Source organism: Leptosomus discolor, chromosome 1, assembly GCF_034619465.1.
Source record: "Leptosomus discolor isolate bLepDis1 chromosome 1, bLepDis1.hap2, whole genome shotgun sequence".
NCBI classification, from domain to species: Eukaryota; Metazoa; Chordata; class Aves; order Leptosomiformes; family Leptosomidae; genus Leptosomus; species Leptosomus discolor.
The window spans coordinates 210,716,305-211,002,875 of NC_141391.1; the positions used below are offsets into that span (position 1 = coordinate 210,716,305).

Below are 286,571 nucleotides of genomic sequence, written 5' to 3' on the forward strand. Positions count from 1 at the left end.
ATTAAGTGAGCTAGCAGATGTTCACCAGAACAAGCAGTGTCAGCAGATGTTTTTGCATTTTCACCAAAGTTAGCAAATCTTGTGGCTCAACGGTCTGTCTTCAACAGGGTGGGTGCAAGTGCTCCCCCGGCCATCAGCACTTTTGATTTTAGTGGCACACAGTAAGTCGCTTCCCAACTGGGATCCATCTGCTCCTCCCACCTGCTCAGTCCTTTTCTCTCCCTTCTCTTCTGCCTCTGTGAAGCCTCGTTCCTTCTCCTTTTCTACTGTCCATACACCCATCTTACAGAAACCGGTTCCTCCTTCCTGTTCTCCTGGATATCCCCTCCAGCCACTCAATCCTTTATGGATACTGTGAACTGCACAGCTCCCTTCCTGCTATACTCAATAGCAGGAAGAATGCATCATCCCGATGCTGCTGGCAGCTCAGACCCATGTAGACCTTGATGGCAGCTTGCCCTCTTCTCACTTCTCCAGGACTCTGTTGCTTTTTCTTCTTCCTGTTTAGCTACATCAACACAAACATTGCTAGTCACAGGTTAGGTTCAGTGGTATGGCTACTGCTACGGCCCCAGTCTGTGGGGAGAGCTGGGCACCTCTAAATGGCAACCCAGGAGGTAACTGCTTGCCCATGCAGCCTAGGCTGACTGTGATCATAATTTAGGTGTCTCAGTAGAGGTTTCAGCAAAAAAAGGAAAATGCTCTCCTTCCCAGTTCCACAGACTGTGTATCGAGGCTCCTGAATATGCTGATATTCTCTAATATTTTCCAGGACTCTGACAGAGTGTAAATGACACAGCAGGCATTCAAAACATATCACCAAAGGCTTTGAAGGTGAGTCAGTCCATTACAGCCTCACTCAGGTGCAAGTGAGGAAATGTATGAGATTGTCACCAAAGACAAGGTCTCAAAATGAGCGACCGCTTTCTGTAAGATTCCTCCTAGGACATGCCCCAAGGTAATAATTTTTCTTACAGGTGATTCACTCTGCAGTGGAGAAGCCACACAAGCTCGCACCATGTTCTGTTACTCTTTCTCTGGCATCTCTTTCAAGGCAGCTCTTCAGAGCCTGAGCAATCCTCCATAGCCAGCACCTACCAAACCGTGAGTACATAAATGAACAAGCGTTACAAAAATACTAGATTATTTATACATAAAAATATTTTTTCTATAAATAGGTAAAGAATACATTTGCTATACTCATATGTAATTATATACATATATATACAGCTAGAAATCTATATAAATATGAATAATCTCATAAACAAACAGGAATCAGACTGTTGGCAGGATAGCGCAGCAAGAAGAGGTGTCTTTTCCTCTGGGTTTGTTCCCTCCAGCTTGTGCCGACTACTACTTCCACTCAGAAAATCCCTGCTCTATAGAGTAACATCTCCACATCTGCAACAGCAAGATATAGTTCCTCCAGAAAGGATGGTAAAACCCATGTACAAAGGCTTAGTCAGGGGATAATCCGCAAGAGATAGTTCAGCTCTTCTCTGTAGACTTGCCTTTTGCTTGGAGCAAAATTCTTACAACAGACACGAAGATGTATTTTTGGAATGTGAATCCTGAACCACTGCTCAGCACCCCAACACCTGTCAGTGTGATTTGGAACGGATGGAGTTACAGCAGAGGACTTTTGGTGGGTCAAATCAGCGGTTCAGCTCTACCAGCCCGAAGTGACAGAAGGAGCATCTCATGCTAAGTGGGCACAACAGATAAATAAACAAGGCCAAATGAGGAGAACCTCTGGAACTGCGGATCGCAACAAGTTGGGGAAAAAGGCACGATTTGTGACAGCATCTTTCCATGAAAACACGGACAAGAATAGTAAACCAGTCCAGGGTCTGAACTGGAACCAGTGCACCAGACTGCATTAAGCAAGGCACATCTTACCAAGGCAGAGCAGAAGGACCGTTCCCCTGTGAGCACCAAAGCTCCTTCTGATGTCAGTGCAGAGATACACAATCAAAGACCACCCTGGTGAGATCCAGTCCACTGAAATTAGTAGTTCCTTCTACATTTAATCATTTAATGCATAACACAAACTTCCAGAAGTCAAAATTATTGAGATCCCCATCCTTTCTCCAGCACAGGGAGTGGGAAGCCATCTTGCCTCTGAAGCAGGAGGCACAATGGGGCAGGGTTTGAGCTGCCGGGGTCTGCAGGTGCCCTGCATGGGAGGAGGCTATGGCCTGCCCTGGGCCACTTGCCGTTGCACCAGCCAGCTCCGAAACTACTGTAAGCGAGCCATTGCGTGCCAAAACACCAGCTGGTCAGGAGAGCGTGTGGAGCCCCTGCTCAGGCAGATTTAAGAAAGAGAGGCAGCTGAAAACGTAGGAGATACAGGTAAAGAGACAGGTGAAGGGAGAGATAGCTGAGTTGTGTGGCTGGAGATGTGCTCTTGGAAGGAGATGCTCCATGCCTAAGGGGTGCACTCCCGACAGACTGTGGGCAACCCACACCGGTGCAGGGACACCCTTGAGGGACTGCAGGCCATCAGCAACCCAGGCTAGATACAGGACAGAAGCAAAGAGCAGCAGAAAGAAACTGTTACACACCCAGTAAGAGCCTGCTGCATTGTCACCTTGCCAAATGCACTGGGATGGCCCAAGCCATCCAGTAAACCCACCAAGCACCTAAGCAAAATTGATCCTGCAGAAGGGGGAGAAAATGTGTTTACTTAAGTGTTGGTTTGATTGTTTATGTTCTTTTTTGATACCCAAATTGGTGATCTGATGTTCACGCTAATCGGTAACAAATTAAATAAAGTAAAAACTCCTCGAAATTCGAGACTATTTTTTTTTTTTTCCTGCAACAACTAGGTCCTCTGAAGCTCCAGAAGATAGTCCTGTAGCTGTCTACTGCAGGAGGAGGCTTACCTATTGGGATGTTGGTGCTCTCTACACCAAAGGAAAGGTGCAGTTTCATCCCAAAATGTTTGAAAGTTCATTTCAGAACAAAAATACTTCATGTATCCCTGGGAAACTGAAGTTAGAAGCCTAAAGGACTTCCCAGATTGGGGTGCCCTAAGACGTTAGGTTGATCTGAAGCACAAGCAGTCTGGACTGCCCCCCGGGACCTGCAGGACTTCAATGTTTAAAGCAATTTACTCAGGTTTTATGTACACTGATCCCAGTCAGTTAACATGAAAGAAATAAAAGGAGTTGGGCAAAATATCTGCTGCACCTCTGCTGATTGCTCTGACTCGACATCAGGAAGACCCCTGTGTCAATTCATCCATGCTGCCTGCCCACCCCTGCAACTGCTCCGCCAGCCTTTACTGCCTCCGGGCCCTTAGCTGCATGTCACCTGGGATGCCGGTCTCCCTAAGCCAAAACAGAAGGCAGTGAGTGATGCATCCATACCCCAGCCCAGGGATTTGATAATAGAACCAAGACCTATGATTTTCTCTTCCAGCTACATCAAAATCTGCTCCAGGGCTTCCTGTATGGATTACTGCTCCTCTCCGTCACCTACTTCGTATTCACACCACACACACTCACACGGGTCAGTTCAAGAGCAAGCTGCTAAAGCCAGGCACCCTGCTTGCCATCTTGTACATCACCCACACTGCCCACCTCCCAGTATTTAACACATGTAACTCAAGGCCGTCTCTAACTTTTTGCTTTTTCTTCTCTTGAATCTGGCAGATTAAATTTTTTTTTCTTACTAAGTTAAAGGATCTATACCAAGCTTTCAGACATCTATACTTCTTGCCACTGTCCACATAATCAGATTTAGGATTATTAAGAGTTTATGCTTTGCCTTCAAGATTTACTGAGCACCATGGTGAGTCATCAGCACGTTGATGATCCTCTATCTCATGTCTTCTCCTTATCAAGCAGTGCCACAGTCTCATTCTTCCCCTAAGGTCTGATGAGGAGTGAGAGTACTGCACCTACAGAGCAATGCTAATTTAGCTTTAACTTCATCACAGTAAATGGAGAAAAGTTCCATCTCTGAGACGCAGCTGGTGGGTCCAGAGCACATTGCAGTAGAGACACCTGGTGGCTACCAGGAACGTAGGTCCTCTGGAAGAAAACTGTGTGGATGGGTAAAACACTAACTGCTACTTAAGGAAAGGGATTGTCAGGTCCACAGCAAACTCTGTGTTTGACTCTTTCATCAGCTTAAGAAGGTATATACGTGTGTAATTGTTCCCTTAACACGAGACAACTCAGGATACACGAACCTCATATGCTCCACAGAACAAGAATCTGTTACAGAGTAAGATTTTATCCTGTTCACGGAGCACCAGAGAACTCCAGCCATCGCTTTTTCTACATATATCTTGAACTTGATACAAAGTAAATATTCCCAAGTGTGATTATATCACATATCCATCAGGAAAGTGGTATTATTCCCATTGCACAAATGGGGAATGGGGCACAAACCGAGATCTTAATCCCTGTGACGAAGACACAGGACGGGGGTGTACAATTCTCGGTGCCCCAGTCCACAAAGTGCTGCTGCATGATCTGACAGCAGTGGCGTAACATCTTCGTATCTCACGACGACACAACCCAGATCACCACCGCTACATCAAAGCAAGTAACAATTTTGCAGTTAAAATATAGTTTTCCACGATGTACATCCAGATAAATAAGACCAAAACAGAGTCAGAAGAAAGACTTTATATCCAGCACAAAAAAAGCTCGTAACTGAGGGGATAACATATGGAGAAAATAAGCATGGTATGGAAGGATTCCTCTTCATGTTTGCTGCTTACTACATGAGGTCTCTCTAGAAATTTTCATGAGATGAAGACATACATGAAATGTCAAAATTACTGCTTCCGGTACGGTCTGAACTCAGCCTCCTGATTATGCATTTTGGTACAGCTCAACTAAGTGAGATGCTGTTATTTTTAAAGCAAGCCCACAGCCACCTCGAAAACAAAACAAAACAAACCCAAAGCACAGATGTACTTCAAAAAAAAAGGTAAATGTAAGGTTCCCACTTCATTTGCTGCAAAAGTTGGGGGAAAAAAAATGAGGGAGCTGCAAGAGATCATAGGCTGGTGAGTCCAACAGCTGTATGCAACCCTGGAAAAGCAAATCTTACCTCTGCTTGGGCCACGGAGTGCCTAAGGGCACAGGGCACTTAAACTTTTCCCTGGAAGTCAACTAACTACTGGATGTGGAATTTGAGATCCCTGAGGTCTGATGTTCAGAAAGACCAAGTACACAGATACCAGAGTTAATTTAAGTGTTCTTCGAATAAAAGAGATGCTATAAATCCTGCTTTTGGCTCTTATCCCAGCTGCCTGCTCCTTCTCCCTAGCTATGCATTTTGACTTCATTCTTTCACCACTGTAATTTTACGTGCAATGTCTCCTCCCTACCTTGCCCTGTCTCCCCATTACAATTTTGAGTCTTAGCCCCTCTGTCTCCATGTCCCAGCTACCAGGCTTTGTTTTACAGGTACAAATCCCCACCTTTTCTTCATTACTATGTTTTAATCCAGAATAAGAGACAGCAAAATCCACTTTGCTGCACCCACTTCCACAGAAACTCCCTGGGAAGAGACACGCAGGGAGGATCCTGTTCGCACCAGTACCTCAAAGCTGTAGCGTTCTCAGGGCAAACAGGGCGACCCGAAACCCTATGGGTAAGATGCAGCTGCCTAACCCTAGTCATCTAGCCCCATCTGAGATATCCTAGACTAGACGGGGCATCTGTCCTGCCTTGCCTCCCTCCAGTTGCTGCTTCACAAGTTCCCCCAGTCATACTGACCAGTGCATCCTTGACACTTTGGGGATTTTAAGGTATTAAACGGCACCAGACGTTTAGGACAACTGAATCCTGCCTGACGAACTGATTCTGCAAGGTTACGGGATCCCCACGGCCTGTGAGGAAGGTTTGCACAAAAGCTGTTCACGTGGGACCAGGGCACATTTTGAAGCTCCCACACTTTGGGTGAGGACAGGGCTGGAGGTCCATCACCTAAGGGAAACAGCCAAAAAAGGGGCTTTGTGGTCAAAGCGTCAGGAGGTTTTTTACACACAAAATTGCAGGCAGGGGATGCCACTCGCCCTGATCTACCTGGCTGGCCTGCGAGGGGGCTCAGCGGATGACTTTTTTTTTTTGCCAAGGGTCAGGGCGCCTACAGTCCACGAGGCAGTGAGCACAAGCCGCGCACCGCCGGGCGCTTCTTTATTCTCGGTTTTAAGGCTCCTGTTTGACCATTACTCGGTTTTAAGGCTCCTGTTTGACCGTACGCCATTACTCGTTCGGCAGGAGGGAAATGAAGAGCGAGCCATGAAGGAAGCGCGGATGGAGAGAGCGGCTTTTCCTCAGGGCCGGTCACGGGCGGCCCTTCCCGCCTCCCCCGCAGCGAGGAAGGGAACAGCGCCGTGCGCCCGGTGCGCCCTGTGGCACCGCCGCCGCCGCGGCGGACCCCGCGCCGTGCGCTTTGTGGCGCCGCGGCGAGGCGGAAGCGGCGGGCGGGCGGGCGGCGGGCCCTTCCGGCGGGCTCGCGGGCTGCCTGCGCCTTGCCCCGCCGCTGCCTCCGCCTCCCCCCCTCGCCGCTCGCTGCCGCTCGGCGCCTCCATCCTGGTACTTGGGAGTCTCCATCCTGGTTTCTCAAGTGCCCGGACCCAAAACAGGAAGTAAGTGCGCGGGGGCCTGCGGGCCGACGGGGCCCCGAGCGGCCCGGCCGCGGCGGCGGCGGAGCGCGGCGATCGGGAGGGGGAGGCGGCCATGTCCGGCCCCACGCCTCAGCCGCCGTCGGACTGGGCTGGGCCGGGCCGGGTTGGGCTGGCAGCGGAGCTGGCAACAGTCTCGGCCAGCGCCGCCCGCCCGCCGAGAGGACGGGAAAATGGCGGTCGGCGGCCCAGGACCAAATGGCGGCGCTAGCGGCCGGGGGGCAGCGGGGAGCTGAGGCGGGCCCTGAGGCGCGGAGCCGCCGCCCCGGGGGCAGTGCCGGGGGCTGGGGCAGGGCTGGCAGGGCCGCTGCTTCCCGCCGGCTTGCTCACCTGGGCCGCGGTCCGTTGTTCCGCGCCTTCCCGGGGCGCTGCCGGGAGCGCTGCGCAGAGAGAAATCTGGCGGGGGGCGCGGCAGAGCAGGGCAAAACTTGGAAATGACCAAACCTCGGCTCCCCTGCGAGGGCAGGGGCAGGGGAAGGGGAAGGGGAAGGGGCGTGCGGGTTGGGTTGGTTTGTTTGTTTGCGATTTCTCTTTTAAAGTCCCTTCCCTTTACCTTGATACCTGTAATAAACGGCCATCTGCACGAACGCCTTTAAACCTCTTGATTTCCCTTCGCTGGGTCTGCGGTTGGGGTATCCTAAGCTTGTGGCTTTTAACTGTTTTGTTTCATAATCTTTTTCCAGCGAGAGTTGTGATTTGAGGTTGCTTGGGGCTTTATTTTTAAGTGGAGTCTGAAATGTGTAACTCTGCCAAGATCAGAGGTTTCATCTAAAAGCGGTACTAGGCTTTTCTGCACTAAAGTTACGTTCTCTGTTTTTGCCAAAATAAAGGATTCCAGTCGGACAAGCCCTTTTTTTCCCTCCCCCTCGCCCCCCCGTTATTCTTGGTTGTGCTCTTAAGCACAGTGAAGCGTGTTACAGTTCTACTAGGTACCTCTTTAGCTGACAGATAGTACTTCTATCTATTTATTAAACGAAGAGTTACCATTGTTCAGCCCCACCTGGCCATTGTGACTTAAGTGTTGAAGTAATCTAGAAAATGCTTTGTGTTTGCCAGCGCTGCTCCGGCCACAGATCGAAGTTGGCTTCTTGACAGCATAGTTAAAACCCCTTTGCAAAACCGGGAGATGCAGACTTTGCAATGAGATGGACACATCTCATTCAAATGATGATTTCCATCAGTTCACATGAATATAATAATGGCAAGAACTTCATGCTTGTTTTCCAGACACTTACTGAAACTTTCTACATGGTGTTTTATGATTTACTGAAAAGATTGGACATTAAAACTCCTTAAATAGAATGCCTAAAAATACTGATTTATGGCTTAACCACTCAAATTCATTAAAGGTGGATGTATAGGAGACAGAGTTCCATGTGTCTCTACTGGATTGTACATTCTCCAGTAGTCCCTTGTTTATGAGCATTAATTCTCACTGCTTGTCTGTCCATCAAGAAGCAACAGAGCTGTGGCTTTGTTTATCAGTTTTATGCTTTGTACAATTAGGATGACAACCAACTTTTTATGTTTTATTGCATGCTATATTTCTGCCTGTTGTTTATAAAGATGAAGAAGCTACTGGAGTGTTTAGACTGAAACTGGATTTACATGAAAGAAAAAGAAGATATTAGTACATACCAGTCTTACCCAGATTTTTATCCATAGTCATAACTTGTGCCTGAGAGCCATTTTCTGTTAGTGAAAAAGAAAACTTAAAACTTTCTGGTTTTTGTTTTTCTTTTGAAAAAGCTAGGACTTCGCTTCTCCACCCACTCTGTGTGTGTGTGTGACATTTAATGCATGCTCAGTGCTTTTTATTAAAATATCAATGGATAGGCTAGAACTCGGGGAGTTCTGCCAAATTTGGATCGATGCAAATGAGAACAGTTTGTCCCATTGTGGTGTCTCCCATATATTCCATTTGTGTGATGGCCCAGTTCTCTAAACACCACTGATGTGTGGAATGTGACTGTTCCTAGAGGACTCTGTCTCATGCTGATACAGTTTAATAAATCTTTGTGTGTCTTGAACTCAGGTCTTTGGGTCCTTCTGTTTGATATCTGTGCAGTTTGGCCCCTCTTATGTCCGTTGTTGCAGCTGTTAAAGACAATTTCCATGTGGTGGATTTTTAGGTTTGAGCAGAACCCTTTTGGTCTGGAGAAAAGTTTTTTTTGTTGAATAATAGCATAAGAGAATTGGCATTAGTTGAATAGTGAAAACTCCTGATTATGTATTGTAAGTATTGACTGCATAAGAGCCACGGTATGGAATACACTAAACATTCGGGCTGCCGTAAATCTGAAATATGTGGGGTCCTGTAATGACTTTCTTTTGTGTTATTCTTGAACAAACGCCTTGAAATCCCAGTGCATCCCATGTGAGTGTTCCAGATAAATGCTTCAGTAGCCGGAAGCCTGCCTTGGTAAACTTCAGCTTTTGCTTCCTAGAGGATTTAGTGAAATACACTTTTACTTTTTTCACAGTGCAGAGAACACAGCCTTTAGTACAATGTCATGTAGAAATTTTAAAAGATTGTCAGTAGTCCACAGAAGACTAGACATAACATTCAGTTAATAACTTGTTGTAATAACAGAATTATGTCTGCAAGGGTAAAAATACTATTTCTTAGAAGTGCTTAGTTTTTACAGCCCACAGTATAGTTGAGCCCATCTGCCTGATGAAGATGATCTAGAATTACAGAAATTTGGTATTAAAATGTTCATTTTTTTCTGTAACTTGGTATAGAATCAGCTTTGTGTTTGTTTTTTTTCTGCCTAAATCTGCCGCATGTTTTCCAAATAAATAAGAAATGATGTATTACGTGGCTTTAGTAGAAAATTTATATTGGAATTCTATATTAAGTGATTGTTGTAGGCAAACTATTTTCCGATCTGCTTGGCTGCATGTTGAAACCCATTTAAAATTGTAATGCAACTCTTAAAAATGTTTGATTTGGTAAATGCACCCCAAAATCTAGCAAGCCAAAGACTGCTTATTAAATGTACACTGATTTTTAAGCTGCTATCTTAGAATATGCGTTTCAAAATACGCATCCATGCTGTTGGTGTCTGCTCATCCAACAGTGTTCCCTTCCTCCGCAAGCTAACACCCTCCTTCAGAACATAAAATATTAGTGGTAGATTGGTATCTCTATAAAGAATCAAAGATTAAAGAAAAGTCTTGGGTCATGTATTTAAAATTAAAGCAAGCTTTTTGTTTTAAACAGAAAGCAGTGCATTTTCAAAAGCACACTTAGTGAAGTTACAAAAAGAGGATAATACTTTGGAGGTGACGAGACTACTTATGTCATAATTCTCAGTAATTAAGAAACATTGGCTGTCATTAACGTTGTATTTAACTTTTTCAAGAGCAGACGTGTAGTGGATGCGCAGGTGTCTGTATTAAACAGAATTCGTATGGCACATCCTAAAAGACCTCTGCGGTGGTACGGCATTGTTTAGCGTGGCTTCAGCTGTCATCCCGTGATAAATCAAGGACACCGGGCGAGTACAGTGTCCCTGCAGCCGGTATCAAAGAAGCCTGCGTCAGAGGGCGTTGTCTCCTGCAGCAGCACTGTGCTTTCTCCGCTGAGCTCGCCGTAAACTCCAAGTGGTCCCATAATATGTCATATTTGATGTAACTTCAGCGTACCTGGTAGTTCCGTCATTATTTCAGTGTAAAGCGGTGATTTTTATAGGATGTGGAGATTGTTTCCTACTCACACAGAAGCAGCGCTGCAGTTACTCAAGATTTTTTTTTTTTCCCCCATCTTTTAGTCACTTAATTCATGTCTTCATGGGATAACGCTCCTGTCCTGGTGTAAATGTATCTTGAAAGAACAAGTTTGTTTGTCTCCTTCAGTTGTCTTGTATTTGTGTAGTCTAATGAATAAAAAATAAGGTCCGAAATACGCATTTGACTTTGACTTGACTCCTCGTGTTCTTTGCAGTCAGTTTCAGTTGAGGTCCAAGGCCATACCCATTTTTTTCCAGTCAAATCAAGCATTTGGCTCTTCCTGAGCTTTTTTCAAGGTTTGGTTATGATTACCTTTACTCAGAAATCTTGAGATATGCTAAATCTCAAGTAATTGACACAGAACAGTACTGTTTTTTCTTGAGAGCCTGCACTCACTGTTGGGATAAACCATTCCTGGGAGACTGGCAAAAAGTTACAAAGCCGTGCTCAGTCCAGGAATGGCATTGAGGAGTGCTGCTTAGGAAATGGCAGTTCCCCGAGTGACGCGCTGGGCAGGTTTCGGTGCTTTGTGAGGAGTGCCTGGGAGCTCAAGCAGGCAAGTGTAGACATCTCACTTGATCAGAAGACTCAGTGCTGCTGTTAGATGTGGTGCTTCAGCTGTCGTCTGTTTAGAGGCCTGTCACAGCTCTGTATGGAAGTGACAGGGCAGCAGCTACTGATCATGGTGTATCTTCCTCCCCGCCTGTGATGGAGATGCTGGGTATGGATGCATGGACCCCTTCCATGCGCTGTCCTTTTCTACCATGGCAAACCAGCGAGGGGGAGAATGCAAATGGACAAACCTAATTACTCTGTGGTTTTGATTGGGGACCCTAATCCTATAAATGCATTTTTTGATTCTCAGAAAATCCTGAGTGACTGATGAAGAATGGCCCAGCTCTGCTATCTCTGTATTGAGTTTTCAGTATTCTTTCAATGAGAAGAGAGAGGGGTCTTCTGGTGTGGGTAGTGCTGTAGTTTCCACTGCTGCTAGATCAGCTTTAGGTGAAGTACGTGATTGACATGTGTTTTATAAAAACAAATTCATGTATTTCAAAACTTTATAGTGGTGAGAAGAATAGGTGCTTTCATCTGATAGTAGAAAAATAAACGTTAGCACCATCTGTTCAGGTATAATTAAAGAAGACTCCTCTGTGGCATTTCAGGTAGCTTTGGGAATTTTTGCTACAGCATTCCCGGTATTAAAAGTTATTGAGAAAGTACATATGAACATGAAAAAGATAATTGTATCTATTTCTTATGGCTCTCCAGAATTGCCTAATTTGTTCACTCCCCAAAAATTAAATGAATAACTCAAAACTGAGTTGAAGAAGTTGCAGTCTGCTAATTTAGTTATAAAGCTTTGGTTTTCTTTCTTTGTGTTTTAGAGTTAAGGATGCCTCTCTTGGCTGTTCAAAATCAGTACTGTAGCTGTGCGGCAAACATTGTTTCTAGCAAAGAATAGGGCAGAGGCTGTAAAACTCAGAAGCAGATGAAGCCCAAGGAAGTTGCTGCCTCCTACACTGACTTGCATGTGGCAGGGAGCTGTTGCTTATGGTAGATAGGCAAGTAAATTTGAGAACCTTCTGATTTAAAATGTCAGTGGTATCTGAAATTTTTGACGTGTTCAGAAGGGTAATATCACTTCATTCTAGGAATCACTTGGTACATGTGCTTAAAGATGTGCCAAACCTTCATCAAGCTTGAGAGGTGATAAGTAATTTTACTGAAAGACTGGCAGTAGTTATATCCTTCCAAGACCACACTCCTTTCAGGAATCTTCAATACCAAAGAACATGTTTTTTGATTAAAAAATTAAATCATTTCCTGCTGAAGCAATGTTATCGACATAATACAGGGGATTTAAAGTCTGGGTTGTAAATTCCACTTAGGTATGGGTACATGGGTATCCCTGCCTGGTACATGGAAGCTTTGTAATGTAATTGTGATTTTGTTTTTTTTTTTTAAAGCTATAGTCAGTGATTTTTTAAACAATGTAAGTTAAAATTGTTGATAAACATATTTTGGCTTTAAAGTAGAAGTATTTTTTTCTGTTGTTGACATACAAGAAAACATGAAAAGGACTGAGTGCTTCGAGGAGAAATAGGTGATATTTTCTTTTTGCAAAGCTCTGCCAAAGACGGTCGCCAAACCCAGGTGCTCAAAAACAATGAGATCATTGCAGAGCTCTTGGATATTTTAGATCCATTTAGCTTGTGCAGCAGAAAAGGTTACATTTCTTTGTATTTGATGGATTAAAACTTTTTTGGTGGAGTTTTGTTCTATTTCAGGATTAGTGGTAGTTTTACATTGAAATTCTGACCAGCTTTGGGTTTCTCCGTACTGCTTTCATAGTGGAAATGAGATCATCAGAAGCACTTTGTTTTGCACTAGTTCACTGACTTCACTGTATACTGCTTATACTGGATAACTTGTTTTCTGAGTAATTTTTTATACTGGTGATTGCTCGCACCCTATTTTTCCATTGCTCATATTGTCTCAATGCTAAAGAAAAAACACTAGCTTCACATTTAGTTACATGCATGGAAAGAGAATAAAAATTAGCAACTTAGCAATTTATAAATAGTGCACCTATGAGCAGTATGACACGGTAAAAATACTTCTCAGTCCTTACTTGCTATAAGGTATATAATAGTAAAAATATAAAATGAGCAGTGAAACAAATACTGGTGAGACAACAAAATACCAGATGTGGAAAAGTAATCACCTAGGTAAAAAAAAAAAGTGGATTGCAAATGATCAAAAGTAAAGGCAGGTGAATGTCTTAAACGGTGGAATTTTTCATGTGAAAGAACAGATGGACATTTGTCATTTTCTGTGGGATTTATGCTGGTGGTTTGAAATAAAGGCAGGAGCAGTGTGGTGAAAGTGGCAGTCTGACTGAAGAAAAGTAACGTGTGTGTTGCTCTTTCAGGTTTGAGTATGAGCACAGTTGAAGAAGAGTCTGACACAGTGACAGTAGAAACCGTGAACTCTGTGACTTTGACTCAGGACACTGAAGGGAACCTTATACTTCATTGCCCTCAAAATGGTATAGAATTGTCTTGCATAGTATTTTTTCCTTTTTAATGCAACCATCATACTTCCCTTCCCCTGAATTCTATGAGCTACTTGGATTCAGCTCACTGTGCTGCAATTTGTTGTGTTTCAGTTTAAAGAAGCATTAAGTGTCAAACTGGGTGTAAATCACAAAATTTTTCATGTATGTGCTCAACAAGGATATAGCTGTTCTGATGTATTTCAGTGGAAATGGGTTCTTAGAACCAGCATGTACCCAACTTTCTGTAGACTTAATGGGTTTGGTTTTGTGTGATGGACTGTTGATGGATTTTACAAAGAAAATCTCAAGGAAATATATGTTGAAGAAAGCATGTGAACTGTTACTGCCCATAACTTAGACCGAGTTCCTGGGCAGTAGTAAAGCACTGAACCAAACTATCACATTTGCTTCTACCTTTTGGTTTGGTCCACTTTGTTAACGGAACTTGGTCCAAAGCTCTGCTTTGTTAACAGAAGGTAACCTGTATATGTTTTTGTTGTTAGAAACTGATGAAGTAGACTCCGAAGACAGCACTGAACCTCCACACAAGAGGCTTTGCTTATCCGAGGATGATCAAAGCCTTGATGATTCTACTCCGTGCATTTCCGTTGTTGCAGTTCCAAGTGAGTTGTTTTAAGTTCATGGACTCTTGTGTCTGTTGGTAAAGGTTAAAAGTGGGGTCTTTGGATCATATTAGAATATTTCTCATGTTTGATTTTCAAATTTTATTAATATACTTAGGTATCATCTTTACGTCTCGGAGCCTTGGATGGTTTTGCAGCTATTGTTATCTATGCAGTACTGGCAAAATAAACCTGCCTTACAGAGAGAGGACTGCAGGCACAGGTTCATGGAATAAGTTGAAGGATAAGTGAATATGACAGCAGACTAGATGCTCTCCTCCTGCAGAGAGCAATTAGGTTTTTTGAATGATCAAACAATATAGTTGGTATTTCCGTGTTTTGTAATACTGAGACGTGTGGTCTTTTTAAGGTAGAGATTGTTGTACAAAAGGTAGGCTGAGTACTGAATTGATGTTAAGGAAGTTGATGGAATATTAGATAGTTCAATATAATTTCCCAAAGGGAGGCAAAACAGATCTAGCAAGTTAAAATACCAATTCACAATACCTAGAGTGGCTGTTTATTTAGCAGAACTTCGTAGAAACTCCTTAGTAGTAAAGGCATTATGTTGAAGTTGAAGAAAAACTGGGGAAAAAGAACATAGCCAAAAGATTTGAACATTGTTCTTTAGTAATTGGAAACTCTGAAGACAAGAGCGGGAGAGGAAGCATTAATACAGTACCAAATGTTTGCACCAAATAACACCTTTTATTTGTATGTTTCACATCAGGTCTTAGCTATAGTCAAGCGTAAAACTGAAGGTTTCAAAACTCATATACATTGGAACAGGCTGCCCAGGGAAGTGGTGGAGTCACCATCCCTGGAGGTGTTCAGAAAACAGGTAGATGTGGCACTTCAGGGGGCATGGTGGTGTTGGGTTGATGGTTGGGCTTGATGATCTTAGAGGTCTTTTCCAACCTTAATGGTTCTATTATTTTATGAACAGCTGAGAATAATGTTGTTGATTTTACTCTGTCAACAAATAAATACTGAATAAGGCATCTTTAAAATCTTCAGTGCAGAGGTAGCAATTTATAAAACCTGCAGCGTGCATAAAAATGTGATGGGAGTAAGGCATACTATTAACTTAGCCATTCTGAAGTTTCAGAGAATGATCAGAGCTTTGAGGTGACCATGACTGCTACTACTGAGGTAGCTGAAGATGAGATTAACGAAGGAACCGTTACTCAGATTCAGGTACAGTAAAGCTTCAACATGGATCTGTTTGATGTACATTTTAATTTAAATTAAAATGAAAAGGTAAACAAATAGCAGAAAGGGCTTATTAAATTAATAGGATTATTTTTAGTATGAAATGAATGTATTTGAGCACGGATCTTGTTTGTAAAATGTTGTTCTATAAAAGTGCAATTGAATCATTTTATATATGAAAGGTTATTTGTTGTGTAACTTAGTGCCCAAAGAGCAATACAGTAAACAGTAATAACTGTCACCATCCACTGATAATTACTTGCTCTGTGGTTGTCTGCATAGAAAACAAATCTGTTTGTTTGTCATTCTTTGATTATAAATTAAGCTTTATAACAGGTCTAAATACACTTTGTCTTGTCACCAGTCCTAACAGTTACATACAGTTCTCATTGTGGGTGTACCGTATTTAAAAGTTCTAGACTGGAGATGCTGGACATAATCCTCTTTCACCAAAGCCAGTGAGACTTCCTATTCACTGTATGTTAAACAGGGTGAAGAATGGTATCTGATTCTCACAACATCTGTATGTCAAGGTGGTAAATCTTACTCAGGTGTTTTAAGAAAGGTGAATGTACTTTTAATGCCGTATCTAAAAAGTGGCACATTCTGAGCAGTCAGCAAGGTAACTAACTGTGCTGGTTTCATTTTCTTTTAAGTTATGCCTCCATGTTAAATGCAAGGTGATAGAAAGAACTGAAAGTCTTACTGGATGATTTCATAATTGGTCTTTTCAAGATTCTTCAGAATGAACAGCTGGATGAAATCTCCCCAATGGGCAATGAAGAAGTGTCAGCTGTCAGTCAAGCCTGGTTCACAACCAAAGAGGATAAGGATTCTCTAACAAATAAAGGTAAGATATTTCAAATACAGTTCTCCCACCCTGTAAAAAGATAAGCTGTTCCAAATCACAGAATCACAGAATGGTGGGAGTTGGAAGGGACCTCTGGAGATCATCTGGTCCAACTCCCCCGCCAAAGCAGGTTCGACTCAGAACATTTTGCAGATTGTATAAAGTGATCTCTGGTCTGGCTTTTTTAGTGAAGATATTTGGGAAGACTGATTCTAAAAATGCTGTGAGATCTAACGCACTAAGTCTTCACCATCCCTGTTACACTTTGTTTGCAAGAAGAAGGTTGGAACTCCAGATACCCTTGGAAAGGAGGAGGGGCCGTGCTTGCCGTGGTGATAGTGATTCTAGTGGCTGTGGTAGAGAACTGCTGCAGCTCGTGTGTGGTGGCACAGATGGGGCAGACAGCAGTGTTTGCTCCATTTGCACTTCTGCCTGGTTAAGAGATGGGCAGCTGCAGTCAGAGGGAGCTATACCAGGAAAAAAACCATCTGTGCTGAGGTTAATATATCTTCCCCTGAGTAGGGCATATTAGTCTGGCCACTGTGTTGTGATTAATATTGAAGAGTTTCTGGAATGGAGTTGCTTCAGAAGTAGAGGGATCGTGCGGACCAGGATCTACTGAAATAATCACCACTGCTCCTAAAACTGCCACCCCATTGGCATTCCTCCCTTTCAAAATGTATCTGCACAATCATGTAGTAGCTGCTGAACTTTAGAGCCTTTTTTTTTTCCCATGAGGAAGTCCCTTTCCAAGGCTAGAGAAACAACTTGTTGTCAAATGAAGACATGTTGTCTCTCCAGTTTCCTTAGTCTCTCTACTGTTTTCCTCACCCTGACTTTATCTCCTTCTAGGGAAAAAAAAAAATTAAATCTTTTAGTCAGTCCAAAGCAACTGCCTTTTTTATTAGAAAACTTTAGGAAAAAACGTAATGGTTTTCTCTCACAGAAGCAAGTGATCTCTTACCCAGTGAGTTCTGCTCCAGAGAGCTGAGTGTACTGCTGAGTCAGTGAAAAAATGTGGGTGAGGCACGCAGAACCTGGGTGTTGGATGTGGAAGATTCAGAGAAAGGGAGCTGAGCAACTCTGTCAACAACCATTTCGCTCACTGATCCTAAGTGTGCACTGACAGTTGCTTCTAATAATTCTCCAGTGACAATAAATAATTCTCCCTGTTTCTGTCCTTCTTATTTATTAGATTTATAGGGCTTCGAAGCTATTCAGTGTTCAGTCCAAGGACTGGGGCAGAGATGGGACAGCAGAGATCCCTTTGCATCACAGCACTGAGGCAGCTGGGTAGTTGTGAGAAATCATGTTGCTACAGTTCCTGTCCTCTAGGGTGAGAAGTAGCACAGAGATTATGATCTTCTCAGTAGCCAGTGATAAAGGACCTTGGGTGGGAGTAGCACATGCTCAGCTGTGACGAGAGGAGAACATACTGGTGATTTGGCAGAGAAGTGACTGTTTTCATGTGACTTGGCCTCATGTTTGATGTGTTTCTTGTTAAACATATTAGAAACTTCCTGCATTTGTAGCTGTCTCACGGGCATATCGAGTGACCATATATCACAAGTGGCATTTACAGTTGTGAATGAATGAGGGCACTAAATCTGGTGATTCTAATTAACAGATTAATAATTTGAGTAAGACATTTCCAGTAAAATATTCTGAGAAAAAGTATTTGAGAATCCATACTAGCTGACCTTTTCTTGGGGCCTCCATGTTTTGTCACGGACATCAGCTGTGGAGGAATCCCGGTATGTATCTCCTTTTACAGTAATTAGGAGTTTGACGTGTGTTGCCTGAGCTTATCATTTTTATAGCGGTCTCCCCCTGATAATGCTTTCTTTGAAGACCTGTGGGCAGGTTATAGTAGTATTGGCACCGAATATGCAAGCAAGTGAAGTACTAAATATACTTCCTTTCCTAAAATAGTTGGATATTAAAGGTTATTCCATGTAAAGAGCAGCAGTGTCCCTTTCAGTCAGTTCAGATGCCTGGATAGAGGTGTGGATCACAGCTACAGCAGCAGATTATTGTTCTGTCTCTAGCTTTGGAAGAAGAGATGGAAGCCATCGGGCACAAGGGAAGAGTTTTCTCTCGTCAGTTCCAATGGAATTAGTAATAATGCCTGTACTTTTCATTATAATTGGATTTGAGTTAACAGTCTTTTTGGTGTGTTCTACCTCTCAGCTCTGGTAATTAGCAGGCTGAGAAGGAAGTACCCTGTTTTTTCTGAGCAGAGATGGGCAGGTAGCCAGCACACAGCAGTATGTAAACTGGGTCACCAGCATAATCTTAGTTGTAAGTGATAGTTAATGTTAAGTATGGTATGAGCATGAGGGGAAGAAAGGGGTATCTAGACATAAATTTAGGGTAGGAATGTTTTAATGTCGTATTGATGGGTTTGAAATTTTCTGAGTACAGTTGATCGGTTTTGCTTTTAAAGCTTCGCTGGCATTGTAGTTACCAGCAGCATAGACAGAGACGAAACATAATATTTGTTTCTATTGGTTTCCCACTTTATTTGGGAAATAAAACACTTGCCATGAGTCTTTATCTTGACTGTGACCACTGGGCATTATTCCCAATGCAAAAAAAAGAAGAGAGGGATAGGGACCAGCTTGTCAAAATAGACTAGGTAAAGCATTTATCTCTATGAAAAGCACTCACAGCAGGTAGCACTACTGACATGTTGGGAGGTGATAAGGCATTAAAAGAAAACCTCATGTTGTTACCAATACCTCCAGTAGTATTACGAGTCTTTAAAATGAGTAACGTTTTAAATTCCAGCTTCTGGAATCACTTGAGGGCACGGAAATTTCAGCTGTCAGTTTAAAGACAGAAATTTTCTAGTTGTGGTTGAACAAGAAGCCTGAAAATGTGACTTTGACAGCATGTGGAAGAATTCATGTTCTGTTTTTAAAAGATGGGTGTTTTTGAAGAGGGGTCTGATGACTCACATTATTTAACTATTAGTTGATGGTTAGTAGGGATTGTTTGTCAGTTCTGAAATAACATCTGTTTAAAATTAGTTCTAGTTAGTTTAAGTAGCTAAAATGACTCATTTCTTTGTTAATCGCAGTAATGAGGGTTGTGTTCTCTGATAGTTCTGTTCTTGTTGTTTTGCTGACTTTCACTTCAGTAATTAGTTTGTCATTTCTACTTTCAGGCCATAAGTGGAAGCAAGGGATGTGGTCAAAGGAAGAAATTGACATTTTGATGAGTAACATTGAGCGTTATTTAAAGGTATGTGTTACAGTACGTTATCTGCTAGTTGGCGTTGTGATGGCAGCTCCTGCTAGAAACCAACTTTCTTTAGTGCTTCCCAGAATATTCTTTAAGTGATTCTGATCAGTTCATCGTAGAAGTGGTCATTACCCTTTTGAAATACGTAAGAAAAATTGTATCCATACACAGGATTTGAGACGACTGAATATAACATTGCTTTTAATTTGTGTACTGAATAGAATACATTTTAAAATTTCGTGTCAGGATGCTCCCGTGGCTTAATCTCTTTCTCTGAATATACATCACTCATGAAACCTTTGATGAAGATGCACTAGGAGTAGAGATAATTTTCCTTACAAAGCATTGAATACTACTTCCAGACTTCTTTGATGCCATAGCTATATTTGTTTACTACGCTAACAGGATGCCTGTATCTGCTTTCTTCCCCTTAATATATTGGTGTCAGAGTTCAGTGTAAAAATAGGCATGCAGTTAACAAGCTGCCAGTGATAATTGACCTTAAGTCATATTTGTGGTAGGCTTACAGCTGAGAATATTTGAGCTGAGCCTTTACAGCTGAGAATATATACCCCAGATATTACAGGTTCACCATCCTTCATTTGTGGATCAAAAAAATCTCTGAATTTAGACTTCATTGGTATAAAAATCCTCAGTATTAGTTGTAGAAAGGGTGCCTGCCCACACACATTTTAGAATTTCTGCCACAAAGTCATTCATAGGTAAGATTATTTTTTAAATCTAGAGAAGCTTTTTTAAGATAGCTAAATAACTTTTTTGAGTTACTGATAACTCATTTGATTCATTATTTTCCCATTTATCTGTTTTTTTGTGCTGATTCGAATAATTGAAATAGTGATTTTTAGTTTAAGCTGAAGTTAAACTAAAGGTTTCCTTTTATATTTAACTCCGGTGGTTTTGTATTGAATTTACTTTGACTTTCCATCAGAACAAGAAGAGTAGTTTAATTAAAAAAAAATTAGTTTCAGATAAGGAATATCTAAAATTCTGTAATAAATTGATATAGCACTGTTTGACAACCCTCCCTTGGATGACCTCAGGCTAATTCCTCAACAGTATATTCTCCACTGTGTTCTAAATGACGCTTCAGTTTTTGATCTTAAAATATACATTGGACAGAATTTTTTTAAATGTGGATGAAAGTTAGAGCTTCTGTGTCTACCTGAACTACAGTGTAAAAAAAAAAAACCCAAATGCTGAAACCTGTTGTTCAAGGGTTTGTATTTGAGGTAGCCAATTAATAGATATTCAGTTTAACTTTTGGACTGTAGCATTTGAGATACATAGAAGGTTGCATAATAGTCTGCTAGGCTTCAGTTCTTCAGTGTTCTGCTTGAGTTCTGGGAGACTTTATCGAAGGTGTTTTGTTTGTGATTTGTTGTGGGGGTTTTTTAATGCTTTTCTTAAATGCTTGTTTTTTAAATGCTGTCTTCTAGGCCCGTGGAATAAAAGATGCCACTGAAATTATATTTGAAATGTCAAAGGATGAAAGAAAAGATTTCTATAGGACTATCGCTTGGGGTCTGAATAGGCCCCTCTTTGCTGTCTATAGAAGAGTTCTTCGCATGTATGATGACAGAAACCATGTTGGAAAGTATGCAAACCTCTAATGCTGCATGGTTTTATTGGTATGAGTAGGGTCACGCACTTCATGTTCGACATGTAATACGTGAGACAAGATTCTAGCCAAACAGACCTAGCTCTTCCTAATCATATGTCACCTCTGCTGAATTATGACAGTAATTGTGTTAAATTATGGCAATAATTGTGTTAAATTGATGGTATCCACAGCTTAAAAAAAAAAAAAAGAAAACAAAGGTGCAGAGAGGATTCTGACACACACGTGGATCTGCTGCCACGTCAACCAGCAGGTCAAGGGAGGAGATTCTCCCCCTCTACTCTGCTCTGGTCAGACCCCACCTGCAGTGCTGCGTCCAGCTCTGCGGCCTCAGGCACAAGAAAGACATGGACCTGCTTGAACGGGTCCAGAGGAGGGCCGTGAAGATGATCAGGGGCTGGAGCACCTCTCGTATGAGGACAGGCTGAGAAAGTTGGGGTTGCTCAGCCCGGAGAAGAGAAGGCTTTGGGGAGACCTTATAGCGGCCTTCCAGTGCTTAAAGGGGGCCTACAGGGAAGGTGGGGAGGGACTCGATCAGGGAGTGTGGTGATAGGATGAGGGGTAAACTGAAAGAGGGGAGAGTTAGATTAGGTATTAGGAAGAAGTTCTTTGCTGTGAGGGGGGTGAGACACTGGCACAGGTTGCCCAGAGAAGCTGTGGCTGCCCCCTCCCTGGCAGTGTTCATATCAGGCTGGATGGGGCTGGGAGCAACCTGGTCTGGTGGAAGGTGTCCCTGCCCATGGCAGGGGGGGTTGGAACTGGGTGATCTTTAAGGTCCCTTCCAACCCAAACCATTCTGTGATTTTATGTAGTTTCTTTCTAAGGCTATGACCTTGAGCTAATTGATCTTCATCCCTGTGCCCTGGTTTGCCCATCTGTGAAGCAGAGGGGTTGGTGCCATCCAGACGTGCTGAAAAAGATGTTAGACTTTAGTTTTTAAATGTAGTTGAAAGATAAAAGTACTATTTCAATGTTGATTTCTTTTTTAATGGAAAGTCAGCCTTATGGTGCTTTTGAGCTGAGACAGGAAGGAAAAAATAGCTGTTTGAGACACTAATACACAAAATTCTAATTGTGTTCGTAGTAGTAAGATCATCAAGAATGAGGAATTTTCCTGGCAAATGAGAGGAATATTAGACCAGACAACCTTAGAAATGCACTAATGTGGAAAATGGCATGTGTTCTTCGTGTTCTTTCAAAGCATTCAGTCAGATTGTTTCTTAAGCTGATTTCCTTAATCTCTTGTTGTAACTAAATATGATAGGAAAACAAAAATATTTATACTGTGTGCTTCCTGTTTAAAATAATTTCTTTTTATTTACCTGTTGCTTAGGTATACTCCTGAGGAAATTGAAAAGCTCAAAGAGTAAGTCTTTTTATTAACAAGGTAGTGCTACCTTGTTTATATTTAGTAGCTTGAGTAGTTTTTACAGGTTTTGTTATGAAATCACTGAAAAGTTACAAGTAAATTTGGCTGCTCCAAACTGCTCTATCAGAACATAGTAGTCAATTAATCTGAAGAGAAATGAAACTGTGTTTGTATTTTTTTTTTTTATATTTTCTAATGTGTGTTCAGGACATAAGCAATATGGAACAAAGTTCTAAAGCAAGCCTTCTGTTGAAACTAGATTTTTACAAGCACAGTCAACATTTGCAGTTACGTTTGTGAAAAACAGAAATTCCCTTTCTTTAGGAAAGCTGCACAAAGGTTATTTCTAAAGAAGGTGGCAGCTCAAGGGTGTGATCTCTCTGAAGTATTAGAGAGATACTACATTGTCAGTAAGGCTCTTTGCTTTTGAGTATGAACCTGATAGATAAAGGAGGAGGAGCTGCACGCTTCCTATCCTCTTGCAGTTTTCCAGGGTAGAGCAATTTAAAGAAACCAGGTTGGACTGAATGAAGAAAGGAGTGTATTTCGTTGCATTGATGGATATGTTTGGATCAATTTAGCTGGTTTGTGTCATTCACAAAATGCCTTTGGTTCCAGATGTGTCAAACATAGTCATGGCTCAACATGTTAACCTATTGTCATGTGCGGGAGGAAAATAATGCTTAAAATTATGAACATGATTGTGCAGGGGTTTAAATTGTAGGATGCCTGGGTTTTCATTAGGCATTATTTAAATTTCTCAAGTGATCTCTATACCACCTGAAAATCCTTGAGAAACTTGTGTAGAATGGATGTTGGCTCTTTGTCTAGACATACATATTGTATTTAACACAGTAATTAATCCTCACAATCTTCCTGCAAGACTGTTAGATATTAAGCATTTTGTAAGTGAATATCCTGTGGCTTAGCTGTCCCAAAAGGCTTGTAGAAACCCATAGAAAAATTAGCAGTGATGATAGAAAACGTTAATACTGTAGTGTCAAAGTGACTCCCCATTCTGTCTTTAAGCCTGTAAACTGCACGTTTATCCTGTTTTTATTAGCGTGTATTTGATATTTTGGTAATCTCGTAACAGTAAGTGCTAATGAGCGTCTTTCTGTTTAGGCTGAGAGTAAAGCATGGTAACGATTGGGCCACAATAGGAGCTGCACTGGGGAGAAGTGCTTCATCTGTAAAAGATCGATGCAGACTGATGAAGGATACCTGCAACACAGGTGAGGTAAATGCTGGTGTCAGTAACGGATATTCTAGTTAAAACTGTCACCTTTGCCTTCGTCAATGGTGTTTTCAGAGACGTGTAACTGAACTGAGGAACTTACAATGGGATACCTGGGGACATTTTTAGAACATATTTGGTATAGGTTTCTCCAGTTTCACTTCTTAAAGATAGAACACTCAGTTTATTTTTGCATTCCATTATCCATCATATGTTTATGCCACTGAAGCATATTTTGTAGAGGTGGATTAAAAAGTACTTTCCCTTGTGTTTAATGTTTATAAGCATACACTGTATATTTCGTGTCGATTAAGAGACAGGCGCACTTTAGAAGTAAAGTATTGTTTATTTTGAAGTGTATATATATAAAATGGGAGGAAAATGTAGTCAGACCTCGTGTAATTACTGTGTACTAAATTGCTGCATGGTTAATTTACTTCATCTGATACAATTCAGATATTGGACAGTTTGCTTTAGTCAGTATTTTGCTAAGTTCTGTGGTATTTTGCTAAGTTCTGTGTGGCTTCATTCATCTGCAAAAGGAAGAGAAGAGAAAGAAACTTGGCAGCAAAAGAAGGGAATTATGCAATTTTTCATCAAGAATGGATGTAATATAAATTGTTAGTAAGTAAGAACAGTTGTATCTTCTTCACGAGTCAATATGTGCATCTGGAATAAGGTGTGAGGCACTGGAGATGAATGTCTTGACATGTGACGGATGAGAACAGGGCACTGGCTGTTAGTTAAGTTGGAGGGCTTTTCTCTCTTTCAGGAAAGTGGACAGAGAAAGAAGAAAAAAGACTAGCAGAAGTGGTGCATGAGCTAACTAGCACAGAACCAGGTGACATTGTCACACAAGGTGTATCGTGGGCTGCCGTGGCAGAACGGGTCGGGACGCGCTCTGAAAAGCAATGCCGCTCTAAATGGCTCAACTATCTCAACTGGAAACAAAGTGGGGGCACTGAGTGGACCAAGGAAGATGAAATAAATCTGATCTTGAGGTTCGTTATTTTAGTTACTTTTAAAGGTTCATAATATGGTGCTAGCAGGATTCCTTTGGGGTCCGCTTTGCTGGTTTCTTGGACACTAAAAACTCTAGAACCCTCCAGAAATCACTGCCGTGTTTACAGTTCCCAGAGATGTATTATTGAACGTATTTTTTTGTTCTTTGTTGTTTTAGTGAATGTTAGTGTTCGTGAAAGGTGTCAGATTGAAAACCCTGGAGACTGAAGTCTTCTTTATTCCACAGAAAAGGTACAGCACAGGCAGCGACTGTGCAAGCTTCCCACACGTTGCCCCACCAACGCGCTTTAGCCCTTAACTGGAGGGTAGTTCAGTCTCCCTGCCCGTTCAGTCCTTGGCCTCTCGGCTGAGATGACCAACAAGGGTCAAGTGTGGTGGTGGTTTCCGTGATGTGGACGTCTTGTCTACAAAGGACTAAACCAAGACTGCAAATTAATTTCATGTAGGCCACCAATCACTGATTGGGTATCAGCGTCTTTGACTCCATTTGAACTGCCAACCTGCTAATAACTTTGGAAATCTATTGCTCTCTCCAGTCCTGCTCCCATTTTGAATGCCTTTAACTCGGGCTTTTTAGCCAGTGGGTTTTTATGGATTGATAGTTTTGGGTGGGAATAAAAAGCCAAGATATCCAGGGTATCTAAGCATTATTTACAAAGCAATGTTCACTAATTTATGGAAGCTGTTTGACATGAACTCGAAATGAGGAACCTGATTCCACATTTCAGAATGTGTTCATTATAATTCTTACTATTTCTGTGCAAATGATGTCTGTTTGGTCTGTCCAGATATCCATAACTCATCCTGCAGGGTTGGTTTTGGTGGCTTTTTTCTTCTTTCCTTTTCTTTTTTTTTTTTTTTCTTTAGCTGGCAGGAGCGTTCAGTGCTCTTGCTTGGTTTGTGAAGAGAACTTTTCTTAACTTCCACAGAAATCTTTTCCCCTCTCACTGTTTACCTCTCTTTTATATGCTCCATGTACAGATGACCTGGAGGCAGTTCAGAGATATTTATAGTATTCAAACAGATTCTGGTAGAATCCAGCATGTACATAACATCTGCCAAAATTATGTGAAGACTGTCCCTTACCTGGAGAGGCTGGTGGGACTGATATATGAGGAACTATTTAACACTGTAGTTAACTTCATCTACTTTGGCTAAGAAGCATCTGAGAGGAGGCAAAAATCTATGTTAAGGACGGATGAGTGTTATTTAGGAGAAAACAGATGTAAATATCATGACATGAAATTAATTAAGTAAAAGTTCAGAGTGAGTCTTAGGACGTTATTTCCTGCCTTGGAGTTGTGTTTGGGGAATGGTTTTCCAAAAAAGTACTGTCGTTTGGAATGCTTCACAGTAATCTGATCAAAGTTCTAATGTGTATGTAAATAAGGAGAATAATCCTGCATGGCCAGGAGATGGACTGGATCATCTAACAGGTCTAGTCCATCTTCTGTTGTTTATGATTCTGCTTGACCTCTGGCAGCGTGGCGCCTTGGAAGCCTGTGTCGATTCATGAGCTCTGGTGGACTATTCACTAGCATGCCATTTTGCCGCTGTTACGTGTGACAAGACCGGAGATGTGCAACACCCCTTCCAGTCTGGAAGGTAGTTTCTAACAGGTAAATATTTTCTGTATCCTGCCAGGATAGCGGAACTTGAAGTTTCTGATGAAAATGACATCAATTGGGATTTACTAGCTGAAGGATGGAGTAGTGTCCGCTCACCACAGTGGCTTCGAAGTAAATGGTGGACCATTAAAAGACAGATTGCAAACCACAAAGATGTTTCATTCCCTGGTAATGTACTACTTGCACGCTTCTCTTCTGAAAGCTCCTTTCACAGACGTCAAAGGAATAAGGCTGCATTGTGTTGTCTGCTTCAGCATGGCTGGCCAAAGAGCGCATTGCCCCTTTGCTGGAAGTTACTGGCCCCTTGGATCTGCTGGCTGAATTGCTCCTGCAAGTTGTGAAGTGTTTCAGTCGAAACAAGCCAAGCTGATGTATACAGCTGAACAGTAGATTTTGCCAGCTCCCCTCACTTTGGCTAAAGGGAGAGCACGTGTATAAGCAGCTCAGCTGGCAGATCTCGGATGATGACTATCTTTGGTATGGAGAGGGCAGTGACCTCTTCAGGTGGAAGAGGATATGTATCTGCAGCCTCACTATCACCTCAGGTTAGATATGTAATCTGGGTGAGGTGCTGAACCTTAGCTGTAGGCAGAAGGCAGATCTACTACTAGCTGCACAATGAAGAGGAGGGGAGAAATCAGTAATAGAGAGCTCCCCAAATACGTCTCTCGTAGCATTTTCTCATTCTTGGTTGGAGAAACTAGTGCCTGAGTCAAAGGGCCTTTCAGTTTCTGTGACCTTCAGTCCTCCTTTTCTCTGACTTGGGAGAGGAAAAAAAAAAAATCAGGGAGATTAGTCATGTCGTAATGAAGGGTGTAATTTAATGGACACTTCTGCTGTGGTCGTCAGTGTGATTATATATATTAGTCATGCCTGAAGGCTGCAATTGAGAGGATGGCCCTGGTTATGCTTACCATATGTTAATAGGAAGTTGTTGCATCAGGTAATTTATAATATAAATATAGGACTGAATCAACAGGTTCCACTCTCTTTCCCCAGACAAAATGTCACGCTCTCAAGAGTGGGAGTTGTTTAAGCAGTTTGCTGAATTGAATGCTAGAAAAGCAGAGGCCTCAACTTTTGTAACCTTATGTATGTGAACCGCTCCCTCGAGGAGACCAAGGTGATCATAGGGAAGGAAGGTGGGCAGTTTTATTGGAGCAGTGGGCCACTTCATCACAAAGAGTTGTAGCAGAGCAACTGTGAGATTAATTCTCTCTTGCTGCGTATTTCCAGTGACACATCTGCCAACTCTTGAACAAGCTGCCTTCCATGTTTTGTAAGGTTTATTTCTGAGAGCAGCATTAGAAACCTAGTGATACTGGCACTTGATTGTAGCTTGGGGATATAGCATGCATGTTTTTAGAGAGGTCCAACATTTTATGAGCTTTTCTTTCTTTTTTTTTTTTTTCCCCAAGCATCCTGAAATGTCTAGGTTCTTTGAGAAAATCAAGTTCACTCCAGTAGTTGACTATAAATGTGGTTTATGGATATGCTAAATTTCTAGTTGATATATCTCTGTAAATTGTTTAGGTTCCAAATTCAGAAGGGTTTTGGTTACTTTTTTCATCTTGGATGAATCTTACATCCAGCATTTCGAATGTTCTGCTTCAGCATGCTTTAGCATGAGTATTCTTTCTCTCAGTGCTGATAAAGGGTCTTAAACAACTCCATGAGAACCAAAAAAACAATCCAGGGCACCAGCTTTTGGAGAACAAATCTGGAAGTGGATTACCAAACACTAATTCCAGTTCGGGGGTTCAGCACGTGCAGATTCGAGTGGCTCGCCTGGAGGAGAACGCCGGCAACGCACCAAGCCCTATGGCAGCTTTGCAGATTCCAGTCCAGATTACCCATGTCTGTAAGTAGCTGAAACGAATGATTCTCTGTCCTCTAACGAAACCTAAAGCTTTCGTGTGTTGAGATGATGAAGGAGGAGTGGGCACATCTCAAAGAATTGTATTCATTCTGCTTTGGTCTTGCCATAACTTCAGATTAAGGATTTCTGGATTCCGTTTGCCTGTTTCTGACTTCGTTAGGCAGGTGTAGGCATGACTGTGGCAGTGGTACCAAGAAGCTGCAATTGGAGTGCCTGGACGTAGGGGTTGTAGGTGTCTGTCTGTGTGCGTGCGCACCAGAGTTTGCCATATAACCTGTTCTTTGAAGAGGCTTCAGTACACAAGCCTCTTAATGAAGATGCAGTATATATGTTTATTCCTTAAATTTATTCTGGTAGCTCTTGTCCTGAACGATGAATGACCTGTATAAGGTCTCCTTTTGTAAAATACATGCACTGCTGTCCCTAAGTTCTGATGAAGGACACTAAAGGGAAGGTATATAATGTTTCTTCTAGTCCTGCTCTTTATTATGTAGTTATTTCTAGGCATAAACACTGGAAGCTGCTGAGTCACGACGTTCAGCTGATGATCTGTGGGTTTTTTTAAGTTGGTACTTCCCATTCTCTTAAGGATGAACTTTGCTCGTTATTGAACATTTGTTACAAGGTCTACTTTGATTGTAGTGCTTATTGCCTGGTTTTTAACTAATGTTACTGAGTAACTCCAGTCACCCCAGTCCAGTCACCCCATACACAGCCTGTCATCTCCATTGTATACTAGTTTGCACTGTTTGCCATTTGTGAATTTCACTAGGAAAATTCAGTGCTTCAGGCTTGCTGATTACAAAACCAGTTCATCAGGCTAAGAACTGATTCTTCAGACTGTGACTAGATAGCACTTCGTAAACAATTTTCTGTTTATAATTTCATTAGATTAGCCTATCTTAATCTACCTGTTAAGTGCCATCTTCATTTTCTCTGGTTTATTTTTTAATTAGAATGACACGCAACACCAAGCCAAGAACTTTTTGTCTGTCGTAATACCTCAGTGGTCTCAGACTTTCAGCCAAGCTTGGTCAAAGCTGATGGGTTTTGATGAGCAGGCAAGATGTGCTGATATTCTGTAACCTTTAGTCCTTTCTGACTTGAATCCTGTAATGGTTATTTTGTGATGTCACTTGCCTCTGTCTGCCTAACAAGCCTTTTTCCCCATTTAGTCTGCTTTCCTGAAGAATTTCTGTTTGTGTAATCAAAATGAATTTTGTATTGTGTCTTTTCCAATCCCGTGAGAGCTGAACCTATTAGCCACGGTCAGCTGCATTTGATAGAAGGCTCGAGGTGTCAAAGGGATAATTCCTGTAAGCTTTATGAACATACCTGCGTAGGTAACAGACAGGCCACACTTCACAGCTGTCTGCTACTAGGGGCCAGGAAATACGCAGCAGGAAACCTTGAACATGCCACTACGACAATAAAAGCTTCAAAATCAGAGCTTGTATCTTCTTAAGAGACCAAAATTATTCTACTGAGTCTGAGATGGCCAAGTTTCCAGTGCTTGGAGCACTGCTGTTGTCGTGTAGGTCTTTTGCCCTTGCGGTATTTATGGAATTACTGGATAATCCCAGGCAAAGTATTAACTTGCCTCCAGCCTCCTAGAACTTGTGAGATTTTTAAGAGTAACTAAAAATCATAATTATGATTCTGAATAAGTTTTTTTGGTATCTTACAAAGCTTTGAGTACGAGCTGTTGGACCTGGTGATCTTGAAATGTTTGATATGTAGTTTTCAGTGTTTCTCTTCGTTACTTTTAGAATTAATGGAGATTATTCCATAAATAATAACACGCTTGTAGTAAGATTACTTAGAGCTTTTATACGCTGCAATCATAACAGACAGGGTAGGCCAATGTCTTGGGGAGCATCTGATGTTTCATCAGTGGTGGACATAGTGTGGAGGGCAGAAAAGGTTAAAAATACAAAAAAAAAAAAAAAAAAAAAAAAGAGGTCTGTGGGAAGCACAGTAGTATTAAACCTGACACCAGTTTAAAACAAGTAATACATGATCCAAAGGATATCATTATACCAGAATCTCTTACAAATCTCATTACAAAAAGTGATGAGATCACGTCAGATAACTTTATTTGTCTGCTTTTATCCCTGTGCACTAAAACCATACTTCCTTTCTTTCTTTAGCTCTTTTGAATTGTAGAATGCCCTCTTTAAATAGTATTGTGTCTTGGGTACCAATTAGAGAACCTTGTTATTAGGATTGCAGCCAGTTTTCTTTTTCTTATTACTGGAATTAACAGTACCCTGCTATGTAGTAATTATAGCATGTTATGTGCTCTGCAGGGCTGAAACATTTTGGTTTACATACTTTTCTTTTCCTCCTTTTTCTTCCTTTTGCAGCCTCAACCGATTCCCCTGCTGCTACTGTTGACTCTGAGACAATAACACTGAACAGCGGAACACTACAGACCTTTGAGATTCTTCCAGTAAGTAACAGAACTGGTATTTATTACCGTCTTTTTTTTTTTCTTTTAAGCACAGCTACTTCTTCGACTATGGAACTGTGCATTTCCCATAAAAACAGTTCTGAAGTGGAAAGAGGAAGTTAAGAGATCTAAAACTTAAAAGTTCAATGCAAAATGTACTTCTAAAAGTGCAGTTCATTAGGGCTGTGGAGTAAAATGTGAATTACAGCTAAATGCTTTAAATCTGCCTTAACGCCTCAGTGCTATGAAGTTTTCCGTTGTGCTTGTTCTGTTGTTGTTGTTGAAATCTGACATCACGGAGCCAGAGGAAGCTCCCAGCAAGTAAAGATTCTCTCAGTTCCATTGTACTGTAATTTATAGCAGAGTTTCTCTTTCATCCCGATATTAAGAGTAAGTTGAATTTGTTCCTTTCTTGCCTGCTGTTGTACAGCGTAATACAGTCCTGCTTGAGTCTTAGCCTTAAAATATAGAGGAGTTGCTTTCTGCTTCATGAGTGCAGTACAGCAATCAGTGCAGTGGGGATTGGATTTGTTTGTTTGTTTGTTTCCCAGGGAGTTACAGTTAGACTAGTTCGTGTAGCTAAGTATGCTCTGAGTGCTCGGTGTGGCCCAGGAAGGCCAGTGTGTCTGGGTTTTAAACTCCTGTTGTCTTTTGTAGTCTTTCCATCTCCAGCCAACTGGAACACCAGGTACGTACTTACTACAGACAAGCTCAAGCCAAGGCCTTCCTTTAACACTGACGACTAGTCCTACCATGACCCTAACGGCTGCTGCTGCTGCTCCAGCCTCCCCAGAACAGATCATAGTTCATGCCTTATCGGTATGTATTTGGGGCAGTGGAAAGACCAGAGTTTGGGCAGTGGAGGGAGGGGAGCATAATAATGCATGCCCCTATATGTGCATGTTAAATTTGCAAAGCAGGACTTCAGTCATAACACTGTTACTTTGCTTAAAATACTGAAGAATGAGAATTTCTTTTTTTGTATTGTTTTTAAAAAGCAACTTCAAGTTGCTTCAAAACGTAGCTGTGCGAGCAAGTTAAGTTCTTACCGTGGCTGAACACGGTGTCTCCATCTAGTGGCGTGCCCCCCAGCCAAACAAATACTACGGTTTCCTGATATTTCCAGTTACTCTCACAAATGAATATTGGTGTTCACAAAGCTTGTAGAGTAGTGACAGTATTACTTTTCATTAGAGGGAGGGAAACTGGAGATGGAATAACAAAAGTGATGCAAAATTCAGGGAAAGAACTGGTCTTTGAATCTACAGTGATCCTCACCTGAACAGTTGCCTCTTTCATACTACCTGTTGACTTTGTGATTTAAAAAACAGTTGACACCAAATTCAGTCTAGGAAAGGTCAACAGATGATCTGGTCTGACATATTCTGAATTGCAGTTAGTGAGTTCTTTGAATCCTTCTGCTTTTATTTGCTGAATGATTTGAAGATGCTTGGAGGAAAGTCTCTGATGTTTTTTTGGGTTTTGTTTGTGTCTCTTTTTGCAAATACTGCTTACAGCCAGAGCATTTGTTAAATACAAGTGACAATGTCACAGTGCAGTGCCACACGCCAAGTGTCATAATCCGCACCGTTGCTGCTGAAGACATCTCCTCCTCTGTCACTCAGGCCGAACTTACTGTTGATGCAGATATTCAGTCAGCTGACCTGACAGATCCTCCCGACACCCTAGAAACAAATACTTTCCCAGATGATATCCATCAGTCCAAGATAAGTGACGAAGAACAGTCAGCCTACAACGAAGATGATGCCTCCAAATTCAGCAGCAGGAATAGTAGTGAACTGATGGATGGAGTTATGGTAAGAACAGAGGAGGAGATCTCAGATGCCAGCCTGAAACAGGAAGAGGATTCTCACTCTGATTTACCCAGCACTTACGTTACTGAGGTAAGGGAGTGTGTGATACTCCATATTTTCCCCGTTTTTGCATGGAGAATCATTTCATTGCATCTTTGACCTTCATGTTAAGCTATTTGTATTAAGTATGTTGGTGATTTCGTGTATATTGTAGTTCTCTGAGTATTTTGTTGAGATTCTCTGTCCTCGAGCTTCATTAATATGTTACAGGTGTGAAAGCGATAGCATTTAATTTGCTACTAAGGCTTATATTTGACTGCGTCTGGAGCATTAAATGCCTCGCTAGCTGTGGATTCACTACTCGGGGTAGTCTTGCGTGATGACTGTGGAAAGGAGGAATATTAGCGGCACTAAACAGTTGCCTTCATCTGATTACTATTTGATGCTGTTGCTTTAAACTAGGCTGTTAATTGTCCAACACACGTACTTTACAGGTAGATGGACTGGTGAGCAAGGGACGTGAGGTAGAGAGTTTTTGCTTCATGCGTCTAATAACGTATTTCGAGGTGCACCACAGTTTCCCTTTTTGAGGACTTCTATTAAACATAGTACTCCAGTTAAGTATCTGTTAAATTGAAATTCGAAGCATTTAAGCTGTTTCTTTTCCTGGCCTCAGTTTTATTCAGCTCCAACACGTGAGATGCAGGAAAGAGTTTATCCAAATTATTTCACGCGTTTGGATTGTTTATACTAAATTCCTCCATCTTTCAGTTGCTGGAACTATAATGAAGGGTGAGTCAAGAAAAATAGAGATGCTAGAAAGATGATAACGCTCTTTAGTGGGTAGAAAATACCTCTTTCCTTAGAAGCTTGATTAGGTTAGACTGTGGGAGGAGATGAGTTAGATTCAAATACCCCATCCTGTTCCCCAAAACACTGTGCTTTACAGTTGCTGTAATTCTACTTTATCAGTCTTGAAAATCCATTGTTGATATGCTCTGACTTCATTATGCTTTGTCTTTGAAAAAGTTTATGATAGACACTGCATATCCATTATGCTCTTACAAAGAGGAGGATATTTGCATCTCTCAACAGTCTGCTACTACAGAATCCTGAAAACACCTGAAGCTGGGGATTATTCTTCCATTTTCCTCTTTCTTGTGTCTTGGTTGTGATAAGATTCTAACCAGCTGAAGCAGCCCATCAGCTTTCTACTCTCAGTTTAAAATTTTAGCTTCTCAAGGTAGACTTAGTAAACTTTTGCTTTAAACCTAGTTCCTAATTAAACTTTGTGGAAATCACTTATGGCTAGCAGGATATAAAGAGGTACTAAACTTTTTTTCTATACAGAAAAACGAACTGAATTTGTGATTCTAATTTGCCTGACGCTTCTAGGCAGATCCAAGTTTGACATGTGTGTTTAAATTCTGGGAAATAGTGAACTGTCTGAGTGTTTCTAAGTGAACAGTTACTCTAGAAAGACGTGCCTAAACGTTGCTTTCTTGAAGTCAGTGTTATTTTTATGTACTTGCCAGTATTGTATTGTCACTGTGGGTGTGGGTAGTGGGAAGCAGGCAGTCATGCTGCAGGGTTTTATTATTTCTGGCTGGGAAAGGTGTCTGTTTGCCACGATGGCTTCTTTAGTTTTTCACGCCTCCTCTTCCCCGATCCAAGCCGTACGACGTACGGCTTGTCGTGGGCAGGTTCAGCTGTGCGCTCCGCAGGGAGCTGCTCTGGCGGGTCAGGCACACTGTGCCTCGCACGAATTGCATCCACATTTGGACCAAGTCTGTTTCACTGAGCTGCAGCACAGGTAGTCGGCTCCTCTTCAGCAGCACCAGGGAAGGAGTTTCCAGGGAGTTGCCTTTTTGCAAAAACATTGTGAAGCTAGGTAGGGAAACAAGTTTTCCTAAAACACCAGGTGGAGGAACTTCAGGATTTTCCTGAAGAGAGGGGGCTGTAACCTCTCCCAAACATTTCCTGCTCCCTGTGAAAACAGTGATAAATCAGGTACCTTCCATTCTGCCAGCCACATTTGCTAACATTCTGCATCAGTGACTCCTGAAGCTTGAACAATCCTTACACATGTTACACATGAAAACTGGAATCCAAATATCTCTGCCTGTTCTGGCAGAACCGTCTAGGATGTCTTTTCACTGCGTTTGCAGAACCAGGAGTCCACCGGAGTGTGCTGTGACACTAAGCGAGCCAGATGTGTTGCTGCCATTCCAGTACTGCAAGAGCCAGGGAGGAGGCGGCAGCAGCAGATATTAAAGGACTGGAAGAGAGCAAGGGTGTCGACAGCTTGTACCTGGAAGGAATCCGCGTGTTGCCAAGGTTTTGATATAATAAGGTTCAGCTGAAAACGTTTGGAGCCAGCCTACAAGCGGCAAGTGACAGAGCAAGCAAGGCACAGCAATTAAAATGGGTCTTTCGAGCTCTGTGTTCAGTACTTAAAACTGTACACAGAAGTAGAAGTTGTGAAACTAACTATTAAGTTCAGGGAAAGCTGTTGTGTTTGTGGAGCTGGCAACTACTATAAAGGTATTGTTTCAATATCTCAGAACATCTGGACAGCAAGTAGTGGAAAAGCTTAATTATTCCTCTTCACAGACAAAACAAGGGAACATTTCATCACCACCTTGCAGTCTCCTTTCCCCTTCTCCCACCCTCATACTGCTCATAGTGTAGAATTCTTCTCATCTTGTTTTTAGATGCCTGCACTAGGATGAAACATGCCCTATAAATGCTGAAGTAAACTCAGATGCTGACATTTCAGTTTAATGAGATAAATTCATCCAGGGAGTCGTTGCTTACTGTAGGTAGGGCTGAGCAAAGCAGGTTTTTCTGTTTATGCTACCAAGAGTGCACTCTCATGTCCTGTTCTGTGTTGTGCAGGACCTGGGCTCCCCAACGATAGAAGAACAAGTTGATCAGCCTGCAATAGATGATGAGACTGTGCTTATTGTTCCTTCTTCCCATGGTTTTATCCAGGCAACGGATGATATGGACAGCGAATCAGTCCTGCCCCTGACAACACTAACAGGTACAACAGTCCCTTTGTATGATTGATACTGGAGCTAGGATTCATAAAAGCAGTGTGGCACTTTTCAATTCCTGTAAACAACACTTTACAGCTCCTTGCTTTCCCTTAAATAGTTCTCCACGTCATTGCTATGAAACTTGAAGTGAGTTGGTTACCCCACTTGTCTCAGTGGAACAAAGTCCCCCTTGACCTTGTGCGAAAAGCATTGGAACAGCAGCTGCTTCATCACTTGCTGAGCTGTTCCCATCACCCCTGAGCCTTGAATGAGTACACATAGGCTAATAAGTAACTCTTTCTTTAGGGCGCATTTCTTCATGCCTGGTGCTTGAATGAAATTTGTGTATTTGAGAGAAGACCAGAGGCATCAGAAATGCACTTGATGCCTCTCATGGCGAGGGGCTGGGCTATTTCAGGTTTGCACAGCACTCACCTGGAAGGGCTTGCTAGCTTGTGCTGTGCCTCCCAATGCCAAGAGTCATCTCAGACGTGGGAGCAGCACACATATATTCTCCCAATGCTGCCCCGAACAAATGCTCCTTTCCAGAGGAAGGGATCTCCTTGCAGAGCCATCTGGGGTCAGCCCTGGGCCTGATACAGTAGTACCTGATGAATCCAATTGTGAGTCACACTGGTTGCATCCATATTAGTCCTAGCTTACCTTGAAACTAGAAATTGACAACTAAATAGTTTCAAGTGACAATGCTTTAAAATGGTTAAAATTCCACTCTGCATTTTCTGACTCATAAGTGTGTTACACTGGCACAGTAAATAATAGTTCTAACGTACTATGTCTCTTGACAGATCCTATCCTACAGCATCACGGAGATGGGTCACACATTATTGGCTCATCGTTGGGCAGTCCTGACTCTGAAGATTCAAAAGATGTTGAGGATTTAGTGAGCTGTCACTGAGAAGCAGTAATCGTGTCCATTTTCTATTGACCATGTTTGCATTGTGAAATTAGTTACAACGCTGTGCCACATTTCCAAAGCAAGCAGTCAGTCCGTATCTTTACACAGAAACTTCCAGTTCGAAATGACTACAGTGCACTTTCTCTGCTCAGGCTATTTACCTCATTTGTGCAGGGTTACAGAGCAGCCAGCTGAAGCCTGATGTGCTGCGCCTCAGCCAGGGTGTTTCAGTGGTTTAAAGAACCTCCGTTGCAGTGCTCACTGCTAGGATCCACGTGGTCAGTTCTGATCTGACTTGTTACTGGTGTGCTGAACTGCCTGTCTGGAAAACTGGACAGAAGACGAGGATCGTGGACTGTAGCCTCTTGGTGCCACAGCAGGAATTAGTTTGCACATGTTTCATGAAGAATGGGTGGGGATTTCTGCACTTACTGACTCTTGTAATACATGGAGTAAGAGACTGTTACATTTCAGGAGGAAATGTATTCCATCAAAGACTTCAGGGAGCACGGGCAGCACCATGAAGAAGTGGTCTGTATTCCCATCTCATCGGGCTTGCTAGTACATCTGCGGCATAGGAAGAACACTCGGAGGCTTACGGCACTTGCCTGGTGTGCTTGTTCCTGAGGAGTCCGTTGCTGGCAGCGGGCAGAGCTCAGAAAGATCACTTGTGGAAAACCCTTTTTTTTTTTTTCCTTTTCCTCCATCACTACAGCAAGCTGAATAAAAAGGGAAGGGCTATAAGAAAGGGAAGCTACTGGGACCCACCAGCCTCCCCCGACAAGCTTGTACCTTCTTTGAAGAGTGGTGTGAGTAGGCTGGAACATTTGTCTTTCTCGCTGTTTACATGACGCTACCAGCCACCTCTCCAGAGGTGATTGATGCGGCACGTTAGTAGATGGGGGGGTGGTGTGGAGGTGACAAAGTCTTGGAGAAATAGCTCTGTGAGAATTTGGGCATAGGGCCCCAAGGCAAAGGAAGCCACTTCCTACATTCAAGGGTTTGAAACGGACACTAGGCTGAGCAGCAGCCTGTTAGCTAGGGATCGAGAGAAAAAGCTATAGAAACTAAAGACTGATGTATAAATTATTTTATTTATTTCTGTAATTAGCTCTTCATTACCAAGAGTTGGTCTTTTTCAGTCTGTGGTTTTGTTAATGTGAAAAATAAGTTGTAGTTTCAAATGGTTGCCTAGGGAACAGAAATAATTGTATATTCAGTTTAAACGAAATAAAGAGTATTTGTCTTACATAACTGTAAGATGCCCTTTATTTATACTGCTACAGATCCTTGCAATGCTGCAGTTTATTTGTACAGTAATAAAAAAATGCATTTTCCAAAATGAAAAAGCTTGTGCCAATTCTGAAACATCAGTACAACTGGAATGTTCGTTAAGTACAACAGTAGCTCTTCAAAAAAAAGCAGAATGTCACGTCTTATGGCAATATTTCTCCCCAACAAGAGGGACATTACATATACATTTACATGAAAATCATGTACTGATTTATCCTTGCACAACCCACTTCTTTCCTCTCAGGCTGATTGTCCTCACTGAAATGTCTCGGGTAGAGCTGAGCTGAAAGCAGTCTGATGTAGCATCATCGCTAGGTATCCCCCGTGCCCATCATTTACCCACTTCATGGAAGTACAGGTTGGCACATATACATAACATGACAATAGAAAATAATATATAGTAAATCAGGTTCCTAAATTTAGGTTCCAGGTCTCCTTGGCGATACCAGTAGATCTAGAAGAGAGAAGGAGTTTGTATTACTTTAAAACACCAGGTACTTCTGAGGAAACTTTCTGTGGTAACTGAACTGGCAACTTCTAGACCTTTGGGGTTTTTTTTCCCCTCTGAAACAAGCCAGCTTCATCTGCCTAGAAAGACTGGGTGTGGAGTCCAGCTGATTTTCTTAACAATTAAAAAATAGCTCCTGTTTTCTTAGCATGCTTGGGGAATACACAAACAAGAATTTGGCAAGGTGTTTCTCCGCAAAACAAGGCTGCTTGTTTGCGAAACCAGGGGGCCAGGTTAGCTATGAAGACAGGGGTTGTCTTGTCAGCTTTGTTGAAGAGGGTGGGTGGGTGGGTTGGTTGGGGGTTTTTTAACGCTCCGAACTGGCTACACCCTGTCAGGCTTTGCACTACACAGTCTTATCTTGGGCAGAGTCATGGCTACCAGCTGTAGAACCAGCAACTGGTCCTGACCAGGTAATGCAGAGCATCTTCCCAGCTTACCCTGCAGTGAGGGGCAGGGGCTGCTCCAGGTCACGGCTGGAGGAAGGAGAACGCTCCAAGTACGAAAAGCTACAGCAGAAGGAGGAGCCACTGATGTTCCTGCCCATGGCAGGGGGTTGGACTAGGTGAGCTTCGAAGGTCCTTTCCAACCCAAACCATTCCGTGAACTCTGACCTGCCACTTCCCTCTGACAACGCTTGGGACTAACTCTTGGGATGCCCCAAATGTTTTGTAGGGGAACCTCTGCACCCACCCCGATGAAATGCCACCTGCTGTAGCACTCCTCCCCTGTGCCTGAAACCTCACTGACGTTGCAAGCGCCTGGCTGGCCCCACCACTTGAGTTGAAGTGTTTCGCTCCACCCCTGGTCTTCTGCAGCACAATCCGTCTGCGTTCCCAGCTCACTGCTCTGGTGTCCCTCTTCCTACCTGACGTCTCCACTGGCAGCTACAGGTGGCATTGTCACACCTGGTCTGCAGAAGCTGGCTTAGTTCACACGCTTACACTTCTCCTGCAGTAAATGGGAAACTGGTTGTCACTCTTTCACTGCCAACTTGTTTTATGGAGGCAGGAAAGCTTTTCTAGGAAAGTGTAAAAAAGAAGGCGGCACCACGTAAAGCAGATTTTATTCAGATTTCATCCTCAGTCATAGACTCGAAAGCTCGCACAGCAAACGTGGTGGTACTTACAAGTATGCCGGCAGAAATGCAACACAAGGAGATGCAGAAAGCAAAAAAAACATTCACAGGTTTTGGAGGTAGTTGTGGGAAGACAAAAGCGCTGATTAGAGTGACCTGTATGGAGGAAAACAAAGATGAAGACTTTGCTCTCGCCTGCCGTCAGAGCTGCGAAGAGAAGAGGCTCGCCCCGACGGCTGGCGTACCGCGGCGCTCGCATCCAGCTCCGCGTGCCCCCCCCTGCTCTTTAACTCCCACTCCGTGAAGAGCTGGAGGGAAACGTAAATTCTGGAGGAAAATCGCTTTGACACAACTGCAGACTTAGAGGGGTGGAAAAAAAAAAAACCTGACAAAAGCTTTGCTACTCTGGCTTGCTGCTGGAAACCATCCTCCAAGTACCCATACAGCCAGCAGGCACGGGGGCGCGCGCTGCCCGTGTAGGAGCATCCCTTCAGCCAAGCTTTCTACCAGCTGGCACCTCAGCTCTCGATGCTGCTGCCATGGACTGCAGAACTGATGCTCTCCAGTTGCGATGGCGTGGGGTTTGTCTTTAAAGCTTGGGGAAAGCATAGCTCGAGACAAAGTGACAAACTTTGGAAAAACTCCTATAAGCCATAAATAGAAGGAAATCAATCACAAACAGAAGGAAGTACAGGGAAGCAGACACATTCTCCCGGGTCATAAGCACTTTGTCGTCTCACCCAGCCTCAGTTCAGCTGAGACAGGCAACCTGCCCAAGGACCTGGGGGCTTTTTATTGCACAGCCAAATCTTAAGACATGGCTTGATGAAAGGTTGTCTCTTCCTCCTGTTGTCAAAGAGTTTCAAAAGACAGTTGCACCCCAAAGTGGCTACCTGGGCCCCAAACTACAGCCTGTCCAGGCAGCGAAGTTTTGCTGCCCGTTTTGAGGAGGAACTCTGGTTTTCAGCCCATCACCCAAGGGAGGCACAGAACACAGGCCGGCACGGGCAATACTTACTACAAGCAGCAAGGACGTTAAGCCGCCAACAACTAGATTGATGACTCTGTCCTGAAGAAAAGAGAGGACAGTTACATGCATGCCTTGCCAAAAAAAAAAAAAAAAAAAAATTAAAAAAATTAAAAAACCCACATAGTAACCAACAACACCGAGAGCACCACATCAGCCAGGGCCCATGTTACCCCCAGCACGCCCAGCAGCAACAATCGAGGCTCCCTGGTCAGCTCTGCCATGCAGGAAGGTTTCCCTTCCTTCGACTCCATGGATCTCAGGGAGGTTGCACCGGCCAAGTCCTTGTACAGCAGGCTTGCTCGCTTGCAGTTGGCTTCTTTGCCACACCTGAATCGATACAGTTGTGCAAATCCTTTCAAAAATTTTTGGAAAAGTGGGAGTGCACAGACAGAGGTTGTCAGAAAAAGCTTATTTTAGCCTCAGTGCCTGAGAATAAATAGCTTGATAGCGTCTTAGGTGGGAATTTGTGGGCTGCCAGCAAGGAGGTGAAGCATTCCCCACACCCCAAATGTTCCCCCCCTAACGCCAGCAGACCTGAACACGCCTCAGGGCGGCCCTGCTCAGACGGACAGATACCCCTCCCCACCTCTTTCTGCTGCTCCGCATCAGTGTCAAACACTTGGCTGGGAGGAGACAACCCCTTGGCACCTGGGAAGGGGTATCCCTCGGTGTCAGCATCGCAATCCCGGCCCAGATGGCATGGGGGCAGGGACCGGCAGTGGCACGGCGCTGTGTGACCACGGGCCCAGAGGGGCACCCAGGGCAGGACCCCGCAGCAACGCATTCGCTGGAGTAAGAAATTGATGCAAAAGGAGAATATTCCCATCTCTGCGGGGATACCTGCCTCCTCCCTTTCCTTATGGTGCTGCTCTTGAGTATAAACATCCATGTCAAAGTCAGATGGGGTTGCCCGCAGTCAAGTGTAACACCCCAGCCAGCTGGCTCCCCAAATAAACTGCTAGAACAGCTACAGCAGAAAAAATATGCACAGAGAAAATAACCAGAACTTCAATTAATTATACTGAGTCTCATTAAATAGGCACAGTTAAAGGAAAGTGAGAAAAGAGCTTGAGCAGTGAAAGCATCTTGCCCAAGGCATTCCAGCCAGCGGGCAGGGCAACCCAGGTTTCCCTCCACCTGGTCTTGCACCCTTCTTCCCGCGTAGCGTTACATTTTGGAAGATGATTTGTAGAGGGAAAAGCCCCAGGTCACGAAGCAACGCGTGGCAGCAGCAGGGCAGGAGGAGAAAGCAGAGAGCAAAGCATGCTCTTGCAGGACGCCACCAGCCCTGACCTGAGGCTCAGTGCAGCTCGGGTGCCCGAGCTTGGGGTTCAGTAACAAGCAGATGTTCACCCCCAAAGGAAAGGACCGCAGCAAGCAGACTCTATAAAACCTCCCCTACCAGTCCCCAGCTCCTCTACATAAAACCAGACCGCTTACGCCTCTACAGCTCAGGGGCCCCAAGCTGTGGGGGCACGGCGGTGGCTGCGGCAGCAGGAAGCGGCCCACCCCCCCCAGGAGATCACCATCCCCAACGCCTCCTGCGCAAGGTGCTCGCCGGCCAGGCACAAACCTGTTCTCACCAGCGTTTCTGTACGTGATGTCGGCGATACAACAGCAGCCTCTGGGAGCCATCTACGAGGCACCCACCACCAACCCCAAAAAATGAGCTACGAGAAATGACTCCAGGCAAGTAACAGAAGCAGCGGGGTGAAACGCAAGCGTGCTACCTCCACGAGAGCGTATCACGACAGCCTAGCTGTGCTCCTCCACCTAGGCTAAAATAAATTCAGTAAAGAACTCAATGCTAACTGTAATCTAGATGGTATGCGGAGGGGTCCGTACCCCCAAAAGCAACTCCGATATTGGGAGAGAACAGTGGTTTTGCTCTGCCCTTGCCCTGCAGACCTGGCTGAGCCCACCAAGGCAATTGGATGAAGGGAGACCGGAGTTTGCACTCAGGCTCAGCTCCCCAGGGACGAAAGGGGTGGCAGGAGGCGAGCAGCTGGATCCCTTCTCCCTTCGTGCGGTGGGGAGAAGTGTTCCAAACAGCAGAGGAAAGGGAGGGAAAGCTGAGGAGACGGCTGCAGAGCCATCCCCATAGAGCTAACGCAGGGAGCGCAGTCACAGCCTGCTCTCTGCTGGCAGCCAGGCAGGGAGGGACACACGGCCACAGACCTGTGGACAGGGTGCACCATCCAGAAATTCAGCCATGATTAGGTTTCTCCTAATCAACTAACGACTTGGAAGGTGGCGATTTTAAGATGGGGAAAATTTGCCCATTTTGCCAGGACAAAGACTGGTCTGCCGGGAGAAAACGAGGAGGTCGGACTTGGCGGTGACCACGGAGCATTTCTCTCTGCCTGTTTTACGGGGTGCAGGAGAGAGCGTCCCCCTGGCACAGGGACCTCTCATCTCACACCACCGAGTGATGGACATCGCAGCGACTGCCGGATCGGGTGCGGATGCTGGCAGTGGAGCAGCTTTGCCGCGTGGCAGCCAGCCCCTGCGGGTCAGGGCATCCCCTTCCCTGCGGCTAAACCTGCCATCTCTAAAATTTTCCAAATGCGCCGCCAGCAGAAGGTGGTATTTCAGGATCCGGGGATTAGAGCCACTGATCCTGAAATCCCGGGCTTGACAAGGCAGCGAGAGGCTGTATTCCCCGGTGCCCGCTGACACTTCAGCCCCAGGCAGCTTAGCACAGCAAAAAGGTTAAAAATACACAAGCAGAGGCCAAGACGGCTAAAGGGATTGGGGATGACGGAGCCTTTCACCTCCGCACCGTGTCCGAGCGCGCAGCCCAGCCCGGGCAGACACTTGTGGATACCGGGCACACAGAAACGGGCTGGGACAAGCCATGTGTCCTACAAGCCACGTCACCCAGCTGGCACAGCCAGCTCTTCCAACCAGCATAGCTGATTCAGGGAGGATTGTTCTCTGGCATCACCATGTATTATGATAACTGCTAGAATAAAAAGTCGAATACAAAAAAAAGCGAGGTGCACACCAACACAGTGAGCACGCAGGCTGCTGGATGGAGGTCACCTGCACCGGCACAGGGTGCTCACACATGGACGCTTAACTTGTGATACAGCCCGGCAGCGTGCGATGCGCTGATGGGGACCCCCGCTCAGCCAGCCAGCAGCCAAGACGTAGCCAGTTGTTCACCAGGCGGGGGATGAATTCTGTGTTTTAGCGTTGCACAAGCTGCATTTTGAAACAGGAGGGTTTCTGCCCTCTCCTCGTACTTCAGGGAAGGTGTTGCAGGGGCTGTAGGCACCGAGCTGGCCCCAGGGAGCTGCTGCAGTGCGGGGCTCTCCCTCCAGCTGCCTCTGGGAAAGGGAGACGAGGTCAGGAAGCATCAAGCCCTCGCAAAGCAGGAGGACACAATCCAGGATCCTTCAGGATCTATGTCAGGGTTACTGTGAGCAAGAGGGAAACTGAGGCAGGACTGAGGGCGTACCCGCACCACTGCACCCACAGCATGGTCTCTGACAGAGCGACAGCTTTGCTCTTCACCCTGTTCCAGCTCGGCACCTTGCATCCTTCAAGGCAGCGGCTTGCAGGCTGAGCCCACAGGGAACAAGCTCCCATCAGAGGCTTGGCCGGGACGGGGGAACAGGCTGGTCCCCTGGAGGGTGTGTACCTGGTGGCTTCTCTGCAGGCATGACGGAAAAGCCATTTTTATGCCTTACATCAGCCAGTCCAGATGGTCAGCAGCAACCACAGCGAGACGCCAGCCCACGGCAGCCATAGGGGATACCTTAATCTAGCGCCAGGTTGATCTGCGTGGAACAGCAGACAGTATATGCTATACACCAGAAGAGCTGCGCTCACCACCACGCTGGCCACCCTCCCGCTTCCAGACATGGGGAAACACTGTTTTGCCCTCCATGGCTCCTCCTTCCCATCTTGAGCTGCTCAGTCTCTTCCTGCTGCCTTCTGCTTCCAACCCACAGCAATTAACACCCACCTGCTTATATTTAAATGCTCCCGTCACGGAGGAACCCAAGCAGCTTCTACTTTCGACTTCTTTCTCAAGAAGTCCCGCATCTGTGATGCTCGGTCTCCTCTTTGCCACCTTACCGCTCGTGCCTCTCTGCTTAGCATTGTCTCATACCCGCTCGCTGCCAGTGCTGCATCCCTAGAAACCACAGCTGAATCCACAGCGCTTGGCATTCATCAACGTCATCTTCCTACACACCCCTCTTCCCACCAAACACCTCTTTGGTACCAGCTTGTCACCAGCCTCTGCTCAGCAGCCGGCACGGGAGGGCGAGCTTGGCAGGAGCAGCTGGACCATGGCAGGGGAAGGAGCCTGATGCTGCTGCCCAGCTCTCCCATCCCCACAGGGTGGCTTTTGCCCCAAAGCCACCATCTTGGAGACCAGGAGAGCATCAGAAGGCAAGAAAAGGGCATCCCCAGCTCTACATCCATCTCCAACTGCCAGCAAGGGTGCAAGACCCCTGATTCGGGCGCCGGGCTTCCTGGGGCACTGCCCCTCCCCGTGGCCTCGTGCCCAGCCTGAGCTGAGGGTCCTGGTTCGCCAGCACCAGCCATCGCTTGCAGAGACCCAAAAGCAGAGCCAGGGCATGGACACACGTGCTTCTCCCGGCAGACCTGCTCCCATTTTTAGGCGAAGTTTAGCTTCGCCATTTCTGAGACGGAACATTTCCAGCTCTGGACCTGACCAGCATCCGTCTCTAAGCAACCCCAGTGAATCACGGAGGAAACCACCCCAGGCCAGCACAGCGACCCCTTCTCTGTCAGACACCAGTACGGCCACAGAGACCACCGGCCGCCGCTGCTCCCATACGACAGGTTCCAAAAACAGCCCCAGGAGATAGGAGGGGGTGATGTGCAGGACACTGGATCCCCATTCGAGCCCAGGAACTGGAATTAGCATCCTATGTTTATTATTGACCACTCTCCTTTGCGAGCAGAGCCACAGCCAGAAAGAGACGGGGGGTCAGGGATCGAAGGCTTGACCTGAGCTGGGATATTTGGGGGTTGCCTGCCGGGACTGCTGCCTGGCTCCAACAGCACATCCCGGTCCCCAGAAATCCCCATCCCTGGAAACTTCCCCAAATCCCTGACCAAGGACCGGCCAACACAACCCCAGCGCAGGGCACCGCTCTGGCGGAAGTTCCAGCGCCTCCAGCGCCCCCCATCAGGGCCAGCACCCAGTGGCAGGGGAGACCCGTTCCCCCTCAATTCATCCTCTTGGCGATCCAGCCTGTCCTCCTTCTATCCCACATCATTCTGGTGTCGTTCCCCCCCCCCCCAGCTTTGGCTGGTACCACTTTATTTACATTTTTATTAAACGTTACCATTTTAGCAGCATTCCCAAGCATTTGGGGGGAGGGATGATGCATTTTATACACTTTTGAGAACAACTTCGTGCAATTTCAGCCTACACCCCTCCAAACCCTCACGGGTGGTGATGGGCAACCTCTCGTAACCAGGGGACAAACCCCAAGCCACGAACCGCCGTCGCCCCGTTGCAAACGGGTACGCACCGCTGGGCATCGCGATTCCCGAGGGATCTCGACGTCGGGCAGTGCCCCGGGGAGCCCCTTCCCCAGCGCAGCCCCCCGAAGCGGGCACTGGCCCGCAGCAGCGCCGAAAGCTGCCCAGCTGAGCGGCTTTGGGGGGCTGACACCTGAAGAGTCAGCACCGCCGCACGCCCGCCGAGGGGGGAAATTAATTACCAGGGGGGCACCAAAAGCAGCCCCCTGCCCCCATCCCCAGCAAAGACACCGCACCCTACCCCCTCAAAATCGGGTGAGATGCAGCTCAGGGTGCTACAGCCCTCGGACCCCGCTTCGGGGGGGCTGAAAGGCCAGGCGCACCCCGATGAGGCTCCCTGGCTGGGGTGACGCCCCCCTGGCTGCATCCAAGCCCCTTCACAGCCCCTCTTGGAGGTTCCCCCCCCCCTCCCCGATCCCGGGGCTGTCCGCACACTGAGTCCCTGCTCGGGGCTTGGGGGGGGGATTATTTGGAAGTTTATTTTAATAAACTTAATTTTGGGGATTTTTTTTTAATTGGGGAGGGGGTCTTGCTTTGGGGAATTGTTCTGGGGATGGGTTGGTTTTTTTTTAAATTTGGGGGTGATTTTGTTTGTTTGGGGCGGTTTTGATGGGTTATTTTTGGTTTGGGGCACTGATGAGGAAAGGGTTTGTTTATGTTTTGATTTTTTTTTTTTTTTTAATCATTCTGCCAATGTGAAGGGTTTCTTTCTTTTGGAACCCGGGGGGGCTCCTTTTATATTTTCCCCCCGGGGCGCAGCTTTGTTGTCGCTTTCCCGGGTTTTGATGCTGGGCTAGGGAGGGGGGGGGGGGTGAGGACATTCTTTCTTATTTTATGGGTTTTTTTTTTTTTTTTTAGGGCAGGTTCCTCGCTGTTTTGGGGGCTGGCGTGTCCGGCTGCCCGCGGTCGCTGAGCCCGGAGGGGGCTGCGGAGGGAGGTTCTCCATTATCGGGGCGCACTGACGTTCGGGGGGGGGGGGGGGCGGGGAGGCGCTGGCTGCTGCATTTTCTTTGCTGGGCTTTATGTTGCTGAGGGGACTGGCTGGGGGGGGGGGGGGGGGGGGGGGGGGGCTGGTGCTTTGGGGTGCCCCTTCGTGTCCCGGGCAGCGTCCTCCCCTTCCCCCGGCGCAGCGGGGCCGCCCGCCCGCCCGCCCTGCGCCGCCCTTACCCTGGCCGAGGTCTCCCCGAAGAGCGGCCGGTTGTCGGGCCCGCCGGTGCCGTAGCTGCGGGCGGCGAAGCCCTCCATGGCGCGGGGGCGCTGGGGCGGCCGGCGGGGGGCGCGCCCTCATCCTGCGCCCCCGCTCCGCGTCCCGCCGCGCCGCTCCGCGCCCCGCCGCGCCGCGCCGCGCGCCGCCACGCCCCCCCGCGCCAGGCCCCGCCCCCCGCGGGGGAGCCTTTGGGGGGGGGGGGGGCTGCGGCGGGGCCGGCTCGCGGCGTTTCACCTGCCGGGGCGGGGCGGGGCGGGGCGGGGCGGGGCGGGGCCCGCGGGCGCACGTGCGGACGGGTACGCGGAGCCTGGCGCGGGGGCGGGGCCGCCAGCCCCGGGCCTGGGGCGGGGAGGGGCTGAGGGGGCCGGTCTGCGGCGCGGGGGCTTCTCCGTCCGTCCGTCCGTCCGTCCGTCCGTCCGTCCGTCAGCAGCGGCGGCGCGTGGGCTCCGCAGGGCCCGTGACTGACGAGGGGACTGGCGTCTGCAGACGTCAAGTTCTCGTCTCTTTCCTCCCTTTTCCTTCTTTTGTCTTATTTTCCTTTTTTCTTTTCCTTTTTTTCCTTTTCCCTTTTTCTTTTCCCTTTTTCTTTTCCCTTTTTCTTTCTTTTTGTTCTTTTCCTTTTTGTTCTTTTTCCTTTTTCCCTTTTTTCCCTTTTCCCTTTTTTTCCCTTTTCCCTTTTTTCCTTTTTTTTTCCCCTTTTTTCCTTTTTTTTTCCCTTTTTTCCCTTTTTTCCCATTTTTTCCCATTTTTCGCTTTTTTTCCCCTTTTTTTCCCTTTTTCCCCTTTTTTCCCCTTTTTTCCCCCTTTCCCCCCCCTTTTTTCCCTTTTCCCTTTTTTCCTTTTTTTTTCCCTTTTTTCCCTTTTTTCCCATTTTTTCCCATTTTTCCCCTTTTTTCCCCTTTTTTTCCCTTTTTCCCCTTTTTTCCCCTTTTTTCCCCCTTTCCCCCCCTTTTTTTTCCCCCTTTTTCCCCCTTTTCCCCCCTTTTCCCCCCTTTTTCCTTCTATTTTTCCCTTTTCCTTTCTTCTGGTGCTAGCACAGCTGAAAAAGTAAGCTTACACAGTCTTCCCAGTCACCTACATAAACTAGATAAAGGGAGTGATTATCCCCAGGGCTGGGGTTGGTGGCAGTGAAATATTTTTGCTCTACACATTAGCCAAAGTTTTTGCTCAGAGTCGCCAAGTGACATCCCGTGCGCCACCTCTGCTTCGCAGGAAGCTCGCTGCTACTTTTTCAGAGCTGAGGACAGATTTGCATGCAAGAATGCCAGGGAGGGTAATTTTATTTTTTATTTATTGTAATTGTTATTTATTTTAAATTTTATATAGTTTATTTTTAATTACTTTATTTTTATTTATTTTATTTTTTAAATTAATTGTGTTTTGTCTAACTACATCACTTGGTCTCACAAAATATCTTTCCTCTGAATATCCCCAGACCATCATGGCTACAACATTTCTCGAAGTGCATTTTAGGATGAAAATAAACCCATTAAGATGCACTAAATGTCTCACCTCCCAGGACAGATTTTACTTGCTCATTCAAACTGGCTCTGTTGTTTCCTCCCAACCCTGTTCTCCCCTGCCACACACCTCTCCACATCTTCCCAGGAGGTTTCTTGCCCTGGAAGACAAATTCCACTAAATATCAGGGAAATTAAGTGGAAATAACATGGACATTTCCTTCTTGCTGGATAGAAAATATTTAGAGGCCAGATCTGCAGGTAGAGAGACCAGAAAGAAGAAAAACAACAGCAAGTATTAACTGTGCAGGTGTTTGGTTGGGGGTCAATTCCTTCTCACCCCCAGTCATCCAAGATCACCTTTGGTCACTGCTCAGGGCTTGTAGGCGCTCCCCAACTCTTGAACAACAGTCCAGTGAAACCAGTCACTTTTCTTGCGAAACATTTCAGTTGTTTTAGGTGGAAAGCGATGCTGTTTCAAGTGAAAAGTGATGCTGGGGCTGCTCGACCTTGGGGCACAGGCTGTGTATACAGGGCTCCAGAAGCACTTGACCTCCACTCAGCCTCCTGTGGTCAACATGCTTGAAGACCAAAGTATCGCAGCTTCAAAGATGAAAGGTATTAAATTCAAGCCAGGCCGGAAAATTATCAAGCTTTTAACAAGCTTAACTTTGTCCTGAGCTGAAGTACTGGGTGGAAAGTCGTAAAGACCTCCTGTAACTCTCAGAATTTGTTCCCACACTCGCAGTTCGGTGAAAAAGTGTCTCCAGGACTCAGTGGAGAGACTCTTCATGTCATCTTGAGCCACTTGGAAAAAAATTCCCACAGGGTGAAGGATGTGGCTTCCTGACACACAAGTGCTCTTGACCTACAGAAACCTTACGGTTGGTTTTACGCTCATTTTCCAGCACTTCCATATTACACTCCCGAGCAGTCTCTGCCCAGATTAAATACTGAGGGTTGCGTAGGGTCTGGTTGGGGCCTGGGAAGCACTGGGTTGCTGGAGGACTGCGGGAATCCCCTATGTTGTATACTGTGTTTATGCTTGGAGTGACAGCTCAATGGGACAAATGGACATAACCTTCTTCCAACATCTATTGCCTAATTACCGATAATTAAGAACAAACGTAAAACACGGGCAAAACCTGATGAAAAACACAAACTGTTGCTTTAACATGAATAGCATCAATGAATAGTTAATAGATGAGGTGAAGATGTCAACCAGTGGCACTCAGGAATACAGTCTGCAGTAGACGGGTTTCATAAGACACATAAAACCACTTACCTGTTGTTTCACCAGGGGTTTCACTTGTGTAACTCATGTCAAGACTCCTTTCATGTTTCTGGCCAAGGCAGGTAGGTTGTCATTGTCTGAAACTCTTTAGCACATAATTGACAAAAACTCCCTTTCTATTGCTTTATTCCTTACTCATCAGCACCTCTAACACTTGAAGCTCAAAGATTTTGGTATGAAAGGTGTCTCTTAGGCTGGTCAGGAGTAAGAAGATCAGACTTCATCCCTAGATATCTAGAACAATGTTTTCTGTTATTGAATGTCACTAGATAACAGCCGTTATTTTGACCTCCAGGATGCAGCAGCCCATGGTCTTCAGAGATGGGTCACAGCCCCAGTGAGCTAGGCCCCTGTTAGCACCGAAATCACAGCTGGGCTTGGTGGTGGTGTGGGACAGCCGTGGCTCCTGCAGGCTGTCCCATGGCCCTGGGACAAGCCAAACACACCTTGAAGGGGACAAAGTGCTCAGGTGGCCATGCTGAGATCAGAACAGGGGAGTTACTCAGCCTGTGCTTTGCTGTAGTGTCTCATTTTTTTAAAGGCTACCTGTCTTCTCCACTTAGCCAATCTGAACCTCCCTGGACCACTTGCTTGTGCAGCAGAATGCTCATCTGGTGACACATTCAGTTACCAGGCAGCAACTCTAATTTGATGAGTGAGAATCTGATTGAGCCACTAACGTAACAGACCCAACAGATAGCAGCTGACTTGTCCAAGTGTCCATTTTCATGATGCAAATGGTTTGACAAATTATGTCCCTTCCAGTGGGTGACACCACTTGTTCAGCACATGGTGTGTCTCATGGAGCTGGGTCCCCTTTCTCAATAGGAGACACACTTGGATCATTAGGTAAGAAATGTCCCACGGGAGCTGGTCTGCTTCGTCTGAGAGGTGATGCTCCCCAGCAGCAAGGATCTCAGCAAGGTTGCTGCTTGCGCGCATGGTCTCGTCCACAAGTTTCATGCTCTCTGTCAGCGTGCGATGCAGCTGAATTCCTTCAGAGGCTGGGAATGAATAACTCTTTGTAGCAGTAGTGCTCAGGGAAGGGGAAAAAACAAGCTAAGATTGAAAAGTTTCTCTGAGAGATCATTTATTGGAGGCTATAGAGGAATAACAGCAGCGAGAGGGATATAGATGTATTAAGACTCATGGGTCGCTTAGGGACAAACAGGAATTTCTGCCCTAAGCTGGGATTTCCTCCGCCAGAAATGGAAAAGGAGAAAGCCGTTGGTCATATGATATCCATGAACCAATGTGGTGTAGCAGCGGTGGAGGCTGATGTGATGCCAGGCGAGGAATTTCTACAGGAAGAAGGAGTGATTTCTGCCATGGTACCAGGTACCAGTGAGATCCCATCTGGAGTCTGTTTGTCATTGCAGCCACTCAAGCTCAGGAGAGGCTCAGGCATTGGGAGGAGCTCAATGGTGGGATGTTTGGCACAAGGGCCTGTCTTCGAAGGGAAGACAGGAAAGCTTGGCTTGGTTAGCCCTGCGAACGGGAGGCCAAGAAGGAATACTGTGGGGTTTACGTACAGCACGGGGAGAAGTAAATGCTAGAGAGTGAGGTAAAATGTGTAAGCTAAGGGGTTGTGTTGGCACAAGAGCAAACGGATGTGCCTGTAGTATCACGTTCAGACTGGGGGATTTCAGTCAATCAAAGGAGAACTGCTCTCGGACAACCTTTCAGGCAGAGTTGTGGGGAGCAGAAAATCACGTTGCTTTGAAGATGGAGTTTCACTGACTGAAAATAGTACAAAGTAGGGAAAGGGGATTGGCTTGGAAACTAGACATCCTTTTCAACCTGAAGTCCTCTTTATACAAGCACAAACTCAGGAAAAAAAATAATTTGGCAGAAGATCCCACTCCATCCATGGAATAGGATGCATTTGTTGTGGTCCCTCTCCTGCAGCCAGAGCTCCAGGAGCACACCCTGCTGCCATCAAGAGGTCATGATACACATGACTCAGGATGCAGGATCCACTGAGCTCCTATTTCAGACCTCATAAAACTTCTGAAATCTCCCTTGGAAAATGAGACCACGCCTCTAGTCCTAGCACGTGTGGTTAAAGACCTCTCTACCTTAACACTTACGTTAGCACTCAAAATACATGTCTCATCCTCAGTGAAAATGCTACCCAGCTTCTTTGTGGATATTCTGCATCTCACTTGGTCGGGCAGTGATGCAACATGGGTGTGCAGCGTGTCCACACTCTATCTGCTGATGCTCATCACGGGACAGATTGCACAACAGAGCTGTTGGTTTTCTGCCACGTTTCGAAGCTTAGAGGATCCTCTGTTCCCTCTTTACTACCCAGTGGAATTGAACAAATGATAAAATTATTTACCCCATTTGCTTGGGGATTTGTTCTCTTTCTCATTCAGACTGGGTTTTTTTTTGCAAAAACTGAATCAAGCTGTACTGTCTGAGAACAAAGACAAGCCAATAATTGTGGCCATGACTGCCACAATTTTGATGCCCCATAGCACCGACTCACTTCTTCCTACAATTTAAAGGAAGCATATCAATCTTCAGTGAAAAGTATGTACGCTTTTCAGGTTTGAAATAAAAAACAACCTGCTTTTTAATGGAGGAAATAATATAAAAGGATATCTCAGATGGTTTAACATTGCAAAGGTTTGTTCTGCTCGGGTTGGACACGATTTGCCTTCCCTTGTTCTTGTTTAGTGTGCTTTACATTTATCACAGCTGACTGCATGTTAGAGCAGTTCCAAGATTTACATGCTGAGCTTTGGCTCTCCTTTCTCAAAAATAGTCCTGGCATTGCTTCCAAGAAAGAGATTTGGCCCATAAATTGCAGAGAGCTTTGAGGTCTCTTCAGAACATCAGCACCGTAGACTCATAAAAAAATAGATGCCCTCTCCTGTCTAATATTTTATTTATTCTAAAGGCCATCATGTGGTTTTTTTCCTGTACTCCGGGTGAAGATTTAATTCAGCACAAAGATGAAAATTTTAATATATCCCAAGGCTAATTATATATCATTGCCGTTGATGCTGCTGCGTCTGTAACTCATCAGCTGGCTGTTCGAGTCCCAAGGTGGAGGTCGGTAACTCATCTGTGCAGGCAAGGCTGTCTTTAGCTCTCCACCGACCCGGCTCTCTGATGCTCTGCGTGTCCTTTCAAGTGATCTAATGTGCTGGGTTTTCTAATGCATCAATTTACCCCATAACTCTTTGTTAGCACTGGCTTTCTGCCGCGATTTATCTTAGTCGCAGCTCCAGCAACAGCAGACTGCTGTCCTGTCTCCTTCTCCGTAGCGATCTCAGCTTCCCAGCACAGCCGTTAGTGCTTACAGCCTGGTAATTGTTTTCTGCATCATTAAATCAGCCTTCAGCTGCCAGCGAGATGGCCCTTTAGCTATTCTATTTGGCACGGTTTAATTTGAAACGATACAATTTTCTTTGGATCTTTCTAACAAAGCTTCCACAACCCAAAATTCCTGGAGGACCGAGGAGTTGTTTTCGCCTGTGTTTTTTAGTCCAAAGGGAACCTGATTAATAAGCTTGCTTTGTTACAATGGACTTTAAACTCATCTCTGTCAGCCCTCAACCCAAGGAAATGCTCTGGAAGAGGAAAAAATGTACATTTACGACACTGAGATCCTTCTCTGTCATCCCATAAGAGTTGTGTTTGTCTCCCTCTATGGAAAGAGTCACCTAACCCTGGCAGAGCATCGGTGGGAAAAACAGCTTGAGGACTTCCAGCATTGCTCTGCCACCCCAGAGCAAGGGGCATGATTTTTTTCCAATTAATCCTGCAATGCTGAGATTGTACATTTCTTGCCTTTGCATGGGCCGGGGACATGTGCTCTGCTGTCAGGGCACGGGGTTTCTGAAGGTTGTGTGTGAAAAGAGAAGAGAAACCAAAAGCTTTATGTTTTGCAGTTCCCACAGTTGTTTTTACTTAGTAGCTGCCTGGAAGGACCAAGAGATTTTTAAACTGGTAACAAGTGGTGTTACAGAGATACTCAAACTGAACAAAAATTTTTTTCAAAATTCAGCAAAAATATTTCTAGCATACTCTAGCTGTGATCTAGTGATCTGGTCCAAAGTCTTCGCTTGCTTCTCTCAGCTAATAGCAACTTTTTTTGAGTCTCTACCTTAGAGCTTTCAGAGATTTTCCCTTAAACAAGGATTCATGCATTATTTCAGGGTTAATGGAGAACTGCCGTGGCAGTGCGACCCAAAGGGCAGATGCCACGTGGGGGAATGCAGCACTGCTGGAGTGACCATCACCGGCACCGCGGGGCTGGGGCTGACCTGAGCAGCCCGTATCCACTGGCTCCCTGGACATTATGGTCATTGCTAGAGACATGGAGAGGAACATTAGCCCAAAAGGAGGGGCAAAAAAATCATGGCCTTTTATCTTTTGCATCAAGGAGAGGTTTGGGGGAGGCAGTCAGCAGAGGGAGGCATGAGCTCACAGTTTCAGTGTCAGTCTCGGCCCATGGCATCCCCTGGAGCTGGGAAACACAGGCAGCAGGCTTTAGACAGTACTGCAAAACTATTTCATTTTACTTTTTTCCACATTTATGTTTAGCTCTTGGAGATCGGATGAGAGATTGAACAAACGAAGAAGCTGAAACATTTAGAGTCAGGGATGTGTTGTCCAAATTATACATTGTAATCTTCCCTCTCCTTTGGGTTTTCCAACAATTTCTGTTTTATAAGGACTGTGGATTCTCCATCTTTTACATTATCTTATTTAAAGAAGCTTTCCCATCTGCTCCTTCATGCCCCAAAACCTCAGCTGAAAGAGTCACAACTTTTGACATAAGATTTAGAGGAAAAAAATATCTTCAAGGTTTTTTTTTGGAGAAAAAATATCTTCAAAAAGAGAAATCTCTCATTAAAATACATGTATTTAATTTTTTATATATATATATATATATATATAAAATGAAAGTTTCCCTTCTCAGCCTCTGATATGTGCATAAACAATTTCGCGACATCCAGCTCTTCTTTCAGGTTGGTGGCAGACTTTTAAGTGGGGCAGCACCTGTGAGCCTGCTTCACAACATCCCTTTGAAGAGCAGGGGAAAGATGCTTGAACTGAGACCCGTCATTTCCGTGTTTGTGCACCAGCTGAACTGGGGACATTGGTGAAGGTAACAGCAAAACCAGCCCTCACACCTACTGTGTTTTCCTTTGGCAGCATCACTTGTCAGCCCAAGGAGGGCGGCAGTAACATCACAGGGAAATCTGGATTGTTGCTGTATTTCAAGAGGAAAAAAATGCTACTTTTAATAAATCACAAAAGGACATAGAACAACAGTACCACCTCCTGATTTTGCAGGTTTTCTATCTTGTTGTTTAAGCTTTCCACGGCAGGATGAACAGAAAATAAATATTTCCCCTTCTTGTCCTTCCTCATTATGTGCATATGGTCCCCTTGGCACCACCACATCCTTGAAATACAGGGGTTTGTGATGCTCTCTGCGAAGAGGTGAGATGAAAGACCTTCCTTGCCCACAGCAAGCATGCCTCGCCGTGCCAGGAGAGGTCATCCCACCAGCAGCGAGGGTCTGTGTGACTCCTGCATCCTCCCAAGTCACCTCAAGGCTACCTGGCAGCCAAGCGCATCCAGGAGAAGGAGGTTTCCTTCCCAAAACTCAGTGTCCCCGAGGGCACACGCTCCATTAAATGGTGGTTAGCCACGGGGTGACTAAAACACCTGCCTGAAATCCAGACTGCTGCCTCTTGTGCTGAAATGTTTCCAGCTGGCATTCCAGCTGCCAGCAACCGTGGGCTTCTTCCTCTCCTCACGGGCTGTGCAAATCAAAACCTGCGGCAGCTACAGCCTCTGAATTGAAAAGCAAGTCATTCAAACCCTATTTGCACAGGGGAGCTGTTATCTAACCAAAAGTTCATGGGTTATGGAGCCTGAGGGCAGACGGCTCGACCCCACGTGAGAGGTGTGAACCTCTCGTCTCGGAGCCTTGCGCAGCACCAGCCGCTGCTTGTATTTAGGTAACTCTGGGCTGAGACTGATGATAGCAGTTAGAAAATGTGGTAGTCCTCAGGCCGTAAAATAAGATGTTCCAGAAACAAAACCTCTGGAGCACCTATTTCTTCATCTTTGCTGTAGCTCGTCGCTGATACTTCAAATAGCCAAGATGCATCTGATCAGCTGGGCACAGAGGAAAATACTTTCTAAATCCCTTTTCTGTATTGACAGAATCCCAGCGTAAACACTTCATTAATTTATCCCTGATTAGAGTCCCTTTAACAGTCTAGTATCATTCCCTTTTAAGTCCTGGATCATGTTGACCCTCCATCAGCCCTCTGGCACCTCTCCAGTTTTCCAACATTTGTTAAGATCTAAAGTTAGTGAATTAGAGAGTCGTGAGCTACTGGTCTTAAGACTGGGAGTGTACATGACCCCAGACTTCTCAACTGGAAGTGTTTCTATGTAGCAGGTGATGCTTCACTTCCTCCTCCGTTACAGATGGTAAATTACTTCATCTGGTGTAGATGGAACGTGCTACTTCGCTCCGATATGGTAAAGCAGGAGTTATGAACATTAGATTTGGGTTTTTCTCCCAGCTGATAGATACAAATAGTAAAACTGTAAATAACAGAGAAGCTACTCCTAAACCAACATTCCCAATGACTCCCAATTAAAATGACATTTTAATGTCTTCCTACTGCCTGTATGTAGAGAGAGTGCAAAGTTAATGACAAAGTCCAAGTCACGTACACCATGTAGCTGCATGCCTGGAAGCACAAAATTCAGCACCAGGCGAAGTGGCAGGCACTGGGTAGGGGGCAACCATCACTAGATCGAGATCTGGTGTTCTGTGGTTGCCCGGAGGAGTGTGAGACTGGGCGGAGGCCTCTTGGTCCCAGCCCCGCATTCTCTTTGCCCTAAAAAAAAGGAGCCACTACCTCCCCCCATGCATGTGTAAATTAACACATGCATATTTGTGACATTAACATAAGCCAAGCTCTTTGTCCTAAACAAAAAGGAGCCGCTACCTCCCCCCATGAACAGACTTTGTGGCATTAACAGAAGCGATTAAGATTGTCTATAGTCATCCCCACCTGCATGTATACCCTGGTGATGTAATGTAAAAATTGTGTATAAATATCACCCCAATTTTGGCCCCAAAATCGGGACAGGATCAACTTGGAACCATACTGACAACTGGATGGATGGACAAATTCTCTCCTTCTCCATCCCCCCCACTCAGCACGCCGTGTGGGTAGTATTATTTACCTCAGCGAATGCTGAGAGATAGACTTTTCCTCCCGGGGTGTATTTCACATTTTCTCCTCAGGTGCATTTCTGTGCTTCCCTGAGTGTATCCTTGGTTCTTGTTTGTCGTGACTTTACTGTCTCTTGTTCCACTGTATCCCTGTTTGACAGGCTTGTCTATTTGCCAAGCGGCCAGGCCTACAGCCAGCAAGTTGTTGTTGGTGGTGGTGGTGTGTACGTGTGTGTACAGTGTGGTGGTGGTGTTGTTGTATTAGTGATAAACCTTGTGTTATACCTGCAGCTTTTAATTTATCCCCGGCAATCCAAAAGAACCTGCAAATGTCACTGTAAATAAACGATTACTATTTGTCTCCTGATTTGCATCTGGCGCATATTTGGTGCCGGCCCCACAAGACTAGATTGATTTCCCTGTTTTCGCAGCACTGTAGCATACTTAAGCTTTTATATTTCTCCTGTTTCTTTTGCCTTGCATTCTTAATAATCTGCTTGCAATACACATACTACCAATAAATATCTCTTCCAAATACCTCTTCTGAACTCATCCTTCAGATGCATAAATCTTTCTTCTCTGTTGAAACATTGCTCTGGCCTGACAAAATATTAATCCAATGACATTTTAAATAAACCTCTGTCTTTGTAGTAGCAAATATAGTGCTCTTTCTCATTTGTTGAGACCAACGTTGTAAGTGACAGGCTATCAAAGAAATATTTCATGTTTATAATGAGCAGACGCCCATTAAAACAGTGATCTTTCAGCCCTTTGTACATAGACCTCCCACTTTTTGAAGAGCTGATGGAGAGAAGCAGGGTCCCTCCGGGCTGTGGCTCAAGCTCCTTCTGAATAAGATGAACATGGATCCCTTGGGGAGGTTAGGAGTCGGCAGGCCCTCCCCACCACAGCTACAGAACAGGGCTACAGAGCAACAGCTCCGCTGTCTGTAACTGCAGGAGACCAGAGCCATGGGAAGAGGCAGATCTGCAGGGCCACTGTGCTCTTTCCTCCAGAAACACTGCCCAACACGTCCCTTGTATGGAGCGTGCCTGGCTCCAGCCCATCTCTCCCTGCACGGCATCCTAGCACCCATCTCCCAGCACCCACAGCCCACCTGCTGGCTCTTCCCCACTCACATCCCAGCGCTGGCTGTTCCTCAAAAACATTGAGGCGCAAGGATGCTCCTCCCCAGGGCAGCACAGCGCAGCTGACATCCTCTAGGCACCCTGGGTAAAAATGAAGACTCTGCTACGCATCCAGCCCGCCTGCTTTTTGCTCCATCCCCCTTGCAAACCCAAGCAGCTGCCAGCAGCTTATCCGCCCCAGCAGGACACCTTCCCCTTGGCTGAGGCGTTTGGGCACTCCTGCCAAGGCAGGACAAACATCTGCAGTGAGGAGCTGCTTCCCCAGCCAGCAAGAGCTGAGCTGCTGCCAGCAAGGGAGGAGGTTTCTGCGGGTACAAGATCGCTGGCAAAATGCTGATGCATCTGCGTGGTTGACTCCTTATGCACGCTCGCCCTTTCCTGAACTGGTGCCCTTTTTCCCTACCTCCTCCATCCTCCTCCTGTTTTTAGGCATTCCCTTCGCTTTGTCTCCACGTCCTTAGAGCTGCCACCTGCCTGGACATCTGCAGCAGCATCACCGCAGAGGTCCTGCTGCGTAGGTGCTTCTACACAGCATCATCCTTCACACTGCAGCCAAGCCACCTGCCTTAGGGAGGCTGGCGTGAGGACATGTGAAATCTGAGAGCATCTGGTTCAGTAAGTTATTTGGTTAGGGACTGTTCCGTACCATAGAAATAACAAATAATTAGGAAAATGATAAATTAAACACACAGACATTAGTGAGCAGGTGATGAGAAAGATAATAACAGGGGCCAGAGCTCGTCAGGCACTGACTCATGGGTCATTAAAACTACTACTCCAGCCTTGGAGAGGGCTGGCCTCAATTTTGTAATCAATAAGAAGGAGGAAACGTGTGAACATTAAGGGATATTTGAGGGAGCCTGGGGGACTGCACGAAACTTACTATTGGATATTTAGGGGAAGGATCAAAGACACAGGAAGGGGAGGATCAGGGTGGAACAAGTATGGGAAGATGGCAAGGAGGGAGGTTGGAGGGGTCAGGCACGTGTGAGCAGGCTGTTGGGCAGGACGTTCACCTGGCTGGGCCCTGCCCCTGATCCCTGCAGTCTGGCCTGTCTCCATGTTAAATCCAATTCTTAATTATCTTTTCTATGTCATCTCACCCTCCATCCTGTGTGCCAGCCCCTAGAGAAGAGGCCATGGGTGACAGGGACCACAGCTCTGGATGTCAGCACCAGAGGAACCGGGATGTACAGGCTTATCTGAGGGGTGTAAGTGCCAACAACCGAAGCAACCTGGCCGTGTTAGTATTTCCTTAGGGAATTTAGTCCCAAGTGCATGTAATTTGCTAGCAAACATCAAGCTGCACTAGCTGGCGAGCAGAAGAAAAGACTCAAGGTCTGAGCCCGGTTACAGGACATTGGAAAAGATTTTCAAGGGATCCACAAGCATGGGGTGCCTGTGAAGACAGAGACTATGGAGGGTATTGAGGAAAAAAGGAGCCACAGAAGCACCAACAAGGAAAGATACTCTGTCCCAACACTGAGACGTGTAAATACAATGGCTGAACAGAGCATCCATAAAAATGGTGATGCTTATTCAAAGTTACATTGCAGGGGGTTTTTTTGGTGCCAGCCTCGAACTCTCCGGACAGTAGATGCTCATCAGTTACCCTCCCAAATGCTGTTTGCAAGTGTGCTGGGCTTCAGACTTGAAGTAAATGTAAAGTCTCAACTGCAACAAGAAAGAAAATGTGGTTAATTATGTAATTACAGCTTGCCACGAGGTGCTTAGCACAGGCAGGCTACATAGAAATCAGCTCCTACAAATAAACATAAATCCAGCAGAACTGGGGTAATAGGAGAGAACCTGCAAAGACCATAAGGCAGCTCCATTCAAGCTGCTTTCAGACAGACTTCCCTTGTATCAGACAATGTGAGGAACAGTGGCATCAACAGCCAATTGAGTTAGAAAGTTGTCTTTAATGAGTTTGAAGCTACCTAATAATTTTCAGCACCTTGAAACAAGGGAACCATGTTTGAACCAAAAGGTTGAGGTTCAACTGCCTTCAGAGCTGGAAAGACAACTCTCCACTTGGGTACCAAAGTGAAAATCAAAATGCTTGTACCATCCCTCTGTGATGCTTCGAGCTGCTGTGACTGAAAAGCAACCAAATAATCAGAGTATCACTTTCAGACAATTCTGTTCCATAATGAATTCAAGTAAAGTCTGAAAACACAGAAAACCAGCTTAGAACACACAAATGCAGCCTTTATTTCCCCAGTGTAACTGTATGAATTCAGAGAGGTTGCACCCCTGCCATTTCACTTGTGGCTGTCAAACACAAAGCCTGAAAAGTAGGTCTTGGAAAAGTTTGCTTTACCTCTTTTTAGGAGCTTCAACAGGCACAGAAAGGATTTATTCTTGTCTTGTACAAAGCCATGAAGTGAATTAGAATTAGACCAAGTACATCAGACTTGGGCAGCTGGTCAGCACTTGCTGACAGGGAGCCTTGCCATCATCCATTTGTTGAGCTGCTGCAAATGGTCATTGAAAGCGTTACAGTATTCCCTGATAAAAGGAATACTGACAGATAAGAAACGTACCTGGGAAAGTATTTTCACAGAATTACTTTCTATTAAGACTCAAATCAGCAAAATAGCACATATTTTCATTTCTCTGCAATAAAATGGAGAGATGTGATTTTATCGCTCTTTAAAGTCAGTAAAGTTCAGCTAAAAAATGGGGTTTGTAATGGCATTCAGAAAGGTTACTTATCTTGTTAGGAACTGTTGTGTCACCCCCAAAATGAAGCACAGCTTCCACAGATTGCTTCCTTCCGATACCTTTTCACAGCTTAGCGACCTTAAATTAAGACACAAGTAAGCTAACAGTTCTCAACGTGCTTAAAACTGAGGTGACAGAAAGACATTTCAGTTACAGACTTACCAAATAAGAGAAAATACTGACACGTTAAATTCTTTTGACAGCGTTTTTGACTGAAAAAGATACATCCAGCATAATGGTAGCAGAGGAAGACTTGTGAGTACTCAAGTGCCGGCTTCATGCTCCACAAGCAGAGCTGAATACCAGCGCCACTTCAGGAAGAACTTTGGCAGGCCGGAGGAAGGGGTCTATGTGAGCCTCATGAACGTCAACAAGGCCAAGTGCAAAGTCCTGCACCTGGGTCGGGGCAACTGCCAGTATCAATACAGGCTGGGGATGAAGGGATTGAGGGCAGCCCTGCGGAGAAGGACTTGGCAGTGCTGGTGGATGAAAAGCTGGACATAATCTGGCAATTATACATTTGCAGGCCAGAAGGCCAGCCGTATCCTGGGCTGCATCACAAGAAGCGTGGCCAGCAGGTCGAGGGAGGTGATTCTCTCCTTCTGCTCTGCTCTGCACTGGTGAGACCCCACCTGCAGTGCTGCATCCAGATCTGGAGCCCTCAGCACAGGAAAGACATGGACCTGTTGGAGAGGGTCCAGAGGAGGGCCACAAAAATAGTCAGGGGGATGGAACACCTCTCCTATGAGGACAGGCTGAGAGAGTTGTTCTCTCCTCAGTCTGGAGAAGAAAAGGCTCCATGGAGACCTTACCGCAGCCTTTCAATACTTAAAGGGGGTTTATAAGAATAACAGAGAGAGACTTTTTACCAGGGCCTGTAGTGGCAAGACAAGGGGCAACAGTTTTAAACTGAAACAGGGTAGGTTTAGGTTGGACAGAGGGAAGAAATTATGCTGAGGGTGGTGAGACACTGGCACAGGTTGCCCAGAGAAGCTGTGGCTGCCCCCTCCCTGGCAGTGCTCAAGGCCAGGCTGGATGGGGCTTGGAGCAACCTGGTCTGGTGGGAGGTGTCCCTGCCCATGGCAGGGGGGTTGGACTAGATGGTCTTTAAGGTCCCTTCCAACCCAAACCATTCTGTGATTCTAAGAATTAAGGCAAGAAAATTCCCTTATAGTAGATTAATGTTATCTTGTGATCACAGACAAACTTGAACTCCAGCAAGAACCCCTGTACCTGTTTCATTTTAAAAGGAGGAATCCCTTCGGCTCCATAGTTAAGGCCATTACGCAACCATGGTCTTTGAAAAAAAGAGTGTGGTTTTAAGTAACCTCAAGTTTAGCATGAACTGGAGTGATATATGGATACAAACAGGATGTCAAAGGACAATTCTAACTGAAACTGTCACCGCCAATAGAAAATCGGCTGTTTTGCTAATGAAGAGAGCAAACTCCCAAACACAGCATTAGGGCTGACAAAGGCTGTGTCTGTAAACTAGTCTCCAGCACTAATTACAAGGCTTATATTTCCTTTTCATCCCACTAATCTTTTAAATATTGCAGTGAGTCTCAACCTTCTAGCACACTTATCATGCTGAAAAATGTAAGTAATAAACTCTTGGTAATTCACTCTCTCAAAGTGAGAAGAATCTGCCAGCTCGTACAAAATCAGCATTTCAGAAGTGGAACAAGAATTCCCGTGCTACTTGTTTGAAATGAAAAGAAATCTCCGTGGGCTATATGAAATGCATACTCATTGTTTTAAAACATAATACAAGAGAGAAAGCATCCAGCAGTATTGCAAAAAACATTGAGGTACAGTCAGGTAAAGTGAGGGAAGTGCAGAATAATCTTTTACATTTGTTTCAATTTTTAAGTGTCTTTCTTTTAAAAAAAGTTAAGGTCTAAAAAGTGACCTGCAGTTTTAATTCCTGTTCTTGAATGCCCAACCATGCCTTTTTAATAGGCTGAGAAAATGGCTGTACCAAACATTCTCACTTATTCTGTGTGTGCTGCTAGCAATAATTTCTGTCAATAAATTTGAGTTGGCTATACCATACATCTATTCTTGTGAATTTTTTTAAGGCTCTTTTCACATTCACTGGAAGATTTCTTTTTTAGGGATCTGTGAGGCTGACAAAGTGAGATTAACTGTCTTAAATTGACAAAACAGAAGGGTTGTCCTGATAATTGCTCTCTTCCCACTATTCGATTGCAAAGTGGGCAAAAAGTCTTCTCTTAAAAAGTACATCCAGATCAATCTAAATAAAAAAGAAATCATAATGAAAACCCGAAGTGAAATTTATTCTGTCATTGCAGTAACTATTTATATGCCATTAAAACCTTCCTGGAATAAAAAAGCTTCATAGTTGCTTCTGAGTACCGTCAGTTCCCTAACACAGCTCATACAAATTTCACCTAAAAAAAAGGTGACTAGATCCTCGTCACCTCTTGTCAATGAGATCTTTTGAATATTGCACCCATACTACTTATTTTGACTTGGAGCCGTAAGTCCTCTATTTCACATTTTGAGTTGACCACCTTCTTCAGTTCAAATGAAGGAAGAACATCCATAAGACAGATAGTCGGACGTACACTGCTAATCAATGCCTAAAACTTAGTTTAGATATCCCTTGGTTTACAGTCTTAAGACAGAAGACATGAATAACATTTTATCTGTAACTACCATGAACACACCTGCTGGTTTACATAACAATAACCTGTTCTAGTGGTCATTTATCTAGAGTTTTGGCAGATTAAAGCATTTTACTTGAATTCCTGTAATGGGTTTGCACGACAAGGTTTTGGTAGCAGGGGAGTTACAGGGGTGGCTTCTGTATGAAGGTGCTAGAAGTTTCCCCTATGTCCGATACAGCCAGTAACAGCCGGCTTTAAGACGGACCCGCCACTGGCCAAGGCCGAGCCAAGCAGCGATGGTGGTTTTGCCTCTGGGATAAAAGTGTTTAAGAAAGGGAAAAAGTTATTGGGCAGCAGTAATTGCAGCGAGGGAGAGGAGTGAGAATGTGTGAGAGAAACATTTCTGCAGACACCAAGGTCAGTGCAGAAGGAGGGGCAGGAGATGCTCCAGGCGCCGGAGCAGCGATTCCCCCGCGGCCTGTGGTGAAGACCATGGTGAGGCAGGCTGTCCCCCTGCAGCCCATGGGCGGTGGAGCAGATGACTGCCTACACCCCGTGGAGGACCCAGCGCCGGAGTTGGTGGATGCCTGAAGGAAGCTGTGACCCCGTGGGAAGCCTGCACCGGAGCAGGCTCCTGGCAGGACCTGTGGCCCCTGGAGAGAGAGAAGCCCACACTGGAGCAGGTTTGCTGCTAGTGACCCCATGGGGGGGCTCACGCTGGAGCAGTCGGTTCCTGAAGGACTGCACCCCATGGAGGAGACCCACGCTGGAGCAGTTCCTGAGAAGGACTCACGCTGGAGAAGTCATGGAGGACTGTCTCCTGTGAGAGGGACCCCACATTGGAGCAGGGGAAGAGTGTGAGGAGTCCTCCCCGTGAGGAGGAAGGAGCAGCAGGAACAACAGTGTGATGAGCTGACTCCAATCCCCATTCCCTGTCCCCTGCGCTGCTCAGGGGGAGGAGGGAGAGAAATTGGGAGCAACATTAAGGCCAGGAAAGAAGGGAGGGGTGAGGGGAAGGTGTTTTAAGATTTGGTTTTATTTCTCATTACTCCTCTCTGAGTTGATAGGTAATAAACTACATTTTTCCCAAGTTGAGACTGTTTTGCCCGTGATGGCAAATGCTGAGTGATCTTGTCCTTATCTCGACCCACAAGCCTGTTGTTATATTTTTTCTCTCCCCTGTCCAGTTGAGGAGATGCAGTGATAGAGCAGCTTTGGTGGGCACCTGGCATCCACCCAGGGTCAAACCCACTACATTTCCCTCATGAGCGAAGGTAAGAACGGTACCTCACATCTACTGGGTGTCTCAGATTATCACGTATATGGACAGCTTCTGCAGAGCTGATGTCACAGCAATATGTTCAAAGCAAAGTGACATATCTACATTTAGAAGAAATGAATTGTGCCCAGAAGAGCCAGCTTCTCTCCATTCAGAACAACGGGTGTCCAGATGACAAGATCAGGTGTAGATGTTGACAACGCGATATTTGAAGCTAGATGAGCTGAATTCTGCCCAGAAATCCCACATATCATCTGTGTAAGTTACCTAACCTTAAATATTACACAGTATGGGTTTCATGTTCTCCCTACAGTTTTACACGCCCTGATCCCTCCATATATAAATCCACAATCTTTTTTTTCCCCGCTCCATAAAAAGGCATACGCTACCAAGTCAATACTTCCTCCCCTCCTTGCACCTGACGAGGAGATACCTCACCTACTGCTCAGAAAGACATTTTTGTTGTGACTGTTTCTGTCACAATAACCAGTTTGTAAATCTGCAGCTCAGCACTGGTCCTTGCTACTTGATTGTTTGGTGTCCTTCACTAAAGTCTTTGCTTGTTATTCTTGCTGTTCTCCAAGGGAACTTTAGTTAGCCTTTGTGGAGAAACGCCAGGTTGTAAGGTCATTGTGCCCTGGACAGAACAAGGACAGAGCTGAGCAACTTGTTCATTCAGCAGGAAACAGCAAAAGGATAAGAGTGCTGGTATCTGCTTCTCCCTTCTAAAAACCTTGCAAGGGGAGATAACAGCCAAAGGAGGGAGCCTTGCGGAGGCAAGACGGCTCTATTTTGTCTAGAGAGTGCAGAAAAATTGTTTCAGCACAAAACTCCGAAGGCTACGCTGCCCTGGAGTGAAACTTTTGCTTAATTATCTAGGAAATTAATATTACAGTTAACACCCCTGCCTAATTCTATACATATATGACTATGTCACTCAACTCTCCGCCTAAATCATGCTATACATAACCCATGGGAGGGGAAACAGAGAATTAGAGAATAAAAAGAGGAGAATAAGGGGTAAAAATTGGGAGAACGGGACTGAAGATCTAGAAGAGACAGTCGACGGGCTGTGCTCCTCATCCTCCACCCGCGATAGGGAGGCCTTCTTGCCAAGAACTGCGCCTTCGCCCCTGGTGAAGCACACCTGGGAAAACTCGGCCAGCATTCCTACGGTGCATCAGCGCTATTGCAGTCCGTGCATTCACCGACGGCAATTCCGCACCCGTTGTGTCTGTCGCTCTCATAAATTCTCCGTATTTGCAAAACTGCTTCAGTGAACGTCCCTGAGAGGACTCCAACAGGCGAACGCCACACCCTTAGTCTTAACGTGACGGCCTTTGGGCCTGATTTTGGCCCCGACTTTGGCCCCTTTGTAGTCTCAGAACCCTTAGCTGTGCCAAAAGACTGCGTCTGACAGTAGCCAGTGTCAGCCAGATTATATTGTTTTGAATAAAGATTGATGCCTGTACTTATAATGGACTTTACACACAGTTAACCCAAATATATGATGTCCATTTACCAGCTTTCTATCTTTATGTCAAAAGATTTGTAAGTAGGAAACTGAGGGATAAAAAGACTTTTGGTTATAACAGGAAAAAAATGAAACTCCTACGTCTATGAATTCCAGAGTTCTCTACATTTCCAGTATTCCCTCTTCTATCCAAGAATGACATCGATACTTAAGGTAAATCAGATTACACAATCTCATTTACTTACAGATTCTGACAACAGAGTTATCAAAAAATACAGACAAATTAGAACAATAACAGAACTAATACACATAAACTTTCACTTTATGGACTTCTTTGTCTTTGCATTCTCTTTGCTTATCATAATAATAGAACGTATTGTCCCTCCTCTGAAGCTTCTTAACAAATCCAGTTTCTGGCCAACACTCTACCTACGAATAAAAAGGATATACATTAACCTGAACATGCTCACAGTAAATGATGTTTGTGCATTATATTGCAAAGAATATAGAGCATACTTCCATGTGAAAACCTCATTTGAATCTTAAACCCTACTTTGCTATTAATTTACTTAACCTTTAAAACATTCTTAAGGACAAGATGTCAGAAACCAGTTTTCTGGTCTCATATAAAGAATTATGTGATCAGAAAAGTCTAGAAATAAGGATCCAAGAATATTTGATAGACTGGATAATTTAAAAAGTGGACTAGTCAAAGCTTTTAGAGTTCCTCATTTAGGAATAAAACATTACTGTTATTCAATTATTCAGTAATCTGAGAGGCTGAAAGATTCCGCTTCTGCAAGACTGACACACACTTAAAAGATTTCTTCAGGATCCTTCTGACCGTGAAAATATGCTTTTCATTAGCAATTACATAAAAATAAAGTGAGCTGTATGTATCATAGTCTCAAAGACAGCAGGATCAGTCCTGCAGGAAACCAGTACCATCCTGGTGCTCTTCAGTGTTCCACAATGTGAAGCTCTAAACTAAAGGCTTGAGCACTTGTACGTTCAACAGCTTTATGGGTGTAGTAGCTACCTGCAGCTTGAACACCTGTGACTACTTCCTATCAAATGGAACCTTAAAAATCAGGTAATAAGGATCTTGTTTCTCTTCCAGGCAGGGTTGACAATAGGACGTCAAACAAGAGCGTTCTCTAATTGGAGAGTCCCAGAAGTGGTAGTTTCATCACTTACCTCATTACTTCAGGCATACAGCTGAGTTATTTGCATTCTCTGCCTAAACATAACAGCCTTAATATTCATTCCACCTACATTATAATTGCATCATTAATAACAACTGCATTATGGAAACATAATATGGAGTGAACAAGACATTTCAAAATGTGTACGTTGAAAGAGAATCACTGCCAGACCCTGGCAAGTCCGAACAGAACGCACGCTCATTTTACATTGAGTAAGTGCCGCTCTTTAACTTCCCTCGGGCTTTAATTATCTATGGTTATGCCCTGCCATAAACTTTAAACAGACTGATCCTGCCACACTAATGACAGGATTTCCTTTCGCACAGTTGAAGTCACACCACAGCCTTTACAGCGGTATCCGAGCCCATGACAAAATAATAAACTCCATCTTATTATGCACATCAAGGTTTTGCTATGCTTTGACTTCACTGGGCGAGGAGTGACTTTCCAGGAAAATTCTGCTCTTTCTTACGTGCACAGGAGGTTAAGATCTTTTCTAAGTGGATTTTTATACTATATATGCTGCTTTGGAAGATAAATTACAGAGCTGTGATAAAGAAAATACGTTGTTTGCTGTGTTGGCCTCTTGGTTGCTATTTTGGATCTCAAGTAGCCACTGAATATCTGGCCATTATTCATTAGCTCATTTGATGAGCATTGCCACCAACTGCAGCGAGTAGAGGACCAAGTCCTTGATGTTCTCAGCTGACAAAAGCCTGTGTCACAACTCCCTTTATCACAGCTGGCATCAGATACTTCTATTGAGGACAGTTTCCACAGAAGCCAAGTTTTGAGTGTGCACGAAGTCTCATTCTGCTACCACACAGCTCAGCTGAAGGCGGTAGCAATGACACGGGACCGACTCCCCGGACAACGAACGAGTTTCCTGTCAGGTCAACTGGTAGAGTAATGGGGAAACTTCACAGAGAACTCACTTTGATGTATTCCTTTCCTCAAGACTGAATTATTCTTCTAGATAGCAGCTACGTCTATTCAAAGAAATCTATAATGCTTCTAAACGCATAGGACAGGGGGAACAAAACACAGGCTGGGTAGTGTTTCTGTTTCACTTCTGCGAATTAAGTTATTCTCCACAGATAATAATAGCTCAAGAATTCAAGTCAGAGCAGGGAGAAAAAACCTGTATCAGAAACTTGCCTAAACGAAAGGAAATAAGCAGCACCTCCACTTCTATTTAACTGTTTAACATGAGACAGAAGTTTAAATAACCCTTGCAGAGTGCTAAATCTTACCATATCAACTTGTTTTACTTGTTTATATTCAACCTCATCTCTGTATCCAGCTTGCTGAAATCTGTATAAGTTCTCTACATCATCTGACCATTTTTTGGCATGATGCATAGATTTTGGTTTGATGTCAGCTTCAGCCATGGCTCCAGAAACTTCAAACTCTTTCCTGAAATTAGATTTTTAAAAATTAAATAGAGAAGGTGGAAGCAGGCAATTATTAGGGGCATACAGAAACGAGTAGAACAAAATTTAGAAATTAAGGAATACAGGCAGTACAATATTATCTTAACCTCAAAGCCTGAGGTTAAAAAAGGAAAAAAAATTATAAGCAGTTGGAACCAAATTAAATGCGCTACTTGATCTCAAACAAACACAGCCCATCTATACTTCTATGTACACCTTTACACCTTGACTTAACCTAAAATTTATTTGTGCATGTTGATGCATTAAAAATATATAAAATACAGTATTTTCTTTTTAATTTCACATCTTTGCAGTTGCTTGCCCTTTGGGGCAGACAGTTTTGAGGTTTTTCTGTCTTCCTCCTGAAGGGAGACCAAACTGGGAACCACCACATGAAGAGCGGGGCTGTAACTGAAGAACAGCAAACACTCAGGATGGGAGCTGGCGGGGGCGGCGGGGGGAAGGAGAAATGGAGAAATGCATGGCCAGTCACATGGCCACAGAGGAGATGACAAAGAAGAGTGTAGAGAGAGCACAAAGTTAATGACAAAGTCCAAGTCACGTACACCATGTAGCTGCATGCCTTCAAGCACGAAATTCAGCACTGGGTGAAGTGGCAGGCACTGGGCAGGGGGCAACCATCACTAGATCGAGATCTGGTGTTATGTGGATGCCGGAGGAGTGTGAGACTGGGCGGGGGCCTCGTAGTCCCAGTCCCCCATTCTCTTTGCCCTAAACAAAAAGGAGCCGCTACCTCCCCCCATGAACGGACTTTGTGGCATTAACAGAAGCGATTAAGATTGTCTATAGTCATCCCCACCCGCATGTATACCCTGGTGATGTAATGTAAAAATTGTGTATAAATATCACCCCAATTTTGGCCCAAAAATCGGGACAGGATCAACTCGGAACCATACTGATGACTGGACAGATGGACGAATTCGCTCCTTCTCCATCCCCCCCACTCAGCACGCCGTGTGGGTAGTATTATTTACCTCACCGAACGCTGAGAGATAGACTTTTCCTCCCCGGGTGTATTTCACATTTTCTCCTCAGGTGCATTTCTATGCTTCCCTGAGTGTATCCTTGGTTCTTGTTTGTCACGACTTTACTGTCTCTTGTTCCACTGTACCCCTGTTTGACGGGCTTGTCTATTTGCCAAGCGGCCGGGCCTACAGCCGGCAAGTTGTTGTTGGTGGTGGTGGTGTGTACGTGTGCGTACAGCGTGTGTTGTTGCTGTTGTTATATTGGTGATAAACCTTGTGTTATATCTGTAGCTTTTAATTTATCCCCGGCAATCCAAAAGAACCTGTAAATGTTGCTGTAAATAAACGATTACTATTTGTCTCCTGATTTGCGTCTGTTGCATATTTGGTGCCGGCCGCACAAGACCGGATTCACTTCCCCATTTTCGCAACAAAGAGGTCTTAAGAAATAAATTGAATAAGGAGGAAAGGCACACAACCTACCAAAATTCATCCCATTCTACCCTTGCCCAATGAAAATCTTCACTGATTGCCACTGCCTTCCTCCTCGCACAAAACCTGTTTGTTCAAGCTGCTGAGAAATAGTAAACAGGTTCATCAATTGCTAAACCTGAACAGAGCAGAACCGGGACAAGATGAAACTCAAACTAGGGGCGGGGCAATCAAAAACAAAAGAAAAAAATTGCAAAGTCAGTGGAAACTCACCAGGGATGGATTTGATCTATTTCAAACAAATATGAATCATCTGACTTCTACCTTATATCTGAATTTCACTGCATTTGCTTTCTTGAGTGTATCTTATTCTGCTACTAAAACAGAACTTTATGTGGCTTCTGCAAGCAAAACACACAGAGTGCTATCATGCCTAGCAGATACGATCAGAAATTAGCCCTTTCCTAGTTTTTGTAATGTCACCAAGCTTCAGCTTCGTAATTAGGAAGGTATCTTCAAAGAAGGAGAAGAAGCTTCTGGATCTGTAGCGAGAGGATGAACACAGCCTCACTCCCTGTGGGCAGTATGCTGCCCCCAAATCCTGCGCACAGAGTAAAACTTTCTTACTTAGCAAGTAGCTATACCAACTGGGAGCTTGAACAGTTGAATGCTGGTATCTTATCAAATGCACAAATGCCCTTAAGTCTGTTAGAAAGGCATAAAAGGAGAGGAAAAAAAAAATCACACCACAGCATACAAATCTTTAGGAAAAATTATACCAAGCATTATCGCAATCATGATGAGGAAATAGCAGAAGTCTGCATCTCTGTTGCCGAACTGTATGAGAGCCATTAGCACACAAAGAAAGGGCCTTTCATCTCTTGCTGCACACACTTTATTAAAGATCAATAAAAATATGCACAAGGGCTCCTTTTTGACAACACTAAACTATTTCTTGCAGTTCAGCACTCCAAACATTCTTTTACCAGGCTCTGCAGCATTTTGTAATTGAAGGCAACCACTTACTAAAAAACAAAGAAATCAGAAAAACAAACCCAACCAACCAACCAAAACCAACCAAACAAACAAAAAAGAGAGTAAATCTCCCACCCAGTTATGAGGTGTCACATACAAATCAACATGATAAGCATATATCCTTATCCTAAATCTTTAGTGTAGCCTTTGAGATACTTATCTCAACACTACTTCTTTTTTTTTTCTCCCTTGCTGCAAAGGGCTCTTTTGTAGCCACTACAGAATTTTTCATGCCCTGTATATGCTCATCAAGAACTGATGTCAGTCTGGGACTTCAGACAGTCAGTAATATTAGCAATAACATTAGATCTGAATAAATGTTAAACTACAATGAATTTAACTGTCTTACAGTAACTTCCATGTTACTAGTGTTAAGTACTTCTTTATGCGATCTAACAAATTCATCTAGTGAACGTGCTTCTTCAAGACATCTAGATACGCGTGGCACTTCCTGAGTCACCATTAATTCAGATGGCCTGTTCACAGGTGCTCCTGCTCAAAAAATGTCTATAAAGGTCACATATTTAAAACTTTAAAGCCAGCTTGGTGACTTCAAATAATAAAAGCACCATCCTGATATTTTTAGGCTGCTATTTAAGCCCTTTAAAAGGTGTACTCTTTGTCTGTTGTAGTGCACCTGAGTTCGAGGCATAGAGCTGGTTTCATTGTACAAGAGCACGAGATGAGCCGTACTCCAGACCGCCTGCAGCTCAGGATAGGGACAAAGGCAGCAGACAGATACAGGCAAATGAAAGAATGCAAGAGAATGGTAAGAAAATATTCAGCATAATACTAATACTTTCCATCTAAAGGGAATTGTTGAACAGTGAAGCGGACTTTGCTCAAAGATGACAATGTTTGCCTACTCTTAATTTAGGGGAAATAGTGAGATCTCATATAGCTTTGTTTTGGCTTTGGGAAAGCAGTTTTTTCATGTCAGTCATCGCACAATTTCTGTGGAATACTAACTAGCCTAAGCTCGCAGATGGTAGTTTCCTTAACGCTTATACAAGTTGTAAGGGTATGTGGGAGGAGAGAGTCTGCTCCTTTAACGGCACCTGGTCAAGGACCTTTTTCAGTGCAACAAGAGATAACAAGAAAGGGAGGAAGCCATAAAACCAGACCATATGGGAAACACAAACCTGACCAGTAAATTATGAGGGAGGCGGTGATGAGAACCAAGCCTGGTCAGTCACACTAATTGGATGGGGGATGTCGAGGAGTGGAGAATGTTTATTCCAGCAAGGTTATCTGATCAGGGACCTTGTCAACTGGGAAACACAGGGAAAAAGGGGAAGCCATAAACAAAACATACAGAGACACAGACCCGACAAAACCAACACAGAGACCACGACAAGAAACAAACCTCACCGCTCACACTAATTGATGGGCTATGGAGAAACCACAGGCATCGCTTCCAGGAAGACCAGCCTGGACTGTGCAACTGATAAGACTGTAAACCAGCAGGACCCCAGACTCGGAGGGGTGTGAGAATTGATAGAGCTGTACAAACTCATGAGGGATGTGCAGGGGAAGAGGAGCAGGGAAGCATAAAGATGGGAATAGACAGAAAGGAGAATAAAAGAAGCCGGTTGTGTGTAAAACAGGGTCAGTCAGTATGCTTGCCTGGCTGGGCCCAGCACCTAATCATCAGTCTGTCCTATCTCCTCAGATCTTCTTATTAAATCTTTGCTTGACTATCTCTCTGTGTAATCTTGCTCACTATCCTATGTGTGTGTGTGCTGCAAGAACTAAGTGCCAGCTGCTGGTGAGACCTGTGTGTGTGAGTGAAAACTGGTGCCAGCTCCTGGAGTCAGACCCTGGGCATGTGGGCCTCTGGCCTGTGACTTCAGCTGCTGGAGCGAGTCGGGGTCTTTAACTTCCAGCCTGGAGCAGGAACAGTGCGTGTCCTGAAAAACCAGCTACTGGAGGAAGGCTGGCATGAGTGAGGGGCTCCATGCCCATGGTTGGAGCAGGACCACGGGTCATAGCCTGTGTAGCTGTTGCTGGCTGCTAGGGAAGAGGGGTGTCTGTATCTTCCCCAGTCCAGGTATACGAGGGGTACATATCCATGCTCATAGCAAACTTCAAGCTGTACTAACCCATGAGTAGGGGGACGGCGGGTCCGGGTCAGGGTATCAAGCAGACAGGGGGGCCATGCTAGTACACCCAAGGGGACTTGTGAATGAGTGTGTGAGTGCACGTTTGCTAAGGAGCATCAAGCTGGACTAGCAGGCAAGTAGAGAATCCACATAGATGCCAAGTAGAGGGGGCCTGGGATCTGTGCAGGGGTGCTGGGCAGAGAGGAGCCATGCTGGTGCTCAAGGGATCCACAAATGTGCGTGTGCTTGTGAACCTAGAGAACGGGAGGTGTGTGCCCGCACTAGCGAACTTTTACTGCTACCAGCTAAAGAGGACAAGAGTGACTTGTCCGTGTTTATGTTTTACACAAGTCCTGTACGTAGGTGCTGTTGAAGGCAACACCTGACCTGGGGCAGCCCGCATGGCCAGCCATGCCTGTAATACATGCTCAGCTGTGTCACTGGTTGAGCCTGCAAACAGGAAGGCAGAAACTGAACCCCCGAGCCCAGGCAGAGGCCCCATGTCCCCAGGCAGGAGAGACCCTGGGCCAGAGCGGCTGGAGGAGACAGCCACGCTCCTTCGATCACTTAACATGAGCCAGCATACACAGGACATATCTGGGGTCCTAGAAGAGTCAGCAAGAGACTTTCACAGACCTTAATGAGAACTCATATGGGCCAAGGTCTTCTGGCAGATCAGAGAATCACAAAATAGAATCATTAGGTTGAATTAGACCTCTGAGATCATCAAGTCCCACCATTGATCTAATACCACCATGCCCACTAAACCATGTCCTGAAGTGCCATACCTACACCTCCAGGGATGGTGACCCTACTGCTTCCCTGGGCAGCCTGTTCCAATGTTTGGCCACTCTTTCTGTAAACAAATCTTTCCTAATGTCCAATCTAAATCTCCCCTGGTACAACTTGAGGCCATTTCTTCTTGTCCTATTACCTGTTACTCGGGAGAAGAGACTGACCCCCACCTCACTACAACCTCCTCTCAGGCAGTTGCAGAGATCAATAAGGTCTCCCCTCAGCCTCCTCTTCTCCAGGCTGAACAGCCCCAGTTCCCTCAGCCGCTCCTCACCAGACCTGTTCTCCAGACCCTTCACCAGCTTCGCTGCCCTTCTCTGGACACGCTCCAGCACCTCAGTGTCCTTCTTGTAGTGAGGGGCCCAAAACTGCACCCAACATTCAAGGGGCGACCTCACCAGTGCCCAGTACAGGGGCACAATCACCTCCCTACTCCTGCTGGCCACACCATTGCTGATACAGGCCAGGATGCTGTTGGCCTTATTGGCCACCTGGGCACACTGCTGGCTCATGTTCAGCCGGCTGTCAACCAACACCCCCAGGTCCCTTTCTGCCGGGCAGCTTTCCAGCCACTCCTCCCCCAGCCTGTAGCGCTGTACGGGGCTGTTGTGACCCAAATGCAGGACCCAGCACTTGGCCTTGTTAAACGTCACACCATTAGCCTCAGCCCATCGATCCAGCCTGTCCAGGACGCTCCGCAGAGCCTTCCTGCCCTCCGGCAGATCGACACTCACACCCAATTCAGGTCTAAGCCCTGGCCTGACCCACCGCTGGGACCGTGACCCCACCGTGACCCCACCCTGCTCCCACCGCCACAGCCGACCCTTAAGCAGACCCACCTGGGTGCGAGGGCCGCAAAGCCGGGACACTCCTCCCAGGCCGGGCGGCGCAGCGCGGCCACCGAAGGGCGATGGCGGCGCTGCTCACGGTACCAACGGCCGCCGCCGGCCGGCGTTGCTCGGCAACTGCCCGTCATTGCCTCTTTAAGAAGCCGTTCCCGCCTCTCCCACCGCGCGTTTGATAGGCTGGGAGGAGGCGGAACCGCCTTACGATTGGCTGAGGGGCGGGGGGGAGGCGGGGCCGCGAGGGAAGCGTGGCGGAAGCGGCGCGCCATTCTGCGACCATGAGCCGGTTCGGGGGTCGCGTGCGCGAGTACCCCGCCGTCTCCATCGACCGCTTCGACCGCGACAACCTGCGCGCGCGCGCCTACTTCCTCTCGCACTGCCACAAGGGTGAGCGCCGCCCCCCGCCCGTCCCCATGGCAACCGCACCCCCCCCCCCCCCCCCCCCCGCCGCCCCCCGGTGACGGCCGTGCCGTGTCTCCCCAGATCACATGAAGGGGCTGCGGGCGCCCGCCCTGAAGAGGAGGCTGGAGGGCAGGTACGGGCTGCGGCGGGGGAGGGGGCGAGGCGGGAGAGGGGCTGCCCGGCCCGGAGCCCGGGGGAGGGGAGGGGGCTGGGACGAGGCAAAGCGCGAGCAAAATAGGGTAAGGAAACGGTGATGGGACATAGAGTGACGGAATCGGAATGGTTTGGGTGGGAAGGGACCTCAAAGACCATCTAGTTCCCACCCGCCTGCCATGGGCAGGGACACCTTCCACCAGACCAGGTGGCTCCAAGCCCCATCCAGCCTGGCCTTGAGCACTGCCAGGGAGGGGGCAGCCACAGCTTCTCTGGGCAGCCTGTGCCAGGGCCTCACCGCCCTCACAGCAAAGAACTTCTTCCTAATACCTAATCTAACTCTCCCCTCTTTCGGTTTAAAACCGTTACCCCTCATCCTATCACCACACTCCCTGATCAAGAGTCCCTCCCCACCTTCCCTGTAGCCCCCTTCAAGTACCGAAAGGCCGCTATAAGGTCTCCCCAGAGCCTTCTCTTCTCCAGGCTGAACAACCCCAACTCTCTCAGCCTGTCCTCACAGGGGAGCTGCTCCAGCCCCTGATCATCTCCGTGGCTTCCTCAGGACTCGCTCCAACAAGTCTGTGTCTTTCCTGTGCTGGGGCCCCCAGAGCTGGACGCAGCACTGCAGGTGGGGTCTCACCAGAGCAGAGTGGAGGGGCAGAATCACCTCCCTCGACTTGCTGGCATCTTTTTAGGCAGCCCAGGACACAATTTGCCTTCTGGGCCACAAGCGCACATTGCCAGCTCATGTCCAGCTTTTTGCGACCAGCACCCCCAAGCCCTTCTCTGCAGAGCTGCTCTCAATCCCTTCATCCTCCATTGATACTGGGGATTGCCCCGACTCGGGTGCACTTTGGATTATTCAACTTCACGAGGCTCATGAACCTCATGAGTGATGTACAGCAAGCAAGGGAATTTCTTTTCCTTCTTTTTCTCCTTTTAGCAATGAAATTTTTCTTCTTTTTCCTCCCTTTCATTGCCAAGTTCAGTGCTGTTTCTCACAAGATTCCAGTCTGTTTTTTCACAAGACTTGGGGCCTATTATTTTCTCTGATGGACCAGGAGGTCTATCAGCAAGAATTCTTTTCCCAAGCTCGGTCCTGCTTGAATTCTTTTCCCAGACTCTGGTCCTGTTTTTCACAAGACTCAGGACCCATTATTTTGTCCAATGAACCAGGTGGTCTCTCAGCAATACAGACCTCACGACTATGCCCTTGAGAAAGAAGAACACCGAAACACTGATAAAAGAGAAACGTCCTACCCTGGAAAGTACCACCAGATAGTCTTGCTTGTTTGTACTGATATATGTATTTAGGCAAGGACAATTAATCAGTGAGAAACACTTTTTGAGGAAAAACATCCTTGAAAATCTGTAAACTAGTTAAGGTAGTTTATATTTTTCGTTTTAGAGAGCGTAACAATAAACACCTTCTGAGCGTGCGTAGTGATTAAGTTATGTGGCTGTGACGTGTATATAAACTAAAGCAAAACAAGGAGGTGTGTAGCTTTGCAATATCCACCTGGCACCCTTCTCTGCACAGAATCGAGATAAATAAATATCTCAGCTCTGTGTGAACGATTGGCCTGGTGCACACCGGGTACCAGACCCAGCCTGTGGGACGACAGTCTTGGCGACCCAGGTGGGACCGCACTGACAGCCTTGCCCGGATTGTCTTGCCGCACCCGACGGGGAGAAAAGAACCGAGGGGGCCTCCAGCGCGCGCCGACCCGTTAGTCGGGGACTCCAGCAGCTTCTCTCCCGCGGCCGGGCGGTAAGCGACCCAACGGTGCAACGCCACAGCGAGATACTTCTGTGAGGCTTGCAGGACCGGAGACATACAGGTTGGCAGCTGATTTTTGTGTTGCTTGAATTTAGTATCTGCTCCCTGGTTTGTCCTGCATGAGACGCACCGCTAAAGGTTGGCAGCAGTAGTTTTATACTCACGGGTGCCTAAGGAACGAGGAGCAAGCGGCTCTCTTTCCAATAGCTGAGTGTGTGAAGCCCGGGGTCAAAACAGTTTTTTCTGTGATTTATATCTGAATTTGTGCGCACACTGTTCTTATTCAGTATAAAAATTTAATCACAAAATAGGTTCAGGTAGTTCTACTGGTGTGTTTCCGTATGCTCCTTTAGGATGCATCCTGAAAAATTGCAATCAATTTGGTGGGGATCCCCGAACTAAAGAAAAATTGCAAAGGTATTGCTGGCAGTGGTGGCCAATGTGTGGATTAGATGAAGGGAAAAAATGGCCAGAATATAGAACTTTGAGTTAAAATCTTGCAATTAATATTATTTTGTTGTCAAAAGGGTAAGTGGGAAGAAGTTCTGTATGTTGACCTTTTCTTTGCTCTAAGAGATGATTGTGAGACTCATGAGAAGTATAAATTGTCTGGGAACGATGCAAATGGGATTTTTGTACTGGCTGAAAGTACACGCGAGGAAGTGAAAACTAGATATTGCACTGCTTGTAATGAAGGGAAAAGATGCGTTAAGGTGGCGCATGAGCTTGAGGATGTACCAAGGCTAGTTCAGCTGAGGAAAAGCGAAATCGATGATGGTCGTGATGAGGAATCTCCTACAGGGAGCAGCGGAAAGACCAGTTTTAGTCCGATCTCTGGAAGAACGAAGGGACAACGTCCTATTATATTGCTGCCTTAAGACAAGCAATAGGGGTGGAAGATTTACCGGTATTTGTGCATGTAGCTTTTGCTGCTTCTGATCTGCTGAGCTGGAAACATTCTGTGGGACCTTACTGGGAGAATGCAGGGAAAATGCATCAGTTACTAGAAACTATTAACACACAACCCTAATTGGGGAGGCATACAAGCTATGCTAAGTAGTTTCCTTTACAGCTGAGGAGAGGCGATTGGTGCTTGAAAAGGGTAGGGAAGAAGGGGAGAGGAGACATGTGGATGATGATATCTCACAGTTTTTGCCTAGAACTGATTCTGAATGGGATCCAGATGTTAGCGCAGGAAAAGCACTGCTTAGAGAATACCAACAGTTTGTTTTGTGTGGAGTCCAGCACGGAGTACCAAAGCCTAAAAATATGGATAAGCTTTAAGAAATTAGGGAATTGATGAAAGTTCATCAGCATTTTATAAACGCTTGTGTGAAACAGCACAGCGATAGACTGACTTAGATCCGGGTGAGGTGAACAGGAAAATGTTTAATATGCTGTTTATAGGGCAATCGTCTCCTGATACAAGAAGAACGTTACAAAAGGTAGATGGAGTTGGGGGAATGTCTGCTTCTCAATTAACTGAAATTGCTTATAAAGTATATAATAATAGAGATGAGGTAGAGAAAAGGGAAAGACGTAAAGGAAAACATAAAGGAATGAAATTGCAAGCCTCACTGTTTACTGCTGCCATCTGTGACTTCTTTGAAAGGTGGTAGGGGAAGAGCTGTTGGGAGAAATGGGAAGAACAAAGCAAGACGGGGGGGGACAACATGGGATTCCCTGCCGTTTTTCCCTGGGAGTCTGTCAGTGCGTGGAGACAGTGCTGTGCCTGTGCTGTGAAGGAGGCCAGCTGCGCTCTGAGGTGTATGAGCAAGCAGGTAGCCAGCAGTTTGAGGGCAATGGTTATTCCTCTCTGGTCAGCACTTGCGAGACCTTGGGGTACTGAGTCCAGTCCTGGTCTCCCCTCGACATAAAATGAGTGACATCGGTGTTTTGGAGCAGGACTGCCAAGCTGGTCCGGGGCTGGAGCACCTGATGTGTGAGGAGAGGCTGAGAGCTGGGTGTCTTCAGCCTTTAGAATAGGAGGCAAGCGTGTATCACTGTTTGCAGGCAGGGGTAGAGAAGATAGAGCCAGGCTCTTCTTGGAGGTGCATAATGAAAGGGCAAGGGACACCTTTTCTTTTTCATCGTGAGGAGGGTCATACGTGGGACTGGGCCCAGAGAGGTTGTGGGCCAGTTCCTAGGCACAGTTTAATTTATTAGAGTAGATACTGCATCTCCTCAAATGCAAGCAGAGAATCTCTCTTTGCTCATCAGGTCTCTCTGTGCACAAGCTAGAGCTTTACAGGAAGTGCTCTGTGTTCGGCTGCACGCTAACTGTCCCAAATACCTGTTCCAGGGAAGGTGTGCGTGTCTGAAACAGACCTTGGTGGGTATAGAAACGAGCACAGATACGTGTACGTGTGACCATGTACCACACACTTTATGTCTGCACAAAACCACACAGCCATGGGCACACACAAGTAAGTGTTGGGGTTTGCTGTGTTGAAGAAAAGCCTGCTCCACAAGGTGGAGTAACTCACCTTCATCCCGCTTCTGGTTGGGGCAAAACGGCTCCTGAGGGCCTACTGCTCTGCAGGTCTCTTCAGATGAGAGAGGGGCCTGAGCGCATGGTTTGGTGCCAGGTGCTGATGTTCCCTGCCTCTACTTTTAAAACCACTCATCTGTGTTTTTTGTCTCCTCACAGCTTGAAAGTTAAGTTATACTGCTCACCGGTAACTAAGGAATTGCTGTTGACTAGCTGGAAGTACAAGTTTTGGGAGAATCACATTGTGAGTGTCTGTTTGTAAATTAGCACTGTCCAAGCAGTGATTCTAGGAAAGAGGGGGCTTCCCCTCCTCAGAAATGTCTAAATGTTGGTGTTGATAAGGGCTTAAGTATTTGCATCAATTTGCCTTTGCTTGCTGTGTGGGATTGGTATGTTGTCATTTACTGTTCAGTCTTATTTCCTTCCACAAAATTTATCCTTTTCTCTCAACTTCAGCTTTAAACGTCCTGCATCTGGGCATTCATCATACATATCGCTGCTTCATTGCCTTACCTTGCCCATATCTCTTTGCTCCTGTCCTTAGTTAATTTCTCTTTTGCTTCACTTAAAGTCTTAAATTGCTTGGAGTATATATATAATCTTTTAGTTATATTATTTTCCTTTTGCTTTTTAGAAAATGGACTATCACTAACATGAAAAGGTTTTAGTGATATAAAATCACCAAAGAGCTTGATTAGTTTACTTGATTTCCACTGTTTTAAGCCAGACTTTGGGTCATGTAGGGGTCTGACTTCTAGTTACTTCCTTCCCTTTGCAGTTGCAGGCTTGGAAATGGAACATGTTTCTTTTCACCTCTTACTCTGCGTACATACATCATCACATAGTGTAAGGATTTTGCAGTATCCCCCAAGCAAGGAGAGTTTTCAAGTCAAGTGGTAGGTCAAGAAGGACTTTCAGACAAGCTGAAACTTGTTTTCTTGGGGGAGTGATGGCTCGGAGTTTCCTTAAATAGGTTGTAAGTGTGGCTCTTAAGCTCTGTATGCCAAGAAACGCGTACGAGTGGGACCTAGGGGGTAAGGCTGGGTAAGAGAAAAAAGAGAAGTAGGGGACTTTTCTGTTCAAAGTCATAGTTTAGTTGTGAAGCTGAGGGAGAAGATCACCAGCTTTATATGAAGCCTTGAGAAACAGAAATATTTAACCAATTGGGGAGTGAACGTATTCAGGGCTCTGTAAAAAGGACTCTGAGCATCCCTCAGGCATGTTTGGTGTGTGAAGGAGCGCATAGGTGACAATTTTTCTAAGCCTGTAATCTTCTTGGGCTAGCAAAAATAAAGCAGGGTAGGTTTGTGGTGGCTTTTTTGTTGGTGGTGTTTGGGGTTTTTTTTACTTTTGTTCTTAAGCTTGTGCCCGTTTCCTTCCGTTATCCTGTGAGTTTACCCTAGAAGAAGAGCTCCCTTGAGGGGGGATATCTGTAAGCTATTAGGAGTTCGTGTGAGCAGTAAAAGGAAAGTAGTCAGTGCTGATCCTGACATCCCTGTTGGAGACAATCTTAATCTGGGAAGAGATGCCAGAGGTACCCATGGTGCAGTCTGAGATGAAACACAACCAACACAAATCAACACGATTAAAAAAATACGTAGAAGTTTGCAGCTGCTGCTCCCAGGAGTGACTGCTGGTAATGGCACGAGCTGGACAGGCCCTAAACCGGACAGTAGCTGTTGGATGTCTTGTTCACAAGCTTTGTCTTACAACAAATAAGCTTTCTACTTGTAGCATGACTAGGAAATGAATTAACAGCTGGTTTGATATTCACTAGACTGAAAGAAGCAATCACGATACCACCTTCCAGACAAATGTTTTTATGATTTCCAGTCTGATCTTTCTTTGTACGTACGGCATAAGAGGCTCTTTGAATCTGCTGCTGGCTTTAACGTTTAAACTGTCAAAGATGAGGTGAGAACTCTGCTGGAGATCCTGTCATTTATGCTTATGAAGCTGAACGGTGGCTGTCAGTGAAGAATTCTTCAGGCAGTTTAGATCTAAAACTTGACAGTTGTTTCACTGCAGTATGAAATTTGAGACTTACTGAGAAATTTTAAACATGTAGAATTTAGATCAGCCTCTTCAGTTTATTCTGAAACAGCTTCAGAAACTGTAGATGATAAAATTAGTATTGATGTTTAAAAAAATCAGCACTCAGTAGTGGCTTGAATTCATAGTACAAAATACTTTTTGACACACATCTGTGTTTTGGAGCAAGCTCTGAGTTTGATCGTTGTTGTGGTCTCTGGTGGAGAAGCCAGATGTTACCACCTCTGTGTGAGTACCAGCTGAATGGATCTCGTGGAGCTGCCCAGAAATTTGTGACGCAGCGTCTCGTGGATCCATCTAGTGCATTGAAACCCAAGGTGCTGAGGAGACTGCACAGCTGAGAAGCTGGAGGTTATACCTGAGGAGGGAAATAACAGGAGACTTTGCTTTCACTTTGGCTTTTTTGTGTAGGAGAATTATATACAAATATGGTCTGAAACAACAGAAAACACCAGGAGGACGGGAGCGGAGCCTGCATAGCAGCACTAACCTTGCAGACGGCCGCAGAGCATGTGTGCTGTAGGACTCTGTTCGTAGAGGGTATGGCAAAACAGGAGATTAATTGCAGTCTATAGATTAATCATCTCTACACAGAGTCATCCAAAGTTAAGGCATATGATCCAGCCAGAGAAAGTAGAGCTGTTGCTGTTAGAAGTCCAACGTGTTTTAACTTTTTTAGCCATGCACACCTTGATTGAGGTATCTCCATTTCATTTTTAAACAACTTTCAGGAAACTTTTTTTTTTCCCACTGGAAATGGAAATTCATGACTCTCTGTGGGAATATGAGCCTAATTTACAGGTTTAGCATTAGCCATAGTGGGTGCTAAAGATGTCTACATAATGAATACTTAGACATAAGCATGAAAGAAAATGTTCAGTAAACCCTGTAATGCATTTATTCATTTTGTTACAGGTTGCGTTGGAAGTTGAAACTCCAACTCAGATTTCTTTAGTAGATGAAACATCTGGTGAGGTAAGTTACTGAAAAAAAAGATTCATGTATTTATAATGGGCAGTAATACTGTTTAAATGAGCATAGGAAATGGATCTTACTTGTAACATCCCAAGTGGACAAGCTGTTTTGAAAATGTATGTTCCCCTTCTCTCCAAGACGTGCAGCCACATGAATTCTTCCCTGCTTTGTTCTTACTATCACAGCATTTTTTTGGTAATGTCTTTCCAGGGTATTGGTGATCTCCAACTTAGCTATTCCTCTTGTGATTTTTTCACTTTGTGTTTCCTGGCTTATTTTAACAAGCTTTAAGTGCAGGACTTAAAGGTCTGGTAGAGCATCTCCAGGCAAAGTGTATCCCAAGATACTTCCATGATGCTGGTGGATGCTTTGTGCATGAAAAGCTGGACATGAGCCAGCAATGTGTGTTCGCAGCCCAGAAAGCCAACTGTATCCCGGGGCTGCATCACAAGAAGTGTGGCCAGCAGGTTGAGGGAGGTGGTTCTGCCCCTCTGCTCCGCTCTGGTGAGACCCCACCTGCAGTGCTGCGTCCAGCTCTGGGGCCCCCGACACAAGAAAAACACGGACCTGTTGGAGCAGGTCCAGAGGAGGCCACAAAATTGATCAGGGGGCTGGAGCAGCTCCTCTATGAGGACAGGGTGAGAGAGTTGGGGTTGCTCAGCCCGGAGAAGAGAAGGCTCTGGGGAGACCTTATAGCGGCCTTCCAGTACCTGAGGGGGGCCTACAGGAAAGGTGGGGAGGGACTCTTGATCAGGGAGTGTGGTGATAGGACGAGGGGTAACGGTTTTTAAACTAAGAGGGTAGATTTAAACCAGATAAAAGGAAGAAATTTTTTACAAGGAGGGTGGTGAAACACTGGCACAGGCTGCCCAGAGAGGTGGTAGATGCCCCATCCCTGGAAACATTCAAGGTCAGGTTGGATGGGGCTCTGAGCAACCTGATCCAGCTAAAGATGTCCCTGCTAACTGCAGGGGGGTTGGACTAGATGACCTTTAAAGGTCCCTTCCAACCCAAATTATTCTATGATTCTATGCTTGCTCACCAGGAACCGAGGAAGGTAGGACTGCTTCTGGCTGACTTGCTTTTATGAGCACCACACAATATGCATCTCTTCTGGCATGACTGGATGGTTGTTGCTCTTCTGGGCTTGTTGGAATGTGAAGAGACTCTCTTCATTCGAAAGCAATGCTAAATGCCACAGGAGGCTGCGGGGAGTAATGTGTTACTTCCACTGTGTCAGTGAAAGGACTGGTAGTACTTACTACAGTGTGAAAATAGTGCTAACCCATCTCTTCCAGAAAGAAGACATAGAGGTGACGCTTCTCCCAGCTGGTCACTGTCCAGGATCAGTCATGTACGTCCTTTCAATACTCTAAATGTCTCTGGTGAGAACTTTGTTCCTGTAGAGTTCTCACTAAATACTGGATTTTTTCTAACCAGGAATAGGTAGTGAATTTAAAATTCTTCCTCGGAGATACTACTGTTGCGGCAGGGCCCACCAGCCTTGGTCGGGGTTGTAAAACCACCGTACTATTTGGGATCTGCCCAGACACAAGTTGTTACCTTGGTGGGGCAGATTACTTTTCCCCCCTGTGAATAACAACTTTATTTCAGTGTACTTAAAAATTATATACAAAACTGTGATTAAAAATAAATCCTCCATTTCTGAAGTATGGCATTAAAAAGAAGGTGCCCAGCTTCCTCGTACAGGTACCCAATAGATTCCTTTGGCTGCAACAGCCAGCTGGGCTGTCCTCACAGAATCTGTGAGGCTTTTGTCTTCAACTCTGACCAGCCTGGGCACAGGTCATTCCCCAGACATACTGAGTCTGAATTATTGGGTTTGTCTGAATTTACTCTCGGACCACATTGAGCCCAGTACTTGTAGCATATCGTACATTAGTCACGGGCTGCCCTGCCCTAAGCAAGGTAACGGTTATCGACACCTGGCATTTAAGGCTTTATATTGTTGAGTTTAAACCAAAGTGTTTCTGTTCGTAGGTTTTTGTTTGAAGGCGGCAATGGCACTGTGCTGTATACAGGGGATTTCAGGCTTGCAAAAGGAGAAGCAGCCAGAATGGAGCTTTTACATTCAGGGACCAGGTGAGACTTCAGCTATTCATGGGATTTAGAGAGAATAAAAGATCACGCAGGCATGGACAATTCAGGAATAATATTCTGGATTAAAGGTACTTGCAGTCAGGCAATACTGCAGTTACAAGCCCCTTTTGACTTGCTGTTTGTAACAAAGAGGAAGGATTGCCTCCTTTTGAAGAGAGAGGAAGGGGTATCTCTCAGTACCGTGATGCAGTGCTCACTCAGTACCACTTTTCTCTGTTGCAGAGTAAAAGACATCCAGAGTGTGTATTTGGACACCACTTTTTGTGATCCCAAATTTTATCATATACCAAGCAGGGTAAGTCTAAGTAAGCTGTGAGAGGGAAGGTCCTTAAAGCTGCTAATTAATTAATTATGCCCCCCTTTGTTAGGTAAGTCTTGCAAGGCAATGCCGTTTTGCATTACCAGATCACAGCACTTCGGAAGTATCGTCAAGGACGATTCACAACATTCTCTGAACTTTTCAGGAGGAATGTTTGAATGGGATCTTGGAGTTAGTGCGAAGCTGGACTTCACTGACTCGCTACCATGTTGTGTGGCTGAATTGCAAAGCTGCTTACGGATATGAATATTTATTCATAAACCTCAGTGAGGAGCTTGGAATCAAGGTAACGTTTCTGTGATTGTCACTTTAGAACAGATCCTCAGGAATGATTGTGGCCAGTCTTCAAGCTCCATGTTTACCTCTCTCCCTTTTATGTTGTGAATGATAAAAGCCTTTTCATTTACATACGGCAGTAATAGCAGATATATTCTGACTTTCTTTGATGAATATTCATCCCTCTTCAGCATAGGAGGTATGTTCTGCTTGTTCAAGAGGTCCAAGTTACTTTTGGCTAACACTTCTCCACTTGGACGTTATTAGAGGGTAGTAATTGTTTCAGTGCCTGCCAGCGTTTGTTGAGAGGAGAACCACATCTGTATAGTTGCTTCAGCTGCACTCTGGCAAACACATGGAGCTAATTAAGAGTAAACTCTGCCTTTCTCTAGGTGCACGTGAACAAACTTGATATGTTCAGAAACATGCCAGAAATCCTCTACCACGTTACTACAGATCGACACACTCAGATTCATGCCTGTCGACATCCTCGGGTGTGTATCGTTTTGCAAAGCCTCTGCTGACTTTGCTGTGAAAGACTGGTGCTAATGTTTTGGTCCTATTGTGCTAATGAAGACTTGGGCAAAATGGTATCTTAATGTAAAGAAGAGAGAGAAATTTAGTTTAAAAAGAAAAAAAAAAAAGCAAAAAAGGAAAAACTATATTAGCTGATGGTGAAATAGTTTAATTGTATTTGAAGCTTGAAAATTTTATTTTTAAATGAAGTAAGATGAGCAGCAGATGAGACCAGTCAGGTATTATCCATTTAAATATATCAAAAGCAGCTCAGATGGTGCCTTCTGCAGCCACACACTGTGTGCTTGTAGTGTATGGCCTTCCCTTTCCGGGATGTCTCTCAAGTCGAAGGCTCCAACTGGGAGGAGCGCAGGTAGAGCTGGAGATGGCACCTTGGGTCATGGGTCTCTGTGATTGATTTGCTTTGTGGGCTGCACTATGGAAGCAAGATGCAAGGACAACGAGTGTTTCAAAGGAGTTGGAAGCGAGATGAAAACTTGGTCTGGCTAGATACTGTGTTGCCCGCTTTCTGGGGGGGAAAAGGTCAAGATTACACTTAATTTTATTTTGCACTTGACAGGATGATGACTGCTTTCGAGGGAACAGACTGCCCTGTGGGATGACTTGCCAAAATGGAACTCCCTTGCACGTTATCAGCATCAAACCCTCCACTATGTGGTTTGGAGAAAGGATCAAGAAAACCAACGTAATAGTGAGGTGAGCATTTGGGCCATGCAGAGACCTGTTGTTTCAGGTGCGTGTCTTGCCTGACGCTTGTATAACTGAATCTCAAAATGGACTTTTTAAAGGTAGATTATGCTTGCCAGTCGACAGAGGTTAATGAGCAGTTACCTAATTTTTGTGCCTCCTCTTTTTTTTTTAGGACTGGGGAGAGTACATACAGAGCTTGTTTCTCTTTCCACTCTTCATACAGCGAGGTTTGTATACTTGTAGTACTGAGGATACATTGATTAAAAAAAAAATTAAAGGAGTTTTGATTATTTTGGAATGAATGACACGACTTGCCACAGTAAAAAAAAGTCTTTTCAGTAATAAGACGTAATGGGATAGGTGGTTCTGGATGCTGAAGACAGATAAGTTTGTTTTAATATAGCTGCAGAAGAGCATGTTAACGTGGGGCAGGATTACGAGCCTATTTTTTTTTGTTCTCTGTTCTTGAAGTATAGGTCACTGCTACAATTGTTTTGACTGCCCTTCTATTTTAGATTATTGTGTAACTATGCAATGTTTAAAGCTTGGAATTTTGGTTTTCAAGACATTGGTTATCTGCTGTGACTCGGTTTTGGGTGGGTTTGCCTTCTTTTCCCTGCCCACACATTTAAACAGAATCTTCTCACATTGTAGCTGCCACTGTTACTCCTCTTTCTGTGTTAAAAGACTAGAAGGAAATTGGTCATGGCAGCATCCTCTCCAGATTCACACACTTTCATTTAATATGACTCAATCCAGTTCTTAAAATACTTCTCTTTCCTAAGAAGTGGAGCTGAAACTGGATCAGTGCTAACAATTAACCTGTCATAAAGCCTTGCACATACCAAATGGAGATTATTCAGAGTCCTAGGAAGACAGTCCTGTTTTTAAGATCCTGGTTAAGTTTTAAGTTGCTCTGCCATGCAGAATTTTAGATGGAGGTACCAGCGTAGCACATACAAGATGGCAGCTTTGCTGGCAGAATATGGGGCGTGCGCATTGCGACAGACCCATACCTCCCTGTGCGGAAACAGATGGGTCCTGCTGGTCTGTATAGGTAGGAGTGTAATCCGAAAACTTGCAAGGGTTTTCAGTGCTCAGCCCTGATGAAGCCTCACCTGGAGGCGAGTGCCCCAAACCGGACACAATTCTTCAAGAAATTTAGTGCCTGGAGAGCATCTAGAAGACCACAGAGTAAGTGGAAAAAAAATTATGGGTTTAGTTATAATGGGCTTTTTAGTGGACCGAAGGGAGACTTGAGGAGGCGTCTGTGAGGAAGGGAATGTGTGATCTGCACAACTAAGGAGCTGAAGCGCAGTGAGAAAAGCGCAGGTCTGGGAAGATCTACAGCAGTCAGGACAGTGAAGCGCTGGATCGCATTCCCTAGGAATAAGTCTGTGGTGTTTTCTTTCGGGGAGAGTGATGGTCTGCCTAGTAGCTGATTGAGGTGAGGTGGTTAGGTGAGGCTGAGTTCCCAGCGTCCTTTCAGACCCGATTTCTTGTTAGGCAGCTATCACTTTGGTATTGGTCTTCACATGAGACAAGTGGTAGTAATCCCTGTAGGCCTGCCATTCCTTAGTCCTGCCATTCCTTAGTCCTGACAGTATTAACCATTGATGTGACTCCTTAAACTGCTGCTGCTTTTCTTCAATTTAGATTAAAGATTTCTTGAGCCACATCCAGCCTGTGAACGTGTATCCCAATGTAGTGCCAGTGGGTGGGACAGAAGACAAAGTTACAGAAATGTAAGTGACAAGTGGCTGCTGGATGGAGGTGATCTAATCTCTGTTCTTGTAAGCACAACTCCCCGCTTGGATCCCAGCCTCTCCACCAGGCCACTGCCTTTTGCTTTACTTGTCTGATAATTCTTTTTTTTTTTTTTCCCCCCTATATTCAGTCCTGCAAAGTTCAGCTTTCTGAAGAACACTTGTACGCTGTGCTCTGGCTCAGCTGGTATTCCACACACTTATATCCATATATAGAGGCTTTTCTCCTGTTGAACTTTGTTCGGGTGGGATCTGCATACACATTCATCCCACCTTACTCTGTCACCTATTTGTCATTGCTACTTAGAAGTTTCTTTTAAAGAGGGTTTCTGTGGGGACTTGAACTCCTATCCTCTGTACAGCGTCACAGAGGCCTGCTGGCTTGTGCTCCTGCAGATGTTGGCAGCTTAGTAATCACTCTTAGGGAGCAGGAGAGCAGTGGTGTTACTCAGTCTGAGCAAAATGAGGACTCATTTCTTTGATCCTTTTGCTTTTCCTCCTTAATAAGAAAGGAGATACTTTACAATTACTGAATAAAACTGCAGCCAGATTGCGAACCCTGACATCCTGCCTTCTCTAACCGAGGGACTAAAAGAGTTTCCAAATGGTGTACATGTTTTAAGGTAAATACAGAGAAATGACAGATTTCTACCTTTAAGCTGCCTAAGCTCACCAATGATTAAGAACCTTTCCTAGCTATTGCTGCCTTTAACACTCTTGCTGCAATGCCTGTGAAAGGCATGAAGCGAGTACTTAGATCAAGTTAAAAGATTTATTTTTGCTTCTGAAAGTATCTGCTGAGTTCTAAATATTAATCACTTTTGTCATTCACCTCAGATTAAAGCCATTATGCAGGTCATACAGGAGGAACGTGGAACCCAGGTACAAGCCCTTAGGAACGCTAAAGAGAGTCCACGAGAGAGACTTCTCTGATACAGGTAAAGGTTCTGCTGGTGCTACTGTGCCTTAAATGAAAGTCCAAGACCAAGCAGAGGTGCCAGATGCCATGGTGTTCACCATTGTCTGTGTGCAAAGCAACAGTGAGAAAGGAGAAATGTACATTAAATGAACGTAGGTTTTAGGAGGGTGAGAGGGCACCGATTGTGTAAAAGCGCCCTTGTTTGCAGTCTGAAAATGTACTTAATGCTCCACAGCCCTTTAAGTTTCTGGCAGAGTTCCACCCCCAAGTCCTAGACCATCCCTAAGAAAGGTTTTGCTGACTTTACCTGTATCACCTCCTGCGTGGCAGAGGACGGAGTGGTACAGCAGTGGAATTGCTCCTCTGTTGTCTCCCCCTGCTGACTTTTTAGCACCTAGTAGCTTTTTTAACTTATGGTGGTAAGTGAATGCTGTACGTAGCCTCTGGAGAGCCCCTTGGGAACTAGAAGACAAGTCTGGGCCTGCTGCATTCTCTGTGGCTATTTCTGAAGTGCCAAGCACGCAAGGGTGACGTAGTCCTGGCAAAACATGTCAGAGGCCTGAATAAATGCGTCTGCCGGGGCTACATCTGCTCTGCTGTAGCTTATGTGGAGGGGCAACCGGCAGCTCTCCCTGCAAGGCGCTGTGCTAGACTAGGCAAGGCAAACGCTGCCGGTAACGTCCTGCTAGGCCTTAGTCGGGGCTGAAGAACTTTTTCTTCTCTTTATACCAAATGAATTTCTATTAAAACTTTACTCTCAACAAAGTTTTAGCAGAGATGTGAACTTTTCTTTGTGTTTTTTGTTTTTTTTTCCCCCCGTTCTTTTCTTGACAGATGAAGATGACCTCTTTGATTCAGAATTAACTTCTGCAAGGCCAAAGATTTCAAAACGGCAGAGAGCAGAGAGCAGGCCCTCCAGCACAGGACAAGCTGAAAACGCTGGAGGAAACGTTAATGAGAGCACAGAAAGTTACAAAGCGACCACAACTTACACCTCCCTCAAGGTAGACTTCATGGACTGTGAGGAATCAAATGATGATGAGGAGGAGGAAGAGGAAGAAGAGTCTGAACAAAACACAGTTCAAGTTCTTTCCCATAAGGCAGGTGTCCCTTCCACGACAAATCTCAATGGAATAACTAGTGACCAACAGGAGTCTGATGCCGATGTCCCTCGCTGGGATGCGTTTTTTAAGTGTAACAAGCTAGAAGAAAGCTCTGAAAATGAGGACAACTTCCCATCTTCAGCAGATGCTGGTGGGTCCCAGTCACTCTTCAGTGATTCGGATGGAGTAAGCGACTCGACACACATCTCCTCCCAAAATTCTTCTCAGTCAACACACATATCGGAGCAGGGGAGCCAGGGCTGGGATAGCCAAATGGACACAGTACTCATTACCTCCCAAGAGAGAAACGCCTTGGACTTCAGCTGCTTCAGCAAAGGTGGGAGCAGAACAGTTGTTTCTGTGCTGCAGGAGACCACCAAAGACAGTCAGCCTGACGACAGCAGGTGGAAGCCAGCGGGTCAGACTCGATCTCGTGCCTACAACGTTGCCTGTGACTTGAAAAGCAAAGACTGCGAGAGAGACGCAGAAGCTGGCACTGCTCACGTTCATGACGTGCTGGTGGAAGTGACCGACAGCTCCAGGACCCCTGATCTAGAACTGAGGAGGGACTCCCAGAGCTCCTCGGACTTTGAAATTCCCTTGACTCCTGGTGCTGAAGTGCCTCAGCCAGATAAACTGCTCTGTTTATATAAGAAGTTAGCAGCCGGTGAAAACATACTCAATGAGAAAAAAGTCTCCTGAAGTTGGGTGTAACTGATTACACCACGATAACAAATACTGACATTTGTTTGTTAAACGCTGTATTATTTTTCCCTTTAGTGCTGACTGCTATCTGCAGCTATGCCAATTCATGCAATTTTTAAAGAAATATCTTGCTGTCAGAACTAGAAAGTTGCAGCCTGTGTAACTTTATCGTTCCTTCCATGAAATACTGAAAAGGAAATATTCCTAGGAGGGACTGTAAAAGCCTTCTAGCTCCTGAGGTTCAGTTCTCCAGGACTGTAAGGAGACCAAAAAAAGGACCAGACAAAACTAAGGGTAGAACACTGAATGAAATTTAGTGTTTCTCTTTATCGTGAGGTCTAAGAGTTTGCCTTTAATATATATGTGATCTCAGGTTTTAATAAAATACCACATTTTTAACTGTGGGGAGGAACACGACATCTTTCAGGCACAACCGTGCAAACAATGCAATAGTTGCACTTTCACTTCAATCCTGAGTTTTCACTGCAGCTATTTTTAAAAACAGCTGAAGAACAGATTAGAAAACTACTGAGAAGTGGTTTGTTTTTTTTTTTTAATAAAATCGTTCTTTACAAGGAGTCTTTTTACATGGAGCAAGTGCTGATTTTAACTCCTGAATGAGGTACTATACGCCACTGTCCATGGTTTAAATCTAACTCCTTGCAACCAACTTGTCATCAGTTCCTCCGTGTTTTGGTTTGTTCTGAATTTTCTTCAGAAAGACTTAAAATCCTGTGGCACGGCGAAACGCTGGCACAGGCTGCCCAGAGAGGTGGTAGATGCCCCATCCCTGGAAACATTCAAGGCCAGGTTAGATGGGGCTCTGAGCAACCTGATCCAGCTAAAGATGTCCCTGCTCACTGCAGGGGGGGTTGGACTGGATGGCCTTTGGGGGTCCCTTCCAACCCAAACTGTTCTATGTGGTTCCAAAGCCACCACCAGCAGTAGCCTGCTCGGAGGCTAACTCACAGCAACAGACCTAACCTGTTATCCTGGACAGGCTGTTCTGTTGGTCAGGCCTCTCGTATTACCAAATGTCACCTCCTTTGTTAAGCTGCAGTGCCTACAAAAATGCCTAAACACCAGAAGTCATCTAAGAATCCATGTGGTCATAATGAAACAGAGAAAACTCAGTAACAACTCAGTGCTATTAAGCAGGTATTCCTTATTGCGGCGCCGGGCAGCACGGGGGATAGCTCCTTCCATACATGCGCACCCAAGCGTTAGGGTTCTTGCCTTAGATTTACAGCTTTCATGTTTACTCATTACATTTCTAAGAAAAGGTTGGGTTATTCTAATTATTTCCAGGAATTCATTAACAAAAGTTCCTCCCGTAGTCCCGCCTCCGTCCACCGAAGTTACGCCCCCGTCGGGGGTCCTTGGTGGTCGTTGGGGATGAAGGTCCGAGTCTTCCTCATGGTTGAACTTTTGAACTTGTCCTGTGGCGCATGCCCTGTACCATCCTGGGTCTTTTCCAGTCCACAGAACCAGCTCTTGCTAGCTGCCCTCCCTATCTCTCCTGCTCAGTCCTTCGTGTTCCTTGAGCCCCACAGTCTGACTGGAGGATTCCACCTGGTGTCCTTCGCTTGGTGGATTCTGCTTCATTCTTGTCTTTAAAGTGTTAGTTAGTCTGCAATGCATATAAGCATAAGGGGTAGTACAAATCGGCCTTCCTTTCTATTGCTAAAGGCTGGTCAGCAGTTCTTTTCTAAAAGCCAGTTTTCCAAAAGCTAGTTAGCCATTCTTTATTACAATAAGTCCCAAAGAATTAAACAGACTTTTAGTATGACAGCTCTCCCCTCTGCACGTGTCTTCAGTCCTTCTGCCATCTTCAGCGATACGTGAGCATTAAACCAACCAGCATTCCACTGCTGGGAACGGGGCGGGGGGAGAACAAGAATTGCTATCTTCTGTACATGGTGTTAAGGATATTCAAGCCCATGTATTTCGCCACTGTCACCTTGCACACTCTGATCCTGGGATTTGACATAATTTCCAAGGGTGGTCTATCAAGTTTGTTTTTTTTTCCCAGCAAGCTTGAAAGCAAGAGAAACTGCTGTTGTAACTACCTCTGTGAATGAAGTCATATGGAGCAGAATTTCTTCTGTTGGCTTGTTTCCTTAACTGTACTACACGTGTAAATTCAGGGCTATGTTTACAGTGTGCTTAAATATACAGGAACCCATTCTGCTTTAGACAAGCTGACAGTGTAAATTTATACCAGTTCTGAGCAGCCATAAACTGGATAGGAAACACACGACTTCCTCATGAGCACTCCCCTACAGTCCTTACAGTGCTAGAAAATTGGGCTACAGTACAGGAATTAAGAGGTTGCAGTCAAAACAAATTCTACTGCTCTAGCTCCCGCTAATTGTGACAGGCCAAGATTATTTTTTTTTTTAAGAATGACAACAACAAGAGAAAAACTAAATTTAATTTATTTTATCAAAAACTATAGGAAGATAGCAATACTAGAGATCACACATTATGAAAAGAAAATATTCCTGAGCTTACAAACTGCATATTCTAATGTACACAGTCCTAAAACATACGTTAGAAATAACCAAAAGATTGACTTAACTTTAAGATTAAATAAATAGACAATAGCATTTCTTTACAGGTGATCTTACAGCTTTAGTTTTGCTACAGAAAAACAAACAAACAAACAAAAGAACAGCTACAGGATAGCTCACCGGTCTGTAAGAAGTGCATATACAGCACTGAACCGGTGGCCATGGTGATGCTCAGACCATAACCAAAACAAAGGCAGAAGCTAGGCTGGTTTAGGCTCTTTAAGAAATTGAAAATAGCTTTTTTTTTCCTTTTCCAATTTGGCAATTTTTCCTCAAACTCATAAAAAAGGCAAAAGGAGTTTTAAAAGTGACACAGTGTCCCATTAAGCTAATTCACTGACTGCAATCCAAATGCATTGTGAATATGTAAATATAAAATACTGTTCAAGGCTCTAAATTGGAAACCAGGGACATGGGTTTACTTCAAATAAATACAAAATACTGTTTCCTCCCAGAACACAAACTAACAGTCCTTCACTTACCGCACGAGAGGTAACACACGTTCTTAAACAGCCGTGTTACTCCAGTGCTGGTGGTAACATGCACTGCCTTGGGAAAGAGGCCGACGCTGCACTCAAGTACAACTACTCAGACTTTTCTCTTTTAAAAGACGTTTACATGCAGTATTCAATCAGACTGGGCATAGACAGAGTGTCGAGCCAGCCCTCTGTCACCTTGCACAGGAGGGGCCAGAGAAACCGACTGGGTAATGTAGCTGCTCTCGCCCTCCTGTCCCGAGAGGGACGGCTGCAGCGGGTTCAGAGGCTGGAGACTGCAGCTTCCACCCGCGGGGACCGCCGCGCTGGAGCCGGCCACGCGCAAGGGCAAGCACTACCGACTGCAAATGAGGTGCGATCATCCAGAGTTTGCTGACATTAAAGCTCCACATTTCACTTCAAATTTATATATTAAATAATTCATTAGAGATGTGGCATGATAAAAATTGACTAGATTTAACATTTATCCAAGTGTGTGGGTATCAGTGAGCCTATGTCAAGTGTAATGAGTAATGTCAAATACTTTAAAATCTAAGCAAACTTTCTCCTATTCTTTACACATATAAAGTATCTATTTCAACGTGTATCTCTTTGTATTGCAGATCACAAAACTTACACAGCACTTTCAGTGGCCCACACTCTTCACCCCAACCGCGAAACCGATTTTGGCTAGCAGCATAGAAAATTTCACTTTCTGCCAAAGAGCCAGATCTTCAGTGTAAATGCAACTGTGCTTCTTAATGAACAAACAAGCTGTATTACCCTCTGAAACACTCTTCTTGGAGTGCCAGTAATTAATATGAAATTTAAGGCATTTTCTAACAAAGTAAGTAAACGGTTATATGCTGGGTACTCCACTCACCTGAGCCAACAGCTGTGCACCTTATAAAGGTAACTAGCTGACCTATGATACATAGCTAGCATCCATTTATGAAGCATCCGTTTAGGGAGCAACATTATTCTGCCTGACCCTATCAACATTTACATGACCTGTAAGCAATATGCAAGTTTTACAAGCTTTTAATCCATGAGAATAAAGCACTCGGATCATCCCTGGAGCACAGACCTTGACTGTAACTCCTCTCACAACCTACCTCGACTGCTCTTCAGTGTTTCTGAAGCCAAGCAAAACTTAGCATGTATCATGAGTAGATCGAGACAACTTTAAGATGATCAGGAAAAAAAAAAAAAAAAAGAAAAAAAAGACTCAAGCAGCTGAAGAACAGCACATTTCTCAGCCTTTATATTAAAGAAAATCTTACAAATGTCTACAGCAAATGGGTGAACTCCCCCCTAGTCTAACTTCACTGAAGTTAACATTTTTGCAACAAGAAAAAACAGGCCAAGTATCTTAAAAGTCTGTCTGTCGCTAGATAAATAAAGTCACAGAACTTAATCAGAAACAGTTGTGAATACAATCAATTCCCAGGGTATTTTTGCACCTAACAGGTAACTGAGCATATCTCTGTAATGCATCAGCTTTGTCAGACAATGGGCTGCTCTCCCTATTCTTTTGTCACTATTTCCAAACTGTAGCCAATAATTTGTTTCAGCAACGGCTTCCAAATTTCTGCAATGAAAACAAACAGCGTATGTTACTACCGATAATCCAGTATTTACAAATTCTCTGTAGAACTGCAGACCTCCTATAGCATCCTGCCCAAAAATCAGAACAATACAACTGAAAAAAACTTATACAGAACTTCTGCATAACATAACATCAGCTAAAAACGTTCGAGTCCTTGATCTTACATCTGGAACCTGCTGAAACCAACTGCTTCACTTCTGTGGGGTTCAACGGGCATTGTACAGTTTGCGTTCCTGCAGGCCTTCCTTCAGGCACAGTCTGAGGGCTGTCCTTAATCCTTCAACCTGGTGCCATAAATGTTATTGCTAATCTCTTGAAGCTTTTCTTTATACAATAGAAAAGCAGAAGAGCTGTCAGCTATGATTTAGGAATCAAATCAAATGCCTCCAGACTTTTCAAGGTACAGAAAATAAGTAACATCGCCTCATCCCACTGAAATCAGCTCCTAAAAGGCCTACAGCTGTAAGCTCACACTCAAATACTCGAATCAAGGTACACTTTAAAGAGTTTTCTTAGCGTACATTTTTCTGCTTCCTAAATAACAGTTCCAGAAAAATCAACTTTTAATCCCCATTATCAGTTCTGTATTTGCCTGAAGCACTACATCTCTTTCTTTGGCCAATGCCATTTCAATTACAAATTTCACTGTACTTATTTACATTAGATGTAAGAATACTTGAATACATGTGTGAAAGAAGAGTCTTCTTAAAACACATTTAAAAGAGAACAAAGTTTTTGTGACTTTGGATACCCGAACTCAGTTGAGATAACCTCTGCAACACACAGCTCCGCATTTACAGACAGTTCTGATCCTCTTTCTGGATGGGCTAAGACCATCAGCAGGGTCCGAAGTCAGATCTAGTGAACCTGTGACACAGATAAACACAAATAAGGAAGTTTTAAAGGACAGACTGAAACCTGATAGGTATTCCAACGGCTTAAAAAAGCCGCCTACCACCCTAGTTCTTAAAAAGAACTGTGTGTGTGAAGATATGCTCAAATTCTACCGACACCCACGTTACAACCACTTCCACAACAGTAGCATGCATATCAGAATCCAAAGCTCAACAAACTCGAGCCTTATACCCTCAGGTCTGTATCCATACCGATGGGCTGAGAGTGCAGCCTGCCCTGAACGTCACTGTCACCCACGCTACAAAAAAGAGGAGTTTAAGGATTCAAGTAAGATCAATTTGTCAGTACTTAAAGAGAACTTCTACAGAAATGAGGTACAGCTCTGGAGTGTAGAGACACCTCTCTGAAAACGAAATCACAGGGCAAACAATACGTCACTGTTGTGGGTAAATGGTTTGCATGCAAAGTTTGACACACACGACACACCTGCCAGCAAAGCTGAAGGATTTTTAATTGTACTGGGAAAAAAAAGAAGTAATAGTCTGGTTGGAAGAGACTTTAAAGTTCATTAAGTCCAACCTCGCAGGGACATCTTGCACTAGGTCAGGTGGCTTAAAGCCCTGTCCAACCTTGAACAGTGAATGGAAGATCAATTATCAAAGAATCATTGAACAGCCCAAGTTGGAAGGGACCTCGAAGGATCACCTAGTCCAACGTTTCACAGAAAAGGGAGCCTAGACGAGATCACCTAGCACCCTGTCCAACTGCATCTTGAAAACCTCCATTGACGGGGACTCCACCACGTCCCTGGAGAGGCTGCTGCAGCAAGCGATGGTTCTCACCATAAAAAATATCTTTCTTAATTATCCAAAAGCCGACAGTATTTCACCAAGAATTTTGTTTCACAAAGTCTCTGCATAATGATCAATGTATCCAACCCAGCACAACAACAGCAAACTTTGGACTGTCCCTCTTCCATCCTGGACATCTCTACCATAGGACCTACATCCACAACCGAGGCCTACAGACACGAGAATGCAGAGACAAACCTGGGGTGCCTCAGACCACTCCGCCAGTACAACTGTCTTTATAACTATGGCTAGCAGGTTACTTCAAAAGCAGTTTACCTGACATACCAATTTGAATAAAGGAAAGCTTTTTTTTTTTTTTTTTACGGTAGCCTGACCATTCCTTTGAGCATTCCTGCGACAAATCTTCAAAATAACCTGCCTCGTCAGACACTCCAACCCCAACCCCGCGCTGTGAGCTAGGAGCGCTGCAGGAGGTAACGCACTGGAGGCGCACGCAAAAGCTTCTGGGTGTGATCGTGTCTGCACGACACATCAGTGAGCAATGACTGCTCTAGAATCCACAGGGCTGGCCTAGGGAGATGCCCTGCCTGACCTAAAATGCTGTCAGCAGCAACAAAACCCACCAGTGCCCCAAAACGCCCGCAAGCGCAGTGGTAAAACCAGCAGACCTTTCATCTGATAGTCAAAGGTTAGCTCTTCTCCAGCCTTGATGGTCCGTGTTGAAAACAGCGCTATTCGAGGAAGACGCAAGTCGAGGTTATCAATAAACACGTTGAAGACTTGAAGATTTGGATCACACTGTAAGGCAAAAATTAATGCGGTTTCTGTTAAGAAAAATGCACACAAAGTTTCACTGAAGTGTTTAAGTAAACCAAGGTCACCAGAAAGAAAGAACTGGTTCTTCTCTCAGTGACAGAAGTCTGAAATTAAGTTATCTTCTGAAATCAACACGTTACATTCTTGAAATAATGTTAAAGGAGAACACTCATAGCTTAAGAGTTGACTCCTTTCCAGAAGGCAACCGTTACACAGTACGCAGACTACACTAATACGCAACAGCCTAATAAAAAAGCCGTATGGTACCTTCTAAAGATGACAACAAAAAAAAGATGGCAAACAAAGCAATTAAAGCTGCATTCAGAGGTTACTATTTACCTACAAAACCCACAAAAAGAATTAAAGTTGAAAGAAAATAAAAAACAACCTTGTGTTTCAAGCCACTCACTATTCTGTATTTAGGTTTAAGCATTGCTTCCAGGCCAGAAACGGTATTTCCATACTACGCATGAACTTCTGTTTTCAATTGCTAACCCGTCTGGCTGCTGAACTATCTGCTGTGGGCTGGATGGCAGGAGGAGGGCCAAGGACACCAAGCAGAAACTAGAGACCACTTCATCATTTTTTCTGGATTAAGTGTCAGAAGTCAGTATCACCGAGCCAGTTTGTTAAACTCTGCATGCTTTTTTGCTCTTTAACAGCAAAACATATCCCACACTGAAGAATCAGAAGTGAAGTCAGACATTCAAGTTTACACTGAAGAGTAAGAATACTTCACTCCCGTTTCCCAAAGCAAAGAGCAACGGGCCGTATCCAAACCTCTTCCTCATCCTTCTCCCTGCCAAGCCCACGTGAAATACAAATGTCATCAGCTCACGTATCTGAAGACACGGATTTACTGTATCTGCAGAACACTGCCTGCACAGCACTCACAAACACTACATCAGTAAGAAACAATAACTTTTAGTTCAGGAATCTTTACAAATACAGTTCAGGCATTGTAGGTACTTTCGGTACTTCAGTTGAACAGGAAATAAAACCCTACAAAAATTTCCTGTTTAAAATGTACATTTTAAACTGGCAAGTTTAGGATTAGGAGGGAAGAGGTATCTACAGGGGAGAAATAGCAAAGAAAATGTAGGAATTGTCATTTTTTCCTCTACCAATGTTTGAAGGATGAAATTTGGCATAACTCCCCATCCTGCCCTGCTACGAAATAATGCATCAATTCCTACCGTCTTTGACTCTTCACTAATTTTATTAAGTACTTCTCACGTGTTAGGTCTTTTAGTAACTTGGAAAAAAACACACCCAAAACAGCCCTATTCTGGTTGTCTAGAACCAGCAGATTCAGTGACAACCCCAGTTCTCCCAGATGCCCACTTCAGGCAGCATGTCATTCCCAGATTTTTGTAGGTAGTCCTACTCCAAGTACGGCTAAGTACTCTGTTCTATTTATTATGTCATCTGACTGGTCTGTGCTGGCATGGAACAAACTACTCCAGAAAAACTGTGAGTATTTTAAGAAAATGTTTACAGATATTTCTGGCACAATTAGGATAATTCTCCGAATTCTTAGTCTACAAAACAAGGTCTTACGCTGTGATTCACAAAGTGGGACACATTTCCATATCGAGCTGCATCTACTGTAAATTCATCTGAGTCATAGTCCAAATCAAACAAGTATGTATTGCCCTGGTTGTCATAGAGCTGGCCTCGTCTCTCTGCTTCCTCACTTGTAATCACCTAAAAAAAAAAAAAAAAAAAAAGAGAAAAAAAGAAACCTGCATCATAGTATTAACTATTACTAAATTAAAACAAAAATCACCATCAACTTAGCAGAAAACATTACTTAGTAAAAAATACCACATTTGCTTTTTGATGTTGAAATAGCATTCCACCTCTAACGAACAAAGAACACATACATACAGCTACACTAATTAGTCAGTGACTGAGGCTCCTCTGGATGCAATTTGTCTACAGCTGATGCACAGCACTACCTTGTCTTGGGGGAAAAAAAAAACCCCAAACATCAGCACCTTGCCGATGACAATCGACTGTTTCTACTTGAAGTTTTTATACACACCAGTTTTTCATGAGACCCAGAAAGCCTTGTTCACTTCCTGTAAAACAAAGTTTCAACTTTCTCCCTTTGCACAGACGAAGATCAACAGGTATCAGTCTTGACAATCCGGTCCCATTTACAGTCCAGCATTCATCTCCTCCCTCCCTAGAAGCAGCTCTTCCTGCCATTTTTGACTGCAATGAAAGATCCTATTCATGACAACTTAGACAGATACATTACCTCACAAAGCTGAATCTATGCAATTAGGCTACCATGGACTAACACCAGACAGAAATCCAGAAACTCCCTAAAGGAAGAGAAGAACTACAGTCGCTTTTGACAGAAGCAACAGCTTAAACAACTTCAACTGCAGCCTGCTACGTGAAACGTACTCTGTTGTGCAGACTCAGCAATCACAGTCTGGCAGCAAGACAGATACGAAGTGTGGTGCAACTGGACAAAAAACCCCTCTGAAATCTGACAGATCAGATTTGAGAACTTACTCAGCAGTAGGCAATAAGTAGATTCAGGTGAAAGGGTAAACACACTTTCCTTCAAGCACCAAAATTACATAATCGCCTTTCTGCGTTAACCCCTCAACAGAGATGTTTGGAGTGACTGACCTCTTGTATGTTTACAAGAAAGGTACGAACACGAGAAGTGAGGAGATTTGGGGCAGGAAGCACGGAGGAAATACAATTAAGACCATAAACATTTGTACGAAGGGACAAAAGGAATTATTTTGAGTCAACTTAGCAGCAAGGCAGATTTGTGACAGAAATACAACAGACTGGACGAGAGGCGCTGCCAGGAGCTACCGATGTGAAGAGCCCCGAAGCAGAGCAGAGGCTGAACCAGATAAACACAGGGCAACACAAAATCTCAGGAGTAACTCGAGGTCTGCATTTTGTAACATGAAAGATCTGTTTGAAATAATATGAGAGTGAGTAAACAGACGATGTCCATACTACAAGCCTTATTCTTGCTGTGAATCAAAAGCAATAAATAGGTTTGGAAATGCTACCTTAAAAGTTCAGACAAAACAGAAAAGGCACGGACAGACTGGGCGGGGAGTTTGGCAACAACTGTGCCTGGGGAACAGAAAAAAACCCTTTAATAAAGATAACAAAGGGAAGCATGAAGACTATGACTGCCATAAAATAAGGACTTGCCTTTAGAAATACTATTCGGGCACATATCTAAAATAATTATTTAGTGATATAGGGGATAAGTATCCTCTTTACATTCAACCTTTTACAATTGCTCTGGAATGGTGGAATGTTCTGGGCAATATAATTTTACTGTCACCTTGAATGTCTATTTACTGTATTTCTCTACCCAAAACCAGACCTATCTATTACACAGTAGAAGTCAAGAAGTATTAGAATCGAGAGAAAGCTCATCAAGATTTTCTCCCAACATTTCCTTTATGGTAAATAGTTCATCTATATGAGATAAATACGTACCTCTCCAACATACTCCATCACAAAACTGTTGGTTTTAATTTTCTGGAGGGTTTTTACTCCCCAGCCACGGCCATTGTTAGTTCTGAAGATGCAAAGAGAATACGGTGTACCTTTCTGTACTATTCTGTTAGGGCAGTCAGGCCCACACCTACAAAACGAATTGCATTCATAGATGGGCAAGCCGGGCTGGATTTTCAACTTCTTCCGTTTATTGTAAGCCAAAATAAATCCAGCTTCCTTCGGACAGCACTTCTCAGCGGGGCAGTCAGCACATTCACAGCCAGTCGTTATTCCATTTAGTACATTTATTCCCGGAGCAGGTTTATACTCATTAATGTAGTAGAAGTCTAAAGGAGGGCCTTCAAGATCCACAGTGTTTTCTACCAGAATCATTGCCTTATGATTCTTTTTCCTGTTGAGTTCTTCTTTCCATCTCCGCAGAGCTATTCTTTGCTTAGCCTTCTTTACAATGTAATCTGCAACCGCAGGTTTCAAAGCTTTGACATGGTTTCTCACTTTCAGGGCTTTGCCTTCTCTCACCCGAGACAAATATTCGTTCTTGTCACTAAGAAAGTTTTGAAGAAGCAATGGGCAATTCAGATTTTTCTGAGGTTCCCAAGTATTTGAAGATTCCGGCCAGCCTTTCCATTTCACAAGATAGTATTCTGTGCCCTTGAAATACAGAAACAGATACAGATTTAGCCACATTCCACTTTGCTGAAATCCAGCATCACAGAGCACGCAGACAAACACAAAAGCTCTAGAGTTAAGAAATGGCATACAGTGCAGAAGGTCTTGATGCCCCCATAACAATTAGAACTGAGGAGAAAGAGAAAAAGCAAGTTTTCTGTTTGCAAATTAACTTAGAGCACAACTTCGGATACTTTACGTATCATTTCTAGGGGCAAAGAAATAAACAGTTGGGATGAACTCTGATGGCTAACAGTATACCTGGAGGAGGCTAGTTTGTTAAGACAGTTAGGCAAGTATGCTAACTAGTTGTATGACTTGTATGCACAAGCAGAATGCAGTCGCATCACATACAGAATGCCAAAAAAAAATTTCTAAACTTAGCAGAAAACCCCCTTTAAAATACACTATTTGTCATATCAACCATCCTCCCAAAAGTGCAATCCATTCAAAACATGTAATACTCTATTTCTAACCAAGAAGCATACATTTTGTACTTATTTTTAAAAGGCCAAATAGTTATAACAAGGCCAAATCCTGAGACTGAATTTCACTGGCACGATCAAGCCGTAGGAATCCAGTTGCAGCACATGGCCCCCACTCTTCATCAAAGAGACTACAACAGTCAAGAGAGAAATATAGACTGTTACCTGCAAATAAAGGAGAAGCATCGTGATACATACCAAGCCACGACCTAAACGCATCAGAATTGTGCTTAACTTCTAGATACATTTCATAGTCTATCGTCTCCGTCATTTCAGGAAGAGACCTTCCTTCAACGTACCAAAAGCAGTGGTTATACCACTTTCTGTTTACAGTTCAAAGTTTAAAAAGATATTTCATTCGGCGTCAACAAGAGCTTTGTCCTCACAGCCTGCTACTTTATATTATGAACAAAACTACCTTTGGCTCACTTCCAAATTTCAGTTGAAAGAGTGATCAAATTCATCTGCGTTTCTCTTACCTCTTCTACCTTGTAGTCACACAAATATTCCACCTCATAACTCTTTAGATTCCCGTTGGTGATTCCAATGGATTTACATCTGAGATTTTCCTTCCTACATAATTCTTGGAGGGTCTCAAGTGAAGCTAGACATGGCACATACCAAGCTACAATAAGAAAATTGGTAAAGAATCCTATTTAATGTCTCGGCTAAATTGAAATCATTACGCCTTATCCCAGAGTCCCCATATTAGCATTTGTGATAGCAGTCCAGGAGTCTTGTACAACTACGGCGTCTCACAGAGTCAAACTCAACCCTTCCTTCACTGGTGAAGTGAAACATGTCAATGATTCCCTCCCTGCACCTTTTTTCTGTACCGTACGTGCATTTATAAAGAACAACAAGTATTTTGGAGGGCAGACACTTCCACAGGTGAAAACTGCACTAAGAACCGAATCATTTTGCTACAATTACAGCATCCCATAACTTAACTACGGCGACAAGGAAACCTGCATTCTTTAATAAGGCCGCCAAATATCTGCAGTTAGTCAAGTGCAATCGAGCACTTGCGATGCAACCATGGTGACTGGACGAGGAAAGAAAGATCCACAGCGCTCTTCCAGAAGGATCGCGGGTGCCTCGTCAGCTAGGCGGGTTTAAAGGGACGCGATACTCCGCAGGGCGGCACGGCAGGAGTGCCGGCTCCTTGCCAGAGCCCGGGAAACGCCGGTGGGGCGGGGAAAAAGGGGGGCGTGGGGCGAAGTTTAGAGCCGCAACCGCGCGTTGCGAGGCGGCGAGGGCCGCGCCTCCCTCCCCTCGCCGCCGGCCGGGGCTCCGCGGGGGTCCCCTGCCTCGGCACCCGCCGGCAGCCCGCAGCGTCCTCCCCCGCCCCGCCCCGCTCCCAGCCCCCGCCAGGGAAGGGCCGCCTCCGGAGGAGCTCACCTCCGGGGCGCACCGCCACAAGTTTGGGAAGGCGGGGAGGGGGCGGCGGCCGCCTTTCCCGCGGCCGCCCCGGACCCCCCCCCCAGCGCCTCTCCCCACACGCCCCCTCCATATTTACCTCAGGCGCCCCCCGCCCTCCTCTCCCAGCCTCCCCGGGCAGCAGGCACAGCACCCCCAAGGAAGCGGTTGGAGTCTCCAACCCTCCCCGTCCCGCCGCCGGGCCCCGCTGCGGCCGCGTGGCTGAGGGCGAGGGGAGGACGCGGGGGGGGGGGGGGGGGGGGGCGAGGGGAGGGGGGGGGGGGGGGCGAGGGGAGGGCGGGGGGGCGGCAACCATCCCAGCGGAGTTGGGCGAGTGGGGGGGAACGGCAGCAGCTCCCCACCGCCGAAAGCGGGCGGGCGGCCTCCCCGCGCCCTCCTTCTCGGGCCGCTCTGCGCAAGGAGAAGGGAGGGAAAGGCCGAGCGAGGCGCTCCCGGCAGCCCCGTCCCCCAGCCCGAGTCACCGCCGGCACCTCACCTCCTCGCCAGCCCTCCATCTTGGGGCGGTCGCCCGGCCGAAGACGCCAAGCCGCGAGTGGAGGCCCCGCGTGGCTCCGCCTCCTTCCGGAAGGGGGCGGAGGGAGAGAGCGCGGCGCCGGCGCGCGCGCCCGCGCGGCCCCGCCCACCGCGGCACGCGAAGGGCTTTGGCGGCAACGGGGCCGCCTCAGCGAGGGGCCGCCTGGGCGGGAAGCGGGCTGGGCTCCTCCGTGAGGGGGGGGGTCCCTAACGGAGCGGCGCCGGGACGGCAACGGCCCTGAGGCAGATCGGAAGGAAGCGAGGCAAAACCTGGGGCGATTTCTCTTTGCTCTTGGACGGCGCTGCGAAGGGGGCAGTGCCTGCGGCGGGGGAAGCGCAGGGTACCGGGCGGACTTGCACCGGGCCCTTCAGCTACACAGCTGAAGGAACCTCAAATAAAGGCTCTGCAACACCTGTTTTAGAAAAGTTTTGCTCTCCTCACAGCACACGTCTCAGAAGGGGTGTTTCCTATTAATACCGCTTTCAAGATGGCCCCAAGCCCCACAAACTGGCACTATTACACCCAACAAAACATCCCTTAAACAAGTGTCTCTTCACTTGTCTTTATAAGGGCTGTGGGACTCCACTGCCCCAACAGGACCCAGGTTTTACCTTGTAGAAGTTTTCACACAGGAATTGGTAACCTATTTAGTTATTTTCCAGAGATCAAGGACCCAGAGATAAGGGAGGCAGGACTTCTCCAGCCCTACACCTGCTCAAGGAAGCCTCACAAATTCAAACCCTAGCTCTAGCCTGGTGAGCCACACACTACAGCCATCCATTGGGAATGCAGTCAGATTTATATCTATGCTATCCACTATCTATTGCTTTTGTGAGGTAGGAAGAATACTGAAACACACTTCATACACATGACAATTTAGGAAGCCTGGAATAAGACAGGTTAATTGAACACAGGTCTCTCCAAATCCAAATACGCATCTCTTGCTCTAGTTTGCCTGATTCTCACTATTTTACAAGATAACACGTGGCCCTCAGTGCTGAACTGTTGCCCCTTAGCCACATATTAGGCTAAGACCCTTGAATCCTGTAACTACACGTGCCTGCTCTGTCTCCAAAATGAAAAAAGCTGCCAGCTTATATCCAAACAAATATATGATGATATACAGATTAGAACAGTGCCACACAGAATGGAGGATGTGCATTAAAAAAGATATTTTATTAATAACAAATAAATAAGGACATATAACCCTTACACACATTTTTCAGGTAACACCACAAAACCATCTTACAGTAACTCCAGAAAAACCCCAAAACTCTCAAGAAGCCAAAACAAATGGGCACTACCTCCACAGTTTCAGGCAACATCAAGACCACCTGGGATTTCAGTACAATTATTAGAGAGTGGATTTCCCCAGACTAGCTCTCCCTGGTTCAACACTATGCTGCTGAAGCCACAGATATACTGCTTGAATGGGTACACAACCTGACTAGTCCCAGGAAAAAAAAAGTCTTCAGACTATGTAATAAGCTTGTTGCTGAACCACAGGCACGAGGATTTTCCATCTGCATTTTTTAAATCAGGTGTTGATAATTCAATGCTCTGCTGTCTGCGTGTCTTCATTAAGATTTTGCACCACACTTCCCCCTCCGAACAGACTTGGTGGCAAATCAATGTTTTACTTCAGTTTATCACAGTCCTCTAGGAATCATTAAAGACACCTCAGAGTGCCACCGCTTCAGCAGAAAAGCCAACAGGAGACAAAAATAAACTTAGGAAAATGTTGCCTTTCAAAAGGGACTATGATGCCACTTCAACAGTGATGATTTCGCACTTTCCAGTATCTTGATCTGTGCAGGTAACATGCAAGGACCCATCCCTAGATAAAAGAGAAAAGTACGTTTAGGACTATCTCAACACAACACTCACTGTGTTACTGCATGTTCCGGAAAGGATGAACAATGGTCTTCATGCAGACAAAAAGGATGAAAAATTAGCATCAAAATATACAGAGAACATGCTTCACCACAGATGAAGTTGACTTATGAAATTAAGTTTAGTTCATTGAGTATTTAGATGTGCACTTCTTGCCCTCCATTGAAGCATGCATCTTCTCTACATATGTTGGAATAGATCCAGGAACATGTTTAAATATTGTAACTAAGTTTTAGTAAAGGTATGTAAACAGAATATGCAGTAATGTAATTCAAAAATATTCATCTTGAGAACTCTGAGTAACAGCAATCAACAGATAAGCACGTCTTCTCAAAGCACAAGAACTTGACATTTGAAAGCAGCAGCAGTCTTTAAATGCCACAGATCATCCTCAATGAGGAAAACCTTAGTTTTCCAAATCCAAGAATTAGAGATGTATGTCTAGTTGAAGTAGGATTCAGTATCAGTCACAGGTAATATTTAGACAGAAACAGATGTGTTCTAGTGAACTTTCCTTATCTTTTTCACCTAAATATTACCAAAACGACCTTTAAAATAATGCAGGTTTTCTACACTACACAGTTGCGTATAAAACCCCTAAGATGTTTTTCTTACCAATGCCAAGTGCCAATCTCTATAGGACTAACAAGGTATTTTAGGTGAAGTCTATTAATAAAGCATTAATACACCTGACAGTTAACACAAGAAAATGAAGTCTTTTGAACTCAAATAGCAAACAAGTAGGGATTTAGTTTTTTCATCAACATATCTAGATGACTTTCAGATTATTTGGAAAAGCAATATGAACTTCAGGACAGTCCTCAAAAGATAAACATACTTTGACTACTTCAAATTCCACCTTCTCATATCTTTATAAACTATTTTGACTACTTCAAATGAGCCCAAGCACTCCTATTAAGGCCTAAGAAAGTTAGAAAAATTTCTTCAGTATCATGCCATCCCCATTCCCCACTCTGCCATAAGATACTTCATATTTTCCCATAATAAACAGGTAATTCCGTAAAAAGTAGATTTATAAAGCCTGATTTCCTGCAGCATTGTTTCTCATGCTTAACAACTCTATCTGAAAGCACAGAGCTGCAGGTTTTCATCACAAATGCTGCATATGCAAAGTCCTTCATGGATTCCTTAGCAACCAATAAACAGAGATTCTACTTCAGTTTTTCCTAGAAGTGTGGTCATTCAGCAGAACTACCCTTCCACAGGAAATTCAAGATCACAACTGCTTTCAAACATGGTTAAACTGATCAACAGCTCAGAAGTTGCTAAAAATCATCTGTTGGCCTATGTAAGTGTTATTTCTGAAGTAATCAAACAATGAAGGCACAGAAAGTACTGCATAAAAACAACATTCCTACAGAATTTACCCCCACTAGGACACAGCCCTGTAAACAATGAAATGCTGGAGTTTCTCACCAGAAAATGAAATATTCTCTAACAGGAGAAAAGACTGCCTGTCAGAGGTGTGACACAGCAAGTTAAACAGCAGAACAATAAATATTTTGGGTACCTTTTCATAGTGAGAACAGTTAGTATATCATGTAGGCCATCCTCCTTTTTGTCCAAATCCTGCAGTACAATCTATTAAAAAACAACAACAAACCAGAGGTGTTGAGTAACAAAGTGCCTTAAATCCTTGCACAGCAGATTAACGGAAGTGACACAATAGCCAAGGTGCACGATTCATTCTGTTTAGCATCTCATTCTAACAATTCAACACCAAAGCATGCCCCAGTGGGATTCACTACTCTGTAGTGCAAATTACATATTTTTAGCTATTCGCACCACTGTTTCTGTGGTTTGTTTCAGGGTCTATCACCAAGACAGCTGGAGCACCTACCACTCCCCCAGACTGCAGTAAGAGCCAAGTCTGTTCCTTTACTTAGGATGAGATCTGTAATTATTAGGTAACAGCCTTCCCCTATCCCCTGAAGGATCTTTGGGCAGAACCAAGGTGGAATAACAATTTTCTCAACTATTCCATCCATTTCAGCCACCTCTGCTCCCTCCCTGATGCTTTAAGTGCACTGAAGCCAAGGTAAACAGTTCCAAACAAGCTGCCTTCTCTCAATAGGTTGACTCCTCAGTAATATCTTTGTATCAGGTGACGATTTAATCGTATCATCTTACCACTGAGAAAAATCAAATGTGGTATTTAATACCAAGACCCTTTCCAATCTAGGAAGAGCAAAACGTAATCAACAGTACATACACTAGCTACATCATTACCCCCAGCAGTTTTACTTCTAAAATGTTGGAGATGTGCGCTACTGGAACAACTGGTTATGGCCTCTCATCCCAGGTGAGCTTACTACAGTAGTGCCAGATGTCAAACCCCACCAGCCATTTAGCAAGTCAAAAGGGAAACCTCAGTTTCTTCAAGAAGTGCTTCAATACTTCATAACATGTTTATAGAAGACCGTTTCTGAAGAGATGCATGTCATTCTAATTTTGTAACAAGAAGTTTTGGTAGTAGTGGGATTGGTTTCAGTTTTAATTAATTTATTTTTTTAGATCCACTTGATTTCCAAGTGGTTGACATTACAAGTGCATATGAATGTGTATGTACTCACCTGGGCAAATTTGCCTTCTTCAGTCATGGGACTTTTCCCCAGTGACTCATATAGTTCAAGACAAACAGAAGAAGTGTTTCCAGGAGCATGCAGGGTGTGCTGCCTTCGAGCTGGTAATGGTGTCCCTGATGGAAACAGCACTGTGAATTTGTCAGCCCCTGACTCATCTACTCCCTTTAAAAAGAAAAAAGAAGTTCATGCCTTTCTCTAAGTACTTTACTCAGCTGGAATAGTTACAACAGCATTCCATGAGAACAGAAATCCAAGATTCTCTGCCATGTTTACCATGACAGCAAGTAAAGAAAAAAATCCATGTTTCTATAAATAAATGAAAAAGTCCAGCTATTATAACACAGCAAAGACACAATCTATATCCTCTTAAAATCAAGCAGTTTGTCAATAAACTTAAGTTAGCACTTACTATATAGCCAACATGTAGAACTACTAATAAAACAATACTGTTCCTCTAACGTCAGTCACGTGTAAGTAATGCTGTATATTCATTGCAGCAGTAAAATTTTCTAAGTTAAATAATTTTAGCCTTACCTTAAGAAGAATATCTTTGGAAGAACACTCTATAAGTGCTGCTTCTTCTAACAAAGGATTCTCTCTCCCTAGCAGAATTCCTGCCTCTATGGCAGCACCAATGGGAATAACTTCATCTGGAGGAATTGAATTCAGTAATTCCACAGTTGGGAAAATGTCTTTGATCAGCTGCTGCAGCTTCGGGATTCGAGCAGACCCACCACACAGAACTACCTGAAAAACATGCCTTAATGGTTTCAAGTCAGTCTTCCGACATAAAACAGGCAGGTCACAACCTGCAATACAGAAATGCAAACTGCTCTGGGATATTTTATCATCTGTATCTGAACTTCTGTACCAATCCCACCAGCAATAAATGCAGCACTATTTGCCACACATGCAGGTGCACAGGGGTTGAGACAGAGTTACTCTTACACCAAAGCAAAAAAAGACATTTGAACAAAACTAGTCATGTTTGCTACTTTACTTACAAGCTTTGGTATTAAAGGGCTCTATGGTTTGGCATCTAACATGTCCTTAAGTTTAAGCTAACAAGGAGGAAGCATGTGCACCAAGGAGACACCAAGCGATTTGCTCAACTCCTAAGACAAAAGTCAAAACCTGGGCTTTCTTCAGAAGTGTCAAACCCCATCCAAAGCTCAGTGAAGGCAGAAGAGGGTTTATATACTGAACTGAAAGAAAGTTCTCCTTGGTTCTACCAAGAGCTACACAAACACACCAAACGGACACAAATCCTCTACCATTTACTTGATATGCAGCAGTAAAACCACATTGTCAACTCTGACTACCTTATACTTCATTTCAAGTAACCAAAAATGAAAGCAAAGGCAGGAACTCTAAAGATGTTGAGTCTACGTACTTTGTTGGATCTGAGCCAAAAAGGCTTAAATACACCATGAAATAATCTCAGTCTGCAAGGAAAACAGGCCCCATAAATATTCATCTTGTGGCGTTATAAAGCATACTACAGACAAGCTATTTCTATTATTACCTTATTAATATCATCTGCTGTAAATCCAACTTGCTGCAAGAGCTTCTTAATTGCTTCTACACACTTACTAAAAAGTGAAGAACAGATAAGTTCAAACCTGGCCCTAGAAGAAGAAAAAAAAAAAAAAATCAAGAAGTGTCATCTCATCCCATAGAGACAAATACCTGAAATGGAAGAACAATCATTTTCAGAGTATACTTTGGTTCTCTGGCTACACCTGGTACTAAGGGTTTGTTTAGTTTTTTAAAAAAATCTTGTTTCCCAATTATTAATCTTGAAGAGATTTTTTTGTTGTTATTGTTGTGACAATACCTATGCTATTGATTCTGTCATTAACACCTACATGGAGTGCACATTCATTCTTCTTCAATATACCGAGAGAAAAAAATAGTATTGTTACCTTGACAAAAACCAGTACTGTTGTCTTGACACATATGTGAAAAAAGGAGCAAAAATCCTCAAAGTGCATCATCACCTTTAAAATGGAGACAAAGGTGCAAACGTGCCTCTTGAATTTTCAGAGGCAAATCAAGCTGCGTCCCGATTTGCACAGAGGGCAGGTTAAGCAAATTGAAAACCAAACTTGTGCCGGGCTTTGGGCTCTTTCAAGCCTGAAGAGGAAGTTTTACTCCATACGAATACAGCAAGTCAAGTTCCGCAACACCAGCCCACAGGACTAACATCCTCACCCAAAACGGCGCCAAAGCAAGTCACACAGTACTGCTTCTCACCCTTGCAAACACACTGTGCCGTGTTTTACCAGCTCCAACCGCTGCAGCAGCGGATGCACAGTTCTGGAATTGAAAAGTCTGTTTCATTTTGCTAAGGCTGCTGCTGACTGGAAGAACAATCAAAATCAGCTACACATCTCGGTAAGAGATCATCCCTAGAGTGAAACGACTTGGAGTGGGACACAGCAGTATGAGTAAAGAGACAGAAAACAGCTTTCTACTCCAGCTGTCAAGAAGAGGCAACATCAAGACTTCCACAACTCCTACAATTCTGGAGCTCATTTAGATGAAGGATTCCAAAAGTCTTTCCTTTAAGGAAAATCCAGTAACAAAAGCACAGGTGGGTGGGAAAACACTTTGAGTAATTACAGTATCTATTCCCCTTTCATCAACCAGACTCCGAAGATGGGGTCTCCTTGTGCCTTTTTGCACTTCATTTTCTAACCATTAGGGCACCATTGTCAGTGTCACTACCCCAACCACTACAAACTGCATTATAACAGAACCACCAATATGCAACAAACCAAGCTGGTCCTCCATCTTACTTTCATTTCTAAAATTAACACCAACAAAAAAACCCCGAAGCTCACTGAACAACCTAAACACCACCTAGAAAGATTTCAAGCACAGTTTCATACAAAAGCAGTAGCTTCAAGATTTGCTTTACCTGGACACATTACAATCAAAATCCAATCCATCATATAATGAATCGACAAAACAGTTTGCACTTCCCAGGGTTGATAAGGAGTGCTTTGCAATATCAGCGCTGTTCATTAGCTTCATCATGGCTCTCGGATTTCCTCTAAGATCATGTTTACAAGACCTACATTATAGAAAAGAAGAGGTATCAGTTTAGAAAGGCAGGCGTTTGAGTGACGCTAACTTTCTGAGCGGAAAAACAGGTTAAAGCTATTAAATTATTTTTTTCTGCAGATATTTTAGTATTATCTACAATGCTACCACTGAGAGCTTGCAAAGAATAAAAATGTCTATTTCAATTTCAACTGAAGAACACTGAACTCAGACATCAGTGTCTATCTTACAGATCTAAGTCTTCCTGAACAGTTTCTCAGCTGAACAAATCTTGTAAGCGACTGCAAGGAACAGCAAGAAAAAGTCTGCAAGTTAACCAGTTTTAACCATGGATTAAGAAGTAGAACACTGAACGTGAGACAAGCCAACAAAATAGTACATTTCATCCAAAAAGTCTCCCTTGAGTCACGTACATCACTCAAAACACAGAGCAGTTCATAGCTGAGTCCTTATAGCTCAACACCAACATCAGGCAACACCTACCCAAACCCAAATATTTCCCAGTCTCTTCCCCCCTGGCCCCCAACAGCTGACTGTTCCTTCAATAACTCTGCTTAAGCCCTTTCCCCTGCAGACAGTCTGCTAGATCTGACCAACTAGTATGTTGGTTTTTCTAGGGTTTTTTTGAAAGCACCAGATAACAAAGGTCCTGTCCCAACAGTAACATGCTTGGAATTCAAATCCTACCTCTGAAATTCAGAAGCTAAGTGTTGTGCTAGAGCTTCTGTGAAGCAAACTCCACCAATGCTATCATCTGTGTTTGTAGCAAGCACGCGATATATTCCACTGTTTACTTCTATGACTGTGATAGAAAGCGATGTTCCACCAAGTTTATAAACCAACACATTGCTGCCGTGGTAAAAAGAGAAAGTAGTATTAAACACAAGTCATCTAAAATTATGTTTACTTCAACACCCTTTCTAAAAAGATGACCACTATATAATATATTGTAGGTTCTAATCAGCTTTGTCATGAGAATTTGGTTTAGGGTGTTTGTATTTAATGCATCTTAGTACTACTGACTACTTGGCAACGTTCCCTAAAGAGCAAAAATAGTCTTATTCCCTACAGTAAGAGTAGCCAACATTTTTCCTACAACACATCTGAGAACTGAACATAACATTCAAGATTATAGGAAAGAATTACATAAGAAGGGTAAAAAATACCAACCAAGAAGGAAAAAAAATCTGCACTGACAGCAGTCTTTGCTATTTTGAAAACCTTGTGAATGATCTGAATATTCACCAGGGAAACCCAATACACCCACTGAACCCAGGAACTCTGCTTTAGCTGTTCTTCTATATGCAAAATGACCCTATCTCCCACAATTAACTATGCCAAAATCTGTTTAAGGCAGCAAGCATTTTCCTTAAAGCCAATCAACTCATTAAAGAGCAAACAATCTGCAGACAAATCCTTAAAGACAATTCTAAAAAAATAAAAACAAGAACAGAGGGATTTAAAACAGTACCGATTTACAACTCCTAAATTGTTATTGGCTTTACTGAGAGAACAAAGGAAAACAAGCCTCAAATCATTAATTTTGTATTGACTGCCAAGGCAACACAGCATCCCCTCATTTAAGATTTCTCAAGATTTAAGCACAGCAGCTTACATTTAAGTAAAATATTAGGATTTTACCTTTTCCCAGTGGGTGAATCTTGGCCAATTCCATAAGCCAGGAGAGCTGCAGACGGTTCATGAATTAATCTCATAACATTAAATCCAGCAGCTGCAGCTGCTTCCCTGTGATAAGGCGCAACAGCATTTCATGTTACTTCAATGATTTCACTGTAGGCACGCACGCCACTAAGATTTCATCTCAACTACATGTGCCACCAACTCAGAACTTGGTTACAGCACGGTATTAACAGAGAGAAGGGACTGGAAAAGAAAAGTATCAAGAAGTTCAGTTGCTGCTGTGTTCTTCAGGTAGCTGCATCTGCTGCGGGCTCACCGTCAAGGAACACACTGATGTGTATCAGTCTACGCACCCCATAAAAACCAGCAAAACCCCCCTCAACTACGAGATGAAAACCCCACCTTCAACCCAACTCGGTAACTTACCTCCAAGTCTGGCATTAAAAGTCCTTGGTACGTTATCTCACCAGGTAACACGCTAGGAAAATTGTTTTTACCTCAAAATCCAGTTACCTCACTTCTAACATTTCTTACATGTTTTCTTGAAACTTCAGTAACCCTGGGACTGCCCTGCAAGTTGTTTCCTCCACTTTGAAGGTATTTTGAAACTCGCCCACCAAAGCAATAGAATGTTTCGTTACACAGACTACAAACACCCACCTCGCTAGTGTTTTATGGGCTTTCAGTATTTCATGACATTTAAACATATGGGCTTCTACAGATCAGAAAACCGAAACAGATGCTGCCAATTATGCACAGCTTTAAGTCAACTTCTGTTTTCATACGGAGGAACTTTTACAGCAGAACTTTTTCCAAACAGAACTTCCAAGTAGAATATGGGTGCGCATTCTGTATCTGCTCCCTGGCAAAACGGTCCTTAGCAAAGTCACATACCAGCACTTGGTTTGGGGAGTACGGTTGCGTGAACGGATGGTACATTACAGAGGAGGGCTGAGAAACTATTTGCATTTCAAAGGGGACACTGAAGATCCACAGCTGAAATGACATTCTACCCTTGGTGATCCCAAAACCCCCTCTCACTTTAACTGATTCAGAACCTCATCTTGGTTACAACAGGGAATGCCATGGAAAGTTTCTCAAGTCAGGATTTAACCTCCCACTTTGACTTTTTTCCCCCAATTCAAATATCACCCCGATGTCCTGACTGACAGTTGCAAGCCAGAGTCCAGCAGGAGAATTCCCACCGCTGATCTGCCAGCCCGTCTGCTTCAGGCGTGTTAAGTAACAGGAAAATCTCAATCCTCTTACCCGAGGGCATTCTTCTGATTCTCTCCGAAGTCAAACGGCACAGTGATAACCACATCGTTTACGTCTGAGCCCAATGCAGACTGAGCAGTTTCTGTTTATAAAGACAGGCAGAACACATTGATTAAAACCAAAAAACCCCCAATATATCACATCTTATGAGGACAGTGCAAAGAACTAAAACATGATTTGACTTATTATATACCTTTCATTTTACTGAAAATTAGCTTTGCCACATCTTCTGGGTTAATAAGTTTATTATCTATTTCATACTGAAGTTTTCCATTCTTCTCAATTATCTGTAAGCAAAACCAACACACATCTGTTAGATACACCATTCAGTTATTGACAGAAAGTAACGTTTAATTTAGCTTCTCTTCAAAGTAAGAAGCATTGGGCTGACAGCACTTTTCTGTTAAGAAGTTTTCCTTCATAAAAAAGCAAGGTTTAGAACAGAAGTACTTGCCTGCTTCTATTCCATTACAAGAAGTGACAACTATTTATATAAGCATGTCAATACCAACAGCCAAAAACCAGAGAAAAACTCATTCCTTCTTTAGGAATGTATTTTCCAGGATAATTTTTTTCCCTTGTTTTGCAGAACAGGCTTCTAGTAACATAAACAGATTTATCCAAATTAAATACTGTGATTCAGTCAAGTGGTTCAGCATTTTTATCACAAGATGCTGTAACCTGAGCATTTTCTACCAGCGCTAGCAAACACCACCACACTGTTACCCAAGTATATTAAGAATCAGCCCTTTTGAGAATGGCCAAGGGATACGTAGCATCGTTCTGTTGTACCACATTATGACATCAGATCTCAGAACACTGCTAAGTTCTCTACTTCATAACAAGAGAAACATTCTATACAGCAGCAAACAGACCTTGTATAGCGAGCGCTGATGACTACAGACCACAAACATGGTGTGGCACAAAATGTCAAGAAGAAAAGTGTGAAATGATATTCTGGGAAAAGCAAAAAAACCCCATATCATACTCACTGAACATCTGCTTTCTGCAATATACTTCTCTGCCAGTGGGTCACTAGAGCTGTCCAGACAAATTCAAAATAACAAAATAAATTACATGCTCAAGTGGAATTGCACAAATTCATCTTGCTGTTATTCCTTGCAATGCCTACAGCATGTGAAGCCACGCTTCAACCAAAATTCCGGTTTCCCCTTGAGAGATACATTTATACAGGAGAAGAAAAACCAACAGTTCTGACTGCTGGAATCTTTCCGTCTCCTTTCCCCAAGCAAACGACTGAAAAAAGACCTACTAGGTAGTGAAAAGGGAAACCAAACCCCACACACTGTTTTAACCTGCTGTCCCCAACAATGATTATAAAAGATTCCAGCAGCACTTTTGTTGCCTTGATTGAAATAACCCGACAGCAACAGGCTGACTGTCCTTAACCTTCCACTAATGGCACAAAGCTGGGCCTCTGAAAAGCACCAGGAAACACATCAGAACTGACATCACCTTGTCAGCTCCTCTCAAAGGCAGAGCTGTAACACACAGCCAGGTTATCGCGGACAAGTTTTGTCACATCTCTGGTGTTAGACCCAAACCCACCAGTTTAGCTCTAGTACCACCATCACCGCCAGTGCAAACCACCGCAGCGCCACTAACTGCAGAACGCCAACAGGCATTACTTCAAGGCGTTCTGCAGTTGTAATAACACCAATACAGAGTTCCAGGCAGAGAAAACCACCCTGGATTTTCTCCCCGGTAAAACACCCAGGTACCAATAGACGTTTTAGTTAAGAAATTCAAGTCTCTGTCAAAAGCATACGCCACTTGTTACTAAGTCTGATTTACTGGAGACACATTCTGACATAAAATACTACACATCTCTACTCCTGGAATGAAAGGAAGGGTAAGAAGTTCATAAGATAACGAATGTTTAAGACACACAACACCCCCTCCTGCCAACGCCAGGTTAACCACTACCACGCTCGATGAAAACGCCTCCGACACCAGCGCTGACCCTGCGGTTCGCTGACCAGCTCTAACGGCGAGCCCTGAACCTCCCGCCTTCCCCTCCCCAGCCCCTCTCTTACCTTCGCCCCAGGATCTGCTTCACCTTCACGACAGTGTTCGAGACATTTCTGACCCTGCTTTGCTTCGCAGCCAGGCCAACGACCTGCACGGCACACACCGAGACGTGAGCCACGGCCCGAGCCCCCTCCTCCCCACGCCCCCACCTCGCAGGGGAAGCCTCACCTCCTCGCTCTCCGAGAACGCAACGACCGCGGGCGTCACCCTGTCCCCGGCGTCGTTGGCGACCACGTCGGCGCGGCCATCCTGCGGACAGAGGCACCGCCCGTCAGCCGCCCCTCGGGCACCCCGCGCCCCCTCCCCGGCTCCGCCCGCCGCCTTCTCCCGGCGGGGGCCCCGGCGCCCCCGGGCACGGCGGGGCAGCGCCCCCCCCCCCCAGCCCCTCACCTTATAGACGGCGGCGCAGGCACAGGTAGCGCCCAGGTGGACGCCGATGGCCGCCATGAGCCCTCCTCGCACCACGCGCCCCCGCCGCCCCACAATGCGCCGCGCGCCCCGGCTCCCAGCCAATCCCGCTCGCCGCTTCCCCGCGGCCGCCAATCAAAGCCCGCGCCGCGCGCTCTCCCGGTCCATCCGCGGAGAGGCGCGCTTAAAAGGGCCGTCATCGGCGGAGCAGCCAATGAGAAAGACCAGGAGAAGCACGTCACCGCGCCTGACAGCGGGGCGGGCCGCGCGCAGCGGTGAGGGGCCGCTGGGGGCGTTCGCCAGGTGGAGCCTGCGCCTGCGCGGGCCCTGGGTTGCGTCACCCCAGGAGACCCAACCGCTGTCCTTGCCGTTAATGAGATGTAAAACGTGATTGGAGCAGGTGGGAGGCTGCTGGGAGCCCTCAGTGCGGTCCTGACCGGGTTGTGACGAAACAGGCCCTAGACCTGATTTCAGAGGTGACCGCCAGACAGGGCGGCCCTGTCAGAAAGGGCGACGGATGGTGGTTTGCCCGGCAAACCGTGAGGAGCTGCCTGGGGCTGCCACGACTCGGGGAGGAGGAGGCGAAAGGTAATTCCGGCAAGGGGAGGTTGCGAACGCCGGCTCACTGACGGCCTACCCAAGTGGTACCACCTACTCTAAAATGGAAGAAGACCCAGACTGCGCACTAATTTGCATTAGAAGCGAGGAAGAAGAACCGATCATTGAAGGGAATAATGATGAATATGTCTTAGTTAAGTGTGTAATTGTAAAAACTCTGAGGCCAGGTGTGCTGTCTCAGGACAGGCGCCCACTGATACGCATCAATGAAATGAAATCCCGTGTGTGTACGTTGGTGTTTTGCGCACCGGGTACCGGACCCTGCCTGTGGGACAACGCAGCTGCTGAGGAAGCAGCTTGGAACGGGGAAAGGCGCACAGAGCTGCCTTGTGCGCGCGCTGGGGTGCGTGTGTTTCATGTCGGTGGTACCTCTCGTGGTTGCAGGCAGTGAAACACGTGGAGGCAGTGTCAATATTTTTTTATCCAAGTGCTGTAGTTACTAGCGAAGGGGTCAAGCTGAAGTGCTTATTTTGCATAATTAACCAGGCATGATCAATGTTTGAAAGCAAAGCTCAGTGTCTTGTTATGTTGCACTTCTATTGGAGAAACCCATCTTGGCATTACCACAGGGGGAAAAAAAAAAAATAAAAAAATTTCTAAGCAATCCTGGGGGAGTTTAACATCTGACACACAAAATTCATTCTTCCTGGCCAGAGCCATCACTGGGCAGAAGGCTCCCTAGGTTTCATAAGGCCCTGTCGCGGGTGCAGCAAATTCTCTGTGTACCTCAGTGGGGAGCAGGTCACCTTATATATGCAGCTTTGGGTCGTCCCGCTATAAAGATGGCAGCGCTGCTGTAGGTTTGGGTGCTTGTTTGCCTCCCATTCCCCCAGGGAGTCTAAATGCCCTGCAGTACCATCTCACTGAATCATTCCGAAGTGAAGATGGTCCTCACCTTTGCTTTATAAGGATATGTTGAAGGGTTAAAGGAATGGATCGAGATCACACAAAGGTTGAAGGGGCTCTCCAGAGTTGCCAAGGGATTTTGTGTCCCCAAACTGATCCTGGGCTTCCTAAAAGTCATGGGATGATCTTCTTTTGAGTAACTGAGCTTGCTGAAGTCTGCCCAAAGGCTGGAGCTCAGGTTGCCGGCAGTCTATGCTCAGGAGATGATCACAGTGTTGGTAAAGGCGAAACTTGTACAAACTTTGAAGTGTGTCCGAGTTGTAGCTCCTTTCTGCCTCCTCTTGTAAACAGAGGAATGAAAAGAGAAGAAGGGTAGAGGTGGGCAGGAGAGACCTATGGGGACTGGAGAAAGGTATTGTAGAAGAAAGTGATGATAGAAGTGATGCTTTTGTCAAAGGTAAAGATGGAGGGAGCCTGGGAAGAGACACTGAAGGTAGAAGGGTAAAGGACAACGGAAGTCCCTAGTACAAAAACGATCTAGGGGTAATTCTCCTGTGCTCTCCCCCAATTCTTAATATGGGTTGCACCACTTATGGCAATAGACCAGTATGTGTCTCACAAAGTGCTTGTGGCCACACTGCTAACGTCTCCAACGCAGCTAAGCACATCCATGGTTATTTTCCGGTTGTTGTTATGCCATGGGCATGTCAGGACGGACACACAGAATTTCTGCTTAACTAAAGCAGTTAATGTTCCTTCCAGGCATAAGCAAATCTGTGTGGAAGAAGGGAAGAAAGGCCTTGGCAGGGGTTTGTGGTGGCCAGTTGTGTTTGTTGAGGAGTGAAAAGGCCTGTCTGCCTGTGTCCTTCCTGTCTTCTCGAGTGGCATCCTCAGGTAATGGGAAGCTCTGAGGTTGCACTGAGCTTGAGTGAGCTGAGAGATGGGATGAAATAAAATAAAAGTGAAATAAAATAATAAAATAATAAATAAAATAAATAAATAAAATAATAAAATAAAGTGAAAGAGGCTGCCCTGCTTGCTATGGTGGTTCTGTAAGTAAGTGACAACTTTAATATGCTTGTTCATTAAAGGTGGGGTTGAGGAGGGGAACACTTGAGCCATGCAGCAACCTGGATTCAGGATGCAAGAGAATGTAATCTTTCATACTTCTGGGAGAGCTATCCCTCTGAGTCAAAATGAGGAGAGAAATCCAGCTTTAGTCTGACTGGAGTCCTGCACATCTCCAGCTACCTACATCAAACAAACAAGCCCACCATGCTCCCCCTGCAGCACAGTCACCTCTGATTTAGCCAGGTACTCTGCTGACACCTGGGTATTATTTCCCGGCTGACAAACTAGTAGCACAAACCTTCACAGCATCAGAGCTGCCCTTCCTCTCCCAGTCTGTTGCACACCTCGCAGCCATCCGAAAACCAGACCAGCTGTTAGCACAGTACGACGTGAGGTTGCCCAAGCTCCTTCTGTATCGAGAGCTCGCAGGCAGCCTGAGAGGCTCGAATGCACCAGTGGATCCCCCTGGCACTTTCCGTAGCTGTCTGACTGTAGGAAAATCACAGAGATTACAACCAAAATGTGGTAACATCTGCTGAGTTATTTAAAGTGGAAGCAAGCTTCTCTGTTGAATAACAGACTGGTTTGCGGCCAGTAAATAGTACACTCTGAAGTGTCCCTTGGGGTGAGGAAAGAAGGATGAGAGAACTTCTTCTAATTATCTTGTGTGTGTTCTGACTTCATTCTCAGGAAATTTAAGCTCCAAGGAGGCTAGAGATGGCAGCTGCAAGATCGCGGCCTGTGGTCGTCTCCGGCCTGGGGATGTGAATAGAGGCAGTGGAGTCGATTCTCAGGAGAGCTGTGGGAGAGCCTGGCTGTGAGGGGACCCAGACAGGCATTCTCCAGGTGGCACTTCCTCACCGCTTTGAAAACAGCCTCTTCCCCAAGACTTCCCCAAGTGAGACCGTACAGTCCTGCTGGAGTTGCTGACATCTCTGTTGGAAAACTTCCGTCCCCATTGCTTGCCTTCATAAAAGCATCCATGAGATTTTTTTTTTTGGCATAAAAAGAGGCTCATCAAACCCATCGCCTAAATCCCTAGAAGTAATTACACCATCATTGTTCATTGCGCTGCCTATTTGGGGCACAGGAATACGTGCTGTTGGGATGTCTGCCTGTATATCACCCCAAAGTTGTTGGGTTTTGGTGGAGGCTGTCGATTATTTCTGGATTTGCTGTAACGCTTGCCACCCATTGCAAAAGGCACTTGATTTTTGTACTTGAATTTCAGTATCACCATTGCTTCATAGTCACAGTACCCAAGTCATAGGGAAAAGGCAAGTTCAGTTAATGGCTGAGCTTAATTAAATACTTCTGTTAATTTTTAATAACCTGAACAGAATGTTTTTGTGGGTTGAAGGCGAGGGCTGACTGCTATGGAGTCTTCTCACAGCAGTCCAAAAAAGTAGTACATAGAAAGCTTGGCGGGCAAACTGGTTGAGAAGCTGCTATTAATGCCTGTAGGTGGCATAAATGCAGCATGTAATCGCATTGCTACAACTCATCTGCAACGTTTAGTCTGTTTGGCAGCTCAGTGGGTTTGCAGTAAAGTTGAAGCCAGGTTTATTTTATTTACACCAGAGTGCTTATTAGAGAATATCCCAAGATTTTTTTTGTATTTTAGATGACATAAAGCAGATTAAATGTCTGTTTGGTTTTGCTTGTAAGTCAAGAATCTTAGTTTTCTTTTCCTCTTTTCTTCATAAACCTTTGAGCACCTGCAAAATAAACCATCCTTTATGCACTCCACATCACAAAGTTGAGTCACAAAGCAGGAAAAATCTGGTTTTCTTACAACCCAAAACAACCAAACCTCCAATCTGCACCTGGGCCACTGATCAGTGTTCACTGGGTGAGCTGCTGACCCATGCGGCAGTATCCCAAGGGAACTGGCCAATGACTCCAGCTGACGCAGTTTGTCTGAAAGCAACATTGTCCTGGGGATATGAGCCTCTTCCAGGTTACTCTGGTACAGTTATTCTCTGTTGCCAATCAGCCAGTTGTGGATTATTATTGACAGGAGTAAGGATGCACTGAAGAGGAATTAAACACAGCAAATGCCCTTCGTAGCTAGAACAGAGAACTAGCACAAGTCACCTTTGACAAGGCTTTGTTGGCTCTTAGGAAAATCATACACGTATGAGTAATAATGATCACATGCCACTGATACTTGCATGTACAATCTGTGTTAATTAAACAAGAAATATGTAATATTCTCATTGCTGCTTTGAGAATCGCTGCAGACTGTACCAGGCACTATCATCTCTAGGCACATCTATGATGGTCATTGTTGGCTGAACAACTTTATTACTCTTGCCAAGTCTGAGAACTTTTAAACGTACCTACAAATGATATTTTTTTTTTTCCCCCAAGGAAAATAACAGAAAAATCTTCAAATAACTTCCTTTTAAATTTTTGGCCTTTTTCCTCTCCATGTCCCTGTTTTTCCATCTCCTAAATGATGTCAAATTCACTTTGCAGGAATGTTGAAAGGTTTTAATAATAGATAGGAAGCGTACTGAGATCCTTGGCTGGAGGAAGCTCTGTAGATGTAAAATGTTATGGTTAATAATGCAGATCTAAGTTATGACATGAATTACAAAGAGTGCCGTGAGGCGATCCCAGAGCTTTCCAAGCAAGCTCTGTGGTAAAATAGGCCTGAAATTCACTCTTGTGCTCTGGGTGGAAAACCTTGTGTTCATTGAACACTGGCATGAAGTTTACACTCTGCAGGGCAAGTTCAGTACAAAACTGAGTGCTGTTTAAACTAGTAGTTTAAGAAGAGCTGACTACCAAAATAGGTCATGATTGGCATCAGGTTAGTTACAGAGGCCTTAATTTTAGGGAAAGAACTGATTTAGGTGTAAGGGTGCCAGCTTGAAACAAGAAGTTCATTCTGTGCACTGTCAGAGATTTACTATGTGACCTTGAGGAAGTAATTTAATTTTACTGTTTCTGGAGTTCTTAATATGAAAAAAAAACCCCCAAGAGTAGCATGTTCCCTTCCTCCCAAGGGTGTTATGAGAATAACCATATTAATTAGTTGTCTGCTTAGAGGTGAGTGTAACAGGATAGAGTAGCTAGAACATAGCTCTTCCTTATCTCTGCTGACCAGTCCTGGGCAGTATCATGTCAACTAAATTGATTTTTGCGGAAGGTGATTAAACACAATTAAATGTCCATGTTAAAACCAATGCTAAGATTAGCTTTATTGAACTGAGATCAAAGTGGTGATAGATTCTGAGCTCCTTTTATTAAAAAAGTGTTAATGGGATACACACAGAGCTGACAGAATGATTTCCTTTCCCACAAACCCACCCTTATCTATAAAGCTAAAAGATGAAATTAGCGTTCTTTTTTTAAACTGCAGAGCAGTCATATTTTTTTTTTTTAAATGTTAATGATCCCTGTCTTTAGCTAACTTGTTAACATTCCTTTGGCAGCCTTACCAGTTTCTGCCTTTCAGGTTAAGGTTTTTATTTTATTGTTGCAGTAAGTAAAGAATTTTTGGACAGATTTTACAATTCGCTTAAAAGAAATTTTGCTGTGGACACCATAGCTGATCAGCAGCTGTGGGGATGCAAAAGGGAAAGAACAGCATCTGGAACCATTCGCCTTTGTTTTAAGTTCTGAGGAAGCGCTAGTTAAATGACAGAATTTGTGTTTGATAAAAATCTCTGTCCATCTGCACTCACGGGCATTAATTCAAATCCAGTAATGACAATAATATTGATAATTACGGGTAACAGAGGACAGTCCTGTGGCCTGTGTGAAGCAAATTCGGAGGATCTGTGTTTAATTTTCAGCGTATATGGCTGCATATACTTGGACAGCCATTGAAATCAGTGGGACTCTTTCCAGCAGCTTCCCTGGTCATTGGCTGGGGCCCTAAACGGCCTATTACAACCAGGGAAAATTAACATAGTTGTTGGCAGCTCATCAGCTGATGACTGAATAGATGCACTGAAATCCTCTTCCACCTTTCCAGATCGAAACTGGGAAAGGCCAGGGTTGCAGAGGAGGGGGGCCGCGCTGCTGCTGAACAGCCAGCCACACTGTTCTGTCTTAGTGACAGCTTCAGGGTTTCAGAGGCATTTCAGGCACCCCAAATTTTTTACTGTGTGATGTTCAGGTTTTAATGACCTGGGTCTAGATAGCTGCTTCTAAAAGAACAGCTGTCACTTCTCTGGAACACGGCATGTGTGTATGGAGAGTGAAAGACTTCTCATTCAAGGCAGACCTGGGGTCCAGGCAGTTGGGACACAGGATATCGACTGATCCTACCACAGCGGCGTTGTGCAATCCGGCGGTTTGTGTTGTACAATCTCTCCACGCTCTGATGTTAATCAGTCGTGCTGCAGGGACTCCTCTCTTCTTTGGAAGCGGAGGGGAATCCCCGAGGTCTTTGCAGAAGAGTTGCTGCAGAAGACAGAGTGCTTTCTGGTAGCTCACAGGGGACAAGTCCCACTCCACCGAGAAGCAGTTATAGGGCAGCTTCAGCAAACGCATCTGCAGCACCAATCTCTTCCATGGTCCTACCCTTTGAAGACAGGCATGCGCTGGATTTTCAGCTTTGGATTTTCCCAGGTTATCATTTGGGGATTTTCCTGGCCTGTTCTTATGCCCAGAGGTTATTCCTCTGAGTGCTCTTCAACCACAGAGCCAAAAGACAAGATCTGCTCAAAGACCTTACAGTCATAATAAAAGTGAAAAGTGAAGAAATGAGCCAAACCAACTGGAATTCCCTGGGGTGCAGAGAAACAGTGAATCAGTCTGGCCAGGAGATATGCACAGGTTTCAGTAGATCAGCCTCCTCCCCCCGTGCTGAAGAGCGCTTAACCACCGTGGCTCCTGGTGGGATAGATTAGATGGGTAGAAGGCTCTCATCCTTGATTTAGAACCACAGGTGGTCTGTTTGCCTTCTCTATGCTGTAAAAGCTAGTAGGAGAACCCCACTGCTTTCAATGGGATGCATTCTACCATGAAGAGGAGTGCTTCATTGGGGTATCACCTCATTCATTAATTCATTTAATTGTGCATTCATTATGTTTACTTAGGTGACAGACCAACACAATCCAGGGCTTACCTTCAGGATTTATTATAGGTACAAAATTAAACAAAACGTTGCCAAATAGTAGTAACATCATTCAATATCACCTTGAAAATCCATTATTTGCACATTATCAACATCCTTTATGAGCACGTTTGGCACGACTGTGCCCTCTGCTTTGCCATGTGTTTTACTCTATGGAAGAGGGAATCCCATGATCTTAGCAAGTGGCTTGTGACAGTCAACACCCCTGACTTTTAAGTGCCTTCTACTCCCACAGGCTTCTTGGAGTGTGAAAGCATTCCCCGCTTGGCAGCATCCCCTCTCTTTTGTCTTGGCATTAACTCCCTGTCCTGTGTTTTTCAGTTCTGTTACTGTGGAGCCATCAGTAACACACCCACAAAAATCGTTGCTGAAGTCAGTTGCATGGTGGGGGCTTAAGTGCCCCTGCCAAAGATCTGTGGAAAGTTTAAGACGGCAGATAGTCATCCTGGTCAGCTCAGATAAGGTGGGTTGAGGTTTTAAAGCAAATTGCTAGGCTTTGGGGTCTCATTGTCTAGTTGCATTCGTTTATCCCTCTGGGTCCCTGCCTGTAGATCTTCCTGTCCTTTAGCCTTTCTAAACCTAAGCAGAAAGGGAAATAAATAGTTCTGTACTCCCTCCCTCTTCTCATCTACTTACAGTTAAGGCCAGGAAAAGTAAAGAGTTTGGGGCTTATGCTTTCCTCCTAGCCAGAGCAGTCTTTGTTGGAGGACTGTCCGGATGACTCATGGATGCGGACGGGCACTTTCCCAGCTCTGCAGTGAAGGAGCAGCAGTGCTGACTCCTTCAGAGAGAGGTTGCTTGTTCAAGTTGAGCAGCTGTTAACAAAGACTGTAGAGTTTTAAATAACCGGAATAAATGAAATCTCTTCTCCCTCTTTAGTTAATCAGGCCTTGCTTTCTTTGTATGTCAAAAGCCTGCTTGCTTTCCTCTTTTACCCAGACAGTTTTTCATGGCAGATAAAAACTGAATGTGGGACATAATAAGCCAGTCCCATGGACTGAATGAAGCCTCATTTCCAGTGGCTTCATGTCTTGCGGATCTGCTGCTTTTGTCCTTGTAAAGTGCAAGGGTTGACATAAACTTTTCTCATGGCTGGGCACTTTTTGTGGTTTGTTCTCCTGTGTGATTTCTCTGGTGTCTAGTAAGATTTGTTCTACAGCCTTTCCCTTGGAGAACTATGGGGGAGGAAGTGAGACAGAGGAGCTGGTGCCATCACCTCTAGAGACACCATGGGCTGGCAAGGCCCTGCTCCTTGACTTTCGATACTTGGAGCTGCAGACAGATCACTGGAGGGCATGGGACTGCAAGCCCATGCCATTTGGGGCACCGCAGCTGCTCCCCCTGATTCCGCCACCCCCTGAGTTACAGCAATCATTCTGCAGTATTTGCATGAACTGGGTGATTTTTTCCTCTCCAGCAGCACAGAGGAGTTAAGGACAACGTCAAAACTTACATGGTCTCTAAGGCATCTCTCACATTCTTTCCTCTTGCAGAAAGGAAACTGGACTTGAAATACATGGAGCTCTCCAGGAGGATGAGAGAGGCTGAGCTCTGGAAGTACTGACAGGCTGGGGAGAAGTGAGCAGGGTCTGTATGGAGAAAGCAGAGCTTGTGAGCCTGACTAAGGAGCTGGTCCTGAAGTGCACGTGTGGAATCAGACCTTCAGCTGACACCGGTGTCAAGCCCACAATGCTTACAGATACTGACTAAAAGGATGGTTGGGGTTGTTATTAGGAATTGCTTTTGTAGCGCCCTAGCAGTGCAAGGCATTTTTCAAACACCTTCAGAAAAGGAGGTTACTAACAGACACACAGTCATTAACTATTTACTGTGCAATAGGTGAGCAGGGGTCTCAGTATGCCAAGACCTATACATGCGCACACAGAGATGGGGACACACAACACATGTGTGCGCACGCACGCACACACACACACACACAGAAGCTGGTTTCCTATGTTATTCTCTGAGGACACTCTGTAAATAAAGCCACAGACAAAATCCATAAATAAAGAAAAGGGCTCTGGCCTATTACCAGTGAAGTCAAGGGTCTCTCGCTGATGATACTGAGAACACAATTAGCCATGGGGTATTCCTGGAGCACATGGCACTATGGAATGGAGATAGGGAAGGAGGGAAGCGCCAAAACACAGTGGAGGTGAAAACTTATGTGCCCTGGTTTAGCTGCCTGAAGCACAAGGTCCAGTCCAGGTCTGAGCTAGTTCACGTGACAGAAATGGGCATCTCAAGAGGTGCCTTTAGCCCATTGGTTTTCAGAGCACTGGCAAGTCCCTCACACACAGAGATCTCACCTTCAGACACATAGTCTAGCACAGATGGATTCTATCACAGAAGGATACTATCATAGGATCATAGAATCATTCAGGTTGGAAAAGACCTTTGAGATCAAGTCCAACCATCAACCCTACTCTACCAAGTACACCCTAAACCATATCTCCAAGCACCACATCTAAACAGCCTTTAAACACATCAAGGCATGAGGACTCAACCATCTCCCTGGGCAGCCGAGTCCAATGCCTGACAACCCTGCCAGTGAAAAAATTTTTCCTAATGTCAAGCCTAAACCTACCCTGGTGCAGCTTGAGTCCGTTCCCTCTTGTTCTATCATTAATTACCTGTGAGAAGAGACCAGCACCTCCCTCTCTACAGCGTCCTCTCAGGTAGTTGTAGAGAGCAGTAAGGTCTCCCCTCAGCCTCTTCTTCTTAAGACTAAATAGCCCCAGTTCCCTCAGCCGCTCCTCACAAGACTTATTCTCTAGGCCTTTCACCAGCTTTGTTGCCCTTCTCTGCACTCTCTCCAGTACCTCAAAGTCGTTCCTGTGTTGAGGTGCCAAAGCTCAACACAGTACTTGAGGTGCGGCCTCACCAATGCTGAATGCAGGGGGACAATCACCTCCCTACTCCATCTGGCCATGCTATTCCTAGTACAAGCCAGGATGCTATTGGCTTTTTTGGCCACCTGGGCACACTGCTGGTTCATATTCAGCTGCTTGTCAATCAATACCCCCAGGTCCTTTTCTGCCTGGCACCTTTCCAGCCACTCATCCCCCAGCCTGTAGCACTGCATGGGGCTGTTGTGTCCAAGTGTAGGACCCAGCACTTGGCCTTGTTGAAGCTCACACAGTTGGCCTCGGCCTATTGATCCAGCCTGTCCAGGTCCCTCTGTAGAGCTTCCCTGCCCTCCAGCAGATCAACACTCCCACCTAACTTGGTGTTGTCTGCAAGCCTACTAAGGGTGCATTCTATCCCTTTGTTGAGATCATTGATAGATATGTTAAACAGAAGTGGCCCTTGTACTGACCCCTGCGGAACACCACTTGTGACCGGCCGCCAGCTGGATTTAACTCCATTGATCACCACTCTCTGGGCCCGGCCGTCCGGCCAGCGTTTTACCCAGCAGAGCGTATGCTCATCCAAGCCATGAGCAGCCAGTTTCTTCACTAGAATTCTGTGGGAAACAGTGTCAAAGGCTTTACAAAGGTCGAGGTAAACAGTATCTACAGCCTTTCCCTCATCCATCAGGCATGTCATCTTGTCATAGAAGGAGATCAGGTTAGTCAAGCAGAACCTGCCTTTCATAAACCCGTGCTGACTGGGCCTGACCACCTGTTTGTTCTGTAAATGACTCATGACAGCACTCAGGATGATCTGCTCTGTGACCTTCCCTGGCACCGAGGTCAGACTGACAGGTCTGTAGTTTCCTGGATCCTCCTTTCAGCCTTTCTTGAAGATGGGTGTCACATTTGCTATTCTTCAGTCCACTGGGACCTCCCCAGTTAGCCAGGAGTTCTGGTAGATGATGGAAAGAGGCTTGGTGAGCACATCCATCAGCTCTTTCAGCACTCTTGGATGTAGCCCATCCAGCCCCACAGACTTGTGTGCATCTAAGTGGTGTAGTAGGTCACTGACCACTTCCTCTCTAATTGTGAAGGCCTATCCTACGTTCTGCATTGCTTTTTCTCTCTCAGCACAGTTAGGCAAGTGAGCAGCGGTACACATAAAAATTGCAGCTATTAGTCAGAAAATGCTAACCAAAACTATCCAGCCTAAAGCCTGTGTTGCTAGGAAACAATCTGCCTCTTACTATGCATTGCTACCATTTGTATGCAACTGCTCTTCTGATTTTCTTATTAATATTCTTTGCCTCAGACCCAGTAAGAAATTTCCACTACAAGCTGGCACAGAATCCAGTCCTCTCCAGGTCCCACGATGGTTTAATTTGACATCAGACTGCTGGTGCAAGTGGCTTCAGTTACTTTGTTGTAGTCTGGCAGAAAACTGGCAGAATTCACATGCACATTTATGCAGATGGGCATATGCAAACAGGGACAGCAGAGCTTTGCAGGACAGAGCGGCATGTACCGCCTTCTGTTTTTCCAGCCGCTCCTGTAGGTTTCTTCCTTTCAGCGATGCTGTTGCGTTTTATATGTCTTAAGGAACTAACCTGCCTGCTTGTGACTGTCCAACAACCATATCCAGAGGGAAACCATGGCAAAAAAAAATCATCCTGCTAAAATTATTTTTCTCAGGACAAGCTACATTGATAGAAGTACCTTTAACCTGTGTTTTTATGTCAATGCTAGGGAGCTGTATTGATTTACTATATCGGAATTTAAGTCAATGTAGTTAAATCAATACCCAAACAGAGCAGAGATTAGGTTCCCCATTGATTTTAAGTGTGCCTGACATGGTAGAGTTTGTAATTTATAAGCACAAGATATATTGATGTGAGGCAGCTTTAAATCTCCCTGGCCATGTTGCATGAGCTGCATCTGAGCTCTGCCAAGATTGAGGCTGGGAGTTGGAGGGCAGTTTCCAATGGTGCATTCCCAGCCTGCTGGGGTTGCTGGTATGTGGGGTTTCCTGTCCAAACACAACGTGTGGCTGCTTCCCAATGCAGTTCTGTCAGAAAATTGAGGTTTAGCAAAAGTAATTATTTTTGCTTTTTTGGGGGGTGTTTTCAGGTGAGTTTATTTAAAGCATGTCATTATGCTATCAGGTTTAGGAAGGGGCTCTGCCTGCAGTGCCATCAGCAGCGTGGGAGTGCCATCATCTTGGTCCAGGCAGGGCAAGGAGAGCACTGACCAGCAGAAGTCGCAGTCTAAGCACTAGCTGCTCACACTGATCAGCAGCAGCCAGAAATCACATCGCCATATAATCTCATACAGAGGTATTTGGCACCCACTGCAATTTCTACAGGCAGCTCCTTGGCCACGAATCCATGTTGGCTTTCCTGGAAGGCTCTTGCCTTTCATCTTAGCAGTGAAGGAAGGAGGCAGGGTCCCTGCGGATAACCCTGTCCATCACACGTTACTGAATAAGGCAGAATCCTGGAAAAAACAGTCTGAGAGAGTGTTTTTCAAAAATCTGAATGTAGGGCATAAAGGACAAAATTAAAGTGTTTCACCTTGCATCTGTAATCTTATAATGGATGGGAGAGTCAGTATGGCATAAATGTACATACATGTGCCCTTGTGGGGATCATAATCCATAGATCTTTGCTGTTTGGGCATAATTCTTGGACAAGCCTGTGTTTTCCTTTGCTTGTTGTCTTTGTAGCAGTTTGCCACAAATACGCAGTCTAGTGAACTTGAAGTTCTTATAAATAAAAGCTTAAGCTCTTCAGACCTCCTCTAAATACATCTCTCCCACCTTGGTGTATTGTACTTTGCCAAAATCTACAGATATCCAAGGGCTTCGTCACCTCATTTTACTCTGCTAAACTGAAGTTTTCAGAATTTGAGCTCTCAACTCTCTTATTCTGGTTTTGCTGTTCTTCAGATCCCTTGCAATCATGGATTTATACAATGGATGGCAACACAACCAGAAAATCCCAGTACTCCAGGACATTCTCCTCATTTAAAGAAATTATTTGACATATATACAGTAGAGCCTGTGGGCTTGATTTGAAGTACAGAAAATGAAGGTGCCGGAAGATTGCCAGAGACCATGGCACAACTCACAAAAGGAAAGCAGAGGGCTTGTTTATTGTGTTTCTACCTCAGAAACCCTCTGTCCCCCTGTGGGAGTGAGCAGAATCACTTCCAACCCCACCAGAAAGGAACGTGCCATCTCCCGTCCTGGGTTGTGCTGGCCAGGCACCTTCAGACTGTGAAAGGTGTGGGTGGCAGCAGGACTGAGTGAACAGCTTCGGCCTTGACTTGCAGGATCTGAGCTGGTTCCAAAGCCTGGGACTGGCAGCAGATCCCTTGATGGCAGGAAGAATCCTTCCTCTGGTAACTTGACCCGTCTTGGAAAAAGTGAGACCTACTTTCTACTAGCTGGAGGAGCAAAATAAAACAAGATGCAGTACTTGGGAAATAAGCTAGTTCATGCATTGGAAGCCCTTGAAATACGCTGTTCTTTCGGTAGCTCAGTGCCGCATCAAACACCGGTAGAAAAAAGAATCAGATCATAGTTGTTTAAATGCAATGGTGAAAATGGTAAAAAGCAAACTTCTAATATGTTGCAACTTAATAAATGCCTGAAAGTTCACATCTGAACCTTGGCAGCCTTTTATTGTCTGGAAAACCTGGACTTGAATCACTTGACTGAGCATAGATCTCTAGTGCCACTTGGGATGCCCTAGGATGCCCTGTGTGACTTCTAGCTGGGCTGGAAGGATGTGCTTCTCCTGGAGGCCCTGCGTCATGTCTGCCCACACTCAGTGCCTCAGCCAAGAGAGTTTGAAATGGCTCTAGATACATTTGTTGAGGTCCCTGAATCAAGCCTGTCACTGAATCAGGCCTGGGTTTGGAGTGCATTTGCAATATTTCCTGTCACAAACATAGGCAGACAGATAGGTGGATGGATAACTATACATATATATATATATATATTTGTAAGTTGTTTGGGTACATCTGCTTTAAAAAAGGAAGTAGAGAACTACATGAAAATTAATCTGTCAAATGTGGTTGAAATGCTCTGACGAGCAGGTAAAGACTGTCAATAGATTTTACATTAATGCACTGTATTTTTACTACAAACCAGTTGGCTTAACCTTAGCTAACTGGAGGGCTTGAATCCATCTGCTCACCAGTGCAGTTCTTGTACAAGGGAAAGAAGTGTTGCCTTCTTAGGGACAATGCTCTGGTCTTGCAGGTGGGAGAGAAAGTTCATGGACACCAGGAGTTACATTATCCTAGGCCATGAGAAAATCCAGACCCTTGAAATGATATAGTCTGTCTCTCTCCCTCTAAATATACAGAGATACTTAGATCCTGGTTTGAGACCTCTTGCCTTCTCAGCTATGAATTACTTGCCTGTGGAGTGACCATGGGGCCAGGTGTGCACATAAGGATAGACTTGCAGTTGCCATGGGTCAAATGAACTTGGCAGAGCCCAAACAATTTCCATCGTCCCATGGCTTGGTGGGGGTTCCTAAGCAAAATTATTTAGAAGGAAAGGCACTCCAGTCACATACAGGCTTAAGTAGCAGTTTTAAAATTAGGAAGGAAAATATTCACTCTGGACAAAACATGGGAGTGGAAATGTTTTGTGTACCAGGTGGGACTCCTGCACACGATTAACTGATGCAGAAATAGCAGCCATCAGCCTACAGCGTTCTGGAGCTGTCTTGTTCTGTAAGTTGACATTTGCTGATGCCAGCAAGCTCAGCAGCCCGAAAAGCTATTTTCTCCCTACTGCTGAGACCACCATTTCATAGACTCTGGCAAAAGAGGTGCCTTCTGTCTCCCAACATCACATGCCAAGAGAAAGCCTTTTGTCCGCCTACAATAGAGCCAGTGGCAGAGAAGGAAGTTGTGAAACAGTAGTTACTGTTGCTGGCAAGTGAGCCATAAAGGAGGGTTCTGCCAAAAGGACACAGGCTGGGATCTGACCTCCCTTTCTGTGCTCATAGTGTATATAGGTGAAGCCGTCACTTGCAGGGAGCGCTGGAGGCGGGCCGCGTGCTGAGCCAAGCCAAGAACTCCTTGGAAGTTAACAGATTGTTAGTGCTGGGGCAGAGATCCGGGTCTGTATCGGAAACACGGACAATGCTTCCCCTCAGTCTTTCCACTGAGGGATTTCTGCCACTTGGGCAATTGCCATGGATCTCAAAATGCAGCTATGAAATTGGTAGCTATCCCAAGTTAAATAATATCCCGGAGGAGGGGGGCAAGAGCAGGAGGGTGGCACTAAGCAGCTTTCAGGGTGGCCAAATTTGGCATCTCTTTTATTTGCTAAAATCTTCCTTCTCAATAGTCCCTGCCTGTGCCTGCCCTCTCTCTCTGTGCAAAATTGGCTCCAGAGTGTCGGAGCAGCAGGATGAGGTGCCTTTGGGCATAGGAGACATGATGCATCGGTCCCCTCTGGAGCCCAGCAGCCTCCGCTGCTCCTCTCCCCTGGAGTCACCTGTGCTCGATGTAGCTAGATCTGGTGGGACACCGATGGGGAGATCCTCTGCATCTCCTATGGGGGGTGCAGAGCAGAAGAGGGGTGCTGGCCTGATAGCATGGTGCTGTGCGGTGAAGAAGGATCTATTCCCTCCCTGCGAAAGGGCACTCGCTCTCTCCTCACTCTAGAAGCTGCGCAGGACCATAGGCACATGTCAGTGCATTGCTAATTACTCCCAGGGTAAGTCTTCAGACTCTCTTTTATAAGCCCAAGAGCTCAGAGACATATTTTTCAAGTGGAATCTGCAATTCTGGCATTTTCACATGCCTCTGGGAACCAGGAGCTTTAATCACAGCAGTACCAACTCCTTCATCCAGCCTTAAGCAACCCTACAACTGCTTGACTCAGCTCTTTCACACCTAAATCACACTCTGGATTGCTGTTGCCTCCCCTCTTCAGAAGACATTTTGCTGCAATAAGATTTTCAAAGTTGCTCCTTAAATTTGGCTGTTAATTTCACATTTGAGGCATGTGAATTAAATGGCCAGGTTTTCTGAGCCTGAAGGACCTTGAATGACCCCATGACTTTTGTTCTTGCCAAATATTTGTTCCTGAAGGTAGAGTCAAACACACCCATGCTGTGGTTTATCGTGACCTGATTATATCACCATGAAGTTGAAGGGTGGGTGTGAGGGGGAAGCAGCAATTCAAAACCATTTTCATAGGAATCAGAGCAGTCTACGAGAGCAGGACAGCTGTTAGATGCATTGTGGGCACTGAGATGGGAATTCCTGCCTGTTTAATCAGGCAGCCAGCTGCAGCCGGTAAAACTGACCCCGACAAGTCAAGTGGCGGAAAGCTGCACCTGCGAGCTGTGTATGTGCCTGTTGTGGGGTTGGGAAGAAAAAATAAAGTTTAAAGATTTGATCAAACAAATGAAATCTGAAGTGTGGAAGCTGTACGGAGGTTAAATGGCAATAGCTCCGTCACAGACCATCTTGCAGGCTCAGCTGAGAGAGGACTCAGCGCATCGTGGTGAGGAGCCATCTGCGCTTAGGAAAATTTCCGAGTGTCTGTAGAAACGACAACCCTCTTAAAACTTCTGTAGCTGGGTTACTGTTCTCACTGCCTGAAGTTCTGGGTAATTAGCTTTAAGGATATTACAGTGGTGCCTTTGGATCGTTACCTGTGAGGGTTCAGCAAGGAGCTGAGGCAGTGAAATGCCTCCAGAGCCCCGGTGCAGAGGCAGTAGCAAGCCCTGCCATCTGTGTTCAGCTCAGGCACTGTACGCAAGCGTGAAAGAAGTGCATTGCATCAATACACACAGGTATTTCAGCCCGTCGGTCAGAAGCTGCCCGCATTGCCTATGCGGGCAGGCGGGCAGCACGATGTTGAAGGGCAGCCCCACCAGCTGCCCACACTGATTCGGGTCAGGCAGTTGACACCAACTTTTGCTGTCGGACCTGAGCCTGTCAGTCTGACAGTTGATTGCTGAAGTTCCTGGACTCGATGAACAAAGTTTTTAAGTCACCCACTTCTACTTGAGACGGATTTTATGCAGTCATAAACGGGATAACACCAAACTGGGAGTAGTGGCTGATCATACTGCCATCCAAACCTCAACAGGCTGGAGAAATGGGCTAACAAGTTCAACATGGAGAAATACAAAGTCCTGCACATATTGAGTATCAACCCCAAGCACCAGAACATGCTAGGGGCCACCCAGCTGGAAAGTAGCTTGGCAGGAAAGGACCTTGGTGGACACCAAGTTGAACATGAGCTGGCACCGTGTCCTTGCAGCAAAGAAGGCAAATAGTATCCTGAGCTGCATTAGATAAATATTGCCAGCAGGTTGAGGGAGGGGATTCTTCCTGTCTACTCCACTCTCGTGAGACCTCACCTGGAGTACTTTGTCCAGTTCTGGGCTCTTCAGTACAAAAGAGACATGAACATACTGGAGAGAGTCCAGTGAAAAACCATGAAGAGAGAGCTAGGACTGTTCAGCCTGGAGAAGAGAAGACTCGGGGGGATCTTATCAATCTGTAAAATACCTAAAGGGAGGATGCAAAGAAGATGAAGCCAGGCTCTTTTCAGTGGTGCCCGGTGACAGGACCAGAGGCAATGGACACAAACTGAAACACTGGAGGTTCCCCCTGAACATCAGGAAACACTTTGTCACTGTGAGGGTGACCGAGCACTGGCGCAGGTTGCCCAGGGAGGTTGTGGAGTCTCCATCCTTGGAGATACTCAAAAGCTGTCTGGACATGGGCCTGGGCAATTGAGTCTAGGTGGACCTGTTTGAGCAGAGGGTTGGACCAGATGAGCACCAGAGGTCCCTTCCAACCTCAACCTTTCTGCGATTCTGTGATCTTGTTTCTTGATTAAATTCAGGATCTTGGCCACAGGCACAACTATCCATTTTCCCAAGCATCAAGCAAGGATGTTGCAAAGCAAACAAAGCCAAGTGGTGTGCAGACATAGCCAAAATTAAATTGAAAATTGCAAAATGATTGAGGACCCTGTTTGGATTAATCACGTGGCTCTGGTCAAGGCCATTGCAAGTGCAGGTTTTATTTAGAGATCTAAAAATTAAGCTTCCATAAAAGAAAAATCATTTAGCAAAACAGTCTTTTTGTGAGGTGATAACTGCTTTGGTAGGTTCTTTTTTTTCCCCATAAAAATGTTCTTAGCAAGAAAGAGGACTTCTTTATACAGAAAAAAAAAAGGAGGTTTTCTTCATGTAGATGAAATGTTAGCATTTTTGAAGTGTTTCTACATGGAGACTTGTTCAGTTAGGGACTCACAGAGTCAAAGGAATTGGGTGAATTTATACTGAGATGTAATTGTCACGTTGTATTTAGCATAGTCAAAAAGCAAAAGGCAATTTTAAGGGTTAGAGGTAATGACAGTGCCTTGAATAGCACTAATGATATTTTTAGGTGGATATGGGGAGGGTTCAAGGAAGAAATCAGTGGGAATGAAAAGAACCTCTAAGTCCACCTTTCCTGCTCCCAGACACTGCTCTCTTCTTATGCATGCCCCATTTATCCGTTTTATCCATGCCCAAAATCAGATTCCTGGTCACCGGTCCCTGAGGGCAGAACTGTGCCATGCAGGCTCCCTCTGTTTGCCTGTATTTGCATGCTCTAAAGGCAAAATTACGCAGCAACGGATCTCATCTGCATAACGAAGAGCCCATTCCCAGCACAGAAGGCCACAGAGCAGATTTCCTCTCTCCATGATCCTAATTAGCCATCTGCGGTGTGCAACTGGAAGGGGGCTTGGCTCAGCCAGCAGAGCAGGAAAGGGGCAGCCAGAGAACGATTCCCCCAGTCTAGACTCAGTCAGCATTTCTGTTTACACCAGAGTGGAGCCTGCCCGTTGCTGCGGGGAGCAGTAACACAGCTGCAGACCAGCGAAGGGAAGGCTGAGACCCCCCTTTCCCATGCCAGTTATGCAGAAGCTGGAAAAATCGGAGTTGTTTGAGAAAATCCCCACTGGGGACGTGGCCTTCAGCTCATCCATTTCCAAAAGAGCATCTGGCAATCTGCTGCATCCGTATGCCAACCTATGCAAACAGAGCACTCGTCCCGCAAACAGCCAGGAGGATGGAGGATGGCTCTGGGGCACTGGATTAGGCCGTGAGGGTCGAGAGATGTGCCTGCTGCGTCTAAGATATGCTTCCAGTCTGAAGAAGAGTGGCCAGCAGGTTGAGGGAGGGGATTCTTCCCCTCTACTCTGCTGCTATGAGAACTCAACTGGAGTATTGCATCCCGCTTGGGGGATCTCAGTATGAGACAGACATGGACCTGTTGGAGCGGGTCCAGAGGAGGGCCACAAAAATGGTCAGAGGGTTGGAGCACCTCTCCTGTGAGGACAGGCTGAGAGAGTTGGGGTTGTTCAGCTTGAAGAAGAGAAGGCTCTGGGGAGACCTTCTAGCGGTCTTCCAGTACTTAAAGGGGGCTTATGAGAAAGATCATGTAATCATAGAATTGTTTAGGTTGGAAAAGACCTTTAAGATCATAGAGTTCAGCCATTAACCTAACACTGCCAAGCCCATCACTAAACCGTGTCCCTAAATACCACATCTACACATCTTCTAAATACTTCCAGGGATGGTGACTCAACCACTTCCCTGGGCAGCTTGTCCCAGGTGGGTACAGACTTTTTTAGTAGGGCCTGTTGCGATAGGACAAGCAGTAATGGTTTTAAACTAAAAGAGAGTAGATTCAGACTAGGTATCAGGAAAAAGTTCTTTATGATGAGGGTGGAACAGGTTGTCCAGAGAGGTGGAAGATACCCCATCCCTGGAAACATTCAAGGTCAGGTTGGACGGAGCTCTGAGCAACCTGATCTAGTTGAAAATGTCCCTGCTCACTGCAGGGGGGGTTGGACTAGATGCCTTTTAAAGGTCCCTTCCAATCCAAACCATTCTATGACTCTGAGTTACAACCAAGATAATCCCCTTTCTTTTCTTCCTTGAAGGTAACCTGCCTTTTCGGGTCATTGCTAAAAATCAGCCATCAGGCAGGTCTATGTTATTTTAAAAGGGCTGCACGGAAGTTAGAGTGCTTATTTGTAAATTCAAAAGAAATTTTTCTATGAAGTAAAATCATTGAAGCTAAGGAAGTATTTTGTCATTGCTCTTTTGTCTTACATAATGCTCACAGTCACACCATGTTAGTATCAGTGGGTGAGAGTGAAAAATGGAAAATAGCCATAAATGTGTAAAGTTGTGAAGGTTGGTTGTGTAATTGAGAAGAGTAGAAAGTAAATGAAGCTGATCAGTTACAAAATGTCAATTATATTAAAATGTTCTTGTGGCTCAGAAGCTTCAAGTGTCATTAGTGCATGAAAGGACATTTTAGAACAATAATATGGTTTTTAATCTTGAATCCTTTAAACTACCAATAGAAGAGATTCTACTCCTGTCTCAAGGACAACTTGTGCTCAGACAGAAGTTTTATTTCAATCGCTGTTAAGCCAGCTATAAGAACAAAGCTTTAAATCCACCTCGGAAACTAGTAGCCCTTGTTATAAAAGAACTAATTTATTAAGCAGCCTTCAGATTTTCCCAGCTTTCACTGGTGGAAGCAACCTGCCCAGCTGGAAGACAGCTAAATGTTATCATCTCCATTGCACCAATTTCAGCAGCAGAATTGAGACTTGGTTTACAAAAGCTTCTGGCTCCCAGGCCCAAGACTTTGGTTTGGTATGCATATTATTTGCATGGCCAAAAATAGAAAACCTGAACAACATTAAGACATGTTAAGGCATCTTTAAAGTTAAGAGTGTGTGCGTGCATCCATCCAACTCTAGGGATCATCCTGTTTTTTAATTCTACAGTAGGACAGCACAATTTGTTGAAAAGGGTTTTCGTTTAGCCCTTCATTTCCAGGCTTCTGTAATCTCACCAACCTGCGTTTTTTCCCAGCTACTTGGTGGCCAGCATCAATCCTTTAAGGGAATAAGCATTTCCACAGCCGCCCAAAATGATAACCCCTCCTGGGAAGACAGAGAGGGGCATACTCAGTGTCTACTTCCAGCTGATCATTTAGTCCTGTTGGGTTTTAAGTGTTCCAAGTCAGGAGGTTTTTGCAGCCGCCCAAGAGCAAGATTTTGGAGCTCACTGAACAGGTCCTTGGACAAAAAGGGGCATTTTTTTGTTGAAAGCTTGAGCTGTAGAGTTAGCTGGAATTCTTCAAGCATCAGACATTGTGATTAAGTTTTAAAAGTGTCAAAACATTTAGAAATTTCAGAAAATGAGTTTTTAAAAACCCTCAAAAAGTTTCCTGTGCATTTTTAAAAACTGTTTTACTATTAAGTAAATTATTTTGCTAATCAGTCTCAATTTTTCTGTCAAGAAACACAGGCTCTGCCATAACTGGATGAGACTAATGGTTCCTCTAACCCAGTCACCTACCCTCAGTGATGCCTAATAGCAGGTACAGCAGAAGATGAAAGAAACTCTGAAGTTATTAGGGAGTTTTCTGACTACCATAATCAGCTTATTTTTTAACCTCAATCCCTATGCTTCTCACAGAGCATCTTATCTTACTGCTTATCTTATTGGTTTCTTGTTGCACCTCCAGCTGAGCTCTTTAAACCTTCCCTTGTGAGCTGGTCCCTCTGCCATCCGCATTGCACTTCTCTGAATTGTCTTCTATTAAGCTCCATCTAAGCAGTGCCAAGTTGCTTCTAGCTGTATGTCATGGTTTAGGTACATTTTCTTCTTCACACCTTACTCATCTTTTTCTATTAAACATATATATTGTGTGTATATAGAAAGTGTACATGAAGAAGGGGAAGCCAGAAGGTTTTCAGCTGAAGTTTGGGCAGTCTGAAAGGAGGTAGAGGAGATAGCAGGAGACTGGATTTAATTCCTCTGGCCACCTTTTCAGACCCCCATAATTTGAAGTCAGTGGAGCTCATCATCACCAGCTACTCACCAGTGAATCACCACCAGCTCAGATTTAACCTAAAACTTGCTTTGGTGCAATGAACGTAATCCTTCTGCAGGCAGAACAGAGGCAGCAGACACAGGCTGGGGCTTATGGCAGGATGAGGAAGAGGAGGTGCTGGGGAACGCTGAGCCAGCTCCCACCAGACAGACATGGGTTTGGGAGATGTTCAGAGAATCAGCGCTACTGTAGGGGCACAGTGATGAGGAAAGAAGGGACAACACAGAAGCACAAAAGCAGGATGACAATGCTGCACAGAGATAACCAGCTAGGCTTTGTCCCTGCTGTGAGCATGGGGCACCTGAGCTAAATCTGACCCGATGTCTCCTGCTGAGAAGAGAGTATAATATCAACCACGTGAAGGAAAAATTTCTCTTGAAGGAATAATACTGAAGACAGGTCAAGGGTCAGCTGAAATTCGCCTTCTCCATTTACTCGACATGTCCAGCTTGCTGAGGCGTTAAGCCAGTACATTTCATCTCATCATTAATTTATGAGCAAATTCAGGAAGAATAAAGTGAGTCTCGTTCCTTGTCCTAATAATAATCTCATCTTATAAAAATGTGGTTAGCATGCTTGGTAGTTTGCCGCAAGGAGATCTGCTTGAATGAAATGAACCTTGATTTGTGTCTTCAGCATTAGCTGGAGTGAGGGGCTTAAGGCAAAATCAGATAGCCCCAAGCTGTGAGGAGATTTGGCCCAGGTCTGACTGCTGGGGGTCATGGGTGTCACCTCTTAGGTGTCACCACCAGTTCATTTTGGATGTTCTTAGCTTGTGAAGATTTCTTATGTTGTCTTTAAGCACAGGACAAGACTTACGGGTTAATTACCCTTGTCCTGATCACTTCTCTTACAGTTACAATGGAGCATTTAGTGCTTTTTGTTGATTGAAAAAGTATCTCTGTGGCTCTCACAGCAAGCAGGCGCTGAATGTCCTCCCTTCTCAGAGGTAATATAAGCAGACACCTGATTTTTAGAACAACCCCTCTTCACACAAGCACGCATCTGTGCTGCATGGTGACATTAAGTGATCGTGACTTGCTCATGCAGCTAGTCTTTGTGTAGACTAGTGTCCCTGTAAACTCACAAGGATCTCAGAAAGAGAGGAAGAAAGGCTGGCATGGCCAACCGAAGTCCTGGAAAGAATTGTATGTAGATTGTTGGCTGACTGACTTGCTGAAATAATTATTTTAATTCCAAGGATAACTTACTGTGCAATTAAAGATGTGTCAGATCACCTGAAGTCTTACTTGTGCATCACTTTGAAATTGCCATTCCCATCTAAACACCACATAAAAGCAATTTTTTCTTTGGTTGGCTAGTCCTGGCTCTCGGTCTGACCTTTCACAGCCATGAAACCTGTCGGGTGTGTGCCCGGTGCCATCTATACTAGTCCTTATGCATGGGTCTGTACCTAGCCTGGTGTCTATCTACAACCAAAGTCTAAGCCGCTGTGGCCTACAAAGACTTTTTGCAACCAATATGCAGGATTTTCTAGACGTGCTGAGAACATCTGAGCTCCCTTGTTTAATACAGTCATGGTGAAGTGACTTTATCAATAACAAGTACCCAAGCAGTACCATATCTAGCCCAATCATGGGATAATACATAAAGACTCAAAAATGTAGAGCTAAGTTCAGAGGGTAATACAGAAAAACCTCCTAGAGAATTTTGCTAGTTTCTCTCAGGCATTTTTATGAAGCCTAAGGATTAGTAAAGGGAAATGTGCTTAGAGGGGACTTGCTTTACAAGAAATAAGAGACTCTCTAAACTTGTGTTTATGTCTAGGCTCCAACTGATCTTCTGAGGATCTGAATATTTCAGTAGTTTCTTGAAAAAGTTTTGCCTGTGCCTGTTGTCCTGCTGGGGCCCAGGACTGAATCCCATGGGAAAGCTTTTTCTGTGACATAAGGCCAGCCTCACGTCCTCAATGGGTCTATAAAACTCAAATAGATACCCAGGCTTGTGGGTACTTCCTCTGCTTCTGAGGTTCCCTGATCTGAGAGATTGATTCTGTCAGGCTTCCAGTGCAGCGATACTGAAACAACTCACAATGTTTAACATCCATGAGAAAGTGAATTAGAGTTAGAAATTAGAAATCGAGGGAAAGAAGGTCAGATCCAATAAATAACTGAAGTGATTTAAAAGTTAAGAGGCAGAAAACTACTTGAACTTTTATCTACCTGCTGCCCAAAGCAGAGCCCAAAACTTTCAGGCACCCACAGTGCTGTGCAGAAGAACAGAGCATTCAGGAGGGTGCAAAACAGATCCATCTGCATGGATCCACTTCCAGAGGGGTCTACCCCAATGGATGCAAAGCAAGAGGAAGTTGCTGCGTATCAGCACAGCCAGTCTTTTGTCTCCTGGCACTTGCTGAAGGGAATACCAAGATTGGTGCTGAGGCTTTCACATGAGCTTCACAAGTGAAGCAAGATGGACCCCGAACCAAAATCATCCTCTCCCATGACTAAAATACAGATGATACACTTCACTCAAATATTTTCCTGTTTTTCAGCACATTTGCCCCTTCTGAGTTTGCTTTCCCCACTGTCAGATCCTCTTCTAATGTTTTCCAAGCTTTTTTGAGTCACCGGGCACATCTTTCTCACTCCAGGAGCTGTATGGTCTTCACCCCACTCTGGTAGCATTTACAAATCAGGGAGCGATACAGGACAGCAAAAGCCTCTGTAGCTCAAAATGCATTGCCACGCAAGCTGAAAGCCACTTTGGACCTTTCTAAAACCCAACACTAGCTGTTGAGACAAGCTGATGTACAAGACACATCAGTTAGGAAGGGGTACAAAGAGAACTCTGATGTTAATGGGGGATGAGGGAGCTGAGATTGTTTTGCTTAAGGCACTGGCAATGGACACAATGGGAATTTAACCCTCAACCTTCTGCACTTTGGCTCCTGATGAGCTACTGGAAACATGAGTTTCTCTTAATATATAACATTTTACTCAATGTCAAGCCTTACAGTAAGATGAAAGGCACAATTACAGGGAGGGTATGACAAGCGTCTAACAACAAACCAGGCTGGAAAAGTAAATGGAAGAGTATGGGTTTGATGCTACGTTAATATTTGGGGATCTTTTGTACCAGCAGGTTGAAAGCAGATACGAGCAAACCAGTGCTATCAAGAGTTTATAACCGTTTATAAAGAGACAGGATATGTATAGTGGGTGGAAAAAAAAGAAATGATTACTCTCCTCCTTTTTACAGATGGAGACAGAGATCAAATAACATCTCTGCTATCACACAGGAAGCCTGTGGCAGCACAAAAAAGAAGGAACTGGGATTTTCTGGAGGCAGATGCTCTACCCACAAACTCTCCCTCCTTCCCTCACTTCCCACATACTCTTGTTTTAACAGCCAGCGTTGAGCCACTGCACACTGAAAAAGGAAACGTCTCCCCTTACACCCGCCTGATGGCAGATGAGTTTTAGTAGATGCTTCCCCGGGTTTCCCCAGGGAACAGAGGGAGCCAGGAGGAGCTGCGGGTCCCTTTGAGAGGAGCTGGGAGAGACGATGCTGCATGGCGGGGAATGAGCTGCGTGGCTGGAGGAGGAGCTGTGGGGATGGATCCTGCCTGTGCCACAGGAGTGTGTGCCGGACAGGATGTGGGGTGCCCACAGAGCACCCCATCTTCTCCTCACTGACCGAAGCAGCCACTCATTTTCCCTTCTTAACAATGAAAAGCCCAGCCAGCGCCTGAAAGTACGTTTTTGACCTAAGTCAGTGATAGGTGAACGATTTGGGGGTTTATCGCTAATAAATATCTGAGCAGCGTAACTGGAGCCAGTTATGCTGTTGTTATGATGACACCGATACACGTGTTGATGCTGTTATGGCTGGAGAGCTCGGGCTACATTATCTTTTTGCATCTTTCGCCAGGTAACTTGAGGCCACGGCACTATTGATTGAGGACTGCCTGGTGCTGTAGCGTCCGCTCCTGTAACCATAGCCCGCCGGGGTTATGGGGCTATTGTGAGGGCTTTGTTTAGCTGCTGACAGCTCCGAGGAAGAGCATGCAAGGGTTGCAAACGGTTTTGTTGTGACTGCACTTCTTTCCCTTGCAGACAATAGGAGTGGGTGTTGGTGAGGAGAAAGTGGGCTGACTTTGGTGGAAGAGAGAGCAGGAGGTGTAGTACCTCACTTCTGAATGCTCCTGACAGCAGGAAAGGGGGTGCTCTCTCTTAGGAAGGCTGGAATGACATTATACCTGGGCTGTCATTTTGGGTGCTCTTCTGGATGTGAGTGCAGCCTGTTGATTATGCAGATGTGGAAAGCAGGCTAAGCGGATCCAATAACCTGTCATCCAAGATGCATCCTTTCCCTTGCTCAGCCCTGCTCACCTGCTTTGGAAACACACACGAAAACGCTCCATTTGACCAGCCCAACGCAAGCCCTCTAGCCATGGAGGAGGAGAAGACCGAGGCAACCTCAGCGGTGTGCCTGCAGCCATCTGCAATAGCAGCCATCAGCATCAAGTACGGAGGAGAGAGGGACAGCAAGATGTTCAAAGCCAGCAGATGCTCTGAAAAACACAGTCGTGCAAGCAGCAATTCTAGCAATCATATTGCTGCCCAGTCAATGTCTGCTACCACGGAGTCATCAGTGTTTGCTGCTAATGAGCTAAGCCATGATGTTATTGCACTCTGCACTCACATCCCTAGACCATCCATCATCCATGTGCCAAAGGTAAGTGCTCTAGAAGTCGCTGTGCAACAAGGTAAGAGAATTGGCTCACTTTAACAAAGTATAAAAAGGGAGGAAAAAAATCCATAGAGGCATTTATCTTGTATTGATTGGCATGCAGTTAAGAAAGGACTAATGTCTGTTCTTACCAAAATAATACAATATGACAGCTATAACTTTCCTGCACTATTATCAGAAGCCTTAGGGGATGTTTGTAATAACACCGGGCACTTTTACAGTACGTTTTGTTCAGTTGTCTTCCTATCTTTTGGTGATCCTCACTTATTTTGGACCTGATCCAAAATCCATTGGAATGAACAGGCATTTTTTTCCACTGACTTGAGTGAACGCTGCATTTTTGCCACTTCAGCCAGGTGCCTTGAGGCTGTGGCACCAGTGACTGCAGAATCCTTTTTCCATCTTATTTTTAGCTTGTTTGTGCTTGGAGGCAACAGTAAGGTTTTGAGTATAGTTTTGATGAATTCTGTTTGTTCTTGCCTGAATAAGAAGATCAGGAAGTTGGGTATTTTGCTGTTGGTACTACTAAAATAATGAAAAGTAATGGGCAAATAGCACTGATCTCATTTTCTCTTAGTTAGGTAACTGGAGATCACGTGATTTTTTTTCCCCCTGATAAACACTGAGGAATAGAAGCCACATGTGTAACTCAACTTTTTATACCACAGCTTTTATTTTAATAGTCCATTCCTCTACCAATTTCCCTGCCAAATCACATATATTCAGAGTGCCTCGCCTTGCTTCCCCTTCAGAGTCAGGTAATATTGTGTTTGGCAAAGATTTCTGTCCTTGTAAAAGTGTTAGAAAAAGGTTTAATATGAGATATAGCTGCTGAAATTAAGAAATTATCAGAAGCAGGGTTTCCAGGTGGGCTACGCTGCTATTACCAGACCTGGGGGGCTCTGTAGACCACTGTTGCAGTCCTGTTGCCATCAACCGCAGCCCTTATATAGAATATAAGGAACAACTGGAGCTGCCTGAGAGCGATAATTTGCTTTGGAGTGAAAGGGAGGACTGGCTGTGGAGGTGCCGGAATCTCTCTTTCATGAGAGATTTTGAAGATAAGCTAGCTGACTGTTATCTGGGGATGGAGTAAGAATATTTAGTCCAGCTGTCATTCAAGGAGCCAGAACAGATGCTATCAAGGACTCCCTCACCAACACGTTTCTGTGGTTTGACCTGCTTGCTTTTTTTTTTTTTTTTTTTGCTTGGAAGGTTCAGGTTGGATGTTGGGAAAGGCTTTCTCACCTGGAGAGTAGTGCAGCATGGGAGGAGGTCACCCAGAATTGATGGGGGTGCTGTGCTTGCAGGATTTTAAGACTTGGCTGGACAAAGCCATGTCTGACCTGATGTAGTGTTGGCAGCAGTCCTGCTTGGAGCAGAAGGTTGAACAAGAGACCTTAAGAGGCTCCTTCTAGTCAATGTTTCTGTGGTTGCGTGACGTATGAATTTTGATGCATATATGCTCCTTATCAGCATGAGGAAACAGGATCAGACTGAGGCATCTCTTTCCTGTCACCAACAGCAATGCAGACAGTGGTGCTCTTGGCTTTACAACACTTTTGTGACAAATTCTTCTCTCCTTCTGCTCCTACCTGCTCCCTTCCAACCACTTCACCCAGCCTTTGCTCATCTGCTGCTCTCTGTGCTGTCAAAGCCACTGGCAGTACCTACCTCATCCCACAAGTGACCGCTGTAGCAGAAGAGCTTCCCTACGTTTGGCCCAGACACCTTTAACCTCCACAGATCAGTGGTGTTGGAGCAGGCAATGCTGAAGGGCCAACACTGTACTCATCCGAAGATGCTCCCCTGCCTTTGTGGTAGTGGAGCAGTGACTGACCTGCACCAGGGATTTCTCTAGGAGTACACATGTCACATTTAGCTGTACAAATTTATAGCCACCTCAAATCATAGAAGCAGTCAGGAAGAATAGGCCCCACCACTCTGGACAATCTGGGTGATTCAAATTATTCAGTCATCCAAGTCACCACATCAAATTGTCCATCACTGTTGGTTTTTCTGAGAATAAGCTACAAAAACATCCATCAAGTTGATGTATGGTCCTGCTCTGAAGTCTCTGCTGAATATCTTCTAGGTGCCTTGATGTTTTCCTGTCACTGGGGAGACCTGGGAGGAAAATCCTTGTCACAGCTAGGAATTGGGCTTTCTGCTGCCCCTCAGCATTGAGACCTTCCTGCCAAGGTCTGTCACGTTTTGGTGACACTTATGAAGTCCCACACACATGAGAAGCACTTCTCTCTCCATGACACACACAGCCCAGATGTTGCATCCTATCAGTCCCAGGCTGTCAGTGCACTCTGCTACCAATGGGCTGAACTGAGCCGATTTTGGTGGCATGTCAGAGAGAAACAGGAGACCCACAGAGGTCTCGGTGTCTGAGTATCCGCATCCAGCCTTTCTGTAAGGATCTGTGCATCAGAGACTTGCTTAGCAGCAATTCTTGGTGCCTTACAGCATAACAGTGTCCTCCTCCTCAGCTCTGCCCATCAGCACAACTGATTTCAAAGTGTTAGAACCCTCAATGATTGCCTTCCCAGGCAAAAAGAAAATAAATAATTGAAGCAAAATAAGAAGATGGGGCTATTCAAGAGGTTCTGTGGTGCACTGGTTGGAAGTAGAAATGCAGTGGGTGGAAGAAGGCATGCAGAATGTGTCCCAGCTCTGATGGGATGAGAACAAAATCGTGGCATATGGAGATACTGGGGGATTTGGACTATCTGCCACAGTAGGGGAAGAAACATGATAAACATGAAGAGGAAGAAGAGGGTCCCAGCAATGAGACTGCAGCAGAGAGTGGGAAAGAGCCCTGTAATGAAGAGAGAGGGAGGTTATGGTCATGGCATGTGATGGGCTGGGGACCACACACAGAGATCCTGGCGTGAATGGGAGGAAGAAGATGGAGACAAAAGGTGGTGGGAGGCACACAGGAAATCTGTAAAAATCTAAGGGAAGGGACTGGAACGCAGGGCTGAGGGAAAATATGGGCCACAAGGAGAGAAAGAGAACAGGGTCTCTGTGACCAGGCTGTGGGTGGCCTTGGTGGGAGGGCAGAGAGGAAAGGTGAGGTGAAAGCACAGGGCTGCCTGAGAAGAGGGGCTGGAGGCATTTCAGACCCCAAAGCAGAGCTGACACCTATCCTAAAATAATAATATCCAGACATCACTAAAGGAGCCAGTCAGGCCCAATGGAGAAGACACAAATTCCCATCCTCCTTGGCGTATCTGAACTTCCCTGTGTATCCCAGTTTCTCTGGCTGTAAAACAGACAAAATTTGTCCTCTTTTCTATGCAATCATGCTGAACTCTGTAAATTAAAGTAACATATACCTGCTAAGTGGCAAAAGGCAAACATGCTATGTCAACACAGGAATTCCACAGTCCTATTCAGGATACTTTTAATTCACGTTCTTGCATCAAATTCTTCAATAAAAGCTGAAGTAATGTCAGGAAATGTCATACTCTTTTTGTCTCTTTCATTTTCGAAATGACATCAGCACGGGCTAACTACAAATATGCTGAGAACTTCCAGCACCAAGAGGCCTACTGTCTACCTGTCAGTGTAATCCCTTTAAAGCAGAGGATCAGTCCGTTTTTCACTAATAGCAGCATAAAATTCTTATTTGAGCACACAATATACTAATTAACAAGATCTTCCATCTGACCCTCCCCACTGGGACATGTAGTCACATATTTTGGATTACAATAGAGTTGCATGCATGTAACCAAATCCAGAACTTGATCAATTATTCCTTTTATGAGAAGACTGCATCTGCTCCAGATGGAGCCAACCTTAAATCCAATATAAACATGATCCCATCAAAAATTAGATTTGAATATAATTACCAAAGAGATTGAGTTAGGCTTGTTTGGTCACAAATTATTGTGGCAGCAATGTGCTTGTAAATAACTGACTGTCATTTTAATATTTAGAGATTGCCTCAGTAATAAAGCATGATTAAATGTCAATGAAGTTCTCCACGTCTAGCATCTTTGTCCTGATGCTAACATGCAAAGAATTAATTCTTTTGTGTTTTGTATACTGCCTGGAGGCTCTTTATCAGACTTTACAAGGCCATAAATCAAAGCTGCCAGAACTACACACTGAAACTTGCTTGCTTAGTCTTTCAACCTCAGCTACAACATCAAAAATTTTCCCATCTTTTACTTCCAAGTCCAGTTTTAGCCACTGATAAACTCTGGGATGGAAACTTAGGAGGAAGCCTTATTGTTCTGAACCAACTACTGTGCTATGGCTCCAATAAATGTTTCATGTTGAAAAAAGCATATTAGCGACCCTTTCTACTAGTGGTATCATTCACCTAACTTGAACTCTGTTGACCTTCAGAGTTCAGCCTGTTTTTTTTTCCAAAGCAAAAGAAACTCAAACATCATCCAATGCATCATGGAATGATTTCTTCCCTCTTGAGCTGTTTGAGACACTAGAGAATCACTTATCAGGAATGATAAGTCTGATGAAGTAAGCTGTGCTTCCCATTGCACCTGGGGGCCCTCACTGAAATCAGTCTCACCTGTGATTTCCTATATAAAGTGTCAGTCATACCTTCAGGGTACATAGACCTCTTTAGAGGACCTCATAGCTACTTTCAAACCTCTTTTTCACGTTCACCCTTTTGACACCTAGGTTAGTTGTTTCGCTAGAGAAGCTAGAGAGTGGATTTGACCCAGTGAAGCTGATTTTCAAGTCTCTGGGCATCCACAGACAGGCTGTTGGTACCATATTGACTCGCAATGACTTTACCAGGCTTTGGATCAGAACTGATCTGAGTGGCAAGATAATGACGATAGACTCCCAAACTCAAAGGTGTAATTGCTGCTGTCTAGAAAACTGAAAAGAAACCTCATGAATACCCCTCCCCACACAGAAGATAAACTTTTATTATCATCTTCATTTTGTTCTTTGGATCTTTCTCTGGCCAGTTTGTAGGCATGGTTTATGCCTAAGGGGTTCGAGTAATGCGTTGCATCAAGGACTTGAGAGCTTGATTCCCCCCTGCTTGACACTTTGCACAATTGTTTATACCCATGCAGACCAGCTCTAAAACAGAGCCTGATCATGACTTGTCACACATTTACAGGAGAGGAAAATGCTCATTGAATGGAGAAACTGGATTGCAAGAGATGAGGACAGTTGAAACAGAGGAAACATACCACTAGCTGTCTAGGTGAAGCCCTACACTGGAGTTAATGCCCCATAGGTAAACTCCATAAATACATGGAGAATATAAACAGTCCATTGAAAATAATGGGACTTCTCACAGTCAAACTCACACATACTCGTGGTTTTGTAGTACCAGCTCCTAGGGACACAGTCCTCGGGAGGATTCGTGGCACTGCTTGTGCGCTCCTGGGAAAACAGGTAGGAGTGGTTGTGTTCAACTCTGAGCCAGGTGCTGGATGACCCCCTGGGCCTGAGTGTCTGACTGCTGAAGGAAGCATTTCAAGTACACTTTGGGAGTTGTTAAGTATTTTGATGACTAGTTAGCAGCTAAAAATTAGCAGGAAAGGAACAGCATTACTTGGTCAACAGCAACTAGTTGATACTGAAGTGTTTCCTGTGCTTATGGTTGCAAAGGTTTCACTCCACCCCTCAGCAAAAGAGGATTGCTGTCATTTTTTCAGTGCAACTGTGGAAATTGCACAGGGACAGTCTTCTCTACAGCACAAGAAGAAAAAATCTACCTTTTTTTCCTCCAAACTTACTCTGGTGCAAATTTGCTTTAATTTAAACAAATCAGATCCAGAGAGTAAACCCCACCCCTTCAAAGTGCTCAAGCTGGGCACTCAAATATATGCTGTGGTTGCCAGAGAAACATTAACACCCTTGGCTCCTCCAGCATTAGCACCTCAAATAAAATGTTGTCATTTATTTAAATGACATATACTTTTTAACACTTTGGCAAATTCAGATGGGAGATTATGGCCTTGGTGACTTGGCCAGAGCCCTCCAAGAAGCTTGAGAGAGTCCTTGGACAGGATTAATCTTTTGGTTTTTTACTCTGCTTCCTTGTGCTTTACCACCAAAACCTCTCTTAGTAGTGTATGCTACTGTAATGTTTTCCCTTCATCTCTTCCTCTTAATCTCGACGCTTTAGCTGGCAGCTGTCTGGGGAGAGTGTGTGTGGGCTGGGAGTTCTTGACTCTCAATATAAACAGCACCTAAGTGAAACCAGACTTTCTCATTACCTTTTTTCTTTGCTTTCCACTCCCACATAAACACAGAGGTAATGGCACTGTGCGGTGCAGACCCTTTCATCCTGGCCAACGCACAACTCATTCACTTCCGTGGCCTGCTCGTATGCAAAATGAAATCCGTCCTAGCAGTAGAAGTAGCAAGCTCTGATCAAAGAGACCCTGTGCCCCATCCCAGGCTGGTGCACAGCAGCATTGCTAGCGCTAGGCTGGCACATCTCTGTGCAGACCGACGAGCACCACCCCCACCCCCCCGCCTGCAAGACTCCCCATCCAGCAACGCTCCCTTTCATCTTTCACATAACATTGCTCTAGTTGATATGCAACTGCTCCAGATGTGACCCCGATCAAAATTGTGCAGTTTTCTCTATTTGACAAGAAGGTCTTCTGTTTTCTTTTTCTAAATCTAGCTCCTACCCCTTCATTTCTTAGCTCGCATCAGCTGGCTTAGTCTTCGCAGTGTGCTCATGCACCTTCCAGCTGCTGTTCTGCCTCAGCTCCTGCATAGCAGAGTGATGAGGGACAGCCTAAGAGCTTCCTTCATGCTCTCTCTCAACCTGAAACCTATTCCAACAGCTTTTGGTAGTAATGAACCTACTGTGTGCCAACAATAATAACAGAAATAGAAAAGCTTTCAGGGAGTTCTTAGAAGTCAGGAGACCCTCATTTAAAGGGGATTAAGGAAGAGAATTTGTGAAGTTTCATGCAAGGTACTTCTGAAAACAAGGTATTGTAACAAGAGCACTTTGAAACCTCCGCTGGGAAATTGGAGACCACATGAAACTTGACAGGTTTTGGGTTTCATCACCAACACAGAACAGGGTAGGGTCACTGAAGAGTTCATACCGCTTCTACCGTTAGGGTGAACATGAGGGTCCTGGGGTGCTACTACATAAGTAAACATTGACATCCCATTAGCATTCAGTTTCTTGCTTTTGCTGACTTTAGCACCTGCAGAACTGGTATTGTTGCGCCTTTGTAGGCTTTCATGCCCCATTCGCGTGTTCTCCACAGCCTTGCTCTGAATGCAGCGTGGATGTTATGTTACATTCTCTTCTTCCTTCTGCCTTTCAGTAAATTAAAGGGTGTTCACAGCTCTCAGGGGGAGATAAGATGCAGTTTGAATCAATGGAGTAATTACAGAAGAATATGATACTAATGGAGCTGATTTGAATGCGTATCTAAGGATGAATGCTATGGCTCCATGCCCAGACTGTGCACACTTTCCTCATGATGAGTTATTTATGACTTGACACATTGCAGCTCTGCTGTTTTGTGGCTCGTCAGCGTTCATGTCATAGATAAAGCAAACTCTGTCAATATTGTGCATTCTTACCAATCCAGGCCTGGCTGCTGAGTAGTATTCCCATCTGATACAGCCATGGCTACCCCCTCTCCAGCAGCAAAAGCAGAAGAGAAAGGTTGATATGGCTTCAGCAATGATGGAGTGACTGCATCAGTGGACAAGAGAAGAGCTACTGATTTCATCTACCTGGGCTTCTGGAAGGCCTTTGATATAGTCCCCCACAACTTTCTTGCCTCTAAATTGCAGAGATACAGAATTGATATATGGACTATTAGATGTATAACTGATTGTCTGCTTGGCCACATCCAAGGTGTTACAGTCAATGTCTCAATGTCCAAGTGGAAACCAGCAATGAGTGGTGTGCTTCATGGGTCCGTACTGGGACCAATACTATTTAATATCTTCATTAATGACATAGTAGAATTGAGTGTACCCTCAGTTTGCAGATGACACCAAGCTGAGTGTTGCCGTTGATTCGCTAGAGGGAAGGGATGTCATCCAGAAGAGCCTTAACAGGCTTGAGGAGTGGGCCCATATGAACCTCATGGAGCTCAACAAGGCCAAGCGCAAGGTCCTGCATCTGGATTGGGCCAATCCCTGGTATCAATGCAGACTAGGGGATGAATGGATTAAGAGCTGCCCTGCAGAGGAGGGCTTGGGGGTACCGGTAGATGAAAAATTGGACATTAGCCAACAAAGTACACTTGCCACACAAAAAGCCAATCATTTCCTGGGCTGCATCACAAGAAGTGTGGCCAGCAGGTCAAGAGAGATGATTCTGTCCCTCTACTCCCCTTTCGTGAAACACCACCTGTGTACTGCATCCAGCTCTGAGGTCCCCAGTACAAGAAAGACATGGACCTGTTGGAGTGAGTCCACAGGAGGGCCATGAAAATGATCAGAGGGCTGGAACACCTTTCCTATGAAGAAAGGCTGACAGAGCTGGAGTTGTTCAACCTGGAGAAGAGAAGGTCCAGGGAGAGCTTATTGTGACCTTTCAGTACTTAAAGGGGGCTTTCTTTTCACCAGTGCCTTTAATGACAGGACAAGGGACAATGGTTTTAAACTCAAAGAGAGTAGATTGGATATAAGGAATGAATTTTTGGTGGAACACTGGAACACATTGTCCAGAGAAGCTGGGGCTGCCCCATCATTGGAAGTGTTCAAGGTCAGGTTAGACAGAGCTTTGAGCAACCTGATCTAGTGAAAGCTGTCCCTGCCTATAGGTTGGACTAGATGATCTTCAAAGGTCCTTTCCAACCCAAACCATTCTGTGATTCTGTGACAGCTCTCCTTAATAAAGAAGTACTGAGCTCAAGGTACCCAAAAGGACACGTGGCTTCCCAGGGACCATGCAAGTCTTGACTGCTCTCCTAACCAGAGAGCTCAGGCAGGACAAACCCAGCCAGAGAGACTAGTGACATGCTCAGCTTGCACAACCTGGAGAGTCTAGCTCCAACCATGAGGCTTTTTTTCCCTTATCAGTTGTGGCAGCCCTCTGCTCCAGGTTTTTACAACATATGAGAATGAGAAGATTATAAAAATCCTGGCTCAGTTTTGATTGCCTCTTGAGACCAATATTTTCACTGAGTATCCTCTGGGCTGTATTGGTTTGGGGTTAGTTTTAGTAGCCAAAGAACAGTTCTGTACCTAAGAAGTCTGATCCAACATCAAACTGCTCATCAGCCCCCCAGGAAGTCACTTTCCAGCCTGTAGGACTCTGCCTGTGAATCAAGACTAAGTCTCACATGAACATGACTCTATATTGGCCCAGAGACATAGAGCTGAAGAAATCCAAAACTTTATAGATCTTATTTTTATATATATATATACACACATGGGTATATACATACTATGTATATCATTACAGATATATATTTATATTCAGATATAACAGATTGTAGCATAGCTATTTTGGGACCTTCAGAGTCCATTCCGTGTGGCATCACATGCTTCTGGCATGACAACGTTTATCTTTGCTTCTGCTTTTCTTACTTGTCCCATAGCCATATGTTGAGGACTCTTGTATCTAGAGATATTATAATATCTAAGACACTGGGGCTAGCTGGTAACACAAAATGTATATCTGAAAGGCAATGGCTTGCCACTAGTCCAGCTATTCAATGATAAGAGTGTTAAGCCTCTTCCCAACCAACATGCCTAAATACTGACTTTTCGAAAATTCATATCTAAACCGTAAGAAGAAAGGTCTTATTTCTTTATTATTTTTAATGGAAGCATTTAGACAACAAACAAGTGTGCCAACTGCAGCAAAAAACCAAATCATCTGGGTCATTAGCTTCCCTGATGAAACAACTGGGCACAGCCAGACCTAAGTGTTTGATGTGCCGGGTCCATCCCAAGAGAGATTGTCATTGATTTCAGTGCTGAGCATCAGATGCAAAATGCTGTTGTTTGAGCTTTGCAGGCTTCAGAACAGGCACACAGAGCTTTATTTTGGGTAAGGACTCTACACGGAGACTAAAACCCCTCCAAGAACAATGTCAGGTTCCTGTAGTTTGGGACCAGCTATACATTTTGAATGTAGCTCTGTTTTGTCACCCTCTTTTCCATATACCAGCAGTCTCGGCGCTCCAGCTGCTCTGTTTAAATTAGTGCTGTTTTGTAGCTCTTTAATTAAGTGGGAGAATGCCACAGCAATAGCAGAAGGGACCCTTAGCTTTCCTGCCCTGACACAAAGCAGACATATGCTGTGGCTAACAAGATGATGCCTTCTCTGGCGACAGGATAGTCTTTTCACCTATAGACATACATAGCTGCCTCCAGTCCTGCTGTTGTACCGGCTCCAAGAAGAGAAGCTAAGCAAAGACGTATAACAGAGCCAACAAATAATTCAGCGAGTAAAAGTTGTTGAATAATATTTAGACCCACATGCCATAAAATATGTGTTCCTTGCTCTGCAATTTCAGATCGTAATGGTGCGGATGGAACTGATCTCTTTGGTAACATTTTTCGTGCCTGTGCTTTGGCATACTATGAAAATCAGTAGCTGGGTGCCAAACGTGAAATCTGGACAGATATTTCTTGCTGCTGAGGAACGTGAGCCCTTCACCCAGCATCTGTAGGAAACAACTCCAGCTAACCAAAATTGGGCATCGAAAAGTAGTAATAGCAGAGGACCTTGTTTCAGTGGTAGACCTAAACCTTCCACAGCCCAGCTCTGTGATCTAGACCCTTCTGGGGAACAACGAAAAAGTAATTCAATGCAGCGTGACTCTGCTGTCCAGGTTTCAGCTCAATGAGATTTCAAATGGCTGATACAATTTCTTGCTGACTGACTGGTGTCTTCACTAGGAAAAGCGAGCACTCGAGTGATCCAAACAAGCATTTATACCTACAAGGGATGAGGCCCATCTTCCACCAGAGTGAGGTATTTTTCAGACTTAAATTTATTTGTGTGAGCAAAAATTTGCCCTCTTCCCTATGAGGACCACAGTGATATGTGTTCAACTTCTCTGGATGTCTCTGTGGGCAGGTCGTTTTCTGATCCTAAGCCCAGCTCTTCCTCTGCTTCCACAAACCTGTCTAAAAGCTCTTCTGTCTGCTGCCAGCTTCTTCTGTGGACCTGCCAGCCCTTGACATACCACTCCTTTTACATGCCAAAACTTCTTGTCTTCTGTCTCCCTGTTGAGAAGATATGTGGCCTTCTAGAGGTTAAAAGCAAATATGTCTTATAATGCAAAATTCAGTTTCAATTCTGCTTCAAAACTGAGTGAACGTCAGTCCTTCATGTTGCATTTTTCTCCACTCTCTGGAGGACGTACATAAGAATTTTTTTTTCCAATTTCTCTGCTATTATTCAATCAGATATGATCCTTTGACAGAAGCATCTAATATTCATTATGCTGTTACAATTCCCATTATACACAGCCTCCACCCTTTGCAGCTTTTCTTAATTGTGGCATTTGTAAATGAATAATTAAAAAACCCCACCAGAATAGATTTTTCTTGTTTCAGCCAAATATAATCATGTAAATCATTTCAAATGTTGCAATCTCATAATTTCAAGACAAGTTTGTTTTCATTGCACAAGAATTTGGCATACCATCTGGTATTATAACTTTGTTTAACAGAAAATTGTGTGAAATCAAGTCCCAGATCTTGAGATCCTCTGGTCTGAAATCATCCACAGCTTCTGAAAGGAAAAAGTGGCAGTCCCATCTCTCAGGAAGTTCAAACAATAAACTGAAGCAGTAAATGAAAATTATTTACACTGAGTCATCATCCAGGTTGCCCAGAGAGGTAGTGGAAGCCCCATCCCTGGAGACATTCAAGGTCGGGCTTGATGGGGCTCTGAGCAACCTGACCTAGTTAGAGGTGTCCCTGCTTATTGTAGGGGGGTTGGACTAGGTGACCTTTAGAGATCTCTTCCAACCCAATACGCTATCGCACTAGTAGGATGGGATCTTTTTGCATGTAACTCAGAATAGTGAAAAAGAGAAGTATTTCAAGTCCAAAAATGGCCATGAGATGATGCATAAAGGTAGATGTATAGGTGAGGTAGGAGAGTGGGAGAAGAAGAGAATTTCTCTGTCTACAGGATCCTCTCTGACAGTCATAGTAACGGCCAATATGCCTCTTGACATGACTCCTGTTTGCTGGAGATGGACATTTCCAGGCATCTTGCTCTAGCTTAGCAAAGGGGTACAAAACAAAGCAATGTCATCTCCGAAGTCTTCTCCTTCCCTTGGTTCTCACTTTGACAAAGTTTAGCTGTCTCAAACTCAACAGCTGAAGTCATCCACTACCATGACATGCTGGGACATTTCTCAGACTCTTTTCACATACAACTGTGGCGTTTCTGATCTCCCTGGTCAAAGGAAACTGTTCCTGCTCAGAAGCCTACAGAGGTTCAAGCAATCACCTCATGGATGCCACAGCCTTTCATGTTTATCTTTGCTGCTTGGGGCTTTCATATCCTTTGGATCTGTGCTCCTTCTGGCCCAGGCAGAGGCTGAGGTGAGCTGGGTCCTTCTTGCTAGTGGCTTCTTGGAGACCCACTGAGAGCAACTAGTTGCTCCCATATCCTCTTCTGCTCCTCACCTTTACGTTGGGATTGTCTTTTTCCTTCTATGATTTTAGCATTTCTTGGCTGTGATGCAATAATCATAGATGGAAATTACTGGGTATCAGGAGTCCCTCTTTGCTTCCTGGCCATGACTTGCTGGTGCTTTTCTCCAGCCTGTCCTCAGCAGGCTGAAAACTGCAATGGATAGGCACAGGAAAGGGCTTGTGAACCTCAGAGCTCATCTGCTCTCCCTCCATGTACCTCAGCTCATTCCATAAAAGCTGTCACTTCTCAGTGCAAGACGTGGCAGGTCTGCTCTGCCTCCCTTCACCCCCATCTCTGAAGGTTTTTTTCTGGGCATGTGCCCTGTCTCTTCCCTCCCCATCTCATCCGAGATGTTTTGCAGCTGGTGGTTATGTCTGACGTTCACCCAGTGTTAGATGGTAGTCCCTGCTGTCTTTTAAAAACCAGAGCATGTTCTGACTCCTCATGGACGCTGAGAAAAGCAAGAACACCCTAGAGGCGCAGAAAGCAAATAAAATTAACAGTGCTTTAGTATCAAAGCAAATATCATTATTCTGAGCATGCCTGGCTTTTGAGTTGAGCATCCCTGGAGCCGTGCACACATGCACACACACATGCACCCTCATAGAGCAGTGTTCCCAGGAAGGGAAGGAGCTGTATCTTGCCATCCTGAGCCCCCCAGGAAGGGGAAAGGGGAAACCCCAAAAAGGACTGTGAAGGCGCCTGCTGCCCCTGCCCCCGCGCAGCTCCAGGCGCAGCAGGGACTGGACCCAGTTATCGGGGCTCTGGCTGAAGCTGGTGGCCTTAAGCAACTGCTTGCTTTTATTTTTCTGGCTTTAATTTTTGGGGGATTCTCCACTTTTCAAAGGGATTTGTCTTTTCCATAGGAGGGTTTTCCCGGCAGGCTTTGCTTGCATGCTTAGGGAAGAAGGCTGACACAAGCAGATTTTAATTAAACCATTCTTTTAGCTCCCCAGGCTAGTGTAATTTAACGTCTTCTCAGATATAATATTAACACTTACATCATTTTTCATCATCATTAGTTTTGCTTGTGGAATTGCATTGGAGAGAAACCCCCCCTGGAAGCAAATGCTCGTTGAATCCTATTGTTTCAGTTCCCTTCAGCCATCATTTCTCAGACTAAGAACAAATGTTACCAGCAACAGGAAGAGCTTAATTTTCCAACAAAATCAGCAAAATCACTGCACATGCAGAGAACAGGCATAATATTTCACTAAGATTTGCCTCTTTAGAGGCGTTGTTTATCCATAAAATGAAAAAAAAAAAAAACACAAAAAAAAAGTTCTCTCTGAAGGGGACTGAAGTGGGAGACTTGGAAATCAGTGGCATCGCAGTGGCACAAGTCTGAAGGAAGGGAGAGCAGGGATGCAGGGAGGTGGGGGGAGCCCTCCTCTGCTCCCCAGCCAGCAGCTCTGCCTTTCTTCTCACCCACTTCTCGGTTCATTAGCAGCCCTGATTGCCATCTAAAGCAATAAGATAAACACCATTGCAAGTGGAATATCGTAGGATTAGCTGCTCCGACCTGGCAGGGTATGAACTCACACTTTGCTCAGCCCTGGAGAACAGGCAGATAAATAAGAAACTATGGATTGAGCCTGTTGGTTATTATATTGCCCTCCAATGTGCAAACGCTGTTGCTATTTCATTTCAGACGTTCAGTTGTTGCAAGGGCAGCGAGAAGGGGTAGCTCTCGTGAAGTGAGTGAGTGCAAAGCTTAGTTAGGTCTTAAACCCCAAGAGGGAGGAATGCATATATTCAGATATAAAGGAGCATCTGGAGCCCAGCTTGCTTTAACGCTGTTCCTAGGAGACTTACTTTGGGTGCTAGACAAAGCTATGATCATTTTAACAGTTTACATTGCCATGATGAGGGGGTGTCTTACTCAGCCCATATGGGCATGTAACCAGAGGAGATGTGCTGCCACTCCTCCATTTTACAGGGGAAAATGTTGGGGGGCTCCTGCTGGGCTCCCCCATTGTCTCCCAGCGCTGGAGGTGGGCGCAGCAAGAGCAGCCACCAGTTGTACCTGTGCTTGGTGCATGCACAGCCACACTGCAGCACAGAGGAGGGGGTGTATTTGAACCCCGGCTGAGTTTTTGCATGTCCTGGATGCTCTACCTAACCTGCAGGACCGTGTAAATCATGTAGGGTATTTAAAGACACTGTGCTGCTCTCTGGGATGAATCAAGGCATTAGAGGAAAGAAGTCTATATAATCTAATATGATGCGGTTTTCGTGGTAGATTTCTAAACTATAGTGTCCCTGTGATTTTAACCTCTGCTCTGATAGATGTCATAGTACGTGTGTCTGGCCCCTCAGTCCTTCCCTACATGCCTTGTCTTCCTCTCCTCTGAGCCTACCTTTCATCTTGTATTTCTTAATGTTTCTCCCTAAAGTTCATTTGCTGTTGTAAACCCTAATCTGGCCTTTGAAATGTCTTAGCAAACCTGTGTAATGTATAACAAGAACTACTACACATGCGATCTGGAGGGTGCTGCTCCCTCGCTTCCTTCCCACCCCCTCCAAAAAAAACCAAATAATACAGGGTTTGGGGCTGATGAGCTCCGTGAGCTTTTTTGCTCACAGCTTTAGGCTCAGTGTGGTTGGCTCATGCTCAACTGCAGGGGTGGTGGACTCTTGTAGGAAGGGAAGGGCTGGAGGTAAATGCAGAGGGATGCGAGTCCCTAACCCAGCCTGTCACCCAAGAAATCACAGCCCGAGCGCACACTCAGTGGGAAGGCAGAGGTGGGAGGGAAAGAGAAACTCCCTTAATGCTGAAAAACTGGAAGTGAGGCAAGTTTTGGGAGGTGACTGAAACCTGTCCCGATCCTGCTTCCTCTCCTGTTCCTCCCAAAGTCAGTGTGGTTTGAGAGCAGCACAGAGACCTGAATATGTATTTTGTAATTTCAGTTTTTTATTCATTCCCCCAAGCATACATCATGCCTGTAATTATTTCTGTTTCTGCTAAAGAAGCTTTTGTGGCTGTTGTTGTTCGGCAAACAAAACAAAGCAAAAAGCCGAGATGGAAAACTTGGATCAGCTCTAATAAGTTTACTAATATTCACCATGGCTGTACATCAGAAAACTCTAGTTTCATAATACGGCTTCTTAAAGTATTGATGTTTGATACCAGTGTGGATATTTCAGCTCTGCTCTTCTGTCTTTCCTGGTTGTGTCATAAAATACATCACACAGCGTGACACCTGCTAAGCTCTAGAAATACCCAATTACAATGATGCCGAGGATTTTCTGTAAATGATCAGTTCAAAGGCTTTTAATATATTTTGGACCTCAGCCATTATGGATTTCTGGTGATGGAAAAGTGCAATAAGATAATGGGTTTATATTTTCCAATGCTGTGCTTGACTCATCCTGCCAGCCAGTGCAGGTGGAGCTAGAGGGCAAGAACCCAAACCAGAAACCAGTTGCATTGCACATCAGGTCTGTAAGTGGAATAATAAGGAGCAGCTTAGCAGAGTTACTGAACTGATACAGGAATTTGGCATCGCATCGGCTTTCTTCTTACCTAAGGGGAGTGTGGTGAACATGTGGGATTAATGTTCTGGATCTTTCAGGGAGCACGGGCAATCTAGTATGGCATGGTAAACTTCTTTTTCAGGAATAAACTAGAGGTGAGCTTCTTCATTTTAGTTTTCAACCTCTTTTTTATCTTTGTCCTTCAGCTGGCTTGAAAACAAGGGTGGGGATGTTTGGGGAGAAATATCCCAGGTAATTGGGAAGCAGATCTTTCTTTACTGCAAATCATATCATATCATATCATATCGGTTATTATAGGGAGACTTGTGCAGCTCTACGGCCTGATACACTGCCAGGATCAGATTAGGAGCTCTGGAAGTTTAGCTTTGATTTCAAAGGGAGATATTTAGCTAATAATCCTTTGCAGGTTCACACAGGAATGTGGAGGGGAGGCGTCTCTCTGCTGAGGAACTGACAGATTTATTACCCTGCTGTCTGCTGTGAGCGTGGGCTGGGAAAGGGCAGCAGTGGAAGGCTGTTTCCTTGCCTGCAGAAGGCATTAAGCCCTGTCTTGCTGAGAGAAGCAAATCGTGGCAGCTTCCCCTCTCAGCAGCTCATTTCCCTTTCCCCTTCCCCTCTTTTGTTCCCCTTCCCACTATATCAAGGCACTTTAGATAGCAGCTCTGCTAGCTGCACCTCCAAATTGCTATATCTCTGCTAGTGGTTTCTCTTCAGTTTCTTCTGCTCTCTAAGCAAAAATCATGTAGTGCAGAGCATGGTATGTTTCCAGCTTATTGAGCACCTCCTGAGCAGACTCTCCTTCTTCTTACTTCAGGGGGATTCTTACAAACAAATTTTCCTGCTTTGTATTTGCAAAAAAAGTCTTCTACAGAGAAGGCCCTGCAACTTCAGTACCCCAAGCTTGCCAGGTACGGCCTAAGATGAAGGTAACTGTTCCTTCTGGGATATTAGATCTGGATTGCACATTTTTGACAAGAAGCTACTTTTTTCCAGTTTTGGGCAGGCTCCTTTTTTAACCCAGATTTTGCAGAACAGCATATGCAAACAGCACATGCTTCGGATTTGTGTAGTGGCTCCTCTCCTCCCCTCCTCCCCAGCAGAGCCTTCTTCCCCTCTGGAGCCCTCTGCATCAGAGGGAGGACCGGTTTCTCCTCCTGGCTTTGGCCTGTAGGTTGACCCATGGCTCAGCCTTGCCCCTATCTGCACTCCTGCCCTCTCCATTTGTCCAGTCTGCTCCCTGTATCCCAGATTTCCTGTGACCGAGGAGGTTTGGAGGAGATTTTGGTGAGGCAGGGAGCAGTCTCACTGTGATAACCGCACAGCTAGCACCACGGCGCTGCAACAGGGCTCTGCTCCACCTTGTGCAAACACCGAGGTTCACTGTGGTCAGCAGTAGCTGACGAGATACAGGCTTCTTGCTCCACTGACCCCTGCTCTCTAACCTTGTATCTCCTAAGGGTATCCGAAGCATATCCTAAGGATAAGAAGCTATCCTGAAAGAGTTGGGGTGAATGACTTCCCTACAGAGCAACATTGCATCACCAGTGAGATAAGAACAAAGCCCACTCACACGGGAGAACTGCTCCATCCTTTTATTTCCACCTTCCTGCCTTAATTCAGGATGTGCCCTGGCAGGTGGTCTGCAAGCTCAGATGATCTCTTGGCCTCAATCCACTGCTTGCATAAATTCTGCCAGGAAGTGTGTCAATACTAAAACACCCAAGACCTGAATTTGTGGCAAATTCCTTTGATCTCTCATGAGATATTTAAAATTGGACCTTAGTTGACTGTTAAAGGTTTGCCCATTTCACATTCCTGGGAAAGGAACTGCCTTCCTTTACATCTTGCATATTGGGAGCCTCTCATTTATGGCACTCCTGCATCCCTGCAGGATAAAATTGCTCATATCTGCCCATGCAGCCATGTAAAGTCCTCTAGAGAATTAGAAAATGCTGCCTCTCTTCAGAATTTTGATGTGATATAAAGAAGTCATGCTAACAGAAATCCATATGACAAATGAATAGCCTGAAAGGACAGAAGGAATCTTTATGCACATCTAATCTAACCTCCCAAAGAGCGCAGCCACTGACTATTATATAGTAATATCCCTGCAAAGATCAACAAGAAAATTCAGTAGCATTTCAGCTTGTCTTTGAAAGAGATGTCCGTTTTACTCCATCAGTTTTGAAAGGGACATTGCTTAGAGCTAAGAAGCGTGGGGTTTTGATTCAGCTACTACAAAACAAGAAAAGGAGAGGCAGCCTTCTCAATGCTGATGGCTGAATTTACTTTTCTTCCTTCTCCAAATTCTGCTGGTTTTAGCCTCTTGTAGGCATTTTTGCTTGGTTAACTACTAGGAATTTTTCCTTGGTAATGAAGGATGCTTTGTTAGCAGCATCCTAACCACCACATTCCTGGTGGGCCTTTGAACTCACGGGAAGGCAACACCTTCCTTTTCTGGAAAGCGTTTCTCTTGAACAGCGAGGAGTTGGAGACTATTTGTGCTTGGAAAGCAGAATATGTTTGATAGGAATGCAACTGTTTTTGTTCCCAGCCAAAAATCACACCTGTGAGCCTTTGATTCAGGGAATCCTATTGTGATGAGAAAGGCTTTGTAAAATAGCAGCGTGGTCTCCCCCTGTGAAACAGAAGATTAAATCGTGATCAGCCTGCTGTTGACTCAACTGTTAGCAGCTGAAATATTATTTGCTCAACACACTTAACTTGGTTATGATCTGCAGAAAGACGCTGTGGTTAGAGTACCTCTGAAACACAATGGAGCCTCGCCACTTCCCCGTTGAAAGGGAATTATTCATATTTACCAAAGGGAAAATTAAAAGCAGGTTTTTGTAAGAAGTTCAAGCCAATCCAGCTCTGCCTGGCTGCCAAAAGGGACAGTCCTGTTTCCCCATCCCGTCCCACCGCACCCCATCCCCAGCCGTGCAGCCCTGCCACCACCGCTGTGCCAGGCTAGCAGTCATGAAACCACATCGTGAGGCAGGTCAGCCTGTCAAGCGGGTTGAAAAATGACCCACCGAACTGATCCAACTTGCTGATAGCTGCATGAAGAGCTGTGCTGACACAAGAGAGCGAGCGGGAACACGTGGCCAGGGCAGGGAGTAGGCAGGACCACACCTTTGGGTGACAACATGATCTTAGATTGGCTTAAACAGACTGTGAACCATGGATGTAGCTGAAGGGACATACCAGTGTTGGTCCTGGTCCAGGACAATGTGGTCCCACTTCCCTCAGAGGGTTTTGTAAGCAAAGACCAGAAAATCTCTTGACCCAGGTCAAGAGAAAGGCTGGTGTTGACTGCAACCAGACCATGGAGAATGTGGGCTGAGTGTGATGGGACCCAAACCCAGAAGCCCGGCCAGCATCCGAGTGTGGGAACACATCACCAGCTCTACACTGCCAAGGCTTGTCATGGTCAGGAGCTGGTTATGAAATCCTAACCCTTTGCACTCATGCTGCTGTAAAGTTGTAAATGCATGTGATAGCCCATGTGAGAGGTGGTGGTGGTCGTGTCTCCCTTTCATGGACAGGTAGCATTTGCAGGAAGGGACATGGGGAGTTTCCAAACCTTTTCTTCTCATGAATTCCCTGTATTCCTGCAAATGGGTGAAAAGTGGGATTTCCTGGGGCAATAAAGGAGGGGGTGACCCTCTCCCCATTGCTACTACCCAGTGTAGCATGCATTTAATGCGTCATGTGATGTTAACAATTCTGTTCCTGCTGCAGCTGTGCTCTCCCCCAGCATGCACATTATATGGGCTGTTCCTGGCTTGCAGGTTTTAATAGGACCTCAGCGTGGGGATGTCTTTCTCCAGATATCGTTTCTGTGGTTTGCATTTTTGCATGCTTCATACTGCGACGCATGCTGTACTCGGCCTCCAGCTCTGAGGCTGACGTATAGCTCAGCCCCCCCACATACCACCTGCACAGAAGGGGGCTGGAGTAAAGTTGGGGATAAATCACTGAGAAGGAACGTGCCCATTAAGGGAGACGTGACAAACCCCTACAGTAACATCGTAGGGCTGTACATGTTGTTTGCATCTTGTGAAAGCAGAACATTTTTAGATCGTATTTCTACCAACACCACTGATGATTAAAGATGACGGAGTTTTTCAAGGCTCTCTGCCTCATTTTCCTGTCTAATGCCAGCAGAGAAGTGCAGCCTCTCTGATCTGGGCGCTGGGTGTCCAGGGAGTCCAAGCCACCACTGCTGCAGCTGCCCATCCTCCTTGCACTGTACATGTGCCATCAGGTTGTTCCCAGACTGTAACAAGGAGTTTTCCATTTGGCAAATCCCAGCTAGAAATATGGGAGCCCTAATCCTGGGCTGGCCAGAGATGTAGCGACGGGGCTACAACAAGGCAAGAGAACAGGCAGAGTGGCTGACGCCAAGAAACCATCCTTCGGTGCTCCCACAGCATAAATTCAAGATCAAATATTGTTACAGACCAACATGACACCAAAAAGGGCAGTCCATCCTCTCCCCCTTCCTTCCCCATGTTTCCATCCTTGTGCTGGCATGAAGACTGGTGCATTTACACAGTGACCAGGGATGGGGAACTGTTAGAGGGTTGCAATGCTGACACTCTGACTGTGGCGGAGAAGAGCTTCACCCCAACCCAGTTTGCTCCTCTAAAGCTCACCTCGTGGCTCTCAGTGCTGGTGCTGATCTAGGGGGAAAGAGAGCATCCATCCTGCACTTAAGCCGTTCTCTCTGGAGCTCTCCCTCTTCCCCCGGGTTGTAAGGATTGCTGTTTTGTGGATCACGAGACCACGCAGGACCCAGATGTTGTCCTTGTCTCATGCTATGCTGCATCGTGGGCACAGGCATTGCTTTTGGCTGTCCACAGCTCTCCTGCTGAGTGGCCTGACCACATTTACTGTGCAGCTTTGGTTGCTCACAGGGAGAGGATGAACAATAGTCTAAACAGTAAGACACACCACGGCAGCCGATTTCAATGCTTTTATATTGGACACTGCTTAGAAGACTCCACTTCTCTGCGGTACAATGATGGCAGTCCAAGTTCCCAGTGAGCAGGTTCAGGCCCCTTCCTTGCACTTTTTATTATTGTTCTGAATCCAACCCAAAACTCATTCAGATTGGACTCCTGGTCCAATCCTGTTCAAAAGGCTCTCCCGCACGCTTCCCATAGGACTATTCTGCTAGACAGCACATTACTGTTAGAATTGTTAAAGCTACTTTGCTGATTAAGATCTCATCCCTCCTCCCCGCAAAAGGTCCACCAAGCTTCAGCAGAAATCAGAGCACAGAGACTGCTGCTGTTTCGCTGCTGCCTGGACCATCCCTTAGTATAGGGTTACAGGAGGGAGGTGGGGGTGATTACTTCACGACTCAGGAGGGTCTTTCCAGCCTGACGTACCCATGGGCCACTGCCTTGTGCAGGGACACGGTCTGGCAGGTCTCTCTCCAGCCAACATCTGGGTATACAAGGTCACCAGCCTGTTCCTTCCAAGTTGTGGGAAATAACTGGGTTTTCTGCAAGGCTGACATCTCACTGCACTTTCCATGACCGAGGCTGAGCTGGGCTCTGTGAGGCTCTGCAGGTTTGGGTACCCATGGACCTTAGTGTATCTTCTGTGCTTGGTCAGCAGCCAGAGCTCTGTGGAGAGTGTGCTCTGTGGGCAATGGGTCACTTACTAAAGTGGTTTCAGTTTGGTCAAACTTTCACAATAAGAGCAGAGCGAATCGGAGAAGTCATTATCCACAAGATCATAACAGATTTAAGCCAAGTCGCTTTTGGGACAAGGGTACAGTGACCCCTATCTGAGTGACTAATTAATAGCCAAGAAACTCAGTTATTACACTAATTAATTTATTAATAGCCAAGTACCAGTCATGAAAGAAAGATATTTGCCTTTCTGAGACGTTTGTCTGAACATTTTAAAGTTGCACAACTAAATTGCACTTTTGAGCAGACCAAATTGTACCTTAATCTGAGTCTAGTTTATGGCACACCGCACTTTTTTTGAAGCGAACTTCAGTTCCAGTTTTTCAGCACTAATAGACATTTATGATTGCAGAAGTGAAGTTGAAAAATAAACCAGAGGCTGCAGAATGCTCTTTACCCTGAAAGTTTGATGACTTGTGGAGGCCAGACAGATTTATGTATCTCCCCTTGTAGAGGTCACATATTTTTAGCTCACAGATAGTTTTGTGAGATTTGATAGAATACAAATTACTGGATTCTGAGAAAAAAAGTAACGAGACTTTTTAAGGTTGATTCTGGAGGCTACATCGCTTGCTGTGTTTAATTTTTAGTTATTCTAAGAATAGCACAACGCTGGATGCATAGGGCTGGGACAGATGGATGGCAGAAGCTCTCCAGGGGTCTGCATGGTGGAGGAGTACACTTGATGCTAGGGTATGGGGGTAGAGAAACACACTGAAGAACATGCAAAAGAAACCCAACGTGTCCCCAAGGGCCAAAGAGGGAGATCAGCTGAGTGTTACAAAGGGAAAAATGAGAAGAAAAGTCTCTCAGCTGTTTCTCCGCTGCATGGGAGCACAGGAACAGCTGTGAGCGGGTTTAGCTCCTACCTTCTGGAAGAGGACTGATGAAGGATGAACATTCCCCAGCACTTTAAAAGCCATAATGAGGCAGTTCGGGGAAAGGACAGTGCCGCAGGCTTCAAGCTTTGCTTTTATAATCTGTTTATCTGCAGGATTTCTCTAGGAAAGGCAACACAAGCACAGTACTTGTGCTGTGTCAGCCACCCACCCACATCTGGCCTCAGGTGGACACTTGTCCGTGTGTGACCTGTAGGTCAGGGGATCCTCTAAGATCTTAGTTCCTGGCAATGGGAAAATGACTGGTTTGACTTCTATAACAACAAAAAAACCACCCCGTTTTTTGAAAGTGTTTCCCCTGCAGTCACCTGTAATTCTCTGAAGCCTCAGAGTTCATCAAACTGAGAAGTGAAACATCGTTCACACACTCCCAGCCCCCCTTCCTCCCTTTTAATAGCGACGTGAAGGGCTGGAAGAAGAAGGGAAAACATATGAGCAAACATTTTTTTGCTTCCAAAATAAACTCCAATTAAGAAACAAGAGAGAGGACTGCAGCTTTGCCACCCCCAGCTTCCCCTGCCCCACCAGCTCTGCTGGAAGGGACTCCTCATACCCAAATACCCAAGCTCTGCTAATCCAGTAAATCCACTTGCACAACTGGGGTGAAGGCAGTTTGCTCCCCGTCAGCAGTCACTTAGTGCATTGTGGTGTTATCCTTCCCTGGAAGCTGTTCTGCACATCCCCAGTGCTTCTCGCATCAGGCACAGGAGCATCGTGGAGTGACACAGAGCATGTGTCCCTCTGTTTCCTCATCTTTCCTGTTCCTCTGCTTCTCTGGTACAGTCAACGTGCTGGGATCTCCAGTTTGCATCTGATATGGGGTCTCTGACCCCAGCAGAGGCCCAGGGGCAGCACAGTGGGCAAAGGGGGCTTTTAGAGAAGGGAGGGGAACGAGAGGTGTGAGCAGGTCTGGGGGTGTCCCAGAGCACAACCCACTCCCAGGGAAGTGGGAGGCTCCCCAAAGGCTCCTCGCTGTAGGTCTCTCCTGTGAGTTTGGAGAATCACCTGCAATATATGCTGGGGATGTCAGAGGCCTGAGATTAGGCAGGTACGGCCCTGATGTGGGACCTTTTCCAGTCCTGGCTGTTGGGCAGATGTTTTTAACCACAGAAACTAGCAGCTTCTGTGTTCTCAATTTTTATTGCAAAGCCCTTTGCAGTATTGCCCAACCTGGCCTTACATCTCAGTCATCTGTCAGTATTGCTGCATGAAGTGCAAATATATAAATGAGGATTTGATGAGGGTTTCCTTTCTTTCCCTCTTCCTCTTCCCCATTTGCTTTCAACTCTGTTGCTTGCTTTAGGTAAACTTTCTTGCCTGTCTTTGCTAGCTATGGGACGTAGTTGTGTCCTTTAACTGCAGCAGATACGATGCCAACCTGTCCTCCTTGGGCTAGTATGATTGTTTGCTGTGAATGAGGCTGAATTTTATTTTATGTTGGTGCCTAATTAAAGGCTGTCTGTAAGCTGCTTCACCCCTGAAGTCTGTGAGCTCTCCTGACATGGTCAGTGTCCAAGTACATCCAGCAAATCCAGTTCCACGGGTGATGCAAATCTTGACATGTGCAGGATGCCAGCACAAGAACAATTTCTTGTGCCTTGGCCCTTCCAGTTGAGGTTACCTCAATGGCAAATATATGAAGGATATAAACATGGGGAGGCAGCATAGGGTGGTCTCAGCTGGTGGGACAGCTGTGCCAAGCAGGGCTGGGTGGTAGCACCCAGCAGCATCTTCCCTGAACACCAAAGCCGAGGCCACTAACACGCAGCAAGGGTGAGGAGATGGGGGAATATATTTATTCAAGGAAATTATGTTCTAGGCTGTGCTTATTAAACATCCAGTCTCTCAAATATAGCCATGCACTGGCAGGATCACCAGAAGTGACGTGGGATGCAATGGAAGTTGAAAGAAACTGTCCCCAGAAACTAAGTGTCCCAAAGATAAGACTTTAAGCAAATTTCAGTGAAAGTAAAGAACAATGCAATGCAAATATGGCATGAGACACATCTACCTAAAGAAAAAAAACCCGTAATAATTTAAATTTTGCATTCTGAGAGTCAAAGAAGCACTAGCAGGTAGCCAGCCCATTAGGGATGAACATTGTCATTCTTCAGAGACCAAAGATCTTCACACAGCTGTTGGTGGGAAGCTTAGCTTCAACTACAGCTTGTGCAATAGTTCAGCCTTAGAGAAAGAGAGAGCACAACCTTCTCTAGTGGTCTGCTTCCTGGGGCAGAGCTCCATGAATGCACACGTGGCAAACAGCTGCGACAGCTTTGGTACCCCACAGTCAAGCTGTGGCTAAACCAGATCAGGTTGTTACCGCTGAAAAGTTTACTGCTTCTAAAATGTCTTGATGAGGATCACTTCCCTTGGTAGGTGACACCTTTCGTCCCTAATTTGTGTAAGTGGCTGATGTAGGCTGTGGAGCCTCACCAAGCCCAATAAAGGTCTATTCAGCAGAAGGACAAGAGTCGATCAACCCTGGCGTGCTGCTTTAGCACACGTGGGAAGAGATAATATGTTCAAATTGGTGATTTATGCTCAAGTGCTTCCCAATGACCCCCAGTGTGTTCTCTAAAAAGACTAATTTATCTTCTTACGCAGAGAAGCGTAACCATTTGGGGGTAGAAAACATGCTTCGAAGAAGATAAATCAACTTGTAATGGCTATCTGCAGACTTATTTCACATGAAGTGGGAATCAGTGCCTGGGGATGTGGAGGGAGGCCTGCATGGCTTGTTCTTTGTGCGGAATTTGTGCAAATAGTGTTATTGTGATAAACGTGATCTATTTTTGTGTCCTTTATATAGAAAAGTATGTGTGTGCCTGCTAGGTGCAGGTAGGGACACGTAGCTCATCCCTCTGCCTGTGTCCAGCTCCCATCTTAAATTCCTCTTCCCGCTGCCCAGAAACTCCTATGTAACTGCCTCATTGACATTTTGCTGCCAGGTTTTGGACGGATCTCCTCTGCTCTGCCTCTGGCCCACTCCTTTACGTGGAGGAAGCTTCTACCAGGCTTCTCGGTGACAAATACCTGGACATATCTCATGGCCCCATTTTGCTTAAGCTGTTTGTCATGTGTAACACAGTGGGTTACCATCTCCTGTTTGGCACTGGACTGACACACTATCAATTTTTGTAAGCTTTATCCTCCCTTTCTGATTCGGGGAAAATTCATCACAATGCTAGAAATGTCTTAGAAAAGGGATATAAAGGGATTTCTCTTTTGCACGAATATTAAGCAATACTTTCCATTGTAGCCTCCTGTCTTCTTAACTTCTGAAAGTAATGACACATAGCTTTAATCTTTCCAACTCCTTTTACTCTCTTCATGGCTTTAGCCACTCTATCATTATTAAAAACGTGGTGATGACTTTCTATTTTTGACAAAAAGGATGGAGACTGGAACAAGGTCCCAAGCTGAGACATTAAAGTTGAGTGTTTGAGAGGCCTTTTTTATCTTGAGGTGGAATTAAAATTTGTTGATGCATCCAGTGCATTTTAATACAATCAAGAGGCTTAGAGACAGCCAAAGTGAGGCTTTTATTTCAACTAGAAAGTGGTTTCTGCCCAAAGAAATTGTGAGAAAATGTTTCTGTAAGGAGACAAAGAGGTTTTCCAGGCAGAAAGTACAAAAGCTGTTTATATGGGCTTCAGCATTTGATCACAAAGCCCAGGGCAAGGCTGGAGAGAGCTAGTGACAAAGCATTCTTGCTTGAGGAAAACCAGTGAGAGGAAGCGAACTACAGGAAGAGATCAGGCGAGACCAGTTTGACTGGCTTTAAACCCCCCTAAAATGCCCCCCCTCTTTGTAAAAAGCCTTTCTACCATAAAGATGACACTTTGCAATGCTGGCTTTGCCACTACCCTCGTAACTCTTACCAGCCAAAAAATAAATGAGATGAGGACTGAATCCTTTCAAAATCAAAAAGCTTTCTCAAATATAATTTTGATAAATACTATTTATTTCTATACACATATTTGTACATTAAAAAAAGGACAGAGAAGCCAACGAGAGTGCAGGAAATTCCCCAGTGACTTGCTATTGATTTTATACAGAAAGAGCTCAATGGGCAGCATACATGAAACCCATAACACATCTGGAAGCTTCTTCTAGAGCTGAAAACCCAGAGCCAAGAACAGCCTCTGGCTCCCACATGCTTTTGGGCTGCGTGACTTCCATTGTTTAAAGAAAAATGCGTCTGCCTTAGACCTGCACCCTAAATTAAAGATGAGGGGAATCTCTGCTTCTCAAGGACCTCTGACCTGGGTGAGGGACGGGTGGCTTGTGGCCCAGTAGCTGTTTTCGGACCTTGGGGTGAGGCTGGAGCCTTTGGAGAGGACAACACATGGGAGTCAGTGTTGGTGGCAGACCGTGTAGGTAGTGCCTTCAGAGCAATTTGTCCCACTGTGAGAGTGCGAGGTCAGCCGCGTACAAAGGCTGAATGTAAGGATGAAGATAGCCACATTGGTCCCAGATGATGGGACAAAGTGTCCCTTAAAAACAGATGTGTAAGGAAGTGTCATTGCTGGCACCAGCTGCTCCTACAGAAAAGGCAAGGTCAAGCAAAATGGACTGGACACCTCAGAGAGGAGGAGGTGGGTGACCAGTGCTCATTCTTGTTTGAGATAGCTGTTGGTGTTGGTGGTCTCCGGTGGGTATCGTGACAAGCCTGGATGTAGTCCTTAAGCGCTTTGCAAGCGAAGGTAAGGAGCCAGCTGACATGGCTTCGAGACAAAGTCAATGCTCAGCACTCCTAAAGCCAGGTTCGTTTAGGAGCCTGCCCCTGCATTGTGAAGACCATCACTTTTGGTTAGTCTTCAGCCTAGTCCTTAGTTACTACGAAGGGGTACAAAATGCTGCAACATCTGAATGTACTGGTGCTGTTAACTTCTTATAGGCTAATGAGGAAAGCAACAGTCATAGTGTCTCTCCTGTTTTTAACACCTGTTTGCCCCCCTGATTTCTGCACGTGTTAGGCTCATCAGTTTTCCTGATATGAGGTCAAATTGGAGAGTATTTCCTGAAAATTTTCAATAAGTATTTGTTGAGGGAATACGATGGGATTTTTTTTTTAGTTTGTATCAGGTTTTATATATATGTAAAAATAAACATTTTTGGGGATCCCAATAAAGCCAGTTGTAGCCCTGATCAAAGAAAATTCTTCGATACGAGTATATCAAGGTCTATCATACAAACAGTGCCAGTCTAGATGGATCAGATTCTCCATTTTCCACCACTTCGAAGGCAGAGACTAGATCTGACACCCGAAACAAGACTGTTCCTGCACCTTTTGTTAGTCCATGGCACCCTGAGCAGCACATTCCCAAGGTTTATACGCATTTCCTATTAAATTGATAGGTTAAGCTCTTTTTGGTACTGGCCCTTATGGGCCTGAAGCTCAGCTACAGTGACACCAACAGTGAATTCCAATGAGGCATCTGCATTTCTGTGATCTAGTGACTTCAGCACTTCAGCTGGCTGTCACAAAACCCCGCTCCAGAAACACTACTGAGCACTTCACTGTAGTGCTCTCCAGACTTTACCTGAATGATGCAGAAAATCCAGACAAACAGACAGATCTGGTTAGGTAGATTTCCTACCTATCTTTTCATTCTTCCTCCTAGTCTTTGTGGAGAACTATTCAGACAGTGTGGAGGCAATGTAAATGGGTGATGCTGTGCCTCACCGACTGGGTGCTGGATTTGGGAGCCTGGTTTGTGTGACCCTTGTGGGGAACTTCAAGTTTGCAGGAGCAATTTGTAGACTATTCTAAATTATTTGGAGCTCAGTGTGGTGATGATCATGCTGTAAACATGGGATCCAAAGTGGCACCTTCCTGCCACTTTGAGGAGAGTGTCCACAAAGGGGACACTTGGAGCTTGTGTCTCTGTCAGGTGTCAGGGCTTTGGTCAGATCAAGCCAGAAACTCCTTTTGCCTCAGGAGGAGTAATTCTGGCAGTTCTCAGAGGAGGATGTGGACATTTTGAGGGCAGCTACTAATCTCCAGGCATTTGTGTGAAAGGGCAATGGAGTTCTTCGCTGGGATTAAAGAGAGCCTGGGAGCGGAAGCTGGGAAGTGTGGGTGGGTGTGATGTCCCCCATCACAGTCCCCCCGGGCTGAAGAAAACCATCTGTCAGATCAAGTGCTTACTGCTGTCCTGGTGGACAGTTAAAAGACACGGCAGACAGCATGTATGCGAGCACCCATCCTCCAGCCTTTCTGTGCATCCCGTTATCCACGGCTTTTGCAGGATCCCACAGGTTTCTCCAAGCTTTACTTTTATCCCTGGAGACTTGGTGGGTTTTGCTCTGTATCAGGGACCAAAGAGACACAGTCTGTGTCAGAGAGACATGAAGGCCAAAGGGAAAATGCTGTGGCCTGTTTGTGAGCATCAGTAGCATCTCAGAAAGAGGTGATGATCGAAGTCTGGACAGAGCCTTAGTCCTCATATCATCTGTCTGCTTCCCCTTGATATGGACTTGGAGAGGTGAATTACAAAAATTTAGTGATCCTTTGTTCAAGCTTCATGGATGATGACTCATTTACCACTTCTCACACTCGAGCTCCCTTTTAAACGTGTGTGACCTGGGTGTCCCTTCCAGGGTTGGACGACATCTCAGGAACTCACTGGACATGCACATCCTGGCGTACAAAATGGAGTCCCGTGTCCTAGGGAGATGTCCAGGGGCCACACAGGAGCTGTGGCTGCAAGACTGAATTTATCCAGCCCCAGCTGCCGACCTCTGAGTCTTACCAGGTCTTTGTCCATGAGAATGGAACACCCCCAAATTGGATCTGGGGAGAGCGGCACAGCCCTCATCCCACGAGGGGGAAGAGTGAATGTTGTTACCACATCCCACGGGGCCAAGGAACAAACCCAGTGGAGCAAGGGAATGTCTTGGGAAGGGAAATAAAGCACTCTCATGCTCCCCACCCTTTAAACCCTGTGCAAGCCGTATTTTTCCCAGGCATTTGTCTCTGACCAGTCTCCTCTCCATCTTTAAAGTGGGCTGAACTGAACAGCGTAAGTTTTATACCCCAAGAATTGTTTCCAGAACACATTTTTAACCCTCTTTTTCACATCCTTCTTGACAGGTAGGAACAGAAAGACCTAAGACAGGATGACCCCTAAGGGTCATCTTAGAAATACAGTGGACAGGGGCAGCATCACTTTCCTTTCTCTGTTGCCTGGTCCTGCAAATCTACAGGCCCCACCAGCCCCTGCACGGTGTGTGCAGCTCAGGATGAGATGCCCATTTTGGCTGAAGACTACAAGGCGGGCTTTGCCAATGCCACAGAGCTGACCCTCAGCTGCTGTTTCAGAGGCTCCAGTCTTGTCAGGCAAGACATTTTTGCCAGGTTGCTTTTCCCAGAGGTGCTAAGGCGAGATTTTGTTTTGCTTCTGAGAAACCAGAACACATTCATCTACACATTTCAGTGCACAACCTTGCAGCTGTCCTGCTGTGTGCACAGGTACATGGGCTCCAGCAGGTCTGAAGCAGGAAAGCTGAGGGAAGGATTATTTACCCTACAGCCTCTTACAGCTCTGTGCTGCATACCAATACAATGTTCTCATGCTGATGCTCAGGGGAGGGATCATCCATTTAATGCCTCAGGCTCAAATAAGTTGTTGTTAGACAAAGCAAAGGAAGCCTTCTGTTCAGGTGTGATCCTGGATCTCTTGCTAGAAGGTCTTCCTCAACCTCAGCTTTGGATTTAACCCACAGTCATAAGAGGCAGCTGAAGATGCTTCTTCCCCGAGCAGAGCACTTCCAGCCTCTGTCTCTCTGTGGGGCCAGCTCGTGGGGAGCAGAGGGCTCTGCTCCCCTCGGGGCTCTCAGCTTGTGTCAAACCTCTGCCCAAATTGTCAATGAGTTGCAGCTGTGCTGCAGGAGGGGGATGGAGATGATGAGTGCCTCTTGGATAGAACCCCAAATAACTCTCATATGAGAAAGGTGACGCTGAATTTAAACCAGTCGTGGTGGTGGGAAACCAGAGGTGACTTACTAGAGGAGGTGGGTCAGCAGAGGAGAGGGGAGAGCTAAACAGCCAAGTCCCGGTGTGAGATACGTGCACCCCACTGCCAGATCCATGGTCTGCTCTCAGCCATATGTTGAGTTCTTCACAGGGTGGTACAGCTGCATGCTCTGCTGCGATGAGGAGAAACACGGAAAGATCAGCTGTAATTATTACAGCCCAAATTACACAATGGAATAAGCTGATCATGTAGTTTGTCTCTATGTCATAGTTGGCATGCAAAGCAAATATACGCATTTCTAAGGATTATGGGCCAGAAATGTAGCTATTATAAATCCTCTTATCTATCCCAGAAGGCCCGTAAGAAAACCTTTGCTTTTTATCTTGGAAGTGCTGAAATATGTATGAAATGTTACTTGCCCTGTACACCCATAAATATGGCTCTTGCCTATCGCCATGCTTTCATTCAAGACATTATTTCATCCTGGCGTCTCATTAACCATGCTGTCCCTTCCTTATTAGCCCTTATTTGTGTACTGCTTGTCCCCCTTTTTTTTTCCGATCCATTTGGGTTGGGAGCATGACCCCTGTTTTGGGTTGAGCGTGTGACCCTCTCTGCGACATGAGACACAAGGCTTAGTGCTTGCAGCCTCCAGAGCCTTTGCTCCAGTGGAAAAGTTTATCTAAATGTTTCCTTGGTGTAAGCACCGGGGATGTGAGGCATACTCCTTTCTCTCAGAAGGGGCCTTGGTAGCTGGCATTGAGAAGACATTCACAGCACTAACTGGACAGGGAGTATGTTACTCTGTGTACCTTCTCTCATAGCTTCCCTTTACTGCTTGAAGCAGCTGCTTTTCTGTTAGATACAAAAATACATTTATTCTGCAAAAATTGGAAAAGTGGCATTCTCTCCTTGGATCCACCCAGCAACTCCTGACTAGTAAGTCCTACATTGCTCTAAACTCCCACCAGCACCGTGATACCACTGACCGTAGAAGCAGCCACAGAAGATAAGGAGGGGAAAAAGTTTTCACAGCTGAACAACACACTGGGACTGGGTCACTTTGCCCTATGATTCCAGGTGGTGCATGGAGAAAGTCATGCAAGACCAGGCTGCTGAGTCCTAAAAGGATTTCACAACACCTTTTTGGTTTCAAATGCGTGCATGTGCACTCATATGTGAGCAGCTTTACCAGGTACAACTCATTCTTTTAGTTGTTGTTAAAGCTGCACCTCCAAATACCTTTATTTATAGAGAGATATAGTTATATATCAGCAAGAGTGGGAAGCACAAAGGCATTTCTTGCAATTAATTTTTTGGTGAGAGCTACCATGATGTCATATTCTTAATGATCCTAGACACAACCTAGAGAGAGGATTTTCTTTCCCTGGGATGGCCTGATGCATCCCGCTGGAGAATTTCCAGAGGCTGGTGTCTGGTGCAGCATCAGTGCTAGTGCATGGCAGGTACAAAATCCTAATTTTAATAGCTAAATAAGAGAGACTGTAAATAATATTGACTTCCCTGGTTACTGCCCTGCTTTAAACACTTCATTGCTGGACACTGCATCTGTCTCTAAGCAGATATTATTTCTTTGGTGGAGTATAAGTTGAAATTTTTACTTACTCACAATGAGAGCAGGCAGGTGCATATGGTGTGTCCCCACACGCTGCAGTCAGCTCAGGGACAGTCTGAGCTGGAGGTGGTTTCTGCGTGCTCAGGAACCCCTGTCCAGCTTCTCTCCTGTGTGGTTGTGCAACTGCCCTGCATGAAGCCACCCATCCTTTGTATTCTTCCTATTGCCCTTCTCTGAACCTTTTCCAATCCTCTTAAAAGTCTATAAAATGGAAATATTCTTCAGTTCCCTCACAAAAAGGAAACACTCTATCAGTCTGAGATACTTAAAGTCTGATTAAACTTTGCCAGGAGAAGTTGGTGGCCCTATTTAGTAGTAAGCCACGTTTGTTGCATGTCTCATCTACTTGCAACGTTGATGTTACATCTTGCAACTACAATAAATGCCTGCCTTACCAAGAATTTTGGTATACTGCAGTAAAGACTCATGGAATATGATTCCCTTATGTCAGGTCCCCACTGCATCTGTATCTTCCAGGATACCCTCTATGTCCCCAGGTGTTTCACTGCCTGAAATTTCCACTTCCTGAAAAAGCGAGATGGTTTTAGAGATGAAGTGTTGCTTATAAGACGAGAACAGAGCACTTATAGCATAACCCACTCATCTGTAAGCTCAAACCCAAACTAAACTGCCATGAGGCACCTTGGCAACATTTCCAGAACCTTTGCCTCCAATGTCTGATGAATACTGTCGTTTTTTTGTTTTCACCAAACATGATGAATTTTCCATTGAGGATCTTTCTATGGGGAAGGTTCATATTGCAGCAAGTTAATGGTGTTGTCAACAAGGTAGCGAGGCAGCTATCAGGCAGCTGCTTGGGGATGAAAGCTGAGGAGGAGTGAAATGATGGGGGGCATGCAAGACCTTTGCATGCAGATAAGTGTCACTCCCTGCCTGTCAACCTGCTGCTGGACACCATCAGCTTCAGCCTATTAAAGTCACTGTGGCAAAGAGACGGTACAGCAGGTGAAAACCAGTGTGCTCCAGAACAGACACAGCAGTGGAAAGCCAGGGAGATAGCAGAAGCTGGTGAAGCCTTCACCCAGCATGTCCTAGCAGCGTTGCTTGGTCTTCCTCCCTGTCATTGCCTTTGCCATCTCCTTCCCTCCACCCCCATGATTCCCTCCCCCATTGCTTCTCTCCCCTTCCTGTTCTGCTTCACTAAACTGGTTTTCCTAAGCCCATGCAGGGCTTAATTCTCATTCATGGTCGTATTTCCCCACTGCAAGATTATAAACAAACCTCCAAGCGGATGTGAACATTCACTCCTTGCCCCCTGCACAGTTCCTTTGTGTAGTTTCTGTCAAAACAATGCTGAATAGCAGCAAACTATTCACTGACCTGTCACTCGAGAGGCTGTTGTTGTCAGCAGGTTCTCCATAACCGCTTCATCCGTCCTCCCACTCCACGTGGCGGCTTGGGTGTGTGACAGATTTGCAATCCACACTGCATTTTTAATAAGCCTGTCCTCCCTCTTTGGACGTCAAAGGCATCGTTCTGAAAGTCAATCTCAGCCTCTGACCTCTCTGAGCTTCCCTCTTATATTTAATCTGGAAATACTACTCTGAAAGACGAATATGATCTCCTGCCTGGTTTATGCACCAGCAGCTCCTCCTGCCCTTGCCAGCAGCTGCGTGGTGTCTTGCCATTGCCAGCACTGAGTCTGGGCTGCATCGCTCACACTCACGTCCATGGCCAGCTCACCACTGAATATCCCAGCAGAGGTGTATGCACAGTGTAGAGCCTGCAGGAGGGCTGTTGGTTTTTTGCTTGGGGGTGGAAAACTGAGGCATGGAGAGATGGAAACGCATGAGCAGAGGGGATGAAACCCGGTCCGCAGGCTGACTGCTGGGCCGTGCCGTGGTGAGCAAAACACGGTGATGTGATGTGTGATCCACGCTATAACCTTTTGCCATTGCTGCTGAGAAAGCTTTGCTGACGGTATTTTTGTCCATCTTGATAGGTCAGATGAAATCACACCATTTTTTGGGTTTCTTGATTAATAGCTACTTGGCTCTATTTGCTGCATGAGGTCAAGCTGTCTGTGCCGTTGGCAAAATAAAGCAAAAAAGGCACTTGGTATTGTAAATACAAGAAAACTATTTACAGCAAGGAAACGTTATGGGCTGCGTTGCCAAAGCTGCTCTGAGTTCCCCAGAACATCATTCATCTTCCAGCCTGGCACCATGAAACCTGCTTCCGTCACGCACTCAAACCTCCATCCAGATCTCTTGAACATGTCCCTCCTTTTCCTCTTTTAAATTACATGGACAGTTCTGACAGGGCACTACCCCAGGAGACTTGAAGGTGCTGAAAGAATAATCTTAATTTCTGTTTATCTTCAATTACACCTCACTCTGGTAATTGCAGACCAGTTTTCACTGTATCTGGCCGCAGTCTCGAAGAGTTGCAAAGCTCCATCCAGGTAGCACCTGTTCAGTGCCCAGCACTGATTTATGTCACAGTATAGAATCACAGAATCATGGAATCACTTGCATTGGAAAAGACCTTTAAGATCATCAAGTCCAACTGTAAACCTAACACTGCCAGCTCCACCACTAAACCATGTCCTTAAGTGCAACATCTACACATCTTTTAAACAACTCCAGGGATGGTGACTCAACCACTTCCCTGGGCAGCCTGTTCCAGTGCTTGGCAACCCTTTTGGTGAAGAAATTTTTCCTAATGTCCAATCTAAACCTCCCCTGGTGCAACTTGAGGCTGTTTACTCTTGTCCTGTTGCTTTTTACTTGGGAGAAGTAACCCCCACCTCACCACAACCTCCATTCAGGTAGCTGTAGAGAGTGATAAGGTCTCCCCTCAGCCTTCTCTTCTCCAGGCTGAACAGCCCCAGTTCCCTCAGCCGCTCCTCACCAGACCTGTTCTCCAGACTCTTCACCAGCTTCGTTGCCCTTCTCTGGACACGCTCCAGCACCTCAATGTCCTTCTTGTAGTGAGGGGCCCAAAACTGCACCCAGCATTCGAGATGTGGCCTCAGTAGTGCTGAGTATAGGGGCACGATCACCTCCCTACTCCTGCTGGCCACACTGTTTCTGGTACAGTAGATGGCAGAGCCCATCTGATCTTGCTCAAGACATCTGACAGCTGACAGCTGTGTGCCTGTCCCAGGATAGTCTCTGGTGTTCATCCTAAACTGTCTCCAGACTCACTTCACTTATCTTGAGTGACTGTCTCAGATGGGAAAAGTCACCATCTGGAAGTGCCTGTCTCTAGAGTCTACAGGGCAAACTCAGAGCAGACTTTAGGCAGATAAAACTGAGGAGAAAGGGATCCCTCTTGGGCCAACTTGCCCAAGGCATATAAGAAAGCTGATGTGGAGCCAGGGACTTGTATTGCCAGTTCCACAGTCCTACAGTGATCCTCCGTTCCCAGTCCCACCTTACCCTTGTTCTACAAAATGCAATAACAAAGCTATTTCCATCCCGTCAAATGCAGCTGTATGTGTACTGCAGATGTACAGATAGCATCAGAGGCTGTCAGTTACACCGTTACTTATACAAACCCATTCATGGAAAATACTGGGTTGCTTCTCTTAACTAATTTTTGAGAGATGGTCAGTCAGAAGTTTAGCTGGTTTTTCCTCTGAATGCTGAAGACATGCACTTCCCAAGGGGCAAATTCTCAGAATAAAAAACCTGCCTTTTTCTTTGTTCTGCATTTGGCATAAGTGGGATTTTCAAATGAATGGAGTTAGTATTTTAATAGGGGGAAGTTGAATAATTCTAGTAAAACTTTATTTCTCTTCTGAGATGGACAGAGAAGTTTAATGTCTTCAGCTGAAGCATGAGGCAGGCAGCACTGGGTTTTAGTGTCAAGATTATCATAGAATCATCGAATCATTGAATCATAGAATACCAGGTTGGAAGGGACCTCAAGGATCATCTAGTCCAACTTTGCAAGGTAAAAATACAGTTTGAATGATAAGGCCCAGCACCCTGTCCAGCTGAGTGTTAAAGGTGTCCACTGTCAGGGAATCCACCACTTCCCTGGGGAAACTATTCCAATGGCTGATGGTTCTCATTGTGAAAAAATTTTCCTCTTGTGTCCTCATGGTGAAAAAGTTTCTTCTGGAATCCAATTGGAATCTGCCCAGGAGTAACTTGTATCCGTTGCCCCTTGTCTTTTCCATGTGACTCCTCGTAAAAAGGGTGGCTACCCTTTATGTACTGGTGCATGGTAATAAGGTCTCCCGTAAGCCTTCTCTTCTCAAGGCTGAACAAACCCAGTTTTCTCAGATTTTTATGATTAAATCTTGTTTTTCATCTCCAGCCAGCTCCACCATTCATATGCTGGATGTTTTGTGAGGTTTCACATGATTTCTGAGCTTCACATTCTCCATCTGTATTAACAGCCTTATGGGAAAGTGATTTCTGACACAGGGCTGTTAGGAGGCTTGCTTTCATGCTAGGCATGAATTACAAGACTGATGAAAGATGTTTTTGATGTAATTCTTATTTCTGGTTGGTATTAGTACCATTCAAAATTTTCTGTCTCTTTTTGACAAACAGTTTAATGGTTTTCATTTTCTCTTTTTTTTTTTTTTTTTCTGCTTTCTCTTGGGAAATGCAACATAAAAGGAAGAAGATGAAGAAGAAGAAGAGGAATCACAGAAGGAGCTGGATTTGCCAGTCTTGGAGAATGAACCCTTACCAGGTATAAGTGACATGCGGCGCTTGCTTCCACTCTGTGCTGCAAATTAAAACCTGTCTTTTCTAAATTGGCCTGAGCTGGGATGATAATGTGATGACATTCAGATCATGACAAATGGAAGAGGGAGATGTCTGTGATAAGAGAGCTGGGGCTTGTTGCGTGTCTATTATAGCCTGTCTGTCGTCTTGGGATTTGTTTCGATTTGTTAACACAGTGGTTCTATGGGACAGGCATTTGCATCTAATGCAATTAAAAATGGCTTTGACCTCATCCCTTGGAAAACATAGTGACTACAGATATGTGCAGTATTTGATTTCTCCTTCAATCCATAAACTGCAGAGACATGTTCCTGCATGTGAGTGAAGAGGAATCTGTCCATCTCCCCCTTTAAAGAACTTCATTCTTATTTCACTAACAAGAAATGATGGTCCGTGTGTCCTGGTTTGGGCTAAACCAGAACTGGTTCTGTTTTAGTGCTTTAACTTTTCAATTAAGTCTCCTCTAACTAACGGCACTTTCTGAAACAGCAACATGTTTTTCCAGACAGTGACTGCTTCTAGCAGCGATAAGGCCTGATGTTTACAGTTCGTACCAAGGAATGGGATGCAGAGAGGCCCTTGCTTATACTTGTTCTTGTAGTGATCAAGGTCACTGCTAGATCTTGTGCTCCGTGTTGGGGTGTCAGGAGTGAAAAGGGTCACAAGCACGTACAAGGTCGCACCTGCAGGGAGGAGCGAACCAAACAGGTGACCCAAAACTGACCAAGAGTGTTCCATCCCATAGACATCATGTTCAGTATAAAGCTGAGGGATCACGAGGGTCAATCTCTCTTCTTTGATGGCTGACATCTAAGGAGGACTCTGTTCTTTTATCTTCAATCCCGACCCCTGCATCCCTGAATCCCTGAGTGCACTCCTGCGCATCCTGTTCCTGTCTGCTGCCGAGTCCAGCCTGGGACTGCCCCAGTGCCAGCCCTGCAGCGTGGTGGTGATGTATCGTCACCAGGGTGGGGGGAGTTGGGTTTGGCATTGGTGTTGTATATGTTTGTATATATTTCGTTATTTCCTTATTCTTATTATTATATTTCCTTTTATTGTTACTGTTTCATTAAAGATGTTTTAGTTTTCTTTTCCAAACCCTAAAGTCTCTCTCCCTTGTTCTCTCTCCTTTTCCCTTTTGGGAGGGGAGAGGGGTTAATAGAGAGCGTCTGTCATTTGTTAGTGACCAGCCCAGCCTCAACCCGTGACACCATGAAATCTCTCTATCAAGTTTTGGTTATGAATCACATCCAGGCTGAAGGTGGTTGACTCCAGTTTGATAGATCTGGCTGTTAAAATTATCGGCAGTTCTCAAAACACCTGTTAGAAAGGTATCCAGCAGTGTCTGTTCCCTGCCACTCCGAGCCTGTTTTGGTGGGAAGCTCCTCTTTCTCGTACCCTTGCCTGCCCAGACTTGCTTTTGGGAGTCTTGTGCACCTGGTGCTCCCAGACATGCATTGAGGAGAGTGGACAACAGGTATTCCCTAAAAAGAGAAGACTTCAGGCCTGCTAAGAGAGCATCCATCATCAATATTACGGTCACTTATCAGTTCTAGCTGCTGCATCTGCTTTGTAGATTCAAAACTCAGAGAGGTGGTTAATCTGGTCCTGTGACAAGACTGTATTTAAATTTGGGGTGATTTGGTAAAACCATGTGAATTCTGTTAGTCACACTTGATGTAGCAGCTGGCTGGGTGGAAGGAAGTCTTAGAGAAATGCCCTCATCTTCTGAGACATGGACTCTACCTGCCAGCAGCGAGAGGGACGAGATCCTAGATAAGTGTGATCCCAGATGGGTACAGCTGTGAACAGACATATTTCTTGCACAGACGCTTATTATCACGGGTTCCCATAATCTTTACAAGTGCTGAGCACGGGTGATGCCACAGGAGCTCCGCATGTGAGATTGGACCTGGAGGTATTATGTCTTACCCTTGCGGCTTTCTAGATAAGGCAAAACCGACAAGAGGCCAGCACAGGTTTCAGCTGTGCAGGGTTTCCTCCGCCCTCCCCTCCCTGCCTGGTTTGCTATGAGTAGAGCAATAAAATTAAATGTTCTCAGCAAACCTGCGCTTATAGATTGAAGTGGGGCCAGCACTTCCTATGGGCCCACCCAGACAGCACGCGAGAGATCAGAGCTGGAAAAGGACCCTGGAAGAAGAGAAGGCTCTGATGAGACCTTATTGCGGCCTTTCAGTACTTAAAGGGGTCCTATAAGAAAGAGGGGGGCAATCTTTTTAGCAGAGCCTGATTGCAATAGGACAAGGAGTAATGGTTTTAACCTAAAGGAGGGTAGATTTAAACTGGATATAAGGAAGACATTTTTTACAATGAAGGTGATGAAACACAGGAACAGGCTGCCCAGAGAGGCGGTAGGTGCCCCATCCCTGGAAACATTCAAGGCCAGGTTGGACGGGACTCTGAGCAACCTGATCCAGCTAAAGATGTCCCTGCTCACTGCAGGGGGGTCAGACTAGATGGCCTTTGGTTGTCCCTTCCAGCCCAATTCTATGATTCTATGACAAAAAGCTGCTTGGGCATCTATTTAGAGCATTTAAAATGTTCTGAGCAAGTGAATTAATTGCTCAGTAATATGCAGTGCTGGAACATATGTGAGCTCTAGCCTGAACCCCTAGTTTATTTATGATAATACAAACCCTTGTATAAATGGTTGTTACCAGCTGCAGATGCTGAGATTTAGGATGCTGGGACTGGAGAGGAAAATGCCACAGCACCAACCGAGCTGCTGCTGTGATGGGGCTGCCCATGCTGATAGGGGCAGTGCAGCAGGACAAAGCTGCTCAGGGATGGCATTTGAGCTGATGCAGCCATGGAAAAAAGTGTAGGGGGAAAAAAAGCATAAAAATAAGCTCTCCCATCTTCCCCACTCATGTCAGCGCTGAATCTGCCCGGCATCGACATGGGGCTCATGTCCCAGAGGCAGCGTTCTGAGGAAGCAGCAATGAAACGAAACGTTTTTACTGATGTAGCTTTTATCCGTCGTCAGTTAGAATCAGTTGCACGTTTGCTTCTAGTTTTTGTGGCAGAGAAATGAAAGCGAACATCCTGGCTCTTGCATTTGTGATCCAACAGACAAATTAGTGAGCAGAGATGCTCTGAGCAGCACATAGCTGTGGGACTGATGTAATGAAGAGTCAAATGGAGATCAATCCTGAGCTGGAGTTGCCCTCTGAATTGTGCTTTATCTAAATTGCACTGAAGAAATAACCTGAGCAAGACTAATTTTTTGAGTGGAAGAATAGCAAATATTTTCCATATAAAGTCTGAAAAGTTCAGACATTATTTTGTTACTGTTTTTTAGCACTGCTCACAGGAATGTGCCATTTTTAAAAATGAAAAAACACATATTTTCCTGGCTTAAAAACAGGACGGCACCAAAAGAAATGCAAGTTTGTGAAGAAAATACTCTTTAAAAAAACACAACAAAAGGGTTGTTATTCACAAATACCTGAACAAAACTCATTTCAGGATCAGCAAGATGCCAAGAGTAACTGAGGGAGAGACCAAAGCTCCGGGGAAACCGCATTGATGTCCAGCCGCCATCCACAGCTGTCTGCAGGTGACTCTGAACAGCCTTTCCCTACCCAGACCTCTCCAAGATGGACCGTGATGCTGGTGTGAAGCTGGCAGGAGATGTGCTGGGTGGCTGTGAAGCTGTTTTCTGGGTCCTCCATGCTGAGGCAGAGGGAGGTTTCCCCTTGGCACTTCCCTCTAGGTAAGGACTGGATTAGCATCTTCCACTGCTGTGATTGCCCATGACCTGTTACTGGCAAAAAGAGGTTAACTCTGGCTCCAGGCAGTACCCATATGTTGCTGTGGACCCTCCTGGTGGATGTACAGGTCCCAGAAAGCTGCAAAGAAGGAAGAGAGGAGTGGAAGAAGGAGCAGCTGGAGTCCACTGCACCCCCAGGCAGAGTCAGGAGGAAAAGGAGAGGGCATTTCGCTGCCTGCAGAGCGAAAGGGGAGGGGAAACTCTGTCACAAATTCCTCATCTTAGTGTCTTCTGACCTTGCTGCAGGAGGCCTGCTCCATCTGTGCTTGCTGGGCCAGAGCAGGCTGTCACACTGTTCCTCCTCTTGCTTACCAATGACAGGTCCCTCTGAGCTCTGGGCCAGAGCTTAAACATCTGTGGCATACGCATTCGTGCTAATGGCTTTAGCGTAAACCCTGAGCAATGCAAAGAGCACGTTTCAGCAGCCTTCTCAACACCACTCTGCAACGGCATTTTCACAAGCCCCATCGTTCAGCACTTCTTTCAGCACAGACGCCAGGAGCAATGCCAGCACCAGCTGTCAATGCCACAGGGACGCGGCATCTGGGGAAAGGTAAACTCCGCAGACCAGCCAAAAACCACCCATCCCTCCTCCACAAACGTTGAAAGCAAAGCCAAACTAGGAAACTGAGGGAAATGAAGAAAAAAACAACCTTCTGGCTTCTTGCTAAAGAAAATCCACAGGGTGGCTCCTCTCTTCTTGCTGCCATGATGTGGTTACACACTGCACCGCAAGCAAACTGGCCACGAGCCAAGCAAAGCAGAAAGCACATTTCTGAGCAGAAATCAGAGAGTTTGCAGGTAACCAGCAAGTGGATGTAGCTAAGGGAATTTAGGATATTAAGGACTTCAACTGGATGTGCTTCTCATCTGCTTCTGCATCAGGGTCGGAGAACAAAGAAACTTAAATCAACTTACAGTGATAAAGAAGATGGAAATGCCCATGCTGGATGGTGAGCTGCCCAGTAAGACATGGGCGTGTGTTCATTTCTGCTGCCTTTCGGGCCAGCCTATGCTGCTGGTGACACTAAAGCAAACATCTGCACCGTTGCAAAATGATTTTTTTAAAATGCCTTTCTTAACCCAGGCCAGACTTCCTTCGATTGCAGCAGGATCAGCCCACAGGTATTTTTAACCAGCACTGAAGCAACTGGATTGTTGCTCAGCTGCAAAATGGACACAGTTTTCCTGGTTCAGCAGGTCTGTCCTCCGCTCACAGCTTTCTGCTGCTCGCAGGACTTCTCCATTAAGCCACAACTTCCTTCTTCAGCTAGTGGAGAATGAAATATTTTGTCATCCGGAACTTTTTGTCCTTTTCTAAGACAGCTAACGTAAGAAAAGCCTAAACTGGCCAAGATGCTTATATCCTTGGCAAAAAAGCTGCTTGAGCAGAAGTGGGGCAGTAGGTTAAATGACAAATGGAGCAGTGTCTAGAGAGGTATTTTACTGAAGTAACACACTGGCTCCAAGCAGAGTTCAACCAGAGATGGATTTGGGTCTCGCAAACCAGAAAATACCCCACATTTCAGATGCACCTCCCTTACGCTTCCCCCAAGCACGTGTGCAGTTTTCTTTGTGTGTGCAACCGCTGATAGAGGCAGCCGTGACCTCGCAGCAAAAGCGTGAGGCTGTGGGCAGCAAGATTTGTATTCTGTTTCCATCCCTGTTACACAGCACCCACATCTTCAGGTCGTGTGTGTTCCCTTCTGCAATGCCACGTACAAATGGAAAGCTGAAAAATCACAAGGAATGCTGCAAATGAAGGGGGATAAAGGGCACAGGGTGTGAGTGGGCTGTATTACAAGGAACTCCCTCCACATGGCATGTCTTCCAGGAGCAAAAACTAAGTATTTTTTTCCTCAAAGCATCAGCGGCATCACAGATACCCTTCCAAACCTTGGCCCATTTGTTTATGTTGACCTAAAAATAACAACTTTAAAAAATTCCCTTCCTGCCATGCAGTATGCAAATGTACATCAAACACCTTGAATGCAATTTAAAAGAACAACCCATGGCACACGTGACTTGATCCAACATACAAACTCCAGGTAACACATCAGGGGCTCAGAAAGCAGATCCCTCCATGTTATTTGCAGGTGAGCTATCCCCTGACCTGGCCATCCTGAGAGCAGGAGCCTTTGTCACAGTGCACCTGAGGGTGACCAGGCAGAAGCAGGGCTTTCCTTGGCAGCTCCACCAGATGCAAGCGCTGATTGAGGAACCAGGGATGTCCCTTGGCAAGGTCCCTTCCCCTGCCCTTGGCTGGCATGAAGAAGGTGCAGGTCATGAAGCACCTGCCAACCCAGGAGCAAACTGCATTGAGTATTGCTTTTCAAAAAGCAGATGGTTTGCAGTTTCCCTTTGGTGTGGCTGATAAGCAAGCAGATGTTGGGAGATGTATCTGTTTTTCCTGAAACGGCCAAGTGGAGCTGGGATCTGGAGGGACTTCTGGTATTTCCTGCTTCCAGCTAGGCTAAATATACTTGAGGATGACCTTTATCTCAATATCTTAACCCTACTTCTTCTAATCCTGGTGTGAAAAACAAAGCAAAGCGATTCCTGGAAATGTGAGGTTAAAAAAAAGGTGCTGGTCCTTCTTTTTTCCATCTCTGGAAAGGGAACATGGTCATTAAGGGGTTTGGCAGTTCAGCCTGGTTATTATTTTATTCCATATAAATCCAGAGCTCTTTCATTGTGATCAGTGAAGCTTTCCTCACCTCCTGCTTTTTTTATAGAACATGTAAATCACTTCTTTTAAAACTCCTTTTGGACCACCGCAGATCCCTAGCCATCAAAAATGTCTTACTGGAGGATCTAATGCTCCCAGTTAAAATACCAATATCCACGAAACAGAGACAGCAAAACTTCTGACCATTTAAAACTTTTGCTTTTAATCATAAAAGTTGTTTCCCAAGGCAAATTCCAGGGGAGCAATCTGTTGTCGGCATAGGTTTTAGGCAGCATTGAACCTTTGGCAGAGCTGCTAGATAGAAATCCTCTTCTGGAAGTTCCTCCAAGGAGTTTTCCTTCAGCCTTTTGTACCCTACAGATTTTTCCTCTCCAGAAGTAGGTCTTCCCCTGTGCTCAGTGCGGAGATCAGCCCCTTTGCCACTACAGACTTGGCCTGGGTATCTATTTCTCACTTTGGATTCTCCAGCAGCTCCAAGATAACTTTAGAAAATAAATAATCGAGTTTTTATATTAAAAATATTGCATGCCATGACGTACTTCAGGAAAGTCTGGCTGCAAGGATCCAGATGAACCTTCCTTCTCTGAGTCTTCTTGTCTAAGGAGGGAGGTTCCTGCTCCTGTCCTCCTGGAGAGTGGGACTTTAGGCATGTTCCTCGGGTGTGTCTGTCTGCTGGAGGCTGCACCCAGCGATGGCCTTGTCCCAGCAACCACTCTTTCCTTGTTCCCTTACAGCCTTACCAATATCTGGTATCAGTCTTTTATTCTTCCTCTTGCAGTCTCTGTTCTTTTAACTCCAGGTGATAAATACTATATATTGAAGAGGTAAATGAAGGTTCATATAATGTTAAAATTTCTCAAATTCTTCAGTCCTGAGTCTGTATTTTTTCATTGGGAGATATAGGGCTTGCAGCCAGTTAGGACAGGAGAGCTATAAAATCTAAGGATTTTTAAGTTATCAGCACTTCTGGAAGAGAAATATAATCCTCATGGCTGAAGGGATATGCTTATCTGCTCTTGAAGCCACTGGTTTCAGCCTTACTTGGTGACTGGATACTGAGCTTACTGGACTTCAGATCAGATCAAGTGCAGTGATCCTCATGTTCCTTTTTACCATCTGCATACCACACTCTGTGTAGCTAAACTCTTCCTGAAGAGTGAGGTTTGTACCTGTGTTGGATCTGGCCCTGCCTCTCTATTCTTACAATACCAGCCTCTAAACCAAGTGCATAAGCAGCAGAGCGTGTGTATGGTCTGCAGAGCGGGTGTGGAGCATGACCCATATAGCATTAGGTAAAGTCGCTGTTATGGGGGGAAGGGAGCTGGACCTGCCCAGGGGTCTGTGGGGACCATCCCTTGGCTCTGTAGCTTGGCTGTGTCTCTTTGGTCAGCTTTCAAAGGCAAAGCCATTGCTCCCACAGCAAATCTTCAGTCCCAGCTGGGGCTTTAGGGTGCTGCTGGAAAGCAAACTGCAGTAACAAGGAGCTATTTGCAAGCAGTTCAAGGATTTGGCAGATGTTTCTACCCAACTCAGTAGAAAAGAACATTGTCTTCCAAGCTTTGAGTATTGCTTTGCACATTTGGTGGCACTGTGTTTACTAGTCAGCACTGGTTTTATTTGTGAAAGGGGAGCTGCAAACAAAGCTCCAGCTATCATCTCTGGGAGCGGGGGAGGCTGGATTTCCTGCAGGGAGGAAGCTGGGCAGGTGGTGAAAACTTCATGGAAAGATTTGTTTTGCCAGCTGCAGTGCAGTGGGATACATCCCAGGCACCCCACACCTATGGCGCCTGCTGCTTGTCAGGCAGCAAGAATAAAACCCAAAGTCTCTCCAGGTTTGTTCAGACTGGAAAGAGCCTCCTTAGTGCTAAAAAGATTAGCAGAGTATTTCCTGCATCCACCCTGCAAAGCGGGATGTCGGAGAGCCGCAGCACATCTCCTCTTAGGGCCGAGAGGAGACAGGGAAAACCACTGAGAAGTTACACAGAGCCAAAGAGTAACACTAGAAACTACGAAGAGCCAGAGACTATGTAATATCAGCAATGTAAGGACTGAGGAGAACAGAGAGACGTGAATTTTTATATTTTTCTGCTATAGACAGTATAAAAGCACCCACACTCCCCAGCACCAAGGCACGCCCTGAGCATAGGACCAGTTACTTTTAGCTCTGGCAGGGATGAAGGCTCCCTGTGCTCTGGGATCCGAGCAGGCAGGACATCTGCATACAGGGCTGCTGCCCACAGTGGTTAGCATGGACAGGTTAAACAGGTCTGTAAAAATTTTTCATTCTTCCCCCAACCTTCTGTCCCATTTCAGTGAGGAGAGTGGGAGAGGACAAGAGAGGTGACAATAGGTACCCGCAGGTCATCCAAAAGCACTGAAGGAGGAATTAATAAAGAAGCAGTGAACTTACTTAGGCTTTTGGTTTTCCAACTCCTGCAGTGAAAAATGTGGTTTTCCTCAACTGCCTGCTGGAGAAAGGGCTCTCCTTGCTAATGGCTGGAGACTGCATAAAGCTTCCTGACCCTGGGCCCTGCCTGGAGCAGGGTAAATGATATGCTCTGTAAAATATGGTCAGGTTTCAGTATCAGATTGGCTAAATATGCTTCTGAGGCAGCAGGGTCTTCTCCACGCTAGACTTCAGTGGTATGTTTAAAATAGCTCCTACGCTTCAGCAAAAACGGTTTCCTGCTCTCACCGAGGCCTTTCCAAACCGTCTGCTCAGGCTGGCAGAGCCCAACTGCAAGAAGCAACAAGTTGCGGGACCATCTGGCTCTGAAACACTAGTGCCAGGCAAAGCAGGGTCCGATGCAAAGGAGCAAGAACAGGAGTGGTCCACCAAGCGTGGTCTGTGGCCACCACGTTCCAGCAGAGCCCATGTAAAGTGTCCATGAAGCACATCTACACCTGCTTCCCTGGAGATTACCACAGTGAGGCAGAAGAGAAGGAAAAGTCATGTCATCATGGGTAACCCAGGGGTATTAAAGCTCAGGATGCTAAAAACTCAGTGCTGTTGTGATTTGACCCAGGAAAACTGATCTTTGTGCCATGACCCTCAGGCTGAGGAGGGAAAATTCATCTCCCCTGTGCATCTCTCCAATACTCAGCACTGCTGCAGGGATAGATTTGGGACCAGTTCCCTGCAGGGAACATCAAGAGGAACAAAATAGGACATTTTTCTGTTTTCAGTGTGAGAAATATTCACTGTGGCGTGTCAAATAGATCATGACTCTGCACTGATTTCTTTAGGAATGCTCCTACACTGGCAATAAGTTGAGCATCCCAGGCCATTGGAAGGGAAGGGCCATGGGTGGGAGCATGGTCCAGGGATTAGAAGAACAGCCTGGGGACCTGGGTTCAGGTTTCGGTCTGCCACAGACCCTCTGCATGAATCAAGAGGACAAGATGGGCACACATAGAGGACCATGTGCTTTTGTGTCCAAGAGACATCCAGGCTTGGTGTCTCTGAAGCAGCAGGACACATACAGAAGGCAGACGGGAGGTGAAGCTCAGCATACCTGAACATTACCACCCAATTTGTGTCTCACTGGCCCAGTGTTAATGGAAGGTGATGCCACTTTTCGTGCTAGCAGGGATGTGGAAGGAGAAAGCCATGTAAGACTGAAAAGGGCTCAGATGTTGCAGTAGGAGCACAGGACACAGCTAACACAAGGGAGCTGAGGGCGTACAATAAATCTGGTCCGGTGGCAATTTATCTAGTGCTTTCTTACAATTCCATTTGGCTTCCTCTTCCACCCCAACCCAGCTCCCCACCCTCTCACTGAATATCTGATTTCCCAGCTGGTAATCCTCACCCCATCCACATCCCCACTGAATGTGGTCTAGACAGTCTAATTGTATATAATCCTAGAGCTACAGTGAATACCTCACACTAAGCACTGCAGCTCTGTGCACGCTGGGGATTCATTTGCACTCATCTTTGCTAAGCATTCAGAGCACATCTCATTAAAGAGAAGTTGGGAATTAAAAGGTCAGGGTGAAGTGAAGATGAAAGCACATCGTTTGCAGTGTGTGATAAACAACTCTGCCTTGTTCTGATTTTTGCTTATGAAGCAACAAATGTTGAAGGGAGTCACGATGTTATCTCAGAGCACCTTGTCTCCTTGCTCTGCTATGACTCTTGGCACGTCTTGCTCTCTTGCTTACCTTGCACACTCTCCTCTGCTACACAGATATAAGCATCTGTGCACACTATGTCGCCTGCAGAAGGGCACAACACTGCCAGAAAGACCTCAGTGATCTCTCTGCATGCTCTGTCTGCCTTGCAGAGGAAGCCATTGGGTTATTCATGGATGCAATTCGGTGTTGCCTTCTCATTTTCTGCTGTAGGAGCTAGAAATCTCTTAAAATTACAATCTCATTCCCCCTTTTGTCTCCTATCCCTTGCTGATGATGGGAGTCAGCCTTCAGGAGGGCTCCCTGTAAGTTACACTGGGGGACCCAAGCTGAAGAGCTGACCTCCAAAATGACACCCCAGCCTTCACCAAATTAGTGTTAAACAAGGTGCTGCGTGAGATTCTGGGACAGGCTGTTGTTGCACAGTTAAGACCTGGCTGATGTTTTTCCTTAACACAGACTATTTTTAATCAGTCTCAAGGGTTCATCAGCATGCAAGTTTCAAGTTTTGGAAAGCGTGAAAATGAGCTGGATGAAATCAGGAAGGGAACTTATCTGGCTTTGCAGTAAGAGACAGGGGCCAGATGCCTAGAGGTTACTGGGAAAAAAGGTTTTGAATGGCAAGTGTTTATCTTTCATTGCTCATAAGCATTCTTTGTCAGGAGGGGATGGGTGGGGAAGAACAACATGTTTTTCTGTGCTTTGAAGCCTTAGAAAAAGAGGGACATCCTTGCTACAGCAAACACACTTGCAAGACACAACAGTCACATGCAGCAAAGAAGCACTGGAGGACGTGGGAGAGTTTCCTGGCAGATCGTGTTTGCGGGTAACACTGGCTGGTGGCACCCCAAAGCACATAAAGGTTGAAGGAGAACTTCATGGGAGTCAAACGGAGAGGATGGAGAGGGGCCGACCTTGCCTCGGGGCTGGGCTCTTTTGGGGTGCAACAGGGAAGGTGTTGGAGTCATTTTGTCCAGGTGACGGACCTTTAGGGACCTGTCCGTAGCAGGAATGACTCAAACAGAGATCCTCCTGCGTAGAGGATATCCTGGAGGAGATTTATGAAGCAGGCAGAGGCGGGCAATAAGGGAACTCTTGGTAGCACTGATCTGTAGAGCAGTGTGAAAGGACAGCCAGGGCATACCCATGAAAGAGCTGACTCCACACTGACATGCACAGCTATTGAAATATTCCTGGGGAGCCAGGTTTCATTTTTTTCCTTCCCTTCACTGACTACTTTTTGTTTTGTTTTGTTTTTTTCTTTACTATACCCAAAGTAAACACACTCTCCGTTCAGACTCCTGCCCCGATGCAGCAAGTTGGGCTGGGTTTAATAGCAGTCCATGTTTTCAAAGCTGCACGAGATGAAGTGTGAAGGACTTCCAGCCCTGCTTACAAGCTGACTCCCAGAGGGGTCAACGGCTGGTGCACGGAGCAATGCGTTTCCTGCCCCGCGGCAGAGAACGAGGGGTGAATGGAGGAAACAGATGTGGAAAATCCCTCCTAGCCTATCGCTCAAAAGCAGCAAGAAGCAGATTCAGGCTCATTTTCAGTGTGCTGGTAATGACTGCTTAGTTTTGCTAACGGAAAAGGGCTGCTGATCCCGATAGTAGGGTTACCGTGTTGCCACACAAACGATCAAGAGAGGATGAAAGCAGATTTGGGTTTGTTCTTTAGCTATTTTTCTGGCTTACCATCAGTCAGGTAAAAACTTCACAGGGTGCCTCGGTGGGTTTCTCAGAGGCAGTCAATGGAAATACTGTTCTCTTGTACCACTGACTGCAGTGGCTGGATGTGATGACTGTTACCTTCCTCCTGGCTCCTTGCAATGACAGCTAAAAGGCTACAAGTTAGGTTCAGCCATCTGAAGTGAGCAGAAGCAGGCTTTATCTCCAACAGAGCTAAGCATTCATTACAGTCAGTTTGCATTGTCAACAGCTCAGCTCACTACAAGCAAATAAATACACCACTTATAGATGCAGCGATTGCCTAAAGCCTGGGTGCGTAAGCCCTGAGAAACGCTCATTGAGGTTTCCTCTGAAAATGAAGTTTGACAGGACTAAGCTTTTTTTGCATACAAAATTCCTTAAAGACGGGGACTGCATGCTGCACAGCTCTGAGCAGAGGTTTGCTGATGCTCAGTAAGTAGTATCTTATACGTTATAACTGATACATTACTGTTCCTCTCAGCCTAATGTGTAATATCGCACTGGGAAAAGCCACGATGGAAATACCTGCAGTTTTAGCTATACTCTTATAGTCTTGGTTTGTGCTGGATTGGGAAGAGAAGTCTGATAAGGGTTTGGGAGAGCGTTTACATTCATCAAAAAATTTTATAGCAACAAAACCGTGAGGAAATACATACTGACTTTCTGTGTTTGCTATGTTAGAAGGATGATGGTGAAGATTACAGCTGCTCTTAAAGGGCTGCCCAGGATCCGAGCTCTGCAGTACAGGTACAAACTGGGGGATGATCCTAAAGATCCCACTGTCTAGTAAAAGAGAAGAGCAGTCACCCTATTTTCCTGATGGCAAATTCAGTCAGAGACATCCACAAAATGTAACTTTCCTTCATGCAATGCCAATGAGATACACAACTATCTTGTATTTAAGGGAATACCTATGGGAGCAGAACCCAAAACCTGGGCCAGCAGTTTTGCACAGCCAGAGGAGTCACCTATACATAGACAGGATCCATTTGGCCAAAACTGTGATGGCAGGAAAGCCTTGGTGCATACTGTGAGTCTCTTGGTTAAATATAGATGCGCGATCCCAAAATACCTGTATAGCTCTTACTTTTGGGGCATTTCCCAAAGAAATCCCTGTTAGTTGCTGTCATCTCCCCCAAACACCTGGAAACCCAGAAGGCTCCCACTGCATCACTGATGCAGCCACCTTCCTCTTCTCTTTGCATTTGCTGTGGACAAGAGAAGTTTTATAAGCCAAAATACCAGCACCAGAGCCAAGGGAGCTGGGACTGCTGCCTGGCTCAGCCTATCAGTCCAATAAATAATTACCAAATGAAGAAAGCTCTGCTGTAGCTATCGAAACCAATGGAAATTTTATCTTTGATTTCACAGGAAACTGGATGGGCCCCTTAATCTTCCTTACTTAGGGAGGGGTAGGGGTGGGAAAATACAACTTTTGTTAAGGAAGAAAAAAATGATGCAGATAATGTGTAGCGTTTTTGTCAGGCTCTTAATTGTTGTTGCCAAGGAAATGTATCCTCTTGGGTCAGGGATAGTGTAATGACAAAATGCAAACAGCTTGATTCATGTTTATAGAGGGACAGAGCCAAATTCATCCCTGGTGCAACACGGCTGAAATGCAGAGACGGATTTGGCTCGTTACCTAGCTAGCAGTTCTGTATTAACATGTTCTCCCAAGCTATTTTACAAACAACACCTAATTTATTAAAAGGGAAAGTTTAGGAAATGTTTTTTTCATGATTTATTGCTACTTGCCTGCCAGTTGTTCAAACAAGGACTCCAGCAGTCTGTTCTTTGCATTTTTATTTGCTAAAACAAATGCTCTAGCTTTGGGATTTTGAAACTGCCTCAGCAAGCTTTTAAATCAACAGCAGTAATCCCTTCACCCTTGATTATCACTTATTTCTCTGTCTTTTTTACAAGACAACATTTCTAAAGTAATCAGCAACTGTTAAACTCTCATTTGCAATATCACAATGACTGTGCAATAGTTTTACTACAAATCTGCAGTATAAATCACCACTGTAGATCATGGTTACATTTTTAAAGCAAGGGGTTGTAATTAAAATACTTATAAAGCTTTCTTGTGCGTTAAGTGTTTCGTCAGTCCCAGCTCATTTGTGTCCTCATCCTACATAGTGAAGACCAATGGGAGTTTTGCCATGCATGTAAGACCATGTATACTGATCCGGGCCACGATCATGAAATAAGCTCCAGGTCTCTGGGTTGGTGCAGGATCCTTTTCGACTTCAGCGCAGACCTAAGCATGATTCAGTCCTTGTTTTGTAATTTCTGTGCCTCAGTGCTGCACCCATGGTAGGTGTCTGCACTTAATGCCTCTTCCTTTGCTACACAAAGTGGGAAAATAGAAGCACTCACCTTGAAAGACAAGGAGTTTGGCAATGCTCAGCCACTGGGCTTTCAGATCAGGGCAGGTTCATGTCCAGTAGAGTTAAAGAAGAGCTCAGATCTCTACATACCTCTTCTTGTGCTTTGGGGATACGTGCAGCCCTTCATCCCCTAGCAGAGTTTGTAACAGGTTTTTTCCAGCAGAGCAAAGCTGACATTGGTTCCTCCTGTTTTTCCAGCAGAACTGGAGAGAAAAGCTGGGCTTCTCCAAAAACAAAATGTGTTTTCAGAGGAAATAAACCAAGAAAACTTCTGATGTAAATCTCAGGGAAAAAATGAAAATGTTTCAAGGTTTGCAATACAAAACTGAAATCGATCTGATTCTAACCCAACATTTTTGGATTCTTTGGGTTTATAAAAAGCCCCAGACATGCCTGTAGAGAAAACATCTAGTTAGCAGTTACCAGACAGGATTCTTGCAACTCATGTTGAGTATTGATATAGAAACTGTTGGGGTGGCTAAATCTTTCTCTAAAATGCCAAAGAGGAAGCAAGCTGAGGAAGAAGCGTGGGAGGGGTACGAACAGATCATTGATAATGGAGAAATTTTAGCTGTGAAATGAACTTGCAGTGCAGTTAGGGGAGCGCCTGAATGCTATCTTTAGGAGCCAGGAAGCAGGGAAGATTAATCTTAATCTTCCAAAAGGCCTCGCTACAGCAGCAGAAAATGATAGACACTATTGGAAACTCGACATTCTTCAGTCTAATTGCCACCAAAAATGTCCACAATGTTCTTGTGAAAGAACTGGAAGCAAAACTAAAAAAAAGCCATAGAATTAATCAACATGTCCAAAAATAAGCTGAAGACTGAGAAGTTCAATGAGGACTTTTACATCTGCTTAATATTTTATGTAGAAGGTGACCGAGTAGTACAGAACCTGACAGCAAGTGAAAATCCTGAAAGACGGGTACAGTTCCCCACCAGCTCACTGCAGGGCATCTTGATTTGCAGGGTAGTTTGTTTTATGTAGTTTAAGGAATTGGAATGTTAAAGAATCGTAGAACATCGGATTGGAAGGGACCTCAAGGACCATCTGGTCCAACCTTTCTTGGCAGATGCACAGTCTGGACAAGATTGCCCAGCACCCTGTCCAGCTGAGTCTTAAAGGTGTCCGCTGTCGGGGAATCCACCACTTCCCTGGGGAAATTATTCCAATGGCTGATGGTTCTGATTGTGAAAAATTTTCCTCTTGTGTCCAATGGGCATCTCCCCAGGTGTAACTTGTACCCATTACCCCTTGTCTTTTCCATGTGACCTCTTGTAAAAAGATAGTCTCTATCTTCTGTGTAGCTACCCTTTAAATACTGGAACATGGTGATAAGGTGTCCCCTAAGCCTTCTTTTCTCAAGGCTGAATAAACCTCTTCTCTCAGCCTTTCCTCATAAGACAGGCTTCCCAGTCCTTTGATGATCTTTGTGGCCCTTCTCTGGACCCTCTCCAGCCTGTCCATGTCTTTTTTGTGCAGTGGGGACCAAAACTGAACACAGTATTCCAGGTGTGGCCTGACAAGTGCTGAGTAGAGTGGGACAATGACTTCTTTATCTCTGCTGGTGATGCCCTTGTTGATGCAACCCAGCATCCTGTTGGCTTTCTTTGCCACAGCAGTGCTGTTCATCCATATTGAGCTTGTTGTTCACCAGGACCCCCAGGTCCCTTTCCACAGAGCTGCTCCCCAGCCAGGTAGATCCCAGCCTGTGCTGCACTCCTGGATTATGTTTTCCCAGGTGCAAGGCCTTACACTTGTCTTTGTGGAACTTCATGAGGTTCTTTTTAGCCCGCTCTTCCAGCCCATACAGGTGTTCCTGCAGGATGGCTCTCCCTTCCAAAGTATCCACTTCCCCACTCACTTTGGTATCATCGGCAAACTTCATCAGGGTACACTTGATCCCACCATTCAGTTCACATATGAAGATATCAAACAGCATTGGGCCCAATATCAATCCCTGGGGGACCCCACTTGTGACAGGTTGCCAGTTTGAAAAGGAGCTATTTTACCACCACATTCTGGGTGCGGGCTGTCAGCCAGTTCCCCACCCACCACACAGACAACTTGTCTAGACCATAACACATCCATTTTTCTAGGAGGAGGCTCTGGGGAACCATACCAAAAGCCTTGAAGAAATCCAGACAATGTCCACCACTTGCCCCACATCAATCGAGCAGGTTACTTTGTTGTAGAAGGTGATCGGGTTTGTCAAGCACAATTTGCCCTTGGTGAATCCATGCTGGCTTTTCCAAATCATGTGCTTCATTTGATTTGTGATAGTTCCCAGGAGGATTTGTTCCATAACTTTCCCAGGGACTGAATAAGACTGATGAGCCTATAACTTCCTGGATCCTCCTTTAAGCCCTTCTTGTAGATGGGGGTGACATTAGCCTTCTTCCAGTCTTCTGGGACATCCCCCGATCCCCACAACTCCTCAAAGATTATGGAGAGCGGCCTCGTAATGACATCAGCAAGCTCTCTCAGCACCCTCAGGTGGATATTGTCAGGGCCCATCAATTTGTAGGCGTCAAGCTCCTGCAATAGTTCACATACCAACTTTTATTTCACTGATGGTGGGTCTGTGTTTGCATCGACCTGGATTTTTGCTCCCAAGGTCTGGGGCTCAATAGTGCTGGTAAAGACAGAGCTGAAGAAAGTGTTGAGAATCTCTACATTTTCAGCATTGTTGATGGCTAATTCACCTCTTCTGTTTAACAGCAGGCCAATATTTCCCTTCTGTTTCTGCTCATTGTTTACATACTTGAAGAACCCTTTCTGGTAGTTTTTAACATCTCTGGACAATTTCCATTGAAGCTGAGCTTCTGCTTTTCTAACTGCATCTCTGCAAGCTCTGGAATGCCCTTGTAGTTCTCAATGGGTATTCATCCGCTTTTTCCATCTCTGGTATGCTTGTCTTTTGGTTTTGAGCAGACTCAGAGGCTCACAGTTAAGCCAAGGGGGTCTCTTGCTCCTCCTCCTCCCCTTACCTTTAAAGGGGAGGAACTGTTTTTGTGCTTTCATGACAGCACTCTTGAAAAAAAACACAGCACTCGCTAGTTCCTTTATACTCCATGGGAGTTTCCCATGAAATCCCTCCCATCTAAGCTCTGAGTGAGCTGAAGTTTGCTCTTCTAAAGTCTAAAACCTTTGTCTTAGTACTAACCTTCAGCATGCTCAGCAGGATTCCAAACTCCACAATATCATGATCACTACAGCCAAGACACTCACTAACTGAGATACTACAAAGCAGGTTTTCTTGGTTTGTGAGTAGCAAGTCCAGCAGTTCCTCATTCCTTTGGCACATCTAACATTTGTATGAGGAAGCAGTCCTCTACGCATTCCAGGAACTAGATGGATAACATGTGAGCTATTGTATTGTTCTTCCAACAAATGTCTGGGTAGTTGAAGTCACCCATAACAACCAGGTTCTGGTGATCCAAAGCTTGCTTAAGTGACCCAAATATTGCTTCATTGGTCTTACTGTCTTGGTTTGGAGGTCAGCAGCAAATGCCTACTGTAAGAGCCCCCTTGGAGATGGCTCCTCTGATCTTGACCAAGAGGCATTCAATAGGACTTTCACAATTGCCATAGTTGACTTCTATACGTTCAAGGTTCTCCTTAGCACAGAGTGTGACGACTCCTCCTCTTCTTCCCTGCCTGTCTTTATGGACTATAGCCATCCATTGCGATCCTCCAGGTATGTGAGTTGTCACACCGTGTTTCAGTTATTCCTATGATATCACAACTTTCTGACTGGGCTCCACTTCCTTCTGTTTGCTCCCCAGGCTGAGTGCATTGGTATACATACACTTGAGGTGGTTGGTCTTCTGGTTCTCATCTTGGGAAGCAGCTAAGGAACATTTGTTGCTGCTCTGGTTGGCCTGGCTTATTCCCCAATTGGTTGCAATGGCATGACCGTTGTCACTTTGGACCCCACTCCCCCAGACCTTCAGTTTAAAGCCTGCCTCACCAAGTTGGCCAGCCTGCTGCCAAAGATTTCCGTGCCTCTTCTAGACAGGTGGATCCCGTACCTCCCTAACAGGCTAGAGTCATCAAAAAATGTCCCATCACTGCAATCTGCCTTACGGATGAAAGGCATTTATAATCAAAGCAGGGATTTGTTGTTGACCTGTCCTTCACAGGTGTCTGCTGTTATTTTTTGCCCATATAACCCGAATGTTGTATATTTTTAACCCGCCGTTTACTGTTACCTGTTGCACAGGAACACTGGAAAAGCAGAATTCAAACAAATTCAGTTTTAAATAATCCGGGATGCCCTGGAGAGATCTTATATTGGTGGTTTTGTTTTTGGTTTCAAGAAGCTGCTACATTTCGTACACATGTAATACCACATTTAAAAAAAAATAAATAATCCAAGATCAAATTAGGCTAGACATGGGCAAACTTAACAAAGTTTTTCTGTTTCCTGTCAGACACACAGACTGTTCTGCTCAGGAATTTGTGCCTTTCAGTCCACATTTAATTTCATTTGCTGCCTGATTTCTATTTACAATGCACAAAGCAATATTATTTGTCAGTAATACTTTAACAATGCCAGCAATATGCTGCAATGTGAGCAGTACAGGAAAGAGAAGAAGGCCTTCTGAAATAAGTTAAGTGACTAAATTTCTGTCTCATTTGAATGCTCAGGGAACCACAGGAATGAATTAGAACTATTCAAGGTTCACAGTGGAGCCTGACAATTCTGCGTTAGTAAGGGGCTGGGGAATAAAGGTTCTGTTCACCATGTGGTCGCGAGAGGGGGGTCCCTTCAAAAGGGACCTTGTTTTCCTCAGTTTTTGTCATTCTTATGGTCTGGGATTTTCTTAATTCTGTGTACACATTCAAATAAAACTATTGCAAACTGAGCACAGACTAACCTAAATCACTGGACATTATGCTGCTTCTTTCTCCCTCCATCCTATCGACATCTCCATCTATTACTGTTCCTCTGTGCATGTGCCTTCTCCAGATCTTTTCAGAGCCACTCATTTTCCCTCTTGCAGAGCTGTTTTCCTCTCCTTTTGCAGTATGTTCCTCTACCTTTCATGTTTCCTCTCACTGTTTGAGCATCCAAACCTTTGTTTTGTGCCTCAATGGGTTACACAGATAAGACCAATGTTCTTGAACCATTGAGCTTATGACTGAACATCCGTGTCTTCAGGTGATCTCACCTCAAGCAGATCCTTCAAACACATTGATTCTTTCCCCATAGGGAGCTCAGCTTCAGGTTTGATGGTCAGCAATCAGAGATTAACAAAATTGGGATGGTTGGATCTCTGAGTCTGGTCTCAAGTATCTTATTCTGTCAATATCAAGTACATCATTCTGTCAATTAAACTACGCTACGACCTGCACAACACCTAAATACCATGTAGGAAGTGTAGTGATTGGCAAACAGTAAGTACAAAATAAACAAAAGGAGATAGTTCTTCACACAATGTTTGGTTGAACTGTAGGATGTTTGGGCTGCCAGCAGTTTACGTGAGTTCATTAATGGACAAATTCATAAAAATCACTGAAATGACTGACATTACTAAAATACAAAGACACCATCTGTGGCTCAGCACATGCCATAGCTCGTTGAGGACTGGGAAAGCACTATAGCTTTGCTCTGCTCCTATGTTCTTCCACATACCTTCACCGTTGGCCCTTGTTGACAACATAAACTAGAAAACAACCATAATGAGACCAGTCTCATCTTTTTATGACACTTAAATGACAACTAAATAAACACTTCATTAAACAATAATACTTCATGCTCCACATCCTCAGATATGTGAGGTTAAACCAGTGGCATCTTACACAGGATGACCATCCGTCTTTGGCTTTGCTGCTCCCTTAGGTTTACTGTTCAATAAAGTTACAGTAATTTGTAGCAGAGACACTCACAGTCCAAAGCAATTAGCTCTTAGTCAGGAAGTTCCCCCAATGTCAAGAGCATAAATCTCCCGGCCCACGCAGAGCTTTGCATTCCTGTAGCACATGGGGCCCATTAATGCCTCTTGCAGCCCTTAGGAATGGCAACGGTGGAGCCGCTCCACTCCAGTGTATTTCAGCTGCTACATCTGCCCTGTTTTCCCCCAGTCCCTTTGGGGCTATTTCTGAGTTTGTTAGCATGCCAGATGCTATCATGATGGCAGACCCCTTAGGAAAGCCTTAGTGGATCTTCTGCACTGACCCTGAGCCAGTGCCAGGTGCCGTAGCAGGGGCTGATAGCTCTCTTACTTTTCTGGCTTTGAGGAGGATCATGGTGTTGAATTGCTGAGTGGTGCCAGCAAACCCTGTAATTTTGCCTCATTATGTCCTAGTGAAGCAGGATGAGACAGAGCTTCAATTTAGTGCTGTTCTTTTTCAACAAGGCTGGAGGAGAAATGTTGTCTGTCACTGAGCAATGAAGCTCAGAGGACTCAGTGGTGTCTGAGTCAAGATTCATCCTGTTCAGATTAGTCCTTTAGAAGTAAGAGGCTTTTATCACAAAAAAAAAAAAAAAGTCCTTCCAAACTCCTCATTCTTTTCACCAAATCTTTTCACCACCATATTTAAAAATAGGTCAGGACTACTCTGCAGCTTCAGTGGTGGAAAGTGCTCTGGTATCTGGTCCTGGCTGTGGCGTAGGACTCTTGAATCTAAGAGAGGACATCCATGATGAAGGACCTGCATCATCAAAACTTTGTGAGAGACATGTTTCACTCCCTGCCTTGGCCTCATCTCCGCACCTCAGCTGTGTTGCAGCATGGAAAGAGAAGCAGGATCCCAGTGTACAGACACAGACAGCTCTTCATATGGCTTTGCTACCAGGTTTCCTTCACCTACAGCTGGCCAGGGCTATTTGTTGGAGGCTAGACCAGCTGGTTTCTTCTCATGTGATTACAGTCTTCTAAGAAGAGGGGAATGGGTTATAAAATATGTGCACTGTTTTCTCACGTGGAGAAAATGTATGTGTGTGTCCTCTTACTGGAAAAAAGGAGGCAAATATGTCCCACAGCATACTCATGGAGTACCTAGACCCATCTGGACTAACCCTACCTGAATGTCAAGTTTATTTACAGTTATTAACAGACATTTTAAGAAACAAACACCATAAAAGCTTTCTTTTGCTCCATCTCAAGAAGATGGGATGAATGGGTTGATGCATAATGTGTTCAGGGTTTGAAAAGTTTATACCATTTTCAGTCTGAAGAGTTTCTTCTTAAGTGAGGTCTCCGGGCTTTGCCTGAAGGTAATGATTTTAGGTAACTGCACAAGGTGTGAAAACTATTGGGAGCTTCTTTGCGCAGTGTGAAGAGCTCCAAAGCCCTAAGCCAATGCTTGGAGAGAGGCAAGCACCTGGAACCTCAACTAATTTCTGGCTTGTTGGAAAGGTTTGGGTGTGCACCATCTGGGACTTCGCCCTGTCTAAATGAAGACCCAGCTGTGACCCTCAGTCTTAATTTAATAAGTCCTGTGAATACTAAGGCCGAGTCAGACAGACTTCCTAGAGTTGACTCAATATTTTAGATGAGACAACTTCAGTCAAACACATTGGGAAGGATTCATTGGTAACCTCGCAGGCAGGGCATGCACTGGAGATGTAAGACCTCAGAACCAATTACTTCTTCTGAATAAAACAAAATGAGATTTGTCATTGGCACCCGTATCTTAAGTAAATGCTCTAAATTCTGAATTCTTGCTATTCTGAGGTGGGAAACGCTGAATATCGTTTTGTGTGGTTGTTCCCAGAAATGCCATTGTTGTGGAAACTGGTGTGAACATTCCCATGAAAAACACTCAGCTCAGGTAGCTCAGTTTTGTTTTCTTTGTTTCCCAGCAAAAAGCCACCTCACTGGAAAATTCCCTATCTTGTCTAAGCATTATCCTTTAAATTTGCACCCATGGATACCTAATTGCAGGTCCATGGTTTTTTTTGCAGAACTGGGCACAAATGAAGCAGTGCCTGCAGTTTTACTAAGCCCTCCAAGAGGCACAAATTATACTCCTGTATAACCGACGACACAAAATCACACCCACAGTCATCTGCAGGTGCAAAAAGAGAAAAAAAGTCAAGGCCCTGTCGCAAAGCAGGGACCCACGTCTGCCAGGTTCAAATGCATATTCAGAGTGCATTCAGAGGGCACAGGGAGTGAAAGCGTGGGTGAGAAACAGAAGTAGTTTCATCAGCACCATGAGGAATTTGAAGCCAAGTCAGGAAAGCAGGAAAGCAAACTGAGAAGATAAAACACAGTGTGCAGGGCTGCATGCTGATTAATGAACTCCTTGCCCTTGATGTCTGCTATTGACCAAAGAGATGGGCACAAGAATGTTCTATAGCTGAGCCTTTCTGCGTACAGTGATTAAATCAGATTTTCTGTCTTTTTGAGTTTCTTTCATTCTGCTAATGAAAGTAGTAGAATTCTACTTATTCTACTATTTTTAATTCATGGCATTTCTTTCATTGGGAAGTCCAGTTCCTGCATGATTAGCAAGGAAACCATGTACTAGTCCAAGAACATGAGCAGGGACGTGGGATCTCACGTGAATTGTTGAAACCAAAATCAAGGCGGGCAAATCTATGGTGGCATTATTCACACATTCTTCCACACCTGTGCAAGTTTATACAACTTGGACTCACTTTGTTTACAGGTTAGTTATCGTGTGTGAAGGGCAGCCCACACCAAACAGATTAAGGACATAAGAAATGGCTCAATGCTCAGATCAGTGGTCGCGTTGCAAGCCTTTCTCCACCACCTTCTGGCCATGACCATTGTTTTATCTGGGAGACCTGCTTGCCTTCCCTGGTGCTGTTGTATCCCTGGGCAAGCACCCTTGGCAGCAGTGCATCAGCTCAGTGGATCCCCTCAAGAAGCAGCTGGTGGTCTTGGGGTGCTGTACTGGTTATAACATTGAGCGGATAACTTGGTCTTTTGACCTTACCCACCACCTGTGTAAGCTGGCAGACTCAGTCATATCCCTTCTCAGCTGTCTTTTATCCAAACTGAAGAGTCCCAGCCTTTCCCATATCCCCCTGTAAGGCTGCTGTGCCATCCCCTTGACTTCAGTTGCCTTTCTCTGTACCTTCTCTAGCTCCACATGAAAGCTTTCTGTTCACTGCTGAGATGAATTGCACTGGGTTTAAGTCCTGCAGAACCATCTGACTCGTGTGACAAAGTTACACTGTGCAAGTTATGACAAACGCACAATCCTGGCTGATACAACTTGGAAACAAAGAATTATCTCTAACTCATAACATATTGTATATCTATTATCCCAATAATGAAGAAATATTTTCTCGTTTGTTTGCTTGTTTTAATTTTGCAATCTGTTCAAGCACAGTTTGTGAACTTAAATGGTACAAAATCCATGGAAGAAATTATATGCTTGGAGTTATTTGCTGAGGTCTACGTTTGACATGAGTTTCTTGCCTTTATTTTAGTTAAGTTCTCACTTTAATATCGTGAGCATTCCTTGTTTTTAATCACAACCTTGTGAGAATCCCCTGGAAAGATCTTGCTTGCCTGTTCCTAGCAAACAGATCAACTTGCAGCTGGGTTTAAGTACAGTTGATGAGAAAAGCATTTCATTGTTTCAGTCTGACTACCCCCTTCTCCTTGTTTCCTTCCACTGTGAACTCTCTAGTTAGCAGATTATTTCCTGCAGCAGAAGAAAGCTATCAGGCCTTTGGTAAGGCTCCAGCTCTGCTATGAAATCCATTGTGCTGATGGACCGAATACTTCCAACTCCACCCTTTTCCTCTGTCCTTTCTTACCATCACTTCGGCACATTCCCATGATCCCAGGGACCCAAGTGGATTTGCAGACCTAAGTCCTGTATCCTGAGTAGGACATAGAGCTGTGTCAGGGGATTTCAGTATCCAGTAATTTCTTTAGGTGCCGGTTTATTAAGGAAATTCACTGGAACTATTGTATCGTATACGAAATATGACAATATGACAACCTCCTAACCTGTAAGTACAATTTATTAATAATCATTGAGATGAGAGAAGATAAACTGATGATGTAGATATTCTTGCTCTAGAGGTCTGAATGATCTAAAATGTCCGAGCACTGAAATTTTGTCTGCTTCTGTAGATCTAAATAGCTCAGGATTGTTTTAATTGGGTTATGTATTTAGTTTAAATAAGCATGGGGTGGCTCTAAGCAGTCATTGAATAATAAGATTAACAAAGGAGATGGATTGAAACCAGAACCATTTATCTAATGCTTCCCATTCAGGGACTTTTGATTACGTCCCAGTCATTCCCACTTTGGATTTTGCAAAACAAAACTCATCTGGCATACACTGTCATATGCAAACAGGGCTTCAGTGTCAGTGCTCAGACTGGTAAAATCATGTTTGTATGCCAGACATGGCAGGTTCTAGGAGAGCTGGTGACACATGGTAAGCTTCAGCTTGCTCTCTCTGATCCCTTGATCTCAATGATCTGTGAAATGAAATGTGCCATGGGCCAAACTTTTGCCAGACTTTTTCCATTCACTTAATTACTAACAAAATGTGTGTCTCAACTCTGGATGCTGTGAGACCAGGACAATGAAATCAGTGGACAAAACCAAAGGGCCATGACTAAACACTGCTGAGCTTCCCTCTCCAAAATCCATCCTGTAACACATACACAAACAAAAAAAAAACCCATTGATTTTCCATTCTGTCTCTTTCTGGGAAGGGACATATGGAAAAACACCATTCATCATCGGAGATGAATGAAATATCCCTCCACTGCCACTAAATCCAGGGAATACAGACAATGAGATGCACACAGGGGAGGACTCGATGTTAAAGGCAATGGATATGCCATTTGTCCAGGGCTTAATGCACAGGAGGGCCCCATAAGATGCCCAAGAGGAAGAACAAACTCAGAATCACCCACATTACAGGGTCTGCCCAGGATCACCATAAGTCTAACATCAGTTTTTCTAGAAGAATTGGTATCTCCAAAAGAAGATTTTTCCAGAAAGAGGTTTTTAGACTAAATGGAAATATTTGACAAAAGTTTTAGGATGGCGCATGGTTTTTGGTTAATACATGAACAAACCCTGAAAAAAGGCTTGATTTTAAACTGAAATAAAATTGTTTTCAATTTAAATATTTTGCAAGAAACCCAGAAATTATGTCTAAATAGCTCCTTTTATGAGATCAGAGTCAGCTTGAGTAATGTATGTGTACCGATAAAGACATAAATTTGCAGCTCAGTAAAACAGGGCAGAGGAGTTAATACAAACTATTGCCAAAACCCACCCTGTAACAGTGCCCATCGAAGTGATGCACTTTCCCCCTGTGATTTTCACAGTACAAGGACATTTAGTCTGAGTAAAGATTAAGTGCTTTCTGCAGGGCTGTGATGGTGAGCGAATGCACTGGGAAAACTCCATTCCTCTCTACAGGCAAGATGTTTACTATTTACTTCTACAGCTTTATTTTTGTAAAGGTTCATTTCTGATGTTTTCTAACTACCCTTTATTTCCACAGGACACTAAAGTGAATTATTTCAATTTTATGCTTCCAGGAAAAGCTAGCAGGAAGCTTTTTGTTTCCTTTTCTTCCTCTTTTGTGCTAAGGGGATTTATTTAATACAGCTGGGAGGCCAGGGCCCCTGGAGGTCTATTTGTACGTAACTCTACAACTGACTTGCATTATAAAAGAATGCAAATGCAATGCATATTGACTATATGGGTCACGGTGCCACGTCTAGTTCGGGGAAATATTGAAGTTATCTATGACTACATAAATAAGGGAATCCTCTTCACTGAAGTGTACTGTATTTACAGCGTACCTCTGCCTTAGCTAATAGCACAGTAGAAAATAACTGATCAAAACCAGAATACAAATGGTATAAATGTGAGGGCAGTACAGGGAGATCATCCAGATTTAAATCCTTTGATAAAAGGGGCCACAATTTAGCTAGATGAGCACTGTACCCGTGTTAATGACAGCAGAGCTTTTTATTGGACCTATTTGTTTCCATAATGGCTTGTAGTGGGGCAGCCCCACTCACCATTCGTCCTTTCATCTTTCCTTAAGAAACACTCTGTATCTTTTTTTTTGAAGTGAAATCAATGTTTTGATGAATCCTGCTAGAAACCAAAGCAGTATCACAAAGCCAGAACTGCATTAAAGGATACTGGCTACTTAGGAGAGGTTAAACCTCACTTTGAGTAAGTTGTAATCTGAAATACTATTTTTCTGGCAGCCAGAAATTGTGGACCTAATTAAAATTAAGAATCTCTTGCTGATTTTGAGGGTGCTTGCGTTAGACCGTATTGCTGAGATCCAACACCAGAGAAGCCTGTGGAAGTTTGCCTCCATTGATTGCAGGATCACATTTCCTATAAGAAAAATTGTACTAAGTGATAGTGACTAACATTTACAAACATATTTCTAACCAGTGGTACCACAGTATCCTCTCCCATGAGAAGACTATTGAGCTTTGCAATTTCTTGCCAAAAGGTACTGCCAACACCTTACTTGAGTTTACGAGGAGGCTGGACAGGTTCAAGGGAAAAATATCTGTTGAGAGTCATTTATAGAAAGCTACATCTATTTGTAGAAATTAGTACAAATCTACGCCCAGCTTAGGAATCTGCGGGTGGCACTGGAGGCTGCAATTGGTGTATCATGTATGTTTGCCCTTTTCTTGTAGTATTCCCTGGGCATCTGCTTTTGTTCACTGCTGGAGATGGGTCTAGACAGATTTGTCATCTGAACACTGCAGCCACTGTTACAGTCTTTTTATGTCTTTATACTATGACAGATTAGGAGGAAGTGCAAGAAAAGAGGTTTCCAAGGGGATCCTATGAGGCCTGTCCACAGGACAGACTGCTTCCTTGGGCTGGCAACGTAGGTTGAGATTGAGGAAGGATGATCTGCGTGCAGGCCCACCATGTGCTCTGATGAGTGCTCCTCCTTCTGTCGTCTGACAATCTAGCTTGCCCTCCTTGGCACAAATTAATGATCTAATGAACAGCACACATAGATGATAGCAGCAATGAGAAAGCTTGTTCATTTCCTACCAGAGATGGTAAAAATCACTCTGTATTTGGAGCTGGCTGAGTAAAATAAACATAAGCTGGAGTTTTATGCATAATTAGAATAAGTCATTAATATTACATTGAGCCAAACTGCCATATAACCTTGGTGTGGGCTAGATGCACATTTGCCCCTGAAATGAAAGAAACGAATGCAAGAAACAAATCCTTTTGTTTCTTCCTATTTATCCATATGAAAATACAAAGCTGTAAATAAAAGACATCTATCTGCTAGTGCTCAAACGTACTTTTTGTATTTGTATAAAGACAACATGCAACTTCACACGTTCTCAGTGAAAGGAGGCTCACAAAAGCCGAGGTTCAAGAAAGGCCAGAGCTCAGGCAGGACCTGCAAAGCTGAACATTGGTGTGTGGAAGGCCACAGAAAGTGATGGCAGTTGTCTCAGCTACTGGAACTGGCAGCAGGTACTGACCCAAAAGGAGCACTAACAGGCTCATTTATTCATCTTTTTATTCAGTATGGTAGGATCGTTCCACAACGTGAGCTATTTTTGTTCACGGATCTATAAGCTGAACTAACTCATCTCCATCAGCATGATGTGTTGAACTCATGCTGCAATCCAGGACATAATTTATCTCCCTAACCGAAAAATGTTAAGATAAGCTTGTTCCTTTTCCATTTGCTTTCTGACATACATTGATCTCATAAATGAAATGTCTTTCCTGCATCTTGGCGTGGAGATGAAGCATCTCCCAAGGCTTTCTGTGGTAGACTGAGCAGTCTAAAGCAAGTGATTTATCCAGCAGCTTTCCTAGGGTTGTCACCTGAATTGTCACTCACGTCGTTCTGCAGACAGAAATACTTAGAAGTAGTTCTACTGACAGGCGTATGGACATGCAATTTTTAACTAATTTTTGTGGCGAAATAACAGTCAACATTAAAAGGACTGGTGATGTGTTATTCTGTTGGAAACCACATGGAGATCAGAAGGAGACTGGCCTGGAAATGTTCAGCTTCACTCTTGAGTATTCATGTTTACCCTACTTAGGAATAGTTTATCTCATTTCACATTCACTGGGGAAGCCACTTCTTGAATTGTACTCTCCAATAATTGAAGAGGCATGCAGGATTAGATCAGGTTTTATAATGAGGGGAGAGCAGCCCTGAGGCAGATGCTCTTGAGCAGAACTATAATTCACTGGCAACCTTATCTAAGATATGGTCAGTCAATAAGAAAGCCTCAGAGGACTTCAGGGTAGCCACAGCCTCAATCAACCTGCTGATTTCTTTATATGGAATGCCAGCTGGTTACTAAACCACAGGGGGTAGATGATAAAAATTAAGAGCTAGGGACAGAATAATGATTTATTTCAAGTGGGAAACCAGAAGAAATGTTGAAAACCTATTTCTGTTAATTGCTCATGTTGCTGTCATCTTTCTTTGTTATTATTTGTATCAGAATTGGTGACTAGAGACTCAGCTGAGATCATAAGCTGATTAAGCTGAAATGGATCTATTATGCTCACACTGTGCCTTCACTACCCACTGCTGAAGGCTCGGATAGAGTGTTCCCCATATTTTCTTTCCAGATCATACACAACACGCTGTCACCCAGCTTTGAAGCCATGGTTGGAAGTGCAGGCTATGGCTCTCCTTTCCCCTGGGATGCTAACTCATTTACTTTATCTCTTTAGTTTCTTCCCACAGTTTTCCCCATGTGTCCAGAAGACAAGACAGGCACTCCTGTGATGAATGACTCACTGAGAAAGAATCAGAGAGACTTTGAACTTATTTTAGCACAACTTCCCCAGGAAGAATGACCCCAGAAGTCCTAGTAGCATGCAGGGCCAGAGATAACGCAGGCAGAATTTCACAGTGTGACTGCCTAAGACATGCCTGAGCCAGCCAAAGATGTCACACGCAAATCACAGACCTGAAGCAGTTCTGGGGTGGAGATGCACTCCAGTGTGCAACCTACCTGTTACTGGGATAGTGAGAACCAGGAGCTTTGACTCCTGCTCCCAGAATTGCTACTAGCCAGTGCATTGACTTGGATGTCTGTCAATTCTATCACTTCTCTAAGTCATCTGCCATCCTGTTTTTCTAGGAATTTATGGAAAACCAGAGCAGCTTGGCTAATATTAAGGATTTCTAGGTGCTCAGCAACTGTTGTAGCATGATAAGCAGGGCTAACCTGCTCATGCAAGGGCACTCGGACACACTCAAAACTATTTGGGCATGCTGTGCATGTACCCACTGATTTTGCAGAGCTTACATAGAAGGTCTGAGATTTTGAGCTTGCACAAGACTCGCTGCTTTGCACAGCATGACCCATGTTCATTGATTTCTGCATAGGAAATCCCATGTAGAAATACAGGGAACTCAACACCTAGAGGTTAAATTTTTCTGCTTTTGGATGCCAGATGTCAGCAGGTATGATGTGGGGGTTTTTTTCTTTTCTTTTTCCACTTTATTTTCAATTGTTGTGGTCTCTAAGGCCCTCATTAACTTCAACTGGGGTTGGCAGTCGTCGGAAAATGAAAATCTGTAGGCTTTCATCTCTAAATTAGACACATTAATATATTCTGGTGACAGACATGCTGGAAATGGCATGGTTATTGATCTCTTACAGTTGTTAGGTTTAACCAGCACTCTGAGATCCTGTGATGGAAGATGTTGTAGAGTCTCAAACCACGTGCGTGTTCCTCTGCAAGTGTGTACGTGGCCCACGGAAAGTCTTTGGTGTGTAATCTTACTACATGAAAGACAGAAAAAGGCTACTTGCCACTTGCAATTTGCATGTACTTCACGGTTCAGAGCACAGAGAATGTCTGTCTTTCCTTTCATGGGGGAAAGAGTACTTGATTATTTGCTTTAGTGGGAAACCATACGAGATTGTCTGCTCCAATTGCCCTAAGGCTATCCTGAGTACAGTCTGCTAACAGCCTGTCATCTTTGGTAAATAAAACAGCTTGGAAGTGGAAAAATTTGCCCAGCCTGCGCAATAGGCCAGATGTGTCCTGGCTGGAGGTAGGGACAGACCTCCTCAGAGGCCTTGCCTCACGTTTTTCTGTGTCTCCAGCTATTACAGCTGTATTTTTATAGACTTTCCTGTGTCATCCCTGAGAAGACAGCTGGGCATGTCTTTATAGGCCCACTCCAAGCAAAATTCCTTGTGATCTCCACAGGAGCAGTAGCAGTTTCCAAACCTTCATCAGGCTTTGCTGCTTCATCTCGTCTAGGAGGAAGGCAGGAATGAGGGCTCAGTCTAAACTCACTTGAGGGCCGTGGCAATTCTAGCAATGGCTTTAATTAGCTATGGATGAGGCTTTCTGTGTCACACCTCACTCTAGAGAAGTCAAATGGGGAGGAATTCTGGTATTACTAATCGCAGCACCTTGAGGCTTTAACCTTATAGCGGACGCCAGTGACATGTTTGAGTCTGTTGAAATGTTCTGCATTACAATTCTGAGCCCACCTATTACCATATGTTTGAGGATCTGATTTCCCCAGAAAAGTGCCATGGAGTGCTATGCCCTGTGTAACTGTAACATACGGGACGTGTATCGTGTCCACAGATCCTGTGTCCTTCAGGATCAAACTGACACGTAGGCTCAGAAACCTTGATGCCTGCTTCTTTATGCTGGGGCCATTGGTACAGGCTGCGGTATGTTGTAGATGTAAGATTACTATAGTGTCATGAGAAGGCAAACACAATCTATGGCATATAAGAACGCAAGATTAGGGGAGAGAATAACATGACCAGAAAACCATGATCCAAGAGCAGCTATGATTTTCTGACCTAAAGCTGTGAGACCTCTAGATTCCAGAGATCAATATCTAATTTTGTCTGAAGATGAACCTTGTTTAGTGTCTTCTACCTACAAATTTCAGACTGTGTCAGCAAGGAAGTCACAGCTATTTTCACTGGTCTACTAGATCAGAAACTGAAGCAAAATGACTTATTTCAGCTTGCCCAGCGAGCCGGTAGTGGAGGCCATATGAGAAGCTAGGTCTTAAGAGTCCTAGCTGAGGGAGCACAGAACAGCTCTTCAGAGGCCAACCCACAGGCAGGGATAAAATCAGTCTCCAAAAGAGTGATCAAACGAAATTCTGCTGGTGGAAGGTAAATTAAATCCCTTTTTTTCTGCAGCCTGGGGAATGAGCATGTTTTGGATCCAACTGTGCAACATTAATCACAATATGGAATATTTGAGCCAAAGGTCAGCCACAGGGGGCCAACTATTAACATATGGGATTTATCTGTCTCCTTCTTCCATAGAGATGCAGCCTGCTGGATAATTAAACTTTTGAGTACCAGCGTGGAGTGTAGTCTGGTTTTTTCCACTGCTCTTTGTGATTCGATCCAGAACCATTTCCTTTCACTGTATGCTCAGAAGGGGAGGAAACAAAGGTGGCATCCTGATCTTCATCATTAATATACAGGAAAACTTGGAGGAAATCCCTTTTATGCCCCTGGCTTTGTATAAAGAAAACACTGCAAAGTCAAAAGTCATATTGTTCAGCTCCTATATATATTTATACATCTATGTGCATAGCAGATGTTTCTTCAGATACTCAACTGATGTTTCTGCAGAATTATGGTATGGAAAAAACTTCATAGCAACCTGCATTCCAGTTGATTTACATTGATTAAATTAAAAATCTAGAAAAAAACACCCCATTTGAAGTGGCTACATTAGAATAAAGAAAACCACATTCTCCTATGATGTAAGTCAGTGCTTCTCCATGTTCTGTAGAATAAAAATACTGCTGTACGGGCAGCGCTCATCTCTGGTTTACAAACGGAGGCAGGTAATGGGGAGGCATTTTGCCACTTTGGGTAAAGGAATTACACACGACTAAAGAATTTCTGAGGAAAGCATCTAGCTGAAGCTTGTCAGGCTGCTGCCTTGTATAACCAGCAGAAGCACTTCCAGTAGCAATTAATCTAATTCTAACACAGACACCTAAGGTAGGAGGCACAAATCTTCCTCAACCCACCTCTCCCCTAGCCTACATGACCTGCTTAGACGAGACATCTGCTTTCAGACAGCTAAAATTAAGCAAGGGGAATCCCACAGCAGCTGACTCTGTACTCCACTTTGTTTCTGCCACAGTAAAATTGTTATTATTATTATTTAAGGTTATATTATGGTAACACTCAAAGGCCAGGCATGGTGCAAGCATGGAGTAAAATGCAATTCCCTATCTCACAGAGAGGACAACTCAAGTAATTAAAGGATGATTTTGCCTTTAATTCTGCAGTTTGACTGAAAAGAAATACAAACACCAGCAGACAATTAAAATACATAATACTTGATTCATAAGATACCAAAATGCCAAACTATAAACTGCATACGTCCCATGACACTTATACAACAGAATGACTATATACTTTTGGCTATAATGTTAATAAAAAAGGGATTTATCTTGTTAAGTATTTCCAGTGCATCATTCTGTCTGTGAGTTGTTCTAAAGTGCAGCCAGTTTTTTCATTTTTTGGATTCCAGTACACTGCTTTTCATTTAAAATGAAATGGTAACATCTTACATTTATATAGTACTTTTCATTTAGAAAGATCCCTGAGGCTTTCTCAAGCACTTTCGGGAGTTTCAGTACCCACAGTGCTGGAGCAAGAAGGCTTGTCATGAGTAAAAAACAGTTGCGGACAAATTTCTTTATCACATGAACCACACACTGTAATTTTCATGTGGTCAAGAGGCATGAGGCACATACAATGTGCCTTAGAGAAGGAAGGGGAATGTCAGGAACCTGAGTGGCTCACAGGTGGGAGACAATACTGACTCCTCATGTGTCCCTGTTCCTCACTTATGGGCTGCAGCTGAGCTGGACTGACTCACTCTCTCCCCAACCAGGGGTTTGGGGTACCTAGCAGCTCTTGCACCAAAACCAGGCAATCTGATGACACAAGCTGTCCCTTAAATTACTTCTGAGATGTTTGACCACTGTCTTGTATGAGGCACTGAGTCAGGAATTAAGACACTAGGGTAATAGGTTGATCTCAGCCATCGCTGGTCCTCAGATGTGTTCTTGGTGAGTCCTTTCAACTTTCTGCCTCTCCCAAATCTTCCTCTTTCTCACGTCCAGCAATAGTTTTCAAGTCCTGGTACAGCCGTGGTAGCTTAGGGGTTGCGAGTCATTTCATGCAGCAAAAGCTGATAGTATGTGTTGGGAGGAACTTTGCTAAATCTGCACCTGGTGTGGCCAACAATACCACAGAACCACACACTTAAACTGAACGTAACACTGGAACAAAGTAGCTATCGCCATGAAAAAGGCCTGTGTTCCTTTGACAAGCTGTGGCAAGATATCCAGAAATTTTTGGTAGCTTCAGCAAAGTGTTGCATTCCATTTAAAGGTGTGGATGTGCAGGATCTGTTGGGGAGACGGTACATATCACAGCAAAATAGCTGTCTGAGCTGAGACAGAGTTGGGAAACACTGATGTAAAGTGTGAGATTTCAGAGCAGGGACAACTGCCTGTGCAGTGTCGAAGGCAATGGAGATAAAAACTGCATCAGGAATACAAAGTGTCTTTAGCGTACAAACAGTTAATGCTTACATACAGAAATGGTTTGGAGAGGTCCGTAAGGTCAAGAATGCAAAAGATAGGGAAATCCAGCATTCCAGCTGGCCTTGCAGTTCATGTTATTTCTTTGCTGTTTGCAATTCCCTGGTCATACACCATTTCCCCCTCCCATGCTTCAGACGGAGCGTTGCTCACAGAACAGGGAACTATTCAATACTTATACTCCCTCATTCATCTAAACACATCATTGTACTGCATTTAATAAAAAAAAATCAATTTTTATGAGGTTTTTCTCCGTACAGTATCCATGGGCTGCACATACAGAACAACTGTATCTCACAATACTGCTGTGAAGGAAAGGGCCCTGGTGAATGAGGCTGCTCATAACCAGGGCTGACACTGTGAACATGGACAACACAAATGGGTGTCCAACTTGTCACGCCACAAGTGACTTTTTGAGGAGCATGTAGTATTTTATAACATTTCATTTGTTCACAGCATAGCTCTGAATGTGTATGGTGGCGCTCAGCAACAGACTTGAATTGAGCTAGAACTGACAGAGGCCATCCATGCTCTGGATTTCATCGATTTGTTAGGTTTCACCCAACCTTTTTTTTTTTTCCTAGTGAAAGAAGAGCTGCACATAAAGACCTGAACAGCACCCAGGATTTCAGCCCTGCCCCATAGAATATGCATTTCTCCCTATCCGCTCTCTCTGCTTACCCTGCTGGGGCAGTGGGTTATATTTAGGACAGATTTGGTGGAAACAGCACCATCTGCTGAACACCCAATATCCTTCCTGAGGGGACTTGGGGTTGTGTTTTTTTTGGGGGGAAGGGTCTGTCTCCACAGCCCAAGCAACCATGAATCCTCAGCTCCTCAAGTTACAGAGCTCCTCAAATCAGCCTGAAGCCTCCATTCCCGGGATGACTCAAGTTGCTTCTGTCACTCTGCTGTGATTCAAGTCATCTGCTCTCAAGAAATGCAAAATAATCCTAGTGATAAATATGCAAAAGAAATTAATTCCATCCAAGTATGTACATCAATATATAAATACACATTTCATCTTCTTTTTTTTGGGTTCATTCCCAAAGTCTGCACACGCTATGTTGTGTCCCAGGCTCTGTGGCACGTCTCCATCGTGTAGTACTCACTACGAAACAGATTTTGGGGCACACTGGGGCATGTTTTGGCTGTTCGGCCGTGATTTCTTGGCCTCTTATTCAGATGTCTCTGCTTGCAGAGCGGGAACTTTAATTCCTACAGCCTGACCGGTGGAAATATCCACAAGGAACGGGGCTTCGGGCCACGGAAAGGGAGAAAAAAACCACGTGGGGAAAGTTCAACGAAGGCACAGCTGGGAGATTCCTTTTCCGTGAAGAGCGGGGTGGCTCTCGCAGGTGAGCGGGGCCGCTCAAGAGGACCACCGGCCTCGGCAGGCGTCTTAACACCGGCCGGGGGCACCCCCGCCCGCAGCCCCCCGCCGCCCTCCCCGCGCCCCGAGGAGGCAGGGCTCCACGGCGCTCCCCTCCGCCGCCACACACCCCCTTTCTTCCCCCGTTTCTCTCGGGATTTCCACCCAGCCAGCCCCCGCTCCCCGGATTTTTCCACGCCTGACAACAAAGGAGGCGGCCGGGCGGCCTCGGCGGTGACTCAGCGCCGGGCCCGCCCCCGGCCCGCCCCGCCGCTCCCCTCAGGCGAGGCCGGGCCGGCTCCGCGCGTGTGGCGGGGCCGCGCCGGCGGGCACTCAGTCCGCCACTCAGTCACGGAGCGGGCGGGCGGCTGCCGGCCTCCTCCTCCTCCTCCTCCTCCTCCTTCCTTTCTCCCGCCGGGCGCTTCGGGGTCTCCCTGCCCTCGTCCCCCACGCTGCCGGGCGGGAAGAGCCGCCCCGGCGAGGTAGGTTTTGTGTCTCCTCACACAAAGGCGCGGTGCTGGCGGGGGTGGGACGGGACAGCCTGGGGGGTGATTGAGGGAAGGCGGCTCTCCGTGAGGGTCCGCGGCGTGAGGGGTGGTGGTGGTGGTGTCCCGTCACCGCACCCCCTCCCCAAGCCGTCGAGGTGCTGCTAGCGGGAGGGCTGTGCGGGGCGGGAGGAGGCGGACCCCCCCTCGGCTCCCGCGGGAGCGGACCCCCCTCTCTGCTCCTTCCTTCGCGAAGGGAAACCCGGGGAGTTAGTTGCGGCTCTGCAAAAAAACAGAAAAGGGGGGGAGTGAAGTAGAAGGGTGCCCGGGGGGGCTGTGCGGAGCAGCGGGGATGCTGCCGGTCCCGCCGGCCGGGTGCCCGCCGACCCCCGCGGCCGAAGCGTGAGCGGCGTCGCGGGTTCCCCGCGGCCCGGCAGGGCTGTGGGGCCGGCGGGGCGTTTCGGCTTGCCCGTGGGGCAACTGCTGTGCTCCGGTGACTTCTTTTTGCTGTGATAGGGGCAGCCACACGGCCCGGCGGGGGTCTGTGGGCTGCAGCCTGGTGTGGCCGGAGGCATGTGGTGTTGGGTAGGAGAAGAGGTAGAAAAGCGAATGAAAAATACACATATTTTATTTGCTGTATGTCCTGTCCTGTAAAATGAGAATTCAGAGCAGCTGAACTTCTCATGTGGACAGTGGATGTTTCCTTACAAATCTTTATAAAAAGTAAAAGCCGGGAGCGCAGCCAGCCCCGAGGACTTGTGCCGCCTCGCTGGGCTTCCATCCCTTCCAGGTCGGTTCCGTCAGAGTTTCCCTCAAGGGCCCCGAGACCCCAAACGTCCAGTTTTTTCCTGTGCGTTGGGTTGAAAGTCAATGCAACTGGCCAGGGTAACTACAGGGATAGATGTATTTTGGGGGTGCACAAGGGGAAGGGGTGCCTAGCAGGAGCTCTGTGTAATTTAGCTACTTGTTTGCTTCATCCACTGGATTTTTTTCGGAGCTTAATGATTTCTGGCATGTATCTATACTGTGTAACATGCGGCTGTGGCTGGTGTCGGAGCAGAGTCTGGTCCTGTAAGTTCAAGGCAATGCTTGTAGCAAACTCGAGAGAGAGGCAGGAATATGTGAACTTTTTGGGTTTCATTGAGAATTCGCATAGTCCAACAAAAATGCAGCAAAACGAGGAGAAGATGCTTCTGTTTGAGCATAATGTGGTTGCTGTGCATAGTTTGTGGTGGGAGTATTGTTAAATAACTCTCTGGCAGTGGTGCTGTTCTGCATTGTGGTACATGTATGTGTGCACTAAATCCTGTAGCACCAACGAAGATATTTAACTTTCATTGACTTGGCAGAGAAGTAGGAGCGCGGGAGAACGTCGTTAAAAATGGGAGTAAATGCTTGTGGATCTTGTAGGCAATTTGAGAGGCATTTAAACTGTCTTTAATCGCCTTGTGATATGAACAGGACACTGAGAATCTTTTGCTTTATCGATGGTTGTTTTCCCAGCAATATATGGACAGGCACCATGTACTATGAATGTGATAGCTGCTTGCTTATTGTCAGCGATATTTGCTTAGGGACAATAAACAATTGTTTGCTGGGCTTTATCAAAAAGAGCCACAAATGCCCCATATCTTCTAAAACAAAGCTTTTATTGTCTTAAAGCAACTGTGGGCCAATTTCATGCTTGGTGTAGTTCCACTGATGTCGGTGGAGTTGTGCCAGGGATGATTTTTGGCAGGTGAAGTGTCACTTCTGTGTTTGAGAGGCCAAAATGCTCAGGATTAATGTTGCTATTTTGCCTCCAGCACTTAAGTATTGTTAATTAAAATGGTATGCTGATGCTTCCCAAAAGAGGTAGAGGTGAGAGAGTCATCTCATCAGGTCCTCTAAATACTTTCCCACTTGCATTCTCCTTTCTGCTTCAGATCTTATGCCCCTTAATTTACTCTCTTCCTTCTTTTTCAGTCTTAGCAATCTTTTTTTCTCTCTTCAAAGAAGTTTCTCTGAACTCCAGCACACCCTTGAGCATTTAAAGGTGTTGAGACTAACTGTATTGGACCTTACGGCACCCCTGCGTGACTAGGTAAGCAAGGAGCAGCGTGACAGCTGCAGTTGGGAGATCCTTCTCGCACATGCCCGCGCCTCTTCTTCACGGGCTGATTTGTGTGGTGGCTATGGTCAGTGCCTTTGCTGAAGTGGCAGATTGTTTGACAGTCATGCAGTGGAAGAGCCAGGCTTGAGAGAGACTGAATAGAGCAGGGTGGGGGTGGGGGAGTCGCTCTTATGTGAGTTTTTACAGAAGTGCCGCACTCGGGATGTTGAGAAACAACTGTTTCTGAGAACAGCCCTTCATAACATCAGTAAGGAGAGGAAAATCATCTAAAAATTGGAGGAGGAGGAAAAACGGGGAAAGATAGAGGGGAAATATTCTTGTTTACTAGCTGTGGGAAGAAGAGTGGAACTGTTTAACCAGTGGTTTGCTTTAACAGAACTTTGGCTTCGTCTAAGTTTCAAAAAAAAAATATTTTATTGAATAAAACTGTTATCTTTGTACGCAGTTAATGGTATTAAATGCATGTGGCCAGCTCTAAGGCTGTTCTGGCACTGTGGTAGTTTTATACTGAGCAAGTCTCAATGCTTAGCTTTGCAGAGTCTCCACTGAGGTCTCTTGTACCTGACGTATTTGCGCTCTACAGCTCTGGATCTATTTGCATCTCATAAGTACACAGAAAGATCATGTCGGTCACAACTCAGCTGATACTGTTCTGACACTTTTGGGAAAACCAAGTATGAAAGACCAAGATACATGCACTGTCTAACTTTGGAGGGGGAAAAAAATGTGCTTAATGCTTCATCAATTCAGTGATTAGTCTAAAGTTTATTCAGGTTTGACCAGAAGTGGTGTGTTCTTGATTGCTAGTGGAAGTATGGTTTGCGGCTTAACATGTTGCAAAGAGCCTGTAACTCTTCTGCATTTACTTAAAGAGCTTGTAAGTTGGGGTTTTGATGTTTAATTTTAACAGGAGACAATGGAAGGATTCAGCTGTGGAATGGGAACTGGTCGGTTGCTAACCTGAACATAAAACTGCACATTTGATAGGAAAAACAGGGGTTTTTTTTAGGAGAAAGGTAAATTACCTTGCTATGTTTCTCAGTGGTACTTCCTCCTGCCACATCTTGCATGTTCTTGCTAGGTTTATCTCTGTGCGTGCTTCATTTATATTAATCCTCTCAAAACCCTGCTGAATTGGAAAGGTGTTGTGTCTTCCCACCGTGGGGAAGACACCTTCCCTTTGCAGATGGGGAATAAAAGCACAAGAAAGTAAATGGGTTGTCCACAACTACACAGGAACTGTGTAGTGGTGCAAGTACTTGAACTCATGTCTCCTGAACTATTGGCTAGTGTTGAGATGAAAGAACTTCCCCCTGCACAAAGGAGAAGGAGAAGATGCACGGTCCAAAAGGCACAATGTGAAAATCAGTTTGTACCTGACTGTGGTGCAATTAGTGGTTGACTGCTCTTCCACCAACAGCATGCGTGTTGGTCTTTAAGGCTGTGAAAACCAGGAAGGTTTTGTAGTAAGTGCTTAAACAAAGACATTCAGCATACACAGGAGAGAGAAAAAAACAGTGAGAGACATTTTTCTTCTCCTTTCTACACCTGCCTTTAAGTAGTGGGTGCTGTTTTTACAGATGGGTCTCTGGCTGGATCTTTGGGGAGGTCCTTCATCTGGCCTGTGGTACAGTTGCCCGCAAGCAGGTGCCAGCAGAAGGGAAGAGAAGGCTTTGCAGAGCCAGAGAGGTCGTGGCGAGACCGGGACTGCCTTTCTGTGACCCCAGCAGCTGGGTGAGGTGATGTGAGTGCAGATCCACACCCTGAGAGACCAGGCTCGTACTTCCTTTTAAAGGTGCTGTCTAAAGGAGTGGCTGCTCTTGCTTCTGCTGTGCGCAAACACGCTGCTGCTGTGGCAAAAATCTTACAGGGTTTATATGAGCAGGGAGCACTGGCATCTGCAAAAAAAAGGAAGGATGTGGTCTTTTTTTCCCCTTTTACACAACTAGAGAACACCGGAGGGTACCTGCTACCTCTGTGTTTCATCACACTGTTAAAACTGAAGTTTGAAGTAACACTTTTCCTTACAGCACTGTGTTTGGTGGTTGACTGTTGTAATTGCAAAGTCTGTCATAGTTTTAACTTTAGTTTCAAAACGTGTTTAGAGCTGGCAGCCTACTTCTTGTGTTTAGGCCAATGCTGTAAGTTTTGTGCAATGAAGGGTAGGAAACTCACAGGTGGGAGAGCAGCGTTTCCAAGTTGTGTCTGTAAAAGAATAAGCCACAAAGGTTTTGGAGCAGTTGTGTGCAGTGCTCTATCCACTGGTCTGTATCATATTTTAAAATAACATTTGGATCAGCAGTTACTCTAATTTTTTTAGCTGGGTCTATAGCCGAAAGGGCAGGGTTTGTGGTGGCTTGGTGCAGTTTGCTTTCTAGTATAGATCTAGTCTGGCTTGGAGATAGTAGTCTTCAGCAGGTAATCAGCTTGCTTAGATGGGACAAGGATCCTAGTTTCGTGATGAGATCAAGGAGCACAAATGCAATAACCTTTGCCTTATTTAGCTTTATTTATCTTACAAGCAAAACTCCTGATTTTTGCTTACATTTTTAGAATTTCTCTGGCAACATGAAGCCAGAAGGTTACCTTTTGTGCAAATATATGCTGTTCTTTGGAGAGAAGAGTAGTGCAGTCGTTTAGGAACAGTGGGACAAATGCCTTTCTTTCAAATGAGAACTATTTCTTTATTTTTAGATTAATACTGCAATTTCAAGCAGTGTATATGCCTGCAGGACAAACTGTGAAATCTCTGTTCTGTCCTTTAGCAAATCACAGACTCAGTGGATGCAAGAGGCTATAAGCTGCATTAGAGTCCTGTAGAGAGGTATCTTTATGATGATGAAGCATGAAATGTGCTTTTGCTGTGAGAGGTGCTCTAGTGTCCTGGATAGCAGCCTTGCTGCTTGTTGTGGTGGGATGGGTCTTGTTTTTTATGTTGTACCCAGGGATTATTCACCTTTCCTGTAAGCTGGAGAACTAAAACCCACAAATGCTTCTGAGGGAGAAACTGCCCTCAAGTTTGACATTGGTTCAAGCAGTCCCTCCACTTTGCAGTAGAGTATATCAGGGAGGGGAAACTGAAAGTGTTACTGTGTAGGGGGAAACCCACATTAAGCTGCTTTTGCTTGCTTGAATATTGACAGTCCTCTTGTCCGTCTCGGAGGGCTGTTCAGTTCACCATGCTCGTGCCCACTGGTGCTAGCTGACTCGCTGGGTCTGGTGGAGTCTGCTCCGAATGGGAGACAAACGCTGCCAGTCCGAGGGGGTTCAATAGCAATGGCATTCAGTGGGTCTTTCAGTGGGATGGCGAGAGGAGGACGATGGTGGGAGATAACAGCAATTCTTTTTATTCCTTGCCTGTACAATGAATGGGCATTCATTAGACCTCATGTACATACACAGGCTTTTGTTCTGGTGCTAATAATAAAACAGAGTTCACATCTCTGAGTAGTCAAGACAATGTGACAAGAAGTGGGTCAAGACCACTCGTGTGTGCATAACTGCACTCCTAATCTAGGCCAGTGCCTGTGCTGGATGCTTCTAAACAAGCTGAAAAGATTTCAGGGGAGCGGGAGTTTATGCTGTCAGATGGGCAAAGTGCACCTCTAGTTGAGCAGAGCACTTAAGAATGGGGATCAGAACGGGTGGTCTTGAGTCGCTTTGCGTGTCAATGTGACCAGAGAGGAAAAGCTTTACTCTTTAGAACCTCTGAAGAGCAAGGGATTTAGTTTGAGCGAAAGGAAATTTTCTTCTTCCTGTCAGGACGAGTTGCTGAGCAACCCTTCAAAGATGTGCACTGCTCTGCTGTTTCAACTGAAATACACCTCTGCTACCTCAGTTTCCCCTTAAGTCTTACTGGGGAAAAATAGGACTTGCTGAGTATCCCACTGCATTGCTGCTGTGTCCTTCAGGCTTTCTGTGGTAGGGGAGCTCCTTGGTGCCCTTGAAGGAAGAATGGATGCCTGAGCTCCCCCTGAGATGCAGTTTGGGGCTTGGCTGTTCGTAGAGGAAGAAAGCAAATTTTGCCCTGAAGCTGCTGGGATTTGAGGAGAATAGGGAGGAGTATGATTGGGTTATAGTCTTTGCATTATATCATGATTTTTTTTTTTTCACCCTAGAACTTTTTGAGGTAACTTGTCCTTGATGATAGTCTATGTCATATAATGCAAGCTGTAATACACGTGTTTAACTCTTGTAATATCTGGCACATCACTGCTGCCCCTGAAAACAGTCTGGCAGAAATTTATAGCTGGGTTTGGGTGTCTTAAGAGAATAAAGGAAAGGAAGGGGAAAGAGTCGTGGTGGTTTTGGAGTTTTCATTGCATGGGAGGTAGGTTTTTTGGTATTTCTAAATGTAAACCGATTTTTTTTCTTCCAAGCCTTAGAAGTACCTTTGAGGCCATCCTTCTCTGTAATGTGCAGAAGCAAACCAGAGCGCTGTGAATTGTAACATAGTGAGCAGTGCGGTGACACTGACTGATTGGAAATGCGCAGGTACGGGGAATCTTGTGCATTCTGGAAGGAAGCGCTGGCTGTGCGTGGGGTTGTCCTCTGTGTGTGACTTGTTACCATAGGTGGCAACTGTGGGGAGCCAGGTGGCTCTCTGAAGGTGGTCTAAGCACACCTGTTACTCTTCATCTACCTGTTTCTTCTTTCAAGTATGAGAAGGCTGAACAAGGCATAAACTCCTTATGCAAAATATGAGTGAACGTATTCTTCCTTTTTCGGAAAATACATTAAAAGCTAGATTTAGAATTCAAGAAATTTAATGTCTCTGAAAAGCAGAAAGCATGTATCTCTTAGGGTGAAGCTGCACCCCATTGGAAAAGGTTTACAGAAATATTTTCTGAAGTTCCAGCAGCTAGAAAGCCAGCCTTGAAGCTTGTTATGGAGGCTGTAGTTTGTGAATATCCGTGCCAGTCAGTCTCAGGTGAAAGATTTAGTTTAAAAGGCTGAAGCATGTGTTATAGATGCCATTGTATCAAAACACTCACTGTTTTGGAGAAGCTCCAGTCTGAGTTCTTGGGCCTGTCCTGCTTTCTCTGTGGTTAGTGGCTGATGAAACAGAGCAAAAAGAGGGAGAGGTTGGAGGCATCAACTGGCCGTGTTATGTGCTACATCCTTTTCCTAATCGTGCAAAAGTGCTGTACCTTCAAAGTTTCCTCTGTAAACCCAAGAATTTACTCAATGTGCAATGACTTTGGTGTGGGTTGGGGTTTTTTGTGGGTGGTTATTTTTTTTTTTTTAGTATGTAAGCAGAATAAAATGAATTTCCGTGCTCGAGGATGTGAGGACAAGTTAGCACATCAAGCTAGAAAATAAGTATGCCAACCTTTGTTTTGTTTTCCAGTGGCCTGAGGGCCCTTCCTGCATAGCAATGTCCTAAAGAGAGATGATCTCTGCCCTGAGGAATTTACAGTTTGAATAGGGAAGAGACAGTGAATGAATGGACATTAGAAACACCAAAAGGTGAAGCATGTTAATTTTTTTTTTTTGTGACACCAAGTCAGTGGTTTTGCAGACTTGAAATAGAAAAACTGTTCTTGTATCAGAGAGGAGTTTTGCACTGAATGCAGCTGGAAAGCCAGCTTTCTACTGAAGCTGCCAGTGTAGATGTAGCTTTATGTATCTGTGTAAAGGTCCTTCATCACTCATGTTTATTGCATTACAGGAACAAATTTTAACACTGTAAGCTGCCCTATAAGGTTCTATAAACTTTCCAGCTAGTTAAAGTTTACTTTTTCTCTGTAGAAGCACTAAAAAGCATCTCCTCAACCTTGTTACCTGTTTCCAGGTAACTAATAGGATTAACAGATCCAAGACAACATGTTCCTTTAATCCATATGCCAGCTTCAGCCAAAAATATTGCAGGGAGGAAAAGCACAGGTCTATCTAGTAAATCTTGTTTTCAAAGAAAACAGGACTTAAGAAGTTACTTTTTGCTAGAAAATTTCTGCAGATGAGGCACTTCTATTGTGGAATTTTATAGCAGACAACTCTAGAAGTGGGTGCAGGTTTGAAATGCAGAGTCTGAGATCAGTCTGGTTACAGCTGGTACAGCTTTTTAGAGGAACTAGGTGAGGAGCTTCAAAAGAGGGGAAAAGATTTAAATGCCAGGGGACTTGTGTGCTGTGGCAGTGGGCCATATGGGTACCTAAGTAGCTATGTTTTCGGCTCAAATTGCAATTCAGATATCTGTTTGGTCTCTTCCTGAGCCACTGCCCTGACTTCCTATGGCTGAGTAATTCTTCCTTTCCTCAAAGCGGACGCGGCGTTGCTAGCACAGGATAACTACGGGCAGCATCTGCCAGGGAAAGGCTCTCATTTCTGTGGTGCTGAGGCTGTGCTCGGCTCAGCCTGTGATGTACTTGGCTTTGCACCCAGAAGGATGCCCAAGTTTTATAATGCTGGGCTAATTAAGGGCTCAGTGTCTGCCGTACAAAACTCTTTAATGGCTGAAGCACCCCCTTATCAGCTTTGAGTAAAACTTTTTTGGAGGCTTCCCCCCTCACTCACCCCTCAGACTTCTGCAAGAAAAAAGTCTCGCTAGGTGCCGGAGCACAAGGCTGTTGCCTGTTTTACTTTCCTGCGTTTTTTTTCTGTATGGTTGGAAGGTTTTGTTTTTAATGCTTAATTCTTTTGACTGCCATCATCTGGTGGCATACAGGGGGAGGAGGGCTGCCTTCGTAATGCCTCTTCTGTGTGCTGAAAGGCAAGAGTTTAGCATGAACTTTAAGGCAGAGGAGGGTGTGCTGTCAAAGAGCTTACTCCTTCCAACATTGCCTGAAACTGAATTAATGAGGAGTTCCATAAATTGGGCATAGCATGCATTGATAAAATGGTGCTTCATATGGTGACTGCTCTAAGGGATCATTTCGATCCCTTCCTCCCATTTTAGTATTGGATCTTAATCTCTCTATTAGAGGTAACATCAGGACTGTAGAATTAAATATTAAAGTTTGAGCCTGTGGTTAGTTCATTTATTCTTTATTTTAATCTTTAACAGTGAAGAAGCCTCAGCTGATTTTCTGTTCAGGTTTGATATTTCATGAGACTTGGGATTCATCTTTGTTTTATTTCCAGAATTGCACTTTGGTTTAGGGTATTTTTTGTTTGTAATAGGAAGCTGATTTGCTAAAACAGCCACAAATGTAATTAATTTACTCTCAAAGTGCAGATTATTTAGAGTGCTATGAAGTCAGACAAAGAATGGAAAGCACCGGACTACACATACTAGTCAACAAAACATTGAATATCAGCTAACTCGTTACTGTAAAAACAATGAAATAAGGAGCTCCCATTCCTACTTGGTATTTTTTCCAGTCCCCAGGAATGGGACTGGAAAAAAATTCCATACTCTAAAATACAGCCGTTCAGATTCTTAAGATTAAGTGTCCTTGTAATCAATGTACTCTTTCTTTTTTTTCTTTTTTCTTTTTTCTTTTAAACTTCCATAGTTAAGATGCCATGAACGAACCTCAAGGTATCATGGTTTGCTAAATGGGAGGCTTAGAAGCATATTGCAGGAAACAATATCCCTCAGAAAAAAAAAAGGGTATGAAAAGCCATTTACAAAAATTACAATCATTCCAGTTAATGTGGTTAAACTAGGTAATTTCTGCTTAGAATTTTACAGAGTCATTGTGTATTTGAAAAACAAACTGTGTCAGGATAAATAAATCGTTCCAATATCTATTTAAAGTATTAAGATAAATATTTATTATTGTCCTTATTCTACAGATTGAGAAACAAAGGCTGAATTGACTTGCCTACAGCTATAACTAATTAGTGCAAGGATAGAATTTGAACTTGGGACTTTGAACCAAGAGAAAAACAAACAAGATGAAACATTGCAAATGGAAGCATAATGAAAAGATAATGTAAACTTTATATTTCAAGCATAAACTCACTACCCCAATATAGAAATCATCTTCTCATAAAGGCCTTCAGGCAAGTAGGCAGCCTAAAAAGCTACTTCTTACTGAAAACAGGATCTGGTTAGACCATGATTGTTACCTTACTTGCCAATTTTGTGCTTCTTGCATTACCCCTGTTAAGCTTGTTTTTTCTGAGAAAATTTCTGAAGACAAAGTGGAATTCAAATTAAATTTTCAAACAATTGAAGTTCAAATGATGAGCACCAGGCAGGTTACATTTTTCATCTTGAAAAGCTGAAACAAAATCATACTAGAGATTTCCTTTTCTTATCTCCCAGATAAATTATTGGTGTGAGTCACCCGAAGCAGTTGTACTAAATGTGGAAATGTAGCTGACTCAAAGACAAGTGATTGGCATCGCTTTATGGGATGTCACTGACTGTGGTTTCATTAAATTGCAATTTTCCCTCTGTCCTGGTCAAATGTTAATTTTCATTACAATTTGGGCTGAGCATAGAATAAACATTTCTTTATTGCTTTTGATAAGTTCTCTGGATTCAAGGTCCATGACCTTTATTTTTTAGTGTAAAGGATGAAGCATCTTAAAGCACAGTACTCGCTTCTCTAAATTGCGTGCTGGAGGGGTTGTAGTACTCCCACGGTTACTGCACCGCTTAAGTATACGTGGACTTTCGGAGAACAGTGTGGCCTGTTACAGTGTTTGGGATTCTCTTCCACCCTCGACCCTTTTCTGGAGATACATTTGGAAAGAATTTAATTAATTGCAGTACCTAGTGTTTTAGTCGTGCCTCTGTGTCACTGATGAAAATGAAGAGCTAGTGGCGTTTCTCTACAAGTTTGAACAGTTGCAGACTTTCTTAATGATAATTTTTGTTTCTAAACATGCTTAGTTAGAAAGCAAAGCAAACTTCTCTTAGTTTTCTGGACTTCTAAATGTCTTTTGTACTGAATGTTGTTTGAATTGGATTCCTTTGCCTTAACAGTCTTGCTTGCTCTGGTGCTTGTGATTCATTTGAATGCGAACTAGCCAGCACTTGACTAATGGAAAACCTAACGTAAAATAAGTGATAGTGTACGCTAGAGAATCAAAGAGTCCTACAGTGAGCCATGGTGCTCTTTAAAACAATTTAAAAATCTTTCTGTAAACCAATTGTTGAATGAAGAGTGGATGAATGGAAGTTTAAAAGCTTGAATCATTAGTTTGGGACATTTAAAGCCTAGACTGGATTTAAGTGTTATTACTTTGTAGCCCTTAATGGAAGGGAATTAGAAGAGCATTTTTAAAAGGGTTTTCTTTATTTTTGCCTAGGATTTATAACTGAATCTGGGGCTTGGAGTTTACAGGGTCAGTTTGGCATTGCAGCAAGAGTATCGACATACTATTCAAATGTAGGGTGGTCAGCTTAAATGATCAGATTTCTCTGTTGTCTTCCTTCCTGACTATCTAACAATTCAGTCTCTACTGTGAATTGTTTTTTATCATGTGTGTGTATCTTCGTCTCTCTTACGGGAGGCTTGAATTTACAGTGCAATTCTCCCCTTCACCTGAGTAGTGTTTATTAAGAATATGAAACTTTTTATCCAGACCCAGCTGTTTTCCAGCTGAAAACCAAACTTCAGTTAAAGGCCTTGGGCTGAATCCGGCTGAGGTGTACACATATGCGTGCGCTAGATAAAAGCAAGCTGCCTTGCGGCTGCCACTCGTGGTGGCACCAGGCCTTCTCTTCTCCCAGCACCGTTCTGGACTCCATGTGTCTCTTTCAGAGCCAGGGCACAGAGCACGGAGCGAAGCCGTGTGGCTCGGTACAAGCATGCGTGTGTCTTCTGGAGCCAAATGATGGTGTTGGACTGCAGCCGGGTCTGTGCCTGAGTCCGCTCTAGGCATGAACAAAATAACCAAGAGAAGTAAAGGCGAAGCAGGCCGTAACTGGAAAGACTTTTAGTGAAATGACTTGTCCTCAACTGAATAGCTGGCCTGGGATTAACCTGGGTTTATTCTCATTGCAGCAGGATTAGACCTTATTGCATTATCCCATACAAGACAATTTGTTAAAAGGTTAATACTTTGGGTTTTTTCCCCTAAAGTGAAAGGTGCTTTAGGTTATAGGTGTCAGTTATGTCATGGACAAATGACAGGAAGTTTGTAAAATGACTGAAAATGGTTCTTGCAAGAATCTGAAACTTTAATCATGTTCATCACAATGATGGTGCGTTTTTCCCAATAGAGGAGATCTTTGTACTTAAAGCTGAAATAGTTTCAGCTTTCAGTGCTTTTTTTTGTTTGTTTGTTTTTGGTTTTTACTTTCTCTTAAATGTGTGCAGAAGCTGGAGACGCCTACTTTCAGAGAGGATGCGGGAAGGTAGGTACATTAGACCTGACCTTTTGGTCATCATCATGTTTGATAAATTTTGACCTGATCTCTGGATTGGGGAAGAAGATGGAACAAACTGTAAGTACTAGACTGGAAAGAAAATTAAATGAGAGATAACTAAAAAATAAATAAAACATTTTTTAAAATATGGTATATCTGTTTGTACCATACGTATTTCTGCTACAAACCAAAGCTGTAAACTTTCTGTCTGATCTGCATGAGCTAAGTTTGCATGAATCTTTCACACCAGCATCACAAGCTTGAACTCTGTGCTGCATTACTAAATCCCTGTTGTCATCCAGTTCACACGTGATCAATGTTGGGATCCTCCAGTTTTGCTTTCTATAAACCTTGGTTTTGTTTTCCTGACAGTTCATTTCCTGTTGATCCAAATTCTTAGAGTTTGGTTTTCTTTCTTTGTTTGTTTTTTCTAACATGCTTCCGAGGGCTGTTAGTTGCAACTGTTGTCTAGCAGCACTGGAATGAGCCCTGTCAGAGTCTGGACTCCTGGCTGGAGTATTTCATTACTCAGCCACCAGTTTACATGAAGTTTAGGGGAGCCTCGTATCTTGGAGTCTTCAAACCTGAGAAATACGGCTGAAACCAGCCAAAACTTCTGAGGAGTGTGAGTGCACACTTAAATTATCAATAAGAAATCTAAGAAGGTCATTTGACCTAAATAGCTCACCTGGTCCTGTATTTGCTGCTTGGTTATGAAACAGTGTCTCTGGGTATGTTTTTGCAGCTTAGCTTTGCACCAAGGGAACTCCCTGTAGTGGTTCTTGTAGCCCAGCTCTTGCAGTCTGGTTTTGATAGAACTATACTGATTTAACTGAGCTGTGGATATCAGAATAGCATTCTAGATTCTTCCTGCTTCATGCGTAAGAGCTTTACAACATGTCTGCTACCTTTTTAGAAAGCCTGTTGTGCAAGCAAACCACACTGATTTCCTTCAGCTCTATTTAACTGTCATTTGGTGGGTAGCCGAGATGGGGAACAGTAGATGCGCTTTCATTCTTGCTAACTTTCTGACCAATGAACCACATGAAAATTTTGTAAAACTGAAGATGGGGGAAAAAAACCCCTATGTATTTCAGTCCTCTCATTGGGTTACAACTATAAAGGCATAACGCTCATTTATCACTTTTTGTAACTGAATGGGCTATTCCTGTGATTCAATGACACGTGCATCGCAGAGTCTTGAAAATTAGAATGGAAAGGAAACTCTTATTATTTCAAATCGTGATGTATTTGTAAACTGGATTCAGGCCTTTGAGCTGAAAGACTAAACATTGGATTCGACGTACTACTGGATTGTATCACAGAAAGGTAAAAGTTGGTTTTACATGAAGTGGAAACTTAGACATGCTACTATGAAACTCAGTAATTCCACAGTGAATATATGTTGGCTGCTGGTTTGGATTTGTGGGTGGTTTTTTTTTGTAGTTACAGATCATGTCATAAAGCAATTTCTTTTTGTCAGTGGCCTGTCCCATCATATAGGATCAATCTTTGCTTAAATGGGAAATACTTATTAAGGAAAGCTGCTGCAGACCTGAGCTTGCGTTCTGACTGTATTATCTCTGCTGGCCAACAACCACATGTTTTATCTGGTATTCTTCCCAGTCCACAAACATGCCTGGTGAGTAACACATGAAAAACAAATATAAAGAGGGTTGATACATTTGGCCAACTTGCAGAGTATAAGGATCTCATTATTTTTTCCTACTTCCTGCCTTTGTTTTTTTATTCAAAAGGTACCTTTTTAATACAGCATTTCCCCTTAACAGCCTAGGCAAAGTTCTCCCCTATTTCATCTGCATGATAGTCATTCTCTTGGGATGGCTATGTTGAATGATGAAATCAGATTTTATTTATTTTACTTCTTTTAGCAGTAGCTTTTTTATTTGGATCTTGCAGGAAGTCACATAGGGTTGGGGTTTTTGTTGTTGTTATACATAAAAGGAAGGCGAAGGACCACATTCCAGGGGTGGGAGGGAAATATGGATGTCAGAAGTGTACTACTTACTACTATCAATAAAACTTCAATTAACTGAATGCTCTGTCTGGCCTCTTGCCCATGTAATAAAAAAAATTAGAGAGACTCTACTAAGTCATTATTACCTGTTATCAAAAATACGTGTGTTGCCATTTACATTTCCATCCCACAGTGAAGCTGAAGAAAAATTGGCTAGCCAGTCTCTGTATGCAAAGGAAAGGTTACACGGTTAAAGGTTATGCAGGTTACACTGTTCCCTACATTTGCATGTTTGCACTGGTGTCTTAAGGAGCCACCTTTATCGAGCCAATCTGTTTTTAAAATCGCCTTTGTGTACACAGAAAGTATGGGTCCTGCAGCAGGACTCCTGTTGATTTTGCTCGTGAGGTCTGCCCAGGGTTGTCTTGATTCACTGCAATATGCAGGATGCCACCTGCAGAGTTCCTTGGAGAGGAAAATTCCTGTTCAGCGAAGCCGGTGCCTTGCCTTCTCCTGTACCATTAACCTGGTTCCTGTTGATGCGAGGTTTTTCTGCACGTGCTGCTCAACCCAGTAAGTCGGGATTTAAACTGTCTGAGCGGGTATTGGGCAGCTGGGCTGCCGATGCAGGCGGTGGCTTGTCTCGCCTCCCGCCAGGAGGAACGAACCTCCCCACTCCAAACTTCTGCGAGGTTTTTGGTAGTTCTCAACTCTTTCTGCTGGAGACTTGCTAACGGCCTGCCCACGTCTCCGAAAGGGATTGAACCGGTACAGGGCTGCCTGCAAGCCGTTGTCCTTTGGGTGCAGTTACAGGGATGAGTAATGAGGGGGGAAACAGCAACTCAGACTGCCTTGCTATGCTTATTTGTTCCCGAATCTCCTGGTTTTTATCTCTATAATCTTGAGGCTCAGCCGATGAGATTTAATTGCAGATCCTAACACTGAGCCGATTACGTGCAGATCTGCAGGTGGAACATTAAGCTGTCAGAAGGGAGACTCGCCATGGTCGCTGAGATGAAGTGGTGTTTTGTAGGATCCCCATCAGGCACACTGCATGTTACTGTGTTATTCCAGAGTCCCTGGGCACCATCTCGTACCGCATGAGGGGAGAGCACGGGGGCAGCATCCTCACTGTGCTTTAAGTGCAGCCCTGACACTGAGTGTGACCTGGGACTCCCGTCAGCTGCAGGTTTGGCGCGACTCTCCCCGAGTCATCCTCCTGTGGGTTGATGCTGTGGGATCGTGGGGCCCCCTTTCCAGAGGGTCACCCACATCACCTGGTGGGACTGTGCTCAGGTTGCCCTTGCGCAATGTGGGTGCTGGTGCTGGCAGCCGGGGGTGAACTCCAGGCAGCGTTACCCACCGCTGAGCCTGGCTCGAGCCTGCTGCTTGGCTGCCCATTTCCCATAAATCGCAGACACTGTCAGAGAGTCTCCGGGCTCGGCTTTTCATTGGCAGTGTTTTTGCAAGATTGCGTTTTTAGTAGCTGCTTTTCACTATCAAAAGAATTATTTTGCTGTGAATCAGAACTGACTTATAAGAAGTGCAGGTGGAAGATGACTCCCTAAGCCAGGGTGTCTCTCCCAGACCCCTAAAGCAGTTGAGGCTTACTGTATGTTAGTTATTCTGAGCTGCCTTACAGCTTCTCCATGTCCCAGAGGTGGGTTTGCCACAGCTGATAGCAGCCTCTCGTGACAGCCAGCAAAGTGGGGCAGGAAAGGAAATGTCACCCTGAAATCTGGCTCCCTAGAGACGGAGAGTCCTGGTGACTATGAAGGGGGAATTCTCTGTTGAGAGCCAGGACTTCCCAGGGCTTCTCCTTGGGGCACAGGAAAATCCATCATTTTCTTTCAGCCCATTTTTTTTTTCATTTCCTGGTTCCCCACTCAAGTTAAATTTCCTTTTAAGTGCTGTTTACGTTTGCAGCTCTAAAAATGTGGGAAGAGCTTTCTCATGGCAGGCTGTAATATAGTGCTAGTAATTATTTTGGAGATGGCCCCTGAGTTGCCTCTTGCCCTCTCATCTGTCACCAGCTCCCTCCTGTGTTTTGTGAAGTTTTTGCTTCACTGCTGAGTGGCACAGCAAAAAGTGAGCTCATACGGAGCTCAAATTACTGTTGAACCAGTTCGGATCTGTTTAATGGAAACCTTCCTTCTCCAAACCCTTTTGCACTCATTTTACTTAAGTCATAGAACTTCCTCTGTTTGAACTTTATGAAAACAACCCAAAACCCTCTTCTGTGATAGTTACGGAACACTTCGGTTCTTTTCCCTGTTTTTGTTCCATATTATTTACTTAACTGCTGCTGGAGTAGCGTCTTGGGGTAAAAAGACACTGCTTCTTAGGCAAACAATTTAAATTTTTCATAAAGGGAGATGTATAACCAAACTCTTTGTGCAATGAGTTAAACATCCATTCCAGCTCAAGCTTTAAATAGGAAGCATGGATCATTTCAAAAGCCAGGAAAATTTGGACATGATAGCGTATAGATGCGATAATACTTTTCAGCAGCTGTGGAAATAAAGGAAAACGTCTGACTGGTTCTGGCAAAAGCTTGCATAAATTTATAACTTAGGGTGTATGCATGTGATCTCATGAGACAGAGCAAATTTTTGCAACCGCATGTAACGCTGAGTGGTATGCGAGCTTCAACCCGTATTTACAAAGTCCTGCGGTAAGTGTCTCTTCCATTTTTTTTTTTTATTCTTTATTTTTTCCTGAGGCAGAGATGTGCCAGGATCTGTCGTAGACCTTGTTAAGTAAATTCCATCTCTCCTTTTGTAGTCTTGGTTTGCTTTTTGGCTTTCTGTGCTACTGGCTAATCTGTTAGTGATGCTTAAGTTTAAAGGGATCTCAGTTGCACAGTAATTCATGTGAAGAAAAAAAAATAGATTGTATATGCTTGAATTTTTTTTTTTCTCTGAACTCCTTATGTTACCCCTGTTTTTTGGGGTAATTTAGACAATATCACACTATTTTGGCAGGTTGTGAAAAGCTTTTTAAAACAATCAGCCCTGTATTTATGCAGGAAAAGTTTTGGTGTCTTCTGCTTTCAGAATATTCAGCAAACCCACGATCACTGCAGAATCATTTGGGTATGGGTTCTCTCCAGTTGCTGTTTGACTTTTGCAAGGAATTGTACATGTTTGAAAAAAAAATTGAGAAATAATAAGATGTTTTAGCCCTACAGACTTAGTTCTCTGTATGCATTCAGTAAATGACTCTTATTGAGATCAATGGTTTCCTGTGTTTTATTAGCACAGCAGTTTCAGCTGGTCCTGTAATCTCACGTTTCTTTTTATAACTCTTTTATGAGGAGAAGGACCCAATTAAACCAGTTCAGGTTTCTCTGTTACAATGCTGTTATCCTTGCTCTCATCGTGACACGCCTGCCTTGGCTGTCCGTCTGCCGTGCTTGGCAAGCCTCTGGCGTGTCCCCCTGACACTTCTGCATTTGTGCCAAAAGCTCCCACAGTCACTTAGGCAGCCGTATCTTTTTGACCACCTCTGCCTCCTTTTATTCTGATGCGAACACAAAAGCACAACAATCCCATGTTTGCTTTCTGTTTTTTAGCCAACAGAGGCTGAGGTTACAAGGTGGTTCCACCTCTCTGTGCAGGACTTGCTGCAGCCACAGAAACCTCCCAAGGTGGAGCTGCGTGCTCCTCGCATCCCCTGTGCTACTCCTGACTCCTGTGCCGGCCCCCCCAGCGCAGGGCTGAGGTAGGGAGGTGGGAAAAGAGAGGGGAGGGGGAAAGCGGGTGGCAGCTGCTGCAGGGCGATTAGGACAGCATCTGCTCTCTGATCTAGTGAGCCAGGTGGTTTGTGTGGTCGCCAGGGAAGGTGAGGCTAAAAGGTAGGGAAGAGGAGCCATCCTATACCTGCAGCAGCCATCGCCCGAATGCAGGTAGCTGGGCTGTAGCCCAGGAAGAAAAGGAAGGCTTTAGCTCTCGGGGCAGCGTACCTCAAAGAATCGTTTTCTGCCTCTCCAGGGAAGAGTAACACAGGTGAGCAGAGCCTGAAGACTTTCTGCCGGACATAAGTCTGCCTGCCTGGTGTGTAGTAAAGCAGAGCTGCTGTGGTCTTCGCTGCTCTACTGTTTAGCTGGTAGCTCAGTGAGGTATGGAAGCATCCGCGACGTTTGTGCCGTTGTCTTGCTGTACAAGCATCCTACCAATATTGTGATACAGGAATGAGTCTTGTCCAAGATGAGGTCAGAGGAGTGTACCTTAGATTCTCTATTGGGGATATGAGACTGAAACACTAACTGTGAATTCAAGATTGGCAACGACTTGTTTCAGGATGGAATGCCCTGTGATTTCAGTTTGTCCACTTTGAAATCCTCTTCGAGTGTTCTGTTAAATGTATATGTGAGGGTAGGTCTTTAGGATTGTGTAGATCGAAACATTAATTTAAACTGGATTAGAAATACGTAAAAGTAATGGGGAAAAAATCTTATTTACAAGTAAGTTTAAAATAAATGTATCATTTAGCCATAACGAAATGTTCAGTCTAACTTAACCTCCCCTACCTGATCTAAGCACCCGAAGGCTTTTCCCCCTGCCCTGAATGTTTGTGACCTGTTGAAATTTACTGGTTAAGAGGTTGGAAATGGGTTTTTTTGAGAAATAAGCGAAATTTGACAGTAGTTTTTCTGTCAAATTCAGAGGTAGTTTTGTGTTGGGTTTCTTTTCATTCAATGAGTTCAGTAACTAGTTGTTTCAATTCAATAAGTAGCAATTCCAAAGCTGAAAAAGTGATGAAGAGTAAGGAATCTGAGAGAGAAAAAGATAACTCTACTAGTTCTAAAATCTGGAATCGGGACCCAAAATAATCAAATTGCTAACTTTAGATAATAATTTGTTTTATAAATTTGATCTATAAGCAAAATGTCCGTTCCGTTTTGTGCCCAGGTAGCTTCAGGTGGTTTTTATCTAAGTAAAATCAGTTTCACTTTGATAGTTTTATGAACTTGCTCTGCCTTCACTTACATCTCTTAATGAAATCTTGATAGGAATAACAGCTGAAAATGTATTCACTTAGAACATTAGAACTGAGTAATTTTCCATGTGTAATAAAGAATTTAAATAAGTGTGTGTTATATGCAACCAATTAGTGGTGTAATTTATCTGCCTCTTAACAAACAAAAGGCTCGTGTTACAGCAACCCTTCTGCAGAGAATAACTGAAAGCTAGAAAATGCTACAAATATTTAACAATCAAGACTTCTGCTTAAATAGTTTTCGGTTTTAGTATCTGTTCATTTCTAGAATACAGATCAACACCAGTGTTTTCTCCTCTGGTGTGTCTTATTGAGTCCTTTTTAGCTGAAGTGGAAAATGGAGGCATGGGATTATTTTGAACCTGTGTGTACTTTGCTCTTGATGTAAAACATTGAAGCCCGCAAGCTTTGAATATGCAGAAGTTGCCCCTGGCTGTGCAAGAGGATAGTTAGATGTGCAGATCATGAAGAACCTTTGTGGTCTTTCGAGGAAGGACTACCTTGGTTAAAATTGAAGCTTGCTATGCTTGCTTTCTTAAATCTAGATGCCTTGGTTAAAATTGAAGCTGGCTATGCTTTCTTTCTCAAATCTAGGTGCCTGGATAAAGGGAATTAGTCATAAGAAGGAACTCTTTAAACAGGTTTGAATTAGATTTCAAAGGTGAAGGTTATGTTGGTCATTTAAAACCTTGGATTTCTCACCACCACCAGAGTCAATAAATGGCAGTGTAACATGAGGTTCTGGCAAGATAGTCTGGTCTGTAAAGGGCCTTGTGCAAGTTAAAATGGCTGTGGTTTGGGATCATAGTTAGCATCCGTGGCTGGCAGTGGAGTGGTATATGAGAGGCGATGACTCGTTCTCACCAGCACCCGATGCTTGTAGATTCAGCTGATATGGACCCATTATTTATACATGTTTTTGGCTAATCTTTCACTGCTGAGTTGGAGAACGTATGTTAGCTGCACCAGTGAGGCTCTGGTTTCTGAAAGAAAGTTGCTGGTCCTATCCCAGTACCTCTTCCCAGCACCCCTTGGGCTTTCAGAGTGCCATTTGGAAGGCTCCGTTAACGGTCTGCTTCCTGGCTCCTTTGGCACAGAAGACTACTAGTCATCTGATACTCATTTGCCCAATGGCAACGATTGCAAAAGTTAGCGTGAAGGATGGCACCCCTAGGGGAAGCAGGAGGGACGTTTCCTTGAGCCTGTGCTTGCCCATGTCATCTCCAGCCAGCGTCCGGCAGCGCACGCGTGGATGCACACAAGATGCGTGGTCAGGAAAGGCACCTGCTTCTGCACAGGCTCCTCTTTCAGTCACTATGACCCTCTCACCTGCCTCTTTGGCTTGCTGGAGGAAAACACATACTTCTTTGCATGTTTGCTCAATAAATAAAGGAAGTAGGTGGCAAGTACATGACGTCCTTCCAAAGGTGTAACAATTTCCCCACCACCACCACTACCTTTATTATTAATCTGAATATTTGATCTCAACAAAATCACAGTGGATTAAATAGCATTTTCAATCCCAACTGGATGTGATTGCTATAATTGTTGCCAGGCAGTATCTGAAGACATTTCTATCTAATACAAAATTGAACCAATGGGAGAAGGAAGAAGAGACTGCTAATGAGATTATGAAGTAAAATATTGACAAACAACATTCTCTGTCATGGAGACTGGGGAAGGAGGAGAGCAATTTATGCAAAAGGAATAAAAGGAGGCCTTGGTTTGCATATTAATTATGGATTAAAATTTGCAGTTTAAACAGTGGGACTTAATCTGTTAGCTGAGTTAGGGTTTTATAGTTAAAGTATGTGGAATAGACTGAATTGGGGATAAATATTCAAAGCATAAGTATAGTAAGCAGGAAGAGGAAGGGAGAGAAGTAGGAAGCAATTGGCCTCTCTGTAAGGCTTTGAGACTAGCACTTATGTATCCAACTGAGGTGTTTACTTTGAAGCCTTTTGAAGGGTAGTTAATAATACACATGCCTTCCCCTCTGAGAAGTCAAGGGTCACTGACAAATTAACCAGGGTTATCAAATGAAAATATATTTCAATTTGCTTTCCAGTTTAAAACAACAGAATATTTCATCACCCGAAGCACCCACCTTCTATTAAATTGTTTCAACATCAAAGGGGTTTTGCTGAGGGTAAATTTTTGTCTGTTTTACATGGACCACATTCATTTTGAGCCTTGAATTCTGCATATGGCTGTCTCCTGTGATGACATTTTTGTAAAGGACTTGGGCGTGTTTCTGCTGTTTCTCACAGATGTCCTTCTGTTCAGGCTTTGGATAGGGGACTTAATGTCTTGGTAAAGGATTTTTTTCTGTACTTGAGAATAAATCAGTCTTTATTTTAGAAAGCATTTGCACAGTGATGGCACCTATTAAGCATAAAATGCTTCTGTGATATCCATTGGAAAGAATATCCATGAATAAAAAATGAACTACTTGAATCAATACTATCACTTTTCATTCTCTGCTTTCTTAGTCTTGCCTGTTGCTTTGATTCTTTTTATTAGCTTTCTGCAATGGTATTTTCCTTTCAAAAGAGGCAACACGGCCCTGTTATTCTGCATTGCGTTGTTTCCTCTGCAGCGCACGCAGTAATGGGATAGGGAAGTTGGGAATTGTAATTTCAAAACTGCGCATGTGGATAGTTTCTCTTTAAAACATTCCCCCCCTTGCTTCTGCTTGGATCTTTTGCCATATCAGCTTTCTTTTTACCTCTTTATTATTTTCTTTAATAGCGTGTAGTACGTACTCTGTGAACACAAAGTAAATTGATGGCGTCTGAATCAGAGGCTATTACAGCATATCCCTGATTAGATGAGGTCTCCTGGCTCTCGCATATATAAATCTTAAATAATCCAGAGCACTTAGGGTGTAAGTATAGTTTTAATAACAAAACTTATCCTGTGTTAAATTCCTGGAGATCTTTGTAATAGCAGTCTTCATCAGGGTTATTAACCTAGGGTTATTAACTTTCAGCTGTTCACTAAGGCTAAGTCTTGTTCACTTCTCTTCAGTGTCCTTTTACTTTATTTAATGAAACAGCATCATTATATCTTTGTTACACCTGGACTTATCTCTTATGTGCAGAGGATAGTGGTGATGTACTGTCTTAATTTCAAAATTTCCGAATTTTATGTGAAGTACAGTAGCCAGTGTTCAGTGAAGCTGATAAACCCTCCCCAGAGGAAGGTTAGTTTGATAAAAATGAAGGAATGAAGATGATAAGGAGAGTCACTTGTTTGGAGAAATGACTAGGTGAGAATGCTAGGCAAAGAATAACTAAGTGTATAATGAACAGGTAGTGAGAGTAACCCTCCAGCACTGACTTCTGTTCACATTGATTTTGCTCCCTTATTCTTTTTGTGTTCATGAAACTAGATTTTAATTTAGTGCAGATTTTTATATTCTTCTTCCTTGTAAGCATGGAGATGGTCACAGCTGGTGGTGGTAATGAGCCAGTGTACTGTACAAAGTCGGGGAGATGCAGTTCATTGCCGCTGGGCCCAGCCCCATTTAATGAAGCTTTTTGAGAGCATGCAGCAGTAGTGCATGCATTTGATGATGATATCGGAGCCTGTTAGGCTTTTTCCAGCGGCATGACAGGGTTTCCATGCAGCTTGGTGCTGTATTTCAGGTTACGTCACTTATTTCCGTTATAAAACCCTCGTTTCCAGTAATGGTGCTGTGCAGCAGCCCTGTTACGAACTACTTAGCAGAAAAAGGTTTGTCAAGATTAAGAAAGGAAAAATTTTCGGTCTCTTCTAATGCTATGTCCACTAAAAATATTGGAAGGGAAGAAAGCCTCCCTATGCGTGGTTAAAGTGGGCTTAGATGGAGTTTAAGGTGCTTGGAATAAGAGGCGTGTCCTTAATACTGTGGGAATGTGGGGAAGGTTAAAGGTAGAGCGGGGTAGCACTTTTCAATAGGTAAGGGCTGTGAAGTTACTGGCAATGACCTAGAGCAGTCAACACGAGTGGTAGCTAGGCTCCTGCAGCGAGTAGGGGGTAGGAGCGATGGTAACGTCCTTGTGCGGGAGTTAACCGCCCCAAGGCAGCGGGAGCTGCGCCAGCCGCCGGCTCTGCCTGCAGCGCTGTGTCGCTGTGTTGTCGTTTCTGTTAAACGTGATTGCCGATGAAGAGCTCTGGCTCACTTTATTCGGCTTGGTGCTGGAGTGGCGTCTTCTGTTTTGTTGGTTATTGTTTCTAGCTTGGAAGGGAAACTCTTGCGTCTCTGCTGGTGGCATTTGTGACTTGTAATAAGTGTTTCTCTGACCTTGGACCATGTGCTTCAGAGAAACGTAAGAGGAAATTAATGGAACAGCTGACCTTAACTTTCTTAAGGGTCAGACTTTCATTTCTACTTTCTTGACTAAAGTTTCGTGAATTCTAAGTTAATCTGAGTTGCAGTGACCTTTTGACTAGGGTGAAGCATTATCTTGCTTTTCTTTTTCTCTTCACATTTAAAAAAGTTTCTTTTCCTTGATCTGTGAAACTGTAATTCTAGATGGTGCGTGAGCTGGTTGTTCCTTGCTTGTATACTCAGATCCAAACTTATAATAGTTGGAGGCAGTTTGTGATACTCAGTGGAAAAGGAAGTCTTGAGTTAATCAACTCTGTTATAATTAATAAATGAAATTTTAATGGTTATATCAACAGCCTTCTAATGCTGCCCTTGTGGACTGTTGTAGCAATTCAGCAGTGTGTGGTCACACTCACTTCTGAACTGAAAGTCTATTAAAAAAAGTGCTGCCTTTGCACAGCTTCACTTACAAATCGCCTGTATTTGTAAGTTCCTATTTTAAATGTAAATTAAATGGATAGTTGAATTAGAGCTAGTAAAGCAACAGTATGTCAGATTTTTAGAGTGAGAGGCGGTCTTCTGGCATTAATACTAAACAGGCTTATGCCTTATTCAGCCTGCCAATCAGACTCTGTTTTTTCACATATTTTCTTAATAGTTTGCACATTTGGGGATTGCTTTTTACAAGAACCACTGTAAAGAAAAAAAAAAAAACAAATAGAGGTTATTCATCAAGATCTGTTCTGATTAGTAACGAAGTCTATATGTATGCGTGAGTATATATGTATGTACATATGTATCTGTATGTTTATGTGTATGTATTAAAACAGCAGGCTTCAAGCTTTAACCACATACAGGATGTAATCACATTTGTGGCCAAGAAATGAACTGTTTATTCTCCTTTTAAGTCCATTTGTGGACTTAAAAGGAGAATAAATAAATGGAAGCAAGACACTTGGGATTATAAAGAAGCCTAATATTCACCGCAAGAGTTAGAGTTGTCTTTTTTTGCCATGATGGAAAATTCAAGAGTCTTCTGTTAAAGTTTAAATAGGCAGGATTTGAAATTACTGTGCAACTAAAAGCCTTCAAAAAGGACAAGAAGGAGGACCTGAGTAACTACAGACCGGTCAGCCTCACCTCCATCCCTGGAAAGGTGATGGAACAACTTATCCTCAGTGCTGTCTCTAGGCATATCAAGGATAAGAGGGACATTAGGAGCAGTCAACATGGTTTCACCAAGGGGAAATCATGTTTGACCAACCTGATAGCCTTTTATGAAGACATAACCAGGTGGATAGATGATGGTAGTGCAGTGGATGTGGTTTATCTTGATTTCAGTAAAGCATTTGACACAGTCTCCCACAGCATCCTTGCAGCTAAACTGAGGAAGTGTGGTCTGGATGATCAGGTAGTGAGGGAGATTGTGAATTGGTTGAAGGAAAGAAGTCAGAGAGTTGTGGTCAATGGGACAGGGTCTAGCTGGAGGACTGTATGTAGTGGAGTCCCTCAGCGGTCGTTACTGGGACCAGTACTATTCAATATATTCATCAATGACCTGGATGAGGGAACAGAGTGCACTGTCAGCAAGTTTGCTGATGACACAAAACTGGGAGGAGTGGCTGACACACCAGAAGGCTGTGCTGCCATTCAGCGAGACCTGGAGAGTTGGGTGGGGAGAAATTTAGTGAAATACAACAAGGGCAAGAGTAGAGTTCTGCACCAGTATAGGTTGGGGACTGAGGTGTTGGAGAGTAGTGTAGGGGAAAGGGACCTGGGGGTCCTGGTGGGCAGCAGGATGACCATGAGCCAGCCATGTGCCCTCGTGGCCAAGAAGGCCAATGGTGTCCTGGGGTGTATTAGAAGGGGTGTGGTCAGTAGGTCGAGAGAGGTTCTCCTCCCCCTCTGCTCTGCCCTGGTGAGACCCCATCTGGAATAGTGTGTCCAGTTCTGGCCCCTCAGTTCCAGAAGGACAGGGAACTGCTGGAAAGAGTCCAGCGCAGAGCCACAAAGATGATGAAGGGGGTGGAACATCTCCCTCATGATGAAAGGCTGAGGGAGCTGGGTCTCTTTAGCTTGGAGGAGACTGAGGGGTGACCTCATTAATGTTTGTAAATATGTAAAGGGTAAGTGTCAGGAGAATGGAGCCGGGCTCTTCTCGGTGATGTCCAATGATAGGACAAGGGGCAACTGGTACAAGCTGGAGCACAGGAGGTTCCACATTAAGATAAGGAAAAACATTTTCACTATGAGGGTGACAGAGCCCTGGAACAGGCAGCCCAGAGAGGTTGTGGAGTCTCCTTCTCTGGGGACATTCAAAACCCACCTGGACACGTTCCTGTGTGACCTGCTCTAGGTGGTCCTGCTCTGGCAAGGGGTTGGACTAGGTGATCTTTCAAGGTCCCTCCCAACCCCTAACATTCTGTGACTCTGTGAACTAGAAGTGTAGTAGACGGTCAAACGCAGAAGGGCTAATCTTACAGCGCTCAACTGGGACTTGCATGATCCACCTTTGGTTTCCAGTTCTACCTATGTTCTCATATAACTTTGGGCAATAGCATGATTGCTGGGTGGTGTTTTGTTTTGTTTGTTTTTTTCTGATGATCACCATCTTACCAAATAAGGAAGTTCGAAGTGTTCAGTGGACAGATGCAGGCTTCTGCTCTTAACTTTAGCCCTGGGTTAATGTGATAACAAGTGAGGTGGGGAGAAACATCTCCAGCAGGTGAGTCACGATTTACAGACTTCAGAACATAAGTAAGCAAGTGTGTATGAGTTGCCCAGGAGCTGTGGCATATTCTGGTTTTCTTCTATGCTGTTGGGCCTTTCTCTAGTCTGTGGCTTCCTTCCAAGCAAAGAGCCGCTGACACAGGTTTGCTCCAACACTTGTCTAAGCGGGTGTGCTGCTCTGCCCTTCAGTTGTTGCCTCTGTCTCTGCTGTTTGTTTCTGCAAGTCACTTGAAAGACGGATGTTTTGATATGAAGCATGTCTCTTGTGTATGTATTTCTACAGTGCTACCAACTATAATGACAAAGTATTATAAATTCTGTTTCTGAACATCTGGGGGGTGTATGTGTAGGTTTGTCAAGGGGCACCATCCTGCAAGCTGACTGTCTGCATAAGTGCACGCTCCTAGGTACAGAGTGCAAAGCAATTCAAAAAAAGCTTTTAAAATCAGGAAAAACGCCTGTGTCTAATGAGAAGTCTTGTGCTGATTTAAACATATATTTGATTTGAATTTATTTAAATAACTATGAGAACATGTGCTACCAAAGACACTCTTCTCAAGACCTAATTGCTTTTAAGTCTTTAAAAACTCATCTTGTGCATGCATGTCTACAGTTCTAAACATCTTTAAGATAAATGTAGATTAATGAAGTGTCTCGAGAGTGCTTGCCTATACATGCGTTTAACCGAAATGGATGATGAACTGAATATATGAATGCTTCATTACAGCAAGACAGAGGCAAGTCTAAAGTTTTTAATTTGAATGAAGAAAGCTGGGCCTGACTTTCATACATGTCCAAATTGTGCTCGTCTCTTTGCTGGGAGTCTGCTACGCATTTACAGTCTGATCTCATTCGTCTTCAACGGGAGCAGATGGGGATTCTTGAACTTGGCCCAAATTCCTAGAAAGTCACTGCACTGACATTTTGTAAAGGTGTGAGAGGGAGTGGGAATTTGGATGGCAGAGGGTGCCATAGCAGAGAATGGTACAAAGAAGCAGCAGCAGCACTTTCCTTCACTTTATTCAGCACTGCAGCAATGACTGTGAATATAAAATATTTCAGTGTGGTAGAATAAATGCTTCTCTCCCTTGCCATCTAGGTGCCATATCAAATGGATACTCTTTGCTTGATTTTTTTTTTTGTTCCCCTCCCCAAAGTAATTAGCTCATAATTATAATTCTTAATTGCACCTTCGAACATCCCAATACTTGGGTCTTTCCCTTCTCCTTCGCCAATTTGGATTTGTATGGAAATTTTGGCTACCTTGCAAATATTTTGACAAGGCCTATGAAGAAGATGGGCCTGAGAGCCAACTGCAGGTATTTCCTATTCCTCTCCCCCCTACACGTGCCTGCCTGCTTCCACGTGGTCTCAGCTTCGCTGCTCCCCTCTGGGGGAACTTGGGAGGGAGTGCTCAAATCCCAAGTGATTTTGAATAAGAATGTGACTGGCTCTGCTACCTGTTGTCTAATGGTACAAGCAGAGATGAGTGTATGTGTATTATTGTAAATGAAACAGAGAGGAAAAAATCTGAGATGTTATATTTAGTAATAATAATTTTAAAATTTTCCACATGGAAATGTGATTCTGCCTTTTTTAACAGGCTGTTCTCACTTGTAAGCCAGACTAGTAAACCTGTTTGTCCACAGCTTTTCTGACTGAGTTCTTCTTGCTTTGCTGGAGGGGTTGGAGATTTTGTGAGCAATCTTACAGGTTGGTTATCCCTAATTTACAATAAAAACAGTATGTGCTTCTGATGGAGTAACTTCTAAACACAAAATTCTCTTGCTTCTCTCCAAACATTAAATATTCACACCAAGAAAGGTCTGGTAACTTTCCTTGAAAATGCATGGCTTCAGCCTCAGTGCCAGCAAGATTTTGTGTTAGATGGAAATTGCCATATTATATCAGACTACAGTGGTCTCTTTTTTTTTTTTTTTTTATTAGATACCTACTTGCATGATGAGCTTTTCAAAGGAAAGCTGAGCATATCTTTCGTTTTAGGTAGCATTAGTTTAATATGTGGGAAAATGGTGTCTGTGTGTGTGTAAGATCACATACTAAGCTGAATCGTTGCTTTGGAAATTATTTGCAGTTGGTGAACTTCAGTTTTTTGCATTTGCTTTTTTGTTGTTTTTTAAGTTTCAGTTTATCAGTTATTTTGTTCCACTGTTCCAGCAAAAAAGCAGATATTGTTAATATATACGTTTTAAGTCTCTTGGACCAGATATAACTGTAACAGAAGAGTGAAGCAGGAAAGAGAATTATTGCTGGCGAGCGATTAGATGTATGCTAGTTTTCAGTGTCTAGCAAGAAAACTGGCAGATGTGTAGGCTGCAAACCTGGTATCTATATAACGCCGTCTGTTGGAGTTGTTATCCATAATTCCCAGCTCCGACTAGCATGGGCTAGCCTTGCGGGCATCTCTACAATGTGTGAGTCACTTGCTGCTCTCCTGGCTGCACAGGTTTGTCTCTTACTGACTGCTTCCTTCTTTGTCTCTCCCTCAGACAAAATAGCCAGCACTGAAAATGGCTCCTGTACAACCACCCTGCTGATGTGAACGTACTGAGCCGTGTCCTCAAAAATGAGGCGACAGCTTCCAGGCGCCTCTGGCATCGGTACGGTGCTGTGGTCGCGGTGCCAGATAAACCACGTGCAGTTTTTACCAGGCGCTCGTTCAGCCTAAGGGCGCTGTGGTCCATATGAAACACGTTGCCGTTTGGCGCTGCTGTGTCAGCAGAGCGGTTTAGCAGTACAGCTAAAAGACACACCAAAGAAAAGGCGAGGCATAGTCTGCCTTTCAAGCTAAATATTCAAGCAGCTGCTTTGGAACAGTGAGCCTGCCAGTTCCTATAAAACCAGTTCTCTGGATGCAATGGATAATAGTATCCCTTGCTGTTGAATCTCCTTCCTTGTAAGGAGCAGACCGCAGCTGACGCTTCTCATGCTTTTTACCCTGTTTTCAGGCCTGCAAGTGTGTTGGTAGTGTAGTTTTTTGTGTTGTTTTTTTTTTAACCATATGATACAGTTCCTATAGTGAGTCTGACAAAGGTCCTCTTGTCTGTTTTGCATGAAGCATATGCTGACATCCACTCCATTCTTTTCATCAAGTATTTGGCAGCGTAATTATGTATGAAGAGTTGTTCAGGCCATGCTGACAGATCTGGCCCACAGTGTGTATTTCTGGGTTTTGATTCAGTATTTGGAAGATACATATAAATATGGAGGGGGGGGAGGGAATAACCATCAGTATTCCAAATCTACAATTGTTTCTTTATTTCACTCTTAACGGTCAGGGTTACATTTAGTTTGCTATATGAAAATAAAAATGGTAATCTGCACTTGCTGGTATGCAGGTTGTATAAAGGATTTAGAAGGAAATGGAAAAATTTCATGTGCTAAATGAAACGTTAGGTTGTTGGTGACTGCAAGGTTAATGGTTCGCTACTGCAAGCTTTATAACTGCTGTCCCTCTTGTAGGGACTGGGCCTCAAGGGATCACTTGGATAAAGGAGACTGCTTGGATCCTTGCTATCTTGTTACTTTGTTCAGTGGTGAGTTAGGATGTAGTAATACATCACCTGGTATTTTTTTTAGGCTCTTATTGAACACAGGTTTCAGTAGCAGCTGGTGAGCTGTTACTTTCCTAAATCTGCCCTGGAAATCCCTGGGACTGCTGGCCATGGCATTTTGTCCAAGATTCAGGTAATGTGCGTGCTAATGGTTGTGCAATTCTTGCATCCCCGCTCCTGTGTATCCTACAAGGCATTCAGTTTAAACAGGTTTCTATACAAATGACCTGGATCATTGTGTCACTTACTTTTTGTGAGAAAACTTTGCAATAGGCGTTACTGTCCATCTCTCTTGTTACCTTGTGAGGAAACGAAATTCGTGCCATCTTTCACAGTGAATATGCCCTGAGAGTTTATCTGATCAGTGACCTGTTTTGTTGTTGTCTGAGCTTTGCACATCTGCAAGGCTCAGCTTTTTTCTCTCCATTAACACAGATGCAGAACAGGCGGATGTTTTTATGAAATGGATGTGACATCCGAGCAGACGGTTGAGAGCTGAGGCTGAATCACTGAATTTTTGATACTCCGTGTCAGTCTTTGCTGTAGTTGCAGTCTGTATTTCACAGTTAGTGTGGAACTGAGTGATGGGCAGCACTGGGGATTGAAACTGGGGTGGCCCTCTATCCTCTGAGGTGGTTAGCCTCTGGATGTGATACAACCAATTCTAGAGATAAGATACAGAAGCCATAGTTACAGAAGAGATCAGCATTGTCCCAGCTTCTACATCCTTTTTTCCCCTGTTTGAGCTTTTTAAGGAACAACTGGTTCATGCACCAAGTGAAGAGGCACGATCGGCAGGGACAAGCTTCCAAGTGAAATTCAAGGCAAGGCTTCTGTAACCAATGTGAAGAAACACTGCTGTTTCCCACTTCCATCGACTGGGGCAGAGCTGGCTGTTGTAGCAACTGGCTGCTCGTTGACAAGTGGAGCAGCAGTTGTTTTTATTGCAGCTGCCGGTGTGAGACCAGTTGGGTCTTTGGGAGGACTTGAACTGATGCAGGACACCTCGTGCTTAACTGGGACAACTGTGCTTGTTGCCTCTCGGGAAATAAGGGCAAATGTGTCAAAGGAGAGCAGGAAAGTCCTGTGCATGGGCAGCTGTGAGAATTCGAGCCCCGGGATGGAAAGCTGCCAGCACGGCTCCCTGACCATGGTGGGTACAACGTCTCTAATATGGGACATGGGAAGACTTGCGCATTTGTCGCCGGAGAGATACCCTGCTTGTCCCTTCTACAGAAAGGAGCAGAGCTGCTACAGACACTTCTTCAGTACTTTAGCCTCTTCTTGGTGATTGTGTGATTTACTGAAGATTTTTGATCCTGAGGACAAAATTGTTCAATTTTAATTTTGTGTGTTATGGCTTCTAAGACAGCGCTTTGCAGGTCTTCATCTCGTTAGTGCCTTTATCCAGGGTGATGATCCAAGCAGGAGGACTAATAATAGAATTTAACATTGTTGCTTTTGATTTGAGAACTGCATGAAGAATGGTGTCAAATTAAAAATACTTAGTGTTTTGCACGTTGCTCTTTGTAGTCTGAACTCTTTTTTTTGTGCCAAGTGACATTAATTTTCATACAATTCTGGAAGAAAGAAATCTGGTATCTCTTTCTAATTGCTGCGGGTTAGGAATGTGATATGTGTGTAATGCAGGATAGATTGATTAGACTCATTATGACTTGAAATGAAAACGTCAGACCACAAAAATAAGCAATAGAGTTGTTGCATTTTTTATTACACTTTTGCCTTGGGTTTTGCATAATTGAAAAAGGATCATACACACAAAAAATAACCTTGCCCTGAAAAACAGAACATCAGAGAAGAAAAAAGCCCTCTCAATTATTAGAATAAACTGAGTCCCAGGAGATTGAGAAGTGTGATTTGTCTGAATAATTGCATGCAAAGAAATGTATGAGGGAAAAAAATAGAAGAAATATGTATTCTGGTTTAGAATCTCAATGAGGTGACTGGGTTGCATCTCTTTATAAGCACAAGATTGTTTTCAGGACTGTGGCAGAAGCAATGGAAACATTTCCAAACAGATCCTAGTGATGCAGTGCCTGGAAGGTGTGGAAGGAACAAAAATGTTCTTTAGTGCATTATTTTCTTTAAATAAGTTGCAACACCTTGTTACAAGAGTTGATGCTTTGCTTAATAATTTAAAACTTTTGTAAGATGAGGTTCTGAAGTCCAGACCCTTCTCCCTTTACCTTGTTGCAGAAGCACCATCAGTAGCACTGTTAGTCCTGAATTGTTCTGTGCTGGTGAGAACCATCCAGGTTTTTGTAAAGTGGCACGTTTAATGCCTTTCCCTGCCAGTCTCCCCTTTCCTGCCTCCATGGACTTCATCTCTGGATTTGTGTCCTGGGAGGTTTGGGAGGCAGGGGAGCCCGGAGCTCTGCTCCGTGAGACTCTGTTCTGAGCCTGTGACTTTCTGGTGGGAAAACAGAGGGGAGAAGTACGTGCTCCTATGCCATTGCAAGGGGACTTTGTCACAAGCTTCTGAAAGCTGGAGGGTGGAAAACAGGCTTGGTCAGAGCAACACTGGAGAGAGTAGTGCTCTCTGGGAACCGAGTGGCCTCTTCTGTATGGCAGCGGGAGGGTACATACACCCGCTGCGCCTCCGTGCCTGTTGTGGAGAGGATGGCCTCCATGAGAGCCCTGCAGATTTTCTCATGACCTCTGTGGTCTCCTCCAGATGTGCTAAAAATAGCTCCTGCGCTGAAGATCTGTTGAACAGATTTTTCATTTCTGCTATAGCCGGCTTTTGCTCTAAAATAATCATTAATCCTACCTGTTTATATCTTCTGCTGTCCCCGCGTTAGCAAAGGCTCGGTTCTGTATTCACGTAGGAACTAGCCAGCCAGTGTGGTGTTCTGTGTGTTTATTAGCATTAAAGGCCAACACCTGGAGCTTAAAACAAGATGAACAACTGGGTTTAAATCACATCTTGGTTTGGACTGAGATCAAGAACGAAAGATTTTGGCTCAAAAACTACTGAGGAAGGAGGAGACGTCGGGGGCGCGTAGGTGTGCTACAGCTCGTCCTGGGGCAGGGAAGGGATCAATCACCTTTTGAAGTTCCTTCCGGCACAATTTTCTACGATTCTGCAAAAATATGATTGTAATGGTTGCTAGCTCTGCAAATTGCTGTAGATAAATTGCTTTCAGCAAGTCGTGTGTGTTTTGTGGCTGTTTTCATCATTTTAGTTCATGCGGTGTTTTGTGGGAGAAGCGTTACAGGTGCATTCATGCAGGTCTCCAGCATCATGCTGCTGCGTATGAAGGTTAGCTGAGGCCACTGCCCTTGCCAGCACTTCTGCATATGTGACTGTGGAGGGCTGTAATGTTAATATTGTGCACATCCCTGAGTGAGTCAGATAAGCTGAGGAAGTTTAATTGATTTTAGTAGCCTGGCTCCAGCTCATGCCAGCTGAGAGTCTAACCTGGTGCTATTTATGGTATTATTTATCTGATTGTGCAATCTCAATGTAAAAATTTGAAATCTCTTGAATGCGTGGGTCTGATTCTCTTAAGTACACCCGTAATTTCAGAGTTCCTCAATTCTTGGTACACAAATTGAGCTGCATATAAAGTGGCCTTTATTTAAGACTGCAGATACTTAGGTTTAAAAAAACCCAAACAACACAACCCCCCTCCTCAAACCCCCCACGATCCCTCCCTACCCCCACAAAAAACCCTGAAAACAAAAGAAAAAAGAAACAGTAACAGCAACAAAACCAACCCCTACCAATCCAGCCTGTAAGAATATCAGGTTGATCACCAGAGTATTCTAAAACGCTGTCTTCAAATTTTCCATCTATTTAATACTGGGAACTATCTGTTCCAATATATTTTTAAACAAGTGCTCTGGAAACACTACTGAAAATGTTTCAAGTATTTCCACATAGACCTATTTTGGTAGAATTTATTCTGAAACTCATCTTTGTTGAAAAACATCTCTGGGCCAGATTTATCCCTGGAGTAATTTTCCTTGATTTTTTAATAGCATTGCAGGAAGGCTGAATTTGGCTTGTGTTTTAATTTATAAAACAGGAAATATGTACAGCTACAGCACATCTTTGCCCAGGGTATGGTACACAAGGGGAAAACATGCATGATTCTATCACTACTTTGTTAATTTAATTATAACAACAGATGCAGCATTTAATCTATTTGACTTTTGCTATTGAATTACTAAATCCTACTCAAAGAATATTTTTATTTTCCCCAGCTACAGCACTGAGTGTGAAAAGCCTCACAGCCTCTTGAAATGTTAAGCAGCTTTGCAACTTCCCCTCTCTCTGCATCAATAATCTAATATTTTTGCTGATAGCACTTTGTTTTGAAACTGGGAGATGTAAATCTGTCTTCCTTTCTGCTTGTAGCAACACCTATTTCCTCCTGTGTTCGCAGAAAGAAAAATGCCACAAAAGAGACCTCCTTCCTCTTTTTCTCCCTTTTTTTTTTTTCTTCCCTCCCCTCCTCCCTTTTTAGGTCAGAACATACTCAAAGTTAATTTAAAAACAGAGCTCTCTTGGAGACGCAGTTTAGGCACGTTTATGTTCATTGCCATTTGGTATGTGTTCAAGCAAGTGCTTCCATTAAAGGCATTTCTCAAATTGGAAACCAGAGTAGTAAACTAGTAAGTGCTACTTGTGTTTGGTGGCCTGGAAATAACAGAAATACTTCTTTCCATTGGTATTTCCAGTGGTGCAGTTTATATTGCCTTCAAACAGAAATCCGTGCCTCTTGCTTAAACCAGGACGCACAGGAATGAGACATTTCCAGCTGTGCAAGCTGAGCCTGGTGGTGGTACGTGGCCACATCTGTGGTTTGGGAGAGCAGTGATTCTGCTTGAGGGCTTCTTTCGCTCCTGTGAGTGTCTTGGATCCAAGGAGGGCTCTGTCACCTTGGGTGCGGTATCTCTCTCAATGTTGGACTGCTTTTGGCAATCAGTACAAGCACACTCAAAACCATGTTTATCCTATTCTAATATAAATGTGATCAGTCCTGAAAACACCAAGGGTTTGAGTTGCCAGGGACCTTTAAAGTTCACCTAGACCAACCCCCCTGCAGTGGGCAGGGACATCTTGCACTAGATCAAGTTGCTCAAAGCCCTGTCCAACCTAAGTCAACACTTCCAATTACGGGGCAACCACAGCTTCTCTGGGCAGCCTGTGCCAGTGTTTCAACACCCTTACTGTAAAAAAATTTCTTCCTTCTGTCCAATCTAAACCTACCCTCTTTCAGTTTAAAACCATTGCCCCTTGTCCTGTCACTGCAGACACTGATAGAAAGTCTGTCTTCATCTTTCATGTAAGTATTGAAAGGCTGCCGTAAGGTCTTCCTGGAGCCTTCTCTTCTCCAGGCTGAGTAACCCCAGCTGTCTCAGCCTGTCTTCATAGGAGAGGTGCTTCAGTCTCTGACCATTATTGTGGTCGTCCTCTGGACCCACTCCAACAGGCCATTTCCCAGAGGTGCAGTTCTCTGTCTTTTTAAGTATTTTTCCTTCCCTACAGAAGAAGTCTAGATTGGCTTAGACCAGCTGAAAGGACCAGCTTAGCTTCAGTACATGTCTTTTTGATGTCACTGTTAGATGAAGTGAATCGTCCCACTTAGTGACTGTGTTTCTGTTCCACCTATGCCCTGCTCCTGGTGTTCAGCTAGGCGCTTCCGTGCTGGGAGATGAGCATTTCTGGCCGAGTTTGGGTGCTTGGGGAGAAGGGGGAGCATGTGCATCCTCTGAGCAGTCAGTACTGGGGGTTCACTGGGCTTCGCAGTCAGTTCAGCCATTGATGGTGTTGCACTGCTCTTTGGGATTCTGCATACAGGAGTAACATAGTTTTCACTGTATAGCATTTACTACATAGTAAGTTCCCATAGCGACTGATAAGAGGTTCTGGCTCCTCGTTGAATTTCAGATTAAGATGACTCAGATGCATTAGACTTGGTGACCTTTCTCTCTGTTCCTTTGAGCAGTTTGGCTTCCAGGTATGAAAGCTGTTTCCTCTCTTCAGTCTTCCCAAGGGCCTTTCCACAGTTGCATAATGGTTTAATCACCTTCCTGCAAGGGGAGGAAGGGGTTTTTTTCACCTGTAGGTAGCAGGTAGGAGGGGTGGTTCTTCAGTTCAGCTTCCCACACACTGTAGATCGCGGGAACACATTGCTCTGATTCTTTAGATGACTACTTCAGACCGACAACTTTAATGGCATGTGCAGTCATTTTGTTATCTAGATAATTATTCCACAAGGTATTGCGTACAATGCGGTGAATAATACAGGAAATGATTAAACTGATTATTTTCCATGCTTTTACATTATACCGTATGTGAAGCTGCAAGTAACTGGAATTCAGAGATACTATAGAAAGCAGTGGCAGGTTTGATTTGTTCAGTATTACTGTAGTTTATGAAATTTGAGATGGAATTTCTAACTAACTTGATTTTTGAAGAGACCTTTCCCACTTCTATTAAAAAGCATTTGGGGAGTCTAGGCTCCCTGGACTTCTCATAAACCCAGTGGAGGAAGGCAGGTGTCTCTGGAAGCTGCTTGAGAGCGATGATATTTGACGTTAGTGCTCAGCATAGCTGCTTTGATTTGCCCTCTGGATAACCATGCTAATGCTATAAGGAGCTTGCTTTCCCGTTTTAGCTACAGCAGTTAAAGGCCTAAAGGTAGGTGACATGAATGCTTCTATAAATACGTGTGTTTTAGTTAAGCCATTGTTTGTAATTAGATAATAATCATAATGGTATAGACAAGTGTTAGAGTGGGATATGTAAAAGGTCTTAAGCGAGATGGAGACAAGTGGTTGATGTCTTCAGTTTTTAGTTGAGGTCATGGGCAAGATTAATAGAAGGTGTTTACTGCTGAACTACGCTGATTTATCCGATGTAAAGAAGGGGAGAAGGAGATGTGAGAATTTGGGTGCGATTCTTATTCCTTGGTCTTCCGGGTGTCTGCCTTACTCATTTAATGTCCTGTCTCCTCCTGCCTCTCAAGTAACTTCTTGAAGTAATGCAGCTGTCCCATGGGAGATTTTGGGAAGGGATATTTAAAAGACACGTTCAGACGTTCTCTCTAAAATGGATGTCAGCATCCTCTATCAATGGAAATACTCCCCGGAGGAGACTAAAGAACTCTGAAATTGTGCATAAATCGTTTTTCCCTGATAACAGCCTGTGCTCTAGCCTCTACAAACTTGTCCATTTTGACTCTGTTGGAAACAACTAACAAATTTGTTAATCTCCCTTTTAGTGAGACTGGTACTTCTGATGGTGGGCAGACACATTTGCTGGCCTGCACTCTAGTAAACCCGCTGCTGCTGACTTGCGAAGTTCATCCATTGACTTAAAACTTTTAATGGTCTTATTGTAATTTTTTCTTTTTTTTTAATCACTGTGTGAATTTAACTAAACATTGTTTTCCGGGAAGCACTGGGTTTTCAATGGTAGTAAGTGTTTATCTTGAATACAAGCCATAGGAAAACACTGAGCACAGTAGGATGTGGATCAGAATTAATTTGCAGACATATACTTCCTGAATCAAAATCTGCACCCCTGCACAGCCACAAAGACTTATTGTTTGCTCCACCAGGCCCTGAGGTGTATGTTTAATTAGGTGTCTTTGTGAGAAGGAAATGGCTCTTGAAAGAGCGTGTTTAACCCGAAACTGTGGAGTTGTTAGCTTAGCTACGTACAAGATGATGCCATGTTGGTGGACTCTCATGGAGGTGACTGTCACCCTGCTCCAAGACACATAATGTGGCATCTTATGCAGCCTGACTTTGCAGCAAATGGGTTAGTAGTGGTGCCAAGGTGACGTTTTGGGGTGATGGTGGCGATCTACATCTTTTTTATCTGGAAAAATGTAAACTAAACAGTTACCTAAAACATGAGCCGGATGTTACCTTTGTGTAAAAGATGAGCTTAGGGTTGTGTCTCTCTGGAGGGACACAACATTGACTGAGGGCAGTCAAAGGTAAAATTTCCAAAAGTTCTCCTATTTTATAAGCCCCAAAGGCCATTGGCTTCCAGCAGGGTATAGGGTATAAAATGGGCGTGATGATTCAGCCCTCTGCATGGACTGTAAGCTTGTGGAGCGTAATGACTCTTTCAAGTGTGAGGGGACAGTGTGGTTGCTCTAATTTTGGTTCTAATTGCTGTTTGTAAAATAAACGTATTACATGATCTCTAATGAAACTCAAATAATAATGATTGAAATCTTGTCACTTCAGCCTTTTATTACTCCTTCCTCATTGCATATGTCATGAAAGATGAAGGAGCTGGGAATTTTTACTGACAATATTCTTAATAGAAATATTTAACTTTTCCAGCTGCACTTTTTAGTCTGATCTGAAACATTACTGGGATTCGAACCTTTTCCTACAAGGTGTGCTGCTTTGCATGTAGGGTTGAAGTGGTACGATTCTCCACACTAGCTGATGGTGTTTATGCTGGCACAGCTCTTCCCAGTCTGAAATAACTTTGCTTGATGCTGATACAGATGGACCCTCTTCTGGGGTCTGTGCTTCCTTGCAGGTCCTGTTTGCTCCTCCGGGTGCCGAACGAGCTGATCGCTGCTATAGTGTTTCTCAGATATGGCTGATTTGGGACTGGCTGGAGCAAGCTGTCGTCTGCTGGGGAGGTCCTTAAGATACGCACCTGGTTGAGCTTACACCGTGTTCTAACTCTGTTTGCCATGTTCAAACCTTTACCAGCTGTAGTTTGGTGCCATTGGTACCTGTGATGTTGCTGTTCTCAGTGGTGCTGGAAGGGTGTAGGTAGGGGAACAAGAAGGGTTAATGACAAATCTGTGCAGGGGAAGGCTCTCGGATTACTTTTGATAGCCTGTTTGCTTTCGTAACCAAATACATTTCTAAATGGTAAATGGTTCCTGTTGCTGTCTGGCAGTAAAAGTGCTGCCTTTGTTGTGTTTCTGTGCAGCTTTTCAGATCACTTTTTTGGGATCAATGTTAAAGCAGGCGGGACAATGTCCTCTGTACAGGCAGGCTGCTGAGTTCGGTGTAGCGGGTAGGAATCCTGTGTTTGTCATCTGTTTTGATAATATGAAAAAAGCTATGGCTGACTTGTTAACACTCATATTGAAGGATGACTGTTAACATTCTCTTGATGAAATGGGACTTAACTGTAGCAAACATTTGCTGTAATCTTAAACATTAATGTGTATGGTAAACTCACATTGATGTAGCAGCTGAAGATGCAGTATTTACACCCTGCTGAGCACTGAGGCTGTTCAGGAGTACATTAAAGAGGACAGATTTTGATAAATGGGTCTCTGTCTTATTACTAACGTGCTCGAGAAGAAAGTGCTGTATTCACCGGTGGGATAGGAAGGCCCTCAGGCCCCCAGCTCTCATTCTGGCTTTTCAGTGTGGATCTTTGTCTTGGAGTCATTTCTGAGAACATATTTACTAGTGCAGCTTACAAAAGCATGTGTTTAATGTGTCTTTTTTGTTGTTGAGATGATAAATCCATAGACCAATAACAAAAAAGAAAACACTAGGGACTTTGGTAATAACTTGGGAAGGAAGAAATTCATAAAAATAAGCTTGGAGTGAACATGGAGTCAGTCCTTCAGGCAAGAATCCTTCAAGACTCTTCAGTCCTTCAGTCAATCCTTCAAGACTCGTAAATCCCTGGCGTTTCTTTTGTGGCACCAAGAAGCTCACAGCCTCTGTGTTATTAACTCTAACATTTTTGCTAAATTTTCTTCTGTGTATCTGTTAATCCATAACTTTTTAGCTTATTTTAAACATCATCAATATAATTTTCTAAACTTCATTCAGCAAATTACTTATTTGGATTTTGCCTCTTGATTCTAAAATAAGCATTTGTTCAGTCCTAAAAAAAGAGCGCTTAATGTGAAATGTCTCCAGAACTTTTGACAAAACGCTGCCTATAATAGAACAAAGCATAGTGTTGTCGTAATTTATGATGTTTCTTACTGATCTGCGCATCCAAAAAAGCCTGTCTTGCTCTCTCAGCATTTGGTATCCAACGTGTTGTCTTGTGCTGACAACCACAGGCTGTTCCAAATTAATTTAGGCCTCAGCAACTTGCTCAGCATCACAAACCCAGTTTTTGGTAGAGCTGAGAATAGAGCCTCTAACTTCTGTCACGACCTGGTTCCTCGCTGTAATTACGGGGCAGCTTTCCTGCTGAGTGAGCGAGCCTCTGTTGTGACCAAGCCCATTATAATGAACAGGTCCCACTTTATATTTTGATGAATTCTCCTCGCTCGGTAATTTTTTTGCCGTTTTAAAGCATAATTCCTCAGTGAATCGTGGCAAAACATGATTGTCTAATTAAAAAAACAAAAAAGAAGCAGATGTTAATTTTCTGCTTTGGAATTCTCCACTACTTGTTAAGCAAGCAGGTTGAGAAAGTGATTGTGTTGTAAGACGATGGACAAGCTGTGATGTATGTAGGGACTTGAGCAACCTGGGTGAAAATGTTTAGAAGTGTTGTGGAAGGTTGCTTTGGTTTACTCAGATATATGGGACTAGTAACAGGTCAAGAATTTTCAGTGAAGGAAAAAGGCTTCCACCTCCTTTTATTTTTTACAAATAGTGCTCGCATTTGCAGGCCACCTGTCCTGTAGTGAGGCACAACCCGAGGAATCAAGAATGCATGAGATGCCTCCACAAATACCAGTTCCCCTTTCACTCTCGATCACAAAGGCAGTTCCACTCCTTCTAATAAGTCCATAACGTCTTTGTAGGTTGCACTGTCATGGAGAGAGCTAGTAATTAGTTTAGTGATCGGAGACGCGAAAGGCAGTGCTCGCTGGGATGTGACACAGCGTGACGTGCTCACTGGAGTGCCGCGTATTCACCCATGACCATTGTTAGAGTGTCTTCTGATTGCAAAACAGATGTGCTTTTTTAAAAACTATGGGGGTCATGTAAGCTTGTTGGAATTTTAATTACAATTTTTCTGTATTTTTTTTTAATTAAAATAGCCCATATAGCTATTGAAGGAGAGCAGGAAGAGGACTGCAGAAACACCTCTTGCCATTTCTTCCTTCTTTGTACCAACATCTGAGACAGTAAGATGATATCCTGCTGGGGACACCACATGGTGACATATTTAAGCAGTCCTTAATATGCAGTTTATTGCCAGCATATAAAGTTTGTTGGCCTGAAAGTTTGTCTTTGGCTGCAGGCCCAGCAGGTGCTGAGAGCCCCCTGATTTGTCTGCTCAGCAGAGGAACAAAGAACAGGGCTGGCTTCAGGCGTGAAGGGGTGCAGCTGGTAATTGGCAGTGCTGGTTGCCTATCAATAGGTATTCATCGTATTAATTAAGCCGCTGCTGTTAAAACCGGAGCTAGGGGACAGCTTTTCAGCCTGCCCCTTGTAAAGTAAGCTGAGTCACCTGCGAAATGGTGTTAATAAGAGGGCTCCAAGGCTTGTGAGGAGGCTTTTTTTCAAACCCTTTTCTCTTCAGGCTGACAGCATCCTCTTTCAGAGACGTGGCCGTATGGTTGTCTATCTGGGAATGACAAACGGCGTTCACTTCTCTGGAAGCTCTGTACGCTGCTTTCGTGAACCTTGACCAGCGAGAGCCAAGCTGTGACCTAATGCTGCTCTTGTTCCTCAGCTGCAGGCATCTTATGACAAAGACTTTCATCCCCTTTCTTGGCTCTATGTGAGTCTTGTTTTGCAGCCCTTTGGTTTGGGCTTCTTTAAGGTTTTTCTTTATGATTGAGCATGAAGAGACAAGAATACGCACATTTTAGTCTCTTTTAGCAGACCACTGTAAACTAGCGCGTGACTTTTTGGGATGCAGGTGGTTTATTTTATTTTAGCAGTTTGATGGAGAACCCTGTAGTGTCTTTTAGAACTACTGACGGTTTTATTTTGCTTGTTCAATTTATGTACTTAAGAGTTCTTCCACTTTAAGTCTAGTTCAATGCCAGTTCTGTAGTACATGCAGTGAGCGAGCGAGCTGTCCTCAAAAAAGCCCTGGAGAAGGATGCGAGGATCGGAGCTGAGCAGTCAAACTAACGCTGGTAGCACGGCTGGCCCCCTTCATGAGTGCTGCTGAGGAAGGACAGTCTCAGACTTTCCTCCAGGTGGCCTGTCAAGCAGAAAGGTGACAATTGTAGGAAATTCCTTTTCTGCCACCAGCTCAACAAACAACCACTTTGTGGAGAGGCTGGGGTCTTCCCTCTAGTTTCTTATTTTTCTTCATTACTACTTGGAATTTGTTGAGCAGTTCCTTTCTGGAGGGATTAGGGAGTGGTGGTCTGTTTCTCCCTTCCTGAACCTCTTTAAGCCTTTCTAAGAAAACCAAAAAAAAATTGATCCTAGAAACAGTCCCATGTCACCATACACAACTTAATTTCTTCTGACAGAGTGTAAGCTAAAATCTCCTGTGTACATGCTAAGCTTCTGTGACTGCTTTTGGTTTAAGTGTTGACATTCTGGATTCTTCACTCCAGGGATGCTAAAAAGCGACTCAGTTGTGCGAGCAACACATCAGTTTACTGTTCAGATGGAGGCATGTTTCTTTAGAAAACAATGCCCTGCCATCTGAGAAGCGAGGCAGGCTGTGTTACCCTTTTATGTGCAGCGTACTGACTGATACTCAGCCCTGCCCTGGTGTCAGAGCTTCCTGATTTATGAGGTTGCAGCAGAAGCTCCTGATTGTATCTCCTCATAAGGAGCATGTAAAGTCACGAGCTTTGACAGATGTGACCCAGTGTCAACATTTTTTTCAATTTTTGTTTTCTGTAAGTTCTTGTTTTTCAGAACTCTCATTTTTTCCATCAAACAGCGTGAAGGTGACGTTCCACTAAATGGCCTGTGGCACGTCGTGTGCTTTGCAGGGCTCCTGTTGATCACTGTTGCAGTTTAATAGCTTCAGGTATATCAGGCTTGGCTGTCCTAAACCCATGTGGTGTTTGCCCTGCCTCCTGTAGCATGTGTTTTGAGGAGGCTTGTTCGGTCTGACATACATTCTTACACCCACTCGTTCCTTTTAAACCCATTAGGGCATCATGCCTTTGGTTCAGGTCATGAGTAGGGGCGTGGAATTTCTTGTTCCACCTCACGTTTGGAATGTCAGGTCATCAGTTTTACTAATCTCCTTATTTTTGCCTTTTCCTTCAGGTCTTTCTTCTCTGCCTTTGTAGTGGTGTCCTTTTCAACTGAGTTAGGGTGAGGAGCCACATACCTAAAATACATCTCTGGCAGCTGAGAGTGGATAGAACAGGTCTGGGCAAGGAAGGGTGTCTCTTTGTGGATGCAGTGCAGGCTGGAATGTGGATGTAGTTGCCTGAGCCAAGACTAACTCCTTGAGGTGAAGGTTTTATTTCTTTCCTGCAAGTAAGCATGGAGTGTGTTAACTTGGAGTAGCAATGGGTTTAAGGAAATTATTTGGTTTTGTTTCCTTTCCTCTGTTTCTAAGAAAAGATACTCCTAGTGTTAAGAAATCAAAACAGAGGCTGGATGCTTGCTCTGAGCCATTTGCCACCGAAGAGAAGTGCAGAATTTTGTTTCTTTTTTTTTTTTTCTTATTTTTCCTTCCTAGGGAAGGGGTTTCTTCCTAGAAAATGAAGGGAACTGGAGTGTTGAGTTGGCAGGTAATTGATATATATCTGCCTGGTCTGAAGAAATACTTAACTTTTACATAACTACCTATGAATACATTTAGGAAGCTGGCAAGCTGCAGTGGACGGTGTGTTTTTCATTATGTCGGTGTTTTAAAATTTGTTGAAAACAGGCTTCTCTTATGGGTGGTAGAATTTCGTTTTCAGTTGTCCTTCAGAAACAGGCAGAGGGGAGGGGAGGCGTGACAGCTCAGCAGATCGGGCTGTGCCGTAACTCCAGGCAGGATGCTGGTGTGCCCTGTGGAACAGCACATGGCACGAAGCAAAATCTGGAGGTTCATCAGCCCCTCTAAGCTCCAGTTGGCAAGACTCGGGGATCTACAGCGCTGGCGTAATTTAGGCAGCATGTGAAATACTTAGCTCGCTTGGTCTCATTTTTGCTACTGTAGCTACTGAATGCATAACTACCTGATTAATGCAGAGATTTTAATCTTCTGACCCCCTTGCAAACAGTTATTAATTGCATTCATAGATTTATGAATTTGTAAAACTAGAAGGGATAATTAGGATCCTGTAATTTGGTCTCACCCTGCAACTGAACACAAATCTTTCACTAAATCTAGTGGTTTAGTCCCCTCCCTTCGTCTTATTTTGGGAATTTGTTTTCTAGCCACATCTCCAGTCATCGAAATGTCTCAAACCATTGTCAGGCTTGTTGCTTATAGAATGATCAGGGTGGTCTTAATCTTCACTTTTTAAAAATCGAATGAGCAGAGCTCTTAGAAATGCCTCAATATAGGGCATGTTCTCCGGTTCATAGATGCTGCTCTTCCATTTGCTTTTTAACTTCCCTTTTTCTTTATAAATAGGAAAATGGTGTTTGCACAAGTGCCAAGTAACCTGCCTCTTCTCTTGCTTCAGAATTTCATCACATATATCAAAGGTCATTTTACCCTTTTTGACGTATGTCTGGCATAGACTTCTGCCCAGTTGAATATTTGCTAGGACCCTCTACCGTCGTTACTGTCATCATCGTCATCATTCAGAAGAGGATTTCTGTTTCACGAGTATGACCTACACTCTTTTATTCCTGGACCTTGGGAGACACGTTACTCTCTCATCTCGCTCACTAGATCTTGTGAAGAAAATACAGAACAAGTGCAGAAGCAACCACTGTCGATGTATTTCTCTCTTCCCTCGAAGAATCTTGCTGAAATCTTGTGAACTAGATTTTAAGAGCATTCAAGATTCACTAGTCTCCTTTTAAGCATCTCGAGTCAGATGTTTGAAATGTTTCCACTCTCCCAATTTGTAAGAGGCTGCTGGCTGCTCTGGATTTCCCCCTCTCCCTCAGAAATGCACCTCTTTAGTGTTAAACCTTTTCTGTTTGAAGAATCACTGTCCTCTAATGCTGACGCTTTCAGAAATAGAACGACTTAGAAGTAAGACTTTCTGCTAAAATGGTGTGGGATTTAGTCTGTTTGCTCTTTAATGGTTTTGTGTATAAACATGGATCTGGGTCCCCCTTCTTCCCCCTGACTTTTTCTACTCTGTTCCTGTCTGCAGGAAGTCCTTTACCACTGGGTGACACTGTTTGATAGTTCTTAACATTTGCAACAGTGAAGCCCTGAAGAAGCTGTCCTCTGACTCTATGGACTTCTGATTTTGAATCTGGCTCGGTTTTCGTATGAAATCCCATATTTTAATGTAGTTAAATTTGATTCAACAAACCTGCCCTGATTTTTAATTTAGTGGTCCAAACTGACTGGCCTACAACACTGATGGTGGACTGTAGATGCAGGGAGTATAAACTGGTTTTATTTGCTTTTCTAATCTTAAAGTCTCTTTAAAAGATGCGCCAGTTCAGAATCACATGGATCACTGTTGACCCATGTATAAATAAATTGCTAGTTATCTTTTGGGATTAATCTAGTTGCAAACTGTGCTGTGGAGTGCATTTCCTAGGAGGCATAATTTCAGTCATCTTCTCCTGAAAGTCAGGTTTACTGTGGTGTAATAATTAACTGTGTAGTGTATTGGTGAAAGCCAGATAAGTATTCGGTTGCATGCCTTTGCTAGTTATGATTTGTTCCTTTCAAATGAATGACGTTGGATGAGATGGAGGGGAGGGGTTGTGTGCATGACATGCTGTTGTTCTACAGGAAGAAAGCAATGTAGCTACTAAGGGCCTTTTTGATGAGAGATGACCAAAACACTGGGTCTTCTCCTTGCCGTCAGAACGGCTTTCCACATCCCCAGCCCTGTCTAGGGATTTTAGTAATCACAAGGATCTGAGCAAAATGAGTATGGAGAATCTAAAGTCCTTAATAAACATGCAGGACTTTTTGGGAAGAGAGACGATTGAAGATGCACAGCCCACTTTATCTGCTGTTAGTCAGTCTCAGATTGGAACCATGGTGTTTCAGTGGGTTGAGCATAGACCAAGATTTAGGGAAGGTGGGTGCTGTTCACAGTGCGCTAGTCTTCATCCTGTGCCTTTCTGTCTTTTCCGCTGCCTGTATTAAAAATTAGGTGCTAAGTAGTTTGTTGCAGGGAGAGTCTATATTCGAGTTTTGCCTGCGTCTGACAAAGAGGAGATCTGGTCTCTGCTGTGGTGGTGAACAAAGGTCTCCATCTCCTTCTCTCTGAATGCTCTTACAGCCTGCCTTGTGTGGAGACCTCCTGTTGCAGTAGGAGGGGAGGGGCACTTTCTTTCTCTTATCTTCCACCTCTGATTACACAGCTGCATTGATACCTCTTCAGCATTTTAACTGAACAAGAGAAGAAAGAAATGCAACTGTTTAGAGCTGGTACTCTCAGCTGGTTTCAAAGCCAGTGGCAGAGAGCTTCACTGCAGATCTTGCAGCCTGAGGGAAAATTCTTATGGATTAATAGAAATTCCTGTTCATTGGGCCTGATGATTTGAATGGAAGGTGAGACTGTTCTTAAGGCTGTTTATGTCTTTCTGCATCTCTTTTCCAAGTAGACCAGAGACAAGAGGAACTAGCTGTTCTGTCCTCACCAGCATTGCTCTTTAGCCCTCAGCCTCTGGGGGATCTCGGCTTTTCCCTTAGCACCCAAGACTTGATTCCAACTTCAAAGCGCAGGAACAGAGACTGCCTGGTGGTGTTTGAATTGAATGAGAGCCATAAGCAGCTCTTTGCCTTTGAGAGAATTGTAACAGCGGGGAGCACTGCCCCAAATCTTGCACTCTTGTCTACCTTTAGGTGTCAGTGCCAATGCAAACATCTTTAAAATGGCCCTCTTTCTTCTGGTTTCTCATCTAGTGGATTTTTTATGTGTGCTTTGTTGACATTACACTCTCAGCAGTACTTAAGGGAAGAAAATGAATGTTAACTGGGTTTCCTGAAGATTTTGAGTAGTTTAGTTCATTTTAATATCCTCTGAAGTGACAACGGGAACAGCTTCAGTAGCCAGCAAGCTCTGCTTCTTTCCGTATCCTTGACATCACTGAGATTGTTTTGGGCTGCCCTGGTCAGGTGAGCAGCACCTTTGTTCCTGAGAGAAGTCCACGTGATCTGTCAGTCTTTTGGCAGCCATGCAACTAATAAAGCCATTAACTGATGATACCCAGTGTCAGGAAGGTGCTGTGAGTTAAACTGTTCCGGCATAGTACGCACAGAAGTTTTTCAGTCTTGCTACTTCATTTTGTCTGCTGGGATCTGAAGATTTTAAAGTGCAGGACAAGAAGGAACGAGATTGGCCTTGCAGAAGCTCGTGGTGGTTTCTAAGATGCTTTTCTCTTGTATGTGCTTGAGCTGGGGCACACAGGGATGAAATAACCTGCCTAAGATCAGTAAGGCAAGGCTGGAGCCATAAACAAAAGCTGGATGCCTGCCAAAGGGTTTAGAAGTCTGATGTTCTTCATTTTGTTTGAAGAACAGTAATGTAGTAAGTAATCTGCTAACAGGTGGATGGCTGCTGAGTGGTCCCTGTGGCACAACAGGTACACGCTGCCCTAAACATGTTTAATTTTGAGGCAAGTGAAGACACTCTCCTCTCCTGATCTAGAAGCAAAACTCATGTAGCTGGAAAGTAGCAGCCTTTTTGAACAAAGGTTAGGGACTGGGAAGAATTGCAGCCACCAGGACCTCTCCGGTCTTTCCCTCTCCCTCTGCAGGCAGTCTGGCTGTGTTTTGCCGTGATCCAAAAGCCATCATCCCTTTCAGCCATGAAAGACGGCGTGAGTAAGAGCCAAACTCCTTGAACGGTGGCTGGATTGAGCATCTTGGCTGGGAAGAGTATTCTTCTGAAAGCAGGACCCTGTTTTCAGAAGCTCTTACTTTGAATTAAAAGGGTGAACTGTGGGAAGTTATTAATGATATCTATAATCAAGGATTAATCAAGTAAATCTCTCTAGTCAAGTGCCTCTTACTGCACTGTGAGCATGTAGATAAAAATGATAGCGGTGGTGAGCTTTCGTGTATAAACAGTGATGAGGTGGTGCCTGGAAAGCCCACTCTACATTTAAGTAGCTCTTGCTTTCTACCCAAACTGACCAATGCGAGGAGGCGCTGGTCGTCTAACGTCTGAGCAGAGACGTGCTGAAGAATTTTTATTCCAATTCCTCTCGAAATCGGAAGGGGGAGGGTAAAAGCGTATTTCTTCTCAAAGAATGCCTTTGGGTTACTTGTAACAAACCGCAAGTCTACGCGGTAGTTTAAAGAGCTAAAAATGTAAGTCTTAAAAAATAGCGTTTGATGGTTTACAGTACAGCTCAAAACAGATGTTGAAGCTTTTTTCAAGACTAAAACCTTCAGGAGTATTCAGTGTTCGAGCTAATGCTTCTGTGGATGGTATTAATTCAAGAATTTATTAAGACAAAAAGGAAATAACGTGAATTTAGCCTTAATGTAACTTTTGGATCCTGTTCTAGTCTATTATTTTGATGTTCATCAGTATTTTTAGGCATTTATTTATCTACTTTTTAAGGGGCCTCAACTCTACCTCTGCTTTCACAGCTGGAAATAATTGTGGGAATCATGTGAAGGGTGAAAATGCCATATATGTATAATAATATAAATATATGGTGTCTCTCAGGAATTTTTATATTCATATTCCATATGTAGAGGGCTATTTCTGGTATGAGGAATACCAGATAGAAAATAAATGCAATTCCCTGAATGCCGTATAAACACAAAGGCGTTTTTTGGCATGAACTTCCATCTCATGCAGAAGCCATGGGAGCCCTGTTTGTAGCAAAAGCTCTGGCAACTGCTGAATCCTTAACCCAGTGTTGTTAAGGTCTACTTTGAATCTGTTAAAACCACCGGTGGCTGGCTGTAGCTCTATTTGTATCCGTGTTTACAGTGTTACTACCATTAAGAGGCTTTTTCTGAAAAAAAAACAACCTCTATAGATAGAATAAAAAATAAATAACAATGGAAACAAACATGTCTGTTGGACGTGTTTCCCCTAGCATAACATGCATGCTTCTGGCACGCCCTGGTTCAGTTGTATCTATTCAGTGTGATCAACTTGAAGGGTCTCTTCCATTCTCCCTGAATTTATTTGCACTGCAAGGAAAATAAATGAGGGAATTGCAAATATGTGACCACTTGATCTTGGCTCTCCGAGACTGAGGTACCAATGTGGTACTGATTTCTCTAAAGCATCTTTGTATCTGGAAACATTAAACTTCTGTCTGGGGGATACTTGAAGTTATTTTTATCCAGAGGCATTTTCTTTGTCTAGTGGGATACTGAAATTGCTTTGCAGCTCTGTTTGAGGAGTTAAAAGTCCTCTTCCATGCAGGATCCCCAGTTTCTTCTTCCTCGATGAAAATCCATGTGTACGTGAGAAGCCGCGGACAGAATCTGTGAGCGTTACGCAGGCAGGCCAAGGTAGGGTAGATATATGCTTTTGTGCTGCTTGTGCAGCAGCAGCTAATTCAGCAAATGCACTGGGGAAGCACCTGCCAAATTAGTGGGTGTATTAAACTTGAGCCAAGCTGAGCTAAAACATCCCCTGAATCCAAATCTTTTCCCTTTGTTTTGGAGCAAGGTAGTGAGGAAACACAGAAATGGATTGTGCATTCTGAGTTGATCGTGTAACAGCAGATGGTTAAAAGGAGCCTCTCGGATGCTCTTAAGGCAGCATATTCCTGCTAAGTGATTATTTGGATTATTCATGTCCCACTGTTACACATGCTGATGATCTGAAAGCACTTTGTGGGTTGTGACTTCTGTGGTGATGAGCACTAGAGACTTGTGGAATTAATACTTTTTTAATTTTTATTGCTTGAACATTGATTAAACTTTGTTTAAGGACTTTTAAGAGATTGTGTCATTGAGCTTGACTGGTTTATTGGTGTGAGCCTGAATCTTAGAAAGAAATGCTGGGACTACGCTGCCAGCTCTGTTCCTGTCTGCCTTTGGCGTGGTGAATCCTTTGTGCCTCTGTTTCCTTTGTATGTGAAACTTGCCTGTACTTTTGTAAATATTTGCTTTGAAAGGGTGTGGGTGGAAATCACGCTATCTTAATTGTATTGTTTGCATATAATATTACACAGTGACTCTGCAAGGCTTGGTGGCCTCGTGCCAGACTGAGGTTTGCAAAGGGTGTGAGAGGATTCACTCAAGTGGGAACTGGATGCCCTATTTCCTTCGCTCTCTTTGGAAATCCTAGCTGAAATCATTTGCAGCGTAATCACTGGAAGGTGTCTTCAGTTCCCAAAGGAGTTTTAGTCATTCAAGTTTACTGGTAGTAGAGTTCATGTTACATTAGGAAACCACGATTCCTGACCTTTGAGTTGAATACATGCTTTTAAAAATAGAGATGGGACAGAAAAAAAGAAGAATAAATAGACTTCATTTTAAGGGCTTGCCAAAAGCAAATCTATGTGGTGCAAAATGCTACATCAAACTTTCTGAGAAATCATTCAATCAAATTGTTTTTCAGGTGCTTGTGTTAAAAAAATAGTACATTGTTTATGACACACAGTTGTAGGGTCATTCTACGTTTTTCACCTTCACCTAAGCAAACAGAAGACCTGTCTTGAAGAAGCAGCAGGTTATTTTCAGATTTACTTTAATGGAGAGCCTCAATGATAAATGCCTTCTAGAAGACTTGCAGCCCCACCACTGCAACAGAACTGATAGAGGAGTACAGAAAACCAAATATTTACAGAGTAGCTTTGTTTTGGGTAGAGGCTGGATATGCAGCATTTGAGTTGTTTTAGGTGTGGTAAGCCTGATGTGAACACTGAGGAAGTATGAATCGTGAAAAAACGAGCAGCACTGTGGCTAGTTTATTCATCGTCTATGGTAAGAGAACAGAATTCCACACCCTCATTAACAGCATGGTGCTATGTCGTCTGTGTTGAGAAGTATGCTGTGGTTAGGGTTTTGTGGGGGGGTTGGGTTTTTGTTTTTTTTAATATGGCATGCAGTTAAACAACGAGGGATTTGAGATACGTGTTCAGCAAAGGGCCACCATGACAGGCTGGGGGCCAAGGCCCAGGTGCAGTGGCAGAGGCTGAGGGACCTGGGCTGGCTCAGCCTGGAGCAGAGGCAGGGTTGGGGGGACCTAACAGCAGCTCCCCCGTGTCTGGGAGGAACTTAGTGAGAAGATGGAGCCAGGCTTTTCACCGTGGTGCGTGGCTAGAGGGTGAGAGGCAACAGGCATGAGTTGAAACAAGAAGTTCATATGGGTGTAAGGAAAAACTTCACCATGAAGATGGGTGAGCGGGGTTGCTCACAGAGGCTGTGCAGCCTTGGAGGACTTCAGGACCTTACTGGGTAAAGTCCTGAGCAGCCTGGTCTGGTCTCATGGCTATTCCTGCTCACAGCAGGGGGTTGGATTAGAAATCTTCCAAGTTTCTTCTGACCTCAGTTTTCCAGTGAATCCTGTATATTGGCACGTGTGGTGATAGCGGGTTGCTTGATTGAAGCAAGAAGGACTCTGGAAGGGGTGATGGGAGAAGTGTTTTTATTGCATGATCAATGTCAGTAAGAGGTTTGTCATGTATCGCAATATACTTACATAGTTTTGAACTGTGGGCAATTTTTACATTAGTTTCAGAGATCCCTGTGAGAACCACTACCCCCACGGAGTTCAAAACCGCTGCATTTAAACTTGCCTTGAAAAACTATTGCAGGGGCCACCCTGAGAGCAGCTCACACTGGTAAGCTGTTTCTCATCGGATTTGCTCCGTAGAAACTTGGTGTATGAGATGTAGCACCAATAAAACACAATTCACATCATCCATTCAAACAAAGAAGCTGAAAGGCTATTTCGGGTCCATTAGACACATTCAAATCCAGAGTGGCCTCCCTGCATCCACTGAAAACTCGGTCCTGTCGTTTTGCTCCTTCATCTGTAAGTGCACATGCAGCCCACGCAAGGTGATGGTGGTACTGTTCAGTATTAATGTATTGAAGTAATAGTGGGAATCTTTCCAGTGCATCAAGTGGATTTTGAATCTAAATTAAAGCACGCACTCAGCTTTTACTGGAAAATAGACAGAAAATCCCGGTGATTCTCTGATTTGTCTCATAGCCCTGTACCGTACAGTGTGCAGCATTCAGCTGTTCGGCCAGTCAGGCTAACGGAGGTCTCTCGCCTTTTCTTTCATGTCCCATTGATTCATCTCTGTAAACCCGCCTGCTGTGAGATTTTTGGGGGGAGGGACTGTTTGAGGGGCCAGTGTTTCATCAGACTGATGATTGCAGATTCTGCGTATAGGTTTCCCCGACAGAGAGTGGAGGCAGAATTGCTCTGAGTGTGCTTTGTTTCAGATGCTGAGTTTTTTGTTACTGAGGCTTTTTAATGGAAGGGGTTATGAACGGTCACGTATGTATTATTTGAAACCTATAGTTTACTTGTCAGCTGTTGATTAAAAGTGTTGTAATTTGGTGTATAGCTATGTTTTCTATAGCAGGATAGGAAAATTCCATGTTTCCAGATGATATAAATCATCAGGACTTCATTGCCTTCAGATCAGTGGATTTCTGTGGATTTTCACTGGGTGAAATATGGCCTTTAAGAAGCAACCTTACCCAGCTTTTTCACCTCTACCTTTCCCCTCAAAAATCTGTCCACCCCCATCTCAACGATTGCAGATCTGGCAATTTCCACATGGAAGCTTTTGCTCAGTGCAGTACAGTTCAGGGCTTGTCCACAGAAGGTGTTTTCCCCGTAGCTGGCATGATGGCAGAAAATGAGACTCTGGTGTTGGTACACATTCATAGTATTTAATATAGTCAGTATTTAAAATTTCTTTAGGGTCTTAGTATTACTGATCTAAAAATGCTTCATCTGAATAGGCTTATTAAAATCAATAGGGCTCTTCACACACTTAACCTAAATTATTTGTCTAGTTCTTCTTAAAACGGGGAGGAGCTGTGTCTCCAAGTCAATGGATGAAGGCTGTTAGAGAGTACGTTGTTGTGAAATTGCTGTCTATTTAAAAAGATGCTACTGATGTTTGCTCTGAGAGCTTTACTTACTACAGACAAACTTAATCTAGGGAAAGCTTAACTGTTACCACTGTAATGTGCAGCCTTTATGTTTTAACACATTTTTAAAAGGCCTTTCAGTGTGGATATACTGCAGTTTTCCCTCTGTTTTACAGGTACTGTGAACAAGGGCACTGAACCCAAAGATCCATATCCCAGTCCAAGAAAGATTATGGCTGAACCAGACTACATAGACGATGACAATCCTGAATTAATTAGACCTCAGAAATTAATTAATCCTGTGAAGTCATCTCGGAATCATCAAGATCTCCATAGAGAGCTGCTTATGAATCAGAAAAGGTAAGAGTCTAAAAATCACTTCTGCTACCTCCTGCCCCAAACCAAACCCACACACAGCTTTAGTTTTAGTTTCATCAAAACGACATTTTACCCCAAACCCAGCAGATAGTCTTTGTTGATTCAGATCCTGTAGATGAAAAGACTCTGATTCTTAGCCATGGCATTTATTTCTGTTTGAATCTCCGTTGCTCTGCAAAAGCTTGCTGTAAAAGACTTCTCATTTTGCTTTTGTGAATACTCACAAAGGGGCAGTTTCAAGAGGAAGCAGTTCAGTTCTGCCCTGTCAGATTTCACATTGGTTACCTGGGCAGTGTAATTTGTCTTGAACTCTTAACAAGTTATCAAGTATTTGACAAAACTCTGCAGTTACCAGCAGGATGATAAAATCTGTGGGTTTTCACCATTCCCAGCGCACTGAGTTTATGGGGCCACTTCTAAATCAAAGAAATCATGTATTTTGTTTCACATGAAACTGTTTTCTACTTACTTGATCTTTGTTGCAATGCAGTGTGATAGTCTGACGCCTGCTCCGCTGCTGCACAAGTGTTTCTTTGTATGTTATGCAAATGCTGCTTCCTCCCTTCTGGGATGGGATGCACAGCTGTTGGTCTATATATTGCTTTTAAAGATGTAAATAGCTAGAACTTGATTTCATCAACTTCAGAGACACAGGCACTTGGCCCAGAAATAGCTGAAGTTCTGTTACCGAATCTCTTCAGCAACGGAGGACTCATTTAGAACACATGCTGAGAAAATAGCCACCAGACTGCATGGTGGAAGAAAAGCCACCAAGCCTGTTTGATGCTCCTCCAGTTAAGCAAACAGAAACTAACTAAACTGTGATATAAATTAGTGATTTGGTGCGTTGAAGCCACCTAAAATGGACTTTCTGAAGGCAAGGGTGTGGGGATCCACGAAACAGAAGTGGAAGAACAGTATTTCAGAGTGCATTTGAGAATAAAGTTGCTGGAAGCAGCCATTCAGGCTTTTTGAGACCCAGGACCTTGATAAAGGAGAGGAGGAGGCTGTTGCTTTGGCTATTGCAGCACAGTTGGATTTGTCTATTTGGCAGGAAGAGTCACATTATGAACATTTCTCTTTTTTTTTTTTTTTTTCCCCTGCTCTGGCAGGGTAGTATTTTGAGGGGAGAAGGGGTCTTTTCTATGTGTAATAGCAAAATCCCCACAAATACTAGGCTTAGATACTTAATTCTAAATGAATTGCATACACAATGCAGCATTTCTGTAGTGGTGAAGAAGTAGAAATCTTTTACAGAATGCCAAGTGAATTGGAAGAAACTGGCCTAAATAGGTGTTTGTCCTATTTTTTGTTAATGGGATTAAACATCAAAGACAGTTCCTAGCACCAAGAAGTTGATAGTCATTGAAAGAAAGATAGTTGAAGTTTCCCGACTTATGATCTTATTCTAAAGGATGTGGAGACTGCAATAAATTAAGGCTATTTATTCTTTTAAGTTTATGAAAGCATAAAGAACTTTTAACTAGTATGGAGTTCTTTTCTTCTAGGAGAATATCCTATTACACAGAGGAGTTGTGCAGCCCTCAATACCCGCTCTTCCCTTATTGTGATTTTGATTAGCTGCAGCTGTTAATTTCAGAGTCGTATTTATTGGTGCAGAAATGAAATACTTCGAGGGTTTCCACCAGCAGAAAAACTGGTATATTTGAGAAGAGGTTTAGTCTTCTGTGCTTCATGCCACTGTACTAGCTCTGATATGAGGCTTTTCGGTAGTGTAGATACTAGGCCTGTGTTCTGCTTTGTTACTGCGAACTGTCATGTGTATGGAAGACTTTTAGTGCTTTTATGGAAGTCTGCCTAACATGCACTTTATTTTGTTGTGAAGACTCAGTGTAGGCACCAGCAGCTTCACTTTTTGACCAGTCAGCTCTGAACAGCCGTTTCTGGCTCTCAGAAGATACCAGCCAGTGCTGGTCCGACCGTTCTCCATGCCTGCTGCGAGCAGCATCTCTTGGGTCTTGAACTGATGTAGTTACTTACTTACAGAGATGATAGTTGTTTTGGGCAAAGAAAGATGCAGGTAGTGATACCTCAAGGCACTGGTCACTTATCTTAAAACTATTTTTACTTACTGGGAGTCAGCCTCAGCTCTGCAGAGTATTGGTCCTGTCCCTCCTGGAGGTTTTACCCCTGTCAGCTCTAACTTATGTTATAGCACACTTTGCTTCCTCTGTATCAAAAATTTAGGGTTTTTTATTTAACCAGAACAATCACTAGGAGGTGTTACAAGACCCCCAGTAGCTGCCTGTTTGTTGCTTTTCCTTTTTACGTATGAGAATGGAAATAGGATTGACATTGTGGTTGTTCTGTAACAGGTCTGATGACCAACCCCACTTGATTAGGCTGAGATTGTATTTACTTGTATCTTCTGCAGGTCCCCTTTATTATAGCTACAGCACATCTAAATCAGCCTCGTGCCGCTGCTTTGTTACGGCGCAACCTTACTGAAAAAAACCAGGAATGAGTAACGTTACTTAGCAGCTTGCCTCTGGTTCGTGGCTGCCTTGATTGCTAATTGCCAACATGGAAGTTTCCATTAATTCAGCTCTCGCTGATCTAGTAGTAGCAGTAATGAAAAATCACTCCAGCTTTTCTCTGCCTAAGTTTTATGTGTTAAAATGTAATTAAAATAGCATTAAACATAAAATATGAACACAATCTTGTAGCTTCTGTTGCATTCAGGCCATGAGAAATAGGCTGTTGCTAAATATTTGATTTTGCTATCATGGTATTTACAGGGATAGAGTGTTGCATAATATATGGAGTCGTTCATAGATGTCACCATTAAAATGGCATTTTAATGTATTACTGGACATGCTGTCAGATATACATACTATGGAAGAATTGGGCAACCACAGATTATAACCACAGATAGCAACTAGGGAAGGGTAAAACCACTCTTTCTGAAAGCTTATTCAGATTGTTGAATTTTTTAAAGTTGAAATAAAAAATGGTTGATGTTAAATTTAATGCTGGCTATTTTCACATAATAGTCTTCACAGGGAAGATGACAATAACAACGGCAAATTTCGGATCTTTCTGCTCTGACTTAAGGGACGCTAGTATCTGAATAACAGGGGAAGCTTTGAATCTTATCACAACAAATTTTGAAAACATCATAGTGTAACAGAGATAAAAGAAACAGCTGAAGTCACCAAAATAAGTAGGAGCGATTGTGCATCTCTGTGTGCCTGTATAAATAAAGTCATGCATCTTCCCAAAGAGTAAGCTTTCTCATTTTAGAGTAGCTGGCTTGGAAAGCAATTTGTGCTGAACAGGCTTGAAACATTCAGTTGATGTAGTACCTAAAGACGTGTGAGAGGGAGAATCCTCCAGCCTTTGTCTGGTCTCCAAGGTGACTGCAACTTTTTTTATTCTGGATTTTTGTTGTCTTCGCCTCTTTGTGATTTTGAGTGTAGCCTGGGAGCTCTCACTGGAAATAGCTTCACAGCCAGGCGTGGGTAAAGCTCTCACATTTTCAAGGAAGGGCAGAATCCACAATTTCCAGGAGCAATGTGACAAAGTCCAGAGGGAGACCACTTTTTGGTTCTGTCCTTGCAAACTTCTGTGGGCACGGTACCCTGGACAGGACTGTCTGAACACAGTCTCTCCAGGTTATCAGCCAGCAAGGGAAGTCTCTGTGTCCAAAATTTGTTTCCAGCTCTGCTAGAGTCTTGATTTTTGATGTTTTTATTTTTAATCTGTTCTTCTGGAATTGAGAGAATAGAGGGAAGACTAAAGATGAAAGCAAAAATAGTGAATTATCCAGAAATACTGGCACATATGTTAAAGGGAAATATCCTCAGTAATAATATGTCTTAAATTCTAGTTTAGGGGTTTGGCTAGAAACCAGGCAAATGTCTGCATGCTTTTTCCTTTTAACTAATGTTTTATATTCCAATATATCTAAATAGGCAACTACTTGACTTTAGAAAACCTGCCTACAATTCTGTGTGAATTAAAACTGATCCCTTTCTTCCCTGTTTCCTCCACCACCTCCACTCATCCTGTTTAATTTGAAGGGGTCTTGCACCTCAGAACAAACCAGAGCTACAGAAGGTGATGGAAAAAAGGAAACGAGATCAAGTTATTAAGCAACAAAAAGAAGAGGAAGCACAAAAGAAGAAATCAGACCTGGAAATAGAGCTACTGAAACGGCAGCAGAAACTGGAGCAGGTAAGATGGGGAATAACACTGCCTTTACTTATCTACATCCCAGCCACTCACCTGAGGCTCCTTTTGTAGTCAGGAAAGAAGCAGCAGCTGATTTTTGGCATGTTTCCTGTCATCAAATGCAGACTTTCTTTTAGGATCAGTCAAATCACACTCTGTAACTACCTGTTTGTTGTCATTGACTGTATAGGAACTGCATATGGTGTCTACCTTTGGCCAAATGAATCCTGCACCAGACAACAGGAATGTGTGTGGAGCACTGACCTTATTTAGCCGTTGAAACTGTGGTGAATTAGTCAACTTTTGCAATCTTAACTATTAAGAGATGATCCTCTAAGAACGGCTGTTAGGCTGCAGCGCATCAAAACGAGATGCTTAATGAATTAAAAAAATCAATTGATTCTTTCTCCCGAGTTATATAAGAAACTAGGTGACTTCAAAAACATCTTTTGTAGCCTGAAAACGTATGAGCCCTTTGGCATTTTCAAATGAAGGAAAAGACCCTCAGACCCTGAGTATGGAGATGATGTGGAGTTGAATTTCACCGTAGTGAAGCTTACTGCTAGGCACAGGGCCAGCCAGACATCTCTGTGTCTCTTAAGGCACTTCGTGTACCTGCGAAGAAATATCTCTGCAGTGAAACACCTCATCAAAGAAGTCACTATGCATCAAGCATTGTGTTTATTTTTACATAAATGAATGCTTTAAAACAGTATCTCCTGTTTTTCTCAACGGAAATCAATTAAGCCAGATAATTACTCTATAGAAAATGAGGTGTAATCCAGTCATTATCTGGGGGTTTTATTATAGGGGTTTTTTTTAATTAAGCTTAGAAATATTTTTGGAGGGAAATATTTTTGTATTTTTAGGTGTATCATCCTGTCACTTTTCCTTTCTGCTCTTGAGGGCCCAGCTTGAAATGGTTCAGCTTGTGGGAGGATTTGATTTCAAACTGAGCCATCAAAGGACCTATGTAGAATAGAAAATTCTGTTAGAAGAGGAAAAGCCTGCCCATTGCAAACAATGTTGTGGCTTTGTAAACATCGTAGGAATGGCATTAATTGACAATACAACTCATGGAGGAACGTTGTCATGATTTACTGTAACAAGGCATGTCCCTTGCCAGTGAACCAGAGACAAAGGAGACATTATTTAGGTGAGCTGTACGTGGTCCCCATTAATCAGGGAGACCTTGGTCTGTTTAAAAAAAAAAAAAAAGAAAAAAAAAAGCTCCTTTCAGGAGCTTTTGTTAGTTTTCTAAAGGGTTGAGGGTTGTTTCTTCCTTTCTGCTGACTTACTTGCCTTCACTGAGGATTGCTAGGCAATCTGTGTTCTGTGTGGTGTGTAAGCTGTGTTCTGTGTGAGCACTGTGTCTGCCTTGCCCCATAGAGCAGAGCATCTAACCCCACGTGGTAATTTCAAGTGTCTGCATGGGCAGGAGCTCCAACTGGGTTAAAAATGTCAGTGAATGGGCTCTCAAAAATGAACAACTAAGAGCCAAGGAGGATTTTTTTTTTTTTAATTCTTTTTTGTGATAGATGAAATGGATAGACCCAAAGAGGTTCCAGTTAGATACAGAAATCCGTACCTAGACACTCAGCAATAAATTCTGCAAGTGTGTTCAGTAGTCACTGTTTACATGTATTCTCCCCCAGGGCATATTTGTCCTTGTCTTGTTGTAAAAGACAGAGTAGGGAATTATTATTGTTTCTTTAATGAAGATGTCCAAGAATTTCTTCAAAAATGCTTCATCTCGTTCTTGTACTGGGCTTGCAGGGGTTTTGTCCATCTGGCAAAGGTGGACATCTTGAATGAGCTAGAGCCAAGAAGAGCTTTGAAAAGATTTCTGAGAACAGATACTCCCAAAGAAATGCAACTTCATCTTTTCCATGAGAGAAAGAAAGGAAGCAGCATAAAGAGTTTTGCATGGGCAGTTACTGAAACCTTTAGTGTTTTGTCCTGTATTTTGATGATTGTTTTGTATACCTTTTATCTTTTTACATGTGATTCCCTTTTAAGATGGAACTGGAGCAACAGAAGATACAGGAGGAGCAGGAAAATGCACCCGAATTTGTCAAAGTCAAGGGCAACTTGAGGAGGACGGTCCAGGAAGCAACAGAAGCACCAGACTCCTAGAGCCAGCGCCTGTTAAGACTTCCAGCTTTCCTGCAGAGAGGCTTTTGCAAGTTGTCTCAGATTTGCCCCTCAAGAGGGAAAATAACAGCATCCAGCTGACACGTACTGAAGATGAGATTTTTAATTCCTGGGACATGTGGATTAAAAAGACAGTACCGTAAACAGGTTGACTTGCCAAATGCAGTCCTGAGATCAATGGATAAGGAGTCTGTTTGTCAGTCCAGTGACATGGACCAGTCTGACTTTCTTACTCAGAAATTTTAACCAGGGATAGAGAAACTCCTTCAGTGTTGCACTGCTTTATCTCTTGTGATCCTAGTTTAGTGGAGATACACAGATTATATTTTCCTTTAAAACAGAACAAAAATCATCCTGTGATATCTTATGAAGTTTTGCTGTGCAGGTAGATTCCCTCCATCTAGACCTACAGCCTCTCTGTATCCCACAATAATTTTTGTTTGGTTGGAATTTTTATCAAATCTGGGAGGATATGAGGTATGTTGATCACTGCTGCCCGTCCCCACTAGGACAGGCAGATGTGGGCAAGATGAAAACACTTAAAATTCACCAGCAGTGAAAAGTTAGGCAGCCTTAAAGCCCATTTCTCCCTGTTTGGCATGTAGAATTTGGGCTAAGAAAGAGCAGAAATCTGATGATCCCCTCACCAGGGAGAATCCAGAAGCTGATTTATCTCTCTCTCTAAACTTACACTGTTGTGTACAGGCCTGTGCAGTGCTCCCCGTGAATTTACCTCTCAATGCGAAATGACCCGTCTTCTGCTTTTTGTGTCTTGAAATCCGACTTACTTTGCTGTTGTGGCCTTTCTCCTCCAACGACATGCTGATCTAAGTACAGTGTTAGCACGTTAGTTGGCAGTATTTAAACTCGTTTGCTGGAACTGAAATCAGTAATCTGATCTGCCACCAGTTCCTGCTCTTTGGTTGCAGGAACTTGTTGCAGTTCCTGCAACAGGGCAGTGTTTAAACTGGACCAAACCGATCATTGGAATCTACTGAAACGGAGACTTTTTCCCTAAAGTGAGGCGTAAAATGAAATTCATTTTATCGCATCCTTCCTTTAGCCTCAAGAAAGAAGGGAAGTGTGTTACCACTGCATCTTAGTGTCCAATTCTGTCACCTTTTGCCTTTCTACAAGTTGCCCCTGTGACTTGCCATTAAATAAAATATTGCTCAGCTTGCACAGGGATGGCAGAATCTGATCCTCTGATGCTTATGACTACTAGTTATCCAGGAGAGCCTGGTATGAGGAGCAGGGAACAGGTTACTCATGTAGGATTGTGGAATGGGATTCTTACCTGGTGTGAATGGGTGCAGATATCTTATCTTCAGAACCTGGGAAGAAATCCTCGTCTTCCTTGGTCGGCGCAGTCCTAGCTCTCACTGAAGCTGTGTTCATCTGTATCCGCTGAGGATCTAATCCTAGTCTTTGCCTTAGGATGCTAAACAAAAGAGTTTCTACTTTGTAATTACATTGGACATAACGGTTTGAGAACACTTTTTATTAATATCAACAGTGGCATGTTTGTATTGTAAAGGTGGTGGGGGAGGGTTTGTTGGCTTATTTTTCACTTCCTTTTGCCTTTCCTGTAAGTATTGGACATTTTAAATGCAATTTCAGCATAGCACTTGGGACAAAATGCTCACAATTAGAAATGTTTCCTAGATACGGACTTCAATTTGTCAAGATCCAGGCATTTTCTTTATGAGGACATAATCAGGTTGAGAGTAAATTGAATTGTGATAAGTGTGTTGCCATTGATTTAGACTTGCAGTGTGACTCACGTCTAGAAGATCAAATGTGAAGATGGTCTGCCAGACTGTTCAGATTATGGACGTACAGAAGACAAAGGCCAAACATAAGACTCTTCCATGTATTTTCTCAACAAAGGAACACCCTGAGTGCTGCAGGTTCTTCCCTCTTTCCTTCCCTTCTCCTGGAAGGAGATCTTCCTTTCTGGCACCACATTATTCAAACACTTGCACTGATTGAGTTTGTTTCATGTTGTTGAGACAGCACTATATACGAGCCTTCCACGCCATGCTCATGTTTTATCTTAGCCGCTCCCAGCCTACCAAACTTCATGCCTCTCGGTTTCCACTCCACAGTTAACCTTCTGCTTAGTATGGAAATGTCTAGAAGTTGGTGAGGAAACCCCCTCTCTGGCTTGAGCAGATCATTTCTTCTCAGCCATTTCCCCTTGGTGAACACGGCAATCCTACCATGCATGCACAGTGAAATGAAGTGGGTGTAATCCAAATGGCACCGGAGTCGGTAGGGGACGAGGACCTCTCTCTGGCTTCAGTGAGCGTGTTGGATTGGGCCCTTCCAGGCCGAAGGCTTGCTGCTTTCGCTCCGTGTTAGCTTGTGCTTCAGGGTAGAGTTTCTCTTTCTGAAACGCAGGAGGCCAGAAAACTCCCTTGTACATACAGCGTGAAGTAGGTTTTTGTTTTCAGTTGGAATCAATTCTCTGTGTGAACAGAACATCAATGTGTGTGTTAAAACATCTTTGAATTCTGCTGACCCTTTTAGTCTAGGAATCCCGGCCACCTTCATGTCGATCTGACAGGCAAAAGCTTGTCTTTATAGTCAGGATTGGACTAGAATGGGCACCCCTTAAATGGGTGGTCAGCTAGTCACACCACAAGTGTCCTGTGCGGCTACTCAAGTAAGAAACTGCTTGCCAGTGAGCGTAAGCAATTCCTAATCTGCCCTTTAGCTATATGGGTTTTGAAGCAATCCAGCAAATACTTCAGTGGTTTGAAAATGGCTCACTTACCACTTTGTACTTTTTTAAAACTCTTGCTTTTGATAGTATAGTAGTAAATTTTTTAGCATTTTTGTGGCTTTAACCTTCTGTTAATATCTGCACTTGTCTGAGTGTACATATATAAATATATATAAATATAAAAAGGGAGCCTTAATGGATTTGTTTTCATAATTTAATATTTTTTGTATTTGCTCTTGTATAATTGTTTTTAACTAAAGGTATTACGAGAATGAGGGTGGAATACTTAGAACCAAAGTTATGCTTAATAAAATCTACTTCATGCTTGGCATATGTGGTGGTGTCTGTCATGTCCTGCCGAGAACAAAACCTCAGGGACTGCTCTGAGATACCCAGGGTATTTAGAATTCTGCAATGCAGGGGGAAGTATCAGGATCATGATGACTTGGTTCCTTAAAACTGCATCCGTGTTCGTATATGCAAAATTATCGGCAAAATAGTTAGCAGAAAAAGCTTGTTGTGTCTCTTAGTCTTATTATCTTTTGGATATTTTTGATGCAGAAAATTTTTCAAAGGACTGTGTAGCTGTACAGCTAGTGCAAGGTGAGGGTGGAGCATGAGGGGAAAGTTCCGATGGGAATCAAATAATTGTGGAAAACATTCATCAAAGTTCACCGGGCAAAATTCAACCTTTGAGTCATGAGCATTGCAACAGCTCCATCCTAAAAGGGCATGAGGAAAGAGTAACGAGCCTGGTCCTGGGTTCAGTCCTGCAAAGGTCCCTTTAATTTAGCCAATGCTCCTGCCTGTGGTTCTGGTAGGAAGAACTTGGGCAGGTGAAGGGAAGTCCATGCACAAATGGTTGGCTGGGTTGGGGTCAGATCGCTCAGTCCGTTGCTAAGAGCAAAATCCTGTGTCAACAGCAGACAGAGAAAAATAGCAGGGGCAGAAACAGGGCTTGGAACAGGTGTGGGTCAACAATTCTCCACGAAGATCCTCAGCTCTTACTGGTGATCCCTGGTCAGGCAGAGACAGGTGGTGATGGAGGGGGAGCTGGAGAGGAGCATGAAGTGAAACGAAGTGGGGGAGGAGAAGAGCAGTGAATTCAGAACAGATGTCAGGAAATGCTTTTTCCTTCAGAAACTGCTCAGCATGTGGAGTGGGTCCTGGCAGTACTGCTGACGCAATGATGCTGGACCTGCTCCAGGAGCTGTCAAATATGGGGGAGGTAAGAAAGAACAGAGAGTTAATAAGGGGTGGGTTTCTGTGGCCTGATAGAGAACCTGCCCTGTGCTCCCCTGCCTCAAGCGTAACCAAATGTGCTTTGAATTATCCTTTGATATTTCACTCCAGCTCTAGTAAGAAAACAGTGAGGGCATGTGATCTCCTTTTGTAGCATGTCCAGTGGAAGATGTTCTTCCTTTTTTATGCTTCTTTAGGTTGTGTTGGGCTAATACGTCATGTGGCTTTGCAAGCACTGGTCTGCTGGGGGCTTTGCTTGTGCTCCTGTGGCCGTACGCGGATGGGTTGTGTCATGCCGCAGCTATGTGGAAAGGAGTACCTTGAGGTCCCTTAGCTGCTGTTACAGGGTCCATGGGTGGCAGGCACAATCTAAAATGGCTGATGGCACTTGTGGTGAGCAGTTGCACTTAAGAAAAAAGCTGAGCAAGACAACTGGACACAGAACAGCTTCAGTGGTGGGGATTCTGTAGGACTGGAACTGATGTCTTTAGGGTGAAGAACAGGAGGGCAAGTTGGGTTCTCAAGACATTGCGACAGGAACAGCACAAACACTTAATGAGTTCTGGAGCAGTGGAAATACAAGATATCTTTCCCCTCACCCCTCCACTTTAAACTGTTTTGTGTTCTACTTGTCATCTTTCATGCGCCAGAGTCAAGGTTTGTGGTGTCCCTGTCAATACTAAGGAAGATTCCTCGATGGAGGTGACGGAAACCATGGCCAGAGGAAGTATTTAGTGGTGGTAACAGAGCACAGACATCCTGACTCCCACTCCGGCGCTTGTCTTCCACAGTCTGTCTTGTGGCATTGCGTTAGCCTAGGTGAAGGCGGCATTGGGTCCATCACGCTGCCTGCATTGCCTCTCCAAGGTTAGGTGGGGACTGCTGCTGTTCTTCTTTAACTGGGGTGCCCAGGAGCCCATTTTGCTGAGCTAATCATCTGCTTTTCATTTATATCAGCGCAGAGAAACCAGCCCCGTGGAGTGCAGTTCCCGTCCTTTCTTTGACTGCAAAGGAGCCTGCAATGCCTGATGGGGAGGGAATATCATCGCCATCGTGAGGACTCTGAAGCTGGGCAATTCAAATGCCACCTCTAAACCACACATTCTTTTTCGTGGAGTTTTGCCCCTCGGGAAAGAAGAGGCATCTGGATACCTGTAGCAAATTTGGCCCTTGATCTCTGTGTGGTTTGTGAGCTGATAAAGTGCCCCGGCTCTCCACTGTGGTAGTTGGTGCCATGGAGTCTTGAGCTGAGCCCCCGCAGTGCTGGGGGGTGCATGGCCTCTGCAGGGGGCTGAGGAGAAGGGACCTGCCCCAGGCCAAACGCCAGCCAGTGGAAGGGGAGGTGGCATCTCCACAGTGGTGGTGAGAAAAGGGGGGGGACGTAAAGCACCTCAGAGGGGGCTCCAAGAACCTGCTGCAGCCCCCTCAGCTGTAGTACTTAATTGTCAGAGCAATCATTTGCAGAATTAACTTCTATGATGTACCCAGGTCTAGTCTCTCCGGTGGATGGCATGAGCAATTTAACACAGATTGAGGCTGGCACCGGGAAACTTCAGCCTGATTAGGTGGGAAGAAGAAAGGTACTTCTTTCCCCCTCTTCAGCTGTTCGGAAACAAATCTTTCATAATGCAATTGAAATGCCAAGTTTGCTTCATTGTGCTCAAAAATTAATGAGCACTCAGCAAGCCCAAGCCCCCGAGCAGGGTTCATTTGAAGCGCGTATTGCTCGGTGTAGAAAGGCAAAGGGAGCTGCCAACGGAGCGCTGAATCCCACCTGCTCTGGAGTCAGGGCACGGCAGCCCAGCCCATCTGAAATGGTCTCCCTGAAAAAGGGGTTATGCCCAACAGGATGTCTGTCTTTGATCTCTCCTTTGGTAAATAAAGCCTAAAAGATCCTCTGATGAAAAGCCAATCAGGAATTCGCTTTCATCAGTAGTAGCAGGAAAAGAGAGATCCTTTAAACTTAGGGAGCCAAACCTAGAAGTCCCTTCATCACTGCAGTCGTGGACCATAAGGCCTAATTCTCCCTGATGTACAATTTCAGCACTTGCCTTTATCCAGCTTTATTTCTGTGCTAACTCTTTAGGTGAGTTAGGTGAACTCTCCTCTGTACAATTTCAGGGTACAACCTTCATGAGCTGAGCTTGGCAAAAAAGTGGCTTTTGGAAATTTGCTAAGGCAGTGGGTCCTATACTTCACAACCGCTGGTTTGTTAGAGACATTTTCCTCTCGTTTCTAATGCAAAACAAATTAACTCATTAAACACCAAGGAGTAAATTCACAGATCTTGCATTTTTTTGTCATTTTTCTTACTGCAAGGGAGTTGCTTTTGTTTTGCACCAAGAACTCTGTTCCCTGCGTATTTGGAAATCGTGCTGATAACGCAGACCGGAGGTGAACTGCAAACCACCTACAGCTTTCAAAGGCCCCTCTGCAGGCAGACCTGCTCAATCCTGGTGCTGAAGAGCAGGGATTGCTGTCTGGGGAGGAAAAAGGAGGTGCTAAAAAGGAGGAATAAAGAGTGGGAAAGTGAGTCCCTGACTGATGAAGATTTCCTCCTTGTACCCAAGGTTAAACAGCAAGTCTGAGGATGATGCACAACCTGCGCACGGCCCAGTGTGTTCCTGTGTTCATATCTAATGTACCGTATGTCTTTTTTTTTTTTTCCCCCCCGAAGCCTCATTGTGCTTTTGATTGCTTTCCTATTGTTCCACCCCAAGCTCTTGCTGCCTATTCAGGCTTCCCTGCTCCTGAATTATTTCCCAGGGCTGGTTTGTAATGAAAGGCGTTTAATTAGTGAGGCATCCTTGGGATGGATCGTAAACTGGGTGTTTGAGGCTGACAACTGGAGAGTGAGGGAAACCCAGCCCGAGCCCTCGGCATGTGGGAGTGGAAAGGAGAAATACTCTGTATGCAGGGGGCAAGAGCAGATAGGAATGAAAATTGGGAGTGGATGTCTGACCGAGCATAGATGAGCAACTGGTCTAGTTCTATCGAAGTTTTTATCTCAGAGCCCCACTTAAAAAGACAGGCCCATGGTGATGAAAACCCGAGGGGGATGGAAGAAGAACGCTGCGTGATTAGCAAGAAGCCCGAAATACACAGAACCAATCCCTGGGCGAAGTCAAATTGTCCCGTTTAAAGCCATAAAAAAAGCCTCTTTGAACGATCTGCCGTGCAGGTGATCTGCCTCCCCTGCACTGGGCCGCAGTAGGGGGTTCCCGGGGCTGCCGGGGGTGCGACGAGCCCCCGCGGGGCCGGATCGGGGCCGAACCCGCACCCGCTGCTGCCACCTCCCGGGCCCGGCGGCGCGGGGCGGAGCGGGCTGGGGGAGCGCAGCCCGGCGGGGTGGCCCTGCCCAGGCTTTCCCTCCCGCCCCCTCCAAACCTTTCCTCCGAAAACACAGCGGTGCTGAGCTCTTGAGACGTGCTGTGCTGTAAACTGGTGCTTTCCTGCAAGATTATGTAGTGGGTTTTGTTGTGCCAATGTCATTAGCGGTTCCGCCGCGCTGAGACACCGCTGAGACACCGTGCTGAAAAGCCTCGAGGGTCTTTCAAGAACTCAGTAATTCAGGAACTGGATTCACAAAGGGTTTTCTGGTGTCTCCGTTGCTATTAAAGTGCTCAGTCTGGTTTGCCGCGGAGAGGTCTGTGAGGGCTGTTGTGGAGTCTCCAGGGCTGTCTTGTGCTGGCAGATCATTGCAGAGATCCGAGGCGTGGTCAGGATGTTTTGGAGGTGTGATGAGCCCAAATGCGCCGGGGTTGCGGCCGGGACAGCCTTCTCCAGCGGCTGGTCCCTTAGTGGCAGCAGCAACTTCTCTGTTGTACTCTGGGGTCGTTGCAGAGGATTTACGTGCTACTGCAGTTCCAGCACAAGCGTGACACCTCTGTGCTCCCTCCCCTCTGCCCTCTTCCCACTGGCTACCCCACCAGCAACGCTGTTTGTCCTGTTGCTGCTGTGGAGACCATTGCTGTGCTCTTCATGGCCTGGCAGCCCTTCCCGGCAGGAGAGGGACCCTGGCCAGGAACCTCGCTCTGCCCTGGGGAAGGGGCTTGATGGGGCACCATCTGAATGCAGAATCCTCCATCCCCACGTATCCCACCCACCCCTCTGCAGTTTCCATCCTGCTCTCCAGACCTTTGACTTCTCCCTCTCTTGGCCCATGCAAACTCTCTCCTTTGCTTTCTAGAAGTGTCCCCCTTCCCCATCCTCATGCTCCATCCTCTCGGCTGACAGCGGACTCCTCCTGTTGCTATAACAACCAGCAGCAGCCCGGCCAAATCGGCCAGACCCTGCCGCGCCTCCCCGCCTGCATCCAAATCTCCTCCCTGTGTGCGAACACACTCGCTTCCTCCTCGAGTCTTTGCCATCTGCCTCCAAGGGAGACATTGCTCCGTTTGGGGGGCTGCCGGCCCTCTGCAACCCCAGTGTGTCTCCTTCCCCC

At 44.5% G+C, this 286,571-nt stretch overlaps 7 protein-coding genes across 8 annotated transcripts; 3 read left to right on the forward strand and 4 right to left on the reverse strand.

Moving 5' to 3' along the window:
- The first annotated feature begins 13,330 nt into the window (after positions 1–13,330).
- DMTF1 (cyclin D binding myb like transcription factor 1) lies at positions 13,331–37,631 on the forward strand. The gene is made up of 16 exons (XM_009955475.2): positions 13,331–13,439; positions 13,952–14,071; positions 15,174–15,268; positions 16,019–16,133; positions 19,303–19,379; positions 20,837–20,994; positions 22,352–22,384; positions 23,513–23,622; positions 24,397–24,625; positions 26,292–26,443; positions 27,921–28,136; positions 30,521–30,606; positions 31,264–31,425; positions 32,124–32,510; positions 35,319–35,466; positions 36,268–37,631. The coding sequence occupies exons 1-16, from the start codon at positions 13,331–13,333 to the stop codon at positions 36,375–36,377; spliced, it is 2,307 nt and encodes a 768-aa protein (XP_009953777.2). The 3' UTR covers positions 36,378–37,631.
- Positions 37,632–38,001: 370 nt separating this feature from the next.
- TMEM243 (transmembrane protein 243) lies at positions 38,002–47,060 on the reverse strand. The gene is made up of 4 exons (XM_086474559.1): positions 46,983–47,060; positions 40,275–40,325; positions 39,308–39,412; positions 38,002–38,124 (listed from the first exon to the last, which is right to left on the reverse strand). The coding sequence occupies exons 1-4, from the start codon at positions 47,058–47,060 to the stop codon at positions 38,002–38,004; spliced, it is 357 nt and encodes a 118-aa protein (XP_086330685.1).
- A 19,505-nt stretch (positions 47,061–66,565) lies between these two features.
- On the reverse strand, positions 66,566–71,837 carry MEIG1 (meiosis/spermiogenesis associated 1). The gene is made up of 3 exons (XM_086474566.1): positions 71,706–71,837; positions 68,724–68,879; positions 66,566–66,694 (listed from the first exon to the last, which is right to left on the reverse strand). Exons 1-3 carry the CDS (start codon positions 71,817–71,819, stop codon positions 66,566–66,568), a joined length of 399 nt encoding a protein of 132 aa, XP_086330692.1. The 5' UTR covers positions 71,820–71,837.
- A 3,539-nt stretch (positions 71,838–75,376) lies between these two features.
- On the forward strand, positions 75,377–91,384 carry DCLRE1C (DNA cross-link repair 1C). The gene is made up of 14 exons (XM_086474576.1): positions 75,377–75,485; positions 75,582–75,633; positions 80,084–80,168; positions 82,892–82,951; positions 84,250–84,305; positions 84,953–85,054; positions 85,295–85,367; positions 85,537–85,677; positions 86,060–86,161; positions 86,764–86,900; positions 87,067–87,121; positions 88,551–88,639; positions 89,498–89,598; positions 90,414–91,384. The coding sequence occupies exons 1-14, from the start codon at positions 75,377–75,379 to the stop codon at positions 91,382–91,384; spliced, it is 2,133 nt and encodes a 710-aa protein (XP_086330702.1).
- Positions 91,385–95,673: 4,289 nt separating this feature from the next.
- SUV39H2 (SUV39H2 histone lysine methyltransferase) lies at positions 95,674–105,129 on the reverse strand. 2 transcript variants are annotated; one of them, XM_086480840.1, is made up of 7 exons: positions 105,111–105,129; positions 103,675–103,820; positions 102,021–102,692; positions 100,089–100,235; positions 98,381–98,510; positions 96,797–96,912; positions 95,674–96,027 (listed from the first exon to the last, which is right to left on the reverse strand). In XM_086480840.1, exons 1-6 carry the CDS (start codon positions 105,127–105,129, stop codon positions 96,803–96,805), a joined length of 1,224 nt encoding a protein of 407 aa, XP_086336966.1. In that variant the 3' UTR covers positions 95,674–96,027; positions 96,797–96,802. The 2 variants fall into 2 exon arrangements, with proteins under 2 accessions (XP_086336966.1, XP_086336960.1); XM_086480834.1 differs by having other exon boundaries at positions 95,674–96,912.
- A 1,168-nt stretch (positions 105,130–106,297) lies between these two features.
- Positions 106,298–118,135, reverse strand: HSPA14 (heat shock protein family A (Hsp70) member 14). Its single transcript, XM_086480823.1, has 14 exons — positions 118,079–118,135; positions 117,857–117,937; positions 117,694–117,776; positions 116,629–116,677; positions 115,830–115,923; positions 115,628–115,718; positions 114,359–114,463; positions 113,405–113,566; positions 112,572–112,727; positions 111,174–111,276; positions 110,183–110,395; positions 109,637–109,810; positions 108,574–108,644; positions 106,298–106,986 (listed from the first exon to the last, which is right to left on the reverse strand). Exons 1-14 carry the CDS (start codon positions 118,133–118,135, stop codon positions 106,908–106,910), a joined length of 1,518 nt encoding a protein of 505 aa, XP_086336949.1. The 3' UTR covers positions 106,298–106,907.
- Positions 118,136–271,663: 153,528 nt separating this feature from the next.
- Positions 271,664–278,244, forward strand: FAM107B (family with sequence similarity 107 member B). The gene is made up of 3 exons (XM_009960602.2): positions 271,664–271,791; positions 275,853–276,006; positions 278,023–278,244. Exons 1-3 carry the CDS (start codon positions 271,664–271,666, stop codon positions 278,137–278,139), a joined length of 399 nt encoding a protein of 132 aa, XP_009958904.1. The 3' UTR covers positions 278,140–278,244.
- Positions 278,245–286,571: the final 8,327 nt, after the last annotated feature.

Excerpts from the sequence above, each read along its gene's own strand:
- DMTF1 (XM_009955475.2), top strand. The coding sequence starts at position 13,331 with ATGAGCACAGTTGAAGAAGAGTCTGACACAGTGACAGTAGAAACCGTG. Across the intron at positions 23,623-24,396 it reads GAAGGATACCTGCAACACAG|GAAAGTGGACAGAGAAAGAA; the intron begins GTGAGGTAAATG and ends TCTCTCTTTCAG. Across the intron at positions 24,626-26,291 it reads GAAATAAATCTGATCTTGAG|GATAGCGGAACTTGAAGTTT; the intron begins GTTCGTTATTTT and ends GTATCCTGCCAG.
- FAM107B (XM_009960602.2), top strand. The coding sequence starts at position 271,664 with ATGGCTGAACCAGACTACATAGACGATGACAATCCTGAATTAATTAGA. Across the intron at positions 271,792-275,852 it reads CTGCTTATGAATCAGAAAAG|GGGTCTTGCACCTCAGAACA; the intron begins GTAAGAGTCTAA and ends TTTAATTTGAAG. Across the intron at positions 276,007-278,022 it reads GGCAGCAGAAACTGGAGCAG|ATGGAACTGGAGCAACAGAA; the intron begins GTAAGATGGGGA and ends TTCCCTTTTAAG.
- TMEM243 (XM_086474559.1), bottom strand. The coding sequence starts at position 47,060 with ATGGAGGGCTTCGCCGCCCGCAGCTACGGCACCGGCGGGCCCGACAAC. Across the intron at positions 39,413-40,274 it reads TAACGTCCTTGCTGCTTGTA|GTCACTCTAATCAGCGCTTT; the intron begins GTAAGTATTGCC and ends TCCTCCATACAG. Across the intron at positions 38,125-39,307 it reads GCATTTCTGCCGGCATACTT|ATCTACTGGTATCGCCAAGG; the intron begins GTAAGTACCACC and ends TCTCTCTTCTAG.
- MEIG1 (XM_086474566.1), bottom strand. The coding sequence starts at position 71,819 with ATGGTGACTCAGGAAGTGCCACGCGTATCTAGATGTCTTGAAGAAGCA. Across the intron at positions 68,880-71,705 it reads CTAGTAACATGGAAGTTACT|TTTGAAGTTTCTGGAGCCAT; the intron begins GTAAGACAGTTA and ends TTCAGGAAAGAG. Across the intron at positions 66,695-68,723 it reads AAGTAAAACAAGTTGATATG|GTAGAGTGTTGGCCAGAAAC; the intron begins GTAAGATTTAGC and ends TTTTATTCGTAG.
- SUV39H2 (XM_086480840.1), bottom strand. Across the intron at positions 102,693-103,674 it reads GTGACTACAAGGTAGAAGAG|GGCACAGAATACTATCTTGT; the intron begins GTAAGAGAAACG and ends CTGTATTTCAAG. Across the intron at positions 96,913-98,380 it reads CTTTGACTATCAGATGAAAG|GTTCACTAGATCTGACTTCG; the intron begins GTCTGCTGGTTT and ends TCTGTGTCACAG.
- HSPA14 (XM_086480823.1), bottom strand. The coding sequence starts at position 118,135 with ATGGCGGCCATCGGCGTCCACCTGGGCGCTACCTGTGCCTGCGCCGCC. Across the intron at positions 115,924-116,628 it reads TTGCAGAAAGCAGATGTTCA|ATAATTGAGAAGAATGGAAA; the intron begins GTGAGTATGATA and ends TTTTGCTTACAG. Across the intron at positions 113,567-114,358 it reads GATTCACCCACTGGGAAAAG|CAATGTGTTGGTTTATAAAC; the intron begins GTAAAATCCTAA and ends TTACCACGGCAG.
- DCLRE1C (XM_086474576.1), top strand. The coding sequence starts at position 75,377 with ATGAGCCGGTTCGGGGGTCGCGTGCGCGAGTACCCCGCCGTCTCCATC. Across the intron at positions 75,634-80,083 it reads AAGAGGAGGCTGGAGGGCAG|CTTGAAAGTTAAGTTATACT; the intron begins GTACGGGCTGCG and ends GTCTCCTCACAG. Across the intron at positions 89,599-90,413 it reads GAGAGACTTCTCTGATACAG|ATGAAGATGACCTCTTTGAT; the intron begins GTAAAGGTTCTG and ends TTTTCTTGACAG.